Genomic DNA, 284,916 nt, shown 5'->3' with positions numbered 1-284,916 from the left:
GCAGCTGCTCCCTTTTGAAGTGCTCAGGTCTTATTAAGTAACAGAACACGGTGAGAAGCCCTCTCTGACTGTGAAATGAAGTGCTGGTGCTGGAAGTGACTGGAAAGGTTGAAGGAGGGCTGATATCAGGAGTTCCTCCTTTTGGGGACACAGTGGGGTACCAGACCCCTGATCTGTGGGTCTCTGGTTTCAGCTGGTTCTGGGAAATTTCTGCGTGCCCAGCTCTGGCTGCAGTTGCTGGGTCAGGAGAGTTTCCCACAGTGTGTGCTGCAGCTGTGGCTGCACTGCAAGGGTGAGAGCAGTGCTGAGGGTGTGAAGGTGATGCTGAAGGTGTGAAGCAGGGGCAGGAGCATGAGTGGCTGTGCTGCAGGGCTGCCTGAGGTCACCCCCAGAGCCTGAGCAGGGTGCTGGCTGTTCACACCCAGCTCAGTGCGTGGGGCTGGACCAGCGCCATGGGCCCAGCAAGTGTGAGCAGCTCAGAGGCATCAGCTGCTGCCAGCACGAGGCCACTCTGGAGGGTGGCCATGGCTCAGGGTGTCCCCGTGATGGTGGGAAGCACGTCCTGTCAGGCAGGTGCTGCTCTCGGGAGCTGCTGATGTTTCTCAGGCCAGCTCAGCTCTGTGGTCAGACGTTTTCCTTTGAGGTTTTTAGGTCAGGTGTTATTTTCTGTTTCAGGCACATTCCACATGTCTGAGAGTTATCTCAGGTACTGAGTTGGCTGCTACTTAGCTGGTCAAATTCATCCTTGAAGAACATCACAGCAAGTCCAAAAGCCAAACTTTTCCCTGTGGTCTGTTATCATTTCATTTTGTTTCATGGTATGTTATCTTTTCTTGTTCTGTTACTATCAATTTAAGATCAGAGAAACCCTTAAGACTGTCTGGTTTAAACCCTTGTCTAGGACAAAGAATTCCCCATTGGTCCTGCATCCATTAGTGCTGATGTGCCAAAGTTTCAGCAGCTTCTGGCAGGCTGGGGCTTCAGCCTCATTTGGAGCCTTTCAGCTGCAATTTTTAATTAGATCCCCCTTAGATGTTCTGTAAGAAGACATTGAGTGTAGCGCAAGTCCTCTTGACTGTGGTACAACATGAGCCCAGCTGCTTAGTAGGTGTAGGGGATTTGACTGTCTTTAATCTTGGAATCTGGAGGCGAGAGAGATTGTTTTATAACCCTCATAAATCTCCTGCTATTGCTTTCTGAATTAGTTTTTTTCTGTTTTGTGAGACTGCTCTAGGCAGAGGACTGTGCTGTGCTAGGGGCAGAGGAATCCTCTTTGCAGAGGTGGAGAACAAGGTGTGTCAGGACTTTGGGCCAGTTTTTGTCTGTGCCCTGTGTCAAAGGTGGGTGATGCTTTTGTTGCATCTCCTGGCCTCATCCCAGATGCTTGAGTCCTGACAATCCTTTGCTTTTAAGACTGAACAAGGAGTGCAGGATTTTTTCCACATCCCACCAGAGATACTGTGTGTCAGAAGAAGGGAGAAAGGATCCTGTTTGTCAGTGTGAAAGCAGGAATATGACATGTCCTGTATGGAGACTGGCAGGAAAATGATAAGCACAGGAAAATGATTTTGGAAACCTACGTAAGTAAGGATTTTTTCCATAAAACCTGAATTCTTGGTATCCCATAAATCAATTTGCATGATTATATATTATTATATATGATTATATATTTTGGAAAGGACCATCTCTTTACAAAGCTGCACATCTCTCCAGGGAACTGAAATTTAGGCAAAAATGATGCATGATATCGCTGGAGTTCGAATTTATTTGGGAATTGTTTTCAATATTAATGGAAACAGAGGGCTGCTCAAACACAGCTTCCTAAAACCAGTGTAATATGCAGTGCAAACAAGCACAAAAATTGATATTGAGTCAAGACTAAATATTTGCTTTAAAATTTCCCTGTGGGACTGATTTTTTTTTTTTTTTTTTTTTTTTTGTGGAGAACATAGTGTCCATAAAATGAGCATTTTGGTAGGATTTTCCCAAGCAGTTGTAGAGTTGTAGCTTCCCTGTTTTGTGTCCCACTGATAAAAGTGTGTGTGTGGCGCCTTAGAACCATAGCTGGCATCACGTGAATGAGATGTTTGCTCATTCTTTTTCCTGAAAATATTCCTTCTGCTCATCCTAACAAATTCCCAGCAGTTTAAATAACAATTTCTCTACTTCTGCAACAAATTGTGGGTTAGGGAAATGAATGGCTGTCTGTGCTTCCCCTTCACCTACCCTAGAATGCTGTTTTTTTTCTGGGCTGTGTCAGCATTCTGTACCTTAACCCTGCAGAGTCAGCCCAGCTCAGACACCTCCTCCCACCTACAGCTGTGCAGGTGCTTTGCTTCCATTTGTAGTTTGGCTGTTTGGCTTCTCTTTAGGGTTCACCTTTCTGTTTTTTCAGTATCTTAATATCATTGCCTGTAGGTTCGTGGCAACAGCGTTTTTTTGGAAACCAGGAGCAAATGTCTGGGTCAGGGTGGTCTGTAGCTCCAGCTTGGGGAGCTCAGGTTGATGTTGGAGGTTTATTTCAGTGATGTGCTGGGTGTCTACACTGGAGAGGAATCCAAGGGCTCACAGGGTACAGGAGACAGCCTGAGCTCATCATCCTGTGGTTGTACAGGAGGAGCAGGGAGGGTTTGGATGAACAATCTATTAATTCCCCCAGAGAGCTCCATTTTCAAAATTCCTGTTCTGCACAGGTGATCCATACCCACGAGGTGTGAAGCTCCTCTTTGCTAATTTCAACCTTGAAATTCATGGGAAATTCAGGGGGTGCCTTGTTACTTCTTTCTTTGTTTTTTGTTTTTTTAGCTGAGATTTCTGTGTGACAGCCTGACTCAAATATCAGGAATCCTTAGCTGGCAAAAAAAAAAAAAAAAAAAAAAAAAAAATGCCTTGTTACTTCTTTCTTTGTTTTTTGTTTTTTTAGCTGAGATTTCTGTGTGACAGCCTGACTCAAACGTCAGGAATCCTTAGCTGGCAAATTAAAAAAAAAAAAAAACCAACAAAACAACAACACGAAAAGCAAGACCTTTATTAAAAATGTATCTCAAAATGAAAAATCTACTCACCAAAAAATAAATGCTTTCTTTCAAGGACAGGCTGACACTGGGATTGAATCTCTGATCCCTAAAATTATGTTCTGTATCTCTGTCTCTATCTAATTTAGATTAAACGACAAGAAGTCCTTAGGTAACAGCACCAATTGGTTTTTATTTCCTATGGTTTAAGGCCAAAAGGTGATTTATGTAAGAAATAAGCATTTGCCTCAGCAATGATGGTATTTTGAGAGACTGAAACAATTTCACTGAGATAAAATATAATAGAGACGAAATATCCATGTAATTCTCGAAACAGCTGCACATTGATCTTTTCAGAGAATTCAGTGCTAGTCCTGCTTCATTTATCTCACAAATTGGAACACTATTAACTGTATTTTATTTTTTTTAAACTTCTGTTTCCTCTAGCAAGGTTGAGATGATTCAGCACTTCCAGGAAAAAGGAGGACTCAAGTTCCTTATTTTTGATGGAGCCCTGAATGCTAAACAATTTGGGCACCAGATGTTTGCTTTTATTTTATTTTTTCAGTTAAGGTGTGCATGAGAATATATACACCTTCAAATATTATCAAATTTCTGCCTCAAAGAAACTAATCTTTTAACATTTCCTTTCCTTTTTTTTTCAGGTGGATTTGGAGCCAGAAGGCAAAGTGTTTGTTGTCATAACTCTTACAGGAAACTTCACAGAAGGTAAGGGAGTTACTCTGGCTTGTTTCCATTCAGAGCTGGACTGGTCTGTGTCCCTGCCATCAGCTCCAGAGCAGTGCAGACATTTGGATTCTTCAGGAGCCACATGCTGTGGTGTGCCTGAGGTTTTCTGAGTGATGGGGGAAATCTGGAACGGGCTGTTGGTGGCAGCTGGAGCTGTGTGTGCCCTCTGCTCTGTCTCAGACCTGGGGAGCTCGCTGGTCATGCTCTCTCTGGTTTATTTCCCTGAAGCTGTCCTTCAGACAGGTTGATTTTGTCACTCGTGCTTTTCACCTGGCTGCCTCTTGAAGGGCAAGCTGAGGAGAAAGCAGAGCATGTTTAAAATAGAGGTGTTTAAAACATCTGGATGGTTTTTATTCCATAATGGTTCACATCTACTTCACAACCATTTCTGTTTGATGCATTCCCTTTGCACAGGAAGCTTGCAAGATTTTAGTGTGACAGCTGCCCCAAAAAAGTATCTGGGCAGCCTTTTTTTTGATAACTGCATTTTATAGTGTGATGGTTTTGATATGCCTGTTGTTTATTGTGATACCAGTTATGAGTGTGGATGTGAGCTGTGCTGCAGTAACCCAGGAAATTCTGTATTTGTAACAGAGAACAGGGGGAGTGCCAAGGTGTACTGGGGAGGCCTGCAGGAATTTCTTGCAGGGGTGAAAAGGATGTTAGAAATTGGCTTTCATTTCCTATGACAGAGCCAGGGATGGAAAGAGAGGAAAACTGGAGTGCTTTACTGACTGACATCCCAGTTTGTATCCACATGCAGGAGTGCCATTCTTGGCCATTTAAAGCAGGGTTGAGCAGGAATGGTGGGCATGAGCATAAATCCAGAGTGTGTTTCAGACCTGTGCTGATGGCTGAGAATGTTGCTAACAAGGTCTCAGAATGAGAAATGCAGAACTCAGATGTTTGTACAGCTACTGCTTTCCAAGGGAAATGGGAAATGTTGGAAATAATTTACTTCTCTTTCCTCTGTTGTTCTTGAGGATGTGTAGACTTACAGAACAGGAACATCAAAGGTGGCTCTTGGGTTTTTTCTTGTCTGGTTGTTCCCATGTATGGTCACATTGGAAAAATCTTAATCCAGGGCAAGTCTGATTGCAGATAATGATTTTTCCCAGTCATTGGGTAAAGGAGGTATTTGTGAAGAATCAGGGGTTTACCTCTGATACACAGAGAGGTCTTGTTCCTAATATCATATTTATCATTCTGCTTTTGTCTCTTTTGCTGGAAGTGTGGAGGCTCTGAATGGTATTTGAATTTTAAGGGTTTTTTGGAAAAAAGTCTGGGAATAATTAATGATTTGAAAGCCCAAAAAACAGCTTCCCACTTGTTCCCCTGATCTGGAGGGCAGCCACTGCCACATCATCCCTGCTCCCTATGACTTCTTATTGTTTTGACTTCTAGTTGTTTTGTTTATGGAAATAGCCAAATTCACAGGGTCTCAGGCACCACTGTCTACCTCCAGTAAAGTAAAAATCCAAAAAGTGGGCAAAGAGAGGGAGGAGGTAGGCGGGATAAGAAGAAAAATTAGCAAAACCCAAAAACCCCCAACAAAACAATTGAGACTGGGGTTTTAGCCCACCTGAGACTGCCTTATTTTGTTTGTCCTATTTTGTTTATCCTGTTTTGTTTACTGTAAACAGGCAGTCCTGGTGGTGCTTGGACTTTACTTTTAGGAGTGGTGGTTTTTTGGTTTGATCAAAATTTCTTCTGACCAAAACCTTAATTTGGTTCTGCTGCTCACCTACAGCAGGGGTGGGGGAGCAGGGTGTGACTCCTGTGAGTCTGACAGGGGCATTTGAGATCTGTCAGGATGTGAGGGCAGTATAGCAAACAGGCAGCTGCAAAGGGGTCAGTTCTTTGCAGGTTCCCATATGGCTCTCCTGTCCATCACTGCTACCCTGCTGCTTTGGGGCAGGGAGATCTGCCTGTTTGATATGTTAAAAATACATGTAGTTTTTCAGAAAAGAAAGGAACAGAGCAATAGGAAGTGAGGGAGGCCTAGAGAAATTATACCTGCCTCTCTTTATTTTCTCTGCTCGGATATACTTGCTGTGCTAAGCTGTATTTGATTATATTAACTACCCTCATTCAGCTGACATTTCCTGTGTAAAGCAACCAGTGCAAAATTAAAATGAAAATCTCCTTACCTTGGGAGGAGATTACCTCTCACAGAATACTCTGAGCTGGAAGGGACCTACGAGGGTCAGCAAAGTCCAACTCCTGGACTCCCCAAGGGTGACACATCCCTGGTGGCCCTGGCACCCAGCTGGGGTGGGGGAAGCACACTCTTCCCCAGCCATCTCCCTCACTGACCCAGGAGCTGTTTCAGTCCAGCCTGTTTTACAGAGAAGGGGAGGACTGACTTCTGCCTGCCAGACTTCAGACATTGCTTAGGGATTGATTTCCTGCCTCTTCTCAAATGAATTTATTTACTCTTTTCTGGGTTTTCTTTATTTCACCCTTTTAGGATTTTTTTTTTTTCAAGTCATCAAATTTTTTCCAAGTCATACGATTCCTTTTGAAAACTTTCTTATTCCTTTTACTCTGGATATAAATATGATTTCCCCCCCAGCAAGGGTGCCTTTAGCATTCCTTTCCTCTGTCTCTGTCTCCTTGCTTCTGCTGTCTTAAAAATAGTGAATGTACCTTCTCTGAGGTGTATTTTTGCTGTGGATGTGCCCCATCTGTGGATGTGAGGCATGTTGTCAGCTGAGGAGCTGGGAACAGGAGCAGGGTGCAGTGTGTGGGACCCCCACCAAGCTCTGGCCAGCCCTGGGGACTGCAGGAGCTGTGGTTTAACAGAACCCAGAGAGTCCTGCTTCCCTCCCTCCCTGTGATCCAAGTGTGTGCCAGGATCTCTGAGATAGTCCACAAGATCTCAACTCTTGCAGGCCCTCTTTAAAAGAAGGAAATCTGCTTTATTGCTCTCTTACACACATAGGGCTCTTGAGGTGCCCCGGAGGGTGTTGCTCAGCTGGTGACATGAATTCAGACCTCCTCTCCAGTGCTTGTTTTTCCCGCTGAATACTGGTTTCAGCTGTGAAAGAGCAAACCCTGAATTAGCTCTTCTTGGGCAGGATATGATTGATTTGAAATAAAAAACCTTGCACTGTGTGTGGGTGAACCACTACTGTGGTTTGTGCCTCTGGACCCCTGTGAAAAGTCAGAAGAGATTCCCAGGAGCTGGTGATGGTGCTTGGGCCAGGCTGTTTGGGTGGACACTGAGAGGCCCCAGGTGTGTGCCTGGATGGGCTGAACCTCTCCCCTTGCAACCCTGGAGTCCCAGAGCCAGCCCAGTCCCCTCTCAGCTTTGCCTGCAAGGTGTGCTGCATGCCCTCAGTTTGCCACCTCTCTTTCTGTTTGCTCTATTTAACTCTGAGCAGAGCTAATTAAATTAATACAAATGAAGTATCTGACTGAATTAATGAATGAAGCAAGCCCTAAGCCCTGTGGAAAACAGAGTGTTTCTATTTTAGTGCTTTGAACTCTTGTAATTTGCCTTTTTTTTTTTTTCTCATGTTGTCACTCAAAGTGATAATTCTGGCTTGAAGTTCAGTTTTAATTTCATCGTTCTAAAATAAGTAATGGTTGTTTCTTTTCTTTCTGTGTCAGTAAAGACAATGACAAATTGGAGTTCTGGGCAAGAAATAGAACAACAAGAGTATTGAAAAGCCAAGTGAGTTGGTAGAGCAGATATAGCACCTATTACTGAATATTTCATGTTGGTAGGGTTTGCAGCAGCAAGGAATCATAGAATCATATTGGAAGGGACCTTTAGGATCATCTAGTTCCATCCCCCCAAGGGGGAAGCTGAACCTGCTTACCTACAGGCAACCTAAGAAAAAGGTTCAGGAAGCCCAAAACCTGCTTCTGGACCAGGAAATGCTTCTTTGTTTGGCATTTGGCATATTCAAATGGTTTGTCCTCAAACACAGAGACTCTTGGGCTTTTGCTGTCATTTTTCTTATAACACATTTTTCTAACACAAAGTTTTTTTAAAGAAATAATGTTTTCTCTGACAGGTACCACTAAAAATCTGCAGCCTTAAAGTGTGAAGTGGAACATAAGTATTGTGCTAACAAGATCCTTGCTCTGCACTATAATGTAGCTCCTCAGCCCCATAAAATTTCTATTGACAGATCTGTTATCAGGTTCTTGCACAGCAGGGAGGAAAAAGAGTTTTACCAATCCTCTGTAAGCTGCAATAATGATTGCTTTCAGCCCATCTTTTATAGTTAAGGGAATAAATACTGGAAACTAGGAAGCAGGAATAAAAAAAAAGTCCTGTTCTCATCCTCTGGTTTTTTGGGCCACTCTTCTCTTTTGGTTTACTGGCTCTAACAGAGTTTTAAAGCTTGTAGTAGACACCACTTAAAAAACCTGCTGGCCCAAACAGGACATAACAATGCAGAATAAGATAAAGAAAGTTCTGCTGTCTTTGGTTCACAGTCTGAGGACATGGAAGTCTTTAATGTCTAGCCCAAAGTCTTATGTGGCAGAGACCAGCAGGAGACATGCATTTCTACACTCTTGTATTTTTTTCCAGTGTCTACACTTTTTAAAGTGCTTTGCACTTGTCACACCTGTGTGCTGTAGGCAAGGGATTTCCAGATCCACTCCATGTTGGTTCAGCTCTGCATTTTCAGATGGAGATAGGTCCGGACAGTGTTGAGTCCCATAGGGCAGAAAATACACCCTGAGTGTGCCCTGAGAAGACTGAGCCCTTGCAGAGACCAGGAATGTAATCCACAAATGCTGTGCATCTCTGTGTGGCAGGCAGGTGAACTTCAGTGGATCCCCTGAAGGATTTCACCCCTGAAGGATTTCATCCTTGCTGAAAGATTTCAGTCAGGTTAAAAAATAAAATGCCAGGTTTAGAAGTAAAATTTTCCAGAAGCTGATCTTGAAGTCCTGAGCAGGTATTGGTCTCCTGGAGGTCACACTCTGCACACCCCAACAGAGGTTTATTAGCCAAGCCAGGGGGAGCAAGAGCAGCTCTGTTCTTGTCCTGAAGTCTCCATGAGTTTCTTTTTTTGTATTTCAAAGTGAAACTTTCAAAATGTGCACATTGCATTTCACATGTAATAAATATTGCTGAGAGAACCTGAGCATTCTTGCACCCTGGAACTCTGATATCTCACATATGTCTCCCTGCTGTTAAAAAAAACCCAAACAAACAACAAAAAAAAACCCACCATCTGCTGTTTAAAAAAAAACCAAACAAACAACAACAAAAAAAAAAAAAAAAACAAACCACCAACAACAAAACAAAGCAAGTTTGTTAAATTCTGAATTTTCACAGGGAAAAAATATTTCAACAGGCAAGTAAACAAACAAAGCTGTTTATTCCTGGTAGCAGGAAGAGCCAAACCCTGGGAAATGAAGTGATTTGCTTGGTGTTTATGGAGGGCCTGTAATGCAGAGGCAGGAGGAGAACAGCACCCCAGCCTGCCACATATCCACAAGACTACTTTTATTTCTCAGAAAATGATCCATGTGAGCCCCACAGCTATTGCAGTGTGTCTAAGACCAAGAGGTGTTTGTCAGTAATTTGTGACTTGCCAAGCTCTGCCAACTGCAGAGATACCCAGGCACTGTAAAAATGCAACAAAATGCAATATCAGGGTTAACTTCACTTCCTCAGTGGACTGTGTTTTGTCTGGGCTCTGAAACCTAGAGATAAATATGCAAGTTTGCAATCAGTGGGATTTCAGTGTTCCTGGCTGTAATGAGGAGCAGAGGTTTCTTTGCTTTATTTCCATGTGATTCCTGGAAGAGGTGATGGTAGTTCCCAGGGGAGATGAAATCTCCTTGGCCTTGGAGGACAGGGGTGTGCTGGAGCTGGTGTTTGTGCTGCAGTGGTGGAGGATGGGGAGTGTGGGATAGAAGGAGAGGAACATGAAGCTATAGGAGGTGAGTGCTGGGATCCAGGGATGATGGCACAGCCTTGGGTGCTGCACCCTGATGCTGTCTCATGGCCATCCCTCTCTCTACCCAGTGTGGTTGAAGGCACCTGGATGATACCCTGGACTGGGATGAAGGGGATGCTCTGACAGTAGCACACCTCAGACTGTGCCTGAATTTCTCTAGACCACAATTTGTGAGGTGCCTGACTGATGGAATCGGTAAATGGCTGTCCAGAAGCCTCAGTGCTTTACCAGGGGTCAGTCTGTAAATCTGTGCCAGAAACTGCAGGGAAAAAGATACCAACAAAGCCATGCTGTTCATTTTTTCATCTCTCTCTCTTTATATATATATACTCACACATATATATACATATATGTACATATAACTTCAGCTCCACCAACTATCAAATTAGGCTGTATCCAATTTAATATCTGAGCCTCTCAACTCTGGCTGCTGGAGGAGACTCCTGATTTAGGTGGTACCACCCCAGTCAAGGGTTTTCTTGTGTCTGGGTGCCTGGCAGCCCAGCCTGTCCAGTGTCCAGAAGTCATTGTCCCCTGAAGGTAACAAATGCTGTTGTGCTGCAATGTTTAATTACCTCAGTTTACCTGGGAGGTGATTATTATTATAACAATTCAGGCATTGTTAGTGCTCCTGGGGAGACCCAAGGGTCCCTCTGGCTCCACAGACATCAGGAGGATCAGCAGCATCAGTCTGCTGCTTGGTGAGGGTGTTGTACAGTTCAGTCCTGCGCCTCACTGGAGGGGGACAACATGTCCCAAATAACCAAGGGCAGAACTGGGTCTTCAGCATTAGGTGAGCTGGCATGGAGCTGTAGGAGCAGAGCTCATCTTCTAGTGGTGCTTTAGGAGGTGAATACTCACCCTTGCAATTTATACACCTCTGTTTTAGGTTGTTCCAGACCATGCCCAGCAGAAAATAATGAGTTTCCTGCTCTTCAGTGCCAGCTGTTTTTGTTTCCTGGAGTGCTTCAGCAGCAATGATTCTGTTTGTTTTCCAGAATGAAATGCTGAATCAAAACAGAGCTTTGAGCAAAGAGATCCTGATGTTGTTTGGCCAGGGTGACCTCAAGCTTGGCAGAGGCAAGAGAGGGAGGGATGAAAGCTTCTGCTGTCCCTGTCTGCTGTCTTTGGGGAGAATTTACTCATTTGTGATGTGGAATAAGCTGCATGCCATCAGCATGGCTCGAGGTGCTGTGGACACCACCTGCACTGAGCCACCCTGGTGGCTGCTGCTCCTGGCACTGCCAGCACTGCTGGTGGTTGCAGATGAGGGAGTGAGACAGTTTCATAATTGAGGGTAAGTCTGTCTGTCTGAAAAGGATGCTCTTGGGTTTCCCTGGGGCTGCTTTGAGTGAGGCCAGTTCTGCACCAGCTGTCTGGACTGGGAAATTGGAGCAGGGCTGTGGTTGGTTTTTGGGCCAGAATTCTCCCCAGCTGAGCTCAGCCCTGCCCTGGGTGCTGCAGTGAGGCAGGAGCGGGAGCCCCTGCAGTGGTGCAGAGGAGGGAGGAAGGCAGGAGGTCTGGCTGTGCAGGTGTCCTGCTCTCATTGCCCCATCTGCTGAGACAAGGGACAAGGGCAGTGAATGGTGGAAACGCTGGGAAAAGAAGAAATAGAGAATAAGGGTCTGGAAGAAGGACAGAGATAAGGAATATAAGGAGAGATAGAAGGAACTAAGAGACTGGTCTGGGGAGTGGTGATGGATGGGTATGGGCAGGAGTAGTCAGAAAGAAACAGCTTAAAAGAAGCCCAAAAGGTTAAAGGAGGTGGGAGGAGAGAATATGGACAGAGGAATTGTGGAGGAGCTGCAGGGGACAGGAAAGGCTGCAGCAGCAGCGTAACTCTGACCATCAAAGCCAGTTTCTTGCTAGAGCCTGGAACTGTTTTAATCCCAGAATCTCAGCTCTTTTCTGCCGTCTAGCTGCCAGACTTGTTGAGCATGTGTGTCTGTCACTAGCACTGATCCACACAGTAATGCAGAGTCCTTTCCTGGGAAGTGTGTTCCCCTGTTACTGCTCTCCTCTCTCCCTGGAGCTGTGCTCAAAACCACAGCCTTGCTGCTGAGCCAGGACCGAGGAGACTGCTGCAGTTCCAGCAGAGGAACTAGCTTCCAATAAAAACTTTCTTTGTTTATAAAATGTAGGAAATTGCTTTAAAGCCAGAAACCTTTTCATTTGAAGGATATCACTAGAAAATAAAACTCTCAAAAGTCAGGCAATGCTGAATTTTTATGTCTAGAATGTGTCCTTTCTGTATGTTCACAGTACAAACCTGCAGATCACACTTGCAAGTCAGCAAGGACAAAGGCAGAAAAATGTTTCTTGTCCAGCTTGCCCAGGTCAGAGTTCTTGGGTGTTGAGTGAGGAATCCTTGCTGAATGACAGCCTCATTCTAGTCCTACACCTGTTTTTACTTACATTGACTCTGGTTCTGTATTTCACTTGTGAATGGGAGGCAAAGTGGGGAAAACAAGCCCTTCAAGGGAAGGGTCCAGTTGCATCCAGAAGGGGTGATGACAGCTTGCACGTGAAGGCCATGGCAGAGAAATCCCTGTGTCCCATGTTCTGGCTGGAAAATGGCTGTGTGGGAAGGCAGTGCTGGAAGGAAGGCAGGGTGCTGTGTGCGGGGAGAACTGCTTAAACCTGTGGGAGGGCTGTTGTGACCATCAAACCACGGGCTGGCTTTCATCTCCTGTCACTTGAGCCTAAACAAATTCCCTCCTGAAGTGTTCCTTCCTCATTGAAGGACAGGGAAAAAAGATGAAGCGAGGTACAGGTTTTAGGTGTCTCTCACAAGCTGTTGGGGAAAGTGACTTTCTTCCTGCTCACCCACCTCTGCTTGTTTGTTAATTGAGAGGAGTGCGATGGGACAGCCCGTGGGGAGGCAGGATATGTATTTACTGCTGCTCTTACACCTGGTGGAAAGGGCCACCTGTTTGGGAGAATGAAATTGATTGTGTCACGTTATGGAACTGCTGACACCAGACTGCCCAAGCAGTCTGATGGTGAGTCACCATCCCTGGAAGTGTTCAAGAAACAGCTGGACATGGCACTCAGTGCTGTGGTTTTGTTGACAATGTGATGTTTGGTCAAAGGTTGGACTCGATGATCTTGGAGGTCTTTTCCAACCTTTATGATCCTATGAGCCTGAGCTGAGACAAGCAACACCCTCTCCATGTGGCAGCCAGCATTTTTAAAGCTGTATTTGTTTGAGTTTGGGACATCTGCTTTTGAAATCCCAGAGACATATTTCAGAAGGGGAGAAATATGTATTGCAGAGTGAAAACCATGTTTGGGAGGAGATGGGGAAGGCGAGAGAATCAGGTCTGGCTGTGTTAGCTGCTGGGAAGCTGTTGGGACCAACTGCTTTTCCTGAAGGCCTTGGGAAATGCCTCTGGGAAATCCCAGTAATCCCCTGGCACTGGGAGGGGCAGAGCACTCATGGTCCCTGCCATCTGCAGAAGTTTCAGGATGGATTGTGTGATCCCCTGCCTGAGCACTGAGTATTTCCTTGCTGCATTGCCAAGGAAATTTGGAATGTGTTGATGAGAAGAGGTGCTGCTTCCTGGCAGAGCTCTTCCCAGTAAGCTGGGAATACAAGAAGCTGAATTTATTTTTCTTGACAGATGCTTTGCTGTGGCAGTGTCTTACTCAGCCCATGGTGTGTGGGAACCTGCGTGGGAGAGCAACATGGTAAACAACCTGCTTTTTAAGGCTGTTGAAATTAGAGGACTCATTGGCAAGCTGCCACATGGAAATCTCAAAGGTTCCTGGGTCAGCTGCAGGATCAGAGCTGAGTTTGTTGCTGGACCACTTCGGCTCCTCAGCTGTGGAGTGACCAGTCCACCAGGAGAATCCAGGTGTAGCAGGGTGATTCAGGTGTTGATCATCCTGCCCAGCGAGCCCAAGGCCAGTGCACCTCCAGGGGAAAAGCTGAGGCCTCTCATGGCAGCAGTCAGAGGCCCCAGTGGCTTAAAAATGGGGAATGTTTAACTTGTCCTGCTGAATTAGCTTTCCCAGGTACTTTGCTCCTGACTAGGTTCCAGTTGTGCTTTGGGATACAGTTTGCTTTCTTGTGGAGAAAAGTGCAGTGCCCTTGGTGAGGAAGGCTCAAGATTTCATCCTAGGGATGGCTGCTGTGTTGAGTAATGGTTACTTATTTGTGGAAATGCAGCAAAACTTTGGGACGCTCTGGACACAAGATGCTTGATACTCCCATCTCAATTGGCTTTTTGTTCATCCTGGTTGCTTTGTGTGTCTTGTCTTTGTGTTCCATCAAGAGTGTTCTCCTGCTCCTCCTTCTTTTGAGGTTGATGTTAAACCTGTGTCTCTACCTGGACATAAAAGTGTGAGTTTTCAGCAGATCTAGTTGATTGTCGGACACTGTGTGAACACCCTTGTTTCAATACCAAAGCAGCCAACTTCTGAAGCTGCCCCCGTGCCCAAAAAGGGGGATGTCCCCAGAGCATCCACTTCAAAAATAGCTTTAAGCTGCACTTGGTTAAAAATAGGTTTGACTTGGATCTCGTGCTTCCCTGTGTGGGCAGGGCCTCCCAGGAGCGAGTTGTGATCCCTGCTGTGGAAGCACCCACAGCATGTGAGCTGCTGGTGGCTGTGACATGCAGGAGCAGGAGGGGTTCAGGATCTCCCTGCCACCAATTCTGCTTTTCTGGAGGATTTTGCACAAGTGATGGCAGCTTTGACTTATAAATGCTGTCACTCTGTTGCTGCTGCTTCTGCTCTGCAGCCAGCATGGTTTTAGATCTTCTAAATCAGAGGGGTTCTGGCACATGAATTAATCATGGCGAAAATCAAAGTTGCTTTGTTAGTTTTATTTTCCTGGTTTTAATGAATAATGTATTAAAATGGTTTCCTTCCCTAGTAAATCACATCTCAACGTTTTTCTCTTGAGTTTAGTAAGTGGGAAGGACCAACAGGAGGTTTTGCAATGGAAATTCGCTTGTCTAAGCCCAAGGAAATAGTAATGATTGTAATTGTGAGGGGAGGAGGGAGAGGAATCAGTTTGCTAAGGCTTTAATGAGCCATGCAGTGAGAAGTGTTTTGGGTTTTGTTGGGGGTTTTTTGCCTGTTCTTATGTGACAGGATTGGGTTTTGGAGCAGTTGAATGCTGGTAGGTAAGAGATGGCAGGGGACTCCAATGTGAGAGGGAACAGTGGGGCTGGGGTGACTTTTAGATTCTACTTCTGCTGGAAGACCATGTTCAGCTACAGCCAGAGGGAAGCACCTGTCTGGGATACGACCAGACTGATTTATTTTGCTTTTGAAACTGTGTCTTGCTGGGTAAGGGACAGATACGAGGTGGCATTCTGGTCACAGTGCCAGCCTGGGGCTCTGATGGCCTCTCTTCAGTGCTCAGGTTTCTCTTGCCTCCCTCAAATCCCTCTTCTGATTTCTAAATAAAATCCTTTTCTCCTGGAGTCTCCTCTCTGTGCAAACTGAGGTGGTTCTTTGCCATTCTTGCCCAAGCCTGGTTTCTTTGGCAAACAAATATATCCTGAGGTTTTGCAAATGAATGCAAAAACTTGCAGAGATGGAATTTTAAGGTTCCTCCCTATAGAAATGAGTGTAAAGGCTTTTCCATTGACATTTTTCAGCCTTGTGCAACATACTGTTGTGCCTTCTTCAGAGCTGTCAACGTCTGCAAGCAAATGTCTAAAACCAACTTTTCTTAGGGAAAAAAAAAACTTTTCCAAGAAAAATCGGGTAATAGCAAATGTGGAAAAGCTGCTCTGTGCACATCTGAAAACCCGTGTGGCAGTTGGGATTAAAACTCTATGCAAAGTAACCTGTATGGTGTTCATAACTGGTTGGGAGGCTTGAAGAGGCAGAAAAATACTTGTTTTAGAGGTTCTCAAGCTGCCTTCTTCCTGCTCTCTCATGTTCTCACAGAAGTTATGCAAACAAAAAAAATATAAAAAGCAGCTATTCCTCCCTCAGCCCCAGCACTGGGCTGTACCCTTGGCTCTGCAGCCATCTCCCCTCCTGAAGATGAGGATGCTCCCAGCAGCCACACACTGGTCACTCCAGCTCTGCAGGGCTGTCCTGCTCTCCCTGGTGCTGCTACAGCCAAGTCCAAGAGGCTGAAGAAAACTGAGCCCCCCAAAAGTTGCTCTTCTGTCTTAGCTACTGGTACCACCAGAGCTTTGGCATCATTGTGTAATTCTAGAAATAAGCCTGTGATGGGCTTTTTGTCATGCTCACCAATATTGTTGTGTCAACCTCACTGATCCTGTTCTCACTGCTGCCACATTGAAACATCATCCTTCAGTCCTCGAATGCTGTTAATCACTGAGAGCTGAGATGAATTTATGTCCTAGATCTGGCAGAAGACAAGGAAGATGGATCTGCCCTACTTCAGCACTTGGACAAGAAACAGAGGTCTTGCCTCCAGTGCACAGTTCTGTGGGATTTGATGCAGGGATGATTACAGGTTTGCATTTCCAAGACTGCTGATAGTGCTGTTTCACATTCCTGAGTGGGGAAAACTTTTTTTGGATTCAGAGCATCATTGTTCCTTCTTACTCTTTCAGACAATATTGACAGGTTGGCATCTTAAAAGATGAGCTGCCCTTAGCATGGCTTTTCTGTGAAGTCCTGGAAGACAGCATAGCCCTAGCCAGCCCTAGCTGGCTCTTTCTCTGATCTTCACACAAAACTTTATCTAGTTTCAGAGGGCAAAACGGCAGCTGGATCAGACTTAGGTCCCAGCCTGTGTTTGATGTGCCACATGTTTGCTTTGCAAGGAGCCTCTCCTGGGGCTGGAACCAGAGTGCAGAGACCGGATCGTGCACAGACTGGCAAAAGCAACAGAAGGATCAACATCTGCTGGGAGAGAAACCCCATGTGGTCAACATGGTCTTTGTGGAGGTGGCTGTTTTCCACCTGGCTGATTTGTGCATCCACCTTAACTTTTGAGGGGAACTGAAGAAAAGCTTTGTAATTTAAAAAAAAATAGGCTTTCACTCGGCAGCACTAATGTTAGGGAAACAGAATAAGATGTTTAAATCCTTTTCCCTTTTCAGGGTCAGGCTGTCAGCTTCTTCAATGGTGTGTTTGTGTTTATAGCATTTTAATTATCAAAGCTTCTCGTGGTTTTGACCATCCACAGGATTATGGTGATAAAACTCCTGCTTAAAAGATGCAAAACCTTAGGAAGGGATTTTTGTCATAACTTACATGTTTTCCAGCCAGAGAAATAAACATATTGGTTTAGCCTCAATTTATATTCAGTAGATGTGAGGAAGCCCACTGTTAGGTAAATATTGAAAGAACACCTAACACCTACATACTGATGGCTGGAGGGTGTGTGGGGGGTGAATTAATTTACTTGATCTGATTGATGTATTCTTTTCCTAAAACACCCACTACTACTCACTGTTAGGGCATGAGCTAGATGAGCATTTAGCATGATCTGAGATTGTTGTTCAGTGCTGTGGTGCTTGCAAGAGGTGAGGGGTCCCTTAATCTTCTATCTTGATTTTTATACTCCAGTAAAATCAGTGGTTGGTCTTTGCTCCATGCTTGTGTGTCACTCAGTCCAAGGGGAGCTTGCCTGCAGTGCTCTTAGGGGAGGATAATGTGTATACTGCTCCTGGTACTGATAAAAAAAAAGGCTTAATTAAATTTTTACTTATTAACATTATTGATTTAAGGCTTTTATATTGCTTTTTAAAATATCTTTACTTCTTTCATATTAAAATGCCATATGGGAGGGTAACATTAGGAACTGTCATGTGTGAGGAGGTACCTGGCTGACCTTTGCTGTGCTGGTGTTACAGCAGTGGTCAATAGCACCACAGTGAGATTTACTTCCAGCAGATGAGACCTGACTCGAGTCAAACAGTTCCAAACACACCACTTCATCCTGCAGCTCTTCCTCTTGTTTTCCTGCTGTAGTTACACCAGGACTGTAAGGATTTGCCTGACGTAACCCCCTGGAATACAAACTGGGGCAGGGGAAAAGGAGGGCTCTCTGCCCAGGGGCAGCTGGGCTGGTGATAGAGGCTGCTGAGTGGGTGAGGATGTGCTGGTGCTTGCATGTGTCCTCAGATGACTTGGTGGGTTATTTATTCTCCTCTCCCGCTGCATGTATAATTTCCACTGCCATAAACACATGTTCAGTGTGAGTGCAGAGGAGGAAAGGGGAAGAGGCTTTTTGGTGCTGAACTTTGTAGTTAAGTTTTGCACATAGGCAGGCACAGTGGATACCCTGTAGTTACAGATGTCCCAGTTGAACCACGGATGTGGAAACTCCCTTCACTGAGCAATTACTTGTCTGCTTTTATAGCAATATTTGGACATTTGATGGTGGTTGTTGCTTTACCAGAGGTTAGAGGCTTTTAAAAGTCTGGGTTTCTGTAATGGTCTAGAATGGCTTTGTTTTGTAAAACACTCTCTGTGTATCCTATAGGAAACTGGCCAGAATGCAAAACATGAGCTGGGAAAACATCTCTGATGGTTTTATATCCTCTGACAGCAAGGATGGGAGGCATGAGGGGCTGCTGCATTGGCCACCCTGTCAGAGAATCACAAACTGGTTTGAGTTGGAAGAGACCACCTCATTAAAGATCACCTCATTCCAACCCTCTTCTGTGAGCAGGGACACCTTCCACTATCCCAGGTTGCTGCAAACCCCATCCAGCCTGGCCTGGAACACTGCCAGGGATGGGGCAGCCACAGCTTCTCTGGGTAACCTGTGCCAGGGCCTCACCACCCTCACAGGGAAGAATTTCTTCGTGATAACTCTTCTAAATCTATTCTCTTTCAGTTTGGATCTGTTCCCCCTTGTCTAGCACTACATACCCTTGCAAACAGTCTCTCTTCAGATTCCTGGTAGGCTCCCTTCAGGTACTGAGAGGCTGCACTAAAGTCACCCCAGAGCTGCCTCTTCTCCAGGCTGAGCAATCCCAATTCTCTCAGCCTTTCCATTAGCAGGCTTCAGTGCTGTGTTGGTGGATCATTTCTGCCCACAGCCTCTCACCCAGTGGCACTGGGACCTGCCGAACAGATGTGCTGGGTGTGAGCTGAGGAACTGCCATCCTGCTGGTTGGGAGGAAGGAGGTTTTGGTAGCCATATGTTTCACCATTTCAAAATCACTTGCAGCTTGTTGGAGGGGTGAACTGGCCAGCTCCGTGGTGTGGTGTGTGGGATGCATGAGCACCCAAGCCTTGAAACAGAGGGATTTATTCTGTGGGATGTGGTTGTATATGTAGATCCACTGAATCATGTGGTGGATGGTCTCCTGCAGCTACACCTGGGCTCAGGGTATGGCTGAGGTTGTGCTGGGCTCTCCCCCTCCTCTTCACTTGAACCAGCACCAGGAAATGGGAAGAAGAGTGTCCAAAGGAGTTGATGTCATGTGGAAAGTAATCCAGCCTTCCTGAAGCCTGCTTAGTAACACTCAGATGTTATATTGTAAATTGAGATGAACATAAGCATGGGTGAGTATTAACAGAAAGATGTGCAGTGTCAGCAGAACATTAGCAGGGTCTGACAGCCAAGTAGTGGGAGAAAGTGTGAAATTTGAAGAGTGTTTTAAATATGAGTTAGCTTTTAGTAAAGAAAATACCCCAACTTGTGGCATGGGTATTAATGACAAGCAGATCTGCAAGATGGAACTGTAGTGCTGTGGGATTTTGTTGTCTGGAGAATGAGGGATGGAAGCCAAGTACAGCTCTAGGGAGGAAGCTTCAGGCTGCCCCTGGATGTGATCCACCAGTGCAAGCAGCATTGAGACTCCTCTGTAGCCCAGGAAAAAGCAAGTGACTGTAATTTTTTGGGCTTTGTGAACTGTTTCAGAATTGCAGTCTGGGCAAACCACAGGGATGCACAGCAGTGTCCCATGGGTGGCTTTGCAGGCTGTCATTGACTGTCCCCTATTCCTGGTGCCAAGGATTGGTTCCCTCTTGCCATGTGTGGTCTACACAGCATGGGAGAGCACCAGGGAGGTGATTACCCCATGCTGGTTCTTGATGGGAACCATATAAAAGCCAGAAGCTGTAGGAGCTAAATTTGGAACATACTCTTTTAAACCCTGCTAAATGGGGGCTTAAAGGGCATCAGCTGTTGGGCTTCTAATGGAGCAGCTGGCATGGAGCAGGCTGGTAACTGGATTGCTTCTGTAGGTGATTTACTTAGGTGCTCACCGCCCACTCAAGCCCTGTGCTTCCCTTTCCATGGCCCAGAAGTTCTCCTCTCCATGCTGAACACCAGTACAGGACACTTTGCCAGTTGAGGTGTGGCCCTGACCCAGGAAAAACACTTACATGTTTGCCTAAACCTAGATCAAAGTGATGATCTCTTGAATTTGAAGTTAGGCACTTTCTGTAATAATATAAGGATTTTTTTTTTTTTTTTAATTCTCACATGAAGTATTCTGTAATAATATAAGGATTTTTTTATTTTTTTTTTTTAATTTTCACATGAAGTTGCAGGAGACTCAGGCTCAGCAAAGCAACTGTCTCTTCATCTTCCTTTTAGAGGATCTTTTGGTTGACCTCTTGAGGCTCTTTTTGGGCTTGTTTCCTATGGTAGATAACAAGGCAGTTGAACTTGTGCAATGGTGGTTGAACGTTTGAAAGGAATATTAAACCTCCACAAATCAGATCTCACTTCTGGAGATCAAAATGACATCTTGTGCGTGGGAAAAAGGCAAATTATCTCCCAGCTGCAGAGTTCCTCCATCTTGCTGTCATGTATTTCTGGTTGCCCACTGACAGAGGATGCTGAACTAGATGGATCAATGTTCTGATTCAGTCTGGTAATTCCTGTGGTCCCCTGAGTCCTGTTGACCTCAGTGGGAATTAAACACATGTTTGAGCACTTCCCTACAAAGGCAGGCTCTTCTGTTCCAGTCTGTGCCCAGCTGCTTGGAGCTCTGCACTGAAGAAAGCAGGTTTCTGTTAAATGCTTGGATCAGCCTTACCACATCCTTTTTCTTGGTGCATTGAAATGGGAAAATCCTAATTTATAGCATGTGCTTCCATGTAAAAAATAAATGCAAGCTGTCCTAAAGTGAAACCATGCTCTGTGTCACACTGATGCCATCAGGTAGGAGGTTTCCATTGTGCCATGTGCACAAATGACTGGGAGAACTCAGCAGAAAGCCCTTGGGCTCAAACCATGCTCTGTGTCACAGTGATGCCATCAGGTCGGAGGTTTCCATCAGTGCCTGTGGAAGGGACACATGTGCACAAATGACTGGGAGAACTCAGCAGAAAGCCCTTGGGCTTTATGGCTGGCTTTGCTTCTAAACCTGTAGCATGAGCACCAAGAGGAATACATCCTGTGGCTCACAGCCCCTTGAAGTGGCTGGGCTCAGTACTGACAGGATGGTTTCCCTTATCTCGACTCCTACAAAGAGGACCAGGAAATATGCCTGTGATGTGGGATTTCTGCATTTCAGGCCTTGATCAGGTTGACAGCTTTTCCTCTATTTCCACCACCCCCTTCTCCCTGGTGGTTAAGCAGCAAAGCCAGTTGAAAGCAGGGAATTGCTCTGCCCCCTTTTTTGTGGCAAGATAAGTGGGAGGGTGACAGCTGTGTTTGGGTCCTGCTGCCAATCCACTTCTCTGGGAGCTCACAGACCTGTCCCTTCCTGTGGAATTATATCCATGCAGAGGGTTTGGCAGGAGCTGGCTTTGGTCTTGCATCCAGTCCATGCTCAAAACAAGAGTCCTGAATACAGAACACTGTTGCACAGTCACCTCTGGCACATTCTGTGTTGTCCCCCCTGCCAAAAATGCCCTTGTTTTCACAGCCTTTACTGTGCAAACTAACTAGCTTGAAAACTGAAAATTTCATTTCTTTCTTCTGAGGCAAGTGTGCCCCAGATGAGGCTTTGATCTGGGAAGCTCAGCTGAGTCCTACCAGGTCTGTGTGAGGATCACAGAGACCAGCTGGCTGGGATATGCAGTTTGGACAGCTGCTGCCTAAATGGGAATGGCTCTCTTGATCTAGAGCTCAGTTCATGCCCTTTAAGAGACACTTGTTTTGTGTAAATTGAGCTTTGCTAGGAAATTGTTATGTGGCTGAACTAAACTCAGTAAAAAGATTAGATTATATTGACAGATAATTGAATTGTGATATTAAATTGTACCAGAGGAGTTTGGACTGGGCATGAGGAAGCATTTTTTTAATGAGAGATGATTCAGATGTGGAAAAAGGCTTCATAGACAGGTGGTGAGTGCCCACAGCCTGTCATATTTAAGAAATGTTTGAGCAATGCTCTTAAAGTACATAAAATTTTGGTCCATTCTGACATGGTCAGAGAGTTGGGCTAGGTGATTATTGTAAGTCCCTTTTAACTGAAATAGTCTGCTCTGTTCTAAAATCAAATTTTATTTTGAGACAATTCAGATTTGAATGCCAGCAGTTCCTAGATCCTTGCTTTCTAGAACTATCAAATATTACCTAACCTTTGGAAAATGAACCCTCTAAAGGAAGCTGAGTGTGGCACATATCAAACAACATAATTGAGAAAGTAGCCTATGGTTGGTTTTTTTTACCAACACAGGAGGTATTGGAAGTATGTAAAAATGCTGCAAATAGTGACAAAGAAATGTAGCATGAGAATACCAAAGGCGGATGAACACTGTTCTCAAAGAAAGGCACTGCTTTCACTTGGCAAGTGTGCTGGTGGTCAGTTGGTTATGTGTAGTCATGTTTTCAGGAGTTATTGCCCAAAAAGCTGTGAATTATTATTATACAACTCATTAGCCTTGAGCTTTTGGTCTATTTACAGTTTTTGAATTAATAGCTTACTGGCATGTCTCTGTATAGGAGAGGAGTGAGGGGAAGTTAGGAAAAGGCAGATATTTCTAGATAAAAACTACAATTTTGAGCTAAAAGGGACATGGCAATTAAGTTGTGTATCTGCTCCAGATGCCATCCTTGTTCTAGACCACAGTCCCCTAACTTCTGAACCAGGGATGTAATTGTGGCTTTTGAAAGCATTTTATCATAGAATCATAGAATGGTTTGTATTGGAAGGGACCTTAAATACCATCTAATTCCAACTCCCTGACATGGGCAGGGACACCTTCCACTAGATCATGTTTGTCCAAGCCCCATCCATCCTGGTCTGGAACATTTCCAGGGATGGGGCAGCCACAGCTCTTGTGGGCAGCCTCTGCCAGGACCTCACCTCCCTCACAGTCATTAATTTATTCAAAACATCCAATCTAAACCCACTGTCTTTAAGTGTGAAGACATTGCCCCTTGTCCTGTTACTCCATGTCCTGGTCAAAAGTCCCTCTGCAGCTCTCTTGTAGCCCACTTCAGGCACTGGGGAGGAGCTCTAAGGTTTCTCCAGAGCCATCTCTTCTCCAACTGAACAGTCCCAGCTCTTCCAGCCCATCTTCACTGCAGAGGGGCTGCAGCCCTGGCATCATCTCCATGGCCACCTCTGGGCTTGTATCAGCAGTTCCACATCCTCCTTAGGTTGAGGGCCCAAACGGAATGCTGTAGAAAAACCAGAAGCAAGAACTGTGTGTGATGACCTTAATGTCTTGCTGTCCTTTTTTCTCCTTCTCCCCCTGCACAGGGACTCTGCAGAGGGACCGGATCTTTAAGAACCTCACTCGGAAGCGGCAGCGGGCGATGCGAAGGCGGGTGCACCAGGTGAACGGGCACAAGTTCATGGCCACCTACCTGCGACAACCCACCTACTGCTCTCACTGCAGGGAGTTCATCTGGTAAGAGCAGCCCAAACACCCTGGCACAGGGCTCCCCATCCTTTGTGTTCTGGGGACAAAGTACCCGCAATCCTGAACGTCACTTAGGACTTTACGCAGGGCCTCCGATGTGATGCCCTTTGGCCATCGGGTTTGGCAGGGTACATTTGTGCTCCATACTGGAGTCTGCTGCAGAGAGGCCAGAGGTGATGTGTATCTTGGATGCTGGAAGCAAACTGGCTTGGTGTTGGGATGTGGCAGTGTCCCTCCCTTGTAACCACAGATGTTATTTCAAGGGAGAAAAAGTAATGAAGCAACCCGAAGAAAGACCCGACCCACTGGAGTGGAGCTTTGAGATTACACTGAGAAAAAAACCAGTTGCTTGAAAGTTTAGAGAAAATTCCTGAGAACAGGAAAGCCATCAGAGAGGTGTGAAGTGATGCATGTGGAGGAGTAGGCAGAGCAAGGAGAAAAACATAGATATGTCTCAAAAGAACATGGAGTGGGAGAAATAATAACAGGGTGTGGGCTGCTGGGATCAGTGTAATATGTGTGGTGTGTGTTGTAATGAAAGTGAGGTATCTGAGAAATGAGAGTGAGGGGGAATATGGGGAATACAGGCACGTTGACAGCCTGCCCTGTGAGCCATGCCTGTGCAGTGCTTTCCTGTGCTCTCACACCCCTGTGCTGGATTGCACCAGTACTGCTGGGCAGCTCTGCCATGGGATCTGATAATTTGGGATCCTCCTGCATTTTGGCTCTGCCTTCTGTAAACAATCTGCAAGACAACCATCCTTCTGCCATTGAATTGTGTCCCTGTTTTCTCTTGGCCAGGGGCGTGTTTGGGAAGCAGGGATACCAGTGCCAAGGTAAGGCGCTCTGCTCCTGCGTGGCATGTGTGTGGGATGTGCTGCTTTGGGAGTGCTTTCCCATGCTGCTGGGACATCCTGCAGCTGTCAGCTGCTCTGGAGTCACCACTCCTCTTCTTCCCCAGGCAGCCAGACCTGTGCTTTTGAGCCCCTGTCAGGTTTACCCCTGACATTCCTGCAAACACCTGCATGTCCGGTTGCTGTTCCATCCTGTGCAGGTCCACTCAGTTGCTACATACAACACCCAGCTGGGCTTGAGGCACCAGGGTCCCTTCAGGACAGTGCTCAGCTGGTATTGGAACACAAAGTACCCTGCTGGAATGGCCATCCTCTTTTCTCTCCCTTCAAGGAAGTAAAATTTGGGAATTTGTGACTTTGTGGTCTGGCACATCACTTCTGCCTGAATGCATGGTTTGGTTGACTGGTGCGGAGATGTATGTGGTGCTTGTTTGCATTCAATTTATTGTTCTGCCTTACCCTTTTATTTTGCCTTTCCCTTTTTCCCAGAATTGCCTGCTTCATGGTCATTCAGTATAGCCTAACACAGCCTGTTCCTGTGCAGTTTAATAGGGCACTGATATCCTGTGAAGGGAAGCTGCATGTAAACAAAACGGATATTGCTGTGTGAAACATTCTTCACTGGATAATTATTTCAACAGCATTTTTTGAGTATTTTAGAAGCTATGCTGTTGTTTCGGTGTCCATCACCCGTATTTGATATAGGCAGCTTTTTTCTAGGCTGTGTGAATAATCCAGTGCAGAATTTTTGTTGCAGTAGTTTGAAGATACATCTCCAGATCTGTTTTAAATTCCAAGCCACCAATTATTTTTCACATCTGTACTGTGTGCTGATGATGCAGCTGAGCCTTAAGGAACCCAGCTGGTGGATTGATGTGTTCTGAGTCTTCCAAGGGCTCTTTTCAGTGTGCCTCTTTTATTTCCTAGTGTGCACCTGTGTGGTACACAAGCGCTGCCATCACCTCATTGTCACAGCTTGCACGTGCCAAAACAATACTAGCAAGAACGATCTCAAGGTAAAGTCATGTTGGTTATTTTGGGTCTTCATACTTTATCTGGGTTTCTGGGGTTGTCCTGTAAGAGAATTTCTTTTTATTTGTGGGTTTAAAAGTGGAAAAGAGTGATGGGGACCTGCTTAAAAGCCATGCAATGTCATCCAGTTGTTCTGTCGATGCCATTAACTATTTGGACTAGCACATGGTTTAAGAAGTCAGGATATATTCACTGGAAGACTTCAATAAGTAGCAAATCCAGTGGTTTCCTTGGGAATTTTCTTGCATGATTAGCTGTGGTGCAATCAAAATCTGGTGTCTGGTTCTTAATGTGGAATTCTCTGGCCAACCACTGGTCTTTGTTTTTTCCTCTTTTTTTCTTTTCTGATTGCCTGAAGGGCTCATTTTGTTGTTGCTTCACACCTTTGCTCTGTGAAATACATTGTAATAAAGAACCCTTGCATAACCTGTGTTTCTGAAGGTTTTCCTTCTTGCTGGTTTTGTCTGTGTTTGATGGGAATAACATCCCCACCTAACACTGCCCTGTGCATTGCGTGTCTCATTTCTGGAACTGGAAATGGTTCAATAACTGAGGAAAAATCAAATCAAATCTGTTTATTCACAAGGCAGTTCTGTGTTTTGTGGCATGCAATTGCCTTTGTTATTTCTTGCCTCTGAACTGCTGAGCTGAACTCCTTAAAATGAGCCCTTGACAAACCAGATGAAAATGAGTTAAGAAGCCTAAGGGTAGAGTGCAGGTTAAATAGTGAATGTCCTCGCCCCTCTCTTGGGATTATGAAGGTTTTATGACACATTTAAACTACTTTAAAAGAAGCCAGAAGTGAGGAGGCACCACTCACCTTGAACTTCTTGTTCCAGTCACACCCCTGACTTTTCTTTAATAGAGTTGTGGGTTCCACCTCAGCTTTCCAGGATCTGCATGTTGAGAAACAAAGTCAAAAGTGATGAATATGCTAAATGGGGACTGCTTTCTTCAGCCATTGAAACATTTTTTAAAGGTGCCCTTGAGATCTGAATGGTTTGCAATTGGAAAAGAACAGGGTTAAAAAGAGGATGAGTGCAAGTGATAAACTGAAATGTGTGCCTGAAAGGCTCTTAATTACAAGGAGGGCAAAAAGAGGAATGAGAATTTTAGGAGGAGCTGTGAAAGCAGTTCAGTATTAAAATTAATAAAATCAACAGTTTGATCTAAAGTTACATGTTTTTGCACATAGTATTCAAGTCAATAATTTTGAAACTGTGTGATTAGAAAATGCTGTAACTCACACTGCAGTGGGATTGATTTTTTCTGAGGTATTCCAATTCTAACTTGTCTTTAAGAATGTAGAATTGGTTAGGGAGCCCTTATTTAAAATTTGCTTTGCCAGGTAGTCTGGCCTGGCCAGCAAGGAAAGCAGGGCTGGCTCACAGCAGGTGAGGCTGTTAATTTAGTATTCATTTGCTGTAAACCTCAGTGAGATGATGGATTGGGACATTTTCTGACTTTAAATTATTTTCTTAGATTTGCACTTAAATGCCTGTATGCAAATGAACACCAGCTTATAAATATGTGTTTGAATTTTAAACCTGTTCTTTCCTTTTGGTGCTGCAGGTGACTGAGCAGAGGTTTGGGATCAACATTCCTCATAAATTCGGCATCCACAACTACAAAGTCCCGACGTTCTGTGACCACTGCGGCTCCTTGCTCTGGGGGATCATGAGACAGGGACTACAGTGTAAAAGTGAGCAGCTTCTCACTGTTGCCTCTCCACAAAATACATTTATTTTTAGACTCTCGATGCACTGTGTGGGCTTGATTTGTGCAACCTTCAGGAGAAAGCTGAGCGATGAATATTTATCTTTGTAAGAGTTAAAAAAAAGGCTGATCTCCTTTTTAATCTCTGGCTGCCAGAAGGACTCTCCTTTGCACTTTGTTTAACTTGCATTATTAAAAGTATTCTGCTTCCTGTATTCATATTTTCCCTTTACCTGAAGGTTTTTCTTCAGCTAATGAGATAAGGCAGTGAAAAGGCATCCAAGGGGGAAAAAAAGGTCATTGCTTTAGGCTGACTACCCTGCTATTAATTGATGACTAAGCATGTTCTGGTGTTAAGTTTTTGTTTCAGTGATCCAGACTGTAAAATCCTTGCCTTCATCTCCCACAAGAGGGTGTGTGTGTGCCCATGAGTTAGAACAAGAATGATTTTTATTTCCCACTGAACGCTGTCTTTAAAATTAGATACAGGAAAATGCAGGGGATGTTTGTTGCGAATTCTGTGGCATTATAAATATTAATTGTACTTACAGATATAGCTGCAATGGTAGTTATGCACCTCAAAAATATGTACTTATGAAAAGCTTTAGTCAATAATGGCATCCTGCTTGGAGAGTTTGGGGTCCGTTCCTGGTTTTCAGGATTTTATTCTCTTACAAGAGTCCTAATTTTGCCACTTAGATCAGTGGCAAAAATCCCTCTAGTTTAAAGATGCAGGGTAGGCCCAGATGGGTGTATTTTCTGAAGCAGAATTAGTAAATTGTTTCTCAGCAGTAAATCCCTCCAAGTTATTTTAATTGTTCCTTTGCTTTTACTTTTCATTACCCCTTTCAGTCTGTAAAATGAATGTCCACATCCGATGCCAAGCAAACGTTGCTCCAAACTGTGGGGTGAACTCAGCAGAGCTTGCCAAAACCTTGGCCTGCATGGGTCTGCAGCCAGGAAGTATTTCCCCAAATGCGGTGAGTATTTCTTTTTTTCCTTCTCTATTTAGAGTATTTACATCTGAGTCTCTCTAGGGGTGCAGAGGCTTCCCACAGGACAGGCAATGCTGGGTGATGGACTGCAGGAGTAGGTCTGTGGCTTGTGGCAAAGGCGTCACCTGGAAAATGGATGTCTGACATCCAGGTTTTCATCTGTAGGTGTTGCTTTGCAATGTGCTTATGTTTCACAGTGCTGTGACTTTTCAACACTCTTTCATCTGCTTATCACAAATGAGAGCACAATAAGACCCCCTAATTCGTGATCAATATGATTCATGCCATGCTTTTTTTTATTTTACTGCATGTGCAAATGCTATCTGCATGCATGGCTTGTGATAGAGCAAAAGAGCTCAAGAAGAAGCCTAGTTCTCTTCCCAGCTTTGTTACTTCTTCTGTGTGATTTTGGGGAAACCATTTCACTGTTCACTACATCCCTGGCCAAAAATCTGTGATCCCTGTCAACACAACAAAAAGAAAATACTAAAATCCAAACCATAATTTCCAGATGTGGTAAATCTTCTGATACAATTGGCCAGCTACATTGATGAACCACATCATGCTGTATCAACCTAGCAGGCTCATTAGGCTGCCCCTTTTGATTTCAGTTGGTTTGTAGCAAACTCTTATCCTTGCTCTTCCCCCTGTAGCAGTTTGGGGGCAGTTATCCTGGAGACGCAGGGAAATCCCATACTCTGTTCTCCTTCTGCAAAAATCAGCACTTGTTAACACTTGTTGTTTGCAACATCTGCACATCAAAAGGAGATGAAAACAACAACAACAACAAAAAATCTGTGCTTGGTGTTTGATGATCTGGTGTTATTCATGACATAAAGGATCTGGCAAAGTGCTCAGACTGTGTTGTAACGACAACCCTGAATGGCTTTAAGCTGGATGAGGGTGGGCTTAGATGATACATTAGGAAGAAATTCTTTACTTTGAGCCTGGTCAGGCCCTGCCACAGGTTGCCCAGGGAAGCTGTGGATGCTCAATCCCTGGATGTGTTCAAGATCAGTTGGATCGGGTTTTGAGCAACCTGGTCTGGTGGAAGGTGTCTCTGCCCATGGCAGGGATTTGGAACTAAATGATCTTGAAGGTCCCTTCCAACACAAACCTCTCTGTGTTTCTGTGACTGCTCTTGGTTCTTTGCCCATGATGCTGAGTCTCCTGTGCAGAAGGAACTTTGCTGTACACCAAAGTAGTCACAAGATGGAGCTCACGAAGTCCCTGTGACTTTGTTCAAACCAATAAATTGAATGGAAGTGCTCGTTTGTATGCACATGCATACCTGGAGAGCTGTGAGCAGAGGGCACTGGAGGTTGGCTTGATCTTTCTGTACTTCAAAATTACAAGCTCTAGAAATGTGAGCTTATACTGGTACAACTCCTGAATATGCAGCATCTCACTGCTGGCATGGGAGTGAACTGCTTTCCATCGAATTTGGAGTGGAGGAGCAAGCCAGCAGCCCAAATGTGGAAAAGAGACATGTTTTGAAGTTGGAGTCCCACTGAGCTAGGCTTTGAGTAAGACTTAAAATCAAGTAGAAACATAAGAAATTCAGATGAGATCTGCTGTTGTTCTAAATCTCACCAGCACTTTTCCTATTGCAGAAATTATGCAGTCTTCCTTACTTTGCTGGTAGACAGAAGACTTGGATTTTTCCACTCATTCTCTTTATTCTTTTGTGGAGAGTAAGGATGGAGAGAGTCAACCTTGCCTCTTGACTCCTGGGGATGGTCCCGTGCAGGACCTGGAGTTGGGCTTTATGATCCTTGAGTCCCTTCCAAACTCAGCATATTCTGTGGTTATCTGGGATGTGCTGGGCAGTGGGTTTACATCCTGAAATGCCACGTCAGGAGCTGGTGTTGAGATGTCAGCACAGTCCTGAGCAGTGCTGAGTTTGGCTGGTCACATGTGGCAGCTGTGTGATTCTACCAACACAACTTTCTGTCTCTGCAGCCATAAAGTGCCCCTGGAAAGGCCCCAAGTGCCCTGGTTGGTGGATTGACTACCTGTGAGCACCTCTGAAGCAGAAGTACAATTCCTCTGCAGGCTGACACTTCTTTGCTTTCTTCCACAGAAACTGGTTTCCAAATCTACATTGAAACATCAGGGAAAAGGCAGCCTGAAGGATGGCAACACCATCACTGAAAGTTCAGCAAGCAAAGTTGGGATCAAAGACTTAACCTTCCTTCGTGTATTGGGAAAGGGGAGCTTTGGAAAGGTGAGAGTTATTCCTGGCTGTTTTGTGAGAAGCCACATTCCTTATTTAAGAAGCCCCAAGGTAGCTGAAGTGATTTCATAACATGGTACACAGGCTGTCCAGTGGTACTCCAGAGCAAGTACTAAGTGATATTTGCCTTGTGCAACAAAGTTGGTTACAGAGAACAGGGAGAAAAGGGAAGAGAAAGAAAGCTGACAGCATAGTGAAGAATTGGAAATCACAAAAAAGAAGTTAGCACCTGAAGGAACAGCTGCATGCCAGGGCCCATACCAGGAGCTGCAAGTGTGTGTATTAACATGCATTTGGGCAGCATTTCTTGGAGCATGTAAAGACTTTGCCTTTAAAGGCAACAAGGCAGTGGTTTCAAATGTGGTGAGATGGTGGTTTTGTTTCTCTGCTTTGTCAGGAAGCTGATGTGAAAGAGTGTGTTTGAGTTTTATAACTGAGGAGGGAGGTGGAATGAAAGGCCCTGCGCAGGCAGTTTGTGCTGGCACAGTGGGTGACCTTCAACCAGCCAGCCCTGTGCCAGACAGGAGCAGCATGTGGGCATTTCAGTCCAGAGCAGCCTGCTGCAGGCGGTGGTGTGTGTCATTGATTGTACACTGATGCCCATGCTAACAGGCTGACTCACTTTGGTCCACAAGCCTGGTCATGAGATGGGTGACATTTCCAGCCTGGGAAGGTGTGAGAGGCTCTGTGCTGCTCAGAGGCAGAGGGCTCAGCCCTTGTCATTCATCTTTGCTTTTGGTTTAGGTGATGCTTGCCAAGATGAAGGAGAGTGGGCAGCTGTATGCAGTGAAGGTGCTGAAGAAGGACGTCATTCTCCAGGATGACGACGTTGAATGCACCATGACCGAGAAACGCATCCTCTCCTTATCCAGGAACCACCCCTTCCTCACCAAGCTCTACTGCTGCTTCCAGACTCCTGTAAGTATAGCCCAGGCAGTGGCCAGCCTTCCTCCTGACACTGGCTGCCATGAGGAACCTAATCTGTATTTGGCCCCTGGCCTGTTATCAGTGTCCACCTCAGACCCAGGAGGAACCTCTCTGCTCGAGGATGAACAGAGCACTGTACTATATTGCACCTCTAACATCTGCTGGGCATTTGGCAAACAAAATCCTGGCCTTTTCTGAGCTCCCTAACAAACTGGTAAGGCACAAAGCCTTTCTTTGTGTCTTCCCTGGAAACATCTCCGTGCCATTGAACATTTCCAAGTGCAAATGTCTACGCACCTGCAGTGTCTTCTGGTTGCTCTGGGGTCTGAGGCTCTGCTCTGTTGCTGCCTGAATTTTTAACAAGGTTGTATTTGCATTGAGTTTTCTGCAAACTTTAAGATTTGCACTTGGAACTGAACGTAGCCTCCAGTATCTGCCAGCCTTTGTAGACTGCTCAGAACTGAACAAAAGATCCTTTTGGGGTTCCTGGAAGGGTCTACCTGACAGGGGTGGACACTGAGTCAGATCCATGTATGGTTGGTATTTCTTTTTGTGTAGGGCAGACAGATGGCAGCATTGCTGTCCCTTGTGCCCTGTGTACCTAAGTGGAGGACAGAACATGGGCTGAGTGCCTGGCTGGGAGCCTCATCTGGTGTGTGCTGGTGCTGGGAGCCTCTTGCTGGTGTGGGTGGTGGAGGGAGGAGTGATTGAGGTGGAGGCAGTGGCCACAGCCATGTATGGCATGGTGAATTTGGGAATCCCTTAGCTAAGTTGTTATTAGGACCAAAGCACTTTCTGCAGTGTAGCTCTTCAAAACTGCCTGGGCTCCTTTCCAGTTGCATTTTGTTCTTTGCTAAAAGGCAGTAGAGCTTGTTTTCCTCTTCCAAGAGGTAGGAAGGTAGCTGCCCTTTTAATTGCAGCTTTGCTCCTCCTACATAAACCCAAAATACCTTAAAAACACCAAAAAAAGAGCAGACAAATGTATTCAGCCACCCACTCATTTCTCTTTTCACTGGGGTGATGCAACAGCCAGCTATGGAGGTGAAGAGCTGTGCTCATTTAGGGTGGAGCCTTTGGGTAGACTCATCTAATAGAAATGAGTGGTTTCTGCTGGGTTTTATTTAATGCACAGCTCACACGGTTCACAGAGCAGCTGTGCTGTATAGCAGAAATGAAACTTAAAGCTCACTGTTGTCACTAGTAACCAAAGAAACGTCTATTTCGTGATATTTCAACTCGTAATGGCTTTCCTGAAATATCAGGAATGTCCAGTATTGATGTGTTCTGTTTGAGGTCAAATGTGGACTTTGCCACTCATTGCTGTGGCCTTTGCTATGGCTTTGCTTACTAAATTTGCAGTGTGGATGTGAGAACAGCAAGTGTGTTCCTGGGCTGTGTGGAGTGCTGCCTGTGAACTCAGGGAGGATTCAAAGTCACTGTGTGAGCAACTGTTTGTCATGTTCAGAAAAACTGAACACCGTCTGCTGTGGGTGCAGGCAAGGCCTTCTGGGCTGGTGAAGTAATTGCAGAGTCTTTTGCAAAGAGGAAGAAAAGGGGAGAACTCAGCCTGTTTAGACTAGCAAATTGAAAGCAAAAAGAGGATCTGATTGATGTCTGCAGATGTCAAACACTGAGGAGGGAAACAAAGCTGTCAAGATGCTGGTTAAGATTAAATGAGTCTAGACTGGCCATGGTACAGTTAGACTGGAAATTAAAAGGAGGTTGCTAAACAGTAGAGCAGCCTGGAACAGGAGTTTCTGGACCAGCTTGTCATCAGAGGAGCAGAGGGAAGAACCCCTCAGCCTTTGGTGCCCTGAACACAGATCTGGTCAGTCCTTGAAATGGTGCCAAAGGAGTGGTCCTTGTATAGCAGGACCCTGCTATTTCCAATCTTTCCTGGGTTCTTCTTTCACTTGAATCCCACTTCCCCTCTGAATAACACAAAAAAGGGAAGCATTTTTTTGTAAAATTTCAAATTAAGGTGGTTCATGACGTCTTTTGTCCATGGTCTGCACTCAGTGACACCAACTTCAATCCAGAATAACCAGGTTTAAATTGCTTATAAAAGCACAATTAAACCCCTTTGCTATAGCAGAGAAGTTATTGCAACAGCAGGGTATTCACTGGTCACAGTCCTTCCAGGAAGGCTTAACCATGCTGATACAAACTTGGGGCTTCTGCTTATTGTTTGTATGGCATAGGGATATCCCCTCCATTAACAAGACCTTGGCAGAAAAAGATATCTATATATAAACCATTATAGATATAAAAAGAGTAACCACTTATTCAAAATGTCATCCTGCAGCCATATTTAAAAATTTATGGATTTGGGAGCATGGTAGCACAAATACCCAGTTTGCAATTACATGGAAACCACATCACATGTATCACAGTTACAGCCCAGACTCTTAAAATGTGGTATTATTGGTTCATGTTATAAAAAACAAAACACAGCTCCAGTCTGCCATGGAGATCCTGGTTACATAATGACCTACAGGGCCTGCCTTTGGGAATTTTTCAAGAACTAGCCATTTTGAGGCCTCTTACCATTTGTCAAGGCCAAGTCAAAGCCTGATCCCGTAAGATCAGGACAAGCTGGGACTGAATGGCAGAAGAGTAGCCCAGCTGGAAGGCAGACAGGGCTGATGGCAGGTGCCAGGTTCAGTCTGAGCCAGCAGTGCAGCCCCATGGAATGTGAGCTAAATTATGGACCAGGCTGCTTCAGGAACTTGGAAGAGTCATTATCCATTCTGCCTGGCACTGGTCAGGCTGCACCTGACACAGGGGTGTCCAGTTACAGCCTCCCCCATCCCAGTTCAAGAGGAAATAATGGGAACTCGAAGGCTCTTGGAAGCACCTGAGATGCTGCTGCAGTTTGAGGACAGAGCACTCATAGGATCTGAGAATTTGGGTGGATCCAGAGCCACTTGAATTCTGTTTCTTGTACTATATCCCACCCAAACCAGCAAACTCTTCCCCTGGCTTGAGCAGCCTGGGGTGACTTTATCAGCCTGGGACATGTCTGTGCAGCACGGTGTGATCTCATGTGATGCCAGGAATGCAGCATTATTCCAGGGGTGCCCATCCCTGGAAGTGTCCAAGGCCAGGCTGGATGAAGCAAACTGATGTAGTGAGAGGTGTCCCTGTACAGGAGAGGAGGGTTGTAATTAGATAATCGTTAACATCCCTTCCAACCCAAACCTTTCTGTGATTCCATGATTAGCTGAGCAGGCACAAGTACCTAAAACAGCAATGCAGTACCTGAGTTCATCTATACTGCTGCTTCTTCTTCTTGCCTATTTTAAAGCTGGCTGAGGTTTTTCTGAGCTTACATTAACCACTGATGGCTTTCAGAAAGGTTTCCTGTTCTCTTGTGCTGCCTCTGTGCTCAGTGTGAGCCTGCTTTAGTCTCAGCTGCAGCTTAAGTGATGCCTGCCAGCAAGGGCAGCTTTATTTCCCAGGGTGGGCTGAGGCTGCCTGACCTCCAGGCACCCTCCTCACTCCATCAGGGCTGAATCCTGCAGCCACTAGGTGGTAGGAGCTGCAAGGGCTGTCTCTGCCTGCTGTGGGTCAGTTTTTAGAGCGTAAAGATGAAAATATCTGCAGCTCAGCAGGTTGGCAGAGGCTGGATTTAGCCATCTGTGTGCCCAGCACTGGGCTGGGCAGTTTTGGACTTGCACCTCTGGATTCCTTTCCTATGAAAGGCAAGGAAGGAGTCCAGATGCTCCATTGCAGGGGGGAAGTTTAAATCCTGCTTCAGCTGCATCTGTGGGAGGTCCTTCCTGCTCACCACCTCTCTGTTTTTTTAAATTTTAGGTTTTTTTTTTAATTGGAGGCCTTGCCCTGGGAGCTTTCTACCTTGCCTAAGCCATTTACCTCTGCTTTTTCTAGGGCCTTAGAATAATTCCTTAGTGCCAGAGAGGATTATGCTTCTGCTCCAGTAATCTGAGTTGCTGACAGGTGCTGGGACCTGTGGATAATCGTGGATCCTGCATTAGGGGTGACAAGCACCAAAAAGTGTTTGATTCCATTTACCTGACACTGGCGTCATCCAACACCTCAACAATACTGTCCTAGAAGGGGTGAAAGAGGCTATATGTATAAATAGCTAAGTCAGTAATATAATCCTGGGGAATGTGAATCCTGGAATGTTTTAATTAAAATCAGTTTGCAGTAAGTAGGTCCTGTCTTCTTTGGGGTTTAGGAGCTATCCTTCCTGCACAGGTGGTTTGCTTTTAAATCCTTTTGTCTCCACTCATATGCATGAGAATGAAGAGGGCTGGGGGAGATCAGCTTCCCATGCCAATAGTGTTGAATAGCTTCTGGGTTTTACATTTATTGCCCTTATCCCTTTTCTCATGACCAAAGGGTCTTTCCAGGGGACTGTCCCCCAGGCGATGCTGTTCCCAGCACTGTCCCAGCCAGCCTGATCATTATATGGATTTGCTTTCCCTCTGGCTCTGCTGACAGTTGCTGAGGCTCAGAGCCTGCCCCTGTTGTTCCAAAAATAGTGAGACAGCAGAACTTGGCAGCGGGCTGTGATTTTCTGTAACGAGCGTCCTTCAAGATATGACGAGCAGGGGTGCTGTTCAAGCCAGGCAGGACTGGCCTGGGACTCCAGGGCAGTACAACCATGGAACTGCTCCCGTTTTCCGAGGGCAGCCTGCTGCTTGGCACCCAGCTTTTTGTCCCCTTTTCTGGCTGAGGGCTCATGTCGTGCTCTCAGCATGGATGGGGAAGGCTTCTCCACATCTCCACTGGCTCTTGGGGCACTCAGGCGCTTCTGCCAGGGTCAGCGTGGTCATCTTGTCGTGGGTAGCCCCATTGTTTAGAGAGGTCAGCCTGTATTTCACCTCCTAGAAGTGCTAGAGCTGACCTGCAGCCTTCAACAGGAGCATCATTTTCAAGTGAGGGCCCACAAGCCAAAGTGCTGGGACTGAGAGGTGGCAGCTCACCCAGCCCTTGCCCCCAGGTGCCACAAGGGAGGTCTAAGTGCCCTTGTATGTCCAGGGGAGTCCTCAGTTGTGGTCCCCCCAGGGATCTCCAGCATCAGCCTAGTTGTCCACCAGCCACTCCAGTGTCACCAAATGGACAGAGCACAGGGCAGAGCCTGGTGTGGTGGAGGTGAGAGAGGCTGGAGAGGCAGTGACAGCCTTCCCAGAGCTCTGGGAGATGAACAAGTGTCCTGACACAGACTTTGGAGTGTGCTGGTGGGCGTTCAGGAAGCAGTGAGGCCTCTTTGATGTTCTTTTTGAAAGGCACTGGGAGGGAGCCCTTTGGGAGCAGAGAGGATGGCTTTGATCCACTCCCAGGCTCTGAGCCCCCAGCATTCCCTCTATGGCACGTTGTGGAGGCACAACTCCATGTGTGCATTCACAGGCAAATGCATGTCTTGGATGCTTTTCTGCAGGCATTGAGACTTTTTCTCTTATTCTTGAAATTTGACACCTGTGTTAGCCCCAAGCCACTCTGCTGGAAGGCTCTGCAAGTCAGGCTGGAAGGAGCTTGAGTTGTTCTTTACCTGGGGTGGCAGGTTGGTTTTTGGGGGGTTCTTGGACAGGGAGGGACAGGGGAATTTCCTTTCTCTCCTTTCACTCTCCAGTGCAGATGCTGCAGGTGTGTGCCATGTGCCATCATGTTGGCTTTGTGACCACAGCAGGGACAGCCAGTTTCTCCTTTCCTCTGGCTCCTGTCTGGCACAGAATAAGGCAGGCTGGTCGAAAGTGCATCTTCCTGTGGTTTGACAGTGTCCACATCCACCAAAAACCCCTGCTGTGTTTGCTGGCACGCTGGTTCCAGTTGTCAGTAAACCTGACGTGCGAGGCCTCCGCGCCTGCTCGGAAAGTCTCTGCTTTTCCTGACATCTGCAGTGCCACCTTGCAGTGGTCACTTCATTGCAGGAACATTTGAGGCCAGGGGGTTTTTTGCAGGCAGGAGGTGAAATAAGATCAGACTGACATTTCTGACTCTAATCTGTGAACTTTGCTGGATGTCCACGCTTGGGTTGCACACTGAGGCAGTGCGAGCTGAGGTGAAAACATGAGCTGCAGGGTTGGAAGGGTCAGCTGCCATCGTCCTGTCGTAGTCCCCAGAGTAACTTTCTGACCCCAGATGGTTGAGGGACTTTGGATATTTGCATTTTCATGAAGCTGATATAAATGCCTGTCTCCATCTGCAGTGGCTTAGGGGGGAGACTGTAGCTTGGACAAATCATCAAGCTCACTGCAGTCGTAGCCAAGTGTGTTGCCTATGGTTAGCCACAGTATGTGAGACGAATATTTTTTGTCCGTAAAATCAAGGAAGTTGTGGCATAAAAAGAGATCAAAATGGAAGCAGCTCTCAAGCAGCCCTGAGCAAGCAGGTGCCAGTCAGTATTGAGGAGGAAGGGGAAGAAAAAACCAAAGGCAGTCTAAGCTCAGAGAAGAGCTAACTAACTGAGACGTGAGCCGGTGGTGCTTTATGTTTCAGTCTCTTTGAATCCTTATTACTCCAGGTGGTATTTAAGGTGAGAAGGTAATTCACAAATCCTCACTGCAAGCTGTTTCCAAGTGGGTTTTGGGTGTTTTGGCACTCTTAATTTTTGTGGAAACCTTTGGCTGAGCTTGTAGAGGTCTCTAGCCTTCCCTAGCCCTGCCTAAGCCAGCAGATATTGCAGAGCTCAGTATTTTGTAAAATGGCAGGAGCTGTTGCAGGTTGGTCACTCTGAACTGAAAAGACCAATTTCAGTAGTCTTTTTGAACTGAGAGCTGTAAAAAAAGCATGGTATTTACAGGGCTATTCTCTCCTGAGACACCAGGATGCCAGCAGCCAGCTGAGGGGTGCAGATGATCTATAAATCTTTGATTAACAGGTAATGTCTATAGTGTCATACACTCTAGTTCCTTATTTCTCAATTTATTCCCCTCTAAATTCAGTGAGTCCTTTGAATTTGTTTTAATCTTTCAGTTGGGAAGGAGTATTTATGGAGTTTTCTTTACCATTTTAAAAGGTCTGGGAGGGAGGATTTTGTGTTGCTTCTTCTTTCAATTTGTTTTGTATCATTTTAATATTTCATTTTAATGATGCTCCAAGTGTCTTTTTGTTTTTTAATTGGGATTAAAAAAGTAGACTTTTTTTTTTTTTTTTTTACATAATTGGTTGGCTTATCTGATTTTTGGGTTTTTTTCTAATTTGGGTCTGGTCTTGTTTAAAATGGAACAGGTACAGATGAACAGGATAATCATATGCACATCATTTGCACATATGGTGTGTAAAACTTTCTAGTGAAAATATAAGCTAATAGTGTAGCACTGCTGTGAATTAGGCTGTCTTGCAGGGAGGGGATGAGGAGGAAGGATGTGTGTGTGCTTCACTTGAATACCCCAGAAGATGCATTGTTCCAGACAAATGACTGAATTTGCCTTTTACAAAAACACTGCAGCGTATGAACTTGACATTTCAGCCAAGTGGTTGAGAAAATAGGGGCAGGAATTTGGAGGATGCAGTTAGATTTGGGCTTGTTTGTTTTGGTTTTTTTTTTCCCTGGGGCCAGTGGGAACCCACAACTCCCCTCAGCCCATCCTGGTTTGTGGTTGTCATCATTGAGCTCCTCTGGAATGAGCTGGGTGTTGATGCTGCACTGTGCACCCAAGGGCCACCTTCACCCCGAGGGACCCTGCAGAGTTTATTTGTGCAAGTGGCAAGAGCCAATTTATGATTCTCTGGGCCATGTGTATGTGCCTCACTGCAGTGGCCTCACAGGGAGCCTCGTGGTGCCCACTGTCAGCAGTGTCAGAGAGCAGAGCGTGGTGGGATGATAACCAGTGATAACTGCCTCATTTAGGTTGGTGACTCTTTATTAAAGGACCTAAAAACAAGCCTGGTGTGGGGAAGTGACCTGAGATTCTCAGAAATGTGCTCACCAGCAGCCCAGCCTGGAGGAGATACCACATGCACCTTATGCCCATTCTGAGCTGGCCTAGTTTCCACTGCACCTCCTTCTAGCTTAAAAAACCACCCAAAACCAGCAGAAGAAAGAAACCTTCCCTTTCTTAGCCTTTCAGGTGCATCACACAGTGAGCCCTCATGTGGGTAATCCCAGGGCTCTGTGTGCATCTGTGGCTTGGTTCCCTGAGGCAGAAGTGGTTCCTGGGGCTGGCAGGCACTTCTGCAGCCACTGGAGCAGGGAGGAAGAGCAGCTCAACAGAGCAGATGGCTGTAAAACCTGCTGCCTCTCTGCCTGGGAGTCCTGAGCCACGTGCATGGGGTTCCATCTGAGGCAGCGTGGGGCAGAGGTGTTCCTTGATGTAGTTGCTGTGTTTTGAAACCAAAGGACCACATCTTCACCTGACATGTCACTGCCTTGCTCCGTTGCAGTCGGGTGAAAGCGGCTTCGTCTGGAAATTTGGGGCTGAGCTCATGAGGTCTGCTCTTGTGCTCACACATGTTTGTGCAAGGGTTGTTGTGGGGACTGTTTCATCATGGGGCTGTTCACAGGACACCTGTGATCCTCCCTGGGTCTGAAAGCATGTGTAACCCCCCTGGATAGCCTGTTCTCCCTAACCCTTGGAGCTGGGAGCAGCAGGTGGTGCAGGGCTGCCTTGGTCCATGGCTGGATATAGAGCGGAGGCATTTCCAACAGGAATTCATAGAATCTCTGTATTCTGTGAAGGGCTGGCTGTGGAATCATAGATTCATGGATTAGGCTGAGTTGGAAGGGATCCGTCAGCAGCACTGAGTCCAGCTCCTGGCCCTGCACAGCACCATCCCCAAGAGTCCCACCCTGTGCCCGAGGGCACTGTCCAAACCCTCCTTGAGCTCTGCCAGGCTTGGTGCTGTGACCACTGCCCTGGGGAGCCTGTTCAGTGCCAGCCACCCTCTGGGTGAAGCACCTTTTCCTGATATCCAACCTAAACCTCCCCTGACACAGCTTCAGGCCATTCCCTCACGTTCTGTCACTGGGCACCACAGAGATCAGTGCCTGCCCCTCTGCCTCCCTCTGAGGATATTGAAGAACCACAGTGAGGGAGGGGAAGCACTTCCAACAGGAATTCATAGAATCTGTGAATGCTGTGGAGGGATAGGCATGGAGGCATTTCCAACAGGAATTCCTAGGTTCTGTGAAGGCCTGGGTATGGAGGATGGGCATTTCCTCACAGAGCAGCATCAAAGAGTAGGGCATGACTGTGTTAGTCCTACAAAAATAAATATTCAGTTACAAGCCTGTTTCTTATTCCTCCTTCAGATCCTGTGCTTTGCAGTGCCTTGACCCAGATACAGATGGCCACTTGCACTACTGGGGAGTTGGACATGTGGCTTTCTGGAGCCCAGTGCTGAGAAATCATGGCTTATTTGCTCGCTCTCGGCAAGACCTAGGGCAGATTTGCTTTGTGTGGGGGTTGTGGACCACGAAGGGAGAACATTGGGAACACTGAGAGATCCTGCCAGCTCTTGTAATTATCTTGTAATGATTTGCTTGCAAGCTCCCTAAGCCCTGCTACTCTTTTTGGAAACAATAAATTTTCTCTGGGAAGCAGCAACACAGCTGTCTCTGTTTGGGGATGATTTGGAAAACCTCCCTTCTGCTCTGCAAAGCATAAACTACCAAAACAGGGAAAAATGACTGTTTTCTTGGGGAAGCCCTTTGGCTTCAGTGAACTGGGATTGAGCCCAAAGCTGACTTTCTAAGGAGTGCATGAATTATTTCCAAAAAGATAAAATGCAAACTAAGTGGAATTCCTGAGCCAGGCTGATTTTTTTTTTTTTCTGGGGGAAAATTGGACCCTTGTGATAGGTGATAAGGTCCCAGGAGCCCTTTGGTCTTGTGTGGGTAATAAGTGGACATCAGCTATGACTTTTAAGTAGAAGAGGATAGAAGTTGGCCATCACACTGTTGGTTTTGGGCACAGGGAGAAAAAGGATGCTTTAGAAATCTGGATTTTTTTTTCTTACCATGTGATGACAAAGAGGAAAGTATGAGAATACAAAACAGCTTGTAGAGCTGGTGAGGACAAATGGCTAAAGTGATGCTGGAGATGGATTTTAGTGTTGCAAGAGGCAGTAACCAGTGTGTGGATTGTCCTTGGTGGCTCTTGCAGTCAGGGAATTTCTTCAAGCCCCATAAAACCTCCTAAGACAATGAACAAATATAATGGGTGTATGTAGCTTCTGTCAGCCACTGCTATGCTTCCAACAGTCCCTGCCCTGCTAACAGGTGAACAAATAGGGATAGAAAACTGAAATGAAAATAAATAAATTTTTAGAAAAGCCAAGAAAAATAGAAAAGACATCTCTCTTGTGTGAAAATTGACAGGATTAATCTCTGCGTGTAGGTTGAAATAAACCTGCCTGATCCCATGGATTTTGTTTCCTCCAAGTGTTTTTTTTTTAATTTACAGTAACAATTGCTCTGAGAGTTTATTCATCCTGATCCCAGTCCAGGAGTGGTGCAATGCGATTTCCTCCTGTGGCTGCCACTTGCTGCAAAGCCTTTCGTGTCACTGTTTCCTGTTGACTCAAATGCTCCTTTCTTACCACGTCAAACAGAGATACCACATCAGGCTGACTTCTGGGCAAAGCACAATAGAAAAATAGACATGTGAGGAGTTCAGCGTTGGGCCCTGTCAAAAAACAATCCAGTTTTCAACTCCTCCTAATTCCCACTGATAGTCCCCAAGAAAGGAGGAGACACATAACTGACTCTTAGGTCAAATTTGCAAGTGTCTGAACTACCTGCTGTTTTAAGACCTACATTTCCTGGCCCCTTCTTAAGTTATTTACTCAGTCTTACTCTTCTGGCTGCAAATTGCCTTCTTTTTTTCTTCTTTCCTCTTTTTTTCTGTTTGCCTCCCTCTCTCCTCCTCTCCCACCCTCTTTTCCTTTCTTCCCCCTGCCCTTCCCTTCCTCTCTCTTCTCCCCTCTTCCCCCCAGCTCCCTCCTTCCTTCCCCCTCTTTTCCTTTCCTTCCCTTCCCCCCTCTTTCTTTCCCCTCCTCTTTTTTTTTTTTCAATATAATACCACTGTTTACTTTATTGCTTAATGATTCCTGGGAGAGTGGTTGGTCTTGGCAGTTTTGCAAGCTGATGGTCTTCCTTAAGAGTAAACATGGAAAGCCTTTCCTGGCTTCTAGATGATCTTCCCCAAAGGATGGTCAGTAGTGCTGATTTTCCAAATGCTTGTTGCCAGGCATGTAGTTGACCAGTGCACAAATGCTGCCTTATAAACCAGTTGTAATACCCATCCTGCTCTTTTCTTCAGCAGCCCTATGGGATTTCTAAGTGTTAGGAAACTGGGCAGACAATAAGCTGGACCTCCTTAAAATAAGTTGAAAAAAAAAAATTTAAAAAGATGCAGTAACCCAAAGTTCTGTATCTATGCTTGACCAGTGAAATGAGCCCGTGGGTGGGTGTGACCTTATAACAGGTGCAGTTATACTTGCTCAGATTTGCAGTTAGTCTGAAGCAAAATCAGTTTTTAGCTAAAAAGCTGCTAATTCCATGGCAGCAGTGATGTGAATTTTAAGACCAGCTGTTTTGGTGCTTACCTGAACATCTGAGAAAGGAGTAGTGTCTTTCTGTAAGCATCATAGTAAACACGAGTACAGCCAGAAATCTGAGGTGGGTGGCCCTGCTCTGGAGAAGCTGGACATACATGTTTTAAGATAGAAAGTGTTAATTTTGTTTCTCTGAAGGTCACCTTTAAGGAAAGCGTAGAAAATCCATGTGTGTTCCCCTAAGTGCATGCATGTTTATACAGGCATATGTATCACTTACATAAATACACACACCATCCCTCACCAGGCTGCTGGTGAATTAAATTGCTTCCTGTTGGGGATCTGGCAAGAGGGATTTCTTTTTAAGTATGGGCTTGAGGAGATGCCTGGACAAGCTGGGCTAGATAAGCATGTGTCATGTGGAGAGATCAGCAAGGAAGGAGGTGGGAAAGAATAACAAGATGTAAAAGCTGGCCTGACTGGAGAGGCAGAGGTGATACCTGTGCTGCAGCCAGAGGAACAGGCAGGCACAGCACAGCCAGAGTGAGTTTAACCATCTGCAGTGAAAATGTGGCATTAGAGGGCTGATGTGGGCTGAAGAGCCAAGGCTGGTGGTGGGTTTGCACAGTTCACGCTGCTCTGACTCAGACTGCTGCCTAGACAAGCCAGCTCTGGTGTCTTTCAGTGCCCTCTCATAAAAACAGAGTGAAACAATGAGGTTGTGTTGTCTGTATGGACTGGAGATAGCATTCAGCACATGGCCTTGGTGCTGCAGTAGTGTTGTGGGAGTGCTGGGAGCAGTGGTGAGGCTGCACCTCAAATTCTGCATTCAGTTTGGGACCCTCACTGCAAGAAGGACCTTGAGGTGCTGGAGTGTGTCCAGGGAAAGACAGCAGAGCTGGGCAGGGATCTGGACACAGGTCTGATCAGGAGGAGCTGGAGGGGCTCAGCCTGGAGAAAAGGAGGCTCAGGAGGGACCTTCTGGCTCTGCGCAACTCCTGACAGGAGGATGGAGCCAGGTGGGGCTTAGGCTCTGCTCCCAGGGAACAAGGGACAGGACAAGAGGAAATGGTCTGAAGTTGCACCAGGGGAAGTTTAGATTGGATATTAGGAACAATTCACTCACTGAAAGGGTGGTCAGGTCTGTCCAGGGCAGTGGTGGGGTCACCATCACTGAAGGTGTTTAAAATATGTGTAGATGTGTGGCACTTGGGGACATGGTTTAGTGGTGGGCTTGGCATAGTTGGGTTAGTGGTTGATGGTCTCTAAAGGTCTTTTCCAACCCAGATGATTCTATGATTTCATGATCTTTACCTTCTGGAAGGGGACCAGTAGGAACTGTTGGGCAGAGCCCAAGTTGGCTATGCAAAGGAAGCTGTCCTCATGTGTTACAAGCCATTTGCTTTCCTGCTCATGTCCATTGAGAAATAAGGGAATTTCTGGTTGTTTTTCTTCTGTCATGTGCATCTCAAGATGTTAACACCAGTACTCATTTCAAGCTGGCTCGCTGCCAGAAAGCGGAGCACGACAATGCTTATCCTCTTAAACTTAGAGAGGGTTTAAAAGTAGCTTGTAGATAATTAGGATCAGACCTGGGAAGAGGCTTGTGGGAAAGAAGGGAAAATATTACCATTAAAAAGCCTGGCTGATCTCAGTTGAATTCTATGCCTGTTTTCCAATCTGCTTGTTCCTGATATTCAGAGAAAAACTGAAACAACAAATACTGAAAGTCGTGAAACAATTGCTGGGAGGAATTTTTGAACTGGACGGCAACAGTTCCAGGGTTTATTTTTGTGCCAAATCTCTCTGTGTCCTTCCTCTCACAATCAAGTGAACACATGTGAAACTCCTGCTCACTGTGGAGCACACAGCTTAAGTGCCTCCCTATATGCAGGCTTTTGCAAAAGCCAGAAAAGAAACCAAAAACAAAGCCAAAAAAGAAACCTCAGAGACCAACAGCTGTGGTTAATGAACTCAACTTTATCAAACAGGTTGCTTTTCTGCTCAGCAGAAACTTTTATTTATGCTTCGTGCTTATCAGTTCCTCTATTCCCCAGAGGTGTCTGCAGGTTAATCAAAGGAAAGCTGGAATCTGAGGGCCCAAAAAGCCGCTGCCATGCAAGTGTATGGCAGGAAATCCCATCCTGGAAAACAGCCCACATTCTCCAGAAATAATGTTGGGATATCCTCGAGACAATGTTGTGCTGTTGTGGTGAAGCTGCAGTCTGGTTATGTACATTTTGTTATGGAGCAGCTTTCCCCTGAGATCTGAGGTGTTTACTAGGGAGTGAATGATTTTTTGCAGATTTCTCTTGTGCCACTCAGCTCAGAGAGTACTGATGAAGGGCTATCATTCCCTGCTGGCTGAGGCTAAGGATAATTCAGACAAACCCAATGGGAGCTGATTACTGATGAGCACACACTTACTAACATGCCCAATCCACACGTGAACAGGACTTCATTTCACCACTGGGGTCAAAACTTTTAGGAGTGCAGGGCAAGAAGGTACTAACAGATCTTCCTGGCATTGATTTGATTTCTCCTGAAAAAATCAGCCTTTTCCCCCACTCACTGTCTCATGCTTATTAATCTGTTTTTGTTTGGAAGAAAATAGTTTCACTAAGACTTTTCCAAGCCTGAGCAAGGCTGTGGTTAATGCTGTTCATGTTTGCTGTGTTTGCCTGTGTTAGGATCGCCTGTTTTTCGTGATGGAGTTTGTCAACGGCGGGGACTTGATGTTCCACATCCAGAAGTCGCGGCGCTTCGACGAAGATCGGGCCCGGTTCTACGCTGCAGAAATTATTTCAGCCCTCATGTTTCTCCACAGCAGAGGCATCATTTACCGGTGAGCTCGGCATTCATGGCTTCCCTTTGTCTGAACCCCATGGCTGAGATGAGAGCTGGAGTTTCTCTGCTTGAATAAAGAAGTGTCACTTACTGCCCACCAGGAACAAGTTGTCAGCTGGGGTCACAGTACCTCCACATTCCCCCTGCATGTTGGCCAAGGTGCACCACTTTCCAGGAGGGAGGGAAATTTCTGGGCAGGCATTAAATGAAACTTTCCCAGATTTTCTGCCTGGTCAATGTAAGGATCTGGTGCTTTGGCCACAGTGTGCCATGTTATTTCAAGGCTAATATGTGCTGGTCACACCAAAGCCTCTGCTTCCCTGCAGAGGGAAGCTACTGTCTTTAAACCTTATCTATTTCACATTCTTATTATTCAGTGCCACCCATCTCAGCCACTAAAAGTGTTTTCATTCCTGCCACGGTCCTACAGCAGGAGCTTTTCCTTCCTGTCGATGTCTGGCATCTTTGTGTTTGCAGCAGGATTGGAGCATTGTTGCCTCCATGCGTCAGCCTCCACTCGAGTCTCAAGGTGCTTCTCATGAACCTGTTTCCTATACATAGCTCTCCTTTGTTATTTGTCCTTTTTCTGTACTCAGGGGGGCAGTTTGGTTGTATTTTTTCCTTCCTGCGCTGCTGAAGTGCTCCCCTGTCAGCTCAAGCATAAAGGCATAGAGCAGCCAGCATGGATCAGAGCCAGGCTGCGTGCAGAGCCCTCCCTGGGCCAGCAGCACCATTTGCCCAGCATCCTCCCTCATGCTCCAGACACAGAGCAAGGCCTCTTCTGGGATGGAGCAGGACAGCTGGAGCAGGGAGGTGTCAGCACTGAGACAGTCTGGTTGTACAGAAAGGTTTCTTTCTGTCATACATCACACAACACCTCTGGAATCCCTGTGCCCAGAGCACTGGGGAGGAGGAACAGGCTGTTGTTTTCTTTGGAATGCTCTTACCTGGAATCCAGCAGCAAAGCACGTATTTTTGAGCATGGCCTGCTGTAGCCTTGCTCTGTCCCACTTGTGGCACACCAGCACTGCAAAGAATAGTGTCAAGTCTCTTTTTTTTGCTTCTTGGTTACAGCTGTACTGCTGGGATCCAGAGCTGGGTGCAGGATGGGACCAGTTCCAATCCCAGACCAGCTCTGCTAGTGCCATTTCTGTGGGTTGGGCCAAATGGCATCTGATTTGGGACTTCACACAGTTTAACCCAGTCAGTAGGACATCCTCCCATGACGGATAAACTCAGATTTGAGCTCACAAAAGCCAAAATAGCTGAGGGCTAAAGTGGCCAAAGGGCTGGGGGCTGTGCAAGGGCACTTTCCTATCTGATGGGGAGATGATAGGATCAGCCAAATGAAAGCAGCTTCTCTGTCTCTTCATAGCTTGAGCTCCAGTAAGAAACAGATGGTCAGGTGAGGACAGAGAATATTAAAATATTTTTAAGTCTGAACTCATGTGACATATATGACACAGTGAAATAGAGAAGGGGTGTCATTTTAATATTCTCCACGTCCTGAGAGCCTGAAAATGACTAGTGATATGTACCCTATGTATCAAGCTCCTAAAGCACAGTGATTGTCTGTCCTATAGAATAGCAAATCTCTTTTCTCTACAGCTGGATTTCAGTCTAATTCTTCCCTTGTGAGTAATGCCAGCTACTGAGGAAAGGCCCTGCCAGATAATTATGCAAATGACATTTTCCTTAAAATAGTGACATCCAGTAGTTATTGTCAGTCATTCAGCAGCAAAACAGGGTCTGTGCATAATGTAATGCCTTGTGCTTACAGCTTGTCCTGTCTGCCCCAACCTGCTGCCTGTCACAGGGCAGGAGTAACTGATCCCTGTGGGTTTTGGCACTCTTCAAATGCTGCTGTAATTCATGATAGAAACTGGAGGAATAATTGGAAAGCTCCTCGAACAACTGCACAGGCTTTGATCTTGTTGAGAAACTGGTTAAGCTGTAGAGTCAGGTAGCTTCAGCTTCATGGGGCAGGTCTGCAGAGGGGTGGGTGACTCGTTTTCTTATAATTAGTTTGGGTTCTGGAGGATGTAAAAGGAGAGAGCTGCTCGCTGGTGCTGTACTGAGCTGAGGTTGCTTCTGTCATGTCACAAATGCCAGGCTCTGGGAGGGAGTGTGCAGGATAGAAGGGGATATTCAGAATGCACTTGTGTAAGAGAGTTTGGATCAGATTTTATGATAAGAATGTGAGTGCTTGCTTAGGAAGCTGGGGCAGAGACAACAGAAATAGCCTGACCAGAAAGGGTTTTACCACAAGCTCTTCAGGGTGTCTTCTCACTGGGTTTCCAGGGTCAGTGGAGGAAGAGGGTTGCTGGCCTAGAATGCTCTGTGTCATTTGTTTTTCTTCTAGGCTTAACTTAATATTTCTTTGCCCCCTTCAAGACTGAGCATTTCAGGAAAGAATCTGCATTTACCAGTGCAATGAGTGTTCCCCTGCTAAGTCAAGTTCCATTTGCCACAAGTGCTGACAAAAGCTGGGTTTTCTCTTCTTTGAAATGCTAGAGAGGTTTGAGAGACAGCATTGAAAGTTCATCAAGAAGTAGCTGAAATTTTCATTGTGGCTTGGCAGGACGGTGCTGGTGTCTGCTAAAATCAGGTGTCCACTGATTCCTTTTTCGGCCACACACAAGCAATTTGAATAGCTGTAGAGCAATATTTTTGCAATTGCTACTGTAAGTCCCTGAGTTTGGGGTTTTGAGGCAGATGATGCATTTTGGCTATATGTGATTTTTAATTTTAAAACTGGGCTTACAGCTGGATTGGTTCTCTCATGAGATGGTTTTCATGATTCAACTGAAATTTTTAGTGAGTTTGCTCCTCATTTTGAGAAAACTCCTTTTTTGTTACTAAGCTGTGGCCAGAGTAGGAGTCCCATAAACATACATTGTATATATTTGGGGCTCTTTAAAAGAGAGCTTTCAGTTTCAGAAACCTTTATTTTTTTCTCTTCATTTGCAGCACTACAAAGGAGAGATAGCTTTCTGGCCTTATCAAGGAAAGGTCTCTGTCTTGCCCTGAGCTGAGGTTTAGCTGTCAACTTAGCAGCACCTATTTATAGTTACTTCCTGAAAAAAAAATATCTGCAAGTACAGTGGGGTTCCTTAGTCCATCATACAGGGGAATGCATCCAGACATGAAAACAATCTTTTTACGTGTCATATTGTGCACCCCTGACCACAGAGGAGTAGGGCAAGGACATGTTTGGGATCAGCTCATGCTGGATGCTGCCAGGAAAATGTTAGGTAATAATCATGCTTATTGTAAATAAAATCTTTGCTCACGGGGCAATATTTGTGCACTACTGCTTTCTCTAAGATTATTTCTAAAGGAAATTACAGTGCTGGGCTCTGTTGCAGATAGGTAGGTTGGTTTGTCATTTTTTCTAATGGCTGGATGTGCTATTTTTCTTGAGGCGGCTCTTGCCGACTTTCACTTTCCAGTTCAGCAGTTCCCAGGGTAGGGGAAGCATATTTTGGCTTCTGTGCTTGCCAGAAACAAGCAAAGCAGCATATCTGAGCAGAATTAGATTGCACAGTGGCTTACTCAGTACAAGGGAGCTGGTCTACTCACAGTCTGCTAAAAAGCAGAGATAGTGGATGACTGTTAGGGTTTATTTTGAAAGCAGGACATTTCCTTCTGAGTAGCACTACTGTAAAAATGGCTGGTCTGCCCTGCTGCCCTCAAATTCAGACCTTGGCATAGGCTGAGGTACAGTTTTGGGAGTGGGTGGATCCCCATGCCAAGGTCACCTACTTGATGCTTGAGGACAAATGCAAGTATTTCCTTAAATTTGAATGTTGTGGGGTTGGATTTTTTTGGAGGAGGGGGCTTTGAGGTTTACAGTAAAATGCAGTAAGACTTTTCTAAAGGCAACATAAAGTAGTCAGCCCAGCCTTCTGGCACAGCCTGAATTTCAATGACAAGCCTTTCTCTCTCTCTGTAAATATGTCTCACTGGCAGGATGCCTGGGCTGAGAGGGTCTCTTTTCAGAACACACCTCCACTACCTGCAGAGGTGATACAGCGTGCAGGACACAGTCAGCTGTGCACCCTGTACTTTAGTGGTGGTTTTGCCAGCCTGAGGTGTAGAGTTGGACACCTCCATGCCCCAGCTCAGTGCTTGGCACAGCACAGGGGCAGATCCATCCTCAAGGCTACAGGTGGTGTAGCATGGATGTAATGCAGCTGGCCAGGAGCCAGAGGAGATAAAACGCTGGTGAGAAGGACTGGTTATTGGCTGGCTGAAGAACCTTGTTTTTGTCCTGAGGGCTCATGCTGGTCAGCTCATTTCACTGCCTTTGTGTCTCTCTTGGTGTTTCTAATGCAGCTGACCCCTCTGGAGAGGCTGGGGGTCTGTTGGTGCCCTGTCACACCTCTGGATGTGGGAGGGTGTGCAAAGAATCCCTGTGCTCTGGTGTGCTGGTCCTGTGGCTCAATGGTCTTTAATAGGATGCGTGGTCCTTTTGGAAGGCAAAAGATAATTATGCAGTTATCCAGATGAGAACATGGTCTGGCCTTGGGGCTGAACTCCAGCTCTTGGGGAAAATAAGATAAGCATATTAACAAGGAGTGTTTACTCCTCTGTGTGTTACCTGAGAGCATCTCCTTACTGTGTGAGGGTCTTCTTATGACAGGGAAAAACTTTCTCCTGTGGGATCTGGAAATATTGCTGGATACTGGCCAGGCCTCTGAATTCATCACCTTTCCTTGGTGGAGGAGACCCATCAGGTCTGCAGCTGGGTGTCTCATGACTGTTGGCTTTTATAGGGAATGGGCTTTTTGCAACAGGTTAATTCCCTGCCAATTCAAACAATGAGCCTGTGACACTTCAAGAAGCTTTACATAAGCCTTTTATGGAGACCAGTTTTGCTGGAAAGACTGCTGTTAACTGAAACAACACTAAGGTTTCTTTCAGCAAAATCAATTAAAAATTACATGCTGAAAACAGAAGCTGAATGCCTTTCCTAATTACATACAGCCACTGTTAACAGAATAACTTTTATTAGTGTGCTGTTTGCCTTTTCCATGGGTCAAGACAGTGTAGACATGGGATTCCTCATGTCCACTCTGCTTTGTTTTTTGGTTGTTAGTTTTTTGTTTGGTGGGGTTTTTTTCAGCTGGTGATTTTGTTTATTCTGATGCCCCTTTTCACATCTGGAGCCAGATCTTGTTTCCCCTGAAGTCAAGGGGCTTTCCCCAGGGAGGTAAATGAGCAGTTGAACTGGATCTGTGGCTGATAGCAGCAGTGCTCTGCAAGGCAAACTGGCTGGCTGGGGGGCTATCCAGGGATTACTGATGGTTTGCTTAGGTGCTGTGCATAGCTTTGTTTTCTTGGTAAATAAAGATAAGCCTTTGGTTCAATGAGGTGTTTTTAAGCTTTTCTGAAAGACCTTATAAGAAAGACCTCCAGGCTGCTGCCTGGAGACCTGATAGCAGCCTTGTAATATCTAAGAGGGGTCCACAAGAAGGCTGGAGAGAGACTTTTTGCAAGGTATGCAGTGATAAGACAAGGGGGAATGGCCTTAAGCTGAAGAAGGGTAGATTGAGGTTAGATATAAAAAAGAAATTCTTTACTATGAGGGTGTGAGGCCCTGGCACAGGTTGCCTTGAGAAGCTGTGGATGCCTCATCCCTGGAAGTGTCCAAGGGCAGGTTGGACAGGGAAGGTGTTCCTTCCCATGGCAATGGGGGTTGGAATGAGATGATCTTTAAGGTGCCTTCCAACCCAAACTGTTTTATTGCTCAGTGAAAGTTTTTGCTTGAATGTGCTGCAGTCCATGCCTCTGTAGGTAATCTTTGCTGATTTGATGTATTTTGTGCCTCTTTTCCCCATGGATTTGGCTGTGTGGGCAGAGTTGTTTGCATCTGAGGAAAGGGTGGGAACAGCTCAACCAGTGCCAAAATGGGTGTGAGTCTCCATAACCTCAGCTGTGGGATCTGCTCTCTGTCACTTCAAGAACTCTGTTTGGGGGAGCTCTGAGGATCAGTGCAGTGTGGGATTGGGGCCCCAAAGACCAGAGTGGATATAAATGTAAGCAGAGCAAAATGAAGGATGTGCTGTTTTCTGAGAGCAGCAGAAGGGATGAAATATAAGCTGATTATCTGGTGAATGAGTGAAGCAAATCAGCTAAAACCTGCAAACTGGCACAGAATACCCCACCAGCAATCCCATCCCTTCAACATCTGCTTAATGTAGAAGAGGAATTTTCATGCTGGAGTCTCTGGAAATGCTTCATTCAGCTTTAGACAACATAAAGGGCTGTGTCTGAGGGTCAGGAGTGTAGTAATGTCTGTGGCTATCTTATCTGACAGTCAACAGCTCGTGCAGACTGATTTGTGCTTCTAGACAGTGCATCTTGCACAGAGCTTTCCACTCTGATGTGGTTGTTGCATGCTTGTGAGATGGGCTCTTTTACAGCCTCTGGCATGCAGTGCTTAAAGGGTTGCTTCTCTGCACTTGATCAAATGGAAAGTGCAGAGAGGAAAAAAAAAGCCCAGCCTCTCACGTTTCCGTGTCATGTTCAATCAGTCAGAGTGCAGGACAGTTCAGGCCTGATTTACAGTTGTGCTTACCAAGAGCAGTCCTGTTTGGAGATCCACATATCAGATCTCTGTGCCCCATTGACTCCACTGTGTATCGTCTGTGAACTTTGGTGGAACTTTCCACATGACTAAGGACCACTGAATAGCCCACAGAAGCTGTTGGCTCTGCTAGTGTCTACTTTTCCTTTATGGTTGTTTAAAGGGACTGATTTTAAACCTGCAAACCCTGCACATAATGAGTTTGTATAAATCATTAAAAAACCCAGCTCGAAGGGGCCTCAAGAGTTTGTGTAGTTCATCCACCTGCCCCAAGGCTGGAGAACCTTTGCTGAGTGCCAGTCTCTCATACTTCCACTTTTTTTTGGTGTAGCTGCTACATTTGCATATTAAAACATGTGAACTCTTGCAGGCACAGACTCATTTAGGGAGTGCTTGCAATGAGAGCTTGGTGGTGTTTGAGAATTCTGGTGCTAGTGCAATAAAAATACAAAAATAAAAATTTAAAAATCCTCTCATCTGTGGAGGGGATAGGATGTGAGTTGTGTTCTGGCATCCCTTTTGTGACTAATACATCCTCATGCAGGCATTTCACAATTAAAGAGCATGCAGATGCAATTAAGAAATAGCTATGTGTAACAATTACAGACAAGTTTGCAAAGAATGGAGACTTAGAAACCAGAATTAGGCTCAATCTTTAAGTCCTAGAGCACCAGGGAATATTTAGATTAGAACTTTTGAAACAAGGAAACTTTTCTACAAAAACACTGGTTTTCTGTCTTTCCTGCTCTCTTCATTCTATTTTAAAGGCATAAAGGTCACCAGAAGGAGAAAACATAAAAACCTAAATATATTTTATGTTACTTAAAATTTATTTTTAAAAACTGCCCCTAAATATTACTGTTATGTTTCTAGCCAGAACTGCTCATCTGACTTTTAACATGTTCCCTGATAACAAGGGCATTCAGGTATATGATTTCACAAATTTTGAAAACATTTGCTCTGAGCTCTCCAGAATTGCCCAGCATTAATCCAGTATTTTATTGATCTTTGTACCCATCTCCAAACGAGGAAGCTCTCAGTGTCACTCCCTGAGAACATGAGCCCTGGGTTGGCATTAGGGAGGCTCATATATATAGCTGGGGAAAAGGTCTCTCTGTCAACCTTAATAAATGTTTTGTACAACTTCTTGAAAGAAGGATTATGCTGACAAAACGCTGTTGCATCTGCTCCTCTGACTTGCTGAAATGGAAGATTTCTTGCATCACAACGTGTTGCAGTGAGTGAAGTTGCTGTATTTGTGAGGGACACAATGAGAGACTCTGTGTTGAAATATTTGGCCTGCAGCAATAGCTGTAGTTAGCCAGGGAGAATTTGACTTACTCTTTTAGCTGCAGCAAGATTAGCACCTGATGTTTCTTTGGTCAATAATCCCAATGTTTAGATCTTGTTCTTTATGCCAGGGACCAGGTGGGTTACTCTGCTTTTATGGCATTATAAAGCCATCCAGCAACTTTTAATACCAGTGATAAATCACTGTCACACCTTGTCTACAGATTCTATTTCAGAGCTGTAGTGATACAGATAAAAACTAAAAATAATAACACAATGGAAAATTTCAACTATGACAGAGTAGTGCTGCAGTAGTAAGTGTTTAACAATTCAGAATGACTGGGGGAGATTTCCCTCACCTGTCAGTGGTACCCTGGGCAGGATGGTGGGCACAGCTTTGTTTCTGCCCTCTGTGTGCCAGCTGAACTGCTGCTGGGGCTTGTCCTTAGCTGCTGGTGCAGGCCAGGTTGCTGTTTATGGGACCTGTTCTCATGGAGCAAGGGGAAAGCATTGCTCATCATTTGGCCTCTGAGTCATGGCACCTTTGCTGTTAATAGGTTGGAGAACCTCCCCTTTTATGAGGCTGTGCCTGAGGGCACAATTTAATCTTGGAATTGTATTACCTGGTTATTATTCCACCGAAGAAGCAGTGGCAGTGTTCCAGCTGACAACAATGGAAAGGGGAGCAAGCCTTCAAGTCTCAACTGTGTACAAATGTGATGTATTCAGAGCCACAGAGATCCTCCATGCTCTGAGCTGATTCCTTCTGAATCAATTAAAGTTTCACAAGCACGATTTATTATTAACATCCAGAGCTGCTTTCACAAATCTCTCAGCAGCATAGTAGAGGCGTGCTCATGAATCAAGAAAATGACTTCCAAGTAGGAGAGGTTATTTACTAGCTAAATCCCTGATCCAGGCATACTGCCACGGCTAAGTCTATCCAATAGGATGTGTGCAGCCACATCTGAAGCATTTCTGATCTGAAGCATTTTTGTCATGGCGCCTGCCCAGAGTGGGTCATGCCATCTTTGGCTGTTGTGCTGGAAAAGGAAGGGAGCTGGAGGAGGGGGTAAATTGGGAAAAGCAGGGCTAGCCATGCAAGGGAGCAGGGGGACATTATGTCATGTGCAAACCTGTGTGGCAGCAGGGGCAGGAGGAAGCGCTCCCTTCAGACTCTCCAAGGACATTCCAGTCAGCCAGCGTGGGCTCTGGTAGTGAGGCTGCCCTGTGTCTCCGTGTCCAGACTCTGTGGCACTTGTGCTAAGAGTCTGAGCTGGTGTGTGACATTTAGCAAGCGGGCTTTGGGTTTTCTCCTCCCTTCTCTGGATCTTGTTACGTTCCTTTTGACATTTACCTGAGCATGAAAATGTAGCAGGGTCCCATGTCCTTGTTGACTCGTGCCTAAAAGCTGAATTTAGTGTGCTTTGTATTTCTGTTTGTCAGTGTCTCCTAGCCATAAGTTGAGGAATTGTATGCTTATCTGTGCTTTGGGGATGTTGACACAATCTTATCAACTTTGTAACCTTTGCCATTTCCTGCACCTTCTCTCTTTTTTTTCTTTTACTTTATAACCATTCTTCCTAGCTGGAGCTCCCCATTCCAGTATTACTCATATAATTTCTCATATATTTTGAGCAGTAGGTTGAAACTTGATGCCCAAACAGCAGCTTTACAGCCAGAACTTCTACCTTCAGACCCTGTTGAGCACAGGGAGGGAGCAAAAACCTTGGCAGCTGACTCCTGCTTCTTGCTACTCTATCCAGCCCTGATAAATGAGAAAGCCAAGGAGAAGCTGTGACTGCTGCCAGCTGGCCAGGCTCCAGAGAGATAGTCCACCCCTGGGAAGGTCAGAAGGCAGCACTGCCCAGCCACTCCACCCTTGCAGCAGCACAGAGCGTGGAGCCAGAGCTGGGCCTGCCAGTCCTGCTCCTGCTGGGGTCTCTTTGGGGCCAGGGCCACCCCCTGCAGGAGGGTGACAGCTCTTGGTGTCCTTTGTGCTGCTTGAGATGCAGCAAGCCAGGGGAGATTCAGTCAGTCAGCTCATGCCTGGCACTGCAGAGTTAATTTTGAAGTTGTGGTGGCCAATGGATGGCAGCTGATCTGCTGGTGGTAGCTTTGAGATAGGACTGGTGTAACTCCAACCTGAATTAATGTTTTTTTCCCCCCATCCTTACACAAAGAGAAAATGCCCAGATAAGCCTTCATGGCATGATATCTGTTAAATAAATATCTTTTATCAGTGATTGAGCTACTTGAAACATAGTTCCCTGTCTGCTGTCAGCAAAGGCAATACTAAACTGTGCTGCTTCTTGGAACTCATGAGGTTTTGGAAATGAGCCAGAGCAAAGGGAAGCCAGCTTTCAAACCCCTAAAGCCACAGGTCATCTGTGGCTTGAGTGGGCTGAAGTTGGATTCATGCGTGGAAAGTCTCTATGTCACAGATTCCTCTACACTCTTTTGATCTTGTGAAATTGCTCTGCTCACTCAAACTGGTGACTGCCCTGACAGGGATAGCCCCAGGGAAAGGACAGCTATTTGGAGTGATAAAATTAATGGGAAACTATCTTGCAGCCTTTCCTCTTTACTGCTCCTCATCATCTCCACTCAGAGCTGCCCTGGGGTCCTTCAGGACTGACAGTTTTCCCAAGCCACGGGACAGTCAGAAGTTCCTGCCAGAACTGTTGGATACTGCTTCCCAGCATCAGCCTGTGGCATCTCTGAATCCCTGCTGGCCAGGAGGCAAGGCAGCAAATGCCAAATATTGCCAGTAAGCTGACATTGGAATGGGGACACATGGAAGAGAGAGAATGGTCTTTGGAGGCCTGGCTGTTGTCTGTGCTTGAGTTAAACGTGGCATGGAGTATTTCACATTCTGTCATGTCTAGGGCAGGGCAATTGAAGTCACTGTTTGATTGCCTGAGAGCTTTCCCTACTTTCTCCTCACTTTCTTACAACCAGGCTCATGCAGAAAATCTCCACCTCTTCCCCAGGGAAGCACCTAATATTTCCAAGTCTTTGCCCTGTCTGTGTCTTCCTTGGGACCTTGCTGTGGTTTGGGGCAGTTCAGGTTGTTCTCCTGTTCCCTGGGGGATGCAGTTAAAAGATACCTGTCCTTCCGCAGAGCTGGGTTATAGAAATAGGCACATCATTCCCAGGCAATCCCTATTTCCCTGAAGCCCACAGCATGCAAGTGTGGCTGGCTGGAGCCTCTGGGTGTAGCACAGGCACTGCTTGCTCCCTGGCTTTCTCTGGGCTGTCCTGGCACAGCCCTGCACAGCACTGGCCAAGTGAGTGTCTGTCCCAGCGCTGTTATGTAAGGAGGAATTTCAACATTAATTACCTGTCTTGGCTTTGGGTTTCTTTCTGTCTCTGCTGACACCAGAATGAGTCTCAGAAGATTCAGCGGAGCTTCCGCATACAAAACAAACAAACTGTATTTCACAGGCTCTGGGCTTTGCTGATTTCTGCCAGGAGCATCCACTTTTCTGGGATGTTTTCCCTTTGTTTCCCTGCCACTGAGGAGGGACAGCAGTTTTTCTGAGATGCTGCTGAGCATAGCTAACATGCTTAAGTATTTGAGCTGCAGGGAGGCTGGCACTTCCAGTCAGGCCAATTAAAAGGGAAAAAATTAACATTTCCCTTTGCTCTCAAGCACCTTCCTGCGTTCTGAAGGGCTGGAGGAGGGAGGGATGCCATCAGAGCTGTAGAGGTTGGCTGGGACAGAAGTGTGTGCTGGGCCAGAGGTGTCGTGTTCTCCCTAATGGCTTTCCTCCCCCCATCTGAAGTCATTAATGCTCGTTAAGCCAGGATGGAAACAAACCCAAACAACAACAGTCTACAAAATAATTCCATCACTCCAGACTAGTTCTTTTTTTTCCTCCAGTGAAGCAATTAGTCTCCTGTGATCCCATTTTTAGCCAGGCTGGAAACAACCAGCCGGACAATAGTGAATTCCTCTTCTGGCAGAGCAGTCATCGGATCTGCTCCCTGATGGGAGAGGTGAGATGAGTCCCCCTGCCTGTCTCTAGGGGAAGAATCTCCCTGCAGAAATTCCTGTGGGCTTTGCTGAAAGCCCTATTTTTGTGCAGCCTCTCCCAGTGAGTCACAGCCTCTGGCTCTCTGGCTACTCTGAGAGCTCTCAGTACCTTGGCTTTTCTGACAGCCCACTGCAGGGTTAATTCTCTGTGGTTTTGCTCTCATGGGTGTACAGCCCGTCCCACTCGCTGGCTGATGATGCCAGTTGTGGGTGCCAGACAGTCATGAAGTAACTTGTGGTTTATACCAACAGCAGAGCCATGTAGGACTCGTGTGGAGGAGGGGAGAGACTTTCCAGTCTCGCTCATTTTAGTGGTACTTGGACCTAGGAATGGCTCAGCTTGGACCCAGGAGTGGCTTAATTTGGTCCTAGGAATGGCTCAGTCCACACTAGGGGACAGTGCTGTGGAGCAGCAGGGTGTGATACGAAGTGGGTCTGGCAAAATTTGGGGTGTGTGATAGGGAAGAGAGGGGCTGGCTAAAATCACTGAGGCTGCCCAGAGAATCTGTGGATGTCCCATCCCTGGAAGTGTTCAAGGCCAGGCTGGAGGGGGCTTGGAGCAGCCTGGTCTGGTGGAAGGTGCCCCTGCCCTGGCAACTGGATTGGAATGAGATAATCTTTAGGGTCCCTTCTAATCACAGCCAATCTGTGATTCTCTTCTGTGATTCCCTGAAGTCCCGTGTAGCACCACACAGAGCTGTGGGGGGAGCTTGGCCAGAGCCACCCGGGAAATGACTCCATTCCTGTAACTGCTTGTAACATGAGTAACCTGAAGTGCTGTCCTCTGCCCAGGGCAGAGCCTGCAGCTGTGCCACACACAGGGCCTTCCTCTTGCTTTTGAGGTTTTTGTAGGCTGTGGGGAAGCACTGGGTTCCCCCTCCATCGCTGCAGCACCCTCACTGCCCTGAAAAGCACAGATGGGATGAGGGGGAGCAGGTACAGCAGGAGAGCACTGTGGCTGTGCTGCTGGAGGAGGAGACTTAAATCACCAGAAAAAGGGATCTTGCCGTCTCCAGGTTCTGAAAAGCAGCCCCAACGCCACCTTAGCAGCTGGACAGTGCTAAACCCAAACACTTCCCTTTCAGGACGCAGGAAGACTCTAAGCCCAAATCCACGTTTTACCTCATGCACACGAGGTAAAAGCCACAGGGTTTCTAGTCAGGTGCCAGGAAAAGCTGCAGCTGCCCAGAAAAGGGCAGCTGAGGACAGAGGGGAGCTCTGCTCGCCGGGCTGCTGGGATTAAGAGCAGTTCACCGCGTGTTTGAGTCATGTGTCACCAGCACCAGGCTCTGACTCCTCTGGTATGAAGGTGCCGTGTGTGCACCAGGGCCGGCGGGCTGTGCAGTGCTTCTGCTCCAGATGGAAAGCCAGGGTGAAGAAATGTGGACACCATGGGGCAGAGAGAGAGAGAAACAGCAAACGTTTCTCACAGTGGCTTGTGAGAAATTTTAGGGAGTTGGAAAGATGTGGTAACTTGTTATTTGCAGGTAGTGTTTTTCTACTTTGTTTTCCTGTTCTCTTCAAGGACAGTGAGCGAAGAAGATATTTTTGTTAGTTAGCCAATCAAATAGAATCTATCGTATTGCTCTATAAAAACCGCGCAGTTTTCTTGAATAAAACCTTCTTTACCTTTTCTACAATCCTGCCTCTTGCCTGTTCCTGTGTCATTCTCGGCACAAGAGTGACAGAGAAACACTTGGCAAAGAAGTCTGCCAAGCAGGCTCATCTGGGGATGTGCAGGAAAAGCGTTTCTGCCTGATCCCTACAGCTTGGATCAACACCAGGACGCAGCCTGCTGCATCCGAGCATCACCCTGGGTGTCGGCTGCTCCCGCTCCGTGCCTGGGCAGAGCTGCCCTGGTTGCTGTGGAGGGATGAAAGGCTGTTGATAAACATTGTCATCTTGTTGGGTGTTCTCTGGTCTGAGTCATTCCGGCCATGGTGATGGTTGCTGGTGGTGCCAGGAGTGCCAGCAGGTTCTTGGGGTGGGGGCAGCAAAACAAATGCCCGAGGGTTGAGTTGCAGGTGGGTGGAATGGCTCTGGGGATGTGGCAAGGGAAACCCAGGGATTCCAAAACTGCAGCGCCAAATTAAGGGATTGGCTGGAGACGAAGAAGGATGGGTTTGCATTTGTGTCACTGCGGCGCTTCCCGAGTCACCACAGGGACAATGGGAAGTGGGAAGTGAAGTAACCCAGTGTTCAAAGCTGATTCCAAATGCTCTTGGACGTAACCTTGATGGGAAAGCATCTGCTGTGTCATGGTGTGGTTGCTTTCCTGTTAACAGCCCAGGACAAAGCACACTGCTGCACCCACAGCACCAGCCCCAAACAGTGTCCTGTGCTTTCACAGCCGTGTGGAATCATTCCTCGTGCAAAACCATGGAGAAGTTTGCAGGCCATTTGTGAAGTAAAGCATTGTGGATTCTGTTTGAGAACAGAGATGGAGGACAGGTAAACTTACAAATGATGTCCCCAAAGTGCACAGAGAGCACGGGCTCTATATCTGCAAATCCATCTAAAAAAAGTTCCTGAGGGTCATTAGCTTTAATGTGTCAGTCGTGGGTAATGCATTTCAGCATGTTGCTATTAAAATAATGCCCTTTTTATTCCTTTTTCTCAGGACAGTACAGTCATTCTGCTTTCCCTGAGCCTCCATGGTTTTCCATTAGTCCTCAATCAATTATTTATTCATGGGAGAGTATCTGAGAGCAGCAGTCCAGTCTGAGAGCAGCAGTACTTGACTGTGGAGATGAGTTTGAAGTACTTGATGGCTGAACCCACTGGAATTGTCAATAACATTAAGAAGTACTTTCCTGCCACAAAATAAAAATGTGGCCTTGTACGTGGAGAGTGCTAAACCTTGATGAGGACATGAGCTAAAAAACAGTGCACTTTAGATGCCACCTGGGTGTAGCTTTAGTGAGCACAGAGAAGGAGTTTTTTGAGAATCACCTTGCCTTCAAGTTGACTAACTTTTGTATTGTGATAAAAATACGTATTGTTGTGCAGTTCTGACCTGTTGTGTTAACATGGGAGGTCTAGGTAGAAAATCTGTAATTCTGAGTTTTGATCTGATGTGGTGCCTCAGCAAGAGGCACCAAGGTTTTGGCCTGATGTTTCTTGTCTCCCTGGACTAGAAATAAGTTTTGGTGGGGATTTGTGGTGTCTTCTTCCTGAGCAAAGGGATTTATAAGCACCATACATAGTTGGAGCCTGTGTAAGCAAGAGGGACCTGACAGCTTCAGATCTTCCACAGCTGAAATAGTAAAATCTGAATATGTCAGGAGGCATATTTCCAGATAGACACACAGCACCCTGGGCATCCTTCTCCATGTTCACACGTTGCAGAGGCCAAAGGGACTTGCAGGGACTTGATGTGTGAATGTGCTAAAAATTCTAGAGCTGAGCAGTGTAAAGACAGACTTTCCTCACTCGTGTCCCATTTCTATTTTTTTTCCTTGATGGGGTCAGAGGAAACAGTGCTTATTTCATTTTGTGATTAATTTGTTTCATACATAACAGGAACAAGGCAGCTCCTTGTGCCTGGCAGCCGTGTCAGGTGAGCATCACTTGACTCCTGCTCTGTGTTACTGCTGCTTTACTGACAATCAGGGAGCCACCTAAGGCACCTAATTTGGGAACTTTGGTGGCCTTGTCAGCTGGTGAGTCAAATTTAGAGGGTCTGAAGTGGCTTGGGAAGGCATCTGTTCCCCTGTGCCAGCTGAAGAAGGAGCCCAGCCCAATGAGACTCGAGTGCTTGATGTGCTGTGGGGATAACACCAGCCAGCGTTGCTGGTGGGAGTTTGGGGTCTGTTTGATGCTGTGTGGCATTTGGGGTGGCACATGGGATCTGGTTTGTCCCTGCTGGCCTGGCACAAAGGTCAGTGTCACTGGTTCCTGCATGCAGGCAGCCTGGGAGGAGTCAGAGTGGGACTGCAGAGAGCTGAGCATGCCCAGCCAGCAATTCCACCTGGCTCTGCCCTGCTTATCCAGGCTCCTTGGGCTTCACACAGCTCTGGGTGAATCACCTGTAATGAGTGAATAACAACAGTAATTCACGTGAAATGAGAAAATAAATCTTGGGATAATCACCCATCTTCTAGGCCCCTAGAAAAACTTCTTTCTGTATTTTGTATTTGAGTGATTGTTGTGGTCAAAAGCAGAGATCAGAGCAGTCAGAAAAGCACTGTGTTTGCCTAAAGGTTCCTTGGAGTCTTAGGAAAAAAAGAGCCAATTATATCAGTGATGGTGTCAGATTGTTTTTTTAAGAAACAGCATTTCCTAGGAAATTAATTCATTTCTTCCAAGGGGAGCCAGGCAGAACCCCCTCCTGTGCAGCAGTGGGGTGGCTGTGTGCTTTGTGCCCACAATGTGTCACTAGCAGGGAGACTGTTCTTTTGCTCTGTGCATAAAAATTCAGTACAGATGGTGAGACTTTCAAAAGCAGCCATGCTGGGCCAGCACGGATGCTCCATCAAAAGTTAATAGTAAGTTTGGCAGTGGAAATCTACAGGCCAAAGCAAGGTGCTTTTAAAAATCCTGTCTAAAAATACAGTACTTCTGCCTTCAGCTTTGTTTATTCCATTATAGAAAGGAGATTAGCACCTATAGCCTTAGCTTTATAAATCTGGATCTGTAATTCAGAGCCTTAATAAGGTTAAGTAATTTTTATTTTTTTTTTTTCTCTCAGGGCCTATTTCAAAATTGAGTGAACTTGACAGGAGTTGGTTTTTTCCACTGATTTCCCTGGATTTAGAGTCAGGCTCAGAGTACAGTGAACCTTACCTATATCAGATGAATGTGGAGAAGTCTGCCTGACCAGATTTACGGGTTCCGGGCAGGAGTGTCCTTCCCACAGAGCCCTGCTGGCATTGCCACTACCAGCACAGGTTGGTTTGCTGCCTGAGCCAGTGCCACAGGCAGTCTGCACACATCATCCTGACAGATAGGGACACCTTCATTTTTATTTTCTTTGCTGTTTCTGGGAGCCAAGTACTCCTCCTAAGACTGGAGTGTGAGGAGGGTGGATTCTATGGCAGCTGTGGGGTGAGCAGGAGAGTCCCTTTGGTGTGGGCTGCTGGCTCATTCCCCCAGGGCAGGCTTAGTGGCACACGGTGGGGACCTGCCAAGGAGGAGCCTTTTCAGCAGCACAGGCCAACCCTGATGCTACCAGGACAGCTTGGAGCCTTCAGCAGCCCTGTGGTGGGTGGGCTGTGGGCAGCTGCTGGTGAATAATCCTGGATAACTCTCACTCCATCTTGTAGTGTTGAGACCATGCTGTGCTGCGGGCACAAACCTGATTTCATTTTAATTTCCATATCAGGCTTTGAATCAACATTGATCTATTTTTGTCAAAGTGACACAACAGGCTTGTGCTTTTTAACCTCTCCTAGCTCCATCAGTCCCCTGATTCTTGTTCCTGCATTTGGGTCTTGAGTCTGTTGTGTGCCTCCTCTGAAGACTTCAGGCAATGGGATGCAGAAAAAGAAGCATTGTGGTTGGTGGTGGGGTTTTTTCTTCTTTCTTTTTTTAATTTTTTTTTTCCCTTTTTCCCTCTTTTTCTGGCAATGGTAAAATAAGAGCTCTGTTGGGAGCAACTCAGCAAGTAATGTTTCAGGGCCAGCAAATTCCAGTGTTGCTGCCCAGTGGGACTGAGGAGTCTATCACAGGACTAGGCTGGCAGCTCATCCAGAGAGAGTGCGTGGCATCCATACCAAAAACTGGACACCAAGCCTTTTTCCATCCACCTCTCCCCTTCCTGCAGTAAATGGGAGGACAAATGCTCTGGGATTCAGTGAAACACTTCAAGTGTAGCTCCTCTTTCCTGAGTAGAGTCCCACATAAAAGTGCAGCAAATAATTCATAGATTATATAGAAATATCTATTTAAAAATGCACGCACACCAATTTGGATGTATAAATAAATTATAGGGGTTGTGCCAGCTTTGGGATTACTCGAGTGTGGCAACCTCCAGCACGCCTGTGTTTCACCAGTAATGTCTCTGGCTCGTGGCTGCCCCATTTCACACGTCCCCCATGTCTTTTTGCCCTTGTAAAGCTGCCTTTGGACACTGTCATCAGCCCTCTTAGAGCTGCTGTGGGTGTAGCAAAGGGAAGCTTGAGGGTGTGCCTGACCCCAGAGGGACTCAGTGCGGTCCCACTGGGTCTGTACCACCAGCGTGGGGGAAGCTCTGTGATCATCTCTCGTGGTGTGCCCAGGGTTTTTAGTCTCTGCCTTTATACTTGAGCCTACCACTCTTGTTTTAACTGGAGGATGAATCAAGCCTGCTCATCTCAGCAGCAACGAAATCCTGTGAGTAATTGTGTTAATCTTCCACAGGTGCCCTTCTGAAGTGCCCAGAGGGAGGGGAGGTGGAAGTGCTGGTGCTTCAAACCACCAGAGAGGTCTTGGATGCTGGGTAATGCCATCTCCAGTGTTGTAAGAGAAGTCAGTGCCTTGGGCACTGCTTTGTCTTCAGAGCAGCAGCCCCGGGTTTAGCAGGAGGGGGCCAGTGCTCTGATGTGGGCTGGGAGCTGCTTCCAGGGAGCCTTGCAGGCAGGAAGGGGTCAGGCAGATGGATAGCCAGCAGTGCTGGGTGCCAGCCCATCTCTGCCAAAAAACCCCATGGTGCTGCCTTAATGCAGGCAGAATGCTTGTAGAAGCTTGTCCTTGTGCTTGAAGGGCTGCTTGATTTTAAAATAATAATGACAGAGCACTTCTGGATACAGTGCTTGCCAGTCTGTTTAGTCTGAAGCCCAAGCAACAGAGCAAGAATCAGACTTACCCCATGAGTGTGCAATACTGATATGAGTGCCTTTGGACATCCTGAAGAGCACAGATGCAGGTGTGAGGATCTGTCTTGGGCTAATTCACCCACTCCTGACCTTGCCCTCAGGGCAGTCCTTGGCCATGTGCTGTGGTGACAGCTTTCAGCATGCTCCAGTGCTGTGTCTTACCCTGGACTTGAGTCCTTATTGCATCAGTCTGGGACATCTTGTGTTGCAAGAGAGGTGGAGCCTGCTTTGGAGGCTGAGTATCCCTAATCCATCACACCTTTATTCCAACACATGGCTGCAGAGCATTTCCAAAGGTCGGTGCTCTGTGTGCCAGCTGGGTGGGTTGGGTGAAGCAGAGACAAGTCAGGAGGCTTTTGTATTCTGCCACGTTCCCCTCCCCAGCTGTCTGTGGAGTCTGCAGGATGTGCTGTGGTGGGATGAGGCTGTAAAGGCCCCAGGAATGGTGCTGGGCTCCTGGCTGGAGCACTGCTCACGTGCTGAGGTGGCTGTAGGATGCACCTTTCCCCTGAACCTCCTCCAGCTCCCGTGGCCAGCAAGGACAGGCACCTGTCTGCTGTTAAATGGCCCAGCAATGAGTGTGGATTTTCAGTGGAGTTTCACTTATTTGTACCACTTACCCTGAGTTTGAGTTGGATCCTTGAATCATTGTATCACATTTCTGCTATTGCTTTGTTTGTGAGAAATGAGAAGGTCAGCCTGGAGCCGTGGTGGCTGTATTTACAGTCCCTAAACACTGAAGTCTGGTCAGATTTTGGAAACAACTTTTGGCTGTTAGGCCAGTGTAGAAGGGCACTTGCTATGTTTCATTCCTACTTTCTGGTAATTACGAATTGCAAACATCTGGAGAGATCTTCCCCTCGTTTGTGTCCTGTGACACTGCACTGCAGGTTGCAGTTTGCTGTAGCCAGGCTGTCTGTGTGGCTGGCAGTGGTCTGGGTGGGTTTCACCTCAGAGGTTGTGTGGAAACCAAAATAAATGTTTTCTTTACCCAAAGGAATGTTTTTCAAGGAAACAAAGAGTTGAAGTTACATTTTGCAGTCCCTGTGTATTTTGACATTACTTTGTGCAGTGCTGGGGAGGATGGAGCACACAGGCTGAATCCCATGGGATTTTGGGAATTGTGCTGGGAAGCTGCAGGTGTGTAAAGCAACACTTTCCATCTCAGCCTGCAATGCCCACACAGTGGTGTGTGTAAATGCCTACACACTGCTTATATGCTGGGTAACAACAGTGTCCTACCTCTTTTTATTTGGCAGCAAAACTCAGGATTTCAACTGTTTTTCTCCAGCTTGGTGCAGCTTGATCCTTTTCTGATCTCAGCTTTGTGGCTCCCTTCATCAAAGGCCAGTAACCTGGTGTTTCATTTGTGATTTCAGTGTCTCCTGCTGCCCTAAAGATGTACCTAAGCAAATACCAGCAGCTCAGCCTGGGTTTTTATGTCTTAGCTCAGGTAGAATATGTTGCAGGTGTCAGCTTCAGCCTGTATTTACTGCTGCCACTCAACTTACCACTGCCTAGGACATGCTTAACTCTTCCTTGGGGCTATGAGAGTGTGAGCTTCTGGTTATAAAAGCTTACTTGATCATAGAAATAAATAATGTTCGGTTGTTATTAGAAAAATGTGGGTGATGTGAACTATTTTCTGTGAGGGAATTTGTAAGCAAATTCTCTACAACCCAAGACTTAAAGTAGAAATGGCCTTAATTCCCAAAGTGGTATAAAATCTTGGGGACAAAATGTGGAGATCCCTAGTCCAAAGCTCGTGGGAATAGATTCATGAAAATAATTATTTTCTTTGAGTTTCCTAACTGAGTTTCCAAGATGGAAAGAAAGAAAATAGTTTTGTGGGCCCAGAATAAATGTTAAGGCTTTTTAAAAGCAATTATATTATTTTTGCAAGTTAAGACAGCATTGGTTTCAGGTAAAAGGAAGTATTTTAGTTTGGATGGTTCCTTATGAATGCAAAGGAAAATGGGAAACATTATCAGCTTCACAGGAGTATTTAGGGCTTTACATAAAACTGAGACCTCCATCTGTTCTCCTCCTTATTTAATCAAAGTATGGGTTTAAATCTGTTGTCCACTGTATTTGGAGCAAAGCCTCCAACTTGAAAACTACTGCCTTTTCCTTAACTATCTTACCAACTGTGCTATTCTGCAGGTTGTACATCTTTCATTCTCCTCTGTTGAAGTTGCTTCATTAAAAAAAAAAATTACAATGTTTTTGGAGCAGGAGTTGGAAATGTGTATTACTTTGGCTACCAGAGCAATAGAAATGCATTTTTCTGCATCATGATGGAGATTGCAGTATTTTTGTGAAGTAAAATGACTTCAGCAGAAGAGGTGGAGAAAAATTAAAATCTCATTCCTGCTTGCAAGGGAATTTGAATGCACATTTGCTCACCCAAAAGTGTTTCCAAGGAGTGTCTAAAGTGAAAGTTTTCCCCTTCAGAAAAGCCAAAGTTACTCATTTAGCTAATTTAATTTTGGGGATTTTGTTTCTCATTGTGTATTTTTTTAAATCCATTTGGATGGAGTTTTGTGTTAGCCACACTTACCTTTGTGGCTGGCACCACTGAGTGATTTGCATTAGGATGGGAGCACCAGACTTTAATGAGCTTTAAACTGGACCTTTGAGATTAGCAAGCCTGGGATAACCTTGAGGGGAGGCAGGAAGCCAGTGTCTGCCACCCTTACACCTCTGGATCCTTACTACATGTAGAGCCCTTACCAAAACTGGGTGATGAAACCAAACTAAGGGAAAAACCCTGCAATCTTCATCCTTTCAAATACAGTTTCTACATCAAGAGTGAGATGGCAGGTACGTGTATCACACACATTCCCTGGCAATAGTCCCTAGTGCAGGGAAATTGCATTTGACAGATGCTTGGGAAAAGGACCAGATCATCTGCAATTGTAATTCTGGGTTTTTTACAAACGTCAAACTGGAGCAGCAGATGTGCAAAGAACACCTCTCCCAGTAAGTGACACTGAAGCAGCTCATTTTGTCATTTCTTCTTGGTCTAGACTAAACAAGGCCATTAAGCCAGTGTGCCATAGCTGAGGGTGAGGACAAAGACAGCCTTTTCTGAGTCAGGATGAAGCCTGTTTTCCAGGCAGGCTTTGCCAGTGAAAGGCAGAACCTCAGCCGGACCTTGGAAACGCAGCCTCAGAAAACCTCTCTGCCGTTACTGCTTCATGGAACTGCTAAAAATATTGGATGGAAAATGCAAGTATTAAGGAAATGAGGTAGATTTGGCCTTTCTGAGCTGGATGGCTTCCAGTTTCATCAGCTTCCCGGAATCCTTGCTGTGAAAATGAAGAGCTCCTTGTAAATCTCAGAGAACTGTCAGTGTTTTTCCTCTCATGTGGCTGTGCTGGGTGTGTGGGGAGACCTGTCAGCATCAAGCAGTGAGTTCAGGGCTCAAAACTGCTGGGATGGCTTGGGACAAACGCTCAAACCACAGCTTTCCCAGGGATTTATCATATGGGGCAGCCAGAGAGAGCAGGCTCCAGAGGAGCCTGTGGCTGAGGCTGCCACTGTGCTGGCCCACGAGACCTCCGAAGGGAAGTGTAGGATGATCTCCTGTCACTTTGCTGAGCAAAGAGCATTGAGCAGCCTTCTGTGGTCATGGGAGGTCCTCTTCTGAAATGATCTGCACGTAGCCAAGGGCCTGAGCAAGTGAGAGCCAGAGTAACGTCACACTGCAGGTTATGTGAAAATAGAAAATGCGAGTGTTGGGTTTCACACTGCTGGACAGAAGTCAGGAGGAGACAACAGACACTGTTAATGGGTTTAACGTGCAGTGTGGAGGAGCCAACAAGGGCTGGAGCTTTGCCTCGTGTGGTTAGAGCTATGCTTACCCAGCAAGAGGCAGACAATTTAATGGCAAATACAGAGATAGAGGCTCTCTGGGCTCACGGTGCTCTCACACCTGCAGGGCTCCTGCCATCTCAGAGCTGGGATGAGCATGGTGCCCTGTGCCCTGAACAGGGATTTGGGAGGTCCTGCAGCATGTCCTGTGGGGCAGAGGCTGGGAATTGGCAGCGTGCCCTGGGGTTGTGGTCAGCAGAGCTGGCCCAGCCCCGCAGCTGCCTCTTGTCTCTGCTCTTCCTCATTCGGGACTGTGTTTCTGCTGGCTCACATGTAAGGATGCTGTATTTTGAGGTATGCCCAAAGTGTTCCGGGACGTGGTGGATGTTTCAGGGAACAGAAGGAGGTTTGCTAGGGCGATATCCAGGCGAGTTCACCAAAATTCCCCTTCCAGCTGTATCTTTAGAGGGGGCACCACAACAGTCAGGACTGCCCAGGACCAAGAAGGTGTTTGCTGCATTTAAACCCAAGCCAAGAATAAACTGTGCATTTCAGCCACATCGTGGCAGATTCCTGAAAACAAGGCCTGCCTTCATGCTTGGAGGGCTTCCTTGCCCTGCCAGGAACCACAGGGAAGAGCAACAGGAGCTTTGGCTGTAAACTACTGCTGAAGATGGGCTGTCGTGGGCAACCACGTACAAACCTCTCCCTGTGCTCCCCTAAAGCCTTTCCAGGACAAGCCTTTGCCCACATGCCTCAGCCATCATTTGTGATTCTCAGAAGGGAAAAAATAAGTGTCTCCTGCTGAGCATCCCACCCAGAGCAAACACTGCAGCATGAAACAGGCATGGGCACTGTCCTTGGCATCCAAACTTCACTGGCCACTGGGCAGCTCGTGGGCCTGCTGGGAAGGGCAGCAGTGTTGCCAGTTTTTGCTGGCTTGTGTAGCCAAGCCATCTTAAAGTTGAAGAGAGAGGATGTGTGATCTTGTGATTAAGATCCGAGCTGGAATTCAGGAAGCTGATGTTCAGCATTGTCTCTGGGGGACACTGGGCAAATTTCTTAACTTCTATCCTTTGCTTTCCCATCCATTCAAAAGAGGCTAAGAATACTTTTCCTTATCTCTTTAGGAGAGGATGTGGTTCTGATTGTCTTACACAATGTGTCCTTGATCTTTCCAGTGCAGCAGTGTGGCTGAGGGAGGGCTGTCTGGAGTCCTGTGGGCTGTGGAAATGCCAATGCACAACAGAGCCATCAGCCCTCTGATTCTCACTTTAGGATCACAGATGGAGGGTGAACAGGATCAAGCCGGATTCAGATTTCAGCTCAACCACAGGTTTTTATATTGATGTGGAGATGTCACCACCTATGTTACCAAAGGCAGAATGGATGAAGAGCCAACATGAATGGGTTCTGAGACCCTAAAATGTATTTAGTTTTTGATCCTGATGTGGGCATCAGAATGGCTTTGAAGGTGGCTTTGTCAAGCCCCCCCATCATGGTGCTGCTGTGACGGCTCTGGGCAGCTCTTGGGCCAACACCTGAGGCAGTTCAAAAAATGAGCTGTGACATGTTTGTGCTGCACAGAGCTGCCATCAAGCTCCTCTCCTGCATCTGCAGTGGTGCCTGGAGCTTGTCTGGCAGCTGCAAAGCAGAGGTGCTACGAGCTGGTGTATGTTTAGGCAGGCATTGCCTAAGTCTGCAGATGACCCCATGGTGTTCCTGACAGTGCTTCTGTCTTCAGGTTATTCCTGTGGGCAATCTCAAGGTCAGGCAAGCTGATAAGCTTTGTTAGGGCTCTGTGATTTTGGCAGCTCTGCTTTCCATGAGGAACTCCCAGGTTGTTAGAGGTGAGGTACAGGAAAAAGTGTCCCCCTACAGCTTGTTGGGCTGCAGGTCTCTTGTGACAGTGGCAAGGAGGTCCCCACTCCAGTGAGGGCTATGGGGGATGTTCACTGCTTATATCAGTGCACTGCTGGGATTGATAAAGCTGGGAGGACTTTAAGACTTTGCCTTTTGATGGAGGCATCCTGTGCTGCCTGAAGATTCCCCTGCCCATGTGCTGTGATGTCAGTAGGGAGTTTCTTCTCTTCTCAGCTTGGATGATGCTCCAGACGGGGTTTATCAGTCAGGCTGATAACAAGGAGATCTGGGACTGAAGCCCAAGCACCTCAGGAGAGGTTCTTCCCTTCTGCAGAGGCCTTGCTGTGCTGCCCAGCTCCAGTGTCTGCTCCAGTGCAGCTTTGCTGAATCAGAGTGCAGCCTTTGTGCAGCATTTTGCTGCATCATAACATCCTTACACAACCTTATAGCTCTGGCAACCTGTGCTCCAGTGAGTCCCAGAGCTAAAGGAGCAGGAGCCCTACCAGGCAGGTTTGTGGTGTGGTTTGGAAACCCATGTGGGCAAACTCCTGCAGCACCTGCCAGCATTAAATGGCACTGGCAGAATGATGCTTCTTCCTCCCTCCCTTTTGTAAGAGATGAAACAAAAAAAAACCTCTCCTGCATGACTTTTGTTAATTTTTTTATGATGATGGGGTTTGTCCAGGTTGCAAGATGAGCTTCTGAGGCCTGGGATGGTGCCTGCAACTGTGTGGGGCTGCTCCAAGCACTCAGTGACTCTGACTGATTCTCATTTTAGGGACTTGAAGCTGGACAATGTGCTGCTGGACTACGAGGGGCACTGCAAGCTGGCAGACTTTGGAATGTGCAAAGAGGGCATTCTCAATGGCATCACCACAGCCACCTTCTGTGGCACGCCAGACTACATCGCTCCAGAGGTAAGGAAACCTTTTCTTGGTCAGGAGAATGGCCACCATGTGAAAAGTGTACGTGAGCTTTGGAACTGCCAGTGTCTTTGGCTTTGCCTTATTTGATTGCTGAGCTCAGGGTTTCCTCCTTAGATGTATTATCAGCCCCTTGTGAAGTAAAGTATGAGTAAATCTTCAGGCTGCGGTATGCATCAAAATAAGCCTGTATTTTTCCCTAGAAAATGTGAGGTGAAAAATTGAAATAGAGCTGCAAAAATCTTGAGAGGCACATACAGATGCTGTCCCAGCTTGATTTGAAAGGAGATTGAATTCTCCTTCATTACACAGTTCCTTTTTCTACATCCTCACACTCCCTGTCATTCCCCAATCTCACCACAAAATTAACAAACACCTCTTTAAGGAGCAGCTGCCCTCCAGATGCTGCCAGATGTTCCAGCAAGGGTTCACATCCTTCAACACAGTTGAATTTCTGTCTGTGGTTGATGTTTGCACCATTCTCCCACACTCACACTGCTTCCCCTCTCCAGCTGGAAGCCTTGCTGTAGGAGCCAGGTAGGTGTTTTCTTACCAAGGGCAAGGGGGAGGCAGTGTCGGCTCACACACGTGGCTGCTCAGCTGCTTCTGAGGCTCAGCCAATTTTGCTGGAGTTCCCCTTCTCCTCCAGTTCAGCTCCAGCATCATTGTAAGGCCTTGCTTCCCAGGTGACCCAGCCAAGCTAATTTAGCCCTTGCTTAAAGCACCTGATGTTCCTTTGTGCTGATCTGGGGGTTCCCTGAGTGAGATCACTTCATGTTCCAGGACATCCTAACAGAGAGCGCTGTTAGCGAGAACTTCTGTGCTACATTTCCAAATCCTTCTTTCCTCCCCTGCTCCCATATGAAGCTTCAGGGTTGGTGTTTTTTTCCTCCCTGTGCTGCAGATCCTGCAGGAGATGCTGTATGGCCCCGATGTGGACTGGTGGGCCATGGGAGTGCTGCTGTACGAGATGCTGTGCGGCCACGCGCCCTTCGAGGCCGAGAACGAGGACGACCTCTTTGAGGCCATTCTGAATGATGAAGTCGTCTACCCAACGTGGCTGCAGCAGGATGCAGTGGCAATCCTCAAAGCAGTGAGTTCCTTTGGCTGTTTGCTCTCTGTCCTAGCTTTCTCCAGCCTAATTCCAGCAAAAGAGAGCAGGGCTAGAGTATTGGCATGCAGAAATCACGTGAGATCCTGACCCTGACCCTCTTCTTATCTCGCATTGAAGGGTAAACAGAAAGAACATCCTGCCACACTTAGGTGTGTTTGCAGAGTTATATGGTTTAGTAGCCAACTTGGCAAGCAGAGTGCGAGCCTGTCTGTGTGTCTGGGCATTCCCCTGCTTGCTTAATGATTGACAGTGTGTGGTCATCTCCCAGAACAGAAGCAGCAGGTAAATACAGGCTTTAATCAGTAGCAGCCATATGGCCAAGAAGTGAAGGCTTCCTGATAATCCTCTCTGGTAATGCCAACATCCCCCAGGGTTGCTGCCTATCTGCATACAAAGACAGGGGTTTGATTTTTGTGTGTTTGGGAGTAAAAGAAACAGCAAAAAGTTAGAGGAGAGCTGTTGCTGGCGACACTCTGTCCTTGTCCTGCCATGTATGCATAACTTTTTCCAGGAGTTCTTTTATCCACGTGCCTCACATCTTTCCCTCTGACATGCGAATTAAGCTTTTAAGATTTTGGGCTCTGTGTGAGCCTAATGCACTGGAACTGCCTGGCTTTTCTGTAAGGAATCAAAAGGTGATTTATGACAAGAATGTTAAACGATGAACTGGGAGACTTAACTTGACTGTTCTGCTACTGTCTCCTTCCTGGCCCTCATCACATCACCAAATATCTCTAAGAATGTTTTGGAAAGAGAAGGATCAGAGTATTCCCTTTTCTTGAGAAAGCACTGTGGACAAAGATGCATTTAAGAGTGGATACCAGTAAATATTGTGGTAATAGAGGATCTAAGAAATAATTGGATAAGGTAGTAATTTATAGAAACTCATGGAGCATTGGCCCAGAGAAATGGGGTAGTCAGTGACGGGACCATTTGAGGGAAAGAGGAGAGTTTTTAGTTGAGAAAATGTGGAAATTTTCTGCTGAAGGGTTTCTGTTGTATCTGAGTGAAGCAACTGCTTCCTATAGCTGAAAATACATCTGATAAATTTCACCGAAGTCAACTGACAATAAAATCCACTCCTGGAGGAGTAAGAGGAGCTTTGAAATCACAGGTTGTGCTCAGAATTGATTGTTTGTCATGTTGGAGGCCCTCTTGGGTTTTGGAAATAACTCCCTATGTATTTAAAATACAAACATGAACTTCAGACTCATTGCAGCTTCTGGAGCAGTGTTTGTGTGGTTGAACTGGGACTCTAAGTACCTCTTAAGTACCAATTCCTCTTCTGCAGTGACAAGTACTAAAGGAGTGGATTTGTTGCAGGTATATTACATAATTATGAGACAGGTAAAATGTGGTCGTGTAGATGCTTGTCATAACAGGAATCTCAGGGTGTAATAAAATATGATTTGTGTTTTAGCCTCTTGATGAAATGAGTGTTTTCCTCATGCTGATAAGGCCTCCCAGAAACAGCCAGCGCAAGCTGCAGTCACCCCAGGCTGCTCAGGTTTGTGTTCAGAGCCCAGATTTTAACAGCTTAAGGTCCCTTCTGTGATTAATAGACAAGGAACTTGATGAGGGGCACTGGAGGAAGAGGGCCAGAATTGAGCAGGGAGCTGAGAATTTAAATAGAAAGCGTTGAGCATCTCCAAAACCCAGTCAGCTCAGTGACTGCTGGTTCCTTGCCTGAAATACAGTTTCCTCTCCAGCCCCTCTGCTTGTCTGCTGTGTTATATGTTGCTGGTGATAAAAAAATGAAATTGAAGCTGCCTCTCTGTCCAAGAGAAGCACTGAACTGTGTCTGCTCTAGGGAAAAAGGCTGAATTTTGAGGCATTCACCAGGAGTCTTGGGATTAACTAGTGGGAATTGACAACTGAGATGTTCACTGGACCTTCAGCTCCTCAGTTTCTGCTCCCTGGGTGGCTGCTGCCTGGAGGTGATTGTTGCATCTTATTTCACAGCACTGGTGATAGCTGGCTGCAGGCTGAATTTCTGCAGCTTCACTGTAGCTGCTTTTGGGCCAAGAGCTGTTCACTGGAAGAGCTCCTTCTTTCTTCCTTTCCTTGCATTGAGTTCTAAAGAAGCATCAGAGCATGTTGGCTTTAATGGGAAGGAAACATCCTGTCAAGAGATTGTCTGGGGCTCTAGATTAAAATGGAAGCCACACACACAGACCCTTTGACTTCTTTTGAATGATAACAAACGTTATCATATCTAAATGCTACATTTTTCATTATATTTTTGATAATGTTTAGTTAGTATTTTTAGGTGTTAGTATAACAAAGTGGTAAGCCTAGGGGTTTTTTGAGAAAGACAGTAAATTTTCTAGCTGCTAAATATGTAGATTTCCTTTTATATGCAGTTCTGATGCTAATATTTCTCTTAGATGCAGCATTATGACTAAACAAGCATCTTCTAATTGCTATTGTGTTTTTCTCCAACAAAGCATGCACTTGAGCTCTCTGATTTCGAGCTGTGACAGTGCTTTCTAACCATGATGCTGAGAGATCTGGAAAATCAGCATGCAGCTACTTCAGTGACATAAATGATTGTAAGTAATTTCATGGCATGGGAAGCCTGTGGAAGATCAGGGAATTAAACCTGGATTCTCTTGTATTGCAGGCTAAGGCCTTAGTAGCCTTAATAACTGGATTATCCCCTCACTAAAAGTTCTGGTCTCTAACCTTGAACAGCACTAGCGAGAATTCACCGAGTTTGGATGGTACAAAGCTCTGAAATGAAAATCAAATTCTTAGGTTTACTGTAGTACAGGTGCTTAGTGATGTTCTACAAATAGATATATCTAGATATAGAAAGCACTGGATCCATTTGCCTTTGTGAAGAGCTTCATTTTAAACAAGGATAGTAAGTTGTAATACTCATTTCACAGATGGTGTTGCCTTGTTTGGCTTTCATTTTGCGTAATTGCATTTCACCAATTTCCCCCCATCAGAAACCACATGATTTCTGAAGATTGCACCCTGTTCATCTTTGCAGTTTGTTGATAATAACCAAACTATGTTCTTAGGACCTCATTTACGTCACTGGGTGTTCCTGGAGGGTTTGTGAACACTGGTACCAAGGAAAACAAAACTAACCTCAGTGCCCTGGGACTTTGTGTAGAATTGAAAGCGGAAACATTTGTGCTCCAGAAAAAAACCTTTTTATCTGTTTCCCTTTCTAATGTTTGTTTTTTGGGGGTTTTTTTTTTTTTTTGTTTTTTTTTGGGTTTTTTTGTTTTGTTTTTTTTTTTTGGTTTGGTTTGGTTTTTTTTTTTTTTGTCCTTGAAATTTCCCCTGGAGGGCTGGGGAGGGAGTAGGACAGAGGTAAATCAGCAAGGTTTGATGGAGTCAATACTCCCAGAGGAGGAAAGTTGAACACCTCACTTGTGTACCCTGCTCTGAATGTGTCACTGGGGAATTCAGGTACTGATGCCTCAAGCCAGGAGGAGAAGACTCAAACTGAGCTCTCCTCTGCTTGTGTGAGCAAGTCAAACTGGGCATGGATTTGCTTGTAGGAGTAATAAAAGTGCAGAAGAGGAGAATTGCTGCTGAATAGATTCAGACCAGCTTATTCTAGACATAAGTTTTGCTTTGATTTTAATGCTTAATTTCTCCATTGCCCTACCTGAATGCAGTTGCAAGGAGTTCATGGCAGTTACAAGGAGCTATTGGATTTGTGTGTGTGTGTCAAATAAATTATTTCAAATACTCTTTGCCACCAGCTGACAGGACAGTCACTAGGGTCTGATCATGGAGAAACTGTGAGGGAGAAACTGGTGCAGAGAGCAGAGACTGCTGCACCAAATCTCTTACAGGGAGAATGCAGCTAGAGATTACATTGTTACACCATATCAGTATTCTGAATTTGTTAATTGTCACCACCAAAAAAGTGCTGGAGCAGAGAGGGCAGCTTTCCAGGCTGGCTGAAGCTTTGGGATTCAGCTGTGTGAACTGCAGAATGAAATACAATCCTCTTGCTTCCCATAAGCAGGGTGGGTTTTTGGCAGCGTGTTTCACTCACTTCGTGCATGCCTTTCTCAAATGCAATTCAGCCACCCTGCCTGGCTCACAGGCAGCTGAGTTTGAGGGGAGAATGGAGGGACACACTGAAAATCAGGTCTCAGAAGTAGATGGTGTAATGGGAAGCAAATTCCCTGGGAAAGCTGTAGGGATTTTCCTTTCTGAGCGTGGTTTCAGATGAGGAGAGAAGGGCAAAGCCTGTGGAGTCACTCCATGGACTGGTGATCTCAAGTAGCAATGTTTGGCCCAAAGGCTTGGAAATTTGGATGAGTGATTGCAGCTTAGATATTTTCACCCTCAAAGCCTGGTAACAGCAGGAGCTGGAAAGCAGCATCTCCCTAGGGAAGTGTTAGCACTGCTCTGCCTTCTGCACCCTGGATTTCCAAACTCCTGTCACAGCTGAGTTTGCTAAAGCCAAGGATGTCTCTTGACATTTTTATGCTAACCCCCAGTCTTAATGAGAGCTCTGAAACACTTCTGGCCTAGCTGAAATGCTCCCTCCAGAACTGAGGCTTAGGCAGCCTTGCCTGTAGCTTTATATTTTGGGGACACAAATGAGACTAAAGCCTGTTCTTCCTCCAGCTGGTTAAAGATGTGCATTTTGAGAAAAACCCTACTGCAGTTAAGAGAGTGGGCAGAAGTGGTTATCTCCACCTCCAAGTGGGTTTTGTGTCAAAAATAAACACCAGACAAGAAAAGAAGAAGGTGTAGAGAAAATTTGCTGTGGTTTGAGCAGCCTGTGCTCTCTCTCAGCACAGGTGGAATGGCACCGGGGAGCCCAAATGCCCCTGGATTAGTGTGAAGAGTGAGAGGGCTGGGAAAGTGAGGGAGCTTGGCTGAGGGCAAGCATAAGAAAAATTGCATCAGCACTACCAAGGATGCAAAAGTAAAACCTGAGCTGTGTTTCTAGAGAACAGCAGCCTGGAAATGACTCAAAAGGCAAATGGTATGGGTGAGTGAACTCCTGTTTTGTGTCACTGAGTTCCTTTGCCCCCTCCAGACACCACTGAGACTTTGTTCTTGCAGAATTGTGTAAAGTCCCCTTTGCACTGTCATGTGAACTCCAAGAGGCTGTCCTGTCTGGGAGTGGTGCTTCAGACTCAGCTGCAGCAATAATGGTGCTTTGTGGGTCAGAGGGAGCAGAGTCCTGCTTTGATGACCTTTGTTTTATGGACTTGTTTCTGGCTGTCAGGCCACAGGGTGAGGAAGATGGGATTTCCTATGTGTACCCATATGCATACATAGAAATAAGTTTGGTGGAAGTTAGGAAAGTGTGTCTGTGTGTATGATTTTCTTCTTCCCTAAATTTGCAGCTGATACTCGGTGAGGAAAAACTGTATTTGAAGGGTACCTTCCTCTGTCCCTCCTTGTCATGAAAAGGAGCAGTGTTTCCCATCATTTTTCAGGAATCCTAAGTGATGATAAAGTGAGATAAATTTTGTTACTATGTTTGTGTGCATAAGTTGAATCCAGGACTCCCTGGGGAGTACAAGCTGTCATTCCAAGGAAATACTGAGGAGCTACTCGTGTCCCACATGGCCAGTGCACAGGGCAGTCCAGTTTGGCTGGATGCAGGATAACAGCTCCAGCAGAGCCCCTGGAGATCCAGGCTTTGCAAGCACTTACCATAATGGGCTGAGAGGAAAAGAGTGGAGAGATCACAGAATGGTTTGGGTTGTAAGGGACTTGAAACACCATCCAGTTCCAACCCCCTGCCATGGGCAGGGACACCTTCCACCAGACCAGGCTGCTCCAAGCCCCACCCAACCTGGCCGTGAACACTTCCAGGGATAATTCACAGCTTCTCTGGGCATCCTGTTACCCCATGGCCAAGAATTTCTTCTTTATATCTCATCTATATCTCTTCTCTCAGTTTAAAACTGTTCCCCTTGTCCCTATCTGCCTGTGTAAAAAGTCCCTCTCCCTCTTTTTTATAAGCTCCCTTTTAATACTGGAAGTGTCCACATACAGATAAAAAAGAAAATTCCCTGGGACACTTCATCCAGGGCTTACTAAGGGAGATAAAGCAAAGTGAACTGCCCACCCTAAGGTGCCATCCTGAGTGCCCAAACCCTCAGTGAAGACCCCTTATTTTCAGAAGGGCTTTGTGGATAGTGAATTCTCTGTGCTGAACCAGACTGGCCCCACCACTGTGGGCAAATTGAAAATGCCTTGATGAGGAGAGGAGGGAAAGGGATGGAGCTCTTACAACAGAAAGACTTAAAGGCAGATTTTTTAATGTAATCAAAGCAAGCAGTCTGCTGTGACAGAGGAGTGGAGGGGAAAGGGCTGTTTGCAAACTGCTGACGAGGATGTCTGAATTCAGGAGAGGTGTGGATGATCCCAGCTGCCTTCTTGCTGCAGCTGCTCACCCCTGACATCAGCAGGAGGGTGAGGTCCTCTGGACTTTGGAGAAGTTTATTCTGTTCGTATTCTGCAGTTGTTTGGGGTTGAGCACCTCTGGACAGGGGAAGGTCAGAAGTAGCTGTCATCAGCTCAGATACCACAGGGGTGTCTGCCTCCTCCCTCAGCACATCACTCATTATAACATCTGTGCTTTCTGCTGCCTTCATGCCTCACCTTTTTCCTAAATGCTGGGCAGTCACTTTGGCCCCTGTGTAAACTCAACCAAACCCCATTGTTTGTGCTTCCCAGCCCTCTCCTGAGCACCTCCAAGGAGTGAAAAGAGGCAGGCAGATGCTGATGGTGCCCTTGTGTCACCCTGCACAAGTTGTGTCTCCCCTTTGCATTTGTATCCTGCAGTTCTGGGCCAGGTTCTTCCTTTCCAAGTGGCAGAAAAAGGCAGATAATCTGTTTCCCATTCAGTGCTGGAATAGACAGAATGAACTTGTTTCTGAATGAACCAGATGTATTTTTTAGGCAAAGTTCAAAAGGAAAAGGGACAGCGTGATGGTGGACCCACTAAAATCAAAGAGGGAGCTGGATGAGCTCATTGCTTTATCCTCAGAGCTGAGGAGCCTGCTAACAAAGGCAGATAGATATTAAAAGTGCCTTCAAATGCCAATAAATTATTCTCCTTGGCATCTCTTCAGAGTTGGCAGTCTCCATAAATTCCCTTGCACAATTTGATTAAGCTTTGGCTTTCAGCATGAGGCTGATATTTAAATCTCTCTCTGAAGCTCTGTGCTGGATCTGTGTACACATTTTTCCTTTATTTTGTTTTTCAGTAATGCTTTCATCTTGCATTTCCTGCTTGGCTCCACAGCCACTGCTGCAAAAGCAGGGCTCTGGAGCCTGTTGTATCCCAGCTGGGGAGGAGCTCTGCAGTTTTAAATGATCTCTTACCTAGAGATTACCCTCATTTCTGCCATAAACACACCATGGTGAGGTGACAGGGCTGTGCCCCACCACAGGTTACCTTCTTACCTCTTTTGCCTTGCACATCCGTATCTGTAACCTGCTGTCTCTTACTCTTTCCCTCCTACTTCTTAAACAGCAAACAGCTTTCCCCAGTAATTTTAGTCTCTTCTGTTGATTGATCACACCTTTTTCTCAAGTGCTCCTCTTCCCCACAGTGACAGTCCTATGCTTCTGAATAATTCACTCTGAAAGAAAACTACAGATATCTGTATAGAGCTTTCCAAGGCCAAATTCATCTTGAAATAGTCATTAAGTCTTTTACCGTTCCCTTTCCAACAGGCTCAGATTAGATTCTCGTTTGAGTCTGCAACCTGCAAGCTCAGATTTACTTCAGAAAAAGCTCCTGAAGCAGCCTGGTGTGACTCATCCTCCTCTTTCCTGCCAGGGATGGGGGAAGGTGAAGGTGTGTTCATAGTGCCAACATTGTCTTCCCCATCTTTTCTTCCTCCTTACTCCCTGTGCTCAGGAAGGAGCAGTTCCCGTGTCTGAGCCTAAGACTTGTGGCCCAGGCGCCTTCCTCAGCTCTGCCGTATCTAAACTGATCTTAAAGACTCACAAAAGGGGTTTGGTGAAATCCATTAAAATCCAGTCTTGGGGCAAATCTTAAGGATTCCTTTGAGACCCTGGGTCCACCCTGGGTTTGGGAATGATTGCTGTAGGATGGGGCCAGCTCTGGCTGTGCAGCCCCTGCAGAAGGGGCCAGTCCATCTAACTGGGAGGTCTTCACACTGTGATAGAGGTAACAAAACTCTGACTGACTGAACTGTCCAGGGCTTTAGGTCTTACTCATCCCTCCAGCTTTGAACTTTATGACATGCTGTGTCTTCTCAGGAACTTCAAAATTAAAAGAATTTAAATATAACCAGGACTACAAAAAAAAAAAAAAAAAAAAAAAAAAAGTTCCTTTGAAGTTTTTTGTTTTTTTTTTTTTTTTCTTTATTGGACTTTACAGGTTTGTTCAGGGCACTTTAGTCCCCTTTGTACTTGACCCTATGTAAATAGACCACCCAGGGTTGTGTAACAGATTCCCAGTTCCTCTTGACAGAACTATCAGAAAAGGATTAATTGTTTTCCCCTGCAACCCAAGGGAGATTTTACTCCTGCTTAAAATGAGAGTGGGATCATGCTCCCAGTCTGTTAATAAGTGTGATGCTCATTTTACCTTCATGTTTGTGCTACTCTGATTGATGTATTGATTTAGTAATGGACCTGCACATCCCCATGCTGTACCTGTAGCCTGACTGTGGTAATTGAAAACCAGCAGCAGGATTTTGATACTGTCTGAGCAGCCCCTGCAGCTGGTGACCCCTGTGGGGGTGACTGCTCAGTTCTGAAGCACAGCTTTGTGGGGTGTCATCCTGACTAAAACCTTTGTCAAATATTCCATATAGCCAATGACTGAAGTTAATTTCTATTTACTATTACTGATTACAGAAATTCCAAAAGCAGAAGTGTCAAAAATCAGTAATTATCCTCAGGGGCCTCAAGCCATGCACTTGATACTTGTGGCCTTTTTATTCTACATTAGTGTTGATGAGTGGGGAGAGGCAAGGAAACAGGTAGATTTTAGCACAGTGGGGAAGTTTGTAGCTGTTCAGACAGCATTTCATTGTGGTACTCAGCAAAGTCTCATCAGTTTACACCACTGGCAGGTCTGGAGCCAGATGTGTCTGTCCCACATGGGAGTTGCTCTATCCACCTGGGTTTATTTTGCTAGTCAGTCCACCTGGGTTTATTTTGCTGTTCTCTTGCTCAGCACTGTTTGCAATCCAGTTAATCCTTCTTGTTCCCTCAAGCTCTGTCTGGGCAGCATCGAGCAGCCATTTCTGCACCAGGGGAAAGTGAGATCAAATTTATCTGCTTAATACCCACTGCACTGACATTTTGTCCTTCTTGCCTGGGGCTGGCACACTGGACATGTGACTTCTGTCATGCCTATTGTTACATTCTTCTGGCTTTTAGGGAGCTGGGCTGAAGACTTATTTTTACCTCCCTGCCCCTTTTTATCTGGAAAAGGAGATAACAGGTATTTCACACTCTGTCTCTTCCTCCCCCCTCTCCTTAAAATGCTTTCAGGGCAGCCTTGTACTTCTGAACCCTGGCACTGTGCTTGCTGGACCTTCTCTGCACTGAAGGATTTCACCTGCTCCCAGTTTTGGGTAGGCAGGACTGCAGCAGGGGGGTACCCCCACCCTGTGGGGTCACATCCTGCCCCACCACCACTGAATTGCACTGGTAGCAATCAGGGCTCCCAGCAATTGATCCCTCTGTGTGCAGGAGGGGAGCAGAAGCACCACCTGGCCTCTGATGTCTGCAGTCAGAGCAAATCCCCAGATGAGACAGAGGTGGCATTTGAGAGAGCCACGGTGACTCCAGGCCTGCTCTCAGCAGCACAGTGCTCAGGGAAGGTCAGGAGGATTCCAGCTTCCAAGTGCCTGGCTCACAGCCACAAGCAGGCACCTGAGCACAAGGACTTCCATGGGACAGCTCTCTGACCACACCTCTTAGTGAAACTGGGCTGTGCCTCCCTCACCTCCTGTGTCCAAGCCCTGGATTGCTTTCGCATGGGGAAATGAGGCACACTTGTGAGCATCACCTGGCAGGACTGGGATGGAGACTGATGGGAGCTTTGCCCAGGAGAGCAAAAGACAATTCTGGGCTCAAAATGAGCAGCTTTGTATTAAAAAAAAAATGAAAAAAAATTCTTGGCTTCCAGTCATTAAAAATAATACAGGCATTAACAGACAAAACCATAGAACCATCTTTCTTCTTTGTTTGAGGGCTAATGACACCCCAGACCGTGGGTTTGTTTGCCTTACATAATAGGCAGCCAAACTGTTTTCAGCAACTGCAGCATTCAGTCGAGAGATTCATGTAGGGAAGCCTTAATTAGAGTAATTGCTCTATTTATATAATGATTCCCTTTTGTCTCAGATCAAATGGATCTTTGAGAAATCTTATTTCCTTTCCAGTTAATTTCTGCCCTGTTAGTTTAGCTCATGAATCTTAATGAAGAGAAGCACCTTGGGTATCTCCTGATCTCCTGCTCTCCCTCATTACTGAGGGGAGACTGTGGGGCATTAATCTCCTGTGCTGCTGCTGCTCTTTACTTTGGTACCAACATGAGAGAAACACCAGGAAAATTTTAAAACCATGAACAGGGAAGTCTTCCATTCTTTTAACAGTTTGACTTGACTATTACAGTGCCACAATTTGAGTGGGGACCCTGTGAGGCACGGGGTGTGATGCAGAGGAGGTGAGACTGAGGTACTGCCATCCTATCTGTGACGGGCTGCCCTTGGGCTCCTGGCAAAATAAAATGAATTTTCCTTGGTCTCTGTTCCCTGCCTGTATGATTTGGAATATCCTCCCTCTCTGCTGTGTGCTTGTGTTTGAAAGATAAACTGCTGGGACACAGGGTTTCTCCTACAGGGTAAATACACCAGAGACCTGGTGGGAACTGGTGTGTTTAAGAGGTTCTTTAGTACAAGAAAGAATGATTTCTTTCTTGTCCAGATGGCTGACAGTGTGAAGGGACTGAGCAGAAAGTTGTATTTCTCTTCCTGAAATGCAGCACTCCTGTGACAGGACTGAGCCTTGTTAATATTTTCCTAGAATGTGATGCAATTTCACGTAATCTGTGATATTACTCATGAATTTAATGGTCCTGATGCAAACAACACATACATCAGTTCCGTAAAACCAATCAGGGATTCCAGTATTGAGAAAGGAGCCTTGTAATTCAAGGAAATAAATGCAAGGAAATGGCTGATTTGTGCAAACATCCCCGCAGTGAGTCCCAGGCCATTAGACTGATTTGCAGACTCAGCCTCTTGAGACAGAAGTTGCAATGCTGCATGTGAGCAACACTGGAAGAGTCCACCACAGCCTTGCCCAGTGTTCTGGGAGTCCTGGAGCCCTTCCCAGCATGGTCTGAGCCGTGGGTGAAGGGAAGGACCAGCACAGATCCCCTCACCTGCTGCAGGCTGAGCTTCCAGGCTGGCACAGATTTTCCCCAATGGCTGGCACTGCTATGGCAGCATTTTTTCCTTGTAACTTCACGGGCCCTCTATGGACTAATCCCCAGCTTTTAATTTCTTGTCATGGCTTGCTGCATTTTCTCTCAGTAAAGGTTTTCAAATGATCTCGTGAAGTCATGGTTTTGGCTCATGCCAGCTGCTGGTTTTGGCTGCGATGCTGCTGGGAGGGTGAGCTGAGGTCAGGGAGAGCCTCGCTCCAGTTTGCTGCTCAGCAAACTGGTGTAGCACAAAGGATCCCAGTCTGAGGATGCTCCCAAGGAGCTCCTTACCCTGGGAATGGGGTAATTTCCCATGTCTGGATGTGGTCACAGAGCAAGGGCTTGACAGCCTGGTTCAGGTTTGAGCTTGATAGCGTTGTTATTGGTTTTGCTGGGAGGCATCTTGGTTTTGGGTTTCTTTTTGCTCAGGAGCATCTCTGGTTTGCCTTGTTGTTGTTACTGTTAATTTTTTTTTTCTTTGTATTTCTTCTTTTCTTCATCTATGTGCCAGAGGCTGAGGTTTGTGCTGCATTCATGGTTATTGTGGAAAAATAAGAGATAATTAAGCATTAGGAGATGACATCTTTCCACAAAAAACTTTCTGCTGAACATCTCTCACCACCTGCATTGGAGGGCTGTTCTTGGAAGGACATTGAGGGCTATCAAATCTGTGAAGCAAGTGTCAGCCTTCCCAGGAATACCAGACAGCAAACACTTTGTAAGACATTTTCCAGCTGGTTTTCAGTGCAGCCAAGGGGATCACGGGGAAGAGGAGCTACACTTCTGAAAAGCTTTGCCCTGTGTGTGCAGGGACAGTGTCTGTGCAGCCTCGGCACTTCACCCTGCCTGCTGCACAAGAGCCTCTCACATGGTCAGGACAGGGGCATGGGCTGCAGATACTCATTTCAGAGATGGAGACTGAGCTGGTAATTTAAGTTTTTTGGAAGTCTTGAGCTCTTTGCTTTGCTATTAGTGCCATCAAACAGCAGGGGCAGCATGAGATGGTCTGCCAGATGCTGCTCTGCTGCAGCAGAGAAATGTCAGTGCTGCCTCAGGCAGGGAGGAAGCAGGATTCATGGGTTTTGGAGCCTTTGAGAGGTCATTGGAGTCTTGAGTTTTTCTGCTTACTGGGCAATGCAAACTGAAAATTCATTAATTTCTGTGTCAGTGCAGTAATTCTCAGTGAATTCAAATAGTGTTTGAGAGGCTTTGTTATTTATTTTAGTCCAAGCAGGCTTCAAAATTTCATTCTGTCATTTTATATACCTCTTACAGCAAAGCAGGCAACTGTTCCAGTGCAGAACATCAGGTGTCTCTGTTGGCATCATCATTTGCACTCCTGCTTTTCCGCCCAGATAAAGACTGGAGCCTCTTCCCAGAGAAACACACCCCATTCACCAGATCTGCCACCTCCAAAATTCACCAGATTTTATGTAAGGGAGGAGCAGCCATGGCCAGCCTGTGGTTTTCCATCACAGCCTCTGGGTGCAGAGGTGTGTGTGCCCACAGCCTGGGTAACCTGGCATGGTGCTGCACTGCCCAGACTACAGGGCTGTGTTTCACGTGCCCAGAGCCCCATCCAACCTGACCTTGCGTTCTTCCAGGGATGTGGCATTCTCTGAGCTACCTGTGCCACATTTTTGCTGAAGCAGACCAGTGTGAGTTTGACTGCCATGGAAGGGGAGCCTCTTCACGTTGTGTTCATACTCTTGGTAGAGTGCATGGTCTATAACTCACTTTCAAGGTCCCGCTAGCTTGCATTGGGTGCTTCCAGCACCTGGGAATCAGGCTTAGAGAGTGCTCTCCAGGGTGGTTTAAGATGCTGTGGGGTCACTGCAGCCCCTTGTGCTTCACAGCCCTGGTTTTACAGAGCCAGAGAAGCAGCGGCACTGAGCTTAGGGCAGCCCATTCCTGTTGGAGGCAAGGAAAATTCAGAGGGGTTTTGTGGAAACCTGGCATTGGTTTCAGGAGCCAGCCAGGGAAATGTGCTCCATCAGCAGATGAATTTGAATCCTTCACTCTTCTCCTGCCTTTTTTGTGGGGTGGATGTTGCCTAGAGTTACCCAGCTGAGGTTTCCCAGTCTCTGGGTCCAATGGAAAGATCGGAGCTGGCCACTTGAATTTGAACAGTTTTGGTTTGAATGTTGTGTTACCTTAAGGGATGGCCTTTGCCTAATCCTCATTGTCCTATCAAAAAGGGTGTTTTAAGCAGCCAGGAATGAATTTATGTTGGCTCTTCTCTTGTTGCATTGGATTTCTTTGCTTGGTACAGCTTTGGCATCACATGGAATACATCAAGCAAATAGGAATATAAACACACTTTTATATCCCAGGGCTCTGAACTGATCTGGAAATGGGCATTTGGGTTCAGGTTTTGGTCTTATATGGTTGGGCATGAATGGGAACCCAAGCAAGTTTGTTGCCAGTCCTTTTCAGAGTTTATTTACTTTCATGATTATTTTTTCCCTTTCCACATTTAACAGAAGGTTCCTGGTGTGATGGAGGTGGTGGTAGGGCAGGAGCCAGGAGACATGTGATGTATTCCCAGATATTTTCTCCATTTTTTTCTTGTTGTTTTGGAATGTTTCAGTCTATACCACTCCCAGCACCAGCAAGCTCTGGTCTTGTCTGAGCTTTCTAGGTGTTCCAGCAATGCAAATAAGAGCCAGTGAGGTGCAGATATCCATCTGTGGGGACAAAGAACGAACCTCCAGAGAAAGACAGGGCTGCCAGGAGGTTTCTGGTCTGTTTTGCAAAGCAAAGAAGTCTAGTTCAAGGCTTGCAAAGGCTTGTCTGAATCAGGTCTCTCAGAGATTTTGGCTTGACCCATTTCTTGTTTGGAAACCAAGCTGTTTCTGGGGGTATCACTATCCCACAGAAATGTTGGGGCAGTCTCTTGGAAAAGAAATTGTGTTGAAGTTCTGCTGGTAGAAAGGGTGAAGAACAGGCTGGAAGGTTTGGGGAGACACAGAAGTTCTGCCTGTCCATGGGCCTGACCCTGGAAATGCTGCATCACCAGGGGCTGAAGAGTCCAGAGGAGCATGGGGAGAGCCCAGCTGCAGCAGCCACCTCAGCTTTGTTCCTGTCCTGGTGGCTCCTCCTACAAATCTGGGGGCACCTGGCAGCTCTTTCTACTGATGTTTTGGGTAGAATGCTGAAAAATGGTTCTGCTGTGGGGAGTCCTGTGGCAGCACATGACCTCAAAGGGTTCAGGGGGTCAGAGCAGAGCTGGGGAGTTTGTGCTGATGCCAGCAGAGTCTGGGGTCCTGCAAGGTGTCAGCTTGATGCCCCATCTGCTTCGTCCCTGTAACCCCCTCAGAATGGGGTGTTGAGGAGAACTCTATAAATCAGGCAGTCATCTTTCTCCTCCGCACCTTCTCTCTAGATGGGGAATGACTAGACCCTTTATCCGCTTGTCCTAGGAGAGTTTGTACCTTGTGAAAGGCTCTTGCAGGCAGAATGAAGCTGGTCTCTCACCACACCTCCCCTTCTTTTCATTCCCCCAGTGCTGAGATGCAGCAGACTTGGCCATTCCCAAAACAGTGACTGATTGTCTGCTTTGGCTGCTTCAGCTGTTTGCTAAACATAATGCTCTTTCATCTTCCAGGAAATCGTCTGGACACCTCCACCGGAGTGCAGCTTGCTTTATGCTGCTGTTTCAATAGGCAAATAAAAGCAGCTATTTTCCCCAGTTTAAACATAACCTGGTTTCTCCAGTGAATTGGAAATACTTGAGGGAAGGGGAAAGATTGTTTATTACCGAGTTTTCAAGAACTGTAATACTAAATTAACAAGCCAACCAGTTCTTTCCCTTCCTGGGGAAAGGATTCTCCTCCTCCCCTTTAAGAATATCCACAGCACTCACACTTCATCATTTTCATCAGGACCTAAAGTGCACCCACCGGGGCCCTCTCACACCATCTGTGAGATGTATGCCTTTCCTCGTTGCTCCCTGGCAAGTCAGGGCACTTTGGCTGAAGTTTGAGATTTCTTTTTTGCTGGCAGCAGAATAAAAATGTTACAAAATGAAACCCTTTATTGGCTTTTCAGCAGTGAGAGAGGAGACGGTCACCTGTCTGCTCCCATCAGCTCAGGGTCAGAGGGCTCTAAAAGCCAGAGCCTTGCCCATTTTCCTCTGTTTCCTGAGATGACAGGAAGGAAAGCGTAGGCATCTGGCAGGGCTTCAGCAGGGAGAGGTTTAGGAAAAAGGCACAGCTCAGGACTGAGTCCAGGCCAAAGCCTGGCTGGCTGCTGGGCAGCATTTGAGAGTGAGCTTGTACTCCTGAGAAATTAATACAGAAACAAATAATGACCAAACACACTGGGCAATATTTGTAATATTGCAAATGATGCAACTCAACTTTCTTTTCTTACTGTGGTAATCAAGGATTTCATCAAAAGCCAAAGGACCAGGGAGAAACAAACCCCGACTTCTTCCTCTGGGGTGCGAGTCAAGTTCCTCGCATGCGGTTCCATTACAAGGAACTTGAGAAGTCCGGCCAGCAGCTGAGTTCAACAGGAAAGCTGAGGACAAGCTTTTGTGTGGCTGCTAATGGGTCCCTCTCCCGTGGCCGTGCCGGATGGGAGGGAACAAACAGCCCTTTCTGTTTTGCAGTTCATGACAAAGAACCCCACGATGCGGCTGGGCAGCGCCGGGCTGGGCGGCGAGAGCGCGATCCTGCGGCACCCCTACTTCAAGGAGCTGGACTGGGACCTGCTGAACCAGCGGCAGATGGAGCCCCCCTTCAGGCCCCGCATTGTACGTGGGGAGGAGGGTGGGGGGAGGCATCCCTCGGGGCTTTTCCCCTCGTTTTGGCTCTGTAAGCAGATTTATTCCCGTGAGACAGGAAGGGAAGTGAGGCCTCTGACCCTGGCTTGGCTGCTGGTTGGCCACCTGGTGAGCCACCTCTTTTCCCTTCCATGCTGGATTTTCAAAGGCAGCTCAGTGAAAAGATGCAGATTTGTAAAAGCAGCTGCAGCAGGTTAGGCACTCAAGTACCCTTTGGCTTGCCCCAAAGATAAAACAGGGTAAGTAATCCTCATCCTGCTCACTCCAGCTACCGCTCCACAGCGGGGCTGTCTCTCCCTTGCCTCTCTGTGTCTGTTCAGCACCCAGCACAGTGCTCCCTGCTCAGGCCACTGTCAGTGAGTGCTTCACATGGCAGAGAGGCTGCACAGGACACAGTGCTGCCCCTGTCCCCAGTGGTGCCACACAGCCCTGAGGATGCTCTGTGAGAGAAGAGCACTGCTCTTCATGGACAGCCTTTCCAGGGTTGTCGCTGTGGCTTCCTTGTCTTTCAAATTATTGCCTGGGGTGGCTTGTCTCATGCTGTGGTCACTCTGTGAGCTCTCAGTGGCAATGGTCCACCCAGTCCTGCTCCCTGAACGCTGGGTGCAGGATCAGATACCTGGGGAGGTGTGACAGCTCAAAAGCAGAATCTCAAGTTGCCCATTAGCCTGAATCAAAGGCTAAGGCAGCCTGCTCAATCTGCCACAAGCTGGCCAGGATCTGGGAATGTTAGACTTCAATGTCAATAAATTTTATTGACCTCAATGTCAATAAAATATCTTGCTCAGGGTGCAGGAAAAACACATGCCTCATGAAAATGTGCCACAAACCCAGTTTGTGTGTGTGCATTCTAAACAGCCCCCCTCTGTGGCACACAGCGAGGAATCCAGCACCTGGAGGCCAGCCATTTGTCTTCCCACGGCCCAGTAATTCAGTATTGTGCTAGTTTAATGGCTGGCACTAAGAAAAGTGCCCTCCACCCCCTCCCCAAAACCCAGCTGAGACACTCTGCAGATGAGGAGGGTCTGTGTGGAGTCAGCCAGTTGGGAACACAGATGATGACTGTGCTGCCACTTGAGAGGAGGGACTGATTTATGTGCCCTGCCCTGCCATGTCTGGCCAGGGAAGCCCCCAGGGTTGCTGCCAGTTAAATTTGAGAGGGGGCTCCCTGTCAGAACCTTCAGAGGCTGGAAAAGGCTTTTCTCTGTGAGAGGCAAGCCCAGAAAAAGCTCTCAGTCAGCTCAGCCTGGGTCATGGAAGTGATGGTTCAATGCACTCAGATACAGAGCAAGGATCAAGCAGATGATACATACTTTTGACGTGTCTTTCCTTTGTGTTTTGCATTTGACAGAAATCCAAAGATGACGTGAGCAACTTTGATCCAGATTTTATAAAAGAGGAGCCCATCCTGACCCCCATTGAAGAAGGGATCCTTGCAATGATAAACCAGGATGAATTTAGACACTTTTCATTCACCAACCCAGACATGTTGGAATAGCTATGGCTCTGGAGAAAGGCTGATGAGAGGACTGGGAGGAAATTAAATGAAAACGAAGTTTACCAGTAATTTCATTCTCAAGGAGTAGCAGTGCACTGACTGGCACGATACAGCAGCACCACTGTCAGTGTTACCTTAATGTGAAATTGAAACCTTCCTGTGTTTGTAGGGCTTCTGCAGCTCTTGGATCAAATATTGACAGGGGTGGAACAAACATGATACTGTAAATAGCTGATGCAGACAGAGCATTGGATGCTGAGCTGGTTGGCTCAGCCTGAATGTCACCGCTTGTAGTGGATTCGAGGAGTCGGCTTGAGCATGGAACAAGTGTCTTGCAGCCCTGAGCCAAACAGACTTTTTATAATGCTGATTGTTTGCAAGACTCTTTTGAGGAGTCCCAGCACTGTCCAGCGTTTTGGAGACGTCATCTAACATCCCAAGGCCTGACTGAACCAGATGTTCCTACTGACTTTACCTGTTTCCTGCAGTATTTATTTCTTTCCGAAGCACAAATGGCTCTTTTTGACACTGTTTGGGTTCCCATGTGAAATATTTCATTGTGCTGACTAGCAGAAGGAAAAAAAAACAAATGCCCTGTGTCCCACACAGATTCTTCCAAATCAAAAGGAAGTCATGTGCTCGTAGTGTTTTACTCTTTGTGCGTGTTGAAAAGTTTTAGTGTTTGCATTCTGTGAAATGCCTTTTTACATCATGCATCTTCAATGCTCCTTTCTTTGCCTCCCAGCTGTTTTCAACTATAATGTAACTTGTTGTACTGTTTATTTAGGCCCTTTCTATTTAATTATGTTACACAGAGCCCCTTTTGTGGGTTTAGTGCCTCATTAAAATTTTGATCCAAAGTGGTAGCACTTAAATTATTTGTAGCATTATTGCTATGGGAGCTGCAGAGCTGGCAAGCTGCTTGAAGGCAGAGTTGCCAACCAACAGGTAACACAAAAGGACAGCTTTTCTCCCCTGAGAGTGATAAACCTTATCTAAAGATACAGAGTGACTTGGTTTGGTTTGGATTTAAGAGCTCATTACTCATAGGGCACTTCTTATCACTTGCATCCTCAAGCTTCTGCCAGGCAGACTGAGATGATTTTTCAGTGCAGATTTTGGAACCCAGATACTCTGGGAGATGGTTCTGTGTTTTTCCTGTTCTTCTGGAAGCTGGATGATTTTTCTGAAGTTCCTTGGCACACCTTTGCACTCCTTGCTGGGCTCGAAGCTGTATGACAGGTTTATAGCCTCTTCCTTGGGCAGATATGAATTTCTGGAGAAGGAAAAGGATTTCTAACCTCTTGCAGAACTGATGATGTTTATATTGGGCTCCTCACATGCTTTAACTTGAGAGAAGGGTGAGGTGCAGCAGAGAGGGACAGTTCTGCACAGACTTTGCCTCACTGCAGCTGTGGAAGTTGTGATGGGGAGCAGGAGCCTTGGGCATGGAAATTACAGAGATACAACCCCCATTACAGCTCAGACCCACTGGTCTGTACATGCTCACCTGCTGTGAAGAAGAAATCTGAGATGAAGAAGCTGAGATGTACTTGCAGGAATTATTCCTTCCCACTCCAGTCCCCTCTGCTTGACTGAGTCACTTCTACCTCTAAATCATCTCTGAACTGTCTGACAAGTGGGGCAGAGGCTCAGTTACCCTTGGACTCTTCTTTTCTTTGTGCCTGTGTATTCCAGCAGTTCTCCCTCTTTCTTTCCTGAGTCTCCTGTTCCAGTAAGCACAGCTTCATCCTCTGATCTTCCTTCCAATCCATGGGCACCTTCTGGTCACATTGCAGCCCATCCCTTTGCTGATGTGTAGATACCCTGCTCCTCCAAAGTGGGGAAAGAGAGGAAGGAAGGACAGCTTGTGTTGTATAATCAGGAGAAAAAGAGCAGATTTCCAGAAAAATGATCCCAGAATCAGCTGTGCAGGCTGGCTTGAGTTGCTTTCTGATATAGGAAGAAGCAGTACAGGGATGGATGCATTTGCATGAGGGGGCCACTGTGGCACCTTGTTCATGTGTGAATGACACGTGGTGTTCACCCCTCTGGTGCAGATGTGACCCAAGGCAATTCTTCACTCCAATTCCTTCTCAGTTTTGTGGGGTTACAATTGCAGCAGTGCTTGCTTGGTAAGGTGTAAGTGCAGCTAACTTGGCCACCAAGAGTGGGAGCCCCAAAACCGTCTGAATTTTGAGTTTCGTGGCTTTTTGACTCTCCTACTCTCAAAAAAAGTCTCCTACTTTTGACGCTGCTGTGAGCAGCCTCTCTTTCCCTGGTGGTCAGTGCTGGAGAACAGTAAGTGATACACCTGTTTTTGCCAGCACAGTGGCATCATCCCAACATTTCATTGGTTGTGTTATTCTTTGGGGCTCAGGGGACCTTTTGGAATAGTTCCTGCTGGAGAAGCTCCTGCCTTCAGCAGCAAAATGTGGTACCATTTCCATGGCCCCAGGATCTGAGAGTTCACATCACTGACAGTATGAAGAATGTGCAGTAGTCACCTTTGGAGAGCTTTATTGGTGTGTCAATATTACATCATATCATATTTCATATCAGTACTCACCAGTCTGTGTCCTAAAAGCTTGGAGAGTGAGAACTGTCACCTCTGGAGGTGCTCTGTTAGGATTGTTGTGAACTGCAAACCAGAAAGCTTGTGAATCTCTGGAGGATATAAGATGGTATTTTGGGGAGCAGGAAAGCTCTCACTGTGGCCAGCCCATACCTGCTTGGTGGCTTAATGGGGCAGGGTTCACGTGACAAAGGGAGTTTTTCCTTCAGTTTCACTTTTCATTGATTTAATGTGGTCACTGCACCCTTGCATCACCCTGGGTGCAAATTCCTTGGCAATTCTGTGACTGGACTTGGAAGCCTAAGGTTCTGCTATGTAGGAATTTTCTTGATTTTCACAGTTTTCACCTGGATCCTGATTTGTAATCTAGGGCAGCTCCATTGCCTGCCTGGGACTCAAGTGTCTGGGTAATGCTTTCAGCCACTGGAGTCAGCAGATCCTGAGTCAGCCACATTTGGCCAAGATCCCTGAACTCTCCCATACTTTTTATGAGGAGCTGCCATTTCAGTTGAGTTCCCTGAGACTCTGTCAGCAGTATGGATGAGATCAGCTCAATAAAAAGTATCAATGTAATAGCTTTGCTTTTGAAAAAGCTGGATTAGTGTTTGCCCTGCCATTGAATATGTAAATAAATATTGATTTGTTAAAGAAAGAAGAAATCAAGCAAGGGTACAAAACTCAAGAGTTTTCTAGGAACTACCTTGCCAGCTTTTTTGGCTTCATTGCTTGCCTCAGTGGATGTAAGATGGTTTTAGTCTGTTAATTTGCTCCTGGCTTTAGAAGTATATTAAGCTGGCAGCCACAAGTTTGTAAGGTTTAAAGCATAAAATGCTTGTATTCACTCCAGTGTGAAAACTGGCAATTGAGCAAATTGTAATTAGTTCCCTTTGCACTGCTTTTAGTGCTTGCATGAAAAAAGAAGATCGCTTTGATGTCTGTAAATTTGTGTTCGGTGCAATCCTTTCATTTTCAAAGAGGTTCATGAAGTCTAGCTATAAAATTCAGTGGCCTACGTCTCCTTCAAGGCCTTTGAAAGTTGATGGTAAGAAGCAGATGGTCTGGGATGAAGAGATGAAAATCATCTTGCAACTACTCATGCTGGCTGTGCTGCCAAAGCCATCATTTTAAATACCACTGCTTGATAGGCAATGGAAAAAATCTCACAGACTTCCAGTGCCCAAGGGATTTTAAGGTAAAAAATTCAATTCTAACTGCTGGCTGAGAATGCTTTGAATGCATTCCCAAGGACTGGCACAGGTTCCTCACTCCTTGTGAAGTCCTAAATGGTTTGCAACAGTAGTTTTTCCCTTGGAGCTGCGTGCTCCTCCTACAGAAGCTGCTCTTTCTCCAGTCAGACTTGAGAGCAGCTCCCATGGCTGTGGTATGGCAATGGACTTGATTAGCAAAGCCCAGAGCCAGGAGCAGTGAAATGAAAACATGTCTGGGATCATCTGCTCTGTCCCTTGGCCAGAGAGGGAAGAGCTGTTCGCTGCTGCCTGCTCTCCCTCGGTTTGTTCAGCTGCTCGAGCGTGTAGCCAGAAGGTTTCTGCTCCTCCCCAGGGAGACCATTTCACAGCTTTTACAACTCTTCCCGCTAAGTAAATGTCCTGATATTTGGAAATGACGTGAATGAGATGAAAATCTGTCTTATCATGCCATTAGGATTCTCATTGGAAGCTGCAAGTCAGGGTTTGTATTACTAAATATATACAGGGCTGCCAAACCAAAGCATTCAGAAATGATGAGTCAGGTTGTCTGAAAATCTCAGCTCACTCAGAAATCAAGAGCTTTCCAAAATAATAAATGTCTCCTTTTCTTTCTTTTTTCTTCCCCCCCCTTTTTTTTTAAATATCTGCATTATGAATATTTTAGTTCCTGACTTTCACTTCTCCACATCAATAGGAGCAGGAATGTCGTGCAATTACAGTTTTTTTAGATGAAAGCTGAGGTCTGTGAATTGATGTGAAGCCAGGCATTGGAGCATGGAGAAAATGCCAAACACCAAGAGGTGGATGATAAAATTGTGAGCAGGCATAGGGTTTTTGTATTTTTCCATCTCTTCCTATTGTTTATGTACAGTCACCACAGTGTGCTCCCTCGCATCCTTGTCTCCAAACCCACAGAGCAGGGCACGCAGAAGGCACGGGAGTGAGGAAGGAGCAGGGAGGAAGGCTGGGGAAGGCATTTATGTGCTGTGTAGTCACTATGTGTAGGGCTTGTCCTGCAGCATTTCTGAACATGTGCATCAGCCCTTGCACAAGCTGTCATCCTCTGCATCCCACACTGCTCATCCTGCCTTCCCCTGGGTACAGCACTCGGCATCATCCCTCAGGCTGGAAGTGTCCTGCTGATGGAGCCAGGCCTGAAGGAAGAGCAGGAGGTCAAAAAGCATGGAGGAAAGGGAGCAGTGTTGGTGTTTGGCAACCTTGGTGTCTTCTCGTGGGGACTTTGGTGCAGCCAGTGTCCCAGTGATGTCCATATACATGGCTGGCAGCTCAGGGAGAAGGCCAGGCTGTCTCCCCTCTCATGCCTTTAACAGCAGCTGAAAAAGAGAGGAGAGAGGGCAGTGTCGTCAAGAAATGGGGTCACAGCTCTGGGTTGTGACTGAGAAGATTCCCTATATTTTAGAGGTGCCTCAGGCCTGCAGGCAGGGAAGGCACGCAAGAATCATCATTGCTGCCCCACCCACACTGGGGAAGACCTTCCATGAGGCCTCTTGGAGTGAAGAGACTTGGGGACCACAGCTCTCAGGGATGTGGGAGTTAGAAGGTGCAGTGGCAAAAGGCTGTGGGGCAGAACTGCAAAGGAACCAAAACCCTTTCAAAACCCAAACCCTTTTTATCTCCAGAAGGAAGCTTGAAATGAGCTTGGGTCAGACAAAGACAAAGTCAAAGTCTTCCCTGTGTGGGCTCCCCCAGGTAACGTGTCAGTGTGAAGTTAGCCCTGAAACAGTTTTAACTTGCCCGTGGTGTCAGTTCTGCTCCAGCTCTGAGCTCCCACAGCTGCTGTTGGCAGCAGTTCTTATAAAAGTGGAGTTGAGAGATGTTAGTAGTGAGTTCAGGATTGCTCAAAACTGGTGACTCAGTTTCTCCAGTGCCTCCTTCGCCCTCCTTCAAATGAGGGGTTTGTTCATCATCTGGCTTCTCATTTCCAACCATTTAATGTGAACTGGGGTCAGGGCCTCAGGTTTTCTACAACAGTGACAACTAAAACTCCATTTCTTCTTAAATGGATCCTCGCTTGATTCCAGGAACAGGATCTCCAGATCTTCAAACCACTGCAATGACTCCAACACCTCCACTACGACCACCACATCTTCCAGAAGAAGAACACTGCAGGAGCTGTTAATGAGCCTTTTTTGGAGACTGGCCAAGGCATGCTGTAGTTCAGTTGGGAGTGAGAGGCAATTTCATGTATCTCCATCTTATCTGCTGCTAGACCCAGATGGGAAGCAGTTCCAGACCTCCCAGTCATTGCAGGCCTGTCTGCTGCCCAGAGATGCCTCCTGCACAAAAGTCTGGCTTTCTCTTCCCAAATGCTGTCTGGAAGAAACAGGGTATCGAGAGCTTTGTTGGGAGTTGGTGCTAACTACAGTTTTCTTCTGAACTGAGGCACAGTGTCACGTTTATCCCAAGAACGGGGTTGTTGTGTTTGCAGGTTACTCTGGCCAGTGTCTCCCCCAGCCTCTGGGGTGTTACTGTCTTCCCACTTTGGAACAACAGCAGCACCATCAGTAGCTCAAACCTGACTGAGGCAGGGGGGCAGCATTACAGGTGAGTATTTCACCTGGAATTGAGTCATCATTATTTTTAAGCTCTGTGAAGAGCTCGAGCTGAGGTATTGTTATCTGACAGACATATCTGGACATGTTGCTCTCCTTGGGGCAGCCTTTCTGCTTGACTGTTCTTGGGCCCTTTATTCTCACTCATCACCAGCCCTTTCTCCAAGGGGAAGGCTGGGTGGTGGTTTTGAACAGCTTGCCATTTCCCTGGACAGAGGAAAGAGTGGGGAAAATCTGCCTCCAGCTGCCTGAGGAAATGGGTCAAGTGTGCCCTATGTCACAGGTTAGTGTTCCCTCTCAAATGCTTATCTCAGTAGTTTAAGACCCAGTTTTAACTGGAGGGAAAAAAAGGCAAGTGGGACCTTTAAGTACATTCAGCTAGGCCTGGACTTCAGCAAAATCCCTACACTTGTGGGAACCTTCATCCCCAAGTTTCACCATGGAAATTGCCACGTAGAGCCTGTGTCTAAATTAGACCCTGGCAACCAAAGGCTCTTTTGTTTCTCCTTACCATGAGCAAGAGTTTCCTCTGCCAGTTTGGGATGTCTTCCCTCATTTGTTACCCCGACTCCTTTAATTTTTCTTCCAGTGCACCAATTTACCATGGCCCCAAAACTCCTGCACACACAGTGGGGTCTTCTGCGGGTGCCCTTCTGGTGGAGATGCTGTAACCCAAAATGGGGCTTTCTCTCAGCTATTTTAGTGGAGTCTGGTAATTTGTCTGACATGGAAAATCCCCAAGCTGCAATCAGTGCCCAGGATGCTTGAGTGGAAAATGACAAAATTATAACATAGTTCATCTCCCCATGGCCAATTACTCTGTGCCTACACAGTCTGGAGCAGCCAGGGTGACTTTAAAGGTATCCAGCCTTTGTTTTGGCTCCATGGCCTCTCTATTTGGTTAAACATAGGGCAAACAGAACACCCATGGCCTAACAATTGTTGGAGGTGTGTGGTCCTCAGTTCCTCTGGGAGCATCTTGGGCAAAGATCCATCGACCTCCTCTTCCCTCCTCTTTAGCCAGGCCTGGGCAGAGGGGATGGATGGATGGATGGATGGATGGATGGATGGATGGATGGATGGATGGATGGATGGATGGATGGCCTCTCCTCTCAGCTAGAGGGGGATGTGTCTCCTGGGACAGAGGGAGGTACCAGGGAGCCTGGTGGTGGTGGCCAAATTTTCAGGGCGATTTAAGTGTCTCACAGTATTGGTGGAGTGTATCCCAAGGAATCCTCCAGAGCTGATTTAGGGCCCTAACAAATGGGTTTGGAGCAGCTGGAGTTGCACACCAGGCACGTGGCCCAGGGTGTCCTCCCTTGGAGACTGGTTCCTGGGCAGAGACAAGGCCTGAGCAAGGAGGTGCCTGGAGCTACCCAGACCTGGAGTGAAAGCCTTAATGCAGAAAGCTTATTAGTGCTCAGCTGGGCTGGAAGAGGCACTTGAGGTCACTCAGGGACTTGGCCTTAGTCCTCCACCCACCTGTGCTCTCAGGCTGGGGCCATGGTGAGCAGCTCCTGGGGGAGTGGAGCCTGCCTGGTGTGCAGGACCTTGGGCAGTGCATGGAAAGGCACCTGAGACTGGGATCAGGAAGCTTCTTTTAAGCACAGTATCACAGAATATCCTGAGGTGTTGGGACTCATAAGGATCATTGAGTCCCACTCCTGGCCCTGCACAGGACCACCCTCATTTAGGCAATATTTAAATGAGGAATTTAGTTGAGAAAGGGTGGTTGAAGACTAAGCTGCTGGTTGTGCCTAGAGCCTCCCCTGCTCCTTGCTCCCAGCCTTTCCCCCCTGGGCGCTGCTGCCCCTGAGACAGTTGTTCATGGAGTGATGACCACAGGCAGCAGGAGCCCTGTGCTGATTTGGGGTCACTGGGAAAAGGTCACACAGACAACATCTAAGCTTCTAAATCTTGGTGTCCACCAAGATAGAAAGCAATGTTCTGCAGCTTGTTTTTATGACCATTATAAACTAAATCCAGCATCTTCTGAGGCAGGGTACAAGATAAGCCTGCAACAAACCCAAGAAGAGAAGTGATTTTCTTTTAATTGCTGTTGTAAGACAGTAGAGATGAAAAACCAAGTGTCCAAGGGTATAGGAGCCCTCATCCCCTGATTAGATACATATAATGAGATGGAAAGCTAATCTATCATATTTAGAATCAGTCAATTAGAGGGTTAGGGTTATAGATGCATTTAGCTTTAGAGTTAGGGAGATATTTAAACCACATACTGCACTTAGTCATTACCATGCTAAGTGATAGTAGATGCAGGTCACCCTATATATGGGTCATGGTAATCAGCTTGAAGTATTACTAATTAAGCCTTTTCACCTTTGGGCTCCCTTCCATGCCACCACACATGAAATGGGCCGTTGAGGTCACGGTGAGATGCTCCTTAAAACCCAATACCCAGTGTTTATGGTGAAGTGGAGGGTGATTTCTGTCTCTGCTTCATGGAGAGAGCTGTAAGCACACAGCTCTTGCTTTAATCATGTATTTTACTTCTGAGTCTCAAGATGCCAGCTGGGCACTGCCAGCCCTCCACTTGCCCGTGATTTGCCCATGCCTCCACTGCCTGGCGTGATTTGAAGCCCACGAAGTATCCAGGTAAATAAACCACATCAAAGTGAGCGTGGCTCTGGCATCTCCCTCCTGGCAATCCTCAGTCAGGTTTTCAGAGGAAGTCAATAAAGGCTGCAAAGGCTGGAGTTGCTCTGGAAAGCAGCTTATGCGATTAGGCAGAAGGTCAAAAATAGCCACAAAGGAAGGGCTGAAAAATTGTGGGTGCGAGGCAGTGGTGCCCAGTGATGCCCTCCCTCCCCAGCCCTGAGACACGGGTGGGTGTCCAAGGTGCTCAGCTGGCTCTGGCACCAGCCCCTCCTCTTCAGATTTCATGGATCCCTCAGGCCAAGAGCTCTCGATGACTTTATATTAATGTGTAGTTACATCTGCTTTTAGGGCTTTGCTGTGTCAGAATGATGGCAGAGCCACCCTGCTTCAGAGGATAGGAGAACAGGGAGCCTTCCAGTGCCTCCCAGCCCTGGAGGAAGGCAGGGGTGGCTGTGGAAATGAGGTGCAATGACTCTGGTTGCTCTGCAGCCCAAGGGGAGCAACTGTTTTGGAGCAGCTTTTCTGTGACACTGTTACTGAGACATTCCTGGGAGCACTCAGGCTCCATTTTCATAGAAGCACAGAATATCCTGAGTGGGAGGGACACACAAGGATCATCCAAGTCCATCTCCTGCACAGGACAACCCCAAGAATCCCACCATGTGCCTGAGAGCCTTGTCCAAATGTTTCTTGAGCTCTGCCAAGCTTGGGGCTGAGAAACAACCACCCTGCCCTTAAACCTTTCCGTCTCCATCCTTTCCTCAGAGGCTAATTGCTCCATTTCTGCCTTCATTTCTGGTCTCCTGGGAATCCAAGATCCTCCTGCTTGTGGTGGGTAAAGCTGAATACCTGCCCATGGCAGCCCTTTCCAGGCACTTCCAAACCCTTCAACCCCATCCCTGTGAGGCATGTCTTTGCAAGCTGGCAGGAGCTAGCACAGAGGGCTTGAAGCAGAGATTCTGGTATTCCATCTCAGGAGAATACAGGAACTGGTGCTGCTCACCAGGTACTGGAAAAGGTCTTAATTTTGGCATGTCCTGTGACCAGGAAATCATTTGAAATATTGGGTATTTTATGGGACATGGGGCAAGCATTGGCTGGAGCCAACTGGTGAAGATCCCCCAGGGAAAGCTGGCAGGTTTGGGGCTGATGGAGAGCTGGCCCAGGGAGGTGGAGTGGGGATGATGCAATGAGGCACAGCTCTTGCACCGCCAGAGCTGGGGCGTGGGCAGGGAAAGTGTCCGCGGTGTCCGGAGCCGGCGCTGGGCGGTCAGGGTGCTGTGACGTGGCAGCAGCTCTTCACCAGCTCTGCAGGGGCAGACAAAGCTTCTGGCTTGCTTGGCAGGTCCCTGGTGTTTTGCTACCTGTGTTCCCAAGGGCCAGGGACACTGCAGGCGGAGCACAGAACCTTGATGTGGAGTTAAATTAGCAGCAAGGGCCCGTGGCAAGAAGCCTGCGACAAACATTTCATGTTTTCATGGAATCACAGAATGGTGTGGGTTGGAAGGGACCTTGAGGATCATCTTGTTCCCAACCCCCTGCCACGGGCAAGGACACCTTCTGCTAGACCAGGTTGCTCCAACCCCCATCCAACCCCAGTGATATTTCCCTTATGCTGATGGGGAAGCGTTTTTGTCCCATGCACTGTGCTCTCCAGCAGCAGTAAAATCTTCTGTTTGTTTTTTTCCCCCCTAATTCTTAGCCAGTAATGCAGGTCTTTGAGGGACTTTCCATCTGGCCTTGTTAGCAGGTCATGTTCAGCTGCACCTTGGCACTTGCAGGTTGGTCAATCACTGGACAAGTCTTTGCAAATCTGTGTTCAGCCAGGCCAGCCCAGCCCACAGACACACCTCTCTCTGTACCTGCAGGAGCTGTGCATTGTCTTATTCATCCTCCTCCTTTTGTCTTTTTGCCCATCTGTGATCCTCCACTGCAGTTTCTGCTCCCTGTTTGGGGAGGAGCAGCACTGTACCAAGGAAAAATCATCAATGTGACCTCTGAAAAGTTGATTTTATCACTCTTTCAGCCCGTGTTTTGTTTTGGGGGGGTTATTTGTTGTTCATTCACCCGGCTTGCCGAGCTGCTCCAGTGCTCAGTCAGCACCTGGGGGTGGTGTAAATAGGCACAGCTCTGCCCAGCAGGGCAGGGATGTCTTTGCTGTGGTGTGAGCAGTATTGCCATTGGTTTGAATGTCAGTTTTGGGAGTGGCATGGCCACCTCCCCATCACTGGTGGGAAGGGAGGGCAGTGCTTCCCCTTGCTCAGCACAATCCTGGGGCCAGACACTCTCTCCTTTTCCATGGAAAGAGCCAGGCACTCTGAGCACAGGGATCCCATAGGACCCACCACCATTTTTGTTGCCTCTTTTTCCCATGAGCTTTGCCAGTTTTCCACAGGTACCAGAGGTGTCCTGCCAGCCTTCCTCCGAGCCATGGCCCATCTGTGATAGCCAAGGGCCAAAGGGCTGGAACCATGGGGATCCTGCATGCCAGAGACCCCCAGCTGGCAGCTGGCTCTGCTTGAAAGGTGAAGATCTGTCTCCCAGCTGGGTGTTGTGGAAGAGCAGCCATGCCCAGGGTGAGAGGGTGGAGCCAGCAGGAAGCACACCTGTGGTTTAGATATGGGGTGAGAGCCTGGATTTTCAGAAGTAAACTTTGGGTCATGTTTTTGGGAGGTGCTGGAGTTGGGTTGATATTTTCCTGTTTGTTTTCTTACATTGCTGAATTTCTGAAGGTGGGTGCTCAGCCTGGAGGCCAGGCCTGTATTCCTGGTGATGGGGATGGAAATCCTGTCTGTGACCTGAAACACCATCAGCTTTCCAAAGCCTGAGCACATCGTGTGACCCCTCCCAGTGCATCCCATGGGGAGAGAGTGAGTGAGCCCTCTCCTGACTACCTGCTGCAGGGATTTAGGGGATAAAAAAAGGCAAGAGCCATGCTGGGCACTGACCCAGCTGCCAGGCCCAGGGCTGAGGTGGTGTGAGCATTGTGGGGGTGGATCCTGGCTCTGTGAAATGAGGGCTAAAGGCAGACCTGCTCTCCAGCCACAGCTAGCACAGGCTGTGGGGACACTGAACTGCCTCTTGGCAAGGCATTGGCTGGGCACTGTGCTTCTTGCAGCATCCCTGGTGCAGCAGCATGGGCTGTGGCAGGGTTTGTCCACTGGCACACGCAGCAAACAGCTCAGCTGTTAGTCCTGCCTGCCTGGCACTGGTACCAAGGACTGTTGCCATCCCTGTGGGATGGAGACCCAAGCCTGCCACAGAAAGAGGAATCTTTTCAGCTGAGAGAAGCCCAGAGATGTTTTTTTTGGGGCCAAGCAGGTGCTGCAGTGAGGAGCAGCTCGCTGCCTGTGCCGCTCCTCCTGTCTGGGGCTGTTGCCCCATCCCAGCTGACAAGTCAAACATGGCAAGGAGTGCCCTTTACTCCTTCCTGGGTCAGCTGCTGCTGCTGAATCACTCAATATTTGTTCTGGTTACATGGCCTTTCTTATCAGAGCTTTTTCTACTTCACCCTTCCACTTCCTGGCACAGCAGGGTTCATCTCCTGACCCACCGGGCATTTCCAAGCTCTGTTTCCAATCCAGGGTTTCCATCCTGGCCCTGGGAGTGGGGCAGGCTCAGCATCCCCACTGCCTTCCCAAGCATTCATCAGGGCTGACTAAGGGCTCCATTTCACTGTCCCAGGGGGTAGAGCTGCAGCACCAGCACATTTCTGGGTTAAATCACACCAGTTAAACTGGACATTCTGGTTCTCCACAGCATCCTGGATGTTCCCCAGTGTGCTCTGGAGCCTGGGGTGTGAGGTGGGAGTATCCCAGAGGCTCATTCCCTCCTGAAATGAGCCTTAGCACCATGCATTTGGGCATGCCCAGTGCCTCATTTTCCTCCCCTCTGCAGATCAGGAGGGATGGGATCTTCAGGAGCACAATTCATGGCTGCCCTCCTCAGGTTTACAGGCCATCCCAGCTGGAGCATGCCCAAATTCTGGATGTGGCCCTAAACCAGGTGATACCACACAGGGAGCTTCCAGCTGGCTGAAATGCCAAGGCTGGGGTGTGGAGCAGATGTTTCCAGGGCTGTGCTCTCACCCTGCAGCATCCAAAAACTGCCGTGGGGGTCTGGAAGGGGTCGCCACTCTTCCCCCCTGCCCCACACAAAAGTGTTGGCTACCCCACACAGCCGTCAGGGAGCCTGAGCAGGGTGAGGCTCCCTCCCTGTGCAGTCAGTTCACTGCAGCCCTGTGTTTGTGCTGGCTGATTAAAGCTCTGAGTGAGGCAATTATGGGATGCAGGGCACATAAATGGGAGGTGCTGGGGGAATGAGCTTCTCTGCCCTCTTGGAGAGTATCTGGGGGTGTATTTGTGGCTCATTGCTGCCTTCCCTGCACTGCCTGACCACTGGATCACCTTCGTGGTGATTTCCAGCAGAGGTTTGTGGTGGTCAGCAGTGCCTGGAGGGGTTTGTTCTGTCCCTGACTCAGTGTGTCTCCCCTCCCTGGCAGGGATGACTGAAGCATCCGGAGTGTCCTGGCAGAAGCAAACCCTGGGGAAGCCGTGGTCGAGTGAGTTTGCTCTTAGAGTTCACTCCAATTTTATTTTCAAGGACTTCTCTCAATTTGTAATTTGAACAAATAAGAGAGAATCTCTAAAAACAAAAGACAAATCCGGCCCAGCACTGCATCACTGAGCATCCTTTCCACATCTCAGGGCTTTCTTTTTTGCTATTGGTTTTATTTAGAGTTTTCATAGAATGGATTGGGTTGGAAGGGACCTTAAACACCATCTTGTTTCAACCCCCCTGCCATGGGCAGGGACACCTCATGGTGCTCAGACACAATCCTTGAGCACTTCCAGGGATGAGGCATCCACAGCTTCTGTGGGGAGCCTGTGCCAGTGCCTCAGCACCCTAAGCATTTCCTTTCCTTTCCTTTCCTTTCCTTTCCTTTCCTTTCCTTTCCTTTCCTTTCCTTTCCTCTTTCCTTTCCTTTTTCCTCAGAAGCCAGCTGTCTGTGTGCTGTCTGGATGAATCCAGCTTTTCTTACTGCTGCCCCACCTTCCCATCTCCTGGAGCTACACAGCAGTTGAGACGTGGTGTTCATGTGCATCTACATGTTGTATATGGAGAGATCCTCTAGTAATCTTAAACACTCTTTGATCAGAAAATGAATGATTCCCTGGCATGAATTGCTTCACAAATTTTGCTTTTGTGGAGAGAAGCTCCTTGGCTTGAGCTTTTCCATCCGAATAGGAACAAGTTATATCTGATGAACAGACCTTGCTGCTTTCATTCACAAAGCAGTAATTTACTCTCCAAGCAGCAGCAGCATCCCAACTTATCATCCCTGCAGCACCATTTATTCAGCAGCAGGATAAGGTGGGTGCAAACCACGGGGTTCCTATCTGCTCTGCACCATCTGGCATGGCTTTCCCCTTCTTGGTATATTTCAGGACACATAAACCAGGCAGGGAAATGGTTTTTGGTTTTTTTTCATGTGAGGAAATTCACGTCACCACATAACCAAATTTATCCTGCAGAGTAGCAGCCACAGCTCCCAGTAGATCCAGTGGAAAATAGCTGTAGCCCAGCAAATTCCACTTTGGCCCATACAGCTGCAAAGCCATAAAAGACTTGGATCTTTTCCTGCACAAAGGTCCTATAAAGGCTTCCTGCAGCCTTGACTCCTTGCCAGCTCAGCCTCCCAGGCCACCTCAGCCCAGCCAGGACTTTCCAAAGAAAATCCTGTCAAAACCTCCCCAGTTTCTCTGGTTTGTGTTTTGTGCAGTGCTCTGATGTGAAAATATTGATTCTGGACTTTAAAGCAGCTGCTTTGTATATTTGACCAATTCATTGGTACCAAAGTTTGGCCTGAACTGTCCTTGTCCTTGTCTGGGTCCTTTTCTATATTTTTAATGCAGCCTTAAAAGCACAGGGGGTATTGACACAAGGAAGAGCCAAATCTAACAATGATTCTGCACAAATCCTATATACTGGCAATTTAGTCTGTTTTGGCTACATGCAGCTTTTTTTTTTTTTCCTAATTCTTTTTTATTCTTTTACTCTCCAGATTTTATTCAAAATGGAAAATTTTAAAAGACCATTTCAGAAGACTGTTAAGCATTTATGCAGAAACAGGCGTGGAAAAAATACAGAAACCCAGGATTTTAGCTGAAGAAAAGTAGGTTTAGATGGGATATTAGGAAGAAATTCTTTACTATGAGGGTGGTGAGGCCCTGGCACAGATTGCCCAGAGAAGCTGTGGCTGTCTCATCCCTGGCAGTGTTCCAGACAAGGCTGGATGGGGTTTGGAGCAACGTGGGATAGTGGAAGGTGTCCCTGCTCATGGCAGGGGATGCAACAAGATGATCTTTAAAGTCTCTTCCAACACAACCCATTCTATGACTTTATACTGGATCTGCCCAGAGATTTCTGGGCCTGGGGCTTTCCAGCAGCTTCTGTGAGCACAAACCCTTTCAGGGTTGAAGCTGACGTGGTTTGTTACATGGAGCTGGAGTGCATCCTGTGCTTGCCACTCACTAGGCCCCAGTCACAACTCCTTTTCATTTGGTTAACAGGCTCAGCTCATGCCTGTGCCTGCTCCAACTGGGATGTGGCTTGGGGCAGCGTTTGGAGGTGGTCTGGTGCTGTTCTGGCACCCCACACTCCTCAGCACGGTGCTGCTCCCTGCTAAGCTGTCCTGAGAGGGGCTCTGGTGATGAATCCTTTTGGCAAAGCAGCAAATGATGCCAGTGGCAGCCCCAAAGCCCTGCATCAGAGATCTGTGCACTGGAAAATGCTCTGCCCTCATCAGCACTGTCCCACTGAGGTGTCATGCTGAGCAGGTCTAAAACTTTAACCCTTGGATGAAGGAGCATCAAAGATAGATTTGCTCTAACTTAGAAGTAGTTTTGTGTCTGTGAATCAAAAGCTTTCCATGGCATTGTGTAAGTCTTCCTGGGTGCCTGTGCTGAACCCTGGGCATCTCCCACCTCTGCATCTCCCACCCCTGCATGTCCCAGTGCTGCTCTGTGCTGGTAACAGGGGTATGATCCATGAGGGCAGATGGAGAGCCAGGGGCATTTTCTTTTCCAGCTCTCCCCATGCCCTGTCAGCACAAGCCAGCCCATAATCCTCCAGCCACACAGGGTCCAGGTGAGGAGTGAATGTCACTTCTCCCAGGAGCAGGATGCCTGTGCCTGGGCAGTGTGGGAAGGCAACCTGAGCTGCCCTCCAGCTCCATGTCCCATCCCCTTGGGATAAAAAAAAAAAGGGGGATAAAGGGTGGGAAATTTCCTCCTGGGCATGGCTCTGTGACCCCGTGGGTTAAGTGTGTGGCTATTTTGAAACAAAGCAGGCAGGGTGGGAGGCAGTGGGGTCTCTGCTGCCATCAGTGGGGTTCATGGACATGTGCTGGAGCTGGGGTTGGGGCAGGGGCTGTGCTGTCCTCCTCATCAGTTTTAAATTGGCAAAATCCCAATGCTTTCCAGACCACATCCTGGTGTCTCGTGCAGGTCTGTAGGATGGCAGGACTGAGCAGGTACCGAGGGCTTCCACTGAGCCCAGTGGGAGAGGCTGGTGGGGCTTGTGGGGCTGCAGCTCACCTCTGCATTTGGGAGACAGGGAGGGAAAAAAAGACCCACCTTTTTGTTTCCAGGCTCTTTGTCTTCCTCACAGAGCTGGAACAGAATGGAAAGAAAGTGTGTGGGACAGGGAAGGAAGATCTTGTGTAGGTGAGACACACTCTGAAGCTGAGAGCTGTTGTCTTGGTCACAGGGGAAGCAGATGGGACTGCAGTGGCACTGGGTTTGATGTGCACAGAGCCACTTGGCAGAAGTGTCCTCAGGAGCTCTGTGGGGCAGATTCACTCTCTCCAGCTTGTTTTAAAAGGTGAGGAGCTGAGAGGAGCCTGCCTAGCACAGCTTTTCAAGCAGCAGGACAACGTGTGGCTGCAACTCAGGGCAGCGACCACACGACATTCTCACACAGGGGCAGCCGGGGAGAGCTGAACTTCAGATAACCTGCTAAGACTGAAGCAAGCTCAGCTGAGAAAAGGGCCCTGGCTTTGCACTGCTGCCAGTACCAGCAGAAGCCAGAGACGGAGCAGTCCTGGCTCAGACAAGACAAAAAAGCTCTCTGGGCTTTGTTGCCAGCTTTTGTCCGCGGCGGGCGGCTTTCCGCAAGGCTGGATCCCCACTCCTGCAAAGCTCTGCAGAACTTGCACATCACCACAGAACGTGGCAGGGTGAGCCAAGAACCAGAGCTCACAGGGCACTTCAACTGGGCTCAAAGCAAAGGTGAGGGTTGTTCCTGTCCCCACGTGGGGATTGGCACTCCTGGGGCTCCATGAGAGCCCTGAAGTGAGGAGAGCAGGGGAAAAAAAGCCTTCCCATGGAAGAGCTTGTGGAGAAGCCACAGGTGCTCCAGGGTACTTGATTGGGATAGAGGATCAGGAGAGGGCTTGGGGGGGATTTGTCTCCCAGAAGGGAGACAAAAAATAAAACTCCTCAGAGTTTCTGAAGTTATTTGTGCCCTGAGTTAGTGCTCTTGATGGATGTCCTCCTCAGAGCATTTGGTGAAAGTGAGTCTGAAGGTTGTTTAGCAGCAGTTTATTTTTAGCTGAGATGACTTGTGACAGCACAATGGTGTTGCAACAGCACGGTTCTTGTCTGTGCTTTGGTAGTGGAACGAGTGAAGGCTCCTGACAGGGGCTCATTGTGCTGGAAAGTGCAGAGATGTTGCAAGAGCTGGTTCCCTCCCAAGGAGGCAGAGAAAAGCCCTGCAGAATCAGAAAAAAGGAAGTGGAGTTGGCCTCGTGGGCAGCCTGTGGGTCCTTGTCACAGCCCCAGTGTGGCTCGAGCCACCTACCCCGACCCCAGCACAGCCAAGAGCTGCACAACCCCCAAGGAGTTCTTCTCTGAGGGGATGGAGATGGGAGGCTCCTGCCCCAGGAGCTCCTTGCAGCTCTCCTTCCAGCCCTGCTGCTCCTTGCACAGCTGCTTTGCTTTCCCCTCCATCTCCTCCATGGGCATGGACCACTCTGCTCTAAAATAGTTGTTCTAACTCCAGCAACACCACTGCAACTGCTTGAGGTGACAGAACTGGAAACCAACAGAGGGCCAGGGAGGAGACTGGAGGCCAAAAGGAAATCTGAACCTACAGCCCATCACTGTAACTAAACCTGCCTGCCAAAGGCAGCCTCCTCAGTTCAGCTTCTTACCTGGTGTAAGAGACATCAAGGCATAAGGATCTGGTTTCCTCAGCTACTGTCTTTCACTTGTGCTGCTTTCTGCCTGTGCAAATCCATTAACTCTTGCCCAAGGTAACAGCCCAGAATGAGGCACCTGATCTGCCTCTTTTCAGGCAACACAACCTGAGATGAAAGCTGTGCAAGCTTGGCATGCCGCTCCGTAAATCCCTACGTGTTGATTCCCTGTCTCCTCCTCAAGTTTTACAGGATGCCGACAGCTTTCTGCCTGTTTTATGGTCTCATGGCAGTTGCTCGACACATCAATATGAGAATTAATTAATCTTGGCTACAGGGTAGGCAGCAGCTCAGGCAGCCCAAGAGCAAACAAGGTCAGGATTTCAGCAACAGCCCATTTAGAGAACTTGCTGGGGCTCCAGCAGAGCAGCCTCGTTTCTGCAGTTTTTATTTGGATCACTGCTCTCTTGCCTTGTTTGCAAGTTCTGTCCTGTTGGCAAGGCTGCTGTGAAGCCAAACCCAGAAGACTACAGCAGATGACTCTGCTCCATACAGGGAGCAAGGATTAGGGCAGGGATAGTGTTTGGCTCACAAACACAGTCACTACAAAACAATTATTGACTTAAAATCCCTTTGCTGATGTCCCAACTTTCATTTGTTGATGTTAAAAGGTCAGAAGGAAAATTAAAGCTTTTTTTTGCCCTAATCGCTTTAAGTGCTAAATTCATGGAAAACAATTGAATCAACAATTTAGATTAAGGCAATAGCTTCAGATCATGGAGAAACTCTCAAGGCTCACCAAAGGATGCCAGACTAAAAAATGAAATGCAGCTTTTCAGAATGGGATTGGAATTGCCCTTGGCCTCCTGTTACAAAGATCCTCCTTGGTAAGTGAATAATCCAGGACAACCATGCTCATTGCAGTGCTCAGCCCTGCAACATGCCCAGAGATCACAGTGAAAGACTTTGAGCAGCAGCAATAAACACAGGGGGAAAGAAAGATCTACGTCAGACTGGCTCTAAATTAGTCTGTTTCCTGAAAAAAATCAATAAATCATTACTGTTACTAGTGAACAGTATTCATCGAGTTGATGCTCTTTACAGTCCTTGGAAGGTATGAAATATTTTAAATTTTTTTTTTAAATTGTTCTGCTCCTTGTGTAGCCAAACTTTCTCTGGATCATCAGAGTGCAGAGTGAGGATGCCCTGATGGAGAGGAGGGATGTCCCCTCTCCATGGAAAGGAGCACAGTGAGTACAAAGCACAGTGGCAGAAGCAAAGGCAAACCCAAAGGAGGGCTCGAGGGTGATGTGACTCCTCTTCCTCTCTTCCTCGAGCCCTGGTCGGAGCCCCTGCTCCAGCTGAATGCCCTCAGCTCAAGAAGGCAATAATCCAGCAGGCTGTGAGGTGGTGGATTGGCTCTTGCATGGTTTAGTTGGGATGTAGCCAGCTCGTTTCCTTGGTGCCTGTTGACAGAAAGGCTTTTACTGCACACACAAGCCTTAGCAGAGACAAAACTCATGTCTCTCCTTCTAACAGGAGAATGGAGAGATATGACTCTGTCAGCAAAATGCATTTCTCATGTGAGTGGGTTGGGTTGGAAGGGAGGCAGAGATCAGCCAGTTCCAGCCCCCTGCCATGGGCAGGGACATCTTCCTCTAGAGCGGGTTGCTCCAAGCCCCACCCAGCCTGACCTTGAACAATTCCAGGGACTGTGCTCCACAGCTTCTCTGGGCAACCAGGAAACTCATCTGGACTTTCTCATCGAGCTGGAAAGCTGATGAATAGTGGTGTGTGGATTTGCATGGCCCAGCCCCTATGAACTGATAGCTTTATTCCAGTGTGAGGTGACGCTTTGTAATCTCAACCACAATGGTTGGCCATCCTGGTGAAGCAGGAAAATCCTCTTATTAGGAGCAGAAACATATTAAATTCCCATTTATCACTCTTAAACAGCAGTTCCAGTCATCCCTCTATCCCAAACACTTGGCTACAATTTTTCCTTTTTTTTTTTTTTTTTTTTTTTTTTTTTGAGTTTTAGATTTGCCTAGGAAATTTTTGTCCTGAGAAGAGTGCTGAGAAACATGTTTTCCATGACTGGTTCCTTCAGAAATGTTATTACTGGCTTGGGAGAATTCTTGTACAATAAGATTAAATTTCTCTTACTGGAAAATTCAGACACTACAAATTTTTAATGTCAGAAAAACCAAACAAGTGAAAACAAGTAATTTCCTAAGAGCATACACAATCTGGTGTTGGTAGTTTTTCATGGGAAAATGCTTCACTCCAGTGTGTGTGCCTGTTCCTAACGAAACTCATGGCAGATGGGGTGAGAGGAAAAATGCACAGGATAATTACAAAGCCCCACTTATCAACCTGCTCCTAACTGTTCTTTGGAGTGGTAGGCAAACATGCAAACCACTGAACCACTCTGTATTTTTATGATGCTTTGAAGTGTGAGTTCCAAAGAAATTTTAACTCGCATCGCTTCAGCATTTCCATAGATGGGTAGTGCTGGTGTCTTGGGGCAACAGCCACCATCTGGCTTTCCAGAAAGAAGTCCAAAACAGAGGGTCTAGCTGAAGATACCATGTCCTTAATCAAGAGAAGAGGTGGGAAAAGGAGGGTATCAGCGGCCAGGGGTTGTGTACAAATCACAGTCAGGATGGGACTGCTGGGAACGTGCCTTGAGCTGTTTTATTTTCCAGCATCAGCCTCGTTACATGGTTTTGACAATGGGAAGATGCCAGCAGCTCACATCCCAGGCAGCAGACCAAGAACTTAATGTTACAACTTATTTTATAAGTTTTTTGCCCAATCACACAAAGCAAAAGCATACTGACAGTAGTTCCATCCAACCACTATAAGTGCACGTACCTTCGGTTACAACAATGCTTGCTTATTTCTAATACAATACCTGTTTGTAAGCCTTAAAACACAATGCACAGAGCTCCATTATTAAGCTTGGAACCTCCTAATCTTGTTAGATATACTTTTCTGTAGCTTAGAGAGTTATTCTAGCCAAGCGTTAATACACATACCATTATTCCATTTATCCTTACTTTTCTACTTTTTACATAATTTTTCTGCTAACTTATTTTATGGCTACTACTTAGCTCTAATCACAGTCCTGCTGTCTCTAAAACCTGCCTTTTGCAACTTTCCCAAAAGTCTCCAATTTTATAGATTCCCACAGAGGGACCTTGTGAAGTCTTGATGAATAAGTGCCACCGTGGTCCTTCTCATGTCCTAAGGGATATCCCCACCATGCAACCTTCGGTGCTCCAGGGTGGCATCTTTGAAGCACAAACAGGCTGGTAGAAGGGGAACCATCATCCCTGACATATTTCAGGGGTGATTTTTTAGGCATTCTTTAGTAGGGTACACTCCCTCTTTCAGCCAAGCATGTGTATTTCCCACTTCTCTTGTGGAAGTAGCAATGAGAGGTGCTGATGTCGACCCTGGGGAGCCTCTGCCATCAGCAGATGCAGGTGTTGGCAAGTGCAGGCAGGCTGCTAAAAATATCCTGCCTGCTTTATTCTTGCTTCAAAGGCCATTAAGTATTTCTATGAGAGTCTTTTTCATCTTCAGCATGGAGATCTGCCTAGCACTCCCACGCATCCTTTATAATCCCTGGAATCTCAGGTTCTTCCAAACAGGAATATCTGGGCTGCAGATCTGAGCAACAAAACCTTTAGTGCTGTGTGGCAGCACTGGGAAATACAGGCAATGAAACTGAATTTCTTCCCCTTTTAGCCGTCCTTGCAACACTAATTCTACTGAGTGCAGGCTGTGGGTTTACTTCCTGTATCTGCAAAGAGCACAATCAAATCCAATTACACTTCACATGAGCATAATCCACATATGTGACCTTTTTAATGCAGACTGTTTAGGTCTGCTTCATAAATAGCAGAGGGGTGTTGCAAGGAAGTGTCGTCGTCTCACCCACAGGCACCTCACAGAACCAACACACCCATGCCTTAAAAACAAAAGCACATTGCTTTTCCTCTCAGCCAGTGCATTCCCAGTGTGTGCTCTGTGATTCCTAACAGCCCTGTGATTCCTAGCAGCCCGGGTGTTTTTAGTCATCCTAATGTGTTTGCTTAGGCACCAACATTAGTGTCAAAAGCACTTAATGCAAAGGAAACTCCCCAGGAGTGCCCTGCTCCCTGCCAGATCCATCAGTTCTGCATACAGTGGTTATTACTGCGGGCTGGGGAATGAATTACCTCTCATTCTGAGGGCTGCTTCCCACTAGGCCATCTGGGCAGAAAAACTGCTGGGCCCCGTACTGATAGGCTGAGAGGGTTGGGGTTTTTCAGCATGGAAAACAGAAGGTTTTGGGGGCACTTTATTGCATCTTCCAGTACACAAAGGGGGCTGGCAGGAGAGCTGGAAAGGGACTTTGGACAAGGGCATGGAGTGACAGGACAAAGGGGAATGGCTTTAAGACTGGAGGAGGGCAGGGTGAGATTAGATATTAGGAGGAAATTCTTGACTGTGAGGGTGGTGAGGCACAGGGTGCCCAAACAGGTTGTGGGTTCCTCATCTCTAGAAGTGTTCCAGGCCAGGCTGGATGGGGCTTGGAGCAACCTGGAATAGTGGAATGTGTCCCTGCCCATGGCAGGGAGCTGGAACCAGATGATCTTTAAGGTCCCTTCTAATCCAAACCTGTGATCCTGTGATCCTGTGTTAGGTGGCCGTGGGTCCTCGTGCACTCACATCAGCCCCCAGTGACAACAAATCTGAGATGAGGATGGAAATATTTATTCTTGACTGATGCTGTGATCTCGTATTGAGCAGATGATTCAAACCTGTGATACAGTGACATCCTCCCACCCTGGAGTCTACTCATGAAAACTCTGATTTCCCATCAGGCTAATTGGGGCTGGGTAACTGTGGCTGAGGTTCAGCCCCTGGGAAGCCCTGGCAAGGTGCCTGACCCCTTTCCCAGCCCCTGGCAATGACTCCAGATTTTCTCTGTGCCCCCAGCTGGTTTTCAGTGCAAGCAGCCTGGTTTGGAAGTGAGGCTTTAAACCAGGCTTACCTGAGCCTAGGTGTGGGTTTTGGGGCAGAGGATTTAGCCAGGAGCCTTCCCATGTGACCCCATCTTTTAGTAAGCAACTGCAAGGCTCTGTCTGTGGGCTCTCCTTAGGCAAATGGAGGCCTGGCTCACTCACTGCTTTAAGAAGCCCTTTTTCCTTCATGATTTGTTTGCTGCTTTGATTTTTTTTTTCAAGTTTCTGTGTCTTTGATGTAAAGGAAACAGGAGGGATTTGTGGAGGTGAAGAAGTAGTTGGAGATTACATTTCAATCTGCTGCTGGAGTTTTGAAGGCAAATCTTAGAGTAATTTTTCTTTTCTAATCTCTTCTTTCTTCCCCTTTGTAGCAGAAAATGAACTTTCCAGGGATTCCTGGCTATCACATCATGCTGGAGGTGGGTAAATCCTCTCTGTCCCCACCAGGAGTTGCTGCTTTGCTGTCATTCAACTTCTTCAGATCAGCTCTGCCTGTGGAGGTGCCTCCAGCCTTCCTGCCATGCATGCTGTCTTCCCTGGATCTGTAACAAGGAAAACACAATAATAATATTAATATAAGAATCCCCACAGTTGCTTTAATTCAAGTGCTTTTTTCCCTAGGGTTTCCAGTGCCAAACTCAGTGCCTGGAAATATCCAGGGCTAATCCATCTTTGTAAATGCTGGAGTCACCCTAACAGCAGCTGAACCAAAAACAGGCTTCCCTGCCCCTGTACCTTACATCTGGTGCTTCAGAGCCTGGCAGGGATGGCTCTGGCTCGCAGGACACTGTCCCAGTCCCTTGGAGATGGAGGGTGGAGGATCCCAGCCTGCACAGGAGCTTTCCAGAGGGAGCTGGGAAGTGGCGAGGCTGGTTTGTTCTTCCCACATGCCAATTTACTGTAACGCAAGGCAAGTCACCTCTTAGCTATCATCAAAGTGCTAGTGTTTATTCCAGGGGATTTTTGGGGTGGATTTGCCTAGGGCTGGTGAGGCCATTAATTAGAGCAAACAATATTGACTTTCAGCCTCTTTTGAGAAACTGAGGATCATTTTTAAAGAGACAGATCCCTAAAAGGGCCTTGTGCCAATCCCTCACCATTCCAGGAAGGTTGGAGCCAGCCTGGCTCATCCCATCCTGGCCTGTGCCTCGTGCTCTACCAAGGATTTAATATCCCCACTACAAATCCATAGAGGAGCTGGCCCTCTTTCCATACATATATCTGAGAGAGAGTGAGATCATTACAAGCAGTGCAACTCTGAACAATTAATTGCTTGCAACATAAATATTACAAATAGTGTTTTCATCCTGTCCCCAAATCCCAGAGTTTCTCAGCCTGTGGAGAAGGGGTGTGAGCTCCTGCTCCTCCAGCCAGCTGCCTGGCTTGAAGCCAGTGTGTTTACAGTGCCAGGGAGCAGAATTTGGAATATTTGGGTGCAGACACAGTGGCTGTGTCTTTGTCACCACGTGCCTTGGCAGATGGAATGTGGAGCTCCTCAAAGGGCACGCCATCTGATTTCCTGGCACGGTGCATTTCCCTGGACCCTTGGCATTTTACAGCCCTCAGAAAAGGTTTCTTGCTCAGGGCTTTGTTAGTGTTTGATGTTTTAAGAACACTAAGCAGACACCACTCTCCTAATCCTGTCAGACTTGCAATGAAGCAGATATGTAATCCTTCATGGGTATTAAATTTAATAGCAATAAAGTCTATTTAAGAATTACACTGTCAAATGCCTGCCTAAGCAGAGGAAAATATTCTTAATTTAGACTTCATCAGAAATCTATTTCCAGTTTTTATTGTGGAAGTCTCCCCTGCATATGTGGGGGTAAAGATGAGCAAAATCAGCAACAGGCAGTCCCAGATTGCCCTTTTCTTGACACTTTGGAGAGAAACAATTCCCTGTAATACATGACCCTATTCACATGAGTGCACATACATCTGTACAACTGCTTTTAAATCCCTAACAGCAGATGTGGGTGCGCTCAGAGGCACCCCTGTATTTAAGGAAAAGCCCCAAGCTGCATAATGCATATTCATGCTAGGGGCAGGATTTTGGGGGGTGGGAGGGGAGATGTGCTGGGGGCTGAGAGAGAGGAGGTGGAAGGTGTGCCACAGGCAGGATCAGCAGCTCCGGGAGGGATGAGCAGCAGGTGGGGTTGAATAGGAACGGGGGGCACAGCCCTGAGGAGGGGAGCAGTGAGGAGAAGTCCTGAGCCTCTGGTTTTGGTGCCTCTCCTAACTGGGGAGCCGTAGCTTGGCTTAGCTTGGGCTTGGCCCAGGCACCGAGGGAATCAGGTTCACTTCACAGATGGAAAGCAGGTTTGTCAGCTGAGTAAACAGCTGAGTTAGCTACCTAATTAAACAATCATTTTAGTGTCTAAAAATTTTAGCTCAGCCTCTACTTTTGGCATGAAATGAATGGACAAGAGGTCCTTATCTGACCCTCAGTGCCCCAGTGCCGTGGCTGGGAGCCCTGGAGCGGGCAGGAGGGTGAGCTGGAGCTGCCGTGGTACCTGAGACACAGCTCACAGCAGAGGAGAAGGTCTTACAGAAAAAGGCTTTTGTGAGACTTCAGGTCGAGAAAAAAAGAGGAAAACTGCATCTCCACTGGCTGTGAGCTGTGCAGCACAATGTGGTGGGCAAAACATGGAATGGTCATCTCAGATGCTGAGGAACTTTTCTCCGAGAAGAATTCCCATCCTCCTCCTCCTCCCACCAGCCGTGGCACACGGAGCTGGGAGCAGAGGATGCTTCGGAGGTGAGACCTGCAGAAATCCAGCTGGTCCAGAGCCTGTCAGTCCCTGGCAGGATGTCACACGAACAAATCCTGTGTGACATGAGTGCCCTCCCTGCCCCCAGCCCACCGGGTAGCCAGGCAAACACCCGGTTTTGCTGTGGTTCACACGAAAACTTCCATGTGACAAAACCAAGCCTGTGGTGTCGCGCAGACCCAAGCAGCCGCCGGCACAGGAACTCCCTGATACCACGGGCTAATTAAGGAGCTTTTAAATCGTTTCCGCCAGCGATATGATAAAGTGCTGACTCTCCTCGTGAGGAAGCCTTGAGAAGGGTGACAGGGTTTTCCATGCCACCCTTCCTGTCCTACAAGGAGCTACCGGCAGCTGCCTTTCCAGGAGAGCCGGGGCAGGGATGGGAGATGCTCCTTCCCTTTGGAACGCACGGATCGTCACCGCACGGGCTCTGGATGCCCCGCAGGGCATGGCTGGGGGACCTGGTTGGGGTGGGAGGCAGCTCGGCCGGCTTCGCTTGGTGCCACAGCCCGGGCCATCCTCCCGAGAGGGTTTTTTCACATCCATCTCCAGGCTGCTCCTCGGCTCCGGGGCTGTGCCGGGCTCAGCCTGCTCCAACACGAACCCGAGGGAGCCGCGCAGAGCTGGAGCTCGCAGATGTCTCCCCTTAAAAACCCCTTAAAAACCGGGCAAAGCGGGTGGAAATCCCCCGCCCGGGGCTGGAGCAGGGGGAAGGGCCAAGCCCGGCGCTGGGATGAGTTTTGGTGTGATGCTGATGCGGAGAGGGCAGCGGGAGGCTGAGCCATCCTGCTCTCGCCTGGGATGACCCCGGGGACAGCCGACCGCAGAAAACTCCTCCGGAACAGCTTCCCCTGCCCGCCGTGGGCCCTGGATGACGGCAAGCCTTTTGCTGAGAAGTGAGGCTTGGTGGGGATAAATCTTTGCACAATTTGCACGCCCCTCGTCGTTTTTCATGCGTGCGCTGGGAAGCCATCGCCTAAATCACTCTGCGGGGTCCGTTCGGCAGCAACACAGGCATTGTATTTCACAGAGAAAATCTGCATGCTTGGAAAACATTCAGTCCATGCAGTTTGGCATTAGCTAAAACCTCTGAGATAAACATCTTTCAGACTGAGAATTTGAGCTGTGGAATAAGCAGGCTGAAGTGCCCTAAACTTGTTTTTTTTTTTACAGAATTAGAAATGTGTGATAAAAGGCACATATTTCTGTGGCTGGGTCACCCCCTTGTAAACAGAGTGTTGCAAGAATGCTTTCCTTGAAACACCTTCTCCTGGAGCAGCCAAGCCTTGACCCTTCCAGACAGCATGAAAATATCTATATATATATATAGTTCCAGTAGATTTTCATACTGTCTGACCAGCTGCCAGCAGCTGCTTAGAGGAGTTGCCTTCCCTGGAGGCAAGGACACAAACAGGAATCTGTGTTGTGGCTTCAGTTTTCTCTTAAAATGTAAAACTGAATTTTAAACAAATGAGAGAAGTTGGCTATTCTGTGATGGATGCTCTGTACCTGCTGACTGATGGAGGCTGTAAACCTGCTCCCGATGGAGCAACACTGATTTACATGGGCTGAGGATTGAGACCACTGGATTTATGTTAGACAGTGTAGCTTTTGACTCCTGGTTGTGTCCTGGGGAGTGCAGGAGAGGAAAAACTCACCCAAGCAAAAGGCAGCTGCTTGCCTCCATGTCTGTGGCAGAACAATATTGGCCTCTTAATTTCCTACTGATTAAACTGTAGGAAAACAAAATCTGCTTTGCCTGGAGCGATTTGGCTTTGGCTCAAAAGCTTTCTCATCAAAATGAAATATCATTTGCTGTGAAACCGTTAGCAGGAGGATAAATGTAGTTATAAAAGCAGCTATTTGTAAAACCCAAGTGGGGAGCAGCAAAATGCTGTAATTTAGGAGAAAATCTCCACAAGGGCTCTGGAGGGCAAAACTCCTTGTAAAGCCCAAGTTTCACTAGGATTCTGTGATGAAACAGAGAATTGTTCAGCTGCCCATCACTCAGATACAGAAGCATTTTCTTTCCTAATGTCTCTCTTGGCTTGTCTAAAAGATGAGCTGGTTGTCACAGGGCTGGTGGGACCCTCCAGTCTGGTATTGGAGGGTCCCCAATACCAGAAGAGGGAGAAATTGGAGACAATTTGTTTGGGAAGCACGAGGTTGGAAATGGTGGTGCAGCCCCTCGAACACCCACATACTGTGATCAGCAGGGCTCAGGGCTGGAAAATGAAGTATAACCTATATAATCCTACATAATGCCTAGTAAATAGCAGGTCATTTTAGTCCTGGGAAATAGCCACAAGAGGGAGATGTCATTGGATGTGCCAAATGTGTGTCTTTAATAGGCAGGAATCTGGAGAAATTGAATATTAGTTCAGAGCTTACTAGAAATCCAGGAAAAAATGTCACCACAGGAGCCTGCAGTTTTGGAGTGACCAAGTATCTGAGCTGAATTTTGGAAGTACTTTCCCAATAACAAAATTGTCCATGATGCATTTTTGCCTTAAAATGTCCCTAGTCATAATGAAAAATTGTGTTTTCTTGAACACTGCCAGAATTACATGAATAATTTTAAATGAAAAGAGGGGAAACGCTGAGCTCCCCCAAACCCTAACAAAAAACAGGAAATCAAATGTTCATTTCAGGTTGATTCAAAGAAAATTTTTGATCAGTGAACCAAAAACTCCCTCATTCAGACAGCACAGCTGTAATTATCTTGCCCTTAAGGGCCGAGTGACCGGGTGATGCTGCAGCATTTTGGAGTGTGCTATGGAGAGGGTTTGAATCTGCTTCCTGCATTCTGTGCTTTCAGTTTAAACAAAACATTTCTTGAAAGACATCAGTCTGTCACCTTTCCCCTGTATGAGAATCACTTCTGCTAAAAATAAACCTCCTTCTTTCTCCCCTCTCTTTTTCCCTCTGTCCTCCACAAACCCAGACTCTGATACCAAGAGTTCTGTGGGGCTGAAAATTTAGGAGGCCTAGCCAGGGCTGTGGATACTCCCTTTAAAATCATGCCCTTTAAATCATCTGACTCTTGACTGTCATTGTAACAATGGGCAAAAAACTTTTTTTTCCTCCTCTTAGAGCTCCTGTTACATAACTGCTAATACATATCTGGCTCCTCTTGCCCATCCTCCTTGGGGCTTTCAGACCTATTTACACACAAACAGACTAACACCCATCTGAAAGTCATCTCAGGCACAAAGAAAGGATCCTTTTGCCTCCCCAAAATAACAATCCTTCTCTGCAGGGTACTGAATAAGTGTTTGGCAAAGTGAGTGCCAGGTTGGTGCTTAGGTTAATCTGCTTAGGTCGACTAACACAGTTGTGCAAGGGTAGAAAATATCCAGTCAAGTAAATTACATCATCCAGGGAAAAGCTATTCTAAAGAAAGCTCACGCTTTATAAGCCTGAGCAAAATCCTGCTCAGGTAAACATTTACATATATTTACAAGCAGAAGCTCATTGCTTTCCTTGTGGAAAAAAAAAAAAAAAAAAAAAAAAAGAAAGAAAGAAAAATGGGATCTTTGAAGTTTTTTTGGCTAATAGAAAAACACCTAACTAAATTAATTAACTGGCCAAGATCCAGAATGAATAAAAAACCCATTACATTTTTTCTCACATTAGTAGTACTAAGTAGGTGAAGTCCCCAATCCAGAAGAAAGGAGATCAAGGTGTTGCTTAGCATTGTGTATAAGCAATGGCACTTCCCTGGCTCTATTGGGTCTATCTTTGAAATGCTGTAATTCCTTCTACTGTCAGACCATATTTTAACAATCTCCATCACTTGATGCTTCACTAAAATATTTTGTTCTCTCTCCAGTCTTAAATGCAATATGAGAAGGGGAAAAAAATGAAATTAGGGTGGACAGGGGAATTTAGAGACTGTAAGCACATCTGGATTTAAATATTTAACCCCCGCTGACTTGTTTTTTACTGTCCTGTTCAGAAATATTTTCAGTGTAAGATCTGTTGTCAGTGGTGAGGTTTGAAAAGGGCTGATGGTGACATGCCTGGCTGCCAGCAGCTTTCTGGCTCAGCTTTCCCCAGAGGAAGTGCTTGAGCTTCAGCAAAATGAAGGATGGGATCAAAAGCTAAGGAAGGGTTGGTCCTGTGATGGAGCCTGGGCTGTTGCCATCACCCTGGGCCACATCCTTGGGAATTACAGCCCAGAGGGCAAGCACCACGAGAGCCTCTAGAAGAGTTAAATGCCCCCCCAGATGTGTGGAAAGGTAGCAGAGGGTGTTGGAGACAGGCCAGATTTTAGGGTCTCTGTTACATTCCCTGGCCCAGAGCCTGTTCCAGCTGCCTTTCACCCCTTGCTGGATGGAAGTGGTTGTGCAGTGACACCCGAACAGATCACAGGGGTCAAGCTCAGTGCACAGACCCCTGAACCCAGCCTGGGCAGCAGCATCATCCCTCCCTCCACGTTGGTTTTGCTTTAGCAGAAAGTTCTGCACTATGCCAGGAATTCTTCTATAAGATTGAACATTCTTCTTCAGCTTTCTGTGGTTGCACTGAAATCTCTCCTCTAGCAAAGCTCCTTGTCATGGTTTGAGCCTTAGATTACAGTTTAGGCCCAAATATGCAAGTGTGTCACATTGGGAATTCCCACAGAATATAATAGAAGTAATGAGTTGGACTAAGTTCATATTTAAATGCAGTAGCTTTTATTTTTTTTTTTCTTCTAAGCCCTTGTAAACTTCACCTTGATATAAAATTATATTTGGGTTCAAATTAATATTTTGTTTTTTCCTCTTCTTCCTCCAAAATTCATCTGATCAAGCCCTTATCAGTTTTAAGAACACCTAGCTAATCCATTTATATCAATTACCCTTTGGAATAATCTTGTCTTATTACCTTTCCCTCCCATGCCTTTTTACCCTCTTTTTCCTGTGGTCTTGATTCACTTTGGCTTAAAGTCCCATGAAATGAGAACAACCACATTAGTAACAATAAAAGGATAAGGTTTCTGCAAGGGTAATTGAGCCTTTTAGGATTTTATCTGCCTGACCATGTTAGCAAAAGGACTATTAAGCAAATGTGAAATTTAAAACTAGGTATTGTGTATGATATATTGGCTTCTGCAGTGCACCCATGTGATCAGCTGGCTGGGTGATTCATCATTACAAGGCTCAGTAGTGCTCAAGAGCTGGACAAGGCAGCATTAATCAGGTTCTCCACACGACTGCCCTGCCCTGCACTGCTCCAACCCAGCTCTCCTCTGCCTCTCCCTTCCCACTTATTCACCAGTTTGATCTCCCAGATCTGGCTTCAGAGCATCACTGCAGATAAACTCATCTATCCAAGGGGTAAATACACCCACAGACATGCTGTGGCAGGGTGAGGGTCATAATGTCTTGTCCATACAATTCTGTGAGTCACACTGAGTCCTTGTGTTCAAAAGAATGAGGAAAATCCTTAATAAGTGTTATTGCTATTGGTATTTAGTGACAGTCTTGTCACTGGCATAGGTGTTCCCATGCAAGCACATATTAAATGCCCATTTAAAATCCTCCATCTATGTTTTGTTTCTATGCTACAAATGAGCTGATAAATGATTGCAGCCTTTTGGGATTATAACATGAATTGACATTCAAAAAAAAAGTTCCAGCTCCATCTGTTTAGGTTACATAACTCATGATCTCAAGCAATCTCAGGGGCAGGATTTTCTGCATAAATAGTACAATTTCCAGTAAGGAGATTAAGGCTTCTTTGCTGGGAAAGGAAGAAATTACCAAAAAAGCTGTCATGTCAATGGACACAAATAAATCATGTTCCAAAATACACAGGAAGACAAATTTATGTCATTTACTCCCTCTGCCTCAGATGCTCCCTCCCCACCTGTCAGAAAAAAGCATTTTGCCACAAAACACCATTCATCCTTTAAACATTTATGAAAGGCAGTCAGCTCTATTTTCCACATGTTAACTCCTTAAAAAATCAGTGCTGCTATTAACATTGTACGTTTTTACAGTTTTAATCCAAGTGATTTTTTTTTTTTTTTAATATCTGGTGGCTTTCTGCAAATGCTGGACTTCAGTAAATCCAAACACTGGGAAGCGTAAAATATATTCCACCAGGATAAAGAGAGGCACTCAGAGCAGCTACTCTGGGGCATCCTGCTGTGTGTGATGGAGAAAAAAGCTCTCCCCCAGCATCTGACAGTGTTGTGTTCGTGCTCCATGAAAGCACGTGAGTTTTAGGTTAAAAACACACCATTTTTGTGTGTGTGAATAAGGAGAAAACTCCTGGTTTGGCCTCTTTCTGCACACAGACAGGCAAGTGTTTCTGCAGACAGACTGTTACCACACGTCACATCCTCCCGAGGCAAAGGTCCCATTAAAAAGCTGCTGGCAGAGAGTGTTTATTAAAGAAACTCACAGCGATGGCAACGCTGCCCCACAGCCAGCACTGCACAGGAACACTGCCCCAGCCAAAATTGCCTTTGCTGGAGGGGAAAAAAAGCAGAGCCCACTTGGGAAAGCCCCAGCTCAGGCTGGAGCTGTGTGCTGAGCCCCAGCTGTGTGCTGAGCCCCAGCTCAGTTCCCCAGTGTTGCCCAGACCTCTGCCAGGCTGTGGGCTCTCTCCAGCGCTCACCCTGTTTCTGCCCCTGTTTATTTTTCATTTCCTGCTGCAGTTCTTATGTGCACCAAGGCCCCTCTTATCTTTTATGTCTAAGGTTTTAGCATGGACCAAGCCGTGGCTACTCAGCAGATCCCCTTTCCCCTTCCTGGTGTCTTTTCCTTGGAAAGCCAAGTGAGTCTGGTGTGTGGTTAACAGAAAACATTGTGCTGGTGGCTCCCATCTTGCTGCTCGTGCATTACCATCCCTCCGCTGAAACCACTTCATGCCTGAGTCGTGTGTTCACCATCCCTGTGCTCTAGGGCCACTTCCATTCTTTTACTCATCCCCTGTGTGCTTCAGGAGCTCAGGGACTTCCAAGGATGTCCTGGGAAATCCTCCCTCTTCTTAGGCTTGGCTATTTGCCTCTCCATCAAAATGGCATGAACAACATGGGGTGGCCCTCATGCTGCTCTCACACAAGTCCCCAGGACTCTAAAATAACTCTTTATCTCCTTGTTTCACCACAGGGGAAGTGAACTTGCCCATGCTGATATGCAGAAGGAGCAGAGCAGCAAAGGGGGTATGGCTTGCCTGGAAGCTCCTGTGCTCAGCAGCATCAGCAAACTGAGTCAAACTCAAAGAGCTTTGGAGCACTGTCCCATTTAATTCATGGGAAACTGCTGCTTATGACCTACCACAGCAAAACATCACAGTGATGACTCAGGAAAACAGAGATTATTTTGTGTATGGGGGAAATACAGAGTCAGTGCCTTCCTGCTGCCTGTCCTCCCCTCTTCCACGCACATCCCCTCAAACTGGCAGTGAGACAGTCCCCTTCTCCAGGGGCTATCACACCTGCTTCCCTCCCCAGACAATGGTTTCCCATCAAAACCCCTTTGCCTCAGCTTCACAAAACCCCATCCCAGCTCCCCTGCACTTCCAGCAGGCTAAATGGAGACATGGGTTTCCAGGGCTGGTGCCCATATTCCTGGAGATAAGCTGAGTATTGAAGGGAAAAGCCCTGGGTTTCCCTGTCCTGTGGCTCTGTGGACACACTGTCAGTGCTACAGAGAGAAGTGACTGAAGAGTTACAAGATGCCATTGCATGTACGACAGACTATGAACATTTCCCATCATCTGAAAAGAGAAAGGACAACTTCTGGCCTGGCCAAGAGGAGAACAGAGCAGGAGCTGCCTGGGAGCAGGGAACAGAGCCAATGACCTGAACCCAGCCCCATTTAACTCCTGCTGCCCCGCAGAAGCTGCAGTCATTTCCTAAAGGTCAAAGTGGTGTTAGAGCAGGACATGAACCCTGGTGTTGTTTCAGAGGGATGGATCAATACTCCTGACATGGGAAAGTGGCCAGAGATGAGGCAGAGCCCACTGCCATGGAGAGGGCTGGCAGCACTGTGTGGCTTGCAAGCCAGTTTACAATATGGACTTGCTAATGTACTTATGCTTTAATTGCTGTTTAGCAATGAGGTGTTTGGGAGGAGTTGCCCAGACAGGAGAGATTAGAGAGGGCCAACAGAAGGAGAGATGCAAATCAATGAGATGATGGACTTTCTCTGGTCTGATATGTTGGCTAACTCCAGGAAATTATTTTTTTTCCTCATACCCTTCCTATAAGCCGGCAAGAGCTTGGCCTGATTTCACTGATATTCAGCACTTTGAAGGTGGCCACATCCAACCTGAGGATGTGTCTGACACTGGCCACAGCCCTGGGAGCAGCAGCTGCCTCTGCTTAGCAGCACTTTTCAGGTGATTATCCATCTGCACCATTAACGTTCTTGCACTGAGATGTGCAAGGTTTATAATTTATTTTAAAATGTGCGGGTTTATAATTTATTTTAAAAAATAATCCAGTCGTGCTGTCTCAGACACGATTGACAGGACTTCGTGACTCTCTCCACGGGGCTGCAGCAGCAATTTCTTTACCATCACATTCAGCAGAGGCTGCAGGACACTCACAGGCTACAGAAACTCTGAGGTCATGCGGAAACTTTTCACATTAATGAGGGCTCCTGAACAGAATTCTGTTCTGCAAAATAAACACTGCTCCTGGGTAGTTTTTGCTCATTTAGGTCATTTTCTGCCATTTTTTACCATGAGTTTGCTTAGCAGGGAAAAATAATAAAAGTTGTATGATGCAAGCTATTTGTTTTTTCTTGATGGGGTAAAAAAAAAAAATGAGAGACTTTTTATTTGTAAAAAATCTGTGTTAGGATGACTGTGGTTACCTCTGAGTGAATTTGGAAACTGTGAATCCCTGAGAAACTGACTGGCTGTCTACGTGATCTAGAAGAAGTCAGTGGGCTGACAATAACCTTCGGGTTGAGCCAAGCTTACTTTGAGGGGAAAAGGAGTGGGTTTTGTTGGGTTTTATGCTTGTGGCTGTTTTCTCACATCTCTGATTTTCCACTGAGAAGCCACAGAGTCAGAGCAGGCTGCCTGTCCCTGCATTTCCTGCAGCCCAGTGCACTGGGGACACCTCACATGGGCTCTGCCCCCTCCTCTGCACATGCCTGTGGGGAAGAAAGGTCACACCAAGATGCCACCTAAGGGGCACTGCTCAGCCAGCCAGGCTGGCTGGAGAGGAGCCTCAGATCTCTCTGAGGTTATTCCCTAAAGGACTGATTTTTGTTTGTTCATTTTCAAGCTTATATCAATTAAAAACCTTTCAGAAGTGTTCCTGTTACACCAGAATGGATTCTTCCCTCTCGGAAACCCACGCTCTACTCCTGCAATTAGTTTTCTTTTCTGCTGCTTTGGGAAAAGTTGTTCAGCTGCTGGTCCTATCAATAATCCACGAGCTGCTGTGCTCAGGCCTGTGCTTGCTTTTACCTGGGGGAGATTGCAGCAGTGCTGCCTTCTCTGACTTTTGCGTAACAGTTCCAGTAAAATAAATGAGTAGCAGAGATGCTATTGCTACAATCCTCTTGCATTTTTAAAAAGAAAGTCATGAAATGGTGACGAAATTTCACTGGGTTTTGACCTTGCCATCCAGTTTTTTGATGACGTGCTTTGTTCGTGATGAATCAAGGGCTTCCCAACTAAAAATGAAAATTACATCTATGAACAAACTTTTTTTTCTTTTCCAAGATGACAGGAAAACTAAAAATTTATTAGCTTGTGTGCCTCTCTCTGTTGTATGCATGAATACCTATATGTACTAAAGGTTTGCCCTGAGAAAAAGCAGTCAGCATAAACAAACTTTCATTTGGTTCTGAAAATGGTGAGATCTGTGGCCACTCTTATCTTATCCCACAAGATCTTTATTTCCCACGCACATGAGTTGCCTCTTATTGATGAACATTTCATTATTTAGCACATGATCTCAGATAGCAAAGTGAGGTTTGATGCACCAACTTTGTCATTATCGTTCTGAATTTTGCTTACTCAGTTACTTGGCAAACTCCTTCTATCCTGTGTTGACATCTTATAAACCCAAGGGTTTCTTGGGCTCTGAAGTGCTGGGCTTGTCAGTTCTACCAGAACCATGCCAAAGTCTTCATTAACAATATAGAAATGTCCCCAGCCCATTCTTTGCCTCCATTATATTGCTTTTCCTGATTTTCCCACCTGCCAAAGTGCTCTGAGAACCCAACACTGGTGTTCCTTGTTTCACTGCCCTACACTTCACCCTTCCTGCACTCCACAGCATGTCCAGCTAAAGGAATGATGAGTTTGAACAAAGAAATGGCTGGAAAGCCATCAGAGGGCATGCTGGTCTCTTGCTGCTGGCTGAGATGGGCAGCACTAAGGAGAGGACACCAGGCAGAATTCTCAGATGCTGCTTTGTGGCCAAATACCGGGAGCTGCTCAGTCGCTGCCCAAACTCAGCTCTTACCTGGCCTTGGCTTTGGTGACAGGAGTTGTTCTGCTGGAAAGTACCTATTACACCTTCCCTAAGTGGAGAACTCAGTCTCTCTTCCAAAGGACCACATCCACAGACTATTTATGTATCTAGGTCCAACTGATTTTTATCTCAGCTGCCTGGATACCTTTGCGTATCTAGGCCTGAGTGTTTTGTCTGTGGTCATGCAGGAAGTCTATGGTAAGCAGAGAAGTGAAAACCCAATGCAAGCTAAAGCTGTGACTGCTTGTGCCACTCTTCCCTTCTCTGGGAATTTTTTGGGAGCTGGAGAAGATCTCAGTCTGCTGTGAATAACAGCAGTATGTTGCCTCTGCATTTTAATATTTGTCTTTAAACTAAAACCCCATATCACTGCAGTGAATGATGCCTATTGATTATCCTCTCACAAGCTGGAGAGCTCATTTCAGCTGGCACTGCTGTGGCTGAAAGCCAGCACTGCAATTGATCATTTAATTAACTGGAAGAAAATTAAAGGAACTGTAATCTGTGTCTCAGCTCTGTTGTTATCAAGCTGGCAAAGTGCTTCTTTCTGCCTAGAGCAATGATTGGCTCCTTGACCTTGTGATTTAGAAACACCTGTTTAGGCATCCCCCCTCACCTACCCACCTGGATTTCTGCAAGGCAGGAAGCAGCTGGATCCTTCCTCCATCTTCTTGTGCTTCCCAGATTCTTCAGGGGTACTTGACACCTCTCACAGTGGGCTGGATCAGCTAAACCCACCTCTCACCACCTCTGTGAAGGTGACATTTATGTGAAGAACCATGAAGGTTCAAGATTAATAGGTGGAAAACCTGAAAAGTCTGGAAGAAAAATGGATGTACTATAGAAGTCATTTATTTAGAGGCTGAAATGAGAACATGGGAGCTCTTGAGTTCAACATTTCCTTAAAGGGATTGAGATATTGATTTTTATTTTGCTGCTTCAAATAAGTAAGAGGGAACAGTGTGTTTGAGAGAAAAATTACCGGTCCTGAAAATCTGGCAAGCTCTTAAAGCTTTGGCTTAAACAAGCAACTTGACTGGTCTGTGAACACAGAGAGTCAAAAAAGGAAGATTTAAGAAGGCATTGTTTTAACAATTGTGTTGCCATATCAAGAGAATAAAGGCAGTTGCTTCGAACTTGCCTTTGCATGCCCAAGTAATATGTTAATTGCCTCATTCCCCCATAAATGCCTACAGTCCTCCAAAAGGCATGTTAAAACAGACATAGTCATTAAAGCTTGCACTGCATTTTCTAATGTGTTGCTGGGAAAACAAACAAACAAACAAATAAAACCTCAAGCCCTTTGTCTTTTAGCTAGATCCAAGTTGGGGAAATGTTAGGCAAAAACACTTAAGAAACTGTATAATTGGAAAGAAAGTGTGTTTTAATGTCAGAACAGGAAAAATCCCCAATCAGAATTTGAAACTACTTTATGTTGTATCAGGTAAAAGGGTTTGGTCTCCTTTACATTTTCATTACAAGTGCAGCCCATTTAATTTCATCTTTCAATTTATTTAGGACTCTTTCTTGGTCTGTGTGAGAAACTTGTAGTCCAGGCTGCAAAATAACGAAGGGCTTCGTAGGAGGGATGAAAAGGATCAAAAGAAGGAAAAAGAAGCCTCTTTGTGAACGTTCCTGTGGATCATAGCTAGCTATAGGAGTCAGAAATCTGCATGAAATTAAAACCACTCCTTCTGAGAAAGGCATATTCCCTCTGCTCTGGGTTACAATTTATGCAAAGACTGTTGCCCCATTCACACTGCTGCTGCTGGCTGCTCATCTGCCTTCCCTTCCCTGTCCTCAAAGAGCTTGACTTGTGTTTATAGTGCCTTCAAAAGGGAAGAAATGCAGAGAAGAAAGTAAAACTAGCCGGGTAGGTCTGAGGTGTTACAAGCTGACTGGCAGATGGGGAGTGTCCTGCTGGCTGCAGAGATGTGGGTTAAAACCACGTTGTTGGTCACAAGGAGAGCCAGCCTGTATCCTGCTTCCCAGTGTGATGACAGCCTGTGTGCCCTGGTAACCTCAGCCTCCCAAGAAAGCTGTGCTTGGAGTGTGTGAGCAGAGCAGAGGAGGAAAAGGAGGAGTCTGTGTCTCCAGCTCGCACAGTGAGACTGGTGGCCATGAAAACAGCGCTTGGTGAGCTCAGGAGTACTCAGGATCACGCCAAGGAACACCAAACCCACTGTTCAGGAACTCTGAGGGGGGAAAACTGCCCAAATCTCTCTTGCCTGGTGTGGTGAGAGAATTTAAACCCAGTTCCTTCATGTCCCCAATACTCCTTTGGAAACTGCAGTTAAGGGGCTAAATTGAAACAGCTCCCATAGGAGACACAAAGGGAAGCTTTGACCAAGTTGTTGCCAAACCTTGCTCTGAGCTGGACAGGACAGAGGCTGAAGAGGCATCTCTGACCTCCAAGAGAGCACTTTATGCCCCAGACTTCAGCTGCTCTTTCCAAGTCCCATTGCTGTGCTTTGCTGCAGGGTGGAGTTACCAGCTGGGGATCCTGAGCACAGACACACCTTGAAAGCCAAAACCTGGACCTGGCTTTGACAAGGTCCTTTTTTTCCATATTTACATTGTGGTTGTCACTTGCTCCCTCCTCAGCTGATTCCTGAGGGCTCCAGATCTGCCAGTTTGCTGCATGGGAAGATGGACTTCGTGCAAGGCACGCAGTGGATTCCTCCCCTCAGCACTGTGGCAAAAGATTGCAGCACTGGAAATAGAAAGCCTTTCTCCAAATGAGTTGTGTAGAGTCCTACAGGAAGCCTGGAACCAAACTTCAGCCCCCAGAGCCTTTGTTCAGGGCTCTGACCACAAACCCATCTTTTCTGTAAGGGCAGTTTTAAAAGTCCATGCTGTTTTTTGGAGGAAAACCACTGTACAATTGGCAGTACTTGCTCAGGAGGGACCTGGGATAGGCAGGATGCAGCCAGCTGGTGAAACTGTACAGTTGTAGCCTGCTGAGCGTCTGCTTGCCTTTCACTTTCATCTGTTAAACTCCTTTCATGGGTAGAAAATCCTTCCCCAAATCTAATTGCACTGAATAGGACATAGTGCTTTTATTACACTGCACAATTTGTTACCATATTGGGGTACCTGTGTAGAAACAACAGTCCAGAGAGTATTTCCAAATGCATAAGTGTACACTGACCCAAGCAGGCTTTAAGAGGTGGTCATAGTTTAAAAAAATGGGGTTTGTGCAGACGCAAAAGGAAAAATAAACAAGATCTTGGCACAAGAAGGAAAGAAGCATCGAGGTTAGAAAAGAAAAGAGGAAACAGTAGTTGCCAAAGGGAGATTGTGTCTCCCATCACGTACTCTCATTTCAGAAAATATTTTATATTTGAGAAACATCAGCATTAGGCTTCCAATGCCAATGGTTTGGTTTGAATTTGATTCAAATTTCAGTTCATTTTTCTATTGTGAAATGAGTTGACCACCAGAGTTCACCACTGTTAAACACAGTAAGTTGTAGTAACAACTATTAGCCTGTGTTACAGAGCCCTGGATCTGCACATCATTTGAGACCTTGTGGTATTCTTCTGTCAGCACAGTGGTGTGCTGTGTGCAAGACAGGATTTTTGGTCAAATATTGATAGACTAGAATGCACCTTTCATTATAGCTCAATTACTGAATCAACGAGTGTTTATTCCCTACATGGAGGCGATGCCTTAAGTTTTAGCTTTCATTTTTTCAGATTCTGTACTGCATTAGTATATAGCTCTGAACTTCATAAAAATTGTTAGCAAGTTCTCTTCACAGTTTAGTTGGAAAAAACAATCATTTTCCAGCCCAAGAACCAAGGACACTGTTGCAGCTTCAGCCCCAAAAAGTGTAAACAACTTTTGATTTGAGGAGAGCAATCTGGGAGGATGGGACTGCACAACCTGCAGCTGTAATTGGACAATTAACCCCAATATGTAAATAGACCAAAAGTTATAAAAGTGCAAAAACTCATGACCTGTTGTCCATCTTGGGTGTAGTCTGGGCTGGGCTCTTGTACTGCCCAAGGTGTATCCTTTGAAGACCTTTTTAATAAATACTTATAAATATTTAATAAATATTTAATAAATATTTATAAGTATTTGATTCCTTGAACACTGTCTAGCCTCTAGGTTCTAGGTAGCCTCTCAAGGCATCACAGAGGGCTGTACAATGAAGCAAAAGCCCAGGAAAGCCAGTGCTGAGGGCAGGTTGTTTGTGATATCTCCTGATGTGAGCTGCCAGCTCCAGCGAGATAAATGGAGCTTCTCTCTAACACCCTCTGCCCGCCCCGGTGAGTCCCTGCTCAGAAATGCTCAGTGCTCTTGGGAGGTAAAATGCCTTCATTAAATCCCTGACTTCTTCCCACCGAAGTCAGAAGCTCTGCCAGCCGTTGTTGATGGGGATGCATTCGGATCCTGAGAGCAAATGCCTACAGAGCCCATCACGGTGACAGACCTGTCTCCATCAGCAGACAGATCCGAAGGCAGAGGCAGAGCACTCCTCACACCTTCACCCGGACTCGCTCTGCTGCCGAGCCCGAGCCGCTGTCCTGCCGAGCCGTTTGCTGACTCATCAGCTTGTGCATTTGCCCTAATTAGTCATATGCAAACACCATTGTGCTCAGGAAGTTCTCTAACGTAAGCGTGAGTGTGAACTTAGAGCAGCAATAAAGGTCAAGAAAAGTGACTAAGGCATCATATACTGGAATAAGTTTCTGTTATCAGCCACTGGGAAAGCGGGAAAGAAAGTGTATATGCAGACTATTAGGGGAGTGACGCAAAAGTTTAATAAAAGGAAGGATGTCTGTGAGGGAGAGCATTTGCCTAACATCTCTCAAGAGCTGCTATAGTATGAAATGCTTAATTGCAGAACAAGTTTCCACTGACACCCTTCTGAAACACAGCTGGGTTTTGAAGCATTATTCTTTATTATGAGCTCGGGGTAAGCATGTTTGGCATGAAAGAAATGTGTCTCGTAAGGAGACCACAACACTTACTCACAGCTCCCCAGACAGTTCATGCTGGGAAGTCTGATATCTTTGAACAATCATTTGAGCAGCATTAGCAAAGTGTAGACTGGGATTTTTCTCCAGTGATTTTTACTCAGGGGTCACCAACACATCTCGAGCTGTTGTGTCCAAGTGATTTAAAGTGAGCAGAACCTTATTTAAGAATACTCAGCTAGAAACCCTTTTGATGTATTGAACATCATGTGAATTTGGATAGTAGTAATAAAGGTGCACAAGTGAATCCTAAGACATCCATGCTTATAGGCACTAAAACTGTCATTCAAAGAGTGACAAGAGTGAAAATAAAATCTTATTGGGTATGGTAAGGTGGGTTCTGTAGGTTACAACTCAGCAGTCCCTGGTCCAGACCGCATCAAGTGCCTCTTGGTCTTTGAAGGGCACTGAGATTGCAAAGTAAAGAAGAGGCTTTCACTTTCAAGTGTGCCAGGCTCACCAGGAACCACTTCAACCTCAATCTGAGAGATTAGAGAAGCTGCACCGGCTGCTCTGAGTTGCACCAGCCTCCTCTAAGGCATGGGAAGTACCTCTGTTATCACCACTTCACTACCAAAACTCCCCAGATGTGTTCCAGGGCCTCTGATGGGGAAGGTGGCACTGAGCTGGCCTTGTCATTTCTGCAACCACCAGGAGATCCCTCCCCATTTAACCAGAAAATTCTCTAGGGGCTGTTATGGTGAGACTGTGAACTGACTAAAAACCCCTGCTCAGCTGCTGTGCACAACTGAATTTCTTCCTATGTTTGAGCTGCCTAAACCTCATTTTAAAAGATGAAGTTGTCTGTGAGCCCTTGGGGAGGGCTTCTTGGAACTTATGCAAGACACTTGAGGTTGAGTCTTGCTTAGATTGTTTTTCTTCTCGAGGCTCCAGTGAGCACAGAACAACAGAAATATCAGTAGTTCACAGCTACACTGCCACGGGCTATTGTGTTGTCACAGCTCATAAGCAAAGCAGAGCTGGGCTTTGTCCATGTTTGGATGGAAAAACCTTGAAGGAATAAAAGTAGTCAGAAGCACCTGTGCCTCTTCCACGAATCTGACTGCTGTGGATTGCAGAAGCAATCCTTTTCATACAGGAACTCCTTATGATTGCTAACAAATGTCACAGTCACTGCTTCTAAATAAAAAAAAAATTAATAACTCCCCCAAACACAGAACACCCATGACTGTATGCCTAAACCAACTGCTTGTTACCTGGGAGTTGGGAGGATTCCACAGCAGAAGTGTTAGGAAGGTGCAGTACTGAAGCACCATCTACTTTGCCCTGCAGGTGTTTCTTATGTCACCACACGTGCACACAGCAGCTAAAGAATGTCACTTATGCCTGTCAAAGCTGCTTTTTTTTAAAGGTATCATTACTGCTGAGCTGCAAACTGAGTAGTCTCGTAAGGTTCAGCTCCAGATGGTCACTTGAAGTCCTTGCTAGTGGCAGCCCACAAGATGTAAAGGAACCCCTGAGCTCTGTGGGGTCACGTCACCTGGAACTGTGCCTTTCCTGCCTCCCCAGAGTGCTCACCCATACATGACCCAGAGCTAAGGGTTTTAACTTTAAAAGTGTGGGCTCTGCCCCAGTTTTCCTCTCTTTGCTCTCCCATGGCTGTATCCTGGCTCCTGATCCAGGAGGCCACTCACCTGTGTGGCCATGTCAGTGCCAGGTGAACACTGCCCAGCCCCTCCTGCTGAGCCTCCAGGGCCAGCCAAGGCTAGCAGGAGATCCTGGGGCTCCCAGGTGAGCAGTGCCTGAGGCCAGGCTTGCCATGGGGAGAGCAGGGAGGGGAAAACTGGACACAGGCACTGGGATGATGGCACTGGATCTGGGCCAGCCTGGGTGGGTAGCAGGGAAGGCAGAGGGGTCACAGTGCCTCGGCACAGCCCTGGTCCAACCTCCTGGCTCTGCTGTTGGGTTTGCTTTGGTTTTGGGAAGTTGTAAAACTTGCTCGAAATGTGCTTAATTACCTGTCGGTTCCCCTGCTGGGCTGCCCGGCTGCGGAGCTGACTGTTCCCTTTAATTAATGTGATGTTCTGAACCCTTTAACTGGAAATGGACTAGAAAACATCTTGTGAGGAGTGGCTGTGGGAGCTGGGTTTGCTTCGTCTGGAGAAGAGGAGGCTCAGGGGGGGCTTCATCGCTGTGTAAAACTCACACAGAGGAGGCTGTAGGGAGGTCTCTGCTGCCAGTGAGAGGACAGGAGGACACGCTCTTAAAGCAAGACAGGGGAGATTCAAATTAGATAGCAGAAAATAAAAATGTCTCTGTTCGGATGGTCAGGCATGGGAATAGGCTGGCGGTGGAATCACCTTCCTGGAGGTGTTCCAAGGCGCTGTGGGATGCGGTTTAGGGGCTACAGGGGCACTGCCAGGCGGATGCTTGGACTGGACGATCTTACAGGTCTCCTCCAATCTCGATGATTCAATGACTCTAAACGTCCTGCGTTTTTATTGAACTACAACACCTTTGCGAGAGGCAGCGGACTCAAGCACTGAACAAAGTTACGTGAGAAAGGAAAAAAAGGAGATAAAGAAGGCACTAACTCCTCGCGCTGTGCCCACGGGGGTGCGATCTGTGTGGCACGATCCGCGCGGGCGGTGCTCGGAGCGGGCCGGGCCGGGCCGGGCTGGACTGGGTTGGACTGGGCCGGGCCGGGTTGGACCGGGCCGGGCCGGGCCGAATCCCCGCCGGCGGGCGCTGTGGGGCCGCTGTGGGGCCGGCCGGGCCCGGGCCCGCCCCGCACGCAGCGCCGCACGTGAGGCGCCGGCCCGGGGCTGGCGGCGGGGCCGGGGGGGAAGCGGCCGGTGTCGGCCGCGGTGCCGGGGAGCGACCCGGGGGCTGCTCCGCTCCTGGAAATGAGCGGGCAGGGATTGATCGTGCCCCGTGCCCGGCGCGCTCCGAGCCCGCCGTGCCCCGGCTTTGTGCGGAAAAGGGCCGGTTGGCAATCTGGAGTTATTAAGCTTTTTTAAAAAAAACCCCAAAAGTCGCGTTGGGGAGGTGTGAGGGGGGGTGGGGAAGGGGGGCGGATGGACAATGTGAGTTGAGGAGTATGAATAATTCACCGAGGATTGTAAGCGCAAATTAGAGGAAAGGGGGAGAAGAAAAGCCTTAAAAGCCTTTGTTAGGCGGTGAAGTTTAAGGAGCCGGGGGCTCGGGTGAGCAGGTCCCGGCGGTGGGGCTTTGTGGGGGGATTAATTGTATTCGCCATCTGCAGAAGGTTTGTTTGTATGGATATCGATACCTTTTCTCGGCTTTTAATTATTCGAGATGGGTTTTGCCAGCCCTTGCATCCAAGGGTCATCTGAGCAGGTTAAGCGCAGTAAGTGTTACGGCGTGTAAGTTGTGTGGGGAAGGAGCCTGGCCGGCTTGTAAAATGGATGGTGAGCTTTGTGCCGAGCTGGGAGGAGGCACCGGCAGCGCCCGGACAGCACCGGCTGCCGTGGAGCGCCTTGGGAGCCGGCTGGGATGGGATGGGATGGGGGAGAAGCGCCTCTGGGTCCAGTGGAATCCAACGGGGGGCACCTGGGTGGAACTCAACCCCTGGTTTCTCTATCCAGGCGGATGGCTCCTGAGAAGCCTGTGGGAAAATGTTGCAACCAAAATGATTAATCTGCGCTTTGCTCTGATGCCCTAATTTAGTGGCAGGTCTAGGAAGGGGGTTTGAGAGTTGAGTTGTTTTCTGATACTTTTTGTTTTGGTTTGGTTTTTTTTTTTTTTCTTGTTTGATTTGTTTTTGTTTATCTTTTTATTTTTTCTTTTGCCCTTGAGCATTCATTATTTTTTACTTACCGTTCTGCCCCACTGGAGGACTTTTTTTTTTTTTTTCTTTTTGGAATTCCCTTATCCTGGATGTAATCTGCTTTCTTCAGAATGCAAGAATGAGTATGCAAAGCTTATCCTTCCTTCCTAAAGGCAGGGCTTAAGAAAGAGAATTTGTTGTTTTCTCTTTCCTGCAGAAAAAGTTCAAAGTCGGGAATGTTTCTTATAAAGGAATATTCCAATTACTCCTGTTGTAGGGTTTTAATGGAAAACATAAAGCTGTGTCTGTGGTACATTCATCCCGGGGGCTGTGGATGTACAGTTGAGTGAAGATGGCTAAGCAAAAAAAGGAAGGATGTGAGCTCAGCAAAGAACTTCATGGAAATATCAAGCATTTCTCAAAAACCTGGGTTGTTTTTGAAGAGTTTAGGTTTGATAGTGTCCGTATTCAGAATACCTTGAAGGGAGAAGTCCTTTACGTCCTGTTCTTTATCACCTTTGATGATAAAACTTTGGCTAATTGTATATACAGTACACCTCAATTTTGGCATGGGTTAGGATTCTTTTATTCCTTGCCTCTCCCTCTGCTTGTATGTGGATAGTGTTTATCTCTTGATAGTTAATGTAAAGCTTCTTGTTTACTTAATTATATGCTGTGAGATTCAGAAAACATGGAATTTGCCCAAGTTTATGTCTCAGTCTTTAAAGTGAAATTTGGTCATAGCAGTATCTGGAGGTGTGGGTTTTTATAGTAGCCTGTTGAGGCCATTTTTTGATGTGGCTCCAAGCTTCTCATATATATAGAGGGGTCAAGATTCCCTAAGAAATCAAGTATCAGCACCATGATTAGATACTGAATTATTTGGGTTTTAGCCATTCTTCAGTAGTTGTATCACTTTGATGTGCTCCTGGGTTTTCCCCCAGGTGCTGCAAGGACAGCGTTTCAGTGCATGGAGTGGGTGAAACAGAGTTGTTGGGGAGCTTTGTTTGCTCATCGACTCTCATTTGAGCCAAATTTAAGGCTTTTGGTGAGAAGTGTGAGATTTTTCTCAATATTCTTTTAACAAACTCCAGTGTGCAGATGGCTGATGTAATGAAAAGCTTTTCCTCGGGTCTGTGCTGTGGCACTTCACTATTAGCAGAGGAATTCTGGTGTCTTTTTAAGTAAATGAGCCATTTAGGGTTATGGGTTAGTCCTTACTTTTGTGGTAGCTTGCAGCTGGTAGGTAACCCAGATTTATTTTTCTAGTATGCTGTCTTTATAGCATAAAGTACATATTTTTAATGCCATAGGTGCTAAATAAAAATAAGTAATTTCTAGTGTACTCATGCTGGGTTTTAAGATGGTATAACCCAGTGAAATTTAATATTCTGACGTGAGTGCCTTGCAGCAGAACTTCAGCTTTTCAGTTTCTCAGAGTTGGGCCTTGAAACTCATTTTTTAGTGTCTAAAGGGGATGGTTTGGAAGATCAGGGGTTTTCTGCTGGATTTTTGCCACCGAAGTCCAGCTCTGGAATCTGTTTGAGAAGGCTGTACCCTGTGCTGGTGACTCTGAGGGGCAATGGCCGTATTTTCTTAAACCTGTGTGAGGTCTTTAGGGTTGTGTGTGCCACTGCTTTTGTCTGTTAACTTCTCTCAGCGCTGGGGAACTGAGCCACCATTGCTAGAGTCGAAAGTGAATACAAAACCCTTTTGTATAATCTGGGCTGTAAGAAGAGGAGGAATCTTTCAGTAAATCTGTAGAGTCTCCCCACAGGTATGGGGAAGGCTGAGTGGTTTCTGGCTCATAGAACAGTGGTTTTACTGCTTTCTGGATTTTTCTGGATTGTTTGCCTTGCCATAAGGCTTACCTGTGTTGTCTGTTCTTTGCACTGCCTCAAACATGAAAAGTTTTGTGAATTCCTTTAATAAAAATGTTCAGAAATGGTTTTCCAGTGTCCACTAAAGATGAAGGGGACAGCATAGTGCGACTGCCTGTCCTCATCAGCATCAAGGCACTGAAAATCAGGGAAGATTAGCTGTGGAGGATTTGCTTGCTGCAGAAATTTTCCATAATTTTCGCTCTGCTGGTGCTTTGGTTCCATTTATCAGTGAACATCTGATAATTTGCCAGTGAGCTGATGGAAGCAGCAGGAGGGTTTTCTGGTTTTTGTTTACAGTCATGCTTGCTTTGCCCTTTAAAACACAGTGTCTCCAGTCTGCAGTCTGGGTCTCTTGGTTGGGGTGCCTGAAATACCAACAACCAGTCCACACTTGGCTAAGGAGGCTGCTGCAGCTGTGATCAGATGGTCCAGGTTGCCAGGGGGTCTGTAACAGGGTGATGTGATAGTAAGAGGTTTTTCTTTGAAGCCCTTACAAGCTTTTCTAGCAATTCAGCCTTCTGTTGAAATGCTTTTCCTTTCCTGTGGGCACATGCTGGATCATTTTTGGAAGGTGTGAGGGGGAACAAACGTACCTGCATACTCTTATCAGCATCCTAAATGTGGCAGTTAAGTCAGCTGTTGGTTTAAAGGTGGAGGTGTGAAGTGGATAATCGATTTTATTCTCTCATTTGCCATCCCCATCTTCTGGTTGGTTTCTCTCTTATCAGAAGTGCCCATCAAGAGCTTACTTAGGTTAGGCTAAGGTGGCATGCCCTTTGTAAGCCTTGAGGAGCTGAGAAGCAGTGCCGTGCTGTCTTCCTGCTGCCACCAGAGGAGAGGCCAGAGGAGACCACGCTGCTGTCCTGTGTGTGATGCGTGAATTCACCTGCAGGTGCTTGCTTCCTCCCCTGCACGTTGTGCAAGCAGCCATGGACCTTTATTCCTCCCTGTCTTTGAACTATAATGCCTGGAGTTTATGTGTCTGCTTCAAAGACTCTTGTTGCTGATGGTGAAGTGGAATAAAAAAAAATTAGTCAATAAATATTAATAACACTGTCAAATGTCAGTGGCGTTGCAGTGTAAGCCCAAAACTCCTAGGGTTGTACATGTTCCCGTTGGTGTGCTTCCAGCCTGGAAGCTTGGAGGACTCTTGCTGAGCCTGTGTAACACAGTGGATTGAATTCTTGGATGTGTTCATGTTCCTCAGTAGTAATAGTGCATCAATTTGTGTTAGAATGCTGGATTTCAAGTAGCTTTGCGTGAGATTTTTTTATATTAAAGGGGACATTGAATGACAGGAGCTGCTGATTTTTGAAAATCCTTTTTTTTTTTTTTTTTCTCCTTTGTACTACCAAAGAGAATTTGGCAGTATTAATTTATTCCTAAAGAGCTTTGGTGTTAGGACATGCCAACAAAATAATTTTTATCTGGTTGTAGAGTGTGCATGGCTAAGTTAACCCAGGAGGGAAGTCCCACATGGTTTAGTGGTGGTGTACAAGAGCATCAAGCTTTTCCTGATGATACTTCCAAGGAGATGCAAATACCAATTCAATTACAAGATGTGTTCTTTAAAAATCAAGCAGATTCAAAACAAAAACAAATCTTGCAAGAGCCTTACAAGAAGGCACAGTAACCCATAGCTGTTCCTAGCAAGCTAGTGTCCAAAAGGAAGGAATGTTCCAGATTACTGCACCTTTTATCTTCACATACAGTTATATGGGCAGGTGTTTACATGTCTCAGAAAAACCACCTAGGTAATGTATAGAAAGAACTTGGACCTTAATCATCTTTTCATGTTATAACAGCCCTTTCCCTTTTGAATTCGAGAAAGTCTGAGCATTTTGAGCCTCTCCTGAGAAATTTCCTTTGTATTAGAGGGGATGGAAGACAGTGCAGGAGAATCTGAGTTTTCCACTGAGGGCTGCTCTGAAATGGGAGATACAGGGAGGTTTTGTGATGCTGGGGACTACAGGAGAGGAGATGAGCCTTTGCACTTTAATGACTGAAAATTCAAGGAAGACACAGGTTTCCAAATTACTATTGGACATTAAGCCTGTTGAGGTTTTTCTCTACTGAGATCTCTGCTATTTAGCTTGGAATAAAAATCTCTAAAAAAATTACATTCTGAAATCATTAGAATTTCAGAATGAATTAATTTCATTAAATTAATGAAATTAATCAAGTGAATGCATGCCAGCATATGTATTTTTTGAACGCAGTTTACGTAGGTGATGAACACTTCAGGGTTCTTTGATGTGGAGCCACAGCCTCGGTTGAAGCTACGCCTGTTCATACCAGCCTGGGGGTTGGGTTTGAGAACTCAGAGAAAGTGCATTGATAAAGAGCAGTTTCATCATGTGCACAATCTGTCCTTTCTTGTTGAAGTCTGATAACACTGGGACTTGTAGAGAAATGCAGCCCTCTAAAAGCTTGAGATATTTTAGTACCAAGAAATTCAAAATGGCTTTGCTGGCACTGGAGAAGAACTGGTGCTTCAAGATGGTCCATTGGTTGTTCCTTGAAGACACCAAAGCATAACTCTGTGTGTGTGTGTTAGCAGAGATACTGTGCACCTTCTGTTTAATTTGGTGTGAATGAATGCTCCTTAAGCATTTTGAGAAATGTTAACAACAAATCTTTTAACTCACTGCGTTAAAATAGAGCCTGGACTTCAAGTGAAGAATTGAGGATACTGAATCAGCAGCACTGATTATATTTACAACAGTGGAAGGTTTTACCAAGCAACTTGTTTGATAAACATTTTGACTTGATTTGTAATAATCCTGGAAATGTTACCTGGAAAAGATGACCTGTTTTGTTTACCAGAATGAGTTCTTTCATTGTCAATCCTAAACCAGAACTAGGCTGATGTCACTTTATGAAAATTTGTGCATTTTAAGAAGCAAAAGGATTTGAGGCCAAGCCTCTTGTTTTTGCTCACAAATGAGAGTAGTAAATGGACTGTTACGATAGAAAGGGAGTTACTAGAGGCTTACCTCCTTATGTTTGCTCCCTGCTCTCCTCCCATGGAAGACATAAAGTAATCCACATCAAATATAAAGGCTGCAGCCTCCACTAGCTAAACTAAAGAAAGGAATGGTTTAGCTGGGGATGGGAATTTTGGTGCTCAGTCCTTCAGAAAGGACTTTTTCCTTGCACCCTATTGAGTCTATTGGATGCTGAGCTGACATTGCTGCAGGCTTTTTGTCCTAGCTATTGTTGTAAATGTTTCTCTTGACTGCTTAGTGGGTCTGTTCTTTATTCATACGGAAAAATAAAACTTGATATCTGTTACTTCTGTTCTTTTTTTTTTTTTTTCCCTGTTCTTAAGAACCTTTGATTACAAAATGCCCTGTTAACTGAAAGCAGTTGAGGAACTTGAGGTGAAGGGTTGAAACTTGGATGGAAGCAATAAGGGAAAATCCAGCCTCCAGTCTTGAAAACTAAATGCAGTGACAAAACATAAGATACATTTTAATGCCATGATTTAGACTAAAATTAGTTACTTTATCAAGAGTCTGCATCTGTCTGAAGGTAGACCAGTTCTTCGCTAAAACATTGTTAACTGAGAGCCTGACAGATATCTTGGGGATATGTTTTGCATCATTTTTTGTGAGCTTGGTAGAAGCAAAAGCAGAAGGGCTGAAGGGAGGAGAGCACTTAGTGTCTAGTTCTGTCAAGCCTGTGTTCAGATATCTCTTTTGAATAGCTCTGATTTTTCTGTAATAATAAACACAGTTTTACTACCATGTGCCTTTAATCCTGAAGGGTAAAGCACAACTAATTAAGGAAAAAATATATATTCAAGAAAAAGCCAAGTAACATAGCTGAAAAAAAAATTTTCTTACATGCCACCACTGTATGCCATGTGGTTATTTTAAAACAGTATATTACAAAGCAAAGGTAAACTGTGGGTGGGTTACATTGTATAGTAAGACATGATAGAATCACTTCACAGTGATCTCAGTTAGAAATGACAATATTTAAGCTTTTCCCTTCTTACTCACTCTTTCTGTGTGGGGAGGTAGTTGGGGTTTCAGGTCAATTCCAGGCCAAATCCATTTGATGGATAATGCTGTCAGTGTGGTGCAGTGGTGGGCTCAGGCCATTAAGGCTCTGCTGCTGGCTCCTGTGTGCTGTGATGTGTCTGTAGGATGGTGTTTATCTGGACTTTGTGGTGTAAGACTTCTCTAGGTGAGCTGAGTGAGTCTCCTCTCGCTGTCTCTCCCCACTCTCATTTTGCAAACGCCAGTGGCTTTGAGAGCATTTGTGCTGCTGTGGCTAATCCAGGCTGACCTGCCTGCTTGCTCTCCTGATTTGTTAGAGTTTTATCAGCTAGGGGTTTGTTTTGGTGGTAGTCAGGCTATGGGAAATGCCTGTAACTATCCTCATGTAAGGAAAATGGTTTGAATTGCTGTGTTAGAAAGAAATATACAAATGAATTAATTTTAATAGTTTACGTACAGTGATGTTGTTTCTCCTTGGATGTTATGTTAGTTTCTGCAGTTAAATCTCTTTTGAATCATTCATACTGTATGTAAGGAATTTCTGAGTTCTTTCCTGAGCTGGATTAGTGGGCTGTGATGTTCATTAATTCATGAAGAGCAAGACTTTCTTCTGTATAATCACATGCTTCTGATTACACATAAGGTTTGGGTGTGGAGTTTTTTTTTCCTCACAAGAACTCTCTACACAGACTAGAATATAAGAAGAACTAGTAAATAAAATTGGCCATAAAGCAATAATACTTTAAAAGGAAATCACGTCACAGCAAGGTGGGTCAGAGCTGTAACCTCAAACTCATGGAGAACTGGCAGCTGAGAGACTGCAGTAATTCTGTAAGCTGCAATAGGAGGAAGGAGCACCCCTCCCAGCCAATTTGGAAGAAGTTTGCCTGCTGAGGAATGAACAGTCTGGGCTGCTGGTCAGGACAGACAAGTGTGTCACTGCAGGGCTGGGAGGGAGAGGGAATGGGGCTCTCGGGGCCATGTTTGTGTGGGTCTGTCTCAAGACTTGATGGTGCTAATACTGCATCTCTGGCCCCCCTCACTGAAGTTAATCAGCTCCTTAACTCCCCTATACCTAAATAACTGCATTTGAGTGGTGTTCTCTTTCATTATAGAGAAGTTTTTCAAATGAAGTTGTCAAATGAAGTGCTGGGCTTGCCTGGATCTTACCATGGAGGAATAATTTAGCAAGTATCATGGCTAGCAGCTCTGGACAAAACACAGATCTTACAAACTTTTTTTCAAAAGTGAAAAAACCCCAGTGATTGTGCATTCAGGACAGTCAGGAGAGTAAACTTTATCCTAACACTCTTTGGCTGTAGGTGAGAGTGGTTGGTGGGAGAAGCCAGGGGCTGAGCCATGTGCACTCCACATGGACACAACTGGTTATTCTGGGTGTTCTGCAGGCTATGGCTGCAAACCAGGAGCTGCCCCTCTGTCCTGTTCAGCTGTGCTGCCAGGAATACCTTGCTTAGGCTGGGCCTGAAAAGGTGACCAAGTTTTATACCAACCACAGGAATGCATTCAGCCTTAAAAGTTAAACATGAGACCTACTTGCAGGTCTACTTTCTAAAGTTCCAATACCATCTTCATGCCATATACTTTTAGTATATTACTGTGTTGTAACATTTGCATCTTTTTTTGGTGTAATTAGGAGAAAAATCAAGCTATGTTATAGTGGATATAGTTTTTGTGACTCCATTTCTAAGCCAGGTGTTTCCTAGAGTAATTTTACAGTCTGAGAGGAGAGACTGTTACTAACGTGGAAATATTATCTGAATCTTTTACTGGCAAATGGTGGCAATTAATGGCAGAACTGAAAACTAGTTAAAGCTCAAGAAGACGTTACCAGATTTGAGGCACATTACTAATTAGGATTTCTTGTTTCCTAATGTATATTTCTGTGAAACTTTAGGAACAAATAATGTGATAAATACAAAGCCACTTGGTTGATGAAAGCAAATCTAAAGAGAAAAATGTGAATTGCTATCAGAAGATGTTTATATTTTAGAATGTTCTTAAAACCTGTATCGAGAAAGATGAGCCTGGGTTAATTAATCATGCACAAGTTGTTTTACATGGGGACTGAAAACACCCATAGAGTAAAATGTACCTGATTAGAGAAGTAGTAAGTTTGAATGGGGGAAAATCTGTAACTGTAGCAAAGTGACATAAAGGAAAACCTCTTGATTTGTTTTTTTTAATCGAATAATATATGCACAGTATAAAAATTTTCTTAATGCCGGGTGGTGATTTTAAAAGCTAGAAGGAGGCAAAGTTGACTGCTACACATTTTAAGTTCTATCCATTGACCATTTTTAGTCTAATTATTTTCAACCAAAATTTACCAGTTACTGGTGGTATTTTCCATGGCTTTTTTTTTTTTTTTTTTTGTCTATTTGCCATTGGTAAATAAGGAGGAGCAAGCCAATTATATGTCGTGATTGATTAGCTTTTCACTCAAGAAAATGAAAAATTTGAGCTGTATTTAGAGAATTGGGGGCTCACTTGTAGGAATCTGCTGTGGAGGGGTCTTTGGGATGGTATGGGGAGTGATGTGTTATTTGGGAGATGCTGTGGCCCCAATGGTTTGTGTGACCATGAGGACAGGAGCTGCACACTCAGGTTGAGAGGCCAATGTTAACATCTGTAACGGGTGGGCACGGAGTTGCTGCTGGTGTGCTTTGCTCTCTAGGCTGTTGGGCAAATTGTTGTTGTACAACTTTGTTTCTCTTACCATGATTTGAGACAGGGAGTGGGAGTCCAGGTTATATCCTTCAGCTGAGCTCTTGGTTCAGCTGCAGTGAGTCCTGGCTGTGAAATACCCTTTTGCTCTGGGTCTCTAACTCAAATACCTTCTGGAGCTCAGATTATATTCAGCTATTGCATGTAAACATCTCCTATATATAAGAAGTGCTGTTGGGTTTAAAGGGGTCAGTGGAACTGCTTTCAGTGAGCTCTCATGGATAACGTGCTTATGATTCTCTGCTTCTGTATTCTGGTGGTAGAAATACAAAATGGAAATGAATGTCTGGCACTGAAATTGTACAGGAAAAATCAGACCTGCAAATGCATGCAATTTCCTGCCCAGCACCGGCATTTCTGATATTTTCATTGCATGTATAATCCACTCAGCAGCTGAGGTTTTCTTCAGGCTCTTGAGGTGTTTGTTTCATGCCAGACTGAGAGCAGAAGGCTGCAATACAGCTCTGAAGTTTGGGGCTTGTTTTAAATGGAGCTTGGCTCCTTTGCTGCAGAATGCTCTTTCTATTGAGAAGATCATGAGCTTTACACAGGGGCAGCTCCAAAGGAACAGATAAGAGAAGTAATATGATTTGTTTAAACTGATTTTGTGGCACTTCATCTCACTGTTTAAAATCCCCTTCCCTGAGCTCCCTTTCCTTCCCCTCTGGTGAGGAGAATGCTCACTTTGGAAATATGTTTTCTTTACAGGAATTCAGTGTCATTTAATTGACTACACAGAAAATTGTGAGCAGCTACACATGCTGATGTGTGGTTTTTAATTTACTTTATGCAATTGTAACAAAGCTTAGAGTAGTTGCAATAGGAAAGAATTTTTTTTTTTTTTAGTTTGGTGGCATTTCAATGTTGAGGCAACAATGACTTCACTTGGTAATTAAACCTCATTTGTGAAAGACCTTTTCCCTATTAATTTGATCCATTAAAGAAACGCTCTTTGAAGCTGGTAGTTAATCTTCCTATTTAAATGGCTGGGTTTTACTCAGATTGGTTACAGCTTAGGTTTAAATAGCAGCTAAAAATAGCCAACTGTTGTGCTGTACAGTTTAAACATCTATCTATAGTAGTAGCCTTTCTAGAAAGGAAACGCGTAGTAAAAGGGAGAGGAGATGCTGCCACTCAGGCAGCACTGGTTGGTTCCAACGTCCCCTTTTCCTTGGGTTTTGCCCATCAGCTCCAGCTGGCAGCACTTGATGATCTTACTCTGGGATTATTTTTTAACAGAAAGCATTATGGGCTGGATTTGAGCAGTGTTTCTGTTGGTAATTAATAATTCAATGGCTGGGCAAAGTTTTGACTGTTCCTGCTGAAGGCTGCTGCCAAGGGTGCTAAAACCTGGCAAAAATCTGGAAACTACCCAAAATATTTTCAAGAACATAAGGCTGTCAGAAAGAAAATACAAGGGCTGAAATCCCAACTTGTGAGGTTATTGTCTGTTTTCATCTCTTGAGTGCCCTATGTGATTCACAAAAGCCTGACAAACCTGTGGACATGAAATGCTCAGTTTGATTGCCAAAGCAGGGGAGTTTTAACTTTAAAGTGTTTGCAATTGAAAAGGAAGCAGTGACAAAACTGCAGGAATCTGGGTGGATGGGCAACCATTTACTTCCAGTAATTCTCTCTTGAGTTTTGGTGGTAGGATGAACATTTTGCCAGTGAAGGTGTTTGGATGAGTAGCTGACAAAAATCAAAGGTATAAAGGTGAATCTGTCTAAGGCAACAGGATTTCTTGAGCTACTGTTACAGTTTCAACTGGGACAGGGTTAATTTTCTTCCTAGTGGTTGGTGCAGGGCTGTGTTTTGGAGAATAATGCTGACAGCATTCTGAGGTTTTCCTTGTTGTTGCACAGTGCTTCCCCTGAGTTAAGGACTCCTCAGTTTCCCATGCTGTGCCAGTGAGGAGATGCACAGCAAGGCAGGAGGGGACACAGCCAGGACAGCTGACCTGGACTGACCAAAGAGATATTCCAAAGCACAGAGTGTCATGGCCAGTGTGTAAACTGGGGGAGTTGGCTGGGAGGTGCAGGTCCCTGCTCTGGGACAGGCTGGACATCAGTCAGAGGGTGGGTGAGCAGTTGCATCGAGCATCACCTGTCTGTCTTGAGTCTTGTTTCTTTCTTTATTGTCTCCCCTATCATTGCAATTATTATTTTGTTTCAATTTTTAAGCTGTTTTTAAGTTGACCCATGGGTTTTACCTTCATTGCAGTTTTCCTCCCCATCCCACGAGGGTGGGACAGGTAGTGAGCAAACAGCTTTGTGGTGCTTAGTTGTGGGCTGGGGTTAAACCACAACAGTTACCTTGAAATACCTTTGACAAAATAAAGTTACAGTGAAATCTGTGGTCCAAGAAAGAGGACAAAGAGAATCCAGATGGTTTTTCCCTTCCACCCTTAGTTTTCCACCAAGAGAAAAGGTACTTGAGGCCTGTCTTCAGTAATAAATATTTAATCAGGCAGGTTAAATAGCTAAAATATTTTTGCAGTATTGTTAAAGGTCAGACTTTTCGTAATGGCTATTTCCAGATATACCTGTATGTCAGGAGCCTCAAGCTTCTCAGACCAAGATATCCATCACTACAACAGGAACATTGTTGTCACAGGGAAATTCAATGTGAAGAAATCTGCAATATGGGGAAATATTGTCAGATATTTTAGGCTGCCCTTCTGAGGGACACAAGCTTATAGTCACAGGAATCAATGGGACTATTGTATGTCCAGAGTTTTTTACAACTGTAATTCCCATAAGTTAGTTTCCCAAAGGTCTTTATTACTATTATGTCAATCCATTAATGTTTCTCATTCCACAGAAATAGTTTTTCTCTGCTGGCAGTAGCAGGGGTAGGAGGAGAGGATGGTGGGGATGGCATACAGTTTTATCAAATTGGTAAAAAGGAAGGTAATTGTAAAAGAGATTCTGATAGTTTTTTCTGTCTTTTTCCTGGATTATTAAACTTCTTCCATGTGTCAAGGCCTTTGTGCTTCCAACATGGTATTGTCACCCCTGTGTTTCTGCACAAACTAAGCAAGGTTTTGGCCACTGTGGGTAGCGCAGCAGGTAAAGGCCTGAAAATGTTTTTTGGGTATGTATTTGCTAACACTGAAGAGGGGAGATAGAGATTGGATATTGGGAAGAAGCTCTTTACTCTGAGGCCGGTGAGGCCCTGGCACAGCTTGCCCAGAGCAGCTGTGGCTGCCCCATTCCTGTTCCAGACCAGGCTGGATGGGGCTCTGAGCAACCTGGGATAGTGGAAGCTGTCCCTGCTCATGGCAGGGGGTAGAAACTGGTTGATTTTTATGGTCACTTCCCACCCTAACCATTCTCTGATTCTTTGAATCTGGTTCATTTTGTCCCAGGGATCATTAGCTTGTGAATTGCTTTGCTCTGTAATTTGTGGTGCCTCTCACAAGATGTGTGCTAACTAAAAAGGACTTTTGCACAGATCCACAGACTTAGCAATGTGAATTTGGCAGTGGTAGTAGATGGCTTTTAAGTCTTGTGAAATCTTAAAAAAAGTAATTCCCAAACTGCAACTGCCTTTTATATCTCAGGTGAATGCAAAATGAAGACAGGATGCCTTCAGAAGATTTAAATGCATAAAAAGAAAACTTTAATACAATAATAGTGTGTGGTTTTGTGCTGCTCATTTAAAAATAAAAGCTCATTTATTTCCTCAGGGACCACAGCAGCACTGAGTTCTTGTTTGCATGTGTGAAAAATTTGGAGCTCCTATGTGAAAATGTTTAGTTCAAAACTCATCTGACCAGATGCATGAGGCAGAAGTGACCTGGTGTGGCTGTTGGGAAAAGGGGGAATTCTCCCTGTTACTCACAGTCTTAACTGTTTCAGTGCTTTCCCTCTGAGAGCTGCTCTTTACCTCGTGATCTGGAGGAGGCAGGTCTACAGAGGCAGTGGAAGGAGAATGAGGTATTGTTTTCCAGTACAGGGGAGACTTTGGAAGGGGCTTTTCTGGAGAAAGAGTGAATTGTCATAGATGTATTTGGGGAAGGGACTTTTTGGATTGCTTGAAAAGCAGCATATCTCATGTTAAATGAGTACCCTTGCTTATCTGACCTGTTAGGTGGGCTTTGTAAGGATGGTAAAAAGGAAGAACTTGGAGAATGTACATGATCCATGATGCTGGAGCATTGAGCTGGAAAGTACCTATTCTGTAATTTGTTGAAGGGGCTTGAAGGGTCAGGATTTGGAGGCTGAAGAGGCAGCACTCAAGGTATGAGATAAGCAGGAAGGGTTCTGAGTATGAAAGTGTCTCTTTGAAGTGATCTCTGAAGTGATTGGAAGACTCTGGGTTTGAATTTAGTTCTGGCAGAGCCCAACCGGGGCAGAAGTTGATACAAAGAATTACACTTGATCTTTTAGACTGAGTCTTTACATTATTCAACTTCCTCAACTGTTCACTTGACAGCTGGGCAACTTAGTTTCAAAGACACATATCACAGAGAGCCCTCTTCCCTATATGAACCTGAAACTTTGTTTCTCTAGGATTAGCTCTGAACGCAGGAAAGAGAAGTCGAGGGATGCAGCCCGGTGCAGGAGGAGCAAGGAGTCGGAGGTGTTCTATGAGCTGGCCCACCAGCTGCCCCTGCCCCACACCGTCAGCGCCCACCTGGACAAGGCATCCATCATGAGGCTCACCATCAGCTACCTGCGCATGAGGAAGCTGCTGGATGCTGGTAAGGGAGCAGTGTGGCACAGTCTGGGAGGGATATTGAGGAAGAATCTGTTTGTAAGGCCTGTCAGCAGTAAAATTAATGGATGTGTTATTAGCTGTGTTCTTGCTCTGGGAAGGTGGGAGATCTTACAGTAGAAATCAGCTGTTAGCAATGATACAGGAAAAATCCACTGTTCAATGGATTTCATTTTTTCCCTTTGTATTCTGGTGATCCTGGTTGTCTCATCACAGCTGTCATGCCCTTTTCAGTCTCATATGACCCTTCTCCCAAAGTGAGATTCCTTCATTTAAACCTCTTTTCCCTCTAAACTTGTTTGTTCCAGCTGTGCTTTCTTGACTGTAGGTAATTGGCTCAAGGTTGACTGAGCTAACTATAGTTGTGTCCCCTTAAAATAAACTGCAAGGAATAGTTTTGTAAATTGTCTTTCTGTGATGTGCTCCTCTGGAGGTGAAGTCAGCTGAGGATGTGTTGTCTGTGCAGGAATATCTGAGTCAGGTTGTAGCCTGTAGCTGATAGCCTGCCATGGCTATCAGTATTCTGGTTATTTGTGCTCATGCGTGTCTGCCTGTACTGTGTGGAGGAGTAACTTCAGTAGCCAGACTTGGAAAACTCTCCCAGAAAGCCCCTGAGAGAAGTTTAGAATGCCTTTTTGAGATGGGTGGTAATTTTTTTGCCACATAGACCTTTTCCTTAAGGTGGAAAGTTTATTGGTTAGTACATAACAGCACAGAGGGTTAACCTCACTCTGATTTTCTGTGATTTTTGATACCTTTACTAGAGCTTGAAGAATTGATCATTTATCTAAATGAATTATACTGGCTTTGAATGATCCTACAAGATTGACTCCTTGCAGACTGGTGCCAGAAGTCATTCCTGCTGGTAAGTGAAGAATGGCTGGCGTTTGCCTAAAGAAAAATGTGTGTCTGCTTGCAGGTGAGCTGGAGACAGAAGCCAAAATGGAGAAGGAACTGAACTGTTTCTACTTGAAAGCTCTTGATGGCTTTGTCATGGTTCTGTCTGAAGACGGGGACATGATTTACATGTCTGAAAACGTGAACAAGTGTATGGGACTCACTCAGGTGAAATGCTGACATTTCCTAAGACTGTTTCAAAAAGCTGTTCCATTTTCGTGTATGTGAAGTTAAACACCCATGTACCTGTTCATTTTTGCAGTTTGAGTTGACGGGGCACAGTGTATTTGATTTCACACATCCATGTGACCACGAGGAGCTGAGAGAAATGCTGACACACAGAAATGGTGAGAAGAAAGAAAAAATATCAATTTAATTTACTTATGGATAGTTTGTTGGCATTAATACAGTTGGATATCTGCCAGAAAATGGTGTTGAGTTCAAAAGCTAATATGTTTCTATTTCTTAAATCTCAAATTAAACCTTGTTGAGAGACTCTAACAACAGGAATAACCAAAATGTTTTGGCCATATCCTAATTATAGAAGAAATGAGATTTCAGTAGGATTCTTTAATCTAACAAAATTAATTACTAAAATGGAGTTTTTGAGGGTTGAAATAATAAGTGCCTACAGGAATAAAATTAGAGGTAGGTTGAATGAGAATGATTTTAAGCAATTGCTGGAGAGAGACATGGAGAAGCTCAGTTGGTGCATTAGTCTTGGTCTGGCCTTGCCTTTACAGGACACCTGAGAACAAATGCTTTCTTCCAGAAATCTGTGGTGGTATACCCAAGACAAAAAAAAGAAAAAGATACTGTATTTAAATTTTAGGACACCAAGACATTGATCTGGAAATACTTGAACAGCCCCAAAAAGGACTTTGGGGTTGATGCTGCTCTGCACCTTTCAGTTGGTGCATGAAATTGGTATCTTGTCACAGATTTCTGGCTCTTCTTTTCTCCATCTGAGAGAGCAGAACACCATGTTTACATGTGCTGTGTGCTTTGAAATTTAACAATTGCCCAGGAATTACAGCTTTTATGTCTTCTAAAGATTTGATAAAGGCTATAAAGACTTGGCAGCCTGCATGCTTCCAAACAAATCTGCTTTGCTCAGTAGTTAGAAGCCTAAAATCTGACCTCTACTTTCTCTTTCATCAAATGAGGTTTATATGGACTCTGAATTCAGATAGTGATAAACTATTAAACCTGACCTCTGCTTTCTTGTAGCACTGTAAGTCTTGTGTAAATCTTTTGTTGTCATCCTATTTAATTCAGTGGAAAGGACCTGATAAGATGCCTTAGCATTAAGGGCCCGACTTTGATTTTATGAGCATTTTGTAAATTTGTGTGCCCTTAGAATTTTAGTATGTTTCTAAGGCTAGATTAGACTTCTCCTCTGCCTCCCCCTTTGGAATACAATAATACATCTTGGGGTGGGGGAGCAATTTCCCTAAAGCAGTGTAAAAAACCTGCTTTTGTTGCAAAAGCTTATTCTTAAAAATATCGTATCTCTGAGTTTCATGCAAACCATCTCAAGCATGTCTAAATTGGCCAGACTGGAATCAGATGTCTGGAAACCATTATTACAAAAGCTGTTTTGCAAATGACGTTGGCAGACAGGAGTCTAAATTACAGTAGTAATAGTACATTTTTATATTTATTAGTATTCCCAGGTTGCCTTCTACTGCAGCTCTTACATCAGTGGAATTATTTTGGTTTTGAATTGAGTATTAAATATTCCCCTTTGGGACTGTACAAGTGCAAGTGAATATAAATGCAATTGGCAGAAACAGAACTGCATTCTCATTTTATGAAGCTGCTTTTTAAACTTTCAAAGCTGGCCATTTTAAAAACTAATGTCTGGTGCTGAATCAGACTTGAAAGTTGCTCCATCTTTTACAGCTGCTTCTGGAAGCAGAGCCTCATGCGTCAGGGCTTGGTAACAGTAATGTTGTGTGATCTTCAGCTATCAATTTCTAGATTGGTTTAACTCTTAAAACTTACTGAATTAAATACGTTTTTGCTGCTTCTGCGAATTCTGCTTTAGTTTCTTCCCCACTTCCTCCATTATCAAGGTTATTTTAAAGTAGCATAAAATATGCTTGAGCCTTTTGGTCTTTGCCTCTGCTAGAAGCAATAAACAAGTTAGCGTAGGAGCTTTAACATTTTTCTAATTAATTTTGTCAAGCCCGTGACTGCAGTGCAAGCCGCCATGAAGAATTTCATAGCTACTATTGTCTGTGGAGGATGAGAGCAAATTATTTTATAAACTTGTATCAGAAGTAAGCTCATGTGTTCTAAACTTCTCCCTCTGCCATGATTTGGTCCTTGCTCTTTAGCAAGCCTCAGCAAACTGGCTCTTCCACTGCTCCTTCTCCTGGGTGCTGCATTTCCTCCTTGCACACATTGTGAGCTGCTTGCAGCTCTCCTGATAGCATCAGTTACATTTTCTTTGCCCACAATAGCATAACTAGTAATTGACTCTGCAAGGTTCTCCTCTGTATAGGGAAAAACTTAAAACCTGCTGGTAGCAAGGAGAAAATAAGTTCTGCCAATGTTGATTTGTATTAGGGTTTCTTTACTTTTTACCTCCCAAGAATGTTAGTAATGTGTTTAAAAACTTGGTCCCTGTTTACTCCAAGAGTGTAAATCACCGTGGAAATACTTGGATGCTTATAAACAGCTGAGTTGTTAGTTTTGAATTGAAAAACTTGCAGTCCTGAAGAGCAATGAGTCCAAAAGGTGCTTGGTTTGAACCTCCTCATAGTGAATTACTGATGCATTTCAGTGGAAACCACCTCAACAAGGCTTCTTATTCTACATATGTTTTTCTTGTCCTCTCTCACAATTTTAAAATATATTAAATTTCCAATTGGTCTCTCATTCTTCCTGCTCCTTTTTCCTGAAATCTGGGAGTGTGGAGTTGGCTACAAATACAATCCTGATCTTAAATTATTAAAACTGGGCTGCATCAAAAGCCTCTCCTGTGAGGACAGACTGAGAGAGGGCTGGATTTGTTCACCCTGGAAAAGAAATGGCTCTGGGGAGATCTTTTGAGTCCCTTCCTATACCTAAAAAGGCTCCAAGAGACTTTGGAGAGAGACTTTGGACCAGGGCCTGGAGTGACAGGACAAGGGGAATGGCTTCCCACTGACAGAGGGCAGGGTTAGGTGGTTTTTGAGAAGGAATTCTTCCTGCTGAGGGTGCTGAGGCCCTGGCACAGGGTGCCCAGAGGAGCTGTGGTTGCCCCATCCCTGGCAGTGTTCCAGGCCTGGCTGGGTGGGGCTTGGAGCAGCCTGGGATAGTGGAAGCTGTCCCTGCCCATGGCAGGAGGGCTGGAATGAGATGGGGGCTGTAAGGTCACTTCCAACACAAACCGTTCTCTATGAACTCTATGAAACTTCAGGGGGTTTTTTATCTACTTGATAGTAAAACTTGCTCTGAAAAATACCATTATTACACAGGACAAGGGGAATGGCTTCCCACTGACAGAGGGCAGGGTTAGGTGGTTTTTGGAAAGGAATTCTTCCTGCTGAGGGTGCTGAGGCCCTGGCACAGGGTGCCCAGAGGAGCTTTAGTTGCCCCATCCCTGGCAGTGTTCCAAGCCAGGCTGGATGGGGCTTGGAGCAGCCTGGGATAGTGGAAGCTGTCCCTGCCCATGGCAGGAGGGCTGGAATGAGATGGTTGCTTTAAGGTCACTTCCAACACAAACCGTTCTCTATGAACTCTATGAAACTTCAGGGGGTTTTTTATCTACTTGATAGTAAAACTTGCTCTGAAAAATACCATTATTACAAGTGCTGTTAGGTGTATGAATCTTTTTTAGTTTATTTTTTGGGTTTTCCCTTAGTTTTAGAGTTCTGTAACATATTTGTGGAAGTGCTGTTAGGTATATGAATCTTTTTTTAGTTTATTTTTTGGATTTTCCCTTAGTTTTAGAGTTCTGTAACATATTTGTGGAGGTTTTTTAATGCCTTTGGAAGATGATCCAAGTGTTTTAAGAATGGGTTTGCTGTTTGCTTCTGCTAGGTCCTGTGAAAAAGGGCAAAGAGCAAAACACGGAGCGCAGCTTTTTTCTCAGAATGAAGTGTACACTGACTAGCAGGGGAAGAACAGTGAATATAAAGTCTGCTACATGGAAGGTAACAATGCAAAGAAATGTTTGCATAGTTTGGCAGCTTCCTCTTCAGATGTCATAACACTGTATTTCAACATTTTTGCTTCATGTAACGAGCTTGAATTTCACTAAGTACTTTATAATTTAATGATTGTGCTTCAGTATGCTGAATTTTAATGCTGACTACATCACAGAGGTAACTGAAACAATGTTTTAAAATTAATTTTTCAAAACTCTTTTAATGAATTTTCCATTTTAAATTAGAGGTCATTTACTTACAAACAATTATAATTACCAAATATGTTTGCATAAAGCCTTCTCTGGGAGAAAAAGTACTTGACATCACTTACGCTGATCCCTGATTTCTTTTGACTTGTCACTGAAAATGTGATAGTTGAGGTCTCTCTGAAGGACTTCAATGCCATTCTTTTGAAGCTGCTGGCTCTCCCTTTTGTAACAGTTGGAACAAAAAGAGGCCAGCCCGATAACTTTCTGCAGTGAATGCATTTTCTCCTCTGGACAAAGTAACCTTTTACTGTATCCAGTGGATTATGGCTCACAGTTCTCTTTTATGATTTGAATTTGATTATTCTGGATCAAACAACTTCTTTGCTGCTGTCTGTGGACTATTTCTGCTTCAGAATGGTTAAAAGAAAACCCCACAAAATGCAAAAGTTCCTGTCTGTTGAAGAATGCATTTGATCTCTGTCATCAGCTCTGCAGAATATCTGAAATGGGGGTTTCTACTATTACCATAACTTTCAGATTTAAATTGTGGATGGCTTTTGCTGAGGCAGCTGCTCGTCAGAGTTGCCATTACAGTGACTAGAGAAAAGAGTTGACAGAAATGCAGCAATTTCTGGTGTTGCTTCAGCCAGTGCTGAGGAAGGAGTTGTGCTGTGAACCCATCCCAGCATGGGGGCGGGGGGTGAGGAGGAGGAGGACACTGCTGTCCTCCAGCCATCCCTTGAGGGCTGGGGTGGGGAAGAACTTGGCTCTGGGTGTGCTGGTGGAGATAGGATTGTGTTGTCTGACAGAGCAAACCTGGTTTCTTTCTAAAACCCAACTGCCCTGCAGGTGCTGCACTGCACTGGCCACATCCGTGTGTACGACACGTGTGGGAACCAGACTCACTGTGGGTACAAAAAGCCTCCCATGACCTGCCTGGTGTTGATCTGTGAACCTATTCCTCACCCATCAAACATTGAGGTCCCCCTGGACAGTAAAACGTTCCTCAGTCGTCACAGTCTTGATATGAAATTTTCCTATTGTGATGAAAGGTAATGTATATGATTTATACTGTAAAAAATCATTCATTTCAAAGGGCTGGTACATGTTGGCTAATGATTGCCTTCTCTGTAACTTAATTCATCTTGACAATATAATCATTGATGGCATACTTGGGCTTTTACTAACTGATCAGGATGTCTTTAAAGCCAGATTTTTAGATCTAAGGAGGATGCAGGGTTATCACTTTGGAATAACAAAAGGGAGAGGGGCTTTTTATACAGGCAGATGGTGACAGGCCCATGGTTGTAAACTGACAGAGGGCATGTTTAGATTAGATATTAGGAGGAAATTCTTGATGAGGAGATGAGGCTACCCCATCCCTGAAGGTGTTCCAGGCCAGGCTGGATGGAGCTCTGAGCAACCTGCTCTAGTGAAAGCTGGGTTGGCACCCCACAGCAGGGGTTTGGAACAGGATGGTCTTGAAGGTGCCTTCCAACCCAAGCCATTCTAGGATTCTATTAATAAATCCTTTGCCTTCAGTTAACTGCCTCTTCAAAATGGTCTTTACTATAGTGGCACTGATTTAAATTGAAAGGAGAAGATTCTTCCAGACACTGAAAAGGATTTTAGGTTTGTCAAAGATGGGGCATTTTGGTGACTGAAAAGGTTGTGTGTGTAATACTTGTCAGATGTATTTTATTGCTACTGCTTCCTTCTCTGTCCCTTCCTCAGGGGATCAGTGTCTGCTTTCTTCTGTCAAAAAAACCCCAGATGTTCAGATGTACTTTTAATGCAACACATCTGCTGTTGAAAAATGAGATTTTGTGTTCTGGTGCAAATCAGGGATGTAGTCAGACATCAGACTGATTTTCCTATCTTCTGGGAACTTAGCTTGATAAATGCAAATGAAGGAAATAGCTCAAGTTTTTTTCTTTGGGGTTGGTTTGTTTCACACTTTTTGTTTGTTTTTAATTCGGTGTCATTTGTTACTACCCATTTCCTTTATATAAAAAGTGAATTTCTAGTTAGTTGTTGCAGTTAGATGCAGAAAGATGTTGATGCATGGTAATTTCTGACCTCTGCAGTAACAGCTTTTCTAGGACTGATGGTACACGCAAAAGGTACTTATTTGGTCACTTTCTGTATCTAGAATGATGCAAAATACAAGCACTTCCCTGGTTAGCACTGCCCTCTAGAGACTAAAGAAATCCCATTTGCCTTAAAAGTAGGCAGTGCTTGAGTGGGAAGAGTAAATCTGATTCCCAACTTCTCTTTAGTTGCAGGATTAAAATTGTTGAAGTGTATCTGTATTATTTTGTTAAATTCTCATGTTTGCCTAAGCTGGTCTGTAAGTAGCTGGTCTGCCTTGAAGCAAAAAGACAAAAATGTCTGGGGATTTGTTTAATCCTATCCCACTACATGATTTATAAATACTCAGTAAGAAGTAAAATCCTATGCCTGCTGAAATTTCTCTTTTAAAGCATCAAAATAGCAATTTATTTCAAAATGGGAAGTCCCAGTAAATCACATTTACTGCTGATACGTGTGGAAATGATTCTTAAGATTTTTCTAGATGTGCAAGCATGCAAATGCTTTGATATTTGTGCTGGCCCGTGTCTGCTTTCACATAGCCTTTTTTTCCTTTGTTTTAAAGAATTACAGAGTTGATGGGGTATGAGCCAGAGGAGCTCCTGGGTCGCTCAATCTATGAGTACTATCACGCACTGGATTCTGATCATCTGACCAAAACACACCATGACAGTAAGTGAAAACTGAATTTAAAGCCCTCAAACTACAGGAGATGAGAGACAGCCCTGGGGGAAAGCAGCAGAAGAACAAGGGCTTTCTTGTAGTTGCAGATAGGGATCTGCAATGAATACTGACCTCAAACAGTTCTGGGGGTTTTCTGCCTGTAATTGAAGCTGGTGTTCTTTCTGCTTTTAGTGTTCACAAAGGGGCAGGTGACAACAGGACAGTACAGAATGCTGGCCAAACAAGGTGGCTATGTCTGGGTTGAAACTCAAGCAACTGTTATATACAACACTAAGAATTCTCAGCCACAGTGCATAGTGTGTGTGAACTATGTGTTGAGGTAAGTTGAGTGGACTACAATGTTTTGTCATCGTTTTTAGTGAAGACCAAGACAGATTCTGATGGCACTGGTCCCCTGCTGAGTATGATGCTACTGTTCCCTGCCAGTGAAATTTTTCTAAGAATACTGCCAGTCCTAGGATTAGAAATTGTATTTGAGAACAAAATGCTTTTTTGGTCTAGTGCTGTCAGTAGGTGATCTCTGCAGGAAAATGAGTGTAGAGCCAGTCTCTTCTGTATGATTGGAAGCACTTGAGCATTTGTGTGCATTCTAGACAGCTCTCTAATCTTTGTCCCAAGTCTGGAGCAGTTAATTCCACCAATAACTTTGTCATGGAGTCAGAGCAGCAGTAGTGGTGCCATTCTCAATCCCATCTATCTTTTTATTCCTTAGAACTCCTCTTTTAGTTGAAAGCTTCAGCTGAGGCCAGACTGGTTGGCTGTGCTTCTGCAAATGTCTAATAGTCCTAAATTAGTTTTTCAAAACTTCAGTGAATGTCCCAGTATAAGTCTATCAAGATATTGCACATTCATTTAAAACAAAGAAAAGTAGTTTAGGAAATATCTAACTTTTTTCCCTTTTTAAAAAATCTTTTCCTTTTTCAATGCTTTCAGAAAAGCATGTTTGTTACTTTTTTTATGATTGCACCACAATTAGTGCTTGCTTTGTCTGTTACTTTTGAGGAAAGAATATGTAACAAAAAAAAAATCTTAAAGCTCTTATCCTGGTAATTCTGTGGGATATGTGTGGTGGGGTGTTTGTTTGGTTTAGTTTGGGGTTTTTGGGTGGAGAGAGTGGGTGGGTTTCAACCTACAAAACTATTGGGCCAGAACTTACTCTTTTTAGCTGTTCTTTAACAGTCATCTTCTTCTCTGTCTGACAGTGGAATTGTTCAGAAGGACTTAATTTTTTCCCTTGGACAAACTGAGTGTATGCTGAAACCAGTGGAGTCTCCTGACATGAAAATGACCAAAATATTCAGTAAAGATGACCTGGATGATACCAACAGCCTATTTGAAAAACTTAAACAGGAACCAGATGCTTTAACTGTGCTAGCCCCAGCTGCTGGAGACACAATTATCTCTCTAGATTTCAGCAGTAATGGTGGGTGTGTGTTAAAATTGGAGAGCATGTTAATTAGCAAAGTTACTTTTTATAGTAGATTTCATAAAATAACCTCCCAGTACCACTTGCCCAGTGGTATTTCAGCTGCTGTTTCAATTTAATGAGGTCCATAGACACACACAGTACTGTTACTTAGGTTGATGGTTTCTTTTAATTTTTATAGAGTCTGATGAACAACAATGTGATGAAGTTCCTTTGTATAACGATGTAATGCTCCCCTCATCCAGTGAGAAATTGCAGAATATAAATATGGCAATGTCCCCACTACCTGCCTCTGAAACTACAAAGCCACTTCGTAGCAATGCTGATCCTGCACTCAATAGAGAAGTTGTATCAAAGCTGGAGCCAAACACAGAGCCACTCGAACTTTCTTTTACCATGCCTCAGGTGCAAGAACAACCAACCAGCCCTTCTGATGCAAGTACCAGCCAAAGTTCACCTGAGGTGAGTTTTGTAATTTGGATATGCTGTCATTGAAATGGATGTGCTGTTGGGGCTTGTGGGGCAGATCTGGTTAAGGATGCAGCCAGGACAGGAATTGGAAGTTATTTCTACCTTATGACTTAAGCTCACACCATGATCTCAGAAAACTGATAAATTGTCATATCTTTTCATTAAAGTAAGTCTTGCAAATGTATGTAATACTGTCTCACAGAAATAAGGAAAGCTTGGGATTGATCTTTTTGGTTCAGATACAACTTTCCTAAACAGCAAAGTATTTGCAGTGAATTACTGTACAGGCTACTTCCAGGTTTCCGTTAAACAAATGCTTCCCTGGTGGGGTAAATTTGAGTGTATACAGGTAAATGTAAATGTTTTCCTTTCCCATTTTAATTTTGTGCAGCTACAGCTTGGGATTAGTTTCTACATTAGAACATTCTGTAGAGAATCTGTAGGTAACAATGCCAAGTGATCAGTGACAAAAACCTAAAACTGTGTTCAAAATGTTTTCACAGCCCAGTAGTCCCAACGACTACTGCTTTGATGTGGATAATGATATGGCCAGTGAATTCAAACTGGAATTAGTGGAGAAACTCTTTGCCATAGATACAGAAGCAAAAAATCCATTCTCTACTCAGGTAATGTACAGTAACTTAAAATTCTTTATCATCTTATTCTGAGTGTACTTCTTTTCCTTTTTAGAATATTTTCAGGCACCTTCTTCCCTTTTCATGTAATATTTTGATTAAAACATAAAATTTTAAAAAATGTGTAAGGATTTGGTAAAAAGAAAAGCCTTGATGAAGTCATAGCTGAGGTTTCTTCCACACTGCTTAGTTCCCCCTCTTGTCCATTCCAGGAAACCGATTTAGATTTAGAGATGTTGGCTCCTTACATCCCGATGGATGACGACTTCCAGCTGCGCTCCTTCGATCAGCTGTCCCCGCTGGAGAGCAGCTCCCCCAGCTCCCAGAGCGCAGCCAGCATGCCCCTGTTCCAGCAGGGCCAGGCAGCAGTGGGCAGCTCGGAGGAGGCCAAGCCGGCGGAGCACGCGGACGAGGTGAAGACGGGGATCATGGTCCCTTCCTCGCCCGCGCGCGGGGGCCCCGAGGCCGGCAGTGCCCCCGCCTCGCCCTACTCCAGCAGGAGTCGAACTGCCTCTCCCATCAGGGCAGGGAAAGGAACGGTGGATCAGGTGGAAAAACCTTCTCCAGGAGCACCCAGCTTGCTAGCAGTCACTCTGAATGAAAGGTATTTTAAAAGTACAGCTTAAGCTCTGGTGTCTGTTCAAGGAATTAGGTATAAATTCTGTGAGCTGTTGTGTGTTCATCCTCAGCATTCTTCAGAGTAGAAATTGAGACATTTAAATTTGGACATGTCAGATGAGTCCTTTTTTAATAGTAAATTCCCCTAAAGGTAATTTCATGGTAGCTTTTAGCTAAGCACCTCATGTAAAAGCCAGCTACTGTAAAAATTCTGTTCTGCTCTTGTACCTGATGTGCAGCCTTCATAAAAATGCAGTAGGCAATTTAGGTAGCTACACCCACACAATGTTTCTGGTGCTTTCCTTGTCCACTGTGTTAGAGGTAAGAAGCAACTAGTCTGTGCTGCAGATCCTGCAGATACCAGATATACAGATATCTACAAGCAATAGCTATTGCTTTTCAAACTAAATGTGTTTTATGATGATCTGTGGTGCCTGTAATACATATTTATCACGACAGAAAACTATTACATCAAACATGAGATTTGTGATACGTAAAATACTTATCTGTACATAGAAATATTCAGAATAGACTTTCCCTCACCCTTCCTTCCCTTTTTTCTGTTGATAGTGAACTGCTGAACTTTTATGCTTTTTTTTCTGCAGATTTAAAAATTTTTGTTAAAACTCATTCTGAGCTTCACAGCAAGATTAAAGGCTAACATTTGCTATGCTCATAGAAAATGATTGTTGAAATAAGTCAATTTATGAACGAAAAGTAGTGGAGTTCATAAATTCAGTTCTGTGATGTTGTATATAAAAGTGTCCACAAAAGAAGAATGGCTCGAGGAAAGTAGAAACGTCTTAACAGCCTGAATCAATTTTTCTTAGATCTACTGCACTGGATGAAGAACTAAATCCAAAGATGCTAGCTTTGCATAATGCTCAGAGAAAACGAAAAATGGAACATGATGGTTCACTTTTTCAGGCAGTTGGAATTGTGAGTTTTGTTTTACCATTTTAAAATATTCACTTTTAACCTTGCAATTTCTGAAATGAGGCATCAGTGCAGACTCCTGAGTTAGGCTGTGGTAAACAGTGGAATCTTGGGATGAGAGATAATTGATAGTGAAATTTATATATATATATATATATGCAGATGCTCCACTCTTTTACTGTCAACTTTTCAAAAGTGCCCTCTACACCCATGTGCATTTCTTGATTAGGTAGAAGATACTCTTCTGTACATATGGGTTTCTTTAGTAGAATATGCACAGATGTAAGACACCATATTTAAATGTGTAATTGCTGTATTTATTTAACTTTTGAATTAAAACTCAGTTTTCATATTTGTCAACACTGAAGATCAGTGTTCTTATGCTTCTTCCTATTCTTTTATTTTTCCATTGGGTCTGAGATTCCTTTACTTAATCAGATAACAAGACCATCTGAACCTGTGAGGGAAGAGAGCTCTATAATAATGTCTATTACTGCCACTCCCTTTCATGCATGCTCTCTCTAGTATTAGTGTGGGCAGTGGGGAGTAGCTCATCCTCATCTGTCCTAGCTATTCAAAAGAAACTTTTGTAGATTGTCCTAGATTTGTGTCACTTTGGGGGTTGTCCAGCTTGTTATTTTCTGCAAGGATACCTTCTCTCCATAATCTTTGTCTCTCTCTGTCACTTCTCAGTATTTTGAAACCTTGAGCTTTGCCATTGTACACTGCTCTCTCTCTCTCATCTTCACTGCAAATTCCCACTCGTCAAGTTTTAAGAAGTCTTAGTCTTAAGTCCTCTACTGGGCCACCTCCTAGTTGGAGTCATCTGCCATATCTTACAGTGCAGGATTATTTTTCCTCTGAACTCTCCTTACTCCTGTACTAGCATTCTAGTCTGGGCATAAGACAAATCTGTTTTTCTATGCCATTTCTATGTGGTTGTTTTCATTTGCTAAATGCTTTGCACTTCCGTGCATGTTGGTCTGCTGCTTCCAGAAGCCCTGTAAGAATTTACAGCTCTGCAAGAAATGTTATTGCCTTCCACTGCCCTTTTCTCATGCAGAGGTGCTACAGCTCATAGTGTTGCTGATAAAATATTCAAAACAGCATGGAATGTTATTAGATGCCCAGAACACAAGCAGTTCAGTGTTAACTGCTGGAATAGTGTTCAGGCTTCTGTGCTTAGTGCCAGTTTAATGCTTACAGGTTCAGACTTCATCTTTTGCTAAACTTTTTCTTTTGTCTGTATCTGACAAAAGTGTTACAAATATTTTGGTGGTTTCTCAGAGTCAGAAGCTGAATTTCCATGAAGTTGGGTCTTAGTGGAGTTATTTTAAGAAGTGCTTTTGTTGTTTTGCTACTCTCTCCACAATGGATTTCTGGGAGGATATACAGGCCTTTCACACAAGCAGCAGAAAAATGATGTTAAATCCAGGCTTAGAATACATGCTGTTCTAGAGTTGTACAAGCACTTGCCAGAACATTTTAGCTCTAGGGAAGTGGGATCTATTTTGCAGAGAGTGAAGATAAGCTAAATAAACTAAAGTGAAATACTACTTTAACTTCCTAGAAAACAGGAGAATTAGACAAGGACAAGATATAGTAAGATTATAAAATATTGTTTTATAGTGAGGTTATAAAATAATGATACAACTCATTACACTGGAACAGCTAGAAGCCATATCTTTGTTAACATGTAGGGCTGGAATGCATTCTTGGTAAAAAATAAGCAGCAGCAGCAGCAATGTAGGTGACTAATGTCACTATGAACTCTGCAGCTCGGAGTTAACTGTAACTTCTAGTATACAGCTGCTCCCTTGACTTACACAGGTGTTTTATAACCTGAAAACATATGTTCTTCACTATTTTGAGGATAATGGCAGTGTTGTGAAATACCTTCTCCTCTTTTTGCAGCAGTCAGTATCACTAACAAGACCAAACTTTGCAGATTCAAGTACTTTTGCCAGCAGACTTGATACTAAGATAGTGCTTTTTCTTTCCATCCCATCTGTTTCTGTGGCAGCTTCTTCTTCCTTATCCCTATTATATGAAGCCCTTACAGCTTCCTAATCTCCATATCTTCTGTTCTGCTGTCAAAACAATATGCTAAGGAGCCGTATCTGCACTAGCCTGGTGTAGGACTGCATTTTCCACAAGGCTTGGGTCAGGTGGCTTGGTGGCAATAACTGGAGTGCAAGCAGAATTTACATCCTAATTGTGTAGATAGAATCGACCTACTGAGGTTCCTGACTCTCCTGCCTACACTATTAATTCCAGTGCAGAAAGCCATTAGAGACTCCAGTGAAAACCTGATGCTTACTCACCTCAGAGCAGTGGTAATTAAGTGGGTGTGTTTGTGTACATGTACACGCTAATCTTGAGCCTGGTAACTGATGATAACCAGGATTTTGTAATTGTTTTCTCTAAGGGAATTCAGGTCTTGAAACCTGATTCAGTTTTCTGTTAAATTCAAGTTAATGTACTTGGAAATATATTTCTCCCCAAATTCTGAACAAAATCCACTTTAAATTGTAACAATGCCATTTTAGTACTTAGTGACATGAACTGTTAATTTGGAAGAGGGACACGGAGGGTTACAAAGATACAATATTCACTAAAGAAGATTCATTTTATTTCTTTCTAGGGGTCTTTATTCCAGCAGACAGGTGACCGTGGAGGAAATGCATCACTTGCTTGGAAACGTGTAAAGGGATGCAAAACAAATGGTCACAGTGGAGTGGAGCAAAAGACAATCATTCTACTATCAACTGGTTGGTATCTTCCTTTCCTAGGCAGAGGGGGTGGAGGGGGCTGTGTGAAAGAGAACAGAGCCTCCAAAAAAAACTATCCAGACATAGCTCCTTGTGAACAGCTCTAGGAGAGGTTAAGCATGGTGAATAAAGTGCACTTTTTCTCCTTCCCCTCCCTCTTTAGACATAGCAAGTAAACTTCTAGGGCAGTCGATGGATGAGAGTGGACTCCCCCAACTCACGAGTTACGACTGCGAAGTAAACGCTCCCATACAGGGCAACAGAAACCTGCTACAGGGGGAAGAACTGCTCAGAGCTCTGGATCAAGTTAACTGAGCTTTCACAAAACTTGCTCCTTTTTTGGACACTGGTGAATCATCACCTAAAGCAGTCTATTTATATTTTCTATATCTGATTTTAGAAGCCTGGCTACAGTACTGCACTAATTCAGTTAGTTCAGTTTTGATCCCCTTTCTACTTATTTTGACAGTCTTTTTAATATGTTCTTTATGTAACAATAACTCAAACTCTAGTGCATTTTTATAATTCTTTGGTACATACACTTTTAAGTCCATTACATTTAAAACACACTTGCAATAGCAGCTTTGAAATATGCACCTGATTAAAAAAAATATTTATTTTTTGGCTGGGGAGTTGGTCACCAAAACTTATCATTAGTAAAATGTCAACACAGGAAAAACTGGCAATACTTCCATCCTGCTTTTCATAGGTAGTTGGAAGACTTGTGCTCTCTTACTCTTTATGTTCAAGTAAGTTTTTTATGTTAATAGTTTTTATAAGAAACAACAACGCTTTGCAGCGGTGCATTGTAGCCACAATCGCACAATATATTTTCTTAAAAAATACCAGCAGTTCCTCATGCAATATATTCTGCATTTATAAAAACTAGTTTTTAAGAAGAATCTTTTGTTTGCCTATGAAAACATGTTTAAACCTGGATTATGTCATTATTTTAGTCACGTTGTAATATAAATTGTTCTCAAATGCTGTCTTATGCTTTTGACTTCAGTGGGTGTGGTTAGTCAGAGGAAAGGCTTTATCTGGAAAGGGCTAGCAGCATTTTCTTTGGATACGTTCTCAATTAGAGAAAGTTTGATGTTCTTAAAGTAGTCACTTTGCCAGCTTAAAAAAAAAAAATCCCTGCCTGTAGTTGTTGAAGTTAATGCTAATATTGTGTATGATCTTAAATCTAAATGTTCAGCTTACCCTGTGTGGTATAGGTGATATTTCAAGCAGATTGTAAAACATCTTGCATTGTTAGCAAACTTTTATCTAGTACATCATTGAGTTGCTCAATATTTTGATGTTTTGGTTTTATGCACCTTGTTGCTATTAACATCCATATGTTTTCATGTAGATTTCAATAACTTGAATATATTTAGAAGCCTTTTTATTTAGAAATATATAGTTGTCACAAACATCTTATTTTCCTATATGTACTGTACAAAACCTTCATTCACTCATTCTTTTTGCTCCTTGTGGTTGGATCTAACACTAACTGTATTGTTTTCTTACATCAATAAACTATATGTGGACCAGGCCCCCTTGGGGGAGTGTGTTATCTGAGAGAAATGAGATAATTTATATTTTTGTTAGTGGTTATTGTTCATCCGTGTTCCCTTTTTAACTTAGAGTTGATTGGAAACTACTGCTTCCTTATTTTGATTGTAACATCTCTGCATTCATTCTTTGAGCCTGTTCAGTACTGAAGTCTCCCAGACAGTGTTGTACTACCACTCGCCAAAGACGTTTCACTTCTCAACCTGTAATCACAGCAGTGAGCAAACCTGGCAGCGAGGAGGCAGCATCTTTGTTTTACTTTAGAGCAGAAAGAATTCACCTTTATGAACAGCTTAAAGGCTTGTCTCTGGAAGCTTTATCAAGGTAACACAGGAAAGCAGGAAAAAGTAAAATTCACAGGAGTGATTGATCTGAGATGGATTTCTATCACAAAATTCCATGATTAAAAAATTAAGCTGGTACTTGATGAAACTTGTTCCACATTTTTGTGCTGTTCACCCAGTGACTTTCCTCATTTTGCTGTCATAAAACAGTGCTACTGGTAACCCTGTGTTGTGTAAATATGGTCAAGATATTCTGTGCATTCTCCAAACTATTTTTACAAAACTTATCTCAATATAAGTAATCAATTGTGGAGTGTCACAGGAGTTACTTTGGTTTTATGTTGTAAACTTTTTGGTTTCATTGCACTGTTTTGAAATCAATGTCGCAGTATGTAAGCGTAACCTGTTCTCTGAAATTACTGTTTCACTGAAAGAAGCACTTTCCAAACTGCCACAACTCTATGAAACTAGAAGGACACTATTAACAAAAAATGATAAGGCACTGGCAGCAGAAGATAGTTGCACACTTGTTAAAGATTTGAGTAGAAGCTGCACAGACAGGAGACAGTGGGGCAGTCAGGTGAAGTTTCATGCAGAGAACATTTTCACTAGTGAACATTTCTAATGCATTTTTAATGGCTAAAAGCAGCAGAGCTCCCCTCTGCCTGCTGTGTCTGGGCTGGCATTCTTTCTATGACATTTCTTTCTCTGTCAGCAGTTAGGAGGTTTAAATAGTGAAGTTGGGTTAAGCCCCTGCTGTTCAGGGCATCCCTCCTGCTTTAGCTCTGCATGGATTGGTGTGGTGCTTCTGGGAGAGTCTTGCAGGCAGGTGAAAAGTGCAGCTTGATTCTACTGTGGAACTGCCTCACCAAACTTTAAGCTGGCCTGGGGGGGGTTTTCCTTTTGCACTTCCAAGAGACAGGTCAGAGGTGTTCTGCTGCTCTCTTGGCCGTATTTGGGAGGAGCCTGACATGTTTGGATCTGTCAGGTCCTCTTCAGTGCACTAAGAGGGCAGAAAGTTTTCAGACTAAAATCTATGTTAAAAAGAGAAGGAAGACTGAAGTGCCCCGTATGATTTATGGTCATGAGCCCGCTGGAGTCAGAGAATGGCTTGGGTTGGAAGGGACTTTAAAGATCATCTTGTTCCCACACCCTGTCATGGGCATTCCATGAGATCAGGTTGCCCCATCCACCCTGTCCTTGATCATCCCTGATCTTAGTAACAGCAGCTGTGGATTTAACTGAGCCATGTTTCATCTAAAAATCTAAATTCTAACATTTTTTTACTGTGCATAATAACAATATTTACTATGCATAATAATAATATTTTGATTACTGTGATGAACTGCTGTTAGCTGTATTGGTTTACTGTAGGGGAAAAATAACCTAACAGAATCCCCCCAAGCCTCCTAAAGACACTGAACAAGGCACAGAAAAGGAGCAGTAATTGCTCTGGCCTTGTAAGAGCTTTGCTAAACGCAGATGTCAGTTTGCAAAACCTAGTTCATCTTTCAGTTGCCTTTTTTCTTAATTTCTGTTCTACTTTTTTACCCCCTGGTAAACTTTTTTTGTTTTGGTCTCTTTAGACTCCAGAAACACAGTCTGATTCTAGAGCTAATTTGGAGTACAAGCTTCTAGAATAAATAGCTTTCTAAGTGTTTTCTTAGTGATTTTGCATGCTTTCTTTACCAACTTCCTTCCTTTTTAAAATGTTGAGACACCATGTTAGAAATTATGAGGAAATTAATGACTGTGAGAGTGGTGAGACACTGGCACAGGTTTCCCAGAGCAGCTGTGGAGAACCCAGCCCTGGCAGTGTTCAAGGCCAGGCTGGATGGGGCTTGGAGCAACCTGGGATAGTGAAAGGTGTCCCTGCCCATGGCAGGGGGTTGGAACTAGGTGGGTTTTAAGGTCCCTTCCCACCCAAATAATTCTGTGATTTATTCTTTGTTGCAACAAAGAAATTGTGGATAAATACAGTATTTTCTCCTGTGTCTAGAACATGCTAATTATGTGAAAATGGTAAACTGAGGAGAATAACAGTTATCTTCCAGGTTTTCCTGACTACACCAGTAGTCAAGCTATGCCTTCTTCAGGGCTCAGTACAATTACTGATTGTACTGAGATTTTATTGATATTTTTGTCATCAACAGTGATGATTTGTTAAAGGGTAAAGGAATTTTAAAACTAGTATTTATGATGACATAATTCCTTCCTTTACCTGAAAGTAGTTAAAGTTAACTACAGCTGTAACTTCCCAGAAATCACTTAAATAGGGTGTGCAGTAACGTATCTTGGGTGTAAGATATGAGTAAACGAAGGTTGCCTGAAGTCCAAAGTACCTCTTGCTAACACACCTTCCTCCCACCTAGTGAGACTGGCTTGGACTTTGGTGACCTTTGAAAACCTTTGGGTGAAATGGAAACAACTTACCTGAGAAACAAAACTTAATAGTATCTGTGTAGACAAATTAAACTCTCCCAAAGTAATTACTGCATTAAAGAATCACAGATTAGGGCCCAAAAGAACCATTTACACATAACACTGATGAGGGTTTTAAGGACTTCAAAGCTTAGTTTGGATGAAATGATCAGCTCTGCTTCCAATGAAATACAGCTGTTGGGTCAGGTAATTCTGATGATTACAGGTTAAACTACTGCATATTTAATAGTAATGTTTCATTACTTAAAGAGCTGTTTAATTAAACAGCTGAGCACTGGCAGCTAAAGGCAGTATCTGTTGGCAAGTGTTCTCCCCTGTTACACTGCTGAGTGAACCTTTCCTGACAGTGTGGTGGGATCTGGGAGCATCCTGCCCCTGTCAGCCGGGCTGGCCAGGCCCCAGGTCAGCCATCTGTCCCCTCCCCACTGCTGCCCTGCTCCTGCCCTGAGCATGCATCTCACTCAAATGTCACTGCACTTAGGCACATTACTCAAACTGTAACTGTCCAGCATGAAAATAAACACCTCACAGGCCACCAGGACTTTGTAGGAAGTCCATTTTCATAGGAATTCCACACGAGTTGGGTATCCAGCTTTCATTAAAAATACCATTATGACTTAACTCCCTGAAAAGCTCTGTTCTGGAGGACTCTGATTTTGGATCCAAATTCTAGAATTATCATTTTTCTTCTGCTTCCCTGTTTACCTTGAGCAAGTTACCAAAAAGTTAAAGAGTTTGCTGCTGGATTTATACAGTACAGTAGATTTTGTGAATAATAGCAGTATTCTCTCATGAAGAAGTGGTATATTTTAATGGAATTCTTTTTTGGAACCAAGTACAACGTATTGCAATTGATATTTCTCTTGAAACATTTTGACGTACTTGTGACTGTATTTCTTTTTGATTGTGTACCAGTATAAAATTCAATAAAAGAGAGGGTTTGTTTCTAATTTGTGACATGTGTGATCTTTCTGTCTGTCCCTTTTCCCTATTGTAAAAGGTGGAGGTGACTTTAAAGTGAACTAAACCACTGTGCAGGGTAACAAACTCCTTGCAGGTTTGAGACTTTACTGCCTGCTGTCAAAAACTTGGGCATCAAGCAGTCATGGTCACAGTCCCCAAAAACATATGTTTTATATTAAATATAATATAAATAGATAATATTTATATATAAGCTGAATCCTATTCACATGTGGTTATCCCACCTGAGTTAAGCAGAGAACAAAAGAGGTCAAGCATACAATTTAACGAGTCGGATATGGGGACGGTGTAGCTTTTCCTGGAGGAAGCCAAAGAGAGAGCAAGAGCTGCAGAGCTAAAGGGACAGAGGACATTTATGAAGCCTCTTTGATTAATCACACCAGGAATGCCCTTGGTAACAAGACACAAGCTCATTTGAATCCATGGCCGTGTCTCCAGGTGATTTCAGTTGCTGTCGGTACACGCAAATGGCTCGACAAGAACTGGTGACTCCTGCTGTCCCGTTAAATCAATGGCACTCATTCTGCACAGATTAAAAAGCTTTTGCAATGTTTGTGCTTGTTGGGAAGTGTGAAAGCAGGAGGCATGTGCCAGTAGAGTATGATCCTGTTACTGGCAATAGGTTTGTACATAGGTGGAATAAGCCATTTAATAAAATATATTCATTATTTATTTTCATATTTTCAACTTGAAAATGTGTTCTAATGCAATCATATAAGGTGTTTTAAAAAAAGACTTGTGCCATATGCACCTGGAAAACCCCATTATTTATATCAGTGCAGGATAAATGGCTTTTAAATTGCAACTTGTAAACTAGGAATTAATAGAACAAATAGGATTTCATCCTTCTGTTTAGCAGTTGAGTATGAAGAAGATACAGTAACCAGTACATTCTTCCTTACATTATCTAATTATTTATATTTTTTTTTAATTTGAAGGCATTAATTGTATTAAAATGTACTAATGAATAATCTGAAGGAACACTGAAAGCACAGTTGATGAAGAAGAGTAGAGTATTAGTCTAAAAATTCATACTGTATTTAATTTTATATACCACACCAGAGAAATTGTACGAAGAGACCCTGTTACTTGGTTTTATTCTTCTGCATTTTCATTCTTTACATTGTACCCAAACTTCCTGCAAGGGAAGACTTAGGGCACATTCTCATGGGCACAACAGCCTCATCCTCACTACGTCTTGCATCATGCAGCCCCATCTGCCTTAGGAAAAAAAAAAGTCCATATAGTGTTCCTTGAAACATCATCTCTGAGAAATCACCCCACTCACTGCATGCTTAAAATACAAAAATCAGAAAACACACTCTGAGCTTTACAAATTCAGCATCATTCCAGAGCCAGGCTCCTCTGCTCCTATTAAATTAAGGGATGACTCCTATAAGTAAACAGGGCTTGGTCTGAGCTGTATGTAACGGTGAACTTGCTCCATGATGTGTCACTTTTGACTTACTTGTGCTTTGAATCCTTAAATCCATTGTGGGGAGGAGTACGTTATATTTGTTTTCCTAACAGTGTTGGCATTCTGTTCCAAAATCAGTACAATCTGTTGAAGTCAGGGTCATGTACTGGATGAATGGGGTCACTGCCCTACATCTCTAAACATGAATCCAAATTATAGACGAAAGTGTCTTTTCAGAAAAAGGAAAAAAATGCAAACCAAACCCTGGCAGGTGCAGCTCTCCTGCTGAACCCTGTACAGTTCATATGCAACAGCTCTGCAAATATCTCTGTTCCCATAGTCAATGACATTGGCAACCAGTGGTGCTCAAAGGCAAGTGCTGTTCAGCCGATGGCAAATTACCTCCTAATAAAGGCTGCTAAAGGTTGCAGTCCAGCAACCTTTTGGGAAATGCAATAAATAGGGAAAGATGCTTGCATGCCTGGAGCACTGTGGGAGCTCCTGACATTGTAGGAGCTGACAGCTTGATGCGCCTCGCTGTAAGGAGCGACCTTTGGATCAATTAGTTGAAGCTACTGGTGAACTGGAGAACATCACGGTACTGCAGCCAGCAGAATTCAACAGTCATTCACAGTCCATGATTATTTGAGAGAGCAAAACGTGATTTTTTTTATCCGGTCCCTGGGAAAACTCCTGCAGATTAAAATATCCCAAAGGCACCACGCAAGGCTCCATCCCAAGCCCATACTTTCTCTACACGCTGTAGGGGAAGCGTGGCTTCCCCCGCACAGGGAGGACCTCGCACCTGCCGAGCCCGCATCCCGTGGGTGCACAGGCACCCGGCCGCTCTCCTCGGAGCGCTCCCGGTGCCGCTGTCCAGCCGCGCTCCCACATCCCGCAGCCGACATCACCGCAACACCGCCTTGAAACCTGAGCCCCGTCCTCAAACCCTCTGGGGACCCGCCCGAGGAGCTGCGGAACCTCCCGGGCACCAGAACCGGCTTCCCCGGGACACTGCCCGCCCCCGCCCCGAGCGGTGCCCGGTGCCCCGGGTCCGTACTCACCGCGGCGCGGGGCTCTCCGACGCCGGCGCTGGTCCCGGCAGCCGCCTCGGTGCCGCTCGCCCCGGTCTGTACGTGCGCGGCGGAGCGCGGCCAGGGGAGCCCCCGCCGCCCGCTCCGCGCCGCCGGCGAGGCCGCACCCACCCACCCTACGTGCGGCTCGGCAGCCGCGGCCCCCTCCCCGCCCGCCCCGCTGCCCCGGCCGCCTACGTGTGGCCGTGCATGCGGGGAGCGGGCGGTACGGCACGGTATGACACGGCAGGGCAGGGAAGGGCAGGGCACGGCATCCCGCCGCTCCGGGGGAGGGGGCGGCCGACGTCTCATCCCTGCCTGCCGCGCTCGCCCAGGCGGAAACGTAGCGCCCGCAGCCGTCGGGGTTTTGGGACAGCCGGGGGAGCAGCGGGGACCGGCGCAGGGGGCCGGCAGCGGCTCTTCACCGGAGCGTGGCGGTGTGTCACGTCCCCACGCCGCGCGGCGCGGGCGCTCCGGGCGCCCTTCCCGCGGGGGAACCGCTGTTCCCGAGCCCGCCGGGTCACGGCCCCCGAGCCCGCTGCCGGGGGCGCCTGCGGGGAATGGAGCGGGAAGTGTGAAGCCCCGCGCCTCGACAGAGTCCCCGGGATCTCTGGGCTGTTGTACAGCGGTGCCTGCCCGAGCGGCCCCGCCGCTGCTCATCCCCCCCAGACCCGCTCATCCCCGCGGGCTCCTCCCCGGGACCACCCAGGGTTGCGCTGCTCGGGGGCATTTTATCTGTGGACCGGGCTCGCCCTCCACGGTGGGGGGAAGCGGGACAGCGCCCAGGGCGGGCAGAATGAGCGCCCGTCACTGACGGGGTCTCGCCACACACAGCGGCACCGGGGCCGACCCGCGGCGGGAGCGCAGGGGACGGGACGGCGCCGCTCCCTCACGGGCAGCCCCTCCGGCTCCTCCCGGCACGAGCCCTGCGCAGGCGCGGGGGAGCCGCGCAGGCGCCGCGCGACTGTTGTGGTGCGGGAGCGCATGCGCGGAGCGGCCGCGGGGTGCGCGAGGATGAGCGGCGTGCCGGGGCTGAAGGAGGACTGCGAGGAGCTGCTCGGCGCCTTCCAGCAGGCAGACACCGTCCGCTTCGAGCGCTTCGCCGAGCTGTGGCGGGAGCGCCGCTTCCACACCATCTTCTAGTGAGTGAGGGAGGGAGGGGATGGCGGGGATGGCTCCCGGCCGCCCCTCAGGCCAAGCCGCGCCTGCCCCTCGCCTTGCCCATCTCCTCCCCCTCTCCTGCCCCTCGCCTTGCCCCTCTCCTGCCCCTCACCTTGCCCATCTCCTCCCCCTCTTCTGCCCCTCGTTTTCTCCATCTCCTGCCCCTCGCCAGGCCCGCAGCCCCGGTGCTGTTTCCTCCCGTGGTACAGCCAGCCTTAAAGGGGGTGCGGGTGCCCCCTCAGGCCTGGCTCAGGGAGGGTTGCCTGGCTGGGCTCTAAAGAAAGTGGAGCATCGGTCCCTCTGTAATGATGGAAAAGAGTTTTAAATTCGGTGTATTTCGTGCATTAGGAATGTGTGTGAATTGAGCGCTGACTCCGCAGGGAGCTTGGTGCAATCCTCCTGAGGTTTAACAGTGTGATCGCAGGACGTGCATGTTTGAGTGAATCACAGAATATCCACGATCCACACGGACCATGGAGTCCAGCTCCTGGCCCTGCACAGGACACCCCAAGGGTCACAGCCTGTGCTGAGAATCTTGTCCAGACTCTTCCTGAACTCTATCAGGTTGTGATTCTTGGGGTTGTCCTCTGCAGGGCCATTAGCTGGATTCGGTGATCCTCGTGGGTCCCTTCCAGCTGAGGACATTCAATGATTCTATATTTTTAAAACATCTAAAGCTTGTTTCTGCATTATGGATTTTTGTAAAGCCTGCAGTTGTATATTTACCTGCTTTAACATGCTGCTTTTTTTTTTTGTTTGCTTGTTTTAGTGGTAGAATAAGAGCTTTGGAGAGGAATAAGGTCACAAAGAAGACTCTAGATCTGGCCCAGCAGTACTTCTTTCCCCCCTACTCCTTCCAGATCCGAGTTGGTGCTCTGTACCTTCTGTATGGGCTCTATAATGCCCAGCTTTGTCAGCCAAAACAAAAGGTAATTGTTCCTGAGGTTTTATTCTCAGGATATACTAGGCATAAGATATGTGGTACACTGCTGTCTGCTTTGTCATCATAAATGGTTAGGGCATTTCCTCTTGCTTTCTTAAAACAAAAATACTTAAAGCCAGATTGAAAGCTACTGGAAATGGAGGGGCAGAGAATGTGTTCATCAGCTGTAGGGTGAACCCCATAACAGCCTGAGTTACTCTTTAGAATTCCAGCAGAGAGGAAACTGAATTATTTCCACTTCCTGTGAACCAGAAAAGGAATTCATAAATAGGTGGTGAGGGTGAATGACAGCCTCCTTGCTGCTTTTAGGATAGGAGACCAATATCTAAAGGAATTACAAACTCAGTGCAAGGAGAAGTGGCTTGCTTAGGAACTTTGTGATATATGTTGAGTGCTACGTGCCAAATTGAGTCCAAATTCTTTAAATAACAAACTGAATTTGGAGTAGTCTACAATGATGCCGTGATGTCTCGTATTTTGACCTCAGAGGAATAAATAACTTTTTATGAAGATGAAGTTAGGCAATTTTAAAGCCACTGCTGGATAGCAGTAAGAGGGTACAGAAGTTATCCAGAAGGTTAAGCAGAGAGAAAGGGAAGTGGGCAGAGTGCATGTGACAGGAGAGAAAGGAAGAAATAAAGGAAAGAGAACATTTATGAGCATTTCAGTGGCAGCACAACCTGGTGTGAGTATTGTTTCCTAATCACAAGTGAAGGGGAATGTCCCAGGTGCTGTTTTTCACACACTTCAGAATGTAAAGAATGTTTTCAAATGTCAGAAAGAAGTTGTGTTCCACGTCACTGTCAAAGAAAGTATAATAATCTTAGGTGCATAAAATGATGGTAGCAATAACAAATGTTATAGTGGGATCCTTTCTGCAGCTCTGGACATGCAGGTGTTGTCTGTAGTCAGATCACAGTAGACTGTAGATCACAGTAGTCAGCTCAGTTAATTTTTATGGTTGAAGTATTAGTTTAACAGTATGTAACTCTTTTGTTGCAGATCAGAATTGCACTCAAGGATTGGCCTGAAGTCCTGAAATTTCAGCAGGATCTGCTTGACTCCCAGCACTATGATGCAGCCTATATCTTCAGGAGACTGCGACTTGCCAGAGCCTTCTATTTCACAGCAATGCCAAAGCTAGTGAGTTATTACATTAATGACTGAGATTTTTAAACAAAATACCCTCCTCTTTGGATGCCTGACAGTTGAAGAGCACTCGTGGTTAGCTCAAATTGAGGCTGTGTTAAAATGCAATATGTGTGGCTTTACATAGGTAGGTGATGAAGAGCTTAGAGGATGTTTGAATGCTTCTCACCTGAAAATAGTTTTTTCGGTATCTAATGTTCCTAATGGATTTGAGATGTCTTACCAGTTGGGGAAATTAGTCTAGGTGCTGGATTAAATTCTTAACTAGACAATAATACAATAATTTGTGAAAAGTACTGCCTCTGAGCATGTGACAGCAGAGCTGTTTTTTTTTTTTTTAATGGGGTTTTATGCCTTTCAGTATCTCACATCCCCTGATTGATGGATATACAGTAGGAATTCTCAAGAAGAGGTGCCTTTTAAAGTTTTTTTTTTTAGATTACAAACATTTCCTCTTGTTTTAGCTGACCTACAGAACTAAGAAGAAGATTGAAGAAAATTATTTTAAAGAAGAATTTAAGGACCCGAGTAATAGAGTAAACAGCCTCATCACTAATGATGTATTGGAGGTACAGTAACCTTTAAACTACAGATTCATCAATGGGGTTTGTTGTCTTTTAATTTCTCTGTTGTCCAAGAGCTGTAACTTCTCTAATCAGCAGTTCTGTCCTTTTGTGGAATGCAGACTAAGATACTTTTACCAGACACTCAGAAATGTGGCATTTAGTTTGGAAGAATTGTGGTACCTTTTGCAATACTGAAATATGCTCCAATGTTTTTGGTTTTGCCTCAATAAGATGTAAAAGGGTGTAAATGGTTAATTGTCACTTAGAGAAAAATGGAAAATGGGGGTGAATCATTTTTGTTTCAATATGTCTGCAGGTTGCAGCTGGAGGATTGATACTTGTGATAATATGAATTTACTTATCTGCATGTTCATAGCCTTCTCCCACCTTTATTTCTCCTTTCAAACCTTGTTTTTTTAATTATATGATGCATTTGATAAAAACCTGAGTAATTCAAGTGAGGTAAAAGTTCTTATATAAAGCCAGGTAAAGGTTCTTATATCACTTAGTGATGGAACTTTCTTTGCAGGTTTTTTCATTTATTGCTGGCAAATGTGTATCAGTAAGGTTGACTGCAGTGGTACAGAAATCTGTGAAATAAACTGTTTCCTCCAAAGAGATGAAAATAAACCACAGTATCAGAATGAACCGTGTGTGAGCAGTGGCCCTGAATATTTTTAGTATATTATTTAATATAAGGTACTCTTTCTTCTTTAGCTTATTAGATGGATCAGTTCTGGTTAGCAGGGTTCCTTGGCTCTAAAACTCAAATAATCTAACCACAATCAGTTTCTAACATTCCTCCTGGTCCATTGGTCTCCTTAGAATGGTTTCTGTAACCCTGGGTTTGTACATTGAAGACTAATATTGCCTTACTGCTGGAATCCTTTTTTTTTTTTCTTCTGAAAGACACTTTTTAAAAAATAATTTCAGGAACTGATGAATATCCACGACCACTACCAGAAAATGAAGTGTGTCATTTCAGCTGACAAATCCCAGCCAGACAAGGCCTTGAGCTTGATAAAAGATGACTTTGTGGTTAATCTCAAAGACATAACCTTGGAACATCAGGAATGGCAGCAGAACAGAGTGGTAGGTACTACCAACCACTATGCTGTGGGGCCTTAGCAGATTGGGTGAACATGTAAGAGCTGGATTTCTTGGTGTGGTTACATCTCAGACTGAAGGAGAAGGAACTGTGACACTGATGGCATACAGTGTGTGAAACCTGAGGCAGGGATGTGTGCGGAAGAAAGGACTTGTGGGTGGTCGTGCCTCTGGGATACCACAGCTGACTGCTGAGAGGGAAGCCCTGAGGGTCTGACCTCATGAAATACCTCTGTAACACATTCCTGCATCAAAGAAGGGCCACAGTGTAAGGTAGATGTAGAAAATGGGCATGTGTGTAAGTACTTGTCTTGTTTTTTGCAGTTCTTGGATTTTAGCTGTCTTGTATATCACAGATGTTTAAAGAAAAACACTTTTCTTCCCCACAGAAATTACTCCGAAATGCTAAAGTGACTCTTGAAACAGAAAACAAAAAGAAAGAAGAGACTTTTCTAGAAACAGAGGTAAGGAAACTTTGCTGCATTGCACAGGCCAGATCTGTTAATTTTTTGACTTCAGATCTCGGGCTGAACTTCTAGGTCAAAGTTTGATAGTATCAAAATAAAGTCCAAGGACAGCTAGTGGGGCTGGTTGCATGGTTTTGTTTTAAACTCACATTGTTTTCTATTGAGCTGTGAGCATTCACTGCTGTGACCGCTCTTACATGATCACCATAAAAAGTCTCTCTCAGGTAAGGAGGGAAAAGAGCTGTATTTTCTCAGCCAAACTCCTTTACACTTCCTCCTGGAGTTTCAGCTAAAGGCAATATTAATTTTTTATGCTGCAAAATTATTTCATGTTGCACTTGTCTGCTTTGAATTTGGGTAAGATGTGAAGTTTCAAATTTGAATTTTCTCCTCCTGAGCTTTGTAACAGTGAAGGCAACCAAAATTATGCTCTGTCTTTTTAATGAAATTTTTTCCTTGAAGTACAATTTGGTGGCATGGAAATTCTGTAGAACTAATTATATAGTTACAGCTGTAGTGAGCTATTGCTCAAGTGGTTGCCTGATGTAATATTTCAGTACTGCTGTAATAGAATAAGAATATTTTCTGACTGGACTCTTGTTTCTTTACAGGGTTCTGAAAGAGCAAGTGCCCTGGCCAGAATCAAATACAAGTCTTATTCTGCAGTTGTTGAGGTGGGTATGAAAATTGATAATGGGGATGCATTTATTTTTCAGGAACAGTTTTAAGTACCAGTTTAATGTAAATGTTGGGTCAAAAAGGAATGAGTTAAAACTGCATTCTGTAATTCAGTTTTTGAATGTTCTAGTTTCCCTAACACAGCAGGGAAACCCAAAGCTCTTATTCCTATTAGATTTATGGAACAGTACAGATAAGGCCTGTGCTTGGGGGATTTTCCTTTACAGGGTATCTTTTAATATTTCCTCTCTGTTTAGGTAGATGGAATTTTAAGAAGATGTATAAAAATATGTGAGAGTTTAATTGCTCAGATTCTTTGTATCTTAGATATTGGAATCTTGGAAGATGCCTGTGAAAATGGGACTGGGGAGTTTAAAGTCACTTGCAAGTTCTTGAAAACTTTGTTTCAGTCGCTTCTCCCTTAAAAGAATATTTTGGTTTGTCTTTTTCTTAGCAGTCCTATGAGAAACATATCAGCTTTCTCTGTTTATTAAAATCTCATATCAAAAAATGTGTAATTGAATGAAACACAACTCTGGATTTTATAACAGTCCAGACTTGTGAATGTGCAGTGATGTTTTCTAGGCACTTAAGCAAAATATGATGGTAAGGAGGCTTTACAGTTTAAGGCAGCAGTTTTTGGAAGTGTTTCTTTTATGTAGGGGGATGCAGCATGGCATGGGTTGGTAGTAACAGAGAATGGATTGGGAATTAATGAATGTTTAATTAATCTGGATTTTTAATTATTCACCCATTAAATCATAGAAGGACATTGTCCTGTTAAAAGTGAAGAACAGCAACTAGTGTTCCCTCCCTCTTTCCCCTTCTATCCCTTTTCCACCCTGACATCAAGTTGTGGCTTTGGTCCTTGCTGGCTTGTCAAGTGACCCCCACAGCAAGATCTGGCTGTAGAAGTCGAGCTTTTTTTTGTGTCATTCAGGTTTCCAAATCCAGGAGACATCGTCAAGTGCAGCTGGAATCCTCTGAGTCAGGGTCCCATTGTGGAAAATCTCCAAGTCGAAGTAAAAAAGCCAGCAGGACACCACAGCCAGCAAGGAGAGGTTCTCCAGAAGTTAGAGGTACTTCTTCATTGCATCCGTGAACCTGGGGAGATTGCAAAAGTTTATCCATTGCTTTGCTAACTGGGTTAAATTTTGCTGTTGATCACTGAGAAATTACTTTTCCTAAGGAGATTCTCTTTCTGATATCCAGCTCTACAACTGATAGAAGTTGCTCGCTGTCGAAATTTTTTGTTTACTCCTTATTTGGTACAGTTGAAATGAAACTAACAGCAAAATGGTTTTGAATTGTCTTTATTTTGAAGATGGGGATTTAGTTTCAAAGTTTCAAACTCAGTTTTCAGGCTTGCTTAGCCTCTGCTAGGGAAAAAAAGTTACTGAGGAAATTAATCCCTCTTCAGAGATGAGAATTAGGCAGTGTTGCCTTTGCTTGACTTTAAAAGAGTAGATGAAGTGTTTTGGAGCAGTAAAGGCATTGTGAGTTATTGAACTGAGTTGGTAATTAATTTGCTTTAAATTGGTAGTGTTAATTACTTGTTATTGGAAGTTTCTTAGTGAGCCATATGGAAGGTACTGTGAAAAGTAGGTTTGTCTGCAGCATTTGACAGCATCTCAGGAGAGCAGCAGAGAACCATCTTTTAACTTCTGGATGAGGGATGTAGAAGCAAAAAAAAGCTGACAGTTTTTCCTCAAAATCTGTGTGCAGGTGAAATGCAAGTGGCAAAGGAAACTGTGACTCGGCATGTTGGGATGCCAGTAATCATAGAAGAGGACTCAGATGGAGGAGGTACAATGATTGCAATTCCAGCAAAACAAAGACCTGTTTTTAATATCCCTCTGCTGTGTTTTTCTGAAACTAAAGCTGATATTTGGATCATGTCTTGCTGCCTTGCAAAAGCTAGATTTGGTTTTAGCCTGCAGATTGTTGCATGAAAATTGAAACTTTGAAATGCCATGGCAAAGTTCCCAGAGTAATTTTTTTCTACACAGATTTCATCATAGTGTGTTCAGTTAAAATTGGTCCAGTTGGAAGGAGTCTCATTCTTTTGTAATACAAGTTTGTCTTGAGGAGTTCCATTGTGTAGGGAAAAGTGATTTTTTTGGTCAGTCACCCACTTACAGAAGATGCCTGTTCTGGTAACTGTGAACATAGGAAAGAAGAGCCCTTTCTGCCCTCATCTTTGTTGAGGGGAGAGAAGGTTCCTCTCTAGCCTTACTTTCACCTGGCAGTGTTTCATGGATTGAGCTCCAGTACAGCAACAGCATCCTCTGCTGTGCTGGAAGTTATCTGACATTGTCAGGGGAGGACTCTGGGAACTGCAGCAGGGAAATGCATGGCTTTGCTGTCAGGTTACTGGAAATAATGTTATTTTAATTGGGAAGCAGTGGTAAAGCAGATTGCTTAAAGCTTACAGTGGAGTTGCTCTGCAGAAGCATCAATGTTGGATGATACTGAGCTGCTCTGCAACTCAGAAGCTTCAGGGTCTGTTCTCAGCTGCTTGAGAACATAGCATAATATAAGAATCTTCTGCACTTAATTTACTGTCCAAAATTGCATGTAATACAAGGGATATTTAATACAATTTAATACATTTAAATGTATTAAAATACATTTTTAGTGACATTGTGCATTTATATCTGCTGTTTTTAGAAGCAAAGGAGCATCATGTAGCACTGAAATGGGATTACATTCTCTGGTCACTTTTATTTGTAGACAGTGGGAATTCATTCAGTTTTAAATGGTCAGATTGAAGGTGCCATGGAGCATTTAATATTGTACTTTGTTTACTTTCCCTTCACTTGTCCACTTGTGGAAAAAAAGTTTCTTTCTAAATCAGGAACATTCTCCATTTATCAGAATTTTCCGGTAAATTCTGAAACATTAAAAATACCCATAAGCAGTTTCTTCAGATATTTTTTGAGTATTCAGTTTGTCAAATTCACAGCAAAATCTGAAAGGTGTTGGTGAGGAGCAGAAAGCTTTTAGAATGGAGTAAGTTTTGAAGTAAAATATTCATCAGTGGAATTTCAGCTGATACTTGGAATGATAGTGTGCTGTAGAATCCAGAAAGATTTTTTTTTTCATATTTAAAAATAATGAGGAGAGGGACTGGGAGGGGATCTCAAGAGCTCATCCAGTTAATTTTCTGTGCTGGATGGAATTCATTCTACTTGAACAACTCCCATGAAGGAAGATGGTGTGAAAAACCCTTTCTCTTTTATTTTTTTCAGAAGTATCTCTCCCCAAGAGGAGAAGATTATTTTAGAGGATCATCTGAGTTGGAGAACCACTTATGTTAATTTTAAAGACAAAATGAAAATGTGAGAGGTAACACCAAGTGCTTGTTTTGGATACCTTGGAACATAAAAGAAGTGTCTGGGACCAGAAGCACAGGTGTTGCTGGAATACTGGTAGTGACTGGGATACTTCAGCTGTCTTGTGGTGCCTGTGTTCACCTGCTGAATGCTTCTTGTGAGAGACTGAAGTTGCTGTGTCCTGGCTGAGCTGGAAAGAGAAGTCTCAGAAAATATTTGCCCATGTAAGACATGTCTATAATCCTTTATCTCTGAACATAAGGTTATTGACTGTTGAAAATTAGTACAATAAATTATTTTTCACGGTTGACTTGCTCCATTTTATGGTGTGTAAACTTCACTGCTTATCATGGTTTTATCTCACACGTGTGGAAATGAACTTGCTGATAAGCCTTTTGTTCTGCCCTGTCTCCAGCAGATCTGGAGTTGCTGTGTATTAAAATGGAAAGATGTAAAGGATGTTCATTAATTCTGCAAATAACCCTAAGCTGTACAAGGGCAGGACTGGAATTCAAAATGATCTTCATAAATTGGAGGGGAGTGAAAGAAGTGGGTGCAGAAATAAACATGGATCTCAGCATTGAGAACAGGCACAGCATGGGGAAATACTTGCTTGGCAACAGTGCAGCAGAAGAAGCAAATGGACTGAGAATCATCAGCTGGAATATTTTCTGTGAACACTAAATCCAGTAGAATTCATGTCACTCAGCCTTGGAAGGCTGTAGCCTTAAATATCCCCATCTGACCACAACACTTTAAGAGGAATGTGGAGTTACTCTCTTGGAATTTCTCCAGTTTATTACAGCTGTTCTTTCAAGAAAGGCAAAGGAGTTAAGTGTCCTTTCTACAAGAAGAAATAGAAATGAGAAATTTGAAATATTTTGAATATGAAAAGAACCTAATTTGAATTAATTAGTTTGGTAGTATGACTGTCAAAGACCAGAGGAATTGAAGGGCTCTTACCTAGAAGAAAAATAATTTCAGTGGAGATACAAATGGTTTTACTATCAAAGGTTTCCATATTAAATGTGTTGGTTGGCAAGGAGAAATGGGCCAAAATGAGGCTGGACACTGGAAAAGCTGATGATGAAGTGCCAGAGTTGCATCCAGCCTTGTTAAGGAGAGAAGAGGAAACACTTTGTAATAAAGCCAAACCTTACTGCACTGTAAACTGAACACTCAAATACTCAGCTGAGTAACCAAAAGCTTGATAGTCTAATCCAAAAGTCATTATTAGTCCAGATCTAATTATTATAGAAAAGAATACTTCTACACAGAGTGAAAACCCCTATAGCAGTAACAGCACAAAGTCATCATACATACATTTAGTTTCTACTCTTTTTTTCTGGTTTATCATTCACTCTTCCACTACCCTCTCTGGCCTGAGGTTGGGCTAGCTAAGGCTGTGGATGGTTCGGATGTGGTCTTCTTAAAAGGACTCATCTATGGCTATAAATGTTTTGGAACTATTGTTTCTGTAAAGTTTGAACAATTTGGTTTTATTTGGATTTTCTGACAGCGACAATGCCTGTGCTTTTCTGTTACCTGCACAAACCCTGCCTATGTGCATTTCTTCTACTCTTTGATGAACAAATAAAAAAAAAAAACAGAAGAGACCTTAAAGGGAAACTTAATCAGACTATTTTTGCTCACAGTGTCCAGTCTTTTCTTGGGCACCTGGAAACTGTTTAGGTGAAAGTATACAATATATTTTTTATTCTTATTATTAAAGGAACCAATAAGATCTAATTAAATGCAAGTAAGTGCAAAAGACTGGACAAATTAAGCTCAAATACTAGCTCAGGAATGCTCCTGTAAGTAGCTGTGCTGAACCTGGAGGTTCTTGCAGCCTTCAAACTGAAGTTGAAATAGCAATATGGGAATGATGTGGAAAAATTCCAAATGCTGTGGGTGAGAGTGGAGATCTCTGTGTGTATAGCTTAGTGTCAATGTAGGTATCACCTCTGGAATAATTGGAGAGTCCTACAGGAAAAGGGATTTTGCTGTTTGTTATAAGGCCAGATAACTGTGAAATTCTCTTATTAAGTGAATTTGTGTTGCTACCAATTGCACATCTCTATTGTAGCGAGCACAGAGAAAAATTAATTAATCACCATCTGCATAAAGACACGTTACAGAGCTGGAGGGACTCTTGCACTCATTCTAAACACTTTCTTTTTCAGACTAAAATCAGAAGCAGTCTGCTTGCTTTTTGTTGCTTTTTTTTTTTTTTTTTTTTTTTTTTTTTTTTAGTGCTAAGCTCTGTCTTTCTCCTAGCACTTAGGACTTTGAGTTGTAGAAGATCCTGAGATGAATGTGACCTACAACAATCATCCTAGCCCAGCATGGGACATCCCAGCAGTCACACCATGTGCCTGAAAGCCTTGTCCAAATGCTGAACTCTGTCAGTGGTGACCAGTGCCCTGGGGAGCCTGATCAGTGCCTGACCACTCTCTGGAGGAAGAACCTTTTCCTGAAATCCAACCTAAACCTCCCCTGACAACTTCAGGCCATTCCCTCAGATCCTGTCACTGGTCCCCAGAGAAGAGATCAGTGCCTGCCCCTCTCTTCCCCTCAAGGGGAACTTGTAGACTGTGATAAACTCTCCCCACACTCTCCTCCAGGCTGAGCAGACCAAGTGACCTCAGCTGCTCTTGTGTGGCTTCCCCTCTGGCCTTTCACCATCTTCATAGCCCCTGGGTCAACCTCTATGCTGTGACATCGTTTGGCTGTAATAGGAACCATCAAAGGAACATTACCTTTCAGCAGATCGAGCTTTCTGTAACAGACATCAAACTGCTTCCTCTTTAGTCACAGTGATGTAAACCTGGATATGGGACATCAGGCAGGACATAAGAGCCAGCCCTCAGCTTCTGAGGACAAAGCTGTTGTTGGAGATGGGGAGCAACTTGTTTTTTTTTTTTTTTCTTGTAATGGAGTTTTGTGCAGGTTTTGAAAAGTGAGGTAGCGATTAAATGCGAGAGACAGGCTCAGTGCACCCTGCTGGGCAGGTGATCCTGGCACAGGGCTGCGAGTTGTCGCTGTCCATCCCGCTGGGGTGGGGGCTGCCTGCTGCATCTCACACGTGCCACCAGCCGGTCAGCCCTGTCCTGAGGACCCGAGAAAAGACGCGGTACAACATTTTGGAAGACAAAGCGAAGCCTTTACCCTCCCCAAGCTGCGTTTCTGGGTGAAATGTGGCGGAGCTCCGGCCCCGGTGCCGCCCCGGCAGAGGCAGCGCCGCTCCCTCCGCAGCCCCGCGGGACCCGCGGCCGCGCCCGGCTCCCCGCGCTGCCCGCGCCGGGCGGGGCCGAACCGAGCGGGGCCGAACCGAGCGGGGCCGAACCGAGCGGGGCCAGCGCGCACCCTCCGCGCTGCGGCCGCGTCCCCGCGGGGCTCCGCTCCGCTCCTCTCCGCGCTGCGAGCGCGGCTGCCCGGGCCGCGGCCATGGCCACGGACGGTGAGTGAGTTTTGTGCAGGTTTTGAAAAGTGAGGTAGCGATTAAATGCGAGAGACAGGCTCAGTGCACCCTGCTGGGCAGGTGATCCTGGCACAGGGCTGCGAGTTGTCGCTGTCCATCCCGCTGGGGTGGGGGCTGCCTGCTGTATCTCACACGTGCCGCCAGCCGGTCAGCCCTGTCCTGAGGACCCGAGAAAAGACGCGGTACAACATTTTGGAAGACAAAGCGAAGCCTTTACCCTCCCCAAGCTGCGTTTCTGGGTGAAATGTGGCGGAGCTCCGGCCCCGGTGCCGCCCCGGCAGAGGCAGCGCCGCTCCCTCCGCAGCCCCGCGGGACCCGCGGCCGCGCCCGGCTCCCCGCGCTGCCCGCGCCGGGCGGGGCCGAACCGAGCGGGGCCGAACCGAGCGGGGCCGAACCGAGCGGGGCCAGCGCGCACCCTCCGCGCTGCGGCCGCGTCCCCGCGGGGCTCCGCTCCGCTCCGCTCCTCTCCGCGCTGCCAGCGCGGCTGCCCGGGCCGCGGCCATGGCCACGGACGGTGAGTGAGCGCGGGCGGAGCCCCCGCTGGCCCGGGATGCGGGATGCTGCGGGAGAGGGAGCGGGATGCTGCGGGGAGCGGGATGCTGACGGGAGAGGGAGCGGGATGCTGCGGGGAGCGGGATGCTGACGGGAGAGGGAGCGGGATGCTGGCGGGAGAGGGAGCGGGATGCTGACAGGAGAGGGATGCTGACGGGAGAGGAAGCGGGATGCTGATGGGAGCGGGATGCTGAGGGATGCTGACGGCCCCGGGGATGGGCTCGGAGGAGGAAAGCGGGCCCAGCTGCAGTGGCCCTGCCCCTGGGGCCCGGCGGGGTGGCAGAAGGAGGCTCGGGGGTCGCTGTCCCCCTGCCCGGGCCGGCTGCGGGCGGGGCCCCTCGGCTGCTGTCCGCGGGTCTCACGGGGAGCTGGGCTGTGCTGCCCGTGTGTTTCCCACCGAAATGTTCCTGTGCACAGACACGAATTTTAGGGAGAATAAAGGAATAGGAAAGCTGGCTTTTGAGATATTGACGAAGAACAGGTGTTCTTGTAATCATGGGGGACTTGTCTGTGTCTGGGAGCCTGGGAGTTGTTGGGTTTTCTTACCACAGCATAATAGAAATGATTTGAGGGAGGGTTTTTGAGTGATGAGGGTGTTGTTTTGATTAATGGTGTTGTTGACCCACCCTGGCTCAGCTCATGGTCGTGACAGTGGTGCTGCTGCCAGGTATTTCCCTCAATATTTCAGATCACAGCACTGGTGAGTTGCTGAACCTGAACTGCTGCTGTTAGACACAGTCCTGGCAGTCTCCTCATGATTTACTAAAAAAATGACAACTTCAATGTTTCCTGAGGATTGCTGGGTTGATTTTGGTACATCTTTTGCTAGCTTTGGGGAAAATAATCACATGAGCCTTTAAGAGATGCCAGGATGACATACAGCAGTGTATAAGCTCTCAGGAAAAAAATCCTAGGCTTGAGCTTTTAATTTAAATAATTGAACTTAATCAGGAGGCTAATTTCTCTCCCCCTTTTGCCATTTGGTGATGTTCCTTTGTGTTTGCTGTTCCTCATTTTCTTTCAAGGCTGTGTCCCTAAGGAAGGGTCATCTCAGGCAAGGCCCAGGCTGGTGGGTGGAGTTGTGGATTTTCCACAACATGGAGATGGAGTCATGTGGTGCTTCAGCATGGCCTTAGCAGAATTAGGAACTAACCTGGTTTGTTTAGAGTAGTATTAGTACACTTTTACCTTGCGGAATCTCTCCTTCCATGAGTTAGATTTTACAGCAGGGATCCACATCTGACAGTTGACTCCTCATCTGTTTGAAAATTGCTAAATGTTTTGATTGAGAAATAATAACCTGAAATGAAAAAGACTGGAGTGAAGCCTGAAGTTAAAATGAATAAATTGACATTCCTTGGACTTGGTGTACTTGTATTAAATTCCACTCAGATATATACTATGTTTTTTATTGAAGTGGGAAAATCTGGATTGTTTTCAATATCCAGCCTCAGCAGATGCCAGCTTTTCCTGTACTTGGATGGAGCAGTGGCACCATCAGCAGGACCAGGGATTGTCTTTTCTGGGGAGGTTTGGAAGGAGAGCAAGGGCATCCTGAGAGCTCAGGTAGTGTCCACTTCTGTCCTTGTGTCAGAGTTGGTCCTCTGAAAAAGGCAGAAAGAGCCAGAAAGTTTCTCTTCCTCTGTGGTTCTGGGCTGCCAGAAGAGGTGGCAGTGATGACTTGAGGTGATTAGAGATCCATTTTACAGCTGTCTGCTCTGGTTTAATTGCTGAATAATTCATTGTTCCCGCTGGCTCAAGGATCGGAATGGAGGGAAGTTTGGTTTCCAGTAACTATGGCTTCAGCTCAATTGGAAATGAGTTTGGCTTGGACGCAGTTCAGGTCAGTGCCAAACAGAACTGTGGATCATTTGACAACGTTTCTAATGGTTTTAATTAAAGGTGGGAGAGCCAGTGCTGTTTATTGATGATCCGGATGAAGGGATTGAGTGTGTTGGTGACAGCATCAGGCTGGGTGGGAGTGCTGATCTGCTGGAGGGAAGGAAGGCTTTGCAGAGGGATGCAGAAGGCTGGATGGATGGACCAAGCCCAATTTTGTGAGACCACAAGGTGAAGTGCCAGGTCCTACACCTGGATCACAAGAACCCATGTGCCACCACACGCTGGGGGCAGAGTGGCTGGAAAGCTGCCTGGAGAAAAAGGACCTGGGGGTGTTGGCAGCAGTGAGCAGAGCCAGGTGTGCCCAGGGGGGCAGGAAGAAAAGGGACCTGGGGGTGTTGGCAGCAGTGAGCAGAGCCAGGTGTGCCCAGGGGGACAGGAAGGCCAATGGCACCCTGGGCTGTGCCAGGAACAGCGTGGCCAGCCAGACCACAGCAGGGATTGTCCCTCTGTACTCTCACTGGTGAGGCTGCACCTCGAATCCTGAGCTCAGTTTTGGGCCTCTCATGTCAAGAAAGACATTGAGGGGTTGGAGCATGTGCAGAGAAGGGAACGGAGCTGGGAAAGGGTCTGGAGAACAAATCTGATGAGGAGCAGCTGAGAGAACTGGGGGGGCCAGCCTGGAGAAGAGGAGGCTCAGGGGAGATCTTCCGACTCTCTACAACTCCCTGACAGGAGGGTGGAGCCGGGGGGGGGGGCAGGCTCTGGGAGGAACAAGCAATAGGACAAGAAGAAATGGCCTCAAGCTGTGCTAGAAGAGGTTTAGATTGGATATTAGGGGAAAAAAATTGGAAAAGGTTGTCAAGCATCAGAACAGGCTGCCCAGGGCAGTGGTGGAGTTACCATTCCTGGGGGGATTTAAAGGAAGTGTAGATGTGGCACTTGGGGACATGGTTTAATGGTGGGCTTGGCAGTGCTGGTTGGGCTTGGTGATCTTAGAGGTCTTTTCCAGCCTAAATGATTTCATTATTTGATGGTTTTAAATACTGGAAGTATATTGACTTCCATTTCAAAGTTCATGTCACTGCATCTTGGTTTTGGTTTTAATTCTTGCTTCATTTTGATGTAACATTGCCTAAATTCTTGCTAATAATAGATCTGCATCACATCTGGCTGTGCTGAAAGCAAATCTTAAGAAATGTCTGCTTTGTGGAAAATACTGATTTCACTTGTGTGTTCCTTTCTAAACATGTGCAACACAGGTACTTCCACAAAGAGCCTGCATTTGTCCATATCCACCTGTCCCTGTGACTTCAAAGTAAATTGGAGAATATTTAAAATCTGTTTCCTGCCTGTTTTGATTCAAGGGATGGGAGGGATATTCTCCAGGGATGCTGCCTCTGAGGAGAGTTTGTTTTTCACAAAGATAGGCACCTTTACATGTCTTGGAGGAGAGGATGGGGAGGGCTTCACTGAAGAACTGGGCTGCTGTTACAAAGGTGCAGAGAGCATTCAAAAGCCAAAGGGCTGCTGGGCTTGTGGATCCTACAGCCAGGCTTATAACAACATTTTTAGAGGTTTGAAGACAAAAGTGAGTTACCAAAACATATATTTTTGAGGTTGCAGGGCACCTTAAGCTGAATGCATCCCTGTAGCCTTGTTACTGAGGGCTGCAGCACTGGTTTAATATGCTTAGGTCACCATGAAATGGGTCCTGCTCAGTGCAGAGGGGTGATTATGGAGGAAGTGTTGTGGCTGTGGTGTGGCTGAGGATGTGCTGGAAGCACTGTGGCAGCCAGAGCACTTCCAGCTGTGCCAGGTTTTGGGAAGTGCAGCACTGTGCCTTGCCTTTGCTCCAAGTAATGATGCCAGCTCCTCCTCAGGGAGCCATCTGCAGGAGCCTGGGATGTTTATTTGCCTTCCTGGAGTGTTCTTTTTCTTTCTGTGCACGTGGGGAACACGTGAGTCCCATCTGGGTACATCCTTCCATGCCCATGCTTCAGCTGTAGAGACACCTCTTAAGTAAAGAGGAGCAGTCATAATTACCAGGGGACATTTCTAAAAACATCAGGCAGCTTTGTTTAGAAAAGCAGCCTCAGGTGTGCCTCAGGTAGGTTGATGTCATGGCTGATGGGGCTGAGTAGTCACTGAGGAGCCTTTGTGCTCGTGTCCCCTTTGTGTGATCTGCTGTTGATGGCTCTGGTTCTGCACACAGAAAGTTTGATCAATTATTCAGCAAGGGCTTGAGTCTGAGCTGTCTCAGAGCTGGCAAGCCACTGCCTCTACAGACTGGTGTGGCTGGTTGTTATCTAGGCACTCTGACTTTGCACAGACTGTTCTTTGTGTAGTTTTGGGAGATGAATTCCCAATCAGAGGAGAATATGGTTATCAACCAGATACATATACACCCAGCCTGTGACAGTGGCTGTAATCAAATCCAATTAGGCATGCTTTAATCACTCAGGGGTGCTAAGTTATCTGTGCTGCCTGGAATGAATTTCTTGGATACCTTCCTTCTTATGTTTCAGATAGATTGGCTTTGTGTTGGAGAGTTAAACAGGGGGGTAAACAGTCACTTAAAATTGACAAAATTATCCATCAGCAGCTGCAGGACTTGGTTAAAACAATGAAAATTGACCTTGTGGCAGCCTTCTCAGTGGGTGTGTTGGGGACAAGATGCCATTTGTGAAGTCCTGAGAAGAGCAGAGACAAGAGGAGACATGACAAACAAAGTCTGTGACTGCACCAGCTGACGGGCTGGGATCACAGCTGCACTGTGTGCCCGTGGGGAGCTGCTGGTGACATCTCTCCATTAACCCTGTCCCCATTTCTGGCTTGGAGTCACCTGTGTGGTGCTCCCTGCTGAAACGGGCAGTGCAGGGCCCCTGAGTGGCACTGGGCAGGGGTGGGATGGGTGTTTTTATTTATTATAAAGCTGATAGTTTTGCTGGTTTATTTTCTTTCTTAGGGCACCTCATACCATTCTGACCCCCCTGTTCCACAAGTGCCTCTCGTGTCTCTCTCTGTCCCTTGCAGGAGGCACAGCTGGGACTTGATGGGATTCTGCCACAGAGTCCTGGAGTGGTTTGGGTTGGAAGGGGCCTTAAAATCATTTAATTGCAGCTCCTCTGCCATGGGCAGGGACAACTTCAGTGGACCAAACCTTGCTCTGATGCTGACTTTGAGACTGTGGGGGTTTTGCTTCTGGTCCCTGTTTGCCTGTGCTGTTTCTATAGTGCTCTGTAATTAATTATTATTATTATTGCTTAAAATACTATTTATTTATTTATTTTTTTTATTTATTTACTCAAATGCACAAGACACTGGGTGCCTTCAAGGAGCAGGGAGTCAGCCCTAATTAGCCTTCATTGGCTTTGATTGGCTTTGATAGTTGTTTGAAAACACCTGCTCTTGCTCCTACAGCTGGCAGGTATGTTTTTAAGATTGTTATTATTTTATTAAAAAATACAGGTTTTCAGGTGCCAGAACTACTTATTTTGGGTCAAAACCAGAGTTTTCAAACACTTAAGCACTTCTTATAAAAATGCGGAAAATCAAAATGTGGTTTACATCTCAGAGGTGTTTAGGGAGCATATTCAGACAATGTACATAAATTTGAAAAAAAATCCCCCAAACGTTTCCCATCACATTATCCTGGCAGCCAAGGGCTTGCAGAGTTGGAACAAAAATGTTTGGTAGCTGAACAAAAGCCCAGTAATTTTAACAAAGGTCTACTCAGGTCCTTTTGGTGTCTCATTGCAATTGAAAGAAGAGAGCTCTCTAAAAGAATTTATTGCTCTTTGGTACTTTCTCCTTTCCTAAGCATTATTTCTGCCAGTGTGGGGAGAGGGATTCTGCAAAGAGAAGGCATCTACACAATGCTGTTTCCTGCTGGTAATGTGAATTTGATCTCAAGATAAACATTTGGGCCACTGTTTAAAGGCAGTTATTGGGATCTTGAGGATGTTGTCTGCAGAAAAGGATTTGTTATGTATTTATCAGACAATGGCAGGGGGGCATGAAGGACTGTTCCAGAGTGGGTATTTCTTCTCTCTTGTTTCCTAGTGGCTCTTTGGAACCAACATTTTCTATCAATAACTTTTGTTGAAAATACTTAAGAAGGTTTGTTGTCTGAAACCCATTTTGCATAACATGCCTTGGTTATGCTTTGTGCTTAAAATCTTTGAGTCAACCCTGAAGAACAACACAATCACCATAGAAATCACAGAAAATGTTTCATGTGTGCGTGGGTTTTGTCCTCTTTCTTGTTTTGCAGCACTTGAAATCTTCAGAGTTTCTCTCCAGAGGAGCAGATAGAAGGAAAAAAGGAGGTTTTTTTTTTTTCATTGCCACAAGGACTAGAAGGCTATAGCAGATGATACTTTTGTCTCATGATTTACTTCAGATCTACACATTTAGGTAAAATATCTATTATTGTTTGATGGAGGTGTAGATTTTAGTTGGTGCAGTTGTGATACTCGCCTTTAAAGTCTTAAAAAGATGTGCATGCTCCATGAAACATGCATAGAGTTACAAATTATTTAATTTTCTGACTTAAGAAAATGACTTAAGAATTTCTGTAGCATCAACACTGCAATTATATTTATTGGTCATCATGTGGGGGACACAACTGTGCTGGGAGCCCTGCTGAAAAATTAATGCAGGACGTTCTGTGGCTGTACTTCAGAGTAAATGCTTGTTGAGATTTTACTGAAGCTGTAAAAGATGAGCTGTACAAATGCTCAGAGCGTTTTGCAGCAGTGCTTTGGGTTCTGTTCTGCAGTTTGATTGGTTTTCTCCCTGCATTTCAGTGTAACATTAATAGTTGTTTCCCCAGCTTAACTTGGATTTTGTATGATTGTTGTACCATAGAATTTTTAGTTGGAAGCAGAATGCATTCCATGCTGAAGTTGGATGACAGCCTGCAAACAAATGAGGGTGTGTTTCTGTTGCCATGATTTGCATTGGGAAGTTCTGCTGTGTTCTTTGGGGCAGTTCACAGGGAGGGATCTGACAATCTGCAGGTGTTTCTGTCTGTGCTGCTCCTGCTGTGTGCCAGTGGTTGTCCTGCCTGGCTCCAGGAGCCACATGCCAATGTTGTCATGGACTGAACCACGGGATGTGCACCTAACTGTGCATTAATTACATATTTATGCATATGTCAGGGACACTTCACAGGTGGAAAATAGTGAACCCATCACCCAGTTACAGAGTCTTGACTGTGTGATATTCTCAATTTAGCCCAAATACTGGCAACCTCACCTTTCTCATTACCCAGCAACCCAGGCCAATGACCTGATCTGTCCAAAATGACAAAACAACCAGAGAGCTTTGATTTAGTAAAGACAAATGGAAAGTTGCACCTGCAGGAGGAGCCCTCAAACTGTGCTGTCCATGCTGGTACAACCCAGTGTGTCCTGCTCTGGAGCTGCTCATGATTTATCACTGGAGCATTGAAGGTCGAGGGGGGCAGAGAGGCAGGGGATGTGCTGTTCCTTGCCACTCTGGAAATTGGTTCAGGTATGTCTGAGTCACAGAATGGTTTGTGTTGGAAGGGACCTTGCAGATCATCTTGTTCCAACTGCCCTGCCATCCCTTTCCACTAGACCAGGCTGTTCCAAGCCCCATCCAATCTGGCCTGGGACATTTCCATGCGTGGGGCAGCCACAACTTCTCTGAACAACCTGGACCAGGGCCTCAGCACCCTCAGAGCCAAGAGTTTCTTCTTAATATCTACTCTAAACCTACTCTCTTTCAGTCTGGAGCCATTACTCCTTGTCCTATCAAGAATTACATCCTTCAGGCTCTGTGAAGATGTCAAGGTGACAATGTTGCCACTTGCTCCCAACCCTGTAAGCTAATGCTGAAAAATCACTAGCTGTAAGTCTCAAAAAACATACATACCATGACTGACCTTTACTCTGCTCACCTCTGGTTTCCAAATATTTCTCCTGCAAAAGCATGAGCTAGAAACAGAAGTGTAAAACAAAGCTGACCTTCTCTTTTGTGCTGACTTGGGTCCAAGTGTTACAGAATCAAGAAAAACACCAAATAACTTAAATGTGCTAGCAACTCTGGGAACCGAGTCCCCCTTTTAGAGGAAAAGGAATGGATTTAAGCATTCCCAACAGGCAATCTCAAGAGGGGAAGGAGTGATTCTAGTGGGAATATTTGTTTTCAGTGCTTCCACAGCAATGACTATGCAGTCATTTATTTGCCTGCTGGAGGCACAAGGACAGATCCCCAGAGCTGCTCTTCTCCCCATTTGCCTTCCCATTGCTTCCTTGCTTTTTTGGTTCAGTTCTTTACCCTCTTCACTTCTCCTCTCCCGCTCCAGGGCAATGGAAAGCTGGGAGCTGTGCTTGGCTTACTCACTCAGGAGCTGGAGACCCTGAGGGAAGGTTTCCTTCCCAGACACTGCAGAGAGGTCCAGGAGGAGCTTTTGTCCGAGCTGAAACAGTCCCACAGATCCAGTAACCTGCCAGGTGTCTCCACGGGAAGCCCTGCAGCCTGTGTGGATTGCTCTAAGTCAATCAGTGTGAGTGGCAGAGCAGCACAGAGGGAGAATGTGCCCCTTTCTGGGGCTGGAAAGAGGAGCCTTCAGACTCTTGAGCTGCTGCCCACCTTCTCTGCGCTTGGCAGCAGCAACCACTGGAGCATGAGCAAAAAGCCAAGATTGCCTTGGGTCAGGAGACTTCCTCGCAATGGAGTTCACAAGGGGCTTGTGCTCCTCTGGCCTTTCTCTTTGGCCCACTGAACATTTAAAAGGAGCAGCTCCAGCAGGGTGTACTGAGAGAGAATTCTTCAGGAGGGTCCCACAGGCCAGGGCAATGAGGGTGGTGGGGTTCAGGTCCTCCTGGGCAAAGCCAGGACTTCCCCTCAGGGCTGGCCCACCTTGCAGCCATGCTGGAAAGGAAAAGTGCTGCCCACATGATCTCACATGGTGCTTCATCTCTTCAGTAATGGATGATCTCAGCAGGAAATGTAGGCAGAAGCTTCTGTGCTATGGGTTATGGGGAGGATTAGGTACGAAAGAGTTTTGCTGTTTTGGTTCATGCTGTCATGGTTTCTGTGAGCAGGTGGGTGCCCAGGGAATTTTAATGCAAAAAATGTCAGATCCCCTAGGATTAGGTGTCAACTGACTGATGATTTTGAGGAATGAAGTCTTGAATTTGGCACATAAAAATAGCAGTTGCGTGGGACCTTGTCACTGATTTCCTTTGAGAACCAACCCTTTTCTGAGAACTTTAACTTTGGGATTCTGCTGCTGTTCAGTTCTAGTATGTAAATATTCATTCACCAAATCTCACTCTTGTGCACTCTGCCCCCAGTGCCTCCCTGCAGCATTTACTGTGCTAATGGGGTGACAATGGGTCACAGGTTGCATAATAAGGTGAGGACTGTAAGGCCTGAACTTCACATGGCTGGAAATGTGTCAGTACCATGATAATCACAAGGTAGCGGCTGTCATACCCTCTCTTTTTATTTTTCTTTTTGAAACCCACTCCACTTGTTTTATAATTACTTGGGCTCATTATGAACGCAAAAATAGCTCCTCTATTTAAAGAGAACAGATGGTTTTTCTAATGATTTTTCCTTAAGATTGAATGAATTGTGGTTGAGTCAGAAACTGCCAGCCCAGAAACGTATGTTTTGATTAGAGAAATGCTTGATTAGGTTAATTGAGTGTGACTCAGTGTGATGTACATTTGGCCAACTCAAAAGCTTTCCAACTTTGTCTTGGATAGAGACTGCAGCACATGTCTGAGGACAGAGCAGCAGGGAAGGGAACGCAGGCGAAGATGGATAAGCCAAAGGGATGTAACACTTCCAGGAGGGCTGGAAAGCATTTAAAACATGAGGACACATTTGTCCATTCACATCTTGTTCCTTGGTCTTTGCCAAGAGCAAACTCCTTCCAGTTTCCACCTGAGAGGCCTCTGAAGCTCAGACCCAAACTGAGAGACAGCTAAGGGTGGTCCTGGGGGCCAGTCTGAGGAGAGGGGCAGAGAGAGTAAGCTGCAGAGTAAGTTTGCCTTTGGGAAGTCCCTGTGTCATGAGAGGGAGCAGGGATTTGCTTACACTGAGCCTTGATGAGTTAAAGACTTCAGAGCTGTGTTTGTGACATCCAGGAGAGCGTGTGTTTTAGCAGACAGGTGATCTTTCCTGCCTTTAATAGAAAAGGATGAAGAGGATCTCCTGAGCAGGCTCAGTGACACTCAAGGTGCTTTAGTTAGGCCATGGAGTGAGTTTAATGCGCTGTAATTTCCGTGCAAGCTCAAGCTTGGTGGGACAGGGTACAGCAGAGATGATGTGGAGCTCAGCAAAACAGGTAAACTTCAGAGAATAACCCAAAATCTCTGACTTCTTGACTATTTTATGATGTTTGCTGGAGACTAAGGGATTGTGATGCCTCTCTGAGACATCAGTCCTCTTCCAGACGCTGGCATGTCTCTCAAGAGATATGTCCTGTGCTCCTTTCCTCTGTGACTAGAAATGGCTTGCATAAAATGCAGTCCTTGACGTTCCCACTGTAATCCAGCTCTTGCTCTGGGTGGTGTCCAGAACCATCTTTGAGAGACTCTTCCTTTCCTCTGGCTGTGTAAGTCTGAATATAAACTCAAACCTCTTTGAGAGGTGTAATGGTGTGTTTTTTTTGTTTTATTAGTGTCCCAGCAGTCCTGGTTTTGCAATTCCCAGCATGACTTTTGGCAGCTGGGCAGCCATTCTTTTATCTTTTTTGCTTTTTCCCAGTGCTCCTTATTCCTGCTCCCTTTACCCTGTGTGGCTCACGAAGCAGAGATCTCTTTCTCCAGACCTGATCCCAGTGTTGCTGCTGTGAGGCTGCCAAGGTCAGCAGGCAGCTGCCAGTGGGCAGCAGGAGGGTGGCTCAGCCACGTCTCTGTGCCCTTTGAAGGGTATTTTGTGTGTCTGTGTCCCTTCAGACATGTCCTGCTACGTTCATGAAATGAATCATCTCCCACAGCATTTGTGCAGTTTGATGTGGGCAGTGACAAACCAAACCAAACAGGTCCTGCCCTTATCTCACCCCCTTTTTTGGACTCCTGGATGCTGAGAATTTTAGACTTTCTGTGCCTAAAGGCACAGACCCACAAGAGAACACTGCATTTGACCTGAGGTCATGGAACAGGCTTCCAAAAATGATTGATAGCACTGGGATTACGGGTGTGTAGTTGGTTAGAAGTGTGTAATATCACAGGGTGGAAAACTTAGAGTTTGGGGTTTTAGAATATAGAAATAAATATGGAGCAAGATGGAGGCTTTAGGGTGGAGGCTGGTTGTTCTTCTTTACCTTCTTCTTTCTTCTTCATGGGTTTGGGTGATGTTTTGTAATTGGGCAAAAAAGTCCGCATTGCAGGCTTCAAGGGATCAGTTATTGGGTTAAAAGGGAAAATAATCTAGGTGTCCTTTCTTAATTGGATATTTAGTCTTAAAAGACCTTGAACAAGAGACAGTTAGCTGTTTTGTGCCTTGCTAATGAAAAGCTGCAGAACTCGTGGTTGTGAGACTGTTTCACTGATAAGAAATAATAAACACCTGAGTCTGAACATGGACTATGGTCTGGAGTGCCTTCAACCCAGACCCAGAATTGGGTTAAAAGGGAAAATAATCTAGGTGTCCTTTCTTAATTGGATATTTAGTCTTAAAAGACCTTGAACAAGAGACAGTTAGCTGTTTTGTGCCTTGCTAATGAAAAGCTGCAGAACTCGTGGTTGTGAGACTGTTTCACTGATAAGAAATAATAAACACTGAGTCTGAACATGGACTACGGTCTGGAGTGCCTTCAATCCAGACCCAGAGAAACCAATCCCTTTTTGTGGGCAAAATTGTGTCTTTCAGGACATCAAGGCAGACATCACCTGTGGGGACAGCATGTGGGTGTGGAGCAGGAGGTCTGGAATGATGTGTACAAGATGCTCTGCCAACGCCAGAGGAGAAGGATGAGATGTGCCAGCTCACCTCCTGTTGCAAGAGTGATGCAAATGTGTCCATGTGGCTGTTAGGATGTGATATTGACAGACACATTTGATGTAGTTTGATATGTCAGGGTTAAGGAGTGTTTTATCCTCTCCTTGCTGGGTTATGAACGGAAAAAATTATTACATTCAACAGCTTGAAGGTATGTAGGCATGGTAGTGAGCTGTGTTGGAGGATCTTTCATCATGAATCTGAGAGAAAGGAACTAAAACTAATTTTAAATCAAAGCAAAGCACTCCCAGGAGCAATAGCCATCATTCTCTAGCACTGCACAGGATTTGGATGCAGTAGGTCTGAGTACAGCAATTTTCCATCCTGAAAGGACCAGGTGGATTCCTCATCCTGTGATCTGAGTTACAGGAATAGTTGTGGCTTTGGGGAACGGAGCAAGTATTTAAAATTACTGTATTTATTTTTCCTGTGTTATTTATATTTTTATTATTTTTCATTTTATTATCAATTTTTTATTTGATATTGGAAGTCCTTCCTAAAAGCCATACCTTATTTCATAGATGTGCCTTCCTAAGCAGAGGCAGGGGCAGGTGAAATATTATCCAAAATACACTGACAACCACCTGAAGAGCTTGAATCTGAATTCTTGTCTTAATTATTGGCCGTGCCTCATATCTGGTAGACAGCACTCCCCTCTGTGGTGTCTTCAGAGCCGATTTTGTAAGAATTTTTGCCTCGATGCTGGAATGAGAGAGGCTCTAGAGGGCAGTGCAGCATCCCTGTGACGGGAGTGCCTCCGGATTCGTTCATAGGAATCTCACTCGGCAGGATGATTGCTTAAAATAGATAAAAAGAAGATAGAATTAAGCAGTAGTTTTTGTTATTTCACAGAGAGATTTGATTGATGAAATTTTTTTGCACCGAGAAGACTTAGCCCTCTTTTTAGAGGAGCTTTGAACATTGGACAGGCTGTACTAATTTTGAAAAGGTTTTAATCTCTTAAAAAAAAAAAAAAAAAGTATGATATTTGTGTAGAATTTAAGGAAACAAACAAACCAAAGCCCATCCCTCCTGTGCACCTAGCAGAGCCCACATGAGAACAATTTGTTTTCACGTTGTCTTTCCCCTTCTCCAGCACAGCCTTATAATGCAACACATCCTTTGACTGGATGTGCTCCTGTTTCCCTTGTGGGGAGATAAATCAATAAATCATTGTGTCAGCAGAGCACAGCTTGAAGCAACATTTCCTTGTGCTGGAATGTTTTGAATTCACTTCAGGTGGGAGCTCAGATGTGCCACACACACCTGCCTGCTGATCACATTCCAGGGCAGCGTGCAGAATGGCAGGGTGGTGATTGAGGGTGTCAGCCTGCTCCCCAGGATGTGCAGCCACAGCCTGGAGCCTGCTCCTGCTGTCAGAAGGGGTCAGGAGCTCCTTGCTACCCCATAAACAGCTCGTGTATGGCTGGCTGATTATTTCATGAGCTTTTGGCATGGATTTTCGCTCTGTGAGAGAGTTCATGTCTCCAGACTGTGTGGATTGTTCTGCTCACGTGGATGGGGTCTTTTAGGGCTGGGAATGGAGGAATCGGGGCAAAAATCCTGCAGAGAGGAGTTTGAGGCAGGACTGTGCCCCCAGCTCCCCTCTGCAAGGCAGAGCATGAGGGATTTCTATCAACTTCCAAGGTAGCAGTCCTTCCAAATTCAGCTCGACTGCCTTTCACAGCAGGAGGGAGGAGATTATCCCCAGCAGTTCCTGTGGGTGAATGCAAAGGAGCTGCATGTGGGCTCAGCATTAGGTCACTGATACTTCTGAAATACGTGTTTGTTTGTTTTCTAAGGAGAGTACATCTTGTTCATCTCTGCAAATCAGAGATGATGAGAGGAAAGGAGGGGCTGTGGATAACTGAGAGGACTTTACATAATTGAGGTGAAAAATAAGATGCTCTCATTTGAACCAGAGGGAAGGAAAATTGCTTATATACACTTCCAGAAGAATCTCTTTTTAAAAAAAAATCCACAGTGTTTCCTCTCTCCCTTCTATCTGCTTTCTTTATTTTCTTCAGTTCTGCTTTTAAAGAGAAGGTACATGAGACCTACAAATGCCACAGTTCTACTGTGACTTAATTCTCTTTTTCAGCAGTACCTGTCCACCTTCTCTATGGTTTTTGGAAGAGCTGCTGCTCATGGTTTTTGTCCAGGTGAATTGAACAAGCTGCCTGTCAGACCACCCTGGTTTTCAGACACCAAAATATAGAATTTTCAAGTAGGAGACCTGTTGGTAACACTTTGTGAATCAGACTGTCTGCTGCCTGATGAATGCTGCATAGCTATTACTGTAGTAGAGATTACTGCTAATTTATGTTTGTACCAATTAATTTCCCTATGTGTTTCCTAATTAAATAAGGTATGACTGTAAAGCAGATTAACAGAATGATGCCAAATTCCTGTCTACAGTCTCCTTCTGAATGAAGCTTGTTATTTCCTCTATGGTTTAAAACTGAGCCATGTGTGCTGTCTTCATTTAGATTAAGGAGCAAGAAATCAGCTTAATTTCATACTGTTATTATTCAACACTGCTCTGATTTTTCGGAGAAGGGAGATAGCCAAAGGGCTTAATGCCATTCAATTGATGCGCTGCAAGTCCTTGTCATTAGCATTTCTTTTGTGTGCAGCTCCTTTAAGATAAGGGACATCTTTTCTGCTCGCTGTTCTCACACCATTCCTTTGCCTGCCTGATGCTCCAGGTGTTCAGAAGTGGATAAATAATAGGGAGGAGGGATTTTATTTTTCCTAAAATTTGAGAGTCAGAATATGGTTGTTGGTTTTTAAATACAGTAGCTCTTTTTATTGCCCTTTTCCCCCTGAGTGGTTTGGCCTCCTGTTAATGGGGGTGATCCGCAGTGAACTTGGCTGAATTCTGCCTGTTTTAGCAACAAGAGGTAAAGCCCTCAACACTCTCTAAGGAAAAGTTCAGAAAGTCAAAATAGATTCAGTATAAGTAGTGCCAGGGCACACAGAAAGTTAATTGTTCTGCTAATGAGAGAGAATTCTGCCTCCCTCAGCTGGATCAGTTGGGAATGTAGAAAAGCAAACATGATGACTCTGGGCCCTAAAGCTTCTGCTGGTGTCACTTATTTTGTAATTCTTGCCCTTGCAAGGAGAGAGAACGGTCTGGAGTTTAATATTCCCTCTCTTTATGTGCTCTCATTAAATCTGTGCTCATGGCTTGCAGGCTGGATCTGATGGAACCATCGCAGCTCCCCGACTTCACTGGCATCACTTTCTACACAGGAAGATCTTACCAAGGTTTTAAAACCAATTTCAGTTCACTTGAGCAAGTTGTGAGGGCTGCTCCTCACCTGCTGGAGCTGCAGGCATGTGCCAACTTCAGAGAAAATCTGAGCAAGCACCGGAGGGGGAAAGGCAAAGTTGGCAGCAGTGCTGGGGAAAGCACAGCAAGGTCTTGTTCAGCACGCTTATTCCTCAGACAATGCTGGCTGTTCCAGGGCTGAGAGAAACACTTTTTTGTCTAACCTGTGAGAAAGCCAGCCCTGAGCTGTGTGGTAGCAGGGCACATCCACTGTCAGGCACAGCCTGGCAGGAAAGCTCCTTTCCATTGCTGAGCAGAGGACATGGGGGAGACAGGGAGAGAAGCTGATGCTGAGGATGGATCAGCTGGGAGACCCCTTGGTGCTGGGTCCTTTTCCAGAGAGCACAGACCCGTCTGAGCTCTGCTGGGATGCTGTGAATTGCTGCTGCTACCTGAGAAAGTGCAAGACAGGCACTGGTGGGCGTCAGGAATGCAAATCTCCCTGAGACCTGACAAGTCTGTCGCAGTTTTGCCAAGATGGAAGAGCTGGCTCCTGGCTCATCCCTGAACCTGTCTGCCAGTGCCATGGAGGATGGGAGCCACAAGGGCTCCTGGGGTGCTCTAGACATCTTGCAGGTGCTTTAGGGCGTGCCTGCCCTGCAGTTTGATGCAGTCACTGCTAGCCGGGTGTGTGGGAGTGGGAAGAGACAGAAGGACCTGCCTGGCACTCGGCAGAAGGTGGATGTGGGAGCCATCCTTGAAGCACTGGCAAACTCAGAGAGATAATGAAGTTTTCCAGCCTGTCCCTGGGGCTGTGGAGAGAAGGGTGACTGCAGCCAGCAGTAAGTCTCTCTGGTCAGCACCTCATCTCTGACAGCAGGTAGTGCCTGGTAGGAGCACAGGAGCAGGGCTGGCATGAGAGCTGCCTCTCCTTTCGTGATTTCACCCAACTTTCACAGCCTTTCACAGAGGGATGAGCACTCTGCTTCCAGCTCCTGCCAGGCTGCTCCACCAGGATGCAGGGATGCAAACTGCAGGCAGGCAAGGTCACACTGCTTTCCTGTAAATGGCAGGCGTGTGCAAAGTGTAATGGATAATTCCATGATGTCAACGACCAGAAGCAAACGTCTCGCAGGGTGTAATTGGTTTCTCTATAGTGTCAAGTGCTTTTATGTGTTCAGCATAAATATCTTTGCATTGATTGGGAGAAGAAGGTAAAAATCAATGATTTACAACACTGAAGTGCTTAGAACATGACATTAAAATGACTCTGAGAGACTTAGCTCATAGGGGACATAGTAAATACTCCAGAGGTACAGGAAATGAAGAGAATCTTCCCAAGTACTGAAACCAAGCAATAAATTTGATAGATGCTGTGTTTCTCTGCCTAATGGGTTTTAATACTGACTTTCTTTTTGTAGAATTGCTCTCTTTTTTGTTGTTTAGTTGTGGTTATTTTTCACTCTTATTTTTTTGGATGTTTAGGACCCCAGGCTAAATGGAGACATTATTATTTTCATGAGGAAGCTCTATAGCTCGAACAAAGTGGGAAACAAATCCTGTTCTGCTGGCTTTGTACACTAAACACCGGGAGTGTGTCCTGAATTATGAGTGCTGAGGAGCACAGATAGTCACAGAAAATAAAGCTGGAAGGACAACAGATCCATCCCTTTGCCCCACATCCAGATGAACTGTATCTAACTCACTGCTGACAGATTTTCTTGCTGCAATTTAAGCACAGAGACAGATAATCTCCATTCTATTAATAGTGATTTTTTTTTTTATTTCCCCTTTATTTGTATCTCCTTGTGTCACATGCTTTGTGCAGGCTTTTTGCTTTTCTGTTTGCGTTTTGGAGTTTTTTGGTGTTTTTTTTTTTTTTATGAGATGCAGTCAGAGTACTTTGATTCCTCCCAGTCTAGAAAATAAGACACAGTGATTTTTGATGGAAGTATTTATATGCTACTTTGGTACTTTTGTATTAGTCAGGAGGATCCTAACTATCTTTCAGTGCTGGCAGCAACTCGTGTGATGAGCTGTTCCCTGGAGAGGATAAATGCTCCGAGCTTCCTAAGGACTTGCAACCTCTTGTCTGGGAATCTCAACTTGAGTTTGGGCTTCAAAGTAGAAGGAAAAAAAAAGGCAAATTATGGCTGAAAGATTCCAGATCTGCCTGGTGCAGGAGGCCATGTGATGAAGTGTGCAAATGGATTGCTGGTGTGCTTAGCTGAAATTCAGATGCTTGCATTTATGTGAGGGATACAAAGAAGGTGTCCCTGGGGTGCTCTGCTGGCCCTGTGCATCAATATCAGCAAAAGTCAGCACGGATCTTTACTCTGTTCTTGAAATATCTGTATCTAACAAGGGCAGGAAGCCACATGAAGGGAATTGACAATGATATTTTCAAGAATTTTCACTAAGATTGCATGCAGCTACCTGCAGACACAAGGTGAAGCATCAGCTAGATCCAGTGTCACTTTCTTCCTCAAACCTAAAATGAGGAAGGGAAAACTGTTTGCTCAGGACTTTCTGCCTCTTCAGTGCACAGGTCTGACTTGACTTTGGCTGCCTGCTCTAATTGCTGTTTAATGAAAAAGCTGTAAAACCCTGTGGAACAGCCAATAAATCAGCAATGCGTAAGGAAAATCTAAAAAGCGTGTGCATTCCCAAAGTGACATGAGGACAACAGGGGATGTGATAACCTGAGATCTTCTGACCTTTTAACCCCCAAATCTCTGTGGGAACTCCTGTTTTTCCACCTGGCTGTTGGCAGAATTGATGATTTCTGTCTCACCATCTCCTCAGCCGTGCACTGCCTTTGAATCCGGTCCAGCCCAGCTCTGCTCCTGTGCCAGGCAGGCTGCTGTGGGTAGTGCTGACTGTACACTCTGCCCAGCGCTGCCAGGAAATTGCTGCCCTAGGGTGAGGCCAGGAATTGTTAAGTTTTTAAGGAACAAGTCAAGGCTGTTGCTGAACTGAGGGTAGAAACATGCTGTGAACTGAAATAATTAACACAGCTTTGATCACAGAAGTAGGCATTGCTTTGTCTGTGTCTTTATACAAAGTTAAAGGAAAAAGTGAAAGGTGTTAATGGTACCTCTTCATTAATCCTTCAGAGTGGTAAATTAGGTCCTGGTTTCCGTCCCTGCCACCAGCATTGATGTGTAGCCTCTTCCTGTGCCTTTCCCACTGCTACCTTTTGGTTTGGTAAAGAATGATGCTGGATCACTGGGAGGATTTAATTTATGACAGTTCAAAGCACAGCTCAGGTGGTCCTGGTGAAGAAAAATCGAGCAGCAGTGACCTTGTGCTGGAAGAGTATCCGGCATGCCACGTGTCATCCCATCCCACCCCTCTGTGCAGCCAGTGCTTGCTTTACACTGGGATTGCCAAACACCAGCCCAGACCAGGAATGTCGCTGAGCCCACGGGTCAATTCCCATGCCAAGGGCTGATCCTACAGGACATGGCAGTGTGGGCTGCAGGTGTCAGCTGGAGGCAGCCAAAGCCCATGTTCAGTGTGCTGCCATGGCAGCCTGGAAGGTGAAGGCAGTGCTTGCAGCTGGAGGGTCGTGCTGGCTGCTAGGGGGGTTGTAGACATGTGCTGCTGCTGAGGGGTGAACAGAAAGCTTCTGCCCACTGTCCAGGCACAGACCCTGCTCAGCAGCAGTGGTGAGGGCTCTGCAGCTGCTCTGGGAAGGTGCAGGGCCTGCCAGGGTTATTGGGGTTGCTGCAGATGCAAGTGATGCCCTTGGCAAGCCCCACCACCCCAAGCTGTGCCACCCCGGCCAGCAGAGCAACTCCTGCCTGGTCTGAGCAGTGATCTGGCCTGTCACTGCAGCAGCAGCTCCTGGGTGCCACTGGGGAAATGTGCTTCTGGCTCTCTGCAGGGGAGTGAGAGGGGTCATTCTGGTTCCTCCTTTTCTGCCCTGTCAAGGGAGCTGCAAGGCCCATTCCTGGTGGGTGTCTTGACCATTTTAATAAGCCAGGTGTGCAATGGGTTGGCTCATATGTATTTGATTTAATGGAAAGAGTAGAAAAAATTCTTCTTTATCCAATACTCTGTTTTTATTCTTGCCTGTCTGTCATCATCTGCTGCTCACTCCACGTGTCTTTCACAAGCCTTGGGTGGCCAGGCTGGGACCACAATCCCCACATTGCTTTCTTTCCTCCCTCTCCTGCATGCCCTTGTACGAGCCCTAGAGAGGGAGAATCACTGTGCAAGCACACAGCCCTGACTGGGGACATCTGCTCAAGCAAAGAGTAAGCAGAAACAGTAATTTTTGCAAAGCTGCCGAGGGTTCAGGAGAATAGGGGTGGCAGATGAGGATCTTGGTGTCCCATGGTGGCTGTGTGAGGGCTCAGGGGTGTCACTGCCCCAGGCAGAGCAGCCCCAGCAGCCGGGGCAGGCAGCATTCCCTGTGGGCACAGCTCCTGGCTGTCCCTGCAGACCTGTGGGGGAAGCAGAGGGAAAAGCGGAGCCAACGCCTGTCCCGGTTTCCTGCCAGCTCCTGCCAAGGGCAGAGGCAGCACAGATGCTGCTGGTGGAGGGCATCTGCTTTGGAAGGGCACAGAGATCCTGTGCAGGGACTCAGCATCCACTGAGCCTGTCTGGAAGGCTTGGATGGAGGAAATTAGGTTAGCAGAAGCAGAAGTTTCTACAGCTTGCCTACCGAGTTGGCCCAGGATGCTGGAAACCACTTTTTAGCCTGGGCACTCCTCCATCTCCATCCAATCTGTGCAGCCACACAGCTAAAGAGCAGGAATGTGACTTTCCCTGGACCTGTCTTGTAGAAGGTAAAGCACCATATGGAAGCTGATGGCTCGACCTGCCTGCAAAAGGTATCTGAAGAGAGAGAGGGAACACAGGCCCACATATTTAAAGATAGAGTGTGTGGGTGACATTTCCTCAGCAACTGAAGCTGTTGCAGTGTCTGATTTGTCTGTGGTTTCAGTCTCTCTTCTACAGCATTTCTGCTAAGGGGGCAGCTGGGAAGAACTTTTGCTCCGTAATAAATTTTCAAGGGAGATTAGATATGAGATCAGAATGTGGTTTTTATTTTTTTTTATTTTATTTTTTAAATTTTTATTGTTTATATTTTGTCACAACACACTGATTTTTTCAGATTTGATATTTTTGGTTTTGTCCATGACATTTCTGCTTTGAACTCTGGAAACACATTCCTTATACAGCTTTTGGCGTGGTTTGTTTTTGTTTTTTTTTTTTTTTCTTTTTTTAATTTATTTTATTTTCGTCACTCTCTCTCTTTTCCTGATTAATGTTTTATTGTAATCCCCCCTCCTATTTTACAGCACCTTAATTTGAGGCTCTTTAGACTCAGCTATCTAACATAGAAAGCCTTCTGCAGGCAGAAATCCATGGGAAGTATGGACACTTAGGAAACTTGAGTCTTAAGGTGGGCAGACAGAAAGTGCTTTTAAGTCTGGAGAACTTCTGGAAAATGTTATCTCCCTCCCTAGCAGTCTTTCTGTGATTTTCAAGACTGTGGAAATTCAATTACGGGAGGCAGCTGTGAGCACAGCGAGTATAGGTGGTCACTTTTTGTTCCCTTGCAATTCAGGATGACAATCCCCACCATTAAAACTCAGTGCATGTGCACTTGATACTAAACAAATTGGATAGCTCTGAGATTGCTTATTTCTTCCAGGGATACAAGGATGAATTGAGCCAAAGCAGTTTGCAGCCCGGCGTGTCTCAGCTCAAGGCTGCTAATGACGCATCCTGGAAACACAGAGCATCAGCAAGTCCTTTGTACTTTGCTAATATTTTTCCTGCAGTAACACGAGAGCAATTACAGCTTGGAAGGATGGGAGCTGGAAGGCTGGAGGAGATGAAAAAATTCAAAGGGAAGAGCAGGGTTTCATGAAGTGAAGGCAGGGAGTGTATGTGGGTGGGCGAGGGAGCAAGCATCTGTAAATAGTTGGCACTGACAGCTGCTTTTAAAAATATGTGGGAATCTGGAAAGGGAGAGGTGGAACAGCTGCAAGTGTGTGTATGGTTTATGGAAAGAGGAGAGCAATGTGCAGCCTGTGAGGGAAAGAGCAAAAGAGCAGAGCTAAGCAGGAAGAGATGAGAGAAAGTGGGGCAAAACAAGAGTGAAGTTGGGGAAGAAAGAGATTAATTCCAAGAGATTTCAGGAATGGGTATAAAGTGTAGTGCAGCTGATGTAAGAGTCGCTGTCGTGCTGTGACTGCCAGTGGTGAGGGGGGAACTGCCACTGCCGCCTGCCTGCCGTCCCAGCCTGTCCTCCCTCCTCGGGCTTTATCTTTTGATTTATCGTAATAAGAAATCAGCCTTGCTAAGAGCAGGTCATGGCGCTGGGCTGAGGGATTAAAGCCGAGTCTCCGACCTCTGGGCATATCGTAATGCTTGTGAGCCATTGACTCATCCTCTTTATTGGCAGGTTGATGGATTCCTAACCAGGTTGTTAGTGGCATCTCAGCGTTGCTGCCTGAGATGTGCCTTTTGTGTTTAAACTCTGACTTAGAGAAACAAGTTCATTTCAGGCTCTTTGTGCTTCTCTCCTCCTCCTTTTCACAGCTTTTACTTCTTTAAATGTAGACTTCTTTTGACAGATCATCTCCATGGTAACTAACAGGACCGGGCTGCCTACAGAAATTGTAGTAATAAAGTGGTTGGTTTTTACACATGATGAAAAGATGATGAAGCACAATGATAGGTGATAAAGACACAGGTAATTGCTCGAGAATAATATTGCTGCCAAGAAGATGACTGAACTCCCACACAGAAGATGAACAGATGGTGTATTTATTGAAATTCATAGGCTGAGGGAAGAAAATGTAATTGATGGCTGTGTAGGTTTTTGTTTCAGTTTACTATGTTCTGAGCAGAGCTGGGAGAGCGGCGTGCCGGCAGATGGAGCCACCGTATTTCCTCGCTGGAGATCAGAATTCCAATCAGAGCCATAAAGGCAGCAGAACCACTAATTGCTCTGATGCATTTTGCTGGTTTTGACCTGTCACACAGCCCTGGTATTATTTTAGAAAGGGTGTAATTCTTTTGTAAGAGCAGTGATGGTAAATTGTGTTAGAATACCGGGAACAGGGAAGTAGAACCTGGAAAAATGAACACTTGCAAAACATGTGCTCAATAAAAGTTTTCCAAGACCAGATGTGTGTCTGTTTTAGTGAAGGGCAGCTGTGGCATGTTTGCTAACCTGGCTGCTGGTCTCAGGTACAGCAGGTCTGTTGTGCAAAATCCATGGGAAGGCAAAGCCAGGGAGTTTTCTTCTGTTGCTCTCTGTGTGTTTTCAGGTATAAGATAAAACTGTTAAATGTGATGCTGGGGCTTCAGTGAAAATGTTGTCTGCCTGTGTATGGCAGTGCTACAGATCTGGTTTGAATGATCCCAACACAAGAAATGTGCTGAGCTGGTGGAAGAAGCCCAGAGGAAGCCACAAAGTTGATCACAGGGCTGGAGCACATCAAGACAGGCTGAGAGAGTTGGGGCTGTTCAATTTGGAGTAGAGAAGCCTCCAGGGAGAACCTTTGAGACCCTTCCAGTATCTAAAGGGGCTCCAAGAGAGCTGGAGAGGGAATTTTCCTAAAGACATGGGCGACATGACAAGGGGGGGATGGATTTTAAGAGAAGGAGGGTAGGTTGAGAATAGATGTAAATAGGAAATTTTTCCTCTCTGTGTGGTGAGGCACTGACACAGGTTTCCCAGAGCAGTGGTGGACTCCCCATCCCTGGAAATGTTCAAGACCAGGCTGAGTGGGGCTCTGAGTAACCTGGTCTAGAGAAAGATTCCTTGCCCATGGCAGGGGGGTTTGAACAAGAAGATATTTTAACCTCCCTTCCAAGCTAACCCAACCTCTGGTGGTATGACTGCATTGCTGCTGAGCAGTGGGGTGCAGTGATCCCAAATGTGGGGTGCTGTGGTATCCCTTGCCACAGGGCTTTGTGCCTTCAGGTTCCCCAAAAGATTACTTCAGTGCTGCCAGGAGAATATAAATGTCCATGGGAGTCAGTCTCTGAAGGGCTTCTCTCTGAAAAGCACAAATAACCATACTTAGAGCAAGGAGTGCCAGCTCTGGGGCATAAAGATTTTTCTGTATGGATAACAAATGCTCCCTGTTGGGGGTGAAACTCCCTTGGCAGGAGCTGGTTGAGCTAAAGTGCCGGTGGCTGTCTTTCCTGCAGCTCCTCTGTGTTCAGCAGCTTCAGCACCCCTGTTGTGCCCCTGCTAACCCCCCCAGTTTTGTGATTTATTGCTGGTAATGCCTGGGTGCTCTTTAGTACATCACAAGATTCTCTCTTCCTCTGCAGTCTGGTGCTAGTTTATGGATTGTATAACTCATTTTCTCATCAAGTTCCGTAACTGAACCGCTTCCCACTTGGCTTTACCTCCAGTTGCACCTACTCTCATGTTGACTACGTTTGTAGCTCTTGCGTGCAAGGAGCTTTGAGAAGAATAACCTAAACACGAGAAGAAATAGGTTTTTCTTCTTACAATGGTAGTGCCAATGAGAATGAAAATAAGTACGTAGGTGGTATGGAAGAAACTCTCTCTCTAGGACTCTTTGCCCCAGTGAGGAAACTAAAAGTTTCAGGTTCATCACTTGACAGTGTTTGTGTCAAATTCACCCTTCCTTTTATTCCTTCCCTTCAGATTGTCAGGGCACCCACATCTTTTGTGGCACCTGAAAAACCTGATTTGCATGCAAATTGCTCCCGTTTAGGTTGAAACATTTCTGTCATTCTTCTTTCCAACTTCTTCCCTTTTTCCTGCAGAAAAGGAGGGGTGGAAAAAGTTACTTAAGTGATACACCTTCTTCATACACGATTAACCAGAATTACTCTGGAAGTGGAACGATGTGCTTTTTTGAGACCTGTCAGGCAGCCAGCAAACGGAGCATCGAGCTAGAGATGCCTGAAAGATGTGCTATATAATAAAAGAGAGAATTAGAGAAAGGAAGAGGGTGAATCTGAGGACTGAAAAGAGTCTGACCTACTGCTATATCTGAGCTGTTATTTGAGTGCATGGAGTGTGGTTGGAGTCATATTAAGCCAGCCTGGTGGCTGTCATTGTGATGACTGGTTCCTAAGGAGCCTCCTGATTTATTTTCAGTGCTGTCCATCCCTGTTGCTAGACCCAGCTCCTGCAGGCTTCACCGCGGCACCCAGCAGGGTCTGAGGGACCTTGGCACCCTGGGGGAGCTCCCTGGAGAAGATGGTGCAGGACATCCTTGAAAGGATAAGCCTTGCTTGAGATAAAGGGTGATTTTTTAGCTTGAACACAGATTTGTCAGGTGCCTGGTGGGCTGAGTGCTGCCAGCTTCTCTGTCAGCCTGGCTTTGTTTGCAGCCCTGCTGCTGGCCTCTTTTCTTTCCCCCACCAATTCCTGCTCTGCCCTTCACCACTAATTGAGTGTTTCAGGCAAAGCTGGTCAAAACATTTTTATTTAAAACTTATTTTGCTGGCAGCCAAGCTTGGCAGCATCAAAGAAAAAGATAAATAAAATATACTGTCATTTTTCTGGGAGAAATTCTCTTTTAAAAGCTGGAAGCTGAACCATTGTCACCCAGTTGAGGGGGAATACATTGCCAATTGCTTTTCCTTTTCTAGTTTACCTTCTCACCCTTTTTCTTCCATCCTCATTCTCCCACCCCATCTCTTTTTTCCCTGCTTGGCTGTGTTTCCCTATTTGTGCCAGAAAGTTCAAAGGAATCTAGGCTGACATGAAGACTTTCTCTCCAAGCTGAGTGTTTTTCATTCAAAAAATAATCAGATGTTTTCCAGCTTCCCTTCCCCCCAAATTTAATGGTTATTCTTGGGTTGTTTTCTGCCTCAGACAGAAACACAGAACAACACAAGTTGGAAGAGACCCACAAGGGATCAGTGAAGATGCACCAAGGCTTCTGTGGTTTGCATGCCCATCAGGGCAAGTAGCAGCCAGTGGGGCAGGGCTGGGCTGGTGCTCCATGCACTGGTGCCCAGACCTCTCCACCAGGCGGCAAAGCCCATCCAGGAAACTCTCTGTGTCTCCTGAGTGTCCCAGTGCTCACAGGCACATGGGGGGCTGAAAGAAGGAAGCTGTTTTGCCAAAGCTGGAGTGACATTATTTGGCCAGCAGAACAACCACTTTTAGTGCATATCCTTGGGATGGAGGAGGCCCCAGGCTGGAGGAGACTCCATTCTGGTGTCCTGGAAGCACAGGATGGGTCAGGATGGAAGGCACCTCAGGGGGTCATCTTGTCCCACCTTCCTGCTCCAGCAGGGCCATCCCAGAGCATACAGCACGGGATTGTGTCCAGATGGTTCTGGAATATCTCCACACCCTCTCTGGGCATCTTGTTCCAGTGCTCAGTCACTGCAGAGGAGGAAAGTTCTTCCTCATGTTCAGGTGGAACTCCAGTGCATCAGTTTCTGCCTGTTGCCTCTGTCCTATTGCTCAGCTCTGAGAAGAGCCTGGCCCATGCTCTTGGCACCCACCCTAAAGATATTTGAATACAATAATCAGGTCTCCTCTCAGTCATCTCTTCTTGAGGCTGAACAAGCCCAGCTCCCTCAGCCTTTCTCCAGAAGAGCCAGAAGTGGCTCTGCCCTCCTGGCAGAGGATCCATGACCAGAGTGGTGACCTGTCCCTGTGCTGCCTGGCACAAACTGGGGGCACCTCAGGAAAACCAGCATGAATAAAGATAATTCCAGTTTCATGAACATGAATAAAGTTCCAGATTAATGCCTCACCCCAGTTTAGGGGTGATCTGGCCTTATGGAACATCTGTGATAGTCTTGTAAAGGTGAGTTGCAGGCCAGGGGACTGGTACTGAGTGCTCACCGTTGGGTTGTGTGACCCTCTGTTAGTTGCTGGGTGGTTAGCAGTGGAAATTAGCTTTCAGACACCATTCCTGCTGGGACTGCTGCCCCTGAACCTAAAGCAAATGATCAGAAAGGCTTATTGGACACATAAAGCTACTGAAGAAAGTTATTTTCTTTGATTTACTGAGTGAAAGCTTCAAACCAAGCAGTTAATATTTTTACAGTTTGTTAACAGCTCGCAATCCTATGGGTTCAGATTATTTTTAAATTTAAAAATAATTTTAAAAGTGAAACAAGAAAGCAATCTGTGGTGCAGTGCCAGAAGAGTGGTTGTGCTGTGTCAAAGCAAAGATCCCTGATGCTGGCTGGTAGCAAATACCCGGGGAGAATATTTAAGAGCAGAGTCTGGTTTGTGCTCCCAGTCTCTGCCAATCAGCAGCCTGGGACTTTCTAACCCAGAGGTTATGTTTGATAGCCTATGGTGAACCCATTTATCTGTTGGGTTTTTGAAATACTTATGCTTCCAGGCCATGCAACACCTGCAGCAGTGAGTTCCACAGTCTTGTGTTGCATCAAACATTATTTCTGTGCACTGGGATTTGTACCTGTTCATTTTGTTGTGTGCCCTCTAGCTGTTTTCTAGAAAGGTGTAGCTACAATTCATTCCTTATTTGCCGCCTCCATAGCACTTATTACCCCTCTTTTATTACCCCTCCATCTGCTCTGATCCCATGATTACCTCTTTATTTGACAAAATTTAGTTTTTTCCTTGAGCAGAAGCTCTTACAGACCTCTCATTACCCAAGTTGCCTGTACCAGCATGGTGCTATAATGTGGTGTGTCTATTAAGTCTTTTAAGTATTTTAGGACTTCTACACTCTAGTAAGAAAGGGGAACAGTGTGAATTTGTAATGGCAATGCTTTTTTGTGGTCTCTACTAGTTTTCATAATGTTTCTTCATTTGCCTTGTTCCTGAGCACTGAGCTATTTTCAAGGAACTGTTTGGGCAGTCACCAAGATCCCTTTTCTGGGTGAAAATAGTCCTGAATTACATCTTTCAACTTCTCTGCAGGTAACATTGGTGCAAAAATTGGTACTCTAGGCTTATCATCATCAATGTTCTTTGTCCACCATCACTGGTGACCCCACCAGCTTTCAGAAAAGAGTCCTATTTCTGCTACCCTTGAAAAAAAGCTGGAATTAATTTTTTATGTCATTAGAAAGTTGCTGACCACAGTTGTTTTTTGGTCTGTCCTCCTATGATTCCACATTGGACTTGACAGAAGTTCACCATCTGTTTTTCTTTTCCTCCTCTGAACATGATGTCCACATTCTGAAGGATAGTTTTTTCCCTGTTTTTTGGCTTTACTACCAGTAATTGCCTTAAGTAACCATTCAATCACAATCAACAAATTGATTTTTTTTAGTTCTTTTATACTATTTTGAATTAATAAGTGTCGTGATGCTTTCCTATATTACCTGTACATGGTCTCCTGAAGTATTTCTGCCTTTCCACCTACTTCATCATAATGCTACACTGAATTTTATGTAGTTCTCCCTTTTCAAAACCAGGTTTATTCCTTAGATTTCTGTGGTCTTCTTTTTTCTTCTATAGGGTGTTGAAGAATAGCCATTCTCATGTGTTGCTGGGGACGAGTTGCTCTTCTATTACAGGTTTTTAACTAGTTATTTATAATGCATAAAAATGCAGTGTTTTCAGCACCCTGTCAAGACAATTTGCCAGTCTCTGTGGTATAACTTTAGTTTCAAATCATCCCTTATTTCTGTCTCCATACCCAGTCACCCTGTGGACAGTGTCACAATCTGGTGGGTTTTAAACTAATCTTAATCTCTGGTTTTTTTTTTAACACATTGCACCATTTCTGAAGTTCTCATGCTTCTCATATTCAGGGATTTAGAGCTTCCCACTGGGTTTTGTCTTCCACTGAGCCTCTTCTTGCTGTGTCCACTCTTGTTTCTCCCATCCCACAGCAGCTCCAGCCTCACCTGTTTGGAGGTGGCAGCACAGTGGGTGCAGCCTTGGATGCAGTGACAGGACAAGAGGGGGATGGCTTCAAACGGAGAGAAGGCAGGTTTAGGAAGGAATTCTTGACTGTGAGGGTGGTGAGGCCCTGGATGAGGTTGCTGAGAGAAGATGTGGATGCCCCACCCCTGGAAGTGTTAAAGGCTGGACGGATCTTTGAGCAGCCTGGTCCAGTGGAAGGTGTCTCTGCCCATGGAAAGGGTTGGAATGGGATGACCTTCAATGTCCCTTCAAACCCAAACCAGTCTGGGATTCCATGATCCACAGCTGTGGCTGGAGAGCCAGCTGCCTGGGGGGCACAGGAACTTGCAGGGAAGAAAAGCTGCTGGATCATTCTCCTCTTGTGCCGAAGCTCTTGCTGCAGGTTTTGATTCACTTCTCTGATCTCCACCAGACATTCCCCTAATTTAGTAGATTGACCCTGGCTCTAATGTAACAGGCAATTAATCAAAGGCTGACTAATCAGCTCTCTCCATGGCTGGCACCTTGCAGAGAGTCAGGGAATCACTTACATGCTACTCTGCAAACCAGTTTTAGCCTCTGAGATTTACAGCCAGTTAATTCTATTGAACTCTGTGGGTTTACTGTAAACTTCAATATTATAATCTCTGAAACATAATAAAAATTCCTAAACTTAGCTACCTTAAGTGGTAATTTAAAAACTAAGTTTTGTAGCTGCATTAACTAATTTCACTCAGGAGTTTGACCATAGTATTAAAATTTAGCTGAAATCTGTAATCTTTCCTTGGATTTAAATACCTTGAAAACTGATCGGCTAAGCAATAGAGTTTAAACTTATTTTTCAGTTTTTAAAAGTATTTCCTTTTCAAAGCACTTAATTTTGATCTAGATAACTTCTGAAGTTTGATGCTGCTGAAATGTAGGACCTGATTTTTGAGTTGAGGTTCTCGTTTGCCGAGTTGCAGCAGTTAACAGCCATTCAGTGATGTTGACTGACATCTATTAAGAGCTTTAAATTGAAGATGCACTGTGAAATAAGATAAAATTAAAGCAGAATAAACACCAGCAAGCACTTACTCCTCCTATATGGCCAAACTCATTTAGGTGAGTGTCTTCTGTGCTGGGGTGTTTTGAAGCAAAGGGCAGTGCAGGGATGCAGTTGGAGACTGTGGCACTGTCCCAAGGGCAGCAAAGCCACTGCTGACATCCTGTCAGGAGTGACATGGGGGTGATTGTTTTTTCTTTTTCTCCAGCCAGGCCTGTTTATGAGCTCTCTGCTCATCCTCTGAGCCCCCTTCTGACTTCATTTTTCTGCAGGAAGAGGGTAAGCAAACTGCACTTTTCTTGTTTGGTTGATGCTGAGTTTTTCTGATGCTCCAGAAAATCACATCTGTTCCCTTTCTTGTAATAAGTGTTCAAATCCCTTACTTACTAGTGTTAACACAATTAAATAAACCAAATTGCTGTGGGCAATGTTGGCTGTCTCTTAATGTACCCCAACTTTCTTTTAGTTCCTTTTTTCACCACTCTGGATATCATCTGCTGATTTTTTCCATTGCTTCCATATTGTTTGGTATTTGGAGCCCAGACACATTCACCTCTGCTGTGTTTGTTGTTTATAATCCTTGGTGCCTGCACTGTTGAAGCTGCCTGCTTTGCTTGGCTTTCTCTCAAAGACATTTGTGCCCTTTCTGTCACTTCAATGACCTAAAGCATGTTGCTAACACTGAAAAGACAACTTTTATTTGCCCTCCAGTTAAATCCTGAACTGAACTACCAGTTCAACTGGTGGTGAATCCCCCCTGCACATTTTTCTGCACTGTCTTATGACTGTCTTTTCACTGTTTTATTTTTTTCAATGCTGTCAGATAATAATATTGCCCCAGCTCCATATAGGAGGAGTTGCACCAGCTCTGGAAGTGTTATTGGTATCTTTAAAGTGAGGACTCTGCATTTTCTGGGGTGTGAGCATTCCCCAGTGCATCCAAGTTTCTCTTCAGCATTCCTGAAAATTTTCAAGGATCATTCTTCTAAAATCCATTTTTAAGGTATTTATTTCCCTGCCCTCTTCCTGTCTTGTTCCAAAGCAGGCTGGAGCTGGGATGGGTTGTCATACTCCTTTCCCCAGCATCCCAGGTGCCAGTTTTCCGCTTCTTTTTTCTACCTCTGTCAAGATTGGGATTGAAGGCACTTGAGACAATAGTTTGCATTCAGGATTAGATGTTTATTTTTTCTTATCTATGTTACAGTCTCACAGCAGTGAGTTCTGCAGTCTTTCACTAACAAGGCACCAAATGGATAACTATCACCTGTTACAAGGTCTTTTAAGGCTAAACTATCCAATTAAGAAATGACACCTGAATTATTTTCACTTTTAACCCAATGACTAATCCCTTGAATTGCACACTGTGGACTTTTCTGTCCTATTACAAAACACCACACAAACCCATGAAGAAGAAAGTGAGGAAGGACCAGCCTCCACCCTAAAACCTCCATCTTGCTCCATATATATTGCTATATTCTAAACCCCCAAACTCTAAGTTTTCCACCCTGTGATATTACACACTTCCAATCAACTCCACACCCACAATCCCAGTTCTATAATTTAATTTTGGAAGCCTTCTCCACAACCTCAGGTTAAATGCAGTGTCTGTCAGCACAGAAAGCCTAAAATTCTCAGCATATCCAGAACTCCAACTCCCAGGGTGTGCTTCAGGCAGATCCCTGGCTGCCTTTCAGGAGTGCTGAGCATGGACAGGTGACAGTGCTTGTGCCATGTCAAGGTTTTGCAATAACAGCCCTGGTGCCTTGAGCTCCTTCTTGGCTGCCTGTGCTTGCTCTTGCACCTCTAAATGGTTTCACTGTGTATGCTGAGCAGCTGCTCCTCTTCCTCCAGGCTGATGCTGCTGCTTATCAGTGTGGCTGGGATTAGGCTGCAGTGTTTGTACATGGCAAGGGTTCTAATTAGCTAAAGTCTCTCTGGAGGATTTTTCTCTTATTTGGTAATGTTCCCTATCAGTGCACGCGTTGCTGTTTGCTGGTTCCTCCTTTTGTTTTTCTATTCCTGGGGTATTTGGTTCTGTCTCACCCATCTCTGTCAAGAGAGATGTTGGGAGGGTATTTCCCCCTTGTATCACTTTCCATGGTGGAGTGGTGGCTTTTGCCTGTGTTCCAGCTCTGTTTGCCACATCTGTCAAGCTACATTGCTTCAACCCACGTGCTGACCCAGCATTTGTGCTCCTGTTGGTTCCTTCTCTAAATACAGCCATTGCCTGTGACTTTACTTGCATTTTTGGAGATTTAGGTCTGCTCTTGTCCATCCTCTTGCTTGAAAGCTGGTCTTGTGTAACCCACAATGTTTTTATTTAGCTTGATGTTGACACAGTAGTTTGTGGACTCAGCTGCAAGGTGATCATTTCTTTCTTGATTTCTGATCAAAAACTGCCATTTTCCTGGGGAATTCCAGCCTTCCTTCATCTCCTTTGCAACTGTAATGGTTTTGGTTGCATTTCTGTCAACAATCTCCTTTAATGCTGGATTTTTCTTTTATATATATATATATATATATATATATATATATAATAATCACCCAGCTTTACTCAGAAAGTCAAAATCCTTGTCACTGATTTTCAAGTCTCTAAGTAGGCTTGAACCACCCTTGTGTATACAGACTTTTTTTTAAAATCTACCTTATGTGTCTGCTTGCTTTGTTTTTAGGGGTTGATTTGCCTACTCAGTTGTAATTCCTGGGCATCCCCCTAAACTGAGTGCTGCTCCAGGCTTTCCTTCTTCCCACCACCAGAATAAATGCAGGTTGCAAGAGAGCCCCTGGGGTTCTCCTGAACTTCTGCAAATTCCTGTGAACTGGATCTCTCAGATCCACTTCAGAGGTTGTTAAATTAGTGGGAAACTGTTTGATTGGAATAAGTGAGCTGGGAGATCCAAGCCTGGGGTGAAAGCCAGAATTGGATCCAAAAACCCATTTGTGAAGTGTGCAGGAACACAGAACAGTGACTGCCTGGCCATCAGGCAGCACCTCCTGGAATAGCCACAGGGAAATTATTTTATCAAATTACTGCTTGATAATCTACACCTTTATTTGCACACTTCAGCAAGCCAGGTCAGATTGCTCTACTACAGGCTTAGTGGCCACATGGATTTTGTTGGTATTTTGGACTCTAGGTGAAGCTAACCCTTTTTGTTTGTGGCTAATGGCTCACAGCCTCATTTCAGTTCATTTTCAAGTGTGGTTTCAGGCACTTGGTCTGTGCTGCTTCACGGAAATTTTAGTGAGGAAATGCTGTGGTGTCCATACACATGTTTAATTGAAATACTGCTTCTGCTAAGACAGTTTCCTCCTCCTCTGGATTTCAGAGCCTTGTCATCTGTACCTGTCAGCAGACAGCAGGTGAATATGACTTGGGCAGAAATGTGTAGTGCAAATATTTCTGCCCTGCCTATCCAGCACAGGCACATTCCTTGCAGTTGGCCCAGAGGAGTACTGGGAGATCCTGTCTGATCTCAGCAAGATGTGCCAGAGAGGTTTCACTCAGATATTCATGCCTTGGCCTTGCCCTGAGCTCTATTTAATAAGCTTTTCTAGTTTTGGGGCTCTTGACTCAGAGACCTGACTGTTGCATACAGTTTGCTCTTTAATCTTATATTTCTTTCAAATAAGACTTGGGGCTGAGAAGGGAGAATAACTGGACTTCAAGTTCAAGTGTATTTGCTTTTTGCAAGTCTAGAGAATGTTGAGGAAGGCTTAATGTACTGAACAAAGTGGAAGTGTGAGTTGCTGCTGCTTGTGTGCAGTTTTATTGCCATCCTGCCTTCCCCGCACATTCATGCTTTGCTCAGCCAAGTTTACCTCTAGCAAATGCTGCAGCAATAATTGTTTTGCAAAGAACTACAATGAGAGTCGTGCCTGCTAAATATCAGGTAGGTGGCAGGTATCCCATGGCTGCTGCTCCGTGAGGGAATTAAATCAGCCACACCAGCATAAAAACTCTTTTCCTTGGCATAACTGGGTTGTGTCAGGGCTGATCTGCCATCCAGGCCCAGGGCAGGAGATGCCTGAAAGGGATCTCACTGCTTGGCCAAGCCAGAAGCACATCCTGTTGCTGGAGGAACAGCCATTCCAGTGGCTCCCAGGTGAAAGGATGCTTGATCTTTAGAATAATGGTGTAAAGGTTTACGTGAAATACATTTCCTGGGTTTTAAAAATACCAGCTTGACATTTAGTGGGACATAAAGGGAATATATCTACAGTTTAGCTGGTGGTTGACAAAGAATAATAAAAACTGACTGCGTCTGAAAATGTATTTGAATTCCTGCCAGTTGTGCTCTAGCTCTTTAGCTCAACAGCTCTGGAAAAAACAGCCATAGAAAGGGCAGTGTTGAGTTGACAAGGATGAGAGTTTATTCTCTTTAACATTATTGTGGTATTATTTCTGGATTACATTTTTTCCCCATTGCAACTTTGTAAAGGAAGGTTTCAAGAATAAAGCAGAGTAAGAACTTAATGTGGGAGATGAAGAAAGGCAGCTGAGTGCATGGGAATCAGAGGGGAGACTTGTATGGTCTCCCATTTCCTTCCATAATTGTGACAGTCCTGATGAATTCTGGACAAATTTGAATAGAAGAGGATAAGCATCTTATTTCCACAGAAAACATGTTAGGGGCTACAGAGAAAGTTGCAAAGGGAAGAGCTCAAAAGTAAGGGAATAACAGACACATCTCCTGGGCAATGGATGGATGGAAGTGGCACACTCAGTTCTCCTGGGCAATGGATAGATGGAGGTGGCACACTCAGTTCTCCTGGGCGATGGATGGATGGATGGATGGATGGATGGATGGATGAAGTGGCTCACTCAGCTGGCTCCAGTGATGACTCTGACATAACCAGAGTTGGTGTTTCCCTCGTGGCTCTGCTGTGCTCCCCTGTATTTTTAGCCACAACTCCACGGCCACCTCCTGCTCTGGCTCATCAGCACAGCCACTCAGCCATGCCTGAGTGTCACCACGGGGACAGGGGACAGGCTGTGAGTCTGGGAACAGCCCTGCTGGAGGCACATGTCTGCCCAGGGAGCCAGACACCCTCTCCAGCTGGGATCCATTGGGATTCTGCCATGGTCAGACTCATGTAAATCCAGGGTATGAGGTCCCAATAAGGACTTTTTTCCTCCCCTCAAGCTCTTTTAAAGTAGCTTTTATTTTGAAGATGCCAGTCTGGACTGCTTTTGGGGGATCTGCCAGGCAACAGCTTTTTGCAACAAGATCATCAAAACACCCTTCCCCTCCCTTCCCTTCCCTTCCCTTCCCTTCCCTTCCCTTCCCTTCCCTTCCCTTCCCTTCCCTTCCCTTCCCATTGGAGTACATTTCCAGTTAATGATGTTTTCCAGGGAGAGAACAGACACTATGAGGAATGTGGTGGTCGTTCCCTTCTCCCTTCTTCCCTACCCTTCCCTTCCCTTCCCTTCCCTTCCCTTTGTGGGGGGTGGTGGGGAAAGAGCTGCATTAGGAACACCTGCAGAAAATTGCCTCAGGAAGCAGTTTGCCTTAGAAAGGCAAGATACTGCTGAGAGCAGATTAGAGGCAGTTTACAAAGTGCTGCAGGCAGTGGGGCCAGAAGCCTTTTGGTTGTGAGCAGCCACGTCTGGGTACTCCCTTCCTTCCCCTCATTTTCTGTCCAACTTCCCCACCTTTTCTCATGTTTTGAGCATTGAGAGAAGTTGGATTAAGATGTGTGGTTTTATTTTATAGCTTTTCCGTGCTGTTTTTGAGGAATATCAGGTATTCTAGAAGCTTGAAACAATTTTTTTACACCAATAAATGAATTGTTGGGAAGAGCTTCAGTTTCACTACAGAGAGACCTTTTGCAGCCAGACAATGAAGAAAGATTTGCCCTGAATGTAGGGGGAAAATGACCCTTCTCATGCTGGGAGTCAAAACTACATCCAAAATACACATTCAAAGTAGCAGTTGTGTGGAGAGTGAAGAGAGATATTGTGCCCTCATGGTACATGAAGCTTACACAGAGCCTTCCTCAAAATTAAGGTTAACAAAGGATGCATTGGGATCAGTGCTGTGCTTACACCTTTTGCTCCAAAACCAGCTTTTACCTCTGTGTAAAAACCCATTGGGAAGCAGAGAGCTGCTGGCACAGCTTTGCCCTTCCAGCCTGGGATGCCCCAGAGATGGAGCAGGGCCTGACCCTGAAGTAATGACTGGCAGAGCATGGCAAGTGCAAGGAGCAGGCTGCTCCCTTTGCTTTGGAAGAGTGATCCTTACTTTACCCTTTTACTGCAAATCTGTGGGAATCCAGGATGGGAAAGCTACATTTCCAAAGTAGATCCAAAATATTATTACCAGACCGTGACTTTAGGCCAAGTAATAAATGATAACTCTGTAGAAGAGAGAAAATCACTTATCATTTCCAATTTCCTCATAAATGAATAAATTTTTTTTTTAGGTAAATTTTCAGGAAGATAATTGTTTGACTAATCACCTAGCACTCAAAAGGTGAGAGCAGTAAGAAAGGTGAGGCAGTAATATTTAAATATTCCCTTTAGGAAGTGGCATAGGCTGCTTTATCTCATTTCCCTGGCTCACATTCCTTTGGTGGCTGTCACATGTTTACCAACCAGCAGTTCCTTCTTCCTTGGGATGTTAAATCAACAAGCACATGCACAGAAAAGGGCAAGAACACCAGCACTACTCCTGTTTCTCAAACTCGGGACTGTGCCTCTCTTCAGCTTTGCCCAGCTCGTGTGAGTACTACAGATTCTAAGGATTTAGCAGATGTCCTAGGAAGAAGACTTTTCTCATAAACAACACATTTCAAAGCTTTCTTGGGAAATTCCATTTCTGGTTTGACTCATCTTGCTGCTTTATGTAAGTGTGATTAGGTAAGTCTCGAGTTTGAAATGCTTTGGGGCTATTTCTTGGTGAGAAGATAGCTTCCCTAGTTTGTTACTTTTGAGACAATTGCAGTTTGAGAAGAAAATCCTACCTTCACTTCTAACTTTGGATTTGCATGCTGCTTTGGTTTTCTTAAAATGCAAAGATCTTGGAGACTGCAAGGAATTAGATAAGAGTAAGCCTTTTCTTCTGTTTTCTACTTTGACATTATTCTGTTTCCTGCTGTCATTCCAGATTTTATTTTAAGGCAGTAGTAGACTGTAGTTCTAGATCCATAATGAGTAACAAAAGTGCAAAGTATTTGCATTCCTGTTAAGCAGAGGGCACATCTGATTACTGTGCCAGGGAAGCCATGGGTGCTTGCAGGTGTTTGTGACTAGGACAGGTTCGAAGAAAAAAAGGAACTTAGTGTACCATGGTGGCTGGGGGAGAAAACAGCTGAAGGGATCCCAATAAAATAATAAATAGATTCCATAGCTTGGCTCAGTGTGTCTGAAAATATCCCAGGTACAGTCTGCACTTTGTTCTTGTGGCCCTTTATGTCAAGTGTTTTGCAGAGTGTGTGTGTGGATGTTTGCTCACGTGGGCTGGAGCACTGGTGCTGCAGAAGCCCTTGGAGTGCACAGAATCTATTTTAGTCCATCTCCATTGCCTCTGTTCTGGCTAAGAGCTGCTCTATCTGCCTCCCCCCTGCCCTTCTCCTGGCTCTGAAGTGGCACAGATCTCCATAGGTCCCTGAGAGCAGCTGGACATCACAGCTTTTGCTTGGAAGAAACTCTGGGTAGGTGCTTTGAAACCTGAAAATGAAAATGAATCCTCTGAAACAACTTTGTGGCTGCTTCCATCTGGAGAAGACCCTTTCCCAGCTTTTGAAGTGCTGGGGTCCTGCCCTGCATCTTGTTTTTACAAGGGCACTATGGAGGGTGACTTTCAACAGCTGTTTTCTCTGAGATCATTCCTGCTCCCCATTAAATCAGTGACCACTCTCCTTTTGATTTTCCATGTCCTGTAGAGCCAGATATTTCAGGCATAAGTACCAGGGTTCATCTTTCAGTCAGTTTGGCCGAGCTTTTCAGTTTTTGGCTGAACTCAGGTTCAGCAAAACTGAGGAGTGCCTGGGCTAGAAGAAGGTGTGATGTAGGAAAGAATAAACTGGGAAAGCACACATAGGGAACGAGCTGTTCTCCTGGCCATTTAAAATGAGCTCTGCTTCCCTCTTCCTTATGCCTGCAGGATTTCATTGCCTCTCCTTTGTCACAGAGCCCTGGGTTAGCTGAGCAACGACTTCAGTTCCTTCCTTTCTCCTAGTAACTGGTTAACTGGTTAATACCTATGTGGAGAGAGAAATATGAGAAATATTCCCAGGGCCATGGTAAAGGGTGGCAGTTATTGCTCAGCTCTTCACTCAATTAAATACGTGACTCTAGAAACTGCTGACATTTTTTTTTCCCCACAAGCATTTGTTTAATGGCTTTTGTTATTGTTGGAACATATTTTCTCAGGGCGTAGGTCACTTGGTCAATACCAGAGGCCTAGAAGTCTTCCACAACACTCTCTCTCTTTGAAATCACACCCTGCTTTATGAGCAGTGGCCTTTTGCTTCAGGCTTCCCTGTTAAATGCCAACAATTCCTCCATCCTGCTCCTCAAAAGCCAGAGCCTGAGGCTGGTGGCTAGGTCCCAGGAAGGTCCCAGGAAGCTGTGGTGGGGCAGCTTCTGCTGTGCAGACATCCTCTGTACCAGCTCAAAAATCATCTGAGGATCCCTCATGCCAATTGTAGCTACACCAGAAGTTAACTTGGCAGCAAATAACCTGTTGGAATGAAGCTTCATGCAGGGTCTGTGACATTTGGGTTTGGAGAGTTGTGGATTAGTGTCCTCTGAGATGCTGTAAAGAATGACACAGGAAGGAAAGGAGAACCTGAATGCCAAAGCTACATCTGCTGCTGTGCTGAGGTGAACACCCCATGTGTGGAGACACAAGGTTCTATGTTTTTCAGAAGGTGGATTTATTATTTTATAAATTATATTAAAATACTACATTAAAACTATACTAAAAGAACAGAGAGAAAAGATCATCAGAAGGTTACAAAAATGTATAACAAAATCTTGTGTCTGCTCACAGCCTCGGTACAGGTGACTGTGATAGGTTATCAATTGAAAACAATCCACATGGACCAATGGAAGATGTACCTGTTGCATTCCACAGCAGCAGATAGTTATTGTTTACATTTCTTTCCTGAGGACCTCAGCTCTCAGGAAGGAAAAAATCCTAGGAAAGGATTTTTAATAAAATATCATAGCTACACTGCTGCTCAAACACCCTGATTTCTTTTGGCAGTTGCATGGAAAGGTCACAGTCAGGGCCACCTTTGGTGATGTACTCTGGTGGTGGTTAGATGGAAACTGGTGCTTGTTCATGGGTGTGAATCTCATCACCACCACACAGAATTTCTTGTCTCAGCAGGACTGTAGAACTCCTCTCTCCCTGCTGCTGCTCATGCCTCTTTTTGTGTCCCCTTGGCTTGCTGAATGCCAGACTGATGGTCTGGATTTGTGGCTGGGCTTAAATACAGGGCCCAGAAACCTTTAGTGGAACTTTATAAAGGTTGACCTGGCTACTCCTTGGAAAAAAAGTAAAAATCAATGGCTGGTCATGCTTTCAAGACAAAATTAGCCACTAAATCTGCCTCTTTAGCACGGCCAATTAGAAGTTTTAGAAAAAAGTTGGTGTTCTGTGCTGCAGTTTGACAGCAGCCCCTGATCAAGGAAGGTTGGGAGGCACATGCTTGTCTCTTTTTTTCTTTTAGGTCAGCAGTTTGCCACTGCTGCTGCCTGGATTTATCTAATGGGAGCTGAAAAAAGGGACAGAGCAGCTTCAGAAGGCTCAAAACAAGTAGCACCAAGGGGGTGTGCGATGCCGGTATTAGAAACTTTATTTTAATTCCCAAGTCAGGGGTTGAGGCATGGGTATTGTGAGGGTCCTGCATCCTGCCTGGGTGTGCTGAGTGCAGGTGTGAGGTTGTGGTCTCACCTTTCTTGTCCTTTGGCACCTGCCAGGAGATGTCTGTGGCCTACAAGGATCCAACAAATGTCAGGTCAAGGAGGAGCCAGGGCTGCATTCAGAGGGTGCCCTGCTTTCCCTTGGCACGTGGCCCGCTCTCCACAGATGGGAAATCGTCTAAATATTAAGAGATTTGGTTTGATTAGCTAAATTCTCCTGTTGGCAGCACATTTGCAGTCCCTGGAGCAGCGGAGATCAGACAGGTTGCCAAGGCAACGTGCAGCCTTCAGTGAGAGGTTTGCTGTGGCGCTGTCCTTGGTCAATTGATGGAGTAGGGTTTATTTAGGTCTTTGAAAAAAAACCCCAAAGCTGCTGTCCAGCCTTTTGCTGTGATGAGTCATTGTGCCTTGGGTCAAACTGGTGAAACTAAGAGCAAGGTTTTGTGGATGAGAGAAATAAGAACATGAGAGTATAAAGGTCCCAATTAGGCTCCTCTTTGGAGGGAGCACTTCAATTCTGAGTGGAGACAACTTGTTCTTTTTTATCCCCCCAAATAAGTGAAACAGCAACCGAGATCCTCCTTTCTCCCCCCTCTTCTCCCATTTCCTCTCTCTCCCAAATGTAAAATACTTATTTTTATTCTCTAGAGGACTCTGTGCTCACTGTTTAATTCTTGACTCATATCAGAGGTCCTTCCAGTTTGACCTTTTGTCACTGCTCTGCTTGTTGCTCTCTGCTCCCTTCTCTGTTACAGAAGCCCTGGTAAACTCAGCTTATAAAAGTTTCCATTTCATTACATTATTCCTCCTTTTGTATCAGCTGGGAGATGAAAAATCTCATCATGCCACCGTGGCTGTGGCATGCACAGAAAGTCACTGTGTCTCTTGTTGCCTGTTAATTGATCTGGATCCCAAATCAGAGAGTGCATGGGAAAAGGAACATCTCTCACTGTGGCTGTTCCCTGGATTTACTCACACAGCAGAATTGTGCCAGTGGTGGGCACAGCCATCTCTGAAGTTTTAAAAGGACCTGATTCAGTGTTCTCACAAGCCAAGGAGGGAAGTGCCATTGTGCTGAGTGTCAGGCCTTAATTTGCTAAGTCAGTAAAGGTTTCTGTTTTGAAATAATTCTGGAGGAAAGACTCCAAGGCTACAAGGATAACAGGATCACAGGGAGCTAAAGGTGGTTATATAGGAGACACCACCAGAGTGCCCCAATTTGTTTCTCTCATTGTTGAGATGAATGTGAGTTGTTCTCACCAGTGGATACCCTGTTAGTTCAGGAAGAAATCACTGTACAAGCAGGATTTGCTAAGAGTCAAGGCATGGGGAGCCAGGCTGGCATTTTCTGGACATGCAGGTGCTGTTCTCTTTTGAGTGTGGACCTCAGCCGGTGTCATGTAGCATAGGGACAAGAGAAGGAATTGAAAAATAACTCTAGACACTCCTTGCTGTGAAAAAAATTATGACTTTCTCTATAATAAAACCGAGGCATGAACTTTATAGACAATGACTTGTACGTGAGAGGGAAAAATTTTAAAGGGTGGAGGAGCCTTTAAAAGCCTGCATTGGCATCCTTATTTATTTATCCTTTTTGAGAGGATGGCAGCTGATAGATGTGTCACTGTGATGCCGCACAGTTATCTTCTTTCCCTGTCTCAAAATACTGCATTAGTGATACCATGGCAACAAAGAAGTTGTCTTTAAGAAAAGGAAAAAAAAAAAAGGCGTGACTTCAGTGTTCAAGAAAGGTGGCAGACTGACAGCCCTAGTCTTCCCTTTCTAGCAGTAAGGCACTGTTAGTGTCAGCTATGACAAAAGGTATCAGATTGTGATTTCTGTGTTGCACTGTGACTGAAAACAAACCTGGGACACAATCAAAGACAAACCTACTACAGGGAGAGCAGGCTGAGGACCTTCTGAGAAAAGGTGCTCTTGTTGGACAATTAAATTCCGTTTAAATTAGAAATTTTCCTAAGAAGTGCATCATCTTGAAAAAACTTTCTTAGACCCAGGTTGTGTCCCTTTCAGGATGGAATTCTCCTCTGAGCATTCTGTGAGAAAAAACAGCCTGTCCCTGCTACTGTGTAGTTTTTCCAGAGGCTGGAAAGTCAAAGGATATGTGGAAGGGGCAAGTTGAGGCCTCTGTTCTGTTTGATTTATTTGCATTTGAGTACAGGTCTCATCTCTAACATGAGAGCCCTAAGCAGCAAGAGACTGGCTTTTAGGGACTAGATTCTTTCATTTGCTGTAATTCAAGTTGTATTTATCATTATCACTCCAGCCATTTTCTGGCTTTTCTATGCCTTAGGTGAAAGCTTCAACCTCCAAGGTAGCTCACTGCTTTGTGTGATAGCTGGTTTGACAATGGAAAATAGTTCCAGAGTGCAAAACTGAGAATTTTGGCACAGCTCAGGGATTAGAGTGAATGTTGAGATGGAGAAGAAATGGCAGAGCAAACTTTTGAGTGTGAGGGTACCTCATAGATTTTGGGCTGGGAAAGTAATTTTCTACCTGGTTCTAATTTTTCTTCCCTGCTCTGGAGAAGAACTGAGATGAACAGTGGTGAGGCTGCAGGTTTCACTTTGGTTACCTCAGCTGTGGGCCCAGCCCTGGGGACAATCCTGGGAGCGACCTTGGGCCAGGAGGAGCAAGGCTTGGATGGGTGTGAGGTTCCTCGTGCTGTCCCCATTGAATCTGTCCAGCCCTGGCATGGAGGGGCCCAGCTTTCATGAATGACAATTCAAATTCTGTGCTGCTCAAATTCTCCATCTCCCTGGCCCTGTTAACTTCAAAGAATTTGAATATTGTGCTGAACTGGAGCCATTTTTATGGTTATTGCTCAAACTGATGGTGAACCTCTGGATCACCCTTGCGAGTGACCTCCACCAGACAGTGTGAATTGTCCCTGTCTACAGGACACATTTCTGTTCCCTTCTTCCTGCTGTGTTTGCTTACAGATGGAGGAATGAGAGAGCCAGGACTCTTCTGGATGCAGAATTTCAGGTGCCATTGTTTGCAGAGGTTCTGTACTTGCTGTGGACTTGAACTAGTGCTCCACACTCGTTTGAAACACATCCAGCAAAATGAATACTTCATCTTTTCTAGTTGAAAAGTGCCTTTTGTTGAAGGCAGAATGTTTCACAGAACCCTGTGTGCTCAGCTACAAATGTCATCAAGAGCACTGCTCAAGGTCAGGATGGGTTTTTTGCTGCTGGGAAAAAGAGTGCTGCCCCAGGGTCGTGCATAGCAAAACACAGAGCAGCCTTTGTGAGGTGGAAAACCTGGCCTCAGGGAAAGCCTTTCTGAAATTGGGCCTGTGGCTCTCACAGGTTGGCTGCGGGTGCTTTGAGGTCTGCCCTCCCAGTGTCTATGTCTTGGTCATTTATCTACAGCAGGTTCTAAGTGAAATCCAGACTGCGTCCTGAGAATTCGAGTCTGAGTCTGGCTTTTATGAGCAGGCTGAGGAAAATCAAATCTGCTGCTACTTCTGGCCCCAACACAGGCTGCGCAGTGAGCCAAGCTGAGCCTGAGGGGTGGAGGCTGCCCTCCTCTAGTCCTGCACCTTAGACATGGTACAGGCAAAAGGAAAGTGTGGGTTTAAGGCAGAATTTGTCTCAGGCTTTCCATTTCTAAGGGGAGAGCACTTGCTAAATACCACTTGCTAAATAGCACTGTGTCTCCTGTTGTGCCTGATGTGCCTTCAGTTCAGTGTGGCCTGAAGGTTTTGAGCACCTCGACTGGACTGCATCCCTCAGAGAATGCAGCTCCTCAGTTTTTGGGAAAAAATTGCCAATTCTGTGGCTTTTGTGTGACCCAGTGTGACTGAGGAGAGATGCCTGGAGTCCTGTGACTGTCACCATGATGTCATCTGTAGATGAAGCCTCAGCTCTGCGGTGAAACATGAGGTAATTCTAACACTGAAATGCTCATATAAATGGATGTAACTTTCCTTGATTGTTCTTTTGGGTCTAACTTCCACCCTTTGGGGTTGTGCCTGTGCCATGGCTCCTGTTCTGTGGGGCAGTTGTGTAAGTGTTTCCATGCTCCAGAGGCCTGCTGGGGGGATAAATGCATTGAAACCTGCAAGGTGTTTGGGTGGCTCTGGGGGTGATAGAAGAGAGGGAAATGAAGTTGATTTACTGTCTTTGAGACCTCTGAAATTGCATGCCTATGTCAGAGGCTGTAAGGGCAGCTTTAATCTTTGAAGATGACCTGCAAATAACATCAGCAGCAGCTACAAGTGGGCTCATTCCTCCACCATTTGATCAGACAAAATTGGCAGTCAAAGTAAATAGAGGTATAGTCAGGTCATAAGTGCTTTCTGTTCTTCATATTCCTTATATAAAAGGACTGGTGAACCTCCTCATTCTTGCTATCTGTAAATCTGCACATTAAAATAAAGTGTGTGAAACCCAGCCTCTATGCAGGGCAAGTCCTCCTGCCTTGGATGGGAATTTCACTCCTGCTACAGCACCAAATGTGGTCTGATTGCATTTCTGATAATGTATTTGTGGATCACCTTGAGGAGAAGAGGGGGAGTTATACAACTGTTCCCTCACAGTGCTGTTGGAAAGGGTCGGGCTTTGTCTCCTTTGAAATAGATATCAGGAGAGAGCTGCAATCCTGTGAAAACACACATTTATTTCTGAAGTGTTTGTGTATTGTGTGTGTGGTGCACATGAATAGAATTGCCACCTGTCCAAGGCTGATAAGGACAAGCAGTGGTCATGTTCTTGCAGTTTGCTGTGTGAAGAATTGGCACCTACAGCTTCCCTCAGTCTGAGTTTATGAAAAGCTGCATGCAAGGAGCTGCTTCACCATTTGTGGCACTTTCTGAGTTTGCATAGATGGGGATTTGTTGGAGGTTTTTCTGTAATGGATACAGTGTTAGCCATGGCTTCTGAAAACCCCTTACCTTTTTCTTCTGCCCTTCAGAAAGATCCTATTAGTTATCCTGTTCCTTTAGGAATCCACATATGGCAGTGCTTTCCTTGATAACCTTGGCCTCAGCTTGTGGGTGGGCAGAGTGACAAGATCCTGATCCCCACGTGCTTTGGGCACTGAGTAGAGGAAGTGACTGAGAAAGCTGCTTGGTGTTTCCATTGCACCCAGCAGGGAACTTGTGCTTGCAGTGGGGCTGCTGCCATCATCCCATCCCACATAACTTCCCTTCAGTATTTGCTGAGCCTTGCCAAGCACAAGGATGGACTCCTGGGCTCTGCTGTGACACTGCTGGTAGGGATGAGGATATGTAGATATGCAAGTAGGTGGAAACTCTCTAATACATCATAATAGTAATAATAATAATGTACACTTGTACTGCCTTGCAGCTTTCACTGGAACTTCTGCCCACGCACCAGCCTACTTGGTTCACAATGCAGTATGCATGCTAGACAATTAGTGGCTGATAATGAAAAATGTCATGGGAACCAGCAGGAAAATCATAGCTTACTCCAAATATATAATGAAATGTAATTAGCACAGACAGCAAAACAGACAATTTATGGTTTCTTTTATTTTTCGTAATTAAAAAGTACCAGTAAACATTCCTTTTTCAGGAAGTTTGGTATCAAATGAAATTAAAGAACTATTGCCTGGAATAGTATTTCATGCATAATTTAACCCTTGCACAGCAGAATGGATTAGGATCTTGCTACTTGCAGGTTCTCCAAGTGAATCTACTGTGGAGCTCCTTGTGTTCATTCCCCTGGCCCTGCTCCATCAGGAGAGGCCAGCTCTGGTAGCAGGATTGCTGTGAAATCAGCTACAAGCCCAAAATCCAGCTGGATTCCATGCATGTGACACTGTGGCCAGCACTTTTCTCTTGTTCTTCTGGACAGACTCTCCCTGAAGTCATCTTCTAGTGTGGATGTGGCTCTGAGGAGAGGTTGGAGCAGGAATAGCATTTTAATGCCTTGTGTTCCCTGTGTCCTCTCTCAGATTTCTCCTCCTTATAATGCCTTATGTCCTCTCTCAGATTTCTTCTGTTGACCTTACCTCCATTTCTGATCTCTTTTCTACCTCAGGGCCCTTCACACTGCACCTCTGGTTTGCTCTTGAGCAGTGGGCAAGGAGTGTGTGCAGTTGTGTGGCCTCAGCCTGCCAGGAGCACAAACACCATTTTTTGCCTTGTGGCCCTCCACCAGAGCAGCAGAATGACTGCACCCACTGTGGCACTGCACAAAGGTGTCCATGGCATGAATTCTTGGCTTAAAAATGGATAAATGGGGGAGGATTCTGGCTGAATGTTTATGTCCCAAAGCATGTGGTGGTCAGCACCTCCCAGGGTTTGGACCAAGAGCTGAATGCCTTACTGTGTCACATTTTCTCACTCCAGGCACAGTCTGCCATCCATTGGTGTGAGGATGGACATTTTATCCCTGGAAATTCCAGCAATGTGACACGTTCCAGCAATGCTGCAGCACGAGGGATGTCTGTGCATTTCTGCTACTTTTCCTCCTCAGCATCTCTCGGGCCCAGACAGCCACCACAAACCAGAACAGAGCTCTGCCCCAAATAAGTTTTACAGCCATTTCCCAGGCATAGCCTTAGTCTGGGGTTTTAAATCTGCAGAGAAAGCCCCTCAGCTGAGGGCTGGGAGGTATCATCAGGACTGTAGGCAGGTGCAGGATGTTTTCCTCTTGATGATGGAGAAGCAAATTGCCAGCATGCCCCCCCTCCAGAGGGATTTGAGCTTCCAGCTGGAGCAGCTGCAGCGTGTGAGGCAGTGCTCAGGTGCAAACTCAGCCCTCCATCACAGACATTGAGGCACAAACTTCTGATTTCTGGCTCTAGAATATTGTGGTTGAGAAAAGAGGAAATTTGTGCATAAAGCCATGGGACAGGATACAGGAGCTGTGTTGCCTTGTGCTGTAGAAGTCCCGGTCACCTCCTTGGGTGTGAACAGACTGTCTTTAGGAGGGATAGGAGAGCTGCTTGGGTTCCATATTGAAGGAAGATGAGGGATCTGAGGCCTTGTTGGTCTTTTCCATGCAGGAAGAGCCTGTGCAGTCCTTTCTTGTCAGAACCCAGGACATTCCTCTGGGTGCCCTGGATGGCTCAAAATCCTGGTAGGGGGGTCAGAGACCTTGGCATGCAGCCAAAGACCTCTGCGGCTTTGAGTTCGACCCATTGAAGAAATTACCACCTTTGTATGAAGAATTAAAGGTCACAAAAGTTTAGGTAGCATAATAGTAGTAGGTATAGGGTGAAAAGAGAAATTTTGAGGGTTTTTACTGTGGGGGTCTAGGAGGCAAGATGGAGGGATTTGGGCATTGTCCTGCTCTTCTCCCTTCTTCTTCCTAGCCTCCATCTTCTTGGTGATGGTGGCATTTTTGGATTGGTGTAAAGTAGAAAGTCACTGTCTAACATAGGTGATAGGTATTGGGACATAACTGTAAATATCGAATACGTAGTTTATGGTATAAAAGACAGTGCCAGCCCCATGGGAGGGCAGTGTGCCTCAGACTGACCAGCTGAACAGACCTTGGCAGGCCAGACAGAAAAGGTTTTAGATAAGAAATAATAAACAACCTTGAGAACGTGAGCCAAAGACTTCTGACTCCTTCTTTGACAGCTGGGTTGGGGAAAAGAGACTTTTAACACACCTCAGGGTCATCTCAGAGGAGATCCTGAGACCTTCTTGCTTGTGCTCCCAAAAACTCTGCCTCTGTGGGGACAGTTTTTAGTACTTGGCTTTGAAAACTTCCTTCTGGAAGTTGATGCTGGACCTTTGGTGAGCTCTGATAGGTGGTGCCTTTTATATTTTTGCCCCAAGGAGTGGGGGAAACCAGAAGAGTTGTCCCAAGTCCTATGTCACTGAGCTGCTACTTTCTTGTTCCTCTGTATCTGACCAGGAAACAAGAATTAGAAGGGCAATAACGCTGTTGTGCCAGTCTGAGTTGCTTTAGAGCAAATACATAGCAGGTGATCATTTGTCTCCAAGCTTTCCTTCAGGATTCCTGTCTAGTCAAAGATCTGCTTTTTCTTCCGTGATTTTGCAAGGTACTTGAAGGTCTTTTGGGAAAAAGGGGTACTTTAAGGATTTTCTCTAGCTGGGGCTTGTGTAACATTCCAGAGCATGTGTGGAATAATTTATATTTAAAAATATTGGTGGGTTGCTTGTGCCCTGTCTGAGAAGGGGAAACCCTGGTGTCTCCTTGGGCTCAATGAGATTTGTATCAAATAAAATAAATGGTAACAGTGGTGTCCTTGCTGCACACACCCTCTTGTGTGCTGAGAGGTGGGGTTCCCATGTGTTTTATATATAAGGTAGAGCATTATCCTTTTCCCTGCTTATTCTGCACTCAAGAACAGGACAAGTCTGTGATGGGATGCAGCCAGGCTTTCATGTATATTCTGAGGTTATGGCTATGGTGATTTATACTCATCTCCTTTGATATATCCTTGGCTCCAGCAGCCATTTAATGGTGACTTCAGCAGCTGAAAATAGCCAGAGTCAATGTCTCACTCAGCCACTCTCACCTCCCCAGCTCCCTGGGTTGAGGTGTGAGGGGAAAATGGGTCTGAGATGTGCTGGCCAAATTATCTAGGGAAATTGTGGCACCAAATGCAGTGCTGGCAGGCTCAAGGAGAGGTTGGATGGGGCTCTGAGCATCCTAGGGGAAGGTGTCCCTGTCCACAGCAGGAGGATTGGAACTAGATGGTCTTTAAAGTGCTTCCAACCCAAACCATTCTGTGGTTCTGTGAATTGTCTGTGCCTATGCAGAATAGAGCAAGGGGAGTGTAGACTTCACCTTGTTGCCACTTCAGCTGCTGTGATTCAGTGCATACATATTTCTGCTCCTTCCTCAGGCTGGGATGAGGAAGGTCAGAGCCACCTCCAGAGTTTGTGTAACACGTGTTCCCCTGGGTTCACTCCCAGCCACTCGTTTGTTTTGCATGTGGGCTGCTTCTATGCATTGCTGATTTCTGCTTCCAGTTGAGACATGTTGGCTTGTAGTAATTTAAGTTTTTTAAATCTCCTTGGTAGCAGTCATACAGTTCACTGTCAAGGCTGTAACTGGGGTGAGTGTAGCTCTTCTAGCCCAAGTCTTTTGCTGAGTCAAGTCTTATAAATTCCCTGCTGGATGTTCCACAGGCAGAGCTCTGTTTACATCCTTTCATCCTGCTCATCTCATCTCTGAGCTGCAGCTTTGCAATCACAAGCATCCCTGGTGTGCCACTGATGCTGCTGATGTTTCATTTTTATGGGGTCTTCGACTCGAATTGAGCAGCTGAACTTCGCCCCTTCTTGGTGAAGTAATTACCAGAATAACAAACCAATTTTTTTTTGCAGATGACACTGAAAGTTTTTGACATGTGTGCCCTTGCCATCCACATCAAGTGATGTATGTAGTGTTTGTCCTTTGTTTTGGCATTTTGATATGTGTGAGAGAGGTGAAATGGCTTTAAAAGCTTTTAGCTGGCGCCTGTGGTTTGTTGCAGACCCAGTGGTACAGGCAGAACATGACAAATTGAAACCAGACTGTTTCTTTACAGTTTGACATAGGGATGTTGATGTACAGGGCTGGGGCATCTGCTAGTGCAAAACCACTGTGCTCATCACCTGCGGCCAAACCTGACACCCAAGGACCTAAACTGAATTACCTGAGCTGGAGGCTGATGATTTCTTTTTTCCCCAGAAAATAATGGTAATTATGTGGTACAGTAATACACTTGTTACTTAAGGGCGAAGAAGCTGTTGAATGAGGATCATAGGCTGTAAATTAACCTGGTTCTTAGTAAATGTAATGAAGTTAGTGAGTACCATTATGTGTAATCTGATTGCTTTAAAGAAAATACATAAATTGCAAAGGAGGTGTTGGGGCCTTAATGACCAACTACCCTTTCTTGTTGTAGTACAGATGGAGAGTGTCTTTCTTGGGCTGGTGGAATTCTGAATTCCTACAAAAGTTTATTAAAATCAGTTGGTGTCTTTCCTGTGCTGGAATTCATCCTGTGAGAGAAATGAAGACCTAAATGGGAACCAAGTCTGTGTGATGCACATCCTTAGCAGACCAGATCGATGTGTTAGATGGATGTTATATCCAAGCCCAGTTCTGCTGGATTTCAGTTCCATTTCTTCTGTGGCGAGGATGGGGAAGCAGAGCCATGCATACAGCTGTGCTTAAACCACATTTTCCCTAGGCAGTTTTTCCTGGTAGTGCTGATGATTTCTTTTTTGACTTTCTGTTTTCAGTTACTCCTGGTGCCAGTGGTTTTTGTCTGCAGTGGGAGCCTTCATTATCCTCCCTGCAGTCCTCTTTCCCTTCATCAACAAGAAGCTCTGCTGTGAAGAGAGAAGTGTGCTCCCATGCCTGGAACAATGAGGGCAAAGAAAACCTTGCAAAGAAAAGTCCAGAGCTTGTGAAGGCCTTGGTGAGTGTCACAGTATTTATTACACTGCCTTTGATGTACAGAGTCTTTGGAGGCTTTGACTGACAGACACAGGACAGGACAGACACAGGCCCACTTGCTATTTCTCAGGTTGTTTGTGTGGAAAACAGTAGGGTTTTGGGTAATAACGTCCCAAATTTGATCATAAGGATATGAAATTACTACTGTGTTCCCATTATTTTGTTGTCTGGAGTAATGTCTTGAAAAATGAAAGCTAACACTGGGGAAAGAAGCCCATTCCCTGCTCTGTCTGTTTTGGGAGTGTTTTGTTTATCCAGTGAGGAGCAAAATTGTGAGTGTTTCTGAGTAACAACTGTGCCTTTCTGCTCACAAATGATATGTCTGTCCTGGTTTTCTTGTAGTAGCTATTACACGCTCTTTCATGTGTTTGTTGTGCTCTGGAAATGTTATGTCTTGGGTAAATCCATAAGTCCTGGAGTCAGAACAGCTGGGAATTTTACTATGTTAGAAAAAGAACATTTTAATTTTTCTCAACCATCAAAAATGCATATGTTCTGGTAATGGTGGTCACTGTGAATTTGGTAATTTCTTCCTGTATTTGTTTGTAAATTTGCACGTCAGAAGTGTATAATCACTGAGATAGTCAGCCAAGAAGAGGCCTCAGAAGTCTCCCAACTGAAAGGTCTGCTTCTCAATGATTCAGTCTTAAATCTAATGGCAGAAGAATACAATCCCAAATCACAGAGCTCATATAAGGTTGCTTTGTTGTTCATTTTGCCTCATGTCTCAGCGTGGCTGAGGACACGATCTGGCTGCACTTTGGGACTCCAGGGCTCATGGACAGTTGAAGGCTTGGATGCCATTTGTGGTAGGAACCCAGTGGCACTAATTCCTGCTGAATTAATTAGTGAGCCAGGGACAGGCACCAAAAAGGTACAAGTACAAATGGTACTTGAAATGATTCCCACCCACACCCCTCTCGACTGAAAGTCCTAACTCCAATGTTTCTAAACAAAGACTCTGGGGTTTTTTTTATAAGTTTCCTTCATCGATATTACTTTTAAGTCTTTTTCCCCTTCTCTTCGCCTCCCATCAAGTGGTGTAAAAATGTGGCTTTTATTTCGGTTTTTAAGATGACACATCTCCCAGGAGCGTGTGGGTGTTGACATTCTATGGAGCTGTCACAGGCTATCATGTAAACATGTATTTGCAATGCTTTTTAAAATGTGAATTATTAATAAACAGAGTGGCTTGCTTTTTTTTTTTTTTTTTTTTTTTTTTTTTTTGGTGTTTGTTGCTTCCAGGTTTTGAAGGACAAGAAATTGCTTCCCAGCTGACACTCTCGATGGCAATTTTCATTTCAGACTAAATCTCATGTGTCTGAGTGATAAACCTTTGAAAACATGGGCTTATAATGGAAACACTAAGTCAACTTTAACTACAGCTGTGCCATGCAAGAAAAATACCACGTACCTTAATGAGGTGCTAAATCTGATACGGCAGAGGAATGTGTTGTAATCATTAATTACAATGTAAGCTTAAAGCTGGAGTCTGCTTTTCCTGTTCAAATAAAATGGGCTTGGCGAGTTAGAGCTGAGAGTTATTTAAAAATATCACCACTATATTTAGTTTAAATTTCACCATGGTGTCTTGGTACTTGTAAAGTCAATATGGAATCTGTGTGTAGGAAATGCCAATGCTTTTAAAGGACAGCAGCATGAGGGAATATATTAAACCCTGGGCTAACTCAGTGTGTCATATGGCGAATGTAGAAACCTGGAGGCTGAGCTTGGGCAGGGAAGCCAGGCAAGGCTGTTTCCAGCAGGGTGAGGGAGCTCTCCCAAGAGAGTGTTGACAAGCAAGGGTTTGCTTCAGGTTTGGAATATGGCTTTGGTGGGTAGGAAGGAGCAGGATGGGGGAGCATTTGCAACATGCAGTTCATTGGTTCACGTTCACTTTTCCTCTTTTCAACTCTTTTCTTCTGAGCTGTGCATGTTGCAAGGAGATCCTGATTCCAAGGATTCTGGTCTTCTTTAACACGCAGCCCACTAATGGTTGCTCTTCCCAGTTCTAAGTTCTCAAATTGTGGAAAGATTTTTGATTCTCCACGTCTGGAATTAAGAGTGCTTAGAACATATTTATCTAACTAGGAGAGAAGGCATTTTGCATGCCTGTGACATCTGCTGTGGGATGAACTCCCACGTGCAACAGCACAGGTGAATGAAGGCTGTGGCCTGGGAAGGGGTGTATGGGTCCAGTGCATGAGCTGCCCCTCTTGCCCTTGGATCCAGGTGAGTTTTGAGCTATCTACCAATGAAGAAGAGAGTTGATAGAGAAACATGAGGAAATCAGTCTACTTTGCAGGTGTGCAGGGTGACATTTAGAAAATGTACTGTAAAATGTCAGAGCCTCTTTTTTATTGTTGTTTTTGCTTTCCTGTATAGAGCCTGACCCCAGAACAAAGCAAGTGACAGAATGAAATAGGTGCTCCCATCAACATGGCTCTAGGACACATCTGGCTGGTTTGTTCCTGATTTAATTTTAATTGCACAGTTTGTGTCTCTGTGGAGGGAGAAAGATAAGGAAAAGATCATTGTGAAAATGAAGATTTCATTGAAAGCCTTTTAGGAAGCTTCAGGACAAAGACTCTTAATTACTGGGGCAAAATGGATGGCAGATTTTTGATACTTTATACTTCTATGAATCCTGTTCATGACTGGTTCGTTGATCTCAATGATGAGGCCATCTCTGGAGCAGGGATGTGCTGCATTGGTTTCTTCTCACTCAGCTGCAGGAGTCCCTTCACTGGCAGGGCTGGAGCTCATCTGGACACAGGCAGCCTGTATTTAGGATGCACTTGGCACTGCTGAGAGCAGGCTGCCAAGGTAGAGAAGCTGGTAACCACATACCTGGTAGGAAGGTAGCACAGGGCATGTCAAGCTTGCTTGGCTATGCCCAAGCATGTGCAGAAGGAAGAGGTGGTGGCATGAAGCAGTCCTGGTCCTTCCAGGGTGATGTAGAGCCTTTATAGAGGTCATGTGCAGAACTCCTCAGTGGGGGAAAGATGAACTGCCACACCTCTAGAGTCAGCTGGAGTGGTTCTTCACAGCACTGGTGGTCTTTCAGACACTGGGAGAGTGTGTATGGGAAATTGCCCCTTGAATCACCTCTCCACACAAGGCAGGAGGAGCTTCCCTTGAGCAGAGGCTTGAGAGAACTCAGTGAGGTCTCATGTGAGAACATTTGATGTTATGATGGTTTGGTGTCCCTGTCTGTAGTGTGGATTTTGGGACCAAGAGGAGGTGGTGATGTTCCCACGTATAGTTTATAGTGTTGGGGAGCCCTTCAAAAGCTCATGGGTGAAGTGAATTTCAGGTGCCTGTGACAATGCTGGGCAAGCCTTTGTGCAAAGAGCTGTAACCAACCACAGGCTGCAGTGCTGTGGCTCAAGAGAGTGAAGGGTCCTCTTTGTCCTACACAGTAATCTTTTCATAATGAGGTCACCTGAGACCAGGAAAGAAATTGTAGCTTAGTACCATGTGCTTTATATGAAAATATTCCAGTTGTGCCTTGCCTTGAACGCTTGTTAAAGATGTACTCTTGATGTGTGAAAACAGCATAAATATGATGAGGTTTGAAGGAAAGTTTTTTTTTTTTTTCATTTTTCCTTCTGTTTTATCAGCCTCAAGAGCACTTTCAGTTCATGTTCTCAAGCTGTTCTGCACAGCCACTGTTCCAGCCTCTAGGGCTAGCTGCACACTTAAAATAAATAAATGGAGATGCAGTTCTTATATAAACCACTCATCTCCCTTAGCTTTAAGGAAAGCATCAACACCTCTAGCACTCAGCCAGGGCTGGAATGTTAGCAGTGCTGCCTTTCATTGTCAGTGCTGCCCCGGGCCCAGGAGGGCCATGGGGACCTGTCACATGCAGTGAGTGGGACTGTCACATGCAGCAGAGGCAGGGACTCTTGTTTAGAAAGAAGAAATGTGGGTGAGTGTGACAGCACCAGTCTGGCTTCCTCCAAAGTTGTGGAAAACCCAGGGGTGTGCTTCTCCAAAGAAACACAGCTGTGGTTGGTCCTTTTCACTCTGGTGCTGAGCGCCCAGCAGCTCCACTGTCCTGGGCAAGGGCAGACTGAGAGCGAGCCTGAGGTGGTTTCTGTCACCCGGCTGAGGGGTGTAACTCAGATTCCCTGACCAACCTGTGGCAGGAAGGGGAGAAGGTTGTTAAAGGGGAGTTTCTCAGTGCCCACATGAAGCTGCTCTTCTAAATTGCTTTTTCTCTCAACTGCTTCGATAGAGGCTCGTGGGAAGAGTGAGTGGCCATGGGACAGTGGGACTGCTGCTACTGGTGTTGGATGAGCCTGGTTTGCAACAAGCTGAATTAAATGGAGGATTAGAGTAGCTGAGGGAGCAGCCCTAAGTCAGTAGGGACAACCTGTTCAGATCTGTGGCTCCAGATTCCTTTAAATCCCTTGAGTCAAGGTCTGCTTTTCCCAGCGACCCCTCAGCCTCCCAGCATTTCTGGCTGGAGTGGTGGTTGACTTAGAAGTGAGAGGAGATGGAAACTGCAGACTCAGCCACGTGTGCACACCAAGATGGATCACCAGGAATCATCCACTGTGTTTTTGTGTCCCAACCAGCACTGCCTGCACTGCTCTCGTTGGTCCACACAGAACAATTCCCACAGGCTCTGTAAGGGTGGAGTGTGCATGTGGGGGAAGGAGTAACAGGAACTGGGTGACTCCTCTAAATGTTTCTAAAATAACTTCATTTTGTTAAACAGCTAGACATGCTCTCCCACTGCTAATTTCCATGCAAGTAATTGCTCTGATTGACCCTGGTTTGTTCACTTGCTGCAAACTGGGTAGCACAATTGCAGGCAGGGTGGAGCCTTTGGGATCTGCTCTAGGGAGCAGCTTGACAGCACAGGTGGGTGGGTTGGAGTGGTGGTGTAAATTGGTGTTTCTCCAGCCCTTTGAACTTGTGATTTCCTTTTGGCTATTCTGTCTTCGTGCAAGCTGGAGAATGGCAGCAGCTCAATTACAGAACTTGCTGTAATTTCTGACTGCAGGTTTCTTCTTTCATTCCCCTAATCCAGTAATTACAGATGTTTCTCACTCTTTCAGCCTGAAAGAGCACAGTTGCCACTACTAACACCACTTTTCTAATACTCCAATAATTTGTGAATTTCTTTATGCCCTTTATGTAACCCTCGGCTGGAGAAGTATAAATGAAGTTATTCATTGCTGCTTTTTGTGCAACCATTTGGCATGGAACAGTTAGGGGCTTTTTTGTGCCTCTGGTGACAAGTAGCTCTTTAAATGCTTTTATTTTGATTTGAAGGATGTGACTGCCTTCGGTGGAGTGACTCTGGATTTAACACCAGTGCCAAGTCAGAATCTGGCTCACCTGAATATCCAAACCAAATATTGTGGCCAGGGAGATGTTGCCACTTTCTCTCTCCTGAAATTCCCCCAGGTTTTGTATGAATATTTTGGTGGCAATAATATCTATCTGTGCATTCACAGATCCTCTGCTTTCTGGGTGCTCTGGACTTACATGAGATGAACACCTCTGATTTCAGTAGTTCTTACAATCTAGGCAAAACAGAGTTATGAAGAGGTCAGCATAGGAAATCACTATCAGCTTCTCAGCCCCACTGCTGTTGGAGCTTCTGAGTACAATATTTGAATCCTGGTCTTCCAGAAACTTTTTTTTTTTTTTTGCTTGAATTTGTCATCACATACTCTGTGTGATGGAGAGACTTGGATTTTCGAAAAAAGCTCCACAATTCCGAACAATAAATGTCACATTTGCATAATTCCTTTTTTTCTTCTACCTCTTTCCTCTTCTCCCCATCCCACTGAAGCAGGGAAGATCAGTAAATTCTTGCCATTGTTATCGACAAAAGGAGAGCACGAACAAAGGCATGAAAAGAAAGTAGGAGACAACGTGGGGCAAAATATCCTGATCAAAACCACTTTTGTCATTTGGGCATCAATTTTTACAACTAATTTGGCACAGCATCACTAGCGAGCTGCCTGCAAAGACATGAGATGATTTGGGAGTGAGAAATAAGTCTGCAGGCTTCCTGTGCGTGGGCTGAGCCCCGTGCAGCCGGGTACATCGCTGTCTGCCTGAGCTCATCTTTGTTTTCTCTTCACCACTCTGGGGCTTGCAGGACCAGTGCTCTGCAGCAGTGGGTTTATTGCTGTGTTGATTTGTAACCCGTGAATGTTTCCAATGAGATGTGTCTAATTTATTGGCATAAACCATTAGATTTTCCTTCAGTGCCCTGGAGTTTCTGATTCACCAGCTGAAAACTATTATCATAGAGCACATAATCACTTGGAAAGCGCCTCTGTCTTCTCTTTTTTTTTTTGTGTATTAAATTCAACCACATAAATAGCATTTTTATAGCACAAAATAGGCCAAAAAGGTACCAGATGTTCTGTATTTCTGTTTTGTTTTTCCCTCAGGGAAGTGTGGTCAGTAGTGATGCTCACAGCTGATGTGAACCTTGGGCACTGTCTGTGAACTTTCCTCATAACACTTCTGCAAGAAGCTCCAACCCTCTGAACACTTTCAAGTGCACAGGCTGGGCTTGGCACTGTGACAATTTCAGCTGGAAATACATTTTCATCATAGTAATGTTTGGTGGGAATGCAAGGGCTTTGCAAGCATCTTGTTAGATACAATTCTGGCAACAGCAAGAGGAGCAAAGAGTCCAGATTGTTCCCAGAACCAGGAGAGAGGATTTCTTGGCCCAGTGTTGCTGCTGCCTGCCTTCATCTGAGTACATTTCTAATCTACACTCTGCTATTTTATCTGTATTTTAATTGGGTTCTAGTCTGAAAGGAAGATCAGGCTCATTAAACTTTTCAGTAGCTCAAAAAATCTTATCTGTCCAAGGCTTCCTTATTTCCCCTTTCTGTGAACAGCAAAATGTTCTTACCTTTTGCACAGATCCTTGATATTCTGGGCATCAGCTTATATTCACACCTTGTTTTTGGTTTTCCCCCTAAACTTGGGGCAGAGCTTCCTGCTGGGTCAGTTTGACATCCACACAAATAAAGCTCCTGCTCATGGATACAATCCATTTTCAGCCTGTGTTCTGCTTGTAAGGGAAGGGTTTGGTAGAAAACTTCTCCAAGGGCCGCACAAAAACTGAGTGAAGAAAAGGAAGTTTGTGCCTACACTCTGCACATCTTGAGTTAGGGAAACATTAAGAAATGCACAAATGATGGCACTTTTTTAGGAACCTACCTATCAAGAAGATTGAAAGACACTTTGGGAATATTACAAACCTCTGCATTGTGGTCGTGTCTGAAATTCTGGTAATAGTCTCCTTTTTTAGCAATATAGTAATTGCACCTCTCAATGGGAATGCTACTCAGGAATAATGATCTTATCAAGACAAGGGAATATAGATTCTAGTAAAGGTTATGATGGTTTCTATGAGAGGCTTAACATTGATCCTTTTAGCTATCTGATTTTCCAGGAGAAGAAAAAAAAACCCTAACTACTTTGAGTTTAGCATGTGATTTGGTGTGAAAATTCTTATGGGCGGTTTTAGAAGATGAAACTTGAAGTAAATTTGCTAAACTGCTTTTTCCCTCTCTCTTGTTTGATGAATACTTTTAAAAAGAAATGGATTTTTTTTCCTATTTCCCACACATTTTATGCTTCTCTCAGTTCTTTTTTTCTTCTTCTAATGCAAGTCAAAACTGTTAGAGAAATCAAAAGTAAAAATCCGTTATGTTGAAAAGACCACGTTGTGAAATAGATCATAAACACGCTGTTAGAGCAGTGTCTCCTAATTAATGGAGAGAGCTCCTGGGAAACAGCAAGCCTGCAACACAGCTCAGCCCCCTTTGATCCTCTGGTGAGTTTGTAAAATTGTTGCCCGCCTAAACTTGTCTGCAGCTTGTTACACATTTCATCCATCTGCTGCAAGAACAAAAATAAACCGTTTATAATTCAGCTGAACTCCAGTTGTTCAGCATGCCACTGACTGTGGAGTCTTTAGTAAGAGGATGGTAGGAAAAGCAAAGCAAAGGTGAAACAGTGTCAAGGTGTTCACGGGTCCCAGGACAGGGAAGAGATGAATCTGACTCCATATTTCTTAGAAGGCTGATTTATTATATTATGATATTATATTAAAAAGTGCTATACTAAAGCTATACTAAAATAATAGAGAAAGGAACACATCAGAAGAACACAGAAGAAAGGAACACATTCATCCTAGGAAAGGAATGAATAATAAAAACTCGTGACAGACTCAGAGTCTGACACAGCTGGATGGTCACCAAGTAAAAACAACTCACATGAGACCAATGAAAGATGCACCTGTTGGTAAACAACCTCCAGACCACATTCCAAGGCAATCAGATATTTATTGTTTACATTTATTTTCTGAGGCTTCTCAGCTTCTCAGGAGAAAAGTCCTGGCAAAAGGATTTTCATAAAAATATCATGGTGACAAAACAGAGTCAGGCACCCTGGAAAAGACATTACTTTTGTCTCTTGAGATTATGTAGGCACTAGGTTGCAAGTTGCATGTGTGAGTTGCAGGTGTTACTGCAAAGTGGTTTAGATTTTTTAGTGAAATACACATCAGTGTCTGTTTATTGTCTGTAAACTGAAAACAAACCACTTGTTGGGGTTCCTAGGAACCCCATTTAATTGAATTCCATTCAATTAAATGTCCCAGTCCTGGGTAGAGTTGTGCATGTGTACACACATGTATGTATCATGTTTCCCCACAACCTACAGGCAGCTGCTTGGCAAATGAAAGTTCAAGTTCTATTTGCTGCTTCAGATGACTGAGTCATCACATCCAAGCTCTGCAGGTGGGTCTAGATCACTGCTTTACTTCCCTTACTGAGGCAAAATCTTGCCTTGGAAGCTCCCTCCATCTTTATGGTTGTGGTGCCAACCTCCCTGTGTCAGTCTGTGATGTAGCCAGCCAGAAGTGGGGTAGCTCTGTTGGACCAATCAGGTGTTAGCTCCAAAATCTAATAACAAGAGGAGCTAATTATTCCCCATGCAAATACCACAAGGCTATGTTGATTTTTAGAACAGATCAGCACTTCATTTCAGCACCCATATGTTTTACCTCCACCAGTTAGCCATCACTTCTGGATGCCTGCATCCCTCTGAGGGTCACTGCTGCCACGAGACAGAGGGAGAGCACTGTGAGGTTCTCCTTTCATCAGAAACCAGAGATTCATTTGCCCTTGCCTGTAAATAAATGCCAGGTTAAAAATGTATCCAGTATCTAGCACTTACCCACCAGAGTTCTTCCATGCCTGGGAGAATCTCCCTGTTTAAAGTACCATCTCCTCCCAGTGACTCTTCTGGTGCTGTGATTTACCAGTAGCCAATCCACATTATGCTGCAAATGGATTGTTTGGAGCCTCTAATCTCTTTTGGTCCATGAGAAAATCGGTTGCACAAAGCAGAGAGACTTTTCCAAGGGTAGGTTTGGAAAGAGGAGAGTGGGTGAAGGGAACAGCTCACCTGGGAGGTGAGGCTATGGCACTGTCTGTTCCTTGCCAAAGATTTAATGCATGGCAGGGAGCTTTACCTGGATCCCAGGGGCTGAGCTGAGGGCTGGAGGCTGCCAGATGGATGCTGGAACAGTGTGTGCCCTGAGCCCAGGGATTTTATGACAGCCATAGCTTTTAAAATGCCTTTAGTAACCCACATTCATTTACTGCCCTTGTTAGGGCTGCAATTCTTAGCACATGCTGAAGCTGACAATAAACCTGTTGGAAGTGTCTGCAGCATAAATCGACTGAACAAAATTATTTGGCACAGGTGTTTTAAAAGCTAAAGTCTTCTTAAGTCACTGATCTCATGTCTCGCCAAGCAAAGTGGAATCTCCTTAGTCCATGCTCCATTTAAAATACACAACATTAAGATTCCTACTACATTTCTCTGGAGATCATTCCACAAGGTAATACACATTGCTGCTGAGCTTATTTTCTTGCTGTTACACTGTATTACCCTTTTATACTTTGATTGCTTTTAGACCTCTCAATTCAGGAAGACATTTATATTTATTTTGAAGCTTCTTTTTAGTTGTCTTTAAGTCTAAAATCTGCACCTATTTTATGCTTTCTTCCTAAACCCATCATCCTATTTGTAGGTTTCTCCTTCTCAGAGTTCCAAAAAGAATATCTGTCTTGTGATACTGTGGGAAGATGTATATTGGGGAAAAAGGCTAACTTTCTGCAAGTTATGTTTTTATTTAGAGTTTAGATGAATTTTGAGAAAGCGTCATATAGAGATGACACCAGTGCTTTTGTTAACTTGCTTCTGTTCCCAGTAATTTCGTACCTATAGTATTACACCTCCTCTGTTTTTTTTTTAAATTTTTAAAAAATTTTTTAAATTTTTTTTATTTTTATTTTTTATTTCTGTGAATGACAAAACAGCTATGGGCAGAGAGAGTTTCTTCATAGCTTTTCTGGAGCAAAGCATTTGAAATGCTTGTTTGCCATGAGCTGCTACTGCAAGCTTTAGGCCTGTCATTTTCATAACTCAAAACACAATTCTCTCCAAATTCTCCTCCCTTCAGTTTTCTCACCTGCTCATGCTAATGCTAAGGAAATCGGGGCCAGGAGGTTATTTGAGAGGTTTTTTATTGTTTTGTACCTTTTCTCCCCAGGTCTGTTGACAGCTGTAACCAGAGTGTGTGCACTTCAGAAAGTTACTTGTGTTCCAAGGTTCTGTGTTCTTATTTTTATCTAAGGTTTAGTAAGTGAATAAAAACTTTCCAGATCTCTGCAGGAATATGTGCAATTTGTCCATCATTTCTGGATTTCTGGTAGTATTCTCAATGGGTAGCAGTGCTTTTTCCATTTCCCCCTCTCAGTTCTTACATAGATAGTGTGTCGACAGGTGTTGATGGACAAGAAATTAACAGTAATTTCTTATGGTGCTTATTCTGTAGCTCCCTGAATTGTAAGTGACATGCTGGCAAAGCTGAACAACTGATCACCAGACACTGGCATAGTGTTAATCATGGCTTCTGAGGCTGCTCACAACTTCCTCCAGCCACTGTCTTCTTGGATGTCTCAAATATACGAAGCGATCCAACAAGCAGGAGACTCCATATCTGCCTCTCTGCTGAATTTGAGTGGAGTGGGTCGTAAGCCAGAAGGAGAAAGGACCCAGGACCTGGAGAATAATGGAGGCGTTTATGAGGATTATTCTGAGGAATCAGATGATGAACAAGACCTGGACCTTTGGGATGAGGACTATTTCTATCCTAGAGAAGACAGTTACATTGGAGGCCCTGATCTCGCTTCACAGAACCTCCCTCACGGCTCTGACACGGATCCACAGAGGCAAAAACGGGTTAAAAACACCAGCACCTTGGCAGAGCAGTGTGCTGAAAGCAGCAGGACCTTGACAGCCAATGGATCCTACTGGATGGGTGAAGATCTCCAGTCTCCTGATCGGCTTCCTCCCATTGCTGAGGAAGAAGGTGAGCCCTCTTGGAGGATGGGAGGTCATGAGCACAGCCTCAGCTTGGGTGGCTCCTTAAGCAGTGCTAATGGCACGGCACGCTGTGCAGGTAAGCAGCTGGCACACTCCCTGACTGCATCACCCAGGCCTTTCTTCTCTGATTTCATTCAGTTGCTAATCTGCTCAGTATGTTCTGCATTGTCTCTGTTTCCCACGGCTAAAATAAAACTCCCCAACTCCCAAAGCAAAAAAATCTAACCTTTCCAATTCTTCCCTCATTTGTGAGACTAATCTCATTGAAAGAACTGGGGATCTCCAGGGTGAACTGCTGTGTATTAGAAGGCAATCAGGCCCTGCTGCTGTAGCAAGGAGTGTTTTGCTTCCCTCCCTGTTCAGTTTCTGGTAGCAGGACCCTTCAAAGGGAATGTTTAGCCTTAAGCCTTTGCTTTGAGAACGATCTGCCTTTGCGTCATTGCTATTAAAGATATATATATATATATATGTAATCTCAAACCTTGTTTCTTTGTGCCAGGAATCTCAAGATGTTACTGTGCCATGTGCTGTGAAATGCTGTACTAAAAAGCCAGCCGTATCTCATGATTTTATGGATGAAAGGCTCCCAAATCACTTTCCTCCCCTCCCACCACCCCCACAGGCTTTTCAAACAAGACTGAAGAGACAGCAGGCAGGAGATTATGGGAAGGAGAACTGAGTTTGATATTTTCAGTTTTAAATAGGCCTAACTGTGACTTCTGATCTTTAAATGACAGCAGGAGTGTTTTCAGGGGATTGTGCCCAGGACTGAGTTTCAGCCACATGATTTGTGCTTGCTCAGGGTCACGATGAGTGAGGCTGGAGTTTTCCTGGGTCACAGAGGTCTGATGGTGACACAGGTCCTGACTACACCCAGGAAAGCTGCAGTCCTGCTGACACCATCCTTGGGTCTTGTTGGCATAAAGCTGCTCTTTACAAACATCCTAGGAATGGGAATGAGGGTGGAAAGAGCATGGAGGGGACTGGGTTTTGCAATATGGAGCTGATGAAGGAGTTGAGGCTCACTGAAGATCTTCAGAATTTGGCTTCAAATATCTAAGTTTTTTTTCTTTTTAAGCAGGTGGCAAATGCTCTTGAAAATGTCTGTTTTATTATGACCAGGAGCTTTTCTTCACTCTTGGCTTCTAGGGAAGTCTTACATATTTAGCCTTTTCTGTGCAGACTGTGGAAGATCAGCCAGTTTGTTTTTGTATTTAACAGGAATATCAGGCTGAGAGGGTATAAACCTTGACGGTGCTGTTTAATGACTGTAAAATTAGCTCTTTTCTTTATTGCTATTTCTCACTCTGTTATGGCCAGGGAGTAAATAATTAAAAAGCTCTTTTGGTCTAGCTGTTCTGCCTCCCAAACTGGGACTGCTTGTTTGGTATTCCAAATGAAAGATTGCCAGTTCCCAGACTAAAGATCACAGAGTTGTATCTCTTGGAGCCCAACCCCTCCCTTCTGGACCCCTGCGCAATATCCAGGGTCTGTCCACAGGCGTTGAGCCAGTGCTGCAGGGCTGGGTTTTTGTGTGTGCTTGGGCTGTGTGACCAGTGAGCGCACAGAAGTCCTGGAGCAGGGCACAAAGTGTCCATTCAGGGAGTGCTGGGGCTGTGGATCCTCTTGGACAGGTGCTGTCCTAGGGCACAACCTGTCTCCTGCAGAGCCTGCAGCCCTGAGCCTCAGGAGGGGCTGTTGGAGCAGCTCACAGCAAATCCCGGGGCTCAGCCAGGTGCTAAGGGCAGCATTCCCAGGGCAGCCTCCTGTCCCTGGGCTACAGGACCCTTGCTCACAGTGGTTGGAGGAAAGCTGGTGAGCTGTCAGGGAAATGGAGCCCAGGAAGGAGCTGCTGTCCTGGTCAGAGCTGTTTGTCACCTGGAGATTCTGAGGGGTGGGTGATGGACCAGGTGGAGTTTCCTGGTGAGGGACTTAGTGACAGACAGCTGCCAGAGTGAGCCATCCCTGCAGCTCAAGGGAGGGTCCCTCTGGACATCTCTCCCAGATGAGAGCAGGTCCTGGTGAATTTGCTGTTTGACTCTCTCTACTTTTTTTGGCTTTCCTTCTCCCTGACCTTCCTGGAGCCATTGTGAGCTGGAAGGCTGGTCCCATGGAGCTCCCAGCACCTACAGTGCTGCTTCCGAGAGCTCTCTGCTTGCACACCAGGCACTTCAGGGAGCACTGCACAGCTTTTTGCACCTTAGGGAATGTCATTCCAAATGGTCTCAGACAGACTTTAATATTTTTACCTCTGCAATGCATTGCACAAAGGGCCAGCCAATGGTCTCAAGACTTCATAGTCACAAAAGTTGGCTGTTTGAGGGTTAGAGGGCTGGGAACTGATATCTTTTTCTCTCAGAACTAAGTTGTATAATGGGAGGGAACTGAATGCATGAGCTGTGGTTGGAAAATGTCTTCCACAGACATTTTGAAGTGGAAGAACTCGTTTTGCTCTTCTAAGTGAACTTTCACTTCCAAAACACACATGCTCTTTGTGTTTTATTTTTCAGCTCTTTATTTCCTCTTTTTTCTTTAGATTCATTCTCTAACATCAAGAGTGTGCACTCTTCTGATGGTAACCTAGACATGCAGAGAGGCTGTAATACCCTGGCAACTTAAAATTTCAGTCATGGATTAAAATGATCAAGAGAAGATGTTCGAGGTATCCTTACTGTTAGCTTTTTACCTAACCCTAAGTGACAATGTAAGTGACACATGGACTTGCTGACATTCAGCAAAGCTGTTCAGTAGCATCAAAATGAGCTTTGAACATTTTTCCTTCCATTTGGCAGGTTTCTCCCCCCCATTTCTGCAAAATACGTATTTCCTGTTTATCCTTGTATTCTTTTCAGAACATTGCATCTTGACTTTATTTCACTTAATGTACCATATTTCTCTCCACAATAGAATATTTTAAAGCTAAATTGGCACAAAACAGTAGCAATGCTGAATGCTTTTTGTTGCCATGGAAATATTTCTGGGCACTTACTGAAGACCTGGTTGCCAATAGTAATGTAACAGAGAAAATAGATATGCTTCATTTAGCAGCCACTGGTGATTAAAGAGCCACAGAAACCTGTTACAAGGTCATTCCAATATATAGTTTATTTGGTTTAGGGAGAAAAAGCCCTGCAGCCCTAGGTGAGAATAATTTTGTTTTAAAAGAGATGCAAAACAAAATCCAATAGATGTTCCCTTCTTTTAAACTGACAGCATGCTTCTGAGATGAAATAAAATAACACTGTAGTTAAAAACCATCATTACTACTTCTCCTTTTTATCAAATATGTTTTTTATTCCATTTTTGCCTCTTAGGAAATGTTTCCTGGCTCCCAGAGTAGATTTTCTTAGGCTCTGAAGCAGCACATATATTACCAAAAATCTGTTTTAGGCTTAGGGATCTAGTAAATTGTTTGGGCAATGAAATTCTTGTGTTTTGAAGTCAAGTGTCCATCAGACACCATGAGGCAGGTTAATCTCGGGGTGCAGGTTTGGAGTGCTGCTCTGTAATTAAATTATGGTAGCGAAGTTGTAGCAAGTTTTCAAACAAATGCAAACAAAAGTTTTGGGGTTTTTTTGGATGGGTTTTTTTGTTTGTTTGTTTGTTTGGTTTTTTTTTTTTTTTTTTTTTTTTTTTTTTTTTTTTTTTTTTTTTTTTTTTACTTTGTATGCTTCTGATCCACAGTTTAATACTGAGAAGGTAGCTCAGCAGGAATTATTGCAGTGCCAGGTGTTTGGCTTAAGAACTTAATGACAGCAAAGCAGAGCCTTCTGTGTATGCAGATTGCTGCCACCAGTGGCAAATCGTGTAGTTGTGAATTTTGCAGAAACACACGAACTCTCTCTCTCAGAGCCTTGTCCATTGTTTAAGCTCAGAGCTTGTGGCAGAGGAGCTGTCTCCCAACACAGAGCAGGGAGGGAGCAGCCTTTGCATCTCCCACGGCAGAGATGCTGCTGCTCAGCTGACTGGGGGTGGCTGGCAACAGCGTGGCTGCCAGATCCATCCTTGCACAGTTGGCTTGAGAACTGATAAAAAATCCAAACCAGCAAACAGAGGAGCAAGAAACCACGTCTGAAAGCAGTGCACTGCGAGTAGAAGGGTAGAGGTGGCCAGTGCTTCTGCTTCCCAGCATGAATCTAAAGGGGAAAGAACAGCAATAATGAGAAAAGTGAAGAACAGCAATGAATGTGCAGTGAAAGTAAGGGCTTTAGCCCACTTCTCCCTCAGGGCCGTTGTCCTTTGCAAACAAAAAGTCAAAGTGACCATTAAGATCTCAGTCTCACCAGACACTGCACAGCAGCAGAGCTGAGCCCTCTGAGTGAGAGCTGAACTATTTTTGCACAAGTGAGTGCTGGGGTGGAAGTCTCCCAGGCTGTCTGGCACTGCTCACAGCACTGGTAATGGATAGGTGAGCACAGCACTTCCACTGCCAGAAGTCCTTAGAGATTTTTCCTCCTCCATCAACTGGACAACCTCAGTGCCAGCTGAAGGCTGAATTTCAGTTGCCCTAAAATAATTTTTGTGGTCTTGGAATGCTAGGAAGTGTGACACCTCTGTTTAGATGGCTGGCTAGCTTTCCTCAGCACATGTGTGAGGGGAAGCACACCTCTGGGGCTCTGGGAGTTTTTAAATCTAGAGAGCACTATTGCATTTTACTTACCTTGGCCTCCAGCTTAACAGGGGTCATTGATTTTTGCCAGTAATTTCTGTAGTAAGAGAAATTATTCTTTCTGCTCTATATGAATACTCCTGACCTCAGTAAATGACCCTTCATACAGGCAGGAAATCCTAGGCAAGAAGTGAAGTTTTCATTAGGTCCTATAAACCCATATAGCAAAGAATACCCTTAAGAAGAAGATGTTGATTATGTGATAAATTAAATTTCTGCTTGAACTTGAGACTAAAATAGATGGATAGCCAGTCTCCACATTGAGAAGTGAAGTGTTTATGAATTTTATCACCTGTCTGGGTATGGAGCCAGCCAGTGTTCCAGCCAGAATGTAACCCTATAAAAATCAGTGCCTGTACTCCAAGAAGGACATTCAAAGTGGCTGCACTGAATCAATACCACCGTGAAGACTGAGGGGGTGAAAGCAAAGGCAGACAGTGGACAAAAACACTTCAGAGAAAATGCTCCTGGCAGCTCGGGTGGGACAAAGCACAAATGTGACTGGGGACAGCATCTGCTCTCTGAAGAATGTGATGCAAGCCCGTGGCTTTCTGCAGTGAAGTGCAGACATGAGTTTGCATGAATGCTTTCTTTCTGGGAAATTCAGAACCACTCCAAGTGGTTGTGCACAGACTTTTGTCCTTGAGAAGGTGGTACAATGTTCCTACTTGTATTTAGAGTATTCCTTTGTAGTTTGTCTCTCCAAATTTTCCTTTGTCTCTCCAAATTTTCAGATTATGAGGGATCTTCATGCAGGATGTCACATGTGAGTGGGGATGGCAGAACACAACAGCCCCAAAAGGAGGGTGGATTGTGGCATGTCAGCTTTACAGCTGTGAAAGTGAAGCCAAACAGTGGTTCAAACCACAATTTCTCAAAGGTGGCACCATTGCCAGCGCTGTCTTGGGCCTGTCAGCATTGCTGTTCATCCTCAGTCAGTGACTTTAGACATGGTGTCTTTGTCAGCCCACAGCAGATCAGGGTTTGGGTTTTCATCAAGTTCCTCATCTGGGCAGAACTGCCTGGTGCCCATCTCCTGGGGCCATAGGGAAGGATGCTCTGCTCAGGAGTACTTGTCATCTGCTCTTGTCATCTAGAAGGTTGCATAAGCTCTATGGAGAAGGATTTATGTGAGAGGATGAAATGGCTTTTGCCATTCCGTGCAGTTACAGAACAAATTGTGTGTGAGCGTGTGTGTTTGTGCATGTATTTTCTGATCCAGTTTGCTAAGTGACATCCTCTTCCCACTCTCCATATGGCAGTTGCGACTCTATCTTCCTCTGGGAAGGTTGTTTAGGACTCAAGAGAGTTCATTTACCAATAAACAGCATCTTGGCAGCATCTGGGAAATGCTGCCTTTCTCCTAGAAACCCTGCCTCCTCACCTTCCCTCTCCTACTACAGGCGAGGCAGGTGTGAATGATCTCATTGTGTTGTGGTGGAGGTTATACTAGCAGCACTCAGTGCAGAGCTGGGACATAGTATTTCTGTGTGCTGACACAAACAGTACTACTGTTTGTCTTTTTTTTGGTGTGTGTGTGGTTTTTCTTTTCTGTTGCAGTTGTAGCCAGCTTGGCCCGCAAGAGCTTGGTGGAAGCACAGGTGATCCACCCCTGTTCCCTCCTTGCAATGCCTGACAGCACAAAACCCACTAATGAAAGCTCATATAAGATGGGATCACTCTGCCAAAAAGTGAGCTGGTGTTGATCTTCACCCTTTGCCAGACAGGGGTGTGGATATGACTTCCCTGTGCCCAGGTAATTTTTGGTTGTTGTAATGACCTGGTGGCAGCAGCCATCATTTTGAGTGGCCTCACAGACTCCTCAAGTAGTTTTAGTAGCCAAGAGGAAAATTAATTTTCTGCAATGAAATATGGAGATTACAGTCATGGAGGTAAAACTGTGTAGTTTTAAAGCCAGGGAATATCACTGTTGGGCTTTGGGAATCTTGCAGGTAGTAAGGAAGGTGTTCTTGGGCTGTCCCTCCACAGATGCTGTTTATGTGATTCTCATGCAGTTTCCACAGATGGACTCTGGGACACTTCATCAGAACCTATTTGCAGACCAACAAGAATGGTTTGGGTTGAATCTTGGGTTGAATCTCAGTTCATAGCTAAATCTGTAGAAAATCCCTTCCCATTATCATGAAAATAGCTGATGCTCTCATGGCGTCATTGCACCAACTAAAAGTTCTCTCATGTCCAGGCAGGTACCTCTCTGACTCAAGAACTCAGTACCCCTGTGAGATGAAGCATCCTTGGGGGGACTCATGAGGATTTGCCCCCACAAGCTGGGTGTTTGGAGGAATTTACCTCCTCAGGCTGAGAGGGATTCAAACCTGTACAGTCTATACAGCATAATTGTTGTGGGAGTATTTTCTAGCAAATAATGAGACTGGTGGTGCTGGAGAGAAAGCCCTGAATTTGGATTAATGAGAGCCCTGTGGTTTGCTGGAGTTCTGTGTCTCAAGGTCAGTTTGGGGGTTAGACTTACTGCCATAAATAATGTAGCTACAAAACCCTTGGGCTTGAGTTTTGCAATTGCCATTTATTGAAGTAAAACTGCAGCTGAAATACAGCATCCTTCCCCTGTCACACAGCAGAACTGCTTCCCATGACTCAGCCCAGCCTCTTGCTTCAAGCAAGAGCCAGCAGCCCCTTCCCTGCTACTTCAGAGCCAGGTGAATTGTCCATGTGATTACTAAAACCAAAACAAAGGGAAGAGGGGAGGGGCAGGAGGACAGTGTTGTCCCTTTTGGGTGACAGCTTCAGTCCTGTGAGCCTTGCTGCACCACATCCCCACCCACTGCTGCTCCCAAAGCTGGTGATTTTCCCAGGAGTGCTGTGGTGTCACAGCAAAGGGGGACTGTGGTGAATCAACCCTCTGGCAGCAAACAAAGTTTCAATTAGAAAAATCAGTGGGAAAATAAATATCTGCCTTGTTGCAGTGCAGTTGTTTTCTGTATCAAATCCAAACAAATATCTTTTTGAGGGAGTTAATTTCCTCACTGTTGATAGGCAAACAAAGCCTTGTGGGTGTGAAGCTGATGGTTGGGTGCTGGGAATGCTAAGTGCATCCCCTGGGTCTCGTGTGGAGTGGTGAAACTGCTTTAAAAAGGAGCAAAGGCAGTGACCTGAGTTTTCTGGATGTTTCCTTGGCCAGTTTGATTTCTGTAGCTGAAAGCAATGAGTCCTAATCCAAAGAAACTTCCTTAAACATACTGAAGGAAGTTTAGGAACTGACTGCCTTGCATTAGAGGAAGTTCATATCCAAGCCAAACAAACAAGTAGAAGAAATGATGGATGGGTAACCTGAAGGAATTCAACCCATTGTGGTATGAAAACCACCAGGAAAATTGTTATGAAAATAATAATGGTGAAGGGAAAGTTTGTTGGGTTTTTTTTTTTTTTGGTTTTTTTTTTTTTTTTTTTTTTTTTTTTTTTTTGTTGGACTGGAAGGACACTGCTTTCTACTTCACCAGCCATTGCCATCCAGCAGTTTGTTTAGTTTCTGAGCCCATGAGCATGTCCAGCCCCCCACCCAGAGCACACTCAGCTCCACCTGTGCCCTGCAGAATCCCCAGTGTAACACATCTGCTGGCAGAAGGTGCTTTTCTGCCTCTGCAGCTGCACGCAACCCAACCTGAGCTGTCAGGGAGGTGCAGGCTGACTCATGGATGTAACTGCATCCACACCAGGGGTTTTCCTGGCTTAGCAGTGTCTCCTACAGTGTGTAATCTCTTTTTTTCTTCCACTTCTGCACAAATCCTGGGCCTGTGCTAATAGAACCCAGTAGAATAAATGAAGCCTGACTCATTTTTGCTCCACATGTAAGATGTAAAGTAGGTGATTGGGAAAATCAGGGATGATTGTGGTTCAGCTTCTTGGCTGCCATTTCCTACAGCTATGGAGGAACCTTAGGCAGCACAGTGAGAACCAGTTTGATGTGGAATCCCATGTTCCTATTTTTAAAATCCAATTTTGGGAGTGGGAAGGAAACAACAGGAAAATCTGCTGGTTTTCATGCTGTTTGCTGTGTGCAGTCCTCTATTTCTTTGCACAGCTGTGCACAGAATTGGGGTGTAGTGCTCCGACTTCTGTATTGTTTCACTGTAGGAGCAGTTAGAGCCAAAAAATGTCCTTTTTTCCTGATTACTCTCTTTTTTGCTCTTTTGTTCTTATTTTCTTAAAGATTATTTTTGTTGTGAATACCCCCTGGTACAAAGCCTTTCCAAGTTGTGATTCTCTCCACCCGTATCACATGCAAACACCCAAGTAAACTCACCTTGGGGAGCTTCCTGGTTGGTTTGGTCATGGAGTGAGGACAGATGAGAGGCAAAAGCAGGGCACTGTCTGTTTGACACTCAGCAGAGAGGGGCAGTCCTCCCCTTTAGCACTGGACACCAAATATTCCCTGGCTGTTAGACCTGGCAGGAAGGGGTGAAAGCACACAGGGATGGTGCAAGGAGAAATCCTCCTCAGCAGTAAATGACCAGTGGGTGTCTGCCAGGGCTGTCCTGTCAACGTGTAGAAGCTTGGCTTTGCTCCAGCATTTTTAAACACATTTGGGATCTAAGGGAATGGCTTGGGTTGGGTGCCCTCCTCCTTAGTCGAGCCTAAATCAGGCAGGTTTATACTTTGTGCATTTGAATTCCCAGTTCAGGTGGCTGACAGCAAGAGCAGGATGAAGGCTCCAGACTGAAAACCACTACAGAGCTGCAGCCCCCAGGAACTGATAGGAGCAGCTCCATGTGTGTTCCCTGTACAAAATGTTCCTCCTTTTTCTGAGAAGCTTTAACAAGTCCCTTGTCTGCCACAGACCTTTCCAGTTTTCCAAAGGAAATCTTTTCTTTCTGTGCACATTTCTGGGTTTTGCTGAGGTAGGAGCTGCTGCAGATCACTGTTCCTCTCTGTCATCCTGATCATGAAAATTTTAAAGCCAGGCCTGTGTGACTGCTTCTGTAAAAGCAAAGAACACGGCAGTGAGTGCTCCTGGGATGCTCTGGGTGTATGCATTATGCATAGATGTACTGATATTGCCTTGCTTATGTGATCAAATGTAGTTTTTTGTTACTACTCCTGCTTCCTTCAGGGCTTGGTGATGTTCCCATTGAAACTCTCACTGACTTCCACAGGGCAGAATCAAAAATCTCTGAGAAAAAGTGGACACACAAAGGCAGCATTACATGTATAGGAAAGCCAGATATTTGGAATTTGGAAAGTTTCCATTGTTCAGACAAAATGACTCTTCTTTGTTGTTGGTGTTTTTTAACACACAGGCAGACAGGATGTGTGCAGTACCTCTGTATTTCACACCTACATGATGTATTTTATTCAGTAATTTCTTTTTCTTGGGTAAGCTTGGAGCAAATGATAAGTTATTCTTTCTACTTGGTAACACTGCAGTGAATTCTTGAATTATTTATTTCATGCATTTTAGCTTGGTGTATTTGCATGCCTGTAAGCTAACTTTGTAACTGACTGGGTGTTTGAAATTTCTAAATAAATAGTAGTGGTTTGAAATACCTTGCCAGAAAAAAGAGGTCAACCTTCTTCTTCCCCCACTGTCTCCTCTGGGAAAAAAAAAAAAAAATCCCACATGCCTTGTTATGAGCAGTGGGAAGTTGATTTGTAAAACAGATGCTGCATAGAAGTAATTGAGTGAAGTTGCTAGAAATATGTATATGCTACACAACATCTGCAGATCTCAAGATGTATTCATTATCTTTCCAGAATTTAGATTGTAATTACGGGCCCTTTATTTAAGTTTCCATGGTGATGTAGAAAATGCTTCCCCCTTGTCCTTTGCTAATCAGGCCACTTGTGTGCTTGAATGGTGTTCGTTTTCCTCTCCCCTGGGTTAAGTTACTGTTATTAATACAGAGATATTAAGTTGACAGGGAGCTGTCGCTGCTCAGGCAGCGATTCAGCAGCAGGCGCATCAGGCATTTGCTGCAGATTCCCCAGTGCCCCCGTTTAATTAGCCTGTGTGCTTCCAAATGTTTGTGAGGAATAGCAGCCTCTGTCATAACAAGTGATGCAGTCGTGCCTTGGGGATTGGGGAAGTTGAAATCAAAGTCAAGCAGCCAATAATATATCACACCATGGCAAGCTCCTCTCCTCCATCCCTGCAGCCTCCTCCTCCTCTTTTGGCAAAAGGGCTCTGCTGTGTTTTGTAGGGGGCTGCAGGTGGGTCAGTGCCCTGACAGGAGCTGTCCAGGAGTCCTGCATCCACGTGGCCTCTGCAAAATTTCTTGTAATAACCAGAATTTCACATTATGTTAAGGTATGTTTATCTAAGTTTACAGCCTCACGCCCATGGACCCAGGATTTTAATGTTACACTTGTTTAAGAAAATGCTGAAAGGTGTGGCTTAATTACTAAAGATGTTATTTACTCAGGATTTGTAGAAAGTTGAGAATGTGTTGAAATGTGAGAATGAAAGTTGAAATGCGGACTTTTGGTTAAACTGGGATAATTTTTTACTTTTATCCTAATCACCCAAAAGATATACACACATTAATAGAACTTCATAGCATTTGCTGAGCAGTTAGACATTTAGTAGAGCTTACATGAGCTGTGGGTAGAAATGCAGGTATTAGGCTGAAAAGGAATGTTTATTTTTATGTGTTTTGATTATTTGACTGGATCACATTTAGGCCATGGGGTTGTTACAGCTTGAAATAATTTTTACCCAAGAAAATTTCAAAGAAGGTTATTTTTAATAGCTTACATAAAAGTAATCAAATTTTATGACAGCTGTTCACTGACCATTTACAAACTAATGTTTAAATTTTTTTCCCTTTTATCAGAGTAGGAACACAGCTTTTTCCCTGCAGTTGAGAGCAGTTTTCCAGCAGGAAGAGCAGGCTTGCTGTCAAATTGTGGCACACCAGAGCAGAGGGTCAAACCTACCAGTGTGGTGGCATGAAAGGAGTTGGCTCCTGCTGGGCTCAGCTGGACTTGATGCTCTGTCCTGGGAGAGGAGTGCTGCCTCCCATGCAGCAGCATGATCCATGGAGCTCTGACAGCACTTGCCAGGAAGTTTATACTGCAGATTTTTAACAGACCTAGCAGAATGTGTAAAAGCAGGTGCCTGTTTCCTCACCTGAAGTTGATGTTTGAGGTGGAGGAAAGTGTTTTCCCTCCCAAAACAGGAGAGCCTCCCTCTCCACCTGTTTGCTCAGCTGCTGGGGTTTGCCATGGAGATTATCAAAGTGAGTCTTGGCAACCAAATCATGTCCTTGGTGCTGCAGAACGAGCAGTGGCCTGGCCACGCTCCCAGCTGGGCTGTTCACACACAGACCCCCGTGTGCGCAGTGACTGCTGCCACCCCAGCATCCTGCTCTGCTCCCCTGGTGCTGCTGGCAGGGACATCAGCAAAGTGTCTCTGTGCTTCCATCCCGACCAAGCCTGGCCAAGAATACAGAGCATGTCCTGAGCCCTCCTGTCCCCATCTGCAGGGTGCTGAGCACTGATGAGGGTACAGCCATGCCCCATGCACGTGATGGCATCAAAGGGACGTGCTCCACTGTGTTATCTTCACTTTTAAAGGTTATAATTTATGTTGGTCTCCAGAGCTCATCTCCTGTTGGTAGATGGAGCCAGCAGTGCCTATTAGTCATGTGCCATATTTATGTGTTTGTGGTGCTACCCTGAGCTGGTTACATCTGAGCTGCTTTTTTTTTTGCACAAAATTTCTCTCCCCACCTTAGCAGGGGCTGCAGATGGAGCCAGAAGTGCCTGTTAGTCATGTGCCATATTTATGTGTTCGTGGTGCTACCATGAGCAGGTTAAATCTCAGCTGCTTTTTTTTGCACAAAATTTCTCTCCCCACCTTAGCAGGGGCTGCAGGAAAATGGAAGCAGGAAAATCTTTTCAAGTCCTTTGTTTAATATTTCGTCTTAGCACATGCAAATGATTTTACAAGGTTCTTCTGTGTGTTGTGACTTTGTGATTTTCTCTGTTAAATATCTTCATAAAAAAATAGGTTAACATGCAGAGTTGAGCAGTGTCTAATAACATGTAGCAATATGACATCATCAAGCTTTCCAGAGGTTTGAAGAAGCAAGTGATTCTCATGTTCATGCCCAGTCCTCCCTGAATCCCTGGGGACTTTTTCTCCCCAGAGGATGCACCTGAGAGTCAGAAGTGTCCTCTGGCTTCTTGGCCAGGAGCAGCAGGCTGTCTAATGCCTGAGTTGTGTTTTTCTCCCAGTGAACAGATACAGGGAGAAGATGAACAGGCAGCATCTTCAGGCAGTGACCATGACGTGGTTAGGCAGTTTGAGACCTCTGTGTCATGGTCACATAGTTTTTGATCAGAAGTATCTGAACAAAAATTAGGTGTGGAGTGTAGACCCAAATTCAGCCACTTGCCCTCCAGCCAGCAGGAGCACAGGACAGAGGTGTCTGGATGCAGAGGTACTGCTTGCATGGCAAAAGGTTAAAGAAGCTGGAGTCTGAGATCTGTAGTCTCAACACAGACAGGTTCTTTTGCTGTGGAGAACAAGTCCTAGTTCTTCCATTCTCTCTAACTAAACTTGATTTCCTGTTTTTGCTGCAGCTAAAATACTTAGAGAGATGTCCAGGTCCAAGACTTGCTGAAGTCCATTAAGATCTTCCCATTAATTGCATATTGTTATTGAACCCTCTTTCCTTAACCCACAGGAATTCTCATGGATTTTATTGGAAATTTTTCCAGAGTAAAGACTGCAAGACTTGGTTGTAATTATTTTTTATCTGTGCCACATAAGTCATCTCTCTAGCAAGCCTTTCAGCAGAAGCTGAATGTCTCCTTTTGTAACAACTTCACAAACACAAGGTGAACATTGGATGAATTATGCTGTATCATTTGCCAGCACATATGCCAAATGTCAGGCAATGACAGAAACTAAAAATTTATGGCACAGAAGGGAAGAATTTTATGATCTTCCATGGACTAATGTAATGACTCTTTTATATAAACAGAGATGAAATGCATTTAAAAACATAGCTATTTAGAAAATTGGCCTGATCACATTCTAAAATCCAGAGAAGTTCATTAGAGGGAAAAGCCATAAAAGTGCCTGTTGTTTTTAGTTCAATAGAATGTTTTAATTTTGAAATATAATTGCTTGAATTTAATGCACCCTCCAATTAGATCATTTGAAGATATGTCTCTCCATCTAGATCTTCTGGTACAACATGGTGCAGAGCTGCTCTTACTTTTATTTTCAGAGGAACCTAGCTGGTGGCATGATCACAAAACATAAAGATTTGTGGATGTAAAGCCATCACTGTGCCCCAAGGGTGTATCACACACTGTTCCAGCTGAGCAGATCCTCTGAGTGGGAAGGATGAAGGACCTTGAGGAGGTGATGAGTTCAGACTGGGATCATGGCACGTTCAGACTCTGCCTGAGACTTCTCCTTGTGTACTCTTAACAGACCTTTTACACGTATTGCTGGTAGTTTTAATTTCTTGTACAATCCAAAATCTTTAGGAAACTCGGGCACAGAGCAAAGCTGAGCATCTTGGAGAGCCCTGAATAATTTCTCTCCCACTCAGACTTGGCATAGAGCAGAGTTTTCTCACACTGTGCTCTTACAGGAGAGTTTCCTTGACCCTCTGGTTCTGTTTTCACTGTCATGACAGTCTGCACTTTGGACTCATTTAGCTTTAACTTTTCACCTGTTGAAAAATCTTTGTAGTAACCTGAATAGACCCTGGAGTGCACACAGCGTGAAGGAAGTGTTTGGAGGATGCTCTGGGGAGTGGAACAGGCTCGAATGCCAGCTCTGCCCACAGCCTCTCTGCAAATCACCCTGTTAATAAAGAGCCTATTTTAGTTCTGGAAACATGGAGCCTTCTCAGGCTATTACCCAGCATGTGGTAAATTAAACAATCTTGGCCTGATTGCATAATGTCACTTGAAATTTAAGATCCTTTTTCTCTTTAACCCCTAAAATTTACAGGCCATTTTTGTTTAGATTTATTGTAATTACATAATGATTCTGCTCCTTTGAGGCTCTTCTAGGAAGTCTTTTAGCACCCTCTTGGTGGCTAAACTCCAAATTACCAGGGGTAGGAGCACTGCTTGGTCTCCCTGTGGGTTTGTCTCAGTGCAAGGGGTGCAGAGGTACTGCAGAGTGGTTTGGAACTGGGACCCAGGAAGGAGAATTGCTGCTGTGTGAGGCCAAATATTCCTCAGGCCCACTAAGCCATAGCTCTGCTGTCTTAGGGGAAGAGGGGTTTGAAAAATCACTGCTTGTAGCTAGGAGGATTTCAAGTCCAGAGGTACATAGGTCCATACTGAAATCCTTTCTTCCTCTGGACTATATTTAAAAAGGTCCTTAACTTTCATCATGACTTTTTATGTAGTTTAAAGAAGGGATCTAATTTCTTTCAAAGAAAATACATACTTTTTTTTTTTTTTAATTTTATTTTTTTTTTTTTTGCATGGAAGCAAAGTGATTCCTTAGAGTTCACATAGCAAACGTGCCCTTGGTCAGCACCGGTAGCAGGCACACATAAATTCTTCATCTGTGTTTCCTGCTGGTTAATGAACTATGTGGTGTTAATTTAGCAAGATCTACCAGTCCCCATCTTTTAACTCTGGCAATGGGCTTCAGGAAGTGATGAGACCTCTCAGGATATTCTTTGGCAAAATACAATGATTCATAGAACTGAGAGATTGTGTGTCATTGAAAAAAAAAAAAAAGAAAGATACTGTAAATTAGCCAGAACATTTGCCTGCCAGTGTGAGGAGGGGCTGCACAATATTTTTCCAGCCTGGTTTTCAGTGTTTGATGTGTCAAGCATTCCTTGTATCTTTGGAGAGTGGTTTCTATATCCCAGTTCCTGTTGGGGTTTTATTGGGAGGTCATGCTCATCTTTTCATCTCACAGTTTTTTCACAGCCAATTCTCCAACCCTGAACACAGACTTTTCTGATTTATTGGTGATTTCTGCTACCCAGTATCCCCCTTGCCTCCTTCCTGGATTGTGAACATGGGACCTGAAAGGGAAAGTTTGGGAGACAGGATTCTGAAGAAAAATCACACTATTTCATTGTACAGTACTATCTGTCCTTAATCTTAGAATTGTCTGCTATTGCTCTGCAGGGACTCTTGGCTAATTAAAGTTCAGATAATGCTGTCTCAACCTCTGTCCCTGATGCTGTGCTGTTTATTCACGTCAGGTATTCATAAGACGGTTGACATTTTCTTCCTTAAAGATCTCTCAGGTAAATTACAGGCATTTTACTGCTCTGACCTTTTCCTTTACAGGAGGAGCTTTTGTTTTCAACATTTATTTTGTGAATATAACGTTGGAACGAATGTAATTGGAGAGGTGTAGTTGTTCTAGTCTGTATAGTTGTTCTATTACCTACAATGATCATCTAATACTGGTATTTATACGTGATTATCTCTTACCAAAACTGCTTTAAATTTAAAGAAAAGCCAGACTGTTTCACTGATTGGTTTGGATGAATCACCTTTTTCTTCACTTCCCCTGAATACTACATTTGCTTTCCTAACACATTCATTTAGTGCCTGAGTCTCAGGGAGATGGCTTGCTCTATTAATGTATTTCTGGAGTTCTCCTGTTACGGATAGACTTTTATGGCTTTAATGTAGTTTTTGAAAATTCCTCTATTATTGATCTAGATATTATCCCAGCAGGAGTCAAACCCACAAGACAATTGTGTGAGGATAATTTCTTACTACAGAAGCGTTTTATTCTGAAAGCCTGCTGTGTGGTGTGTGCTTTGATGGATGACCCACTGTTTAAATGTGTATTAGACATTGGCTTGCTAATTAAATGCCTTAAGGAGTGCCTGTATCCATTCAGTCTCAGTAAATGCGTGGAATTTCTGTTATTTTATTCCTTGCTTATGCTCCTATGTTGAGTTTTCTGACTTTGTAGAGAGGAAGGGGAGAAATGGCAAAAAAAAAAAATACTTTTTACCCTCACTCAAGGCTTTTTGCTCAGGGCAGAGGTGAGACAATGAGGGCTCTCAGTTCAGAGCTAGGTCTGCCAGATGGGAGGATGAGGAGGAGGAGAAGGGATGGGTTCTGCATTTCAGAAGGGAGTGAGAAGAGCATTCACCTGGAATTTGAGAGATGTGAATTCGGATCCCTCTTTGCTCCTGAAGGACCATCTCCCATGAGGAAGAGGGCCATAATTACAAAGCTGTGAGATGCTCTCAGACTTGGTTGAAGTGCCTGTGCTTGAAGCATTTTACTGGGAGGGAGAGTGGAGATTGTTCATAGCTGAAGAGAGGGGATAAAGTTATTCTCCTAAATTCTGAGTTCTTAAATTGAAAGAGGAGCCAAGGACAGGAACAAGGACTTCTGTTCACCTGCAGGAAATGTTTCCTAAGTAGAATCCCCACTCCTCTCATTGGAATTTTGTGTGTGTGGAGCAGATAAGCATCAGAAACAGAATATTTGCTGCTAAGGCCAAAAATAGGATTTCTTCTACTCAGAAAGATTTGGGCTTTTTGTTCTAAGACAGAGGGATGTATAGAGGATCATAGAAAGGCTCAGGTTGGAAGGGACTTTTGAAATTTATCTAGTCCAATCCCCTTGCCTTGATTAAATTATTCAGAGCCCCATTCAGCCTGGCCTTGATCATATCCAAGGCTGGGGTACCCACAGCTCCTCTGATCAACCTGTGCCAGTGGCCTCACCACCTCACAGTAAAGAATTTCTGCCTTATATCCAATTTAAATTCACCTGTTTCAATTCAAAACATTACCCTTGTCCTGTCACTACAGGCCTTGGCAAAAAGTGTCTCTCCATCTTTCTTGTAATCCCTCTTCAAGTACTGAAAAGCAGAAATAAGGTCTTCCTGATACCTTCTGCTCTCCAGGATGAACAACCCCAGGTCTCTCAGCCTGTCTTCATGCAAAAGGTGTTTCAGCCCTCAGATAATTTTTATGGCCTTGCTTTGGACCTGCTCTAACAGGTCCATGTGTCTCCTGCAGGAGTCAGTTCTCTCAGGTTCCTGGAATGCATCTCATCAGGTGCCAGGGATTTGTGGGTGTTCAAGTCCCTCAGAGGGTCTCAAACCTGATCTTCTCCTAAGATGGGTGGGACTTCATTCCTTCAGCCCCTGCCTGGAGATTCATGGACTTGAGAGATGTGAGACAAGCAGCTGACAGGGAAAACTGAGACAGAAAAAGTTGTTGGGCACCTCAGCCTCCTCCATGCCACCAGATTCTCTATCTCATCTATCAGACAGGGAATAAAAACATTGATTCATTTAACAAAAGCAAACTAATGGTTTTCTATTAAACAACACAATTAATACTATCTTTTAAATTTTGAATTTGTGACCAAATTTGAAAAGAAGATTGTTCTTTAGTAGTGACCTTCATAGGAACAAAGAAAGATGTGGCCCTTCTTGAGCAGGGGAGTGGGCAAGATGATCTCCAGAGGCCCCTTCCAACTTCACCTCCTTCTGTGAAACCTTTAAACCCCAAATAGCTCTGTTTGCAAAGGAAATTGTTAAGTTTTCATTGCTGTCATCAGCTGTCTGGAAGCACAACTCATTCTTGCACTGTTATTTTTGCTTATTTCAAAGAGATGGAGGCAGAATTTTCTTTCCATGTTCCTGAAGCAAGGCTCATCATGAGATGCATCAGGAGGAGGAATGTCCCCGCTTTTCTTCTGAAAGTGCTTGCAGAACACATCCAAGGCCAAATCATGATGTTATTTTCATTTGTGTCCCTGGACATGTAATTATCTGTGCTGCTCCATCCAGAGAGCTCTCACTGGTGATTTCAAGTAGAGAAAAGCGCCCTGTGTTCATAACAGGGATTTCACTGGTGTAAAAGAGGAGTCTGTGGTGTGAAGCAGAGAGGATTATTTTATTCTCATTAATGAAGCTTACTCTAGCCCTTAGAGCATGTGTGTGTAGGAAAAGATGAATTAAAACTAATAAAAGCAGTTAGGAAATTATGTAGCACATCTCCCCTCAGTTGTCCTTGGGAGAAAAAATCAGCCCAAGCATGGGAATTAGAGATTCCTAGTTGGTTTTTGGAGCTGCTCACCTAAGCTCTCAGGGATGGCTGAGAGGGTAATACTGGCCCTCTGCAATGTCTGTGAAGCTGCCTTCCTCACCAGCACCATGCTCTTGAGGACAAGGCTAACTCCTGTCATCTCCTCCTCCTCCTCCTGCACAGGAGGAACTGTGATACCTGCTCATCAGGCCTCTGCTGTGCTTTCCTGTAGTTTGATTTGTGTTTTCATAGAAGAGATTGCTTTGGGGCTGCACTGGAATATCCCAGACACTCCACTGATGCTTGCATTTTGTGGATAACTTCTTCAAGTAAAGGCAATGGGTTTCTCAGTTCAGCAAGGGGTGATAAACAGCCACGTCCCTTCCATCAAATGCTGATTTAAACAGGATTGGTTTCTTTATAGGTTCAGTGCTGCAGGAAACAGAAACTGTCTATAGTAAGCACTGGGGATTAGGGAGAAGTTAAAAAAAAATAAAAGAAAGGAGAGAAAGGCACATTATGGAAGGGGGAGGAATTTGTTCTAATCCCTCTGAAATTATTTTCTTGCTGAAAATTGTTAGATCTGGATGGACTAAGCCAACAGAGTTACCAAGACAACCTCTCCTGTCGTGAAGATGACCATGCGTCTGTTGATTCAAGAACAACAACCAGGAGTAGGGGCACTGGGCAGCACAAAGGGCCCAGGATGGAGCCCAGAACTGGGGATGGTGTCAGCCAGTCACACAGGGAAGGACGCCTGGAAATGGAGACAGCATTTGCCAACCAGGGATTGGAAGTAAATGATGCTGCTGACAGCTCATCGGCTTGGAGCCCTGAGGTATGGTGGATTGCCATTTATTACACACAGTGAAAGCTTTTGAAGGATATTGGGGGCCAAAAAAGGTTAGAGGAGAAATGAAGTGAAAAATTGATCAGCACAGCACAAGATAATGGTACTCCTGTGTGCTTGTGTGCATGACCATGCAACACCTCTTCTCTGTGTTTTCCCTTTTTTCTGGTATTTCACTTCTTGCTGCTAACACTAATTCACAGAAAGGCTTTCCTTGCTTGATTTCTGACTGCAGTGTCTGAAATGAAATAGGAACTTTGGCAGCCCAGCAGCATTTACTCCAAGGATCAAGGAGCTCTCTGTCGTGGCCCAAGGTTGGTCACTGGCTTGTATATGCAAGGTGAGAGTCCCAGGACAGGGGATGTGGTCACTGGGTCAGATCTGTGTCTTTTTCCAGGTATTTTCTATGACTTAGAGAATGGGAATAATCTGAAAAGCTGGAGGCAGTTGGTGGGGGTGCCCTGTGACCTGCCCAAGTGACCGTAATCGTGTCCCCATTGATACCAGGCAAACTTTTAGGGAAGGAGAGAACCTGAGTCTGCTTTCCCTTAGTTCTGCACTTTTATTTTGATTCCTCAAGGAAACATTTCGGATTTTAAGGCATTATAAACACCTGATGACTTTGCATCCCCCTTTTCTCTCCTAATCTCTCTGCATGATGTGTTGATTTTCATTATCTTACCGCAGGATTAAATTTCTGGAAAAATATCAGCTTGCATCAGACATATTAAAAGAACAGCACAAAGGTCATATCTTCTGCCTGAGTTAAAAGACAGCTGTGGAAATCCATGCCTCCATCAGACTCTGAGCAACAAGGCTTTGAGGGAAGATCCTTATCCCTGGAGGGCAGCTCCTTGGTGCAGATGCTCCAGCCCTAGGGGGTGCTTGGAGCAGCATTTTGGCTTTCTGCACAGCCAAATCCCACAAAACACTACACCCCACATGGGAGCTGTGTGTGGCAGCAGCCCTGCCCGCTCTTTGCTGTGTTTCTGACACACACTGTTTGTCTGCCCATCTGAGGCTCGTTTCTCCTTTTCCGTGTTTGATGTGCTTTGCCACGGTTCACGTGTGCTGCAGTGTCTCCAGTGTCCTCTTGTGTTTCTTTGGAATGCATGGCTCATTTTACTCCTGGTGTCCACATCTTAAAAGTGCCAAGAAGGATTCCAGCATACTGGAGCAGAAATGCCCAAGACACAGTTTATCTCTTAAAAGCAGCTTCTCATTCAAAGGTATTGTGTGGATTAATGAAAGACTTTATTGCAGGAACTAAATGTTCTGACATGCCAGAAATGTCCAAGTGTTATTATGCTCCACTCAAAGGACCTCTCTTTACAGACAGAAATGGTAATTTTATGCCCCTGCAGTGGAACCACAAGTACCATTTCAAGCCTTGTCCATAATTAGCTGCTCTTTCAGGTTTTTCTGGCAGAAATGGACTTATTTTACTTAGTGAAGTCGATGTTGGCTGTCCTGAATGACCGGGTTAGACGTGCAGTATCAATCAGGATTCTTGGCTTAGCCCCTCAACAACTGTGCTGGGAAGAGGGAAAGAAAGAAACTCAGATGAAGTAACTAAACCCCAATCTTTCCTTGGATTTCTGTCCAAGTGTTTGTATAACCAACACATTCACAAATCACTTGCAGCCCAGCTGGGCTCCGAAAGCAGGGAAGAATTCTGTCAATAACTTCCACAGAAAGAGAATTTGTAGGTGTGTAGCAAACCTGCATGGGGGTGAGTCCTGGATAGCACAATGCTCTCAGAAAGGGCCAGACTGTGAGGTCTCCAAAGCTGGGTTTCCCATGGAAAGCTTACTACCAAGGAGTTTGGCATTTCTCTTTCCCTCTTTGCCTCCAGTTCATGCAGTCTTCTCTGCAGTGGGTCTGGCCACTGCTCTAGTAGCACAATTTGAGCTTTCCTGAAATCCAGATCTTCTCTAGCTGTTCAGTCAAAATGCAGATATCTGACCTTCAGTCTGCCTTACACACTGCCAGAAGGTGATGGTATCAGCCCTGCTGGGGCAGGAAAGTGTCTCTTGGATTTTCATTCCTGCGGGTTTGTGCTGATGCACTGGAGTTCACATTTTCCAGCTTAGACATGTAGATGAAACCCAAGTTTTGCCTCAAGCACAGTTGTCTCCAGACCTTAACAGCAGTCCTTAAATGTGCCTTGATTCCATCTCCTCAACAGCAAATGCACAGATAAAAGTGTGGAGGGAAATATGAGTCAAGCACAACCCCATCACCTATTGAATATTATTTCATCAACCAGACAGAAATAACTTGACTGCTACACAGGAGCACTTAACATTTTTGTAACACCATGCTCTCTCCAGGCAACCTGGCCTGCCTTGCATTTTTGTTTTTAGCAGCCTGCTGTTCATACAGAAAGGTGCTTCTGTAGCCAAGCAAGTAATTTTGTGTGTTGTTCTCCTTTTGACATTACTTATGCAAGATATGCAACAGCAGGTCTCTAATCTGCACACTTGGACTTGTGTGTTCATGTGCACCAGTCTTAAACACCTCTGAAAATGTGAAAATCTGGAGCTTTGCATGTCATGGCAGATGAATCTGGGCACTTCAAAAGTAGATTGACAGGAAGTAAACAAAAATTTTGATGTTTATCTGAGGCCCTGTTTGAGACACCCAGACACTTCTGAAAGGACTTAACACCAGACGTCCCGTGGCCCATCATCTGTTCTCTGAACAAAAAGACTCCTGTGCTGGAAAGAAGTGTTACTTGAAATGTGAAAAGAAGATAAATGTTTGAGGAGGAGGGTGACTCAGACGCTGGTGACAGGCCTTAATTCACCTTCTGGCTATTAACTGAAAATCTTTCCCTAGTACAGTGTATACTCGTGTTTAAATACAAATCATTGATCACTATAGCAACCCCTTTATCATATGAAGCACATTCTAGCTCTAAGATAAAAAAGCACTGTTGAACAGAAACCCACACACCCACTCAGCAAAAGGTAAGGTGAGCATCCATGGTTTTATCTTGTTTCATCAAGATGGTTTTTGTTTTAAAAGTAGGTAAAAGATTGTGTGTGAATTGGTCTGCACATGTTGTGATTGTTTATTTTGAATTTTTATTCTGAATGTATTAGTACCCAAACTGAACAGAAGGAACAGATGCTTCTCTTGGGAGATTTTAGAAGGGTATGAAGAATCAATGTGTATTTAATCAGACTGCTTATCCCCATTATCATTGCTTTAGCCATAGGAAAAGTATTGAATTATGGGTTAGCATCTAGAAATGAAATTTCCATTCCACAAGAAATTCTGACATGGTGATTTCCTCTTCATATTAAACATAGTGCCTAATTTTAAAAAAAACTTCTAGCAGAACAAAATATCAAAAAAGTTAGCAGGATTGGCTGAATTGTTTGATTTTAATAATGTAAAAAATTTCCACCTTGAAAAGGAATTCCAGTGTATGTTCAAAGTAACAGGTTAAGTAGGTCAAATTGTTTTGCTAGTGCCTCAATATTGACACGAATGAAATGTAAAAATCTCTTTGTTTAGTTTTTCTCTATGTAGAATGTTTGCCAAATTAACCATCTCCTGCAAAACACTGAAATATTGATGAAACTTTTTGTTGGAAATGTTTCAATAAGTGCTGTTGCTTACTAGAGCGTATGGGGACTATTACACAAAATCAGGCAATTAACTATCATTGGCCTTTCCAGAAACAGTTTGGATCCATGTTTCACACAGCAACTATTCTTGCAGACACAAGTGAGGAGAACAATTTCTTTTTAATTGGAATTGGCAGTTGAACTCCAGTGGAGGTTTTACTTCTTCCTTCTCTTTGCAGGAGCACAACGAAGTGAACAGTGTGCCAGCTCATCATTGTGCCCACGAGCCCATCTGCAAATGTGGTGACCTGGATGTCATCTTCACCTACAAATCCTCAAGCCAAAAGCTGACAGCCACTGTCCTGGAGGCCAGGGACATCCCGGACAAGGACCGCAGTGGGGTGAACACCTGGCAGGTGCACGCGGTTCTGATGCCGGGCAAGAAGCAGAGGGGTAAGACGAGTGTGCAGAGAGGACCCATCCCCATCTTCCAGGACAAAATCACCTTCAGCAAGCTGGAGCCACAGGAGCTGAGCAGCCACGCCGTTCGCTTCCGCCTCTACGCCGTGCACAAGGTGGCCGGGGAGAAGATGATGGGGGAGCAGCTGTTCTACCTGAGAGGCATCAGCCAGGAAGGGCAAGTGAAGGTGACGCTGCTCTTGGAGCCACGGAGTAACCTGAGTGTAAGTTTGATGAAGGACAGATGGAGTCCACAAAATTGTTTGGTTTTTGGTGAATATGGTGTTCCTGAAGCCTTTCTTTCATTCAGGGCTGTCAGAGTGTGACTGGCAGATCTGACCTGCTGTCATTTAAAAAGTTATCAGGAAGGGGAAGCTCAGGGCATTCCTTCCTTGTGCAAAGCTGTGTTTTATTAACAGCTCAGCTAGCGAGCTTACACAAAATCATGTGGATGTACTACACCTGCGTGACTCGCCACATGCTGTGCCATTCAGATACAGCATATTGATCTAGGAACCACCAAGGCATAATTAGTCTTAATTCCAATAAGGGCAGTGGTTCTTGTGCACCACTGTGTTGGTACTGCCAGTGCAGAAGCTACCTCATTTGGCCCCAGATACCAGCTTGTGGATCTCCTCTGTGCAGTTTCCATCTTGCCAGAAATGCTTAGTAATGTTCTTCTACATGACAGATGGAAGTGGAGAGCTGGGTCATGTGAAGAGGAACTGGCTGTGCTGCTTCTTAGTTTTCCACGCACATCACAGTTGCATCCAGCTCTGGCTATGCCAATCAATTGGTGTAGATGAGCTCTGTCATGATTCATTGTCTACAAAAAGCTCAGAGAGAGGTTGTGCACGTGAAATGAATAAAACATCCTACTTAGGTGGAGAATAGTGAAAGAGTTGTGGTAGCAAGAAAAGAAAGTAAGAAAATGCACAGTACATGGACAAAACCTGCCAAACTGAAAAGTGTATTCCATCCAAAAGCCATTATCAAGGAGATGTACAGAGTATTAGTGTAGCAGGATGTTTGCTTATCTCAGAGGCTTTGATTTACACTCGTGATAACACTTTACTCAGAGTTCCTCGTCTTTAAAGAGCAAGTTCAGACATGTGTTTTTGTAAAAGTGACGCTCTGACTCTTCTGGTGCCCCAGCATAATTAATTCTCAGTTATTGTAATTTCTTAGCAGAGATCTTACTAAACAAGGCCACAAGATACAAATTACGGGGGGGAGGGGTGGTGAATGTCCTGATGATTCTCTCAGTGCTCTTTCCCTGCAGAGTGCAGATTCTCAGCTGAGTCTGTCAGCAATCTCTCATAGTGATAGCGCTTCCTCAACACAGTCCCTGTCGCATGGAGGGGTGCCAGAGCTGCTCGTGGGACTGTCATACAATGCCACTACAGGGAGGCTGGCAGTGGAGATGATCAAAGGCAGCCATTTCCGAAACCTTGCAATTAATAGGCCACCTGGTAAGTACTTTCACTGCTATTAAATAGCGCCATAGAGCCAAAATTTGCTTTTTTATTTTCTTCCTCAAGGTACTCAGCTAGAGCATTTCTGAGCTGGGTTCCCTTGCAGAGCACCTGATTGAAAATTAAGTATTATTTCAGTTCCATGTGCTGATAAATAGTACAGGGCAATTGGAGGGAATCATCTGAAGGCTCAGATGATGGGACAATTATACCAGAATATCTTCTTTATTGCTCATACCTTTGCAATATCTGATTATGGCAAAAGTGCTGCTGTACCCAAAGCACAGAATTCTCAGCAGATCCATAAAAAAAAAGCGAGAAGCACTTTCCAAGTGTTTAAATGTTACCATGTGACCCACAGAGGCCCTGCCTAGTGCCATTAAGTGTTTCCCAAGGCTACACTTGGTTTAGTCCCTTGCTGTGCTGCTGAGTGCTGGGTGAGCTGGTGCTCTGGGCCCTTTGGGGACCCTCCTGCCATGAATCCTCCACTGCTGCACAAGGAAATCTGCAGAAATAAGATTTGAAAGTTGTTGCAACAGCTGAGTTCCCTTCCTCCAGTCCTAAAGGGAAAAGTGGAAATTGCCTCAAAGTAGGTTTAGTTGGCACCTGAGCTGCAGTAAGTCCTGGAGAAGGATGGTGCTGGTAATGTCCATGATAGAGATGGAGTCACGGGCATGGTTTGCTGCTGGTTGCCTCATTCAGGGGTTGAACAGGAGTGCTTCATTCATCTCCTGCTGTCCTTTTGCCTCCCGTCTGAAACCAGCAGCAAATGGCAAGGTGAAGCAACCTTTTTGTTTGCTTTCTGTGATGTGTGCCTGCTTGTCAAAGTAGGTAAACCTTTGGCAGTTCCTTGCCTTCTCTGGATCTGACAGAGTATCTCAAGCTGCAAAACACTGGAATTGCTTTTGTAAGATGCTCTGCTCTTTGGTTCAGATCTAGCAAAATATTTATGAAACATTTCAGTACATGGATGTGAAGACTCAGGTTTTACACTAAACTATGCTGAAGTGGATTACAGAAATAATCTGTCATCAGTCAGTCCCTTGAGAATTAAGGGCAAGTCTGTGCAACAGTAAAACCCCTGACCCCAGCCTGTGCAGCCCTCACTGTCTTTTATTAGCTGTGACAGCATACCTCTCCACGTGGGTCACTTAAAGGCATGTTCTTGTTTGCATGTACATATTTTAATAAAATTTTAAATTTGGATCTTTTTTAGTAATTTAAAACAAAGGTAGACTAAGGCAACCATGCCCCAACAGGAAAGCTCTCCTGTTTATATATGCTGCAGAATAGATACATCCCAAAGTTTTACCCTCAGAAATGAAATTAAAGTAGTCCCAATATAGGTCCAAATAAATTTTCAGGCATCTATAGTGCCCACTTCATTTTCCCATTAATAAAATTTCATCCTTTCTGTATCCAGATGATATAGACCAGTGTCAGACCAATGTCTCTCAGGGCTAGATCAACTTTTAGGTGAAACACAGAAATCCATAAATTATTATAGGCAAACTCTGAACCTATCAAAATCTGCTTCTTTTATTCTGAGTCACATTGTTGCTTCTGCCTTCTGAATTGTTCTTCTGTGCCTGTAAAGCCTCCAGTAGTGTGGTGAGAAAAAGAAAACCCAGTGAAGCGGAAACTGAAAGAAATTAAAAAGAAGGAAGGGAACCAGCCCTTGTCTCGGTGCTGGAGTGGCACTTCACTGATAACCCCCAGGCACTGCAGAGCAGTTTGTTTCTGTCTGAAACATGCTGCTGGCTGAATGAGATGTTCAATAAGTCCTTCACAAAGTGAAGCTAAAACTGCTGAGCCCCTTTCTGGAGAGTGAGCAAAGAGCCCTTGTGTTTTCTTAAATAGGTGCTGTTTGAAGTTCTGTTGTTCGAGGCTCAGAGGGAGTGATTTCTTTAAAGTATCATGGAAATTTTGGATATAATAGCACTGTGGAACACTTAAACAGCAAGCCTAAACTGCTATTCAGGGCAGCCATTTATGGTAAGACTGAAGGGGCAGAATTCCTCTCCATTCCCAGCCCTGGATACACAGACCCTGTACAGGATCCATATGTGGTCCTGTCAGCTTTTAGGAATGGCAAAGGAATTTTGAACAACAGCAAAGTCTCCAGCTGTTCTTTTTGCCCACCTTGACCCTTCTCTGCTACATGTAGACCCACACCATGTGTGCTGCCTTCTTGGCATCCTTGCACAGGGATTTCTCTGTGTGCACAACAAGGAACTGGAGACTGGGGCATTGGTGATTTTAGGTGTTAAAGACTGCAGAGGCTGAAACAGATGGTTTTATAAAGAAAAGGGAGATGGTGCATGTCGCAGTGTTTCCTGGGCACATTTTCTCCTTCACTTAAACCTTTCAGCAGAGTCAGGTAAATGTCAAAGTCATGGTTGCTTATGTGGGTAATAAATGGGTTAGAAAACAGCTGGGCAGCTTAGAGAAACTTAAATTGTGCAGGCAGTGTCTTCTCTTCAGGACATGTATGTGGGATTTAAGCATGGTTTGGTCAAATATAAGTGTCCAGGTATTGTTGTGGGGAACATGCTGAGTTACAGGCCTAGGCCTACATTCCCTGATCACACAAATAGATCCATTATCACTCAGAGCACTTAAGAGCACTCAAGAGTGTGGCTCCAGCATCGGACTGTAAATTATCTGGGTGTGCCAAAAAGCCTCGTGCAGAAAAGCATCCACAGCTTTGTCAGATGTGGATACTGTTGGTATTTTAGTGCTAATGGCTTGTGTGCTGTGCACCTCATTCTCTTTGCTTCTTGTAAAAATCATTAACCTGTGCTAGCATTGTAGGGGTTCATATTTTGGTCTGTGGTCTTTAATCTTCTTAGAACAAAATGCAGTGTGTTCTTTTAAAGGGTGTTTATTATTAAAAAAAATCAGCAAGAGAAGACTACACCACTGGCAGAAATGTCTTTAAAAATTTATAACCAGTTACATACTATGTGCATGGAAGTAATACCTTGGGATCACTGTGATGGACCAGGAATCATTTGAACTAGTCAGTGCATAAGCACAAAGCACAGAAATGTGTCTGCCCATGTGATGCTAAACCTTCATCAGCTGCTCTGCTGGGGGCAGCTCTGTCTCCTCTAATCCAGCCTTCCTTCTGTTCCCTTCTGCATTTCTTTTGGGGTTTATGTCTGTGTGTAATGTGATGTGAGAAGAACTATTGTGAAGTTATTCCCTTGCCTAAGAAAAGTCCTCCAAGCTTTTTGGCAGCTGCAGAATTAATCACACATAATAATTGCATCCGTGCATGATCATTATTATACCAGCAGCATATTAACCCCATTAAACAAATACAATAGCACTGATGCTGGAAAAGACAGGAGGGAAGAGAACAAGCTATCAGGATTTCTATGGGGAACAGGAGAAATTCTTGAAGTAAAGACTTGTCTGAAAACAAACAGCTATCTGAGCCACAGGTAACAATGCCAACAAGTACAGAAAATGTTCCCATAGGAAAATTAGGATCTTTACATTAGGATCCTATTTGCTCTGGGATCAGAGTGCTTGAATGCCATTAGAGGATTTTATTTTATCAGCTTATTTTTGAGGGAAGAAAAGTTATTATCCCTGTTACATTCCTGGAGAAAAGGCACAGGTTAATTCCTTTAATTACTTCAAAGCAGGCCAGGAAGTTGAATAAAATAAATTAACTTTTAACCTGCCTATCTTGCTTGAGCTCCTAAAGCTTTGTGATTCATGTTCCCATGTCATCAGTAATAGAAGAGGGATCTGTGCCAGGGCAAGCTGGGATGGATTCAGTCCTCCAGACATTGGATAACAGAGGAGTAGATGTGCTGGGAAGCTTCTTGCTGCTGAGTGCTTGCCAGTGAGTGACAGTAAGACTGTAGAAAACCACCTCTCCTTCTGCACATTCTTGTTGCCCATCCATGAATATAGCTGGAATAAGCTTATAATAAGAACAGCTGAGGAAGCTTTGTTCTGGGTGGAAAAGATGAGGCCAGATGCAAGGAGCCCCAGGAGGATGTCTCAGTAATGAGCAGCTGGGCAGTGAGGTGGAAGAAGAAGTGTGGATGAGTGTAAGATATTGCATGGGGACACAGGTGGAATTCAAACGTGTTCTGGATGGACTCAGAGCCATTTGGGAGTGAAATATTAGGCTTATGGTAAATAGCTGCAGGAAAATGTCAACTCAAGGGTCACCAATAGCAGTGAAAAAAACCCCCAAAGTTAAGGTGGACAAAATGGAAAATTGGTATTTGATTGTATATACACATTCACTGGTGTAATGAACACCGCTTGCAGTTCTGCCTTCCTCTGTTCAAATAGAATATGGCAGGACTGGAAAGATGTGGTGAGGAGTGTTGGAGACAATCAGGGGAATGGGAGCAGCTTCCAGCTGAATAGACTGTGCCTCCTACGATGCTACAACAAAAGGAGGTGGGGGAGGATTCACGGAGGTCTCTAAGTGTCATTGAGAAAGTGAATTAACAACAGAATTCACTGTCTTCTGAGACAAAACCAGAGGATGGTAAAAGGAAGCAAGGAGGGAGCAGGTTCTGAAGGGGAGACAGCTCTTCACCTGAGCTGTAAAATTCCTCCCTACAGAATGCCATGGGTGCTGGAATCCTGCTTCAGTTCTGTGCAGCACAGGAGAAATCCACAGAGAAAGTTCCACAGAGGATTGTTAAATACAAAGCCTCTGGCTGAGGAAGTTCCTGAGTCACAAAATCGCTGGAGATTCGGGAGTATTTGTGAGAGAAGCAGCAGATGCCATATTTTCATGGATGTACTGCTGTGTGGTGCTGGGTGCTGTTGGGTGGATGGGGTACAGCTCTCCCAGCACATGTGGGGCCTGGTACTGAGCAGGCTTAGGAGAACAGGTGTCATAGTCAAAACAAGTGAAAAAGGGACTTTCAAGGAGCAACTGTGAGATTTTTGCGGGGGATACTCCATAATAATTAGATATCCTGGGATAGTGGGTGGTTATCCAGTAATGTTTTCAATAGCTTTAGTTTTCTAAAAGGTCTGTGAAAAGCACAGTCCATTATACAGTTGCTGGGTATAGACATGAAGATTTTTCTGAATCAAAGGACTGCATTTGAAGTGGACGGATGCTGATGCTTTCCCATGGCTGTGAACAAGAAAATTCATCCCCTCCTGAAACAGGCAGAAGAAAAAAGCCATATCTACCAGAGCGGAGCCATCCTAATTCCAAATTTCAGCTGGAGCTAAATGTTTAGTAGGGATCTGCAGTGGCAATGCCGAGCATCAGCGTTTGCAGGAGATCTGATCACAGGCTGTGTAATCAAGCCATGCCCGTGGGCACTGCTGCTGGAGGTGACAAAAGCCGGGCTTAAGCATCCTTACATCCTTCTGCTCCCGTTGCTGGGCAGGTGTGCATCCCTGCCTCCTGATCTGCTCGGCTGTGCATCCCTGCTTTCTCTGGTAAAGCTCCAGCCCCTCTCTGAGGCAGCAGCAATGCACTGATGTGGGAAAGAGTAGAAATGCCCTTATTAGAGGAGAGTCATGCTGTGCATCCCGAGAGGTGTCTGTGCCCTGCTTTAGCTATGTCAGCCCGGGTTGAAGCTGCACCTCCTCAGGGCTGGGGAGTGAACTGGCTCTGCAGCCTGACACCAGCCCAGGAGAGGGCTGGTGCTGTGAAATGGAGTGGACATGGCGTGTTGGGGCAGCAGAGGAGGATCACTGAAGAACGGAGCTCCTGGGTGCTCCAGAAGGAGCTTTCCTTCCTGAGAGAACTGTGCAGTTTCTTCCAGGGAGCCCTGATCTCCTGCCCCTCTTGCATGTCACTGATGCCAGCAATTTCCTCCTCTGGAACAGTGCTTCCAGGGACCAGGGCTTTCTTTTCTGCTGCATTTTAAATTAAAGGCACTGCTGGTCTGTTCTCTGATGACTCACATGTTGTGAAGGTTGCCAGATCCCAGCCTCTCCCCTGTGAGAGAGCTGCCAGCCCTGGGAGAGGGAACCTGAGAAGAGGCTTGGTGGAACAGGGAAAGGAAAGTTGGCTTCTCAGCAATGTAGTAGGCAGCTCCCAGCTCTTGTATGATTTATACAGTAGGCCATAAACTGCCTTAATCCAGACTTTCATGACGTGGGGTTGGGATCAGAAGCTTGGGTCTAATCCTCCTCCCTGCTATTTTACTGATCCAGCTGCAGTGAGCCCGGTTCAGAGTGTGAATGTTCAGTGTTCTGCTGCACTGCTGGTTGAAAGGGGAGGCAAAGCCAGCACTAATGGTCTTCTGGGCCTCAAACTGAGCCCTCACGTCGAGCTGCCTGTACAGAGCAGCACAGAGTCGAGCTCTGGGGCTGCTTTGCCACGCGGCGCTGCCGTTTATTATGTAGGCTGGGAGCGTGGGCTTGCCAGCTGGGGGAAATTAAGCTCCAGGCCCAAGGCTTTCTTCTACTGTGGCTGTTATTAGTCTGGATTGCAGCATGCTGACATGGTTATCCTGCTTTTGGAAATGAGCTAGCTTGCCTGGAGCGCGGGTGGGAAAGTCCGCACGGCGCTGTGCGGTACCCTGCAGTCCTCAGACGTGAGGGGTCAGGAGTCTTTGGTTGTTTACTTCCTTTCTAAATATAAATTCAAGCAGGGGGTTGGATGCTTTTGTATTTGCAGTGCTCTTGCTCACGGGTCAGCATTACTAATAATGGTGGTGCTCAGTTAGTGAGAGCAGAACGCTTGCTATGGTCCCTGCTCCAAAAACAGGAATGCATAAATTACAGTTGATTATTCCCCTGAGTTGTCATTATCAGTTAGTTCCCTCAGAAGAATCATGACAGAAATGGGTCATTAGAAGAATCCTGGAAAAACTGATTGCCTTTGCAGATGAACTCTCCAGAGGTGTTTGATGGTTGACGGAGACAGAGCAGTCTGCACGAGGAGAGGTTTGCCCAGCCCTCTGGAGTAAGAGGATGCAGCACAAGCCCAAAATGTGTCTGGCTTATTACAGCACTCCTTGATTTAGTGCTTTTCAGTCTGGTATTAAATGCTGAGATGTTGATATTTTATGTACACGTGGACATTGGGCAGTCCACTCATACCAGAGAGGCAAGATAAGTTCAGAGTAAAAATGCTCTGAATGCAGCAAGAACTTCTCTTCCAAAACCTGTATGGAAAGGAGAGCCTGGTAGATGGGGTGCTAAAATTGGTCGTGGCAAAATTAGACTTTGTTCTTGAATCTTCACAGACTTCTGTGTAACCATGGGCAAGCTGCAGGCTCAGACACTCACAGATATTTAGAGGTCTCACTCTTCCTCATGTCAGTGAGATGGGTGCCTAAACAGAAGGTGAGCATTTTAAAGAATGTCAGCCCTAATCTCTTTTCCTTTTGTGCTTGATGGAGGTGGCACAAAAGTAAACACTGTGAAGAGCACAGAGTGCTGAGACACACGGTAATGAGGCCATTACTGAACCTGAGCATGTAATTAGGTGGAAAATGTTTGCCTTCATAATGAATAGATGCTCTTACACATACATTCCTCAGTAAATCGTTGAGTTCATCCTTGCTGTAGCTCCACTAATTTCACTGTGTAACTGGGGATGGATTTTCTTTGGCAAAGTCAACAGGAGGGGAGAGCTTTCCATCCCAGAGGACCAGACTGGATCACAAGAAAAGCTGTGTTTTCTGATGAGATACCCAAAAAGATGCTGCAAAGAGCACAATGCAGAAGGGAAAACTACAATCTTAAAATTTAGTTAGTGAAGCAGAATAACAGCTCAGCCTCGTATGTACCAACTCTGCAAAGCAAATTTCAGATGCTAAATATACGATCCACACCTACTCTTTTATTTCTGTTCAGGCAAGCTTGATTCGTTTGGCTGGTAAAATACACCCAGTGGAATAAACTTAAGGAGAATTAGCAGCCTGATTTAGTTGACTTGCACTGGTTTTGTGCCTGTGTTTTCCTGGGGGTGAATAGGGCTCCTGGTATTAGCTCTGCCCTGAGCACAGTCTCCTTCCAGCCTGATCCAGATGATACCTGCAGAATCTCCACCCACCTTGGTACTGAACAGGTGGGGTCTTGGTGCAGAATTATGTAGAAATCTGACATATATAAAAGAAAAAGCCAACTTTTCTGACTTTAACTCATTGGTGGTGTGCTGCCCATTTTCCTCAAAGCCAGCTGTGTTATCCCTCACTTACAGAAGTTGAGGCCTCAGTCAGGGATGTGACATCCTGGAGTTTATGAGTGTAAGACACTCATCCATTCATTGCCTACAAAATTAACTGGGACACGCTGAAACAGTATCCATGATGTGCTTTAGCTGTGGCACTTGTTTTGTGTTAACACCTAAATCATCTGTACTGGTATCACTGTCTGCTAGATCAGTGCTGAATTATGGCATCTGCTTTTTGGATTATGAATTGCTTGACTCCTTTGGGCACTGTTCAGATGAATGTGCCTGCAGTTAGGTGTGATGAATCTCACCTGAGCTGCCAGTACTGGTGAAAGTCAGAAGGAAGCATGACAGCAAGGTAGACTAAAAGTAAAATCTAGACCTCAGTGCTTTCCCTGTCTTCTTAGAAAAAGAGATGCAGGCATGTGTGGGACACCTTTCCCTAAAATAGCATAGGAAGGTAATGCTGGGTTGGTTGTGGAAAGAAAGAAAAATTTTGAAGTTCAAACAGAGAATTGTATAAATTACCTGCTAGTTTGTATTCAAAAATCAGCCTGGTGGAGTTCTTCCAAAATTTTGAAATCCCCTTTTCAAAAAAAAAAAAAAAGAAAAAAAAAAAGAAAGACGAACACATTAAAAAAAATTCATAAAACCCCTACTTATCTGCAGTCTAGACCAGCTGCCAGGACTTACACATGAGGAGTGTTTCAGTGCACATTGTGGTTTGTCAGTGCCAAGTACAGTGACATCCCTACAAATACTGTAGGAGTTGTGTCTGGTCTCACATTGAGTCAAGCTGGAACAGAGGGTTCTCTCTTGGGCTTTGTGTTCCTGATGGGCCTGAAGTTGTTACAGATTTCAGTCCCTCAACACTGAATATTACAGTGGAAATTAGTCTACCTTTCAATAAAGTGGGTTTTTTTTTCCCCTTCCCAGACACAATCAGGAAATTGAATCAAAGCTTTTCCTTTCTGTGTGACAAGTTGGTCTTTGCTGGCAAGATCCTCTTCATCCCCAGCGTTATGCTGGGAGCCAAGCTGGCACTCCCAGCTAATGGCTGGGCTGAACTTTTCCCGCAGTAACTCGATAGCTGTACAGCTGTGCAGGCTCACAATTTGCTCCTTGATTGTCAGCCTCCTGACAGCTTTTTCAGTGGAACAGTTTGAGAGGAGCGGGAAGCCCTGCTTTGGAGACGTGGAAGTGTTTTCACACCTGAAGTGTAATTTCACACCTTGTGTTGCTCAGTAGATAAGTGCGTAAAATAGCACATCAAACGGGAACAGAAGAGGACAGAAATGCTGCAGACAAGAGATGGAGGCTTGTTATTTATTTCCTACCTTCAGCACACTCTGAAATAATACTCACTTGCAGGAACCCAGGCACAGATTATGGAGAGGTTAGCAGAGGACTTGTCTAGCCAAGCAATCTGTCACTGTCATGTGCAGAGCAAGGTGAAAACTTACACTGAGCTGTGTCTGTGGAGCCCTGGGAGCTCTGACACCACAGTATTATCAACCATGCAACAGAGGAGAACTGATTAATACAGGAGGCAGCAGGAATTTAAAGAGTAGATTTACAGGAGCACTAAATTGGACCATCCTTTCCTTGTATTTGCTAAGCATGTTTCACTCCTTGTATGGACTTAAATTGTAAATAAAATTGACCCACCAAAAAAGTAATATGAGAATTTGGAAAAAAATATGAAACTATTATGGAGATCAAATAATTTCACTGTTTATGCAGGTTTTTTTCCCCTCCTTTTAAAGACCCTCATTGTTTGGTATCTCAAACAATAGATCATAGAGAGTGGTGGAAAGGCAAGGGCAGCTGAGGGAAGCCTGGGTAAGACAGCCCCAATGAAGCTTGATTTTGAGGGAGAGGAAGGGAAGGTGGAGGCACCATTTGAAGTGGAGAATCCATGGAGATGCTCATAGTTTTGGTTAGACAGGTTTGCTAGGACTGGACACCTGATATCTTGTTCTTTCCAAGAGAGTGCTGTAGGCAAAAAGTTTGTAGTGACTGGGAGTGGGGCTGTGGCTGAGCCTCATCCCAGTGAGTGCAAATGTGAGCAGCAGGTGAGCAGCCCTGACAGCAATGAGCCATGGAGTGCCCAGGGGTACTGACCAACCACCAAAGGGAACAGAGGGCACACAGGGGCAGTGCATGAACGTGAGGGGTACAAAAGGTGGGGCTAAAGATCAAGAGAAGCAGTCTTCTGAAGTGACATGGTGTTACTCTCTATGGGCAGATGCCTGAAGCTTTCTGAAATTGTATGGGGATACTCTGGGTATCATGGCTGTCTCGACTGTGATACATACTGCAAGAGTGGGGCTGAAACATGCATCAGTTTTCTCTTCTCCTCAGCTGAATATGAGAAAGTCCCAGAGATGCTTTCATCTTCTGCTTCTCATCCCATGGATTTTACCATGAGCGCCATCCTGCCCTCATGTGCTGTTCACTGCAGACTAAACAACTGCTCTGCTTGGATGGTTTTTGGGGTGTGTTTTTTGACTGCCTGGGACTTTCATTTAGCTTGTCACCTGCCCCAAACATGTCATTTCCTCTTTCTTTTTTTTTTTTTTTTTTTTTTTTTTTTTTTTTTTTTTTTTTTTTTTTTTTTTTTTTGTCTTAGACACCTACGGAAAGCTCTGCCTGCGCAACTCAGTGGGTCAGGAGATGTCTCGCTGCAAGACCTCCATCCGCCGGGGACAGCCCAACCCTGTCTACAAGGAGACTTTCATCTTCCAGGTTGCCCTCTTCCAGCTCTCTGACGTCACCCTGCTGATCTCCATCTACAACAGGCGCAGCATGAAGCGCAAGGAGATGGTTGGCTGGATCTCCATGGGCCAGAGCAGCAGCGGGGAGGAGGAGCAGAGCCACTGGCAGGAGATGAGGGAGTCACAGGGGACACAGGTCTGCAGGTGGCACACGCTGCTGGAGTCCTAGTGGGGACCAGGGCAGCCTGCAGGTCCTGGCACAAAGGGCTGGCTGGCTCCCCTTGTTCTCTGCCAGCAGAAACCAGCTCTGGCAGGGCACGCAGCTTTAACCTGCCCGCTCACCATGGGTATCAAAGGTGGCAAGGCCTGGGAAGCAAATTTAGTTCTTGCCTTACCAGCTTGCCCTGCATTTTCTACATCCACATAATCAACCCTAGTGAGAAGCAGTGGGAATACTTGGAAAATCCTTTCCTTGGACATTGTCTTCCTCATTTTTCTGTCGGCTTAATCACCACAGACTGATTCTGATGTGATGCTGTTTTCTTCTGGGGTAAACTCTCACTTCCCCCTTCTCCCTTATTTATATTAATGAAGTTTGCAAATATTCTTGCTACGCAGATAGCTCACAAAAAAGCTAACCTGCATGCAGATCACATCCTCTCCCTTTTATTATCATGTTTCTAAGTCCTAGAAATAAGCATTTGATACCACTGTAGACTGGATGATATATTTTTCAGGCAGCATGAGAAAGCACTCTTGAATTCTCTGTCAACTTTTAAGTGCCTAGACATTCCTACTGTTCTCCTGTACTAACAATTGATATAAGGACTAAATACTACTGGTATTTTTAATTAAGCACCCTGTGCACCTGTTAGCCTGCATTGACATAGGTTTGCACAAGAGATAACAAGCATCAGTTTTATATTGCATTATACAATGCATGTTTAGATGTTTACTTGAAGTTATGGCTTCTGTCATCACAAATACCAAAAAAAGACCAGAACAAACTGCACAGCCACCTTTGTGCCTGACTCACTCCTTTCTGCATCCTTTTGCCTATGTGTTAATGTGATTTTTAGAAGTGAGGTTCATTCAGAAAAGCATTCTGTGAGCATTACAGGAGAAGGCTTCAGACCTGTGGTTTTTCTGTGATTCAGCAAAGCACTACTCAGTTTGCTGAGGGCTATTCTTCAAAACTCCTGTAATATCTCCTTGGGATAGGGAAGGGGACTGGTTCTGGCATGCTGAGCAATAGCGGAAGCCAGACCATGTCACCTAACCTGGGGAAGGAGCTCTCTTGCAGGCCAGGAATAGGATCCAGGGGGGCTGCTGGCTCTCCTGAACTAGCACTGGAGAAAGAGTTGAGTTGTTCTTCCTGCCTCCAGCTGAAAGCAATGCAAGGAGCAGTCTTGCTGGATGAGGTGATGACACTGTCACGTGGTTACTTTTCAGACTACACTGTCCTTTTCCATTTTAATCTCTTTTCCTGTCTCTGTGAGCTGAAGTCATGGAGATGATGGATGGAGGATGTGTCCCAGTCTGCTGCTTGGCTAAGTGGTTGTTGTTGCAGTGCTGTGTGTGACACAAAGGAGTATGTTCCTCCTCAGTGGAATGTAGGCAGTGAGGTGCTGAGATCTCCAAATGCTATCAGCTGCCCAATCTCCCATTCCCCACACTCTCTAGGAGAGGACTGTCTTTTCTCCACTCCTGCTGATGACAGCAAGACACAGGAAATATTTTGCTGAAGAGGTTTGTCTTTACTGAGTCACTTCAGGGTTTGTTTTTGCCATTTACAGAGACCTGGCACCAAATTCTGCCTCCTCCTGCACCACAGCCACTTCCTTTGCTTCAATGGTGCTGTGCAAATCAAACTAATGCAAATTTTGGCACTGGCTGTTTGACCAAAATTGGTCCTTGGTGCTGGTTTTTGTCACATCCATGCTAGACAGGCCCTGAGGGCACTGCTGTGACAGTCACAGGTTATCACTTGGTGTCACAGAGGCTCTGTCTGGCCTCAGGAGGCAGACAGAATAATCTGCACGGAGAAGCACTTCTGCCACAGGTGATACAAGGTATTCTACAGACCACGCTCTTGCATCTTCTTATCACCTCTCTGAGCATCATTTTTCCAGGGAGTCTGGTGGGTATCCTGTGCAGGAGGGTTTTCCTCCACTGTCTAGATAAGCTGGCAATCTGCTTTGCACTACTGGGGCTTTGAAACACAAAACAGGGCATAACCCAAATGCAGCTCACCCAACAAATGTGTTCTTGACTGCACTGCCAAAGCTGCTGCATTACCAATGCAAGAAAAAGTGAACATCTGAGTGGTGACCAGTGGAATAGAATTTCATTTATCATACACTTTTCTGCTGGGAAAAAAAAAAAAAAAAGTAAAGGAAACAGCCCAATTCAAAAGGTGCATTTGCTGATTCTAGTTGTTTTACAGTCTCTCCATCTTTTGTCCTGAACTGCATAAAATGTATATGCAAGTGTTTATAATTAATTTTATTACCTGGAATGTGTGGGTGTAATAAACTTACTGAGATTTTCTTCAGAACTTCTTGAACCTGCAAAGCCTTGCCTATGCTTCATGATTAGCTAAGGAAAAAGTGTAAATTCGTAATACATTTCAGCAGTGAACTGGAGATAACCCAGATTTATAACAGCATGATTAAAAAAAAAAAAAAAACCAGCCTAATGAAAAAGATAATTTAAAAAAAAAAATGAAGTACACAGGGTTTGGACTTCCATGCTGTTTTCACATTAAGATCTTTTCTGAAGATATGGTATTAAGGGAATTGAATTTTAATGTATAATTTCATTGTAGAGTTTTTGGAGTCAGAGAAAATGGCTTACTTAGAGTAAGTCAATGCCCAAGCATTTGTTAAAACTTTGCTGTCCAAGGGAAGCAGGTTGCTGTGTCCTTGCTGCCACATTTTACCCTTTTATTGTACCCTTTATCAGAAAATGTTGGAGGGGGGGGCAAGGGCTGTGGTAGCAGGACCTTTGGGTTTTTAGAGCTACTGCCAAAACTCTTGGTATGTCCATGCCTTGAGAATTACTTTTATGGGATTCTTTATGTTCCTACTAAAGCAATGGAGAAATTCAGGAATCTTGGGATGAACAAGGTGCTGGGGGTACTCGTGTTTGCTAGCTATGTTTTGGGATTTTTGTTGCTTTTGTGGTTTATTTTTCCTTCCATTATTGACTGTCTGTGAAATGGAGGCTTTGCAGCAGCTCTGGCATATTCCAAAGCTCCTGTAAATTCTTCCCATTGACAGATTGAATTAGTCATTGCTAATATTGATACAGGCTGGGCTTGTGCTCATGGTCTTTCTTATGTAAACACCACTGCCCTTTTAGTCACTGCTTTAACCCCTTGTTTCCTTTGGAAGTGGCTGACAAGGCTGAATTTCCAGGAAGTTTTCCATTCCTTGGGAATCCTGACTCTCACTTGACTCATGGATGGCTGGTAGACCCTGTGCTCCCCCGGCCTTCTCCATGTGGATGCTGATGCTCCCTGCTCCTGTGGGGTTCCAGGTGGGGAGAACAGCTGTGAGAAGGCCATGGGGATTTCAGGGAGCAGAATAGGAATGGATAACCTGGTTCTGGAATGCTTGGGAACTTACAGGTCTAGATTATGGATGTTTTCTAAGATAATTTGTTCCCCTTTGACACCCCTGTTTGTAATCTCTTTATAGTTTATTTGAATTGTCTTAAAAAGAAAAAAAAAAAAAGCCTGAAAATGTGGAAAGGGATTAACTGCATTGGCCCAGAGTATTATGGGCTAGTGCCCTGGATCTCTGTATCTTGAACAGCATTGTTCAGCTGATTGCAGCCTGTTCTTTCCTTGTTCTCTCCCCAGCCGCCATGCCCCCGTCCTGCCACGCTCTCTGCTGCTATTTTATTTTTCCTTTTTTAATGTTTATTGACAACAGAACAGAGTGATCTCACCGTGTTTATACTCCCCATAATAACGGTGATCTTCAACTGATGCCCACAGAAGCGAGTTCCTTTTTTAGCCCACTGAGCTGCAGCAACCGCTCACTGAAGTGCCCATTTGCAAAGGCTTTATCTGGATCATCTTCCACATCCTTTGATTTGTCTGGGTTTCCTTTTTGCCAGTGTCTTTAATTAGC

The 284,916-nt window shown here is 45.2% G+C and overlaps 4 protein-coding genes and 1 long non-coding RNA gene across 7 annotated transcripts in view; 4 read left to right on the top strand and 1 right to left on the bottom strand.

Annotated features, from left to right (window-relative positions):
• PRKCH (protein kinase C eta) overlaps nucleotides 1–90,495 on the top strand; it is a 113,337-nt gene extending 22,842 nt beyond the window's left edge. The window contains exons 2-14 of the mRNA XM_041459419.1: nucleotides 3,680–3,743; nucleotides 23,260–23,410; nucleotides 24,224–24,258; nucleotides 25,204–25,292; nucleotides 26,881–27,010; nucleotides 27,877–28,004; nucleotides 30,103–30,246; nucleotides 31,000–31,173; nucleotides 45,342–45,496; nucleotides 70,671–70,809; nucleotides 71,720–71,908; nucleotides 87,967–88,110; nucleotides 89,492–90,495. Coding sequence (XP_041315353.1) covers nucleotides 3,680–3,743; nucleotides 23,260–23,410; nucleotides 24,224–24,258; nucleotides 25,204–25,292; nucleotides 26,881–27,010; nucleotides 27,877–28,004; nucleotides 30,103–30,246; nucleotides 31,000–31,173; nucleotides 45,342–45,496; nucleotides 70,671–70,809; nucleotides 71,720–71,908; nucleotides 87,967–88,110; nucleotides 89,492–89,638 — 1,689 coding nt within the window. The 3' untranslated portion in view covers nucleotides 89,639–90,495. The remainder of the gene's footprint in view (nucleotides 1–3,679; nucleotides 3,744–23,259; nucleotides 23,411–24,223; nucleotides 24,259–25,203; nucleotides 25,293–26,880; nucleotides 27,011–27,876; nucleotides 28,005–30,102; nucleotides 30,247–30,999; nucleotides 31,174–45,341; nucleotides 45,497–70,670; nucleotides 70,810–71,719; nucleotides 71,909–87,966; nucleotides 88,111–89,491) is intronic.
• LOC121349206 lies at nucleotides 41,546–54,643 on the bottom strand. Of its 2 annotated transcripts, none has more exons than XR_005954478.1 (3): nucleotides 54,517–54,643; nucleotides 42,187–42,421; nucleotides 41,546–41,728 (listed from the first exon to the last, which is right to left on the bottom strand). It is a non-coding gene; the product is annotated as an uncharacterized LOC121349206 (long non-coding RNA). The 2 variants fall into 2 exon arrangements; XR_005954477.1 differs by lacking the exon at nucleotides 42,187–42,421 and adding an exon at nucleotides 42,703–42,799 and having other exon boundaries at nucleotides 54,517–54,622.
• Nucleotides 90,496–147,328: 56,833 nt separating the features above from the next.
• Nucleotides 147,329–168,242, top strand: HIF1A (hypoxia inducible factor 1 subunit alpha). Of its 2 annotated transcripts, XM_041459390.1 has the most exons (15): nucleotides 147,329–147,348; nucleotides 147,925–148,115; nucleotides 149,049–149,194; nucleotides 149,289–149,373; nucleotides 153,059–153,171; nucleotides 154,224–154,426; nucleotides 156,031–156,137; nucleotides 156,321–156,468; nucleotides 157,352–157,572; nucleotides 157,757–158,037; nucleotides 158,550–158,672; nucleotides 158,894–159,285; nucleotides 160,130–160,238; nucleotides 162,880–163,006; nucleotides 163,170–168,242. In XM_041459390.1, the coding sequence occupies exons 1-15, from the start codon at nucleotides 147,344–147,346 to the stop codon at nucleotides 163,319–163,321; spliced, it is 2,403 nt and encodes an 800-aa protein (XP_041315324.1). In that variant the 5' UTR covers nucleotides 147,329–147,343; the 3' UTR covers nucleotides 163,322–168,242. The 2 variants fall into 2 exon arrangements, with proteins under 2 accessions (XP_041315324.1, XP_041315325.1); XM_041459391.1 differs by lacking the exons at nucleotides 160,130–160,238; nucleotides 162,880–163,006; nucleotides 163,170–168,242 and adding an exon at nucleotides 159,905–160,101.
• Nucleotides 168,243–171,744: 3,502 nt separating this feature from the next.
• On the top strand, nucleotides 171,745–180,503 carry SNAPC1 (small nuclear RNA activating complex polypeptide 1). Its single transcript, XM_041459422.1, has 10 exons — nucleotides 171,745–171,905; nucleotides 172,694–172,853; nucleotides 173,870–174,010; nucleotides 174,481–174,585; nucleotides 175,516–175,674; nucleotides 176,079–176,153; nucleotides 176,768–176,830; nucleotides 177,775–177,913; nucleotides 178,560–178,640; nucleotides 180,086–180,503. The coding sequence occupies exons 1-10, from the start codon at nucleotides 171,748–171,750 to the stop codon at nucleotides 180,118–180,120; spliced, it is 1,116 nt and encodes a 371-aa protein (XP_041315356.1). The 5' UTR covers nucleotides 171,745–171,747; the 3' UTR covers nucleotides 180,121–180,503.
• A 2,861-nt stretch (nucleotides 180,504–183,364) lies between these two features.
• On the top strand, nucleotides 183,365–281,006 carry SYT16 (synaptotagmin 16). The gene is made up of 6 exons (XM_041459415.1): nucleotides 183,365–183,629; nucleotides 244,426–244,989; nucleotides 264,149–264,405; nucleotides 268,235–268,678; nucleotides 269,737–269,926; nucleotides 280,693–281,006. The coding sequence occupies exons 1-6, from the start codon at nucleotides 183,365–183,367 to the stop codon at nucleotides 281,004–281,006; spliced, it is 2,034 nt and encodes a 677-aa protein (XP_041315349.1).
• The last annotated feature ends 3,910 nt before the right edge of the window (nucleotides 281,007–284,916 follow it).

The sequence above is a fragment of the Pyrgilauda ruficollis genome, unplaced genomic scaffold (assembly GCF_017590135.1).
Source record: "Pyrgilauda ruficollis isolate IOZ18807 unplaced genomic scaffold, ASM1759013v1 scaffold135, whole genome shotgun sequence".
NCBI lineage: Eukaryota > Metazoa > Chordata > Aves > Passeriformes > Passeridae > Pyrgilauda > Pyrgilauda ruficollis.
This window is presented reverse-complemented; position numbering and strand designations above follow the sequence as displayed.

Bases quoted from the DNA above. Each gene is read 5' to 3' on its own strand.
- HIF1A (XM_041459390.1), top strand. The intron at 149,195-149,288 runs GTGAAATGCTGA...TCATTTTTGCAG, and splicing joins AGTGTATGGGACTCACTCAG to TTTGAGTTGACGGGGCACAG. The intron at 156,469-157,351 runs GTAAGTTGAGTG...TCTGTCTGACAG, and splicing joins TGTGTGAACTATGTGTTGAG to TGGAATTGTTCAGAAGGACT.
- SNAPC1 (XM_041459422.1), top strand. From the start codon at position 171,748: ATGCGCGGAGCGGCCGCGGGGTGCGCGAGGATGAGCGGCGTGCCGGGG. The intron at 176,831-177,774 runs GTGGGTATGAAA...TGTGTCATTCAG, and splicing joins CTTATTCTGCAGTTGTTGAG to GTTTCCAAATCCAGGAGACA. The intron at 177,914-178,559 runs GTACTTCTTCAT...ATCTGTGTGCAG, and splicing joins AGGTTCTCCAGAAGTTAGAG to GTGAAATGCAAGTGGCAAAG.
- SYT16 (XM_041459415.1), top strand. From the start codon at position 183,365: ATGTGGCGGAGCTCCGGCCCCGGTGCCGCCCCGGCAGAGGCAGCGCCG. The intron at 268,679-269,736 runs GTAAGTTTGATG...CTTTCCCTGCAG, and splicing joins AGCCACGGAGTAACCTGAGT to AGTGCAGATTCTCAGCTGAG. The intron at 269,927-280,692 runs GTAAGTACTTTC...TTTTTGTCTTAG, and splicing joins TGCAATTAATAGGCCACCTG to ACACCTACGGAAAGCTCTGC.